The sequence below is a fragment of the Neofelis nebulosa genome, chromosome 2 (genome assembly GCF_028018385.1).
Source record: "Neofelis nebulosa isolate mNeoNeb1 chromosome 2, mNeoNeb1.pri, whole genome shotgun sequence".
Taxonomy (NCBI): Eukaryota; Metazoa; Chordata; class Mammalia; order Carnivora; family Felidae; genus Neofelis; species Neofelis nebulosa.
Window position 1 is genome coordinate 103,219,870 of NC_080783.1, and position 268,046 is coordinate 103,487,915.

A 268,046-nucleotide genomic window follows, 5' to 3' on the forward strand; every position below is an offset into this window, starting at 1 on the left:
ACCCTTCCTGTGATGATATGAGCTGATAAAATGGCTACGTGATGAGATGGAAGTAAGTGAATGACGCAGCCATGGTGACATAGCATCGGGCTGCTACTGACCTTCTGATTCTACATCAGAAAGAGGATCGGCTGCTTCCGGTGGGTGGTTGACTTGGGGTAACTGAAACCGCACAAAAAAACCGATGCTGGGTGGACACGACTGTACTCCAAGAGTGAGCCTTCGTAGGAAGCATTGGCGCGCCCTCTGGGGGCCAAGGGAAGAACTATGACGGTACCAATCATCTTCCTTTGTAGGAGTCCCCACAAGCTTACCCAAGCCCATGGCCCAGCTCATCTTGCAGCCTTTTCTTTTTTTTTTCTTTTTTATGTTTTTATTTATTTTTTGAAGGAGACACAGAGAGACAGAGCATGAGTGGGGGAAGAGCAGAGAGAGTGGGAGACAAAGAATTCGAAGCAGGCTCCAGGCTCTAAGCTGTCAGCACAGAGCCTGATGCGGGGCTCAAACTCACGAACTGTGAGATCATGACCTGAGCCAAAGTGGGTCGCTCACCGACTGAGCCACCCAGGCACCCCTGGCAGCCTTTTCTTGATGGTAGTGCTGTGAGAGTAGATTTTTGCTGAATCCTGTAGTTTTTATGCAGAGCCCAATCCTGGACCCCACCACCTGCTTCTTGCCACCTACCTGGTGGGGCTTGAGGGATATCTGCCTCTCTAGCCCACCTCCTGGTACTCCTGCCCTCCCCAACTTCCCCCTGGTAAGTTATAGTTCCAGCTGGCCCCAGGCTGTGGCAGCCATGAATGCCCTTGGAAGAAGCTGGTCTCTCCTTGCTCTGAAATGGCAACTCCCTCCTCTATCCTACGAACTCACATGGATCTATTTCTATCACAGGACACTCTAAGTGCTGTATTACAATTATTTGCTAGGGATACCTGAGTGGTTCAGTTGGCTAAGCTTCTGACTTCGGCTCAGGTCATGATCTCGGAGTTCGTGAGTTTGAGCCCCACATTCAAGCTGGCAGTGAGGAGCCTGCTTGGGATTCTCTTTCTCCTCTTTCTCTGCCCCTCCCCTGCTTGCTCCCTCTCTCTCTCCCCCATTCTGGTAAATACACTAAAAACAAACAAACAAACAAACACAAACACAAAAACAATTATTTGTTAGCATAACTGCCTGCTCCCTCCTGGATGAGGTCTTTGAAGACAGGGGCTGTGCCTTTATCTTTGTCTCTTCAGAACTTAACCATATAAATCCTCAATAAATACTTGTTACATGTATGGACAGATGACTGTCAAAATTCCATCTTCTTGCCTTCCTTTACCCTACCCCCTTCGAAGATATTCCAGAATAAATTAATAAATCTCCATCGCTATCTGCCATTACCGTAATTAAGATAACATTATTGGCTGTGACAGTTAAGCCCTAAATCTCAGTGGCTCAATACAATAGAATTTTATGGCTCACTCATGGGAAGCTCGAAGCAGGTTTCCCACTCAGTGGATGGCACCTTCCAGACATTGGCTCTGTCCTCCCCTATAGCCTTGGAGTTGTCAGTATTCAGTGTGTGGCCTGGGAGGCAAGGCAGAGGCTTTTTTTTTTTTTAATGTTTATTTATTTATTTTGAGAGTCAGGGGAGGGGCAGAGATAGAGGGAGACAAAGAATCTTAAGCAGGCTTCATAGGGCTCGATCTCATGAACCATGAGATCATGATCTGAGCCGAAATCAAGAGTTAGATGCCTAACCAACTGAGCCACCCAGGTGCCCCACAGGGTGGAGGTTTTTATGGGCCAGGTCTGGAATTGATGTACCTCACTTGGGATGATAGTCTATTGACTACCATTCAGTCAGTCCCACAGTACCCTAATTCTAGGTGAGGTGGAGAAATGTATTTTGGTTGTGTGTGCTCGGAGAGAAAGAAAATGGGTTTGCTTTGTAGCCAGCCAGTCTCTGCCACACCACCTACATAGGAATTGTTTTACTAATTGAAAGATGTGGGACTTTACATTCTGTCATTTACATGGGTGGAATATTTTTTGCTTTTCCATGGGTAGAATATTTTAATATCAGAATGGCTTTTTAGAGCAGAGAGGAGTACTTCCCATCACTTGTATGGGAATTCACGCTTTTATTAAACACAACAGAATTTAAATAAACCACATTTGGAGAATAATTTTTCATAAATGTTTGAACACTGATTACAAACTGAATTCAATAAATATCCTAGGGGTGCCTGGGTGGCTCCGTCGGTTAAGGGTCCAAGTCTTGATTTCGGCTCAGGTCCATGATCTCATGGTCTCTCTCTGTCTCTCCCTCTCCCTCTGCCCCTTCCCTGCTCGTGCATGCATGTACCCGCAGGCAGTCTCCACTCTCTGTCTCTAAAAAGCAAACAAATAAATATCCTAAACAATTTAAACCAAAATTATAGTCTGATCACAACTGATTATTTGAAGCTTTCAATACACAAAGTACGGCCCACTATCTGCTTTCATAAATACTTTTATTGGCACACAACACGGCTCTCGTGGCCAACAGCCACGCCCTTCATTTGGATGCTGTCCGTGGCTGCTTTTGCTCTACAACAGCAGAGCTGAGCAGTTGCAACACATCCCGTGTAGCCCGCAAAGCTGAAAATATTTACTATTGGGCCCTTCACGAAAAAGATCTAAGGGAGTCTGGCTGGTCGGTGACAGAGACTCTTAAACTTGGGGTTGTATTGGGTATAGAGATTACTTAAAAATCAAATCTGTTAAAAAAGGAAAGGAAAAGACCTAGACTGTTACAAAAATATCCACAAATCCAATAGCTACAAAACTACCTACTACATTTACATTGATACGTGCTTTAAAACACCAGCCCCACAGGGCACACGGGTGGCTCAGTCAGTTAAGTGTCGGACTTTGGCTCAGGTCTCATGGTTTATGGGTCCGAGCCCCATGTCAGGCTCTGTGCTGATCATGCAGAGCCTGGGTAAGGCTCCGACTTAGACTTGTGAGTCATGATCTCACCGTCTCACGGTTCTTGGGTTCAAGATCTCATGGTTTGTGTGTTCAAGCCCTGCGTCGGTCAGCTTGGAGCCTGCTTCAGATTCTGTGCCGCCCTCTCTGTCTGCCCCTCCCCCGCTTATGCTCTGTCTCTCTCTCTCAAAAAAAAAAAATAATAATAAACAAATAAATAAATATCAGTACCACAGGATCATCTTCTAATCATCACCCTTACACTTCTTCGTTTACCTTTATAGAAGAATTATGGTGGTGATTATTTTGACAGCTTCTAGGAATACAGCAAGAGGCCTTGAAAAATGAGGGGGAAGAGAGGGAAAAGGTAAGAAAAAGAGAAGAGGGGAAGGGAGGAGGGGAGAAAGCACCCTTGCTTTCTGAGGACTCGTTTTAATTGAGCAGGATAACTAGAGGTTTCATCTCCCAGAACTCAAGGACTAACATCGAGGCAGCTAGTCTCTCCTTCTGGAGACTTACCTCATCCTTCATCTTGCAACACAGTCTCAGGTTTCTTTCTACTTTGTGACTTTGCGTGACTCCCAACGCCACCCATCCTGGTCGCCTCTCACCTGCTCACGCTTCCTGTACTCACCCATCCCCACTTGCAAGCATAGAGAACACGTTGGACATTGTTTTATAAACTGACAGAGACTTAAGAAATAAGAGATCCATACATCACACTCTCCCTACCACTGAAATACATTTAAAACACTGTCTTTTTGTATATACTTCATATAAACTTTCCCACATATCACTATAGCCTCAGGTCTTTTTAGACGAAACTTGCTCTTATCAACTACAATTATTATTCAGCTTGACCCGCAAATTGTGATAAGTGGCCAACGGTTGCATGCAGACCCTTTGTTCTGTTAGCACTTCCCGCCCCTCTGGCCCACCCCATATCCCTGTAACCTTCTGATGTTGGAGGCCAACGGCAGGGTAGGTCAGGCCCATCCCTGTCTTCTCCTCCCTGGACATGGAATCCATTACCTCCTCTTTTTCTTTTTTTTTTTTAATGTTTACTTATTTTTGAGAGAGAGACAGAGTGCCAGCGGGGGAGGGGCAGAGAGAGGGAGGGAGACACAATGTGAAGCAGGCTCCAGCCTCTGAGCTGTCAGCACACAGCCGGACACGGGACTCGAACTCATGAGCCGTGAGATCATGACCTGAGCCTAAGTTGAATGCTCAACCGACTGAGCCACCCAGGCGCCCCTGGAATCCGTTAACCTTCTAATGGAGTCCTGATTGCCTTTAGTGCAGAATTATATTGAAGTACCAAAACTGGGTACATAGAAATGAAGCAAAATAATAAATCTTCTGCTGTCATTTTTGAAGTTATAGACCTAGAAAAGAAGCGTCTTTCGAATGTGTGATTGCTCACATTCCAAATTCATGTGTGTGTGTGTGTGTGTGTGTGTGTGTGTGTGTGTGTTTTTAATCCTAAAAAGACAGCAATCTTGAAAACCTGACTTGATGGAGAGAAAAAAGGTTCTGATTTCCAAAAGCCTCCCTCCCATTACTTATCAACAGCAGAGCTTGGAGGGTGGAGAGTGGATCATTCATATAAACTACAGTGTAAAGAGAATGCAGATCTGGCCTAAGGAAGGGGTGATTTCACTCCCTGGGACAAAAAGGAGCCTCTAGGTAGGTCTAGGAGGGAGGGAGAAGGCAGCTGGCAAAAGAGAGTGAGAGGGCAGGAGGTGAGTCCTAAGAATCTCTTCCTCTCTCCCTCCTGTGGCTGAATATGGAGAAGGGAGATCAAGTCCCCTAAGCGCAAAATACTGTGGTATTTGAGGGTGGGGGTGCTTCAAACAGGTGCCCCCCCCCCCCCCCCGCCCCACTTCCAAGCACTCGGGCAGATCTTGGGAAGGCTTGAAGGCCTCTGCCAGGGAAAACAGTGTGCCCATGTTGAGGGCTGGGATGGGACAGCTCCAGGACCCAGAGGCGCTCGTGGTCCCAGAAGGATAACCCAGGCGCTGACTCCCTCTGCAAGGTGCAAAGGGAATCTGAGGAAGAGGCACATAGGCAGGACTTATAAGCCAGGCAACCAGGCCTCGAGGATAGCAGTGCCAGCAACCACGAGGTGAGGGCAAGTGAGCACAGGGCCACGGGAGTGCTGGGCTTGGGGCCGAAGACATCAGCAGGTCCTGAGTTCCTGGAGCCATCCATACACCAGTAAGGAATCCAGGGGTGCCCCAGACACAGCCCCAGGCCAGAGAGCACCCTCAGCCTCTGGTCTCCCAGGAAGGAAGGATGGGAGGGAAGTCTCCTTCAAAGAAGAGGCCTGATGAGAGTCTTAAATCTGAAAACTAAATATTTGCAAAAGCCTCTTTTAAACCAGGAGAAACCCAGTGCCTTTAATCTGCACGTTACCACCCCCAATGCTCAGTTCCCACCCTCAGTGGACTGGGGGCATGGCAGGGTAAGCCAGGACGAACATCTGCCTGGGCCACTGCCTCGTCCCCCAGCGCCTTGTCTTCTGTGTAAGTCTTGCCTCCTGCTGGACGGGCCGCGTAGGCTGCCGCGCTCCGCGAGCTGAGCTCCACGGGCCCCGCAGAGCCGCGGGGCCGCAGGGCGCTTTGACCGTGGCTCGCGCTGTACTTTGGGCACCTGGCCTCTAGAGGGCGCGCCGACACCTCCACTGGCCAAGCCAGCCTCGCAGTTTTTCCAGCCTCATTGAAACCTGTGCTCCTGCTCCTCATTCTTACCAGCTTATCACAGCTTCACTGATACTTTGCGTCGGGCTCTACTTCTGCAGGCGGTGCTGCAGTTCAGAAGGGCTTTTTTCCTCTCTCAAACTTAAGTTATAATATGACGTGGTCGCTAAATACTCGTGTTCCATCCCACCCTGGAGATTTTCATAACCCTACACGCCCACGCGCGCACACACACAAGTCATTAAGAATGATTCTGGAAGGCCTGTGTGCCCACGCGGCCGTTCTCCAGGACGTCCTGGGACAACCTGGGACAGCCCCATTCATTTCTGAGCTCAGTCTGCCCCGACCCTCTCACCTGGTGAGTTACTGCCCCGGAGGATGGGAAGGGGAGCTGCCTTTATAGACAGACACTCCCTGCCAAGTCTCCATTTTCTGCATTTTTTCCCCCTCCCTCCCAACTCCAGAAATTACTTGGGATTTAATGCTGTCTAGGAGTATTTGCTTTTCAAAAGGAGAAATGGGGGAACAAAGCAATGCTTAACTCCAAGAGATGACTCACTCCTCGTGCAAGCATCGGAGAGCCGAGCCGGGGAACCTGTGTCTGGGTGATGCCACCTCCCCGCGGCCCCTCCCAACCCAGGCCGCTGCCTTTCCCACCCGCACTGTCTGAGCGGTTCACCTGGGTGTTCAGGCAGATGGAAGAGCTGATCGCAAGAAGGTCCGCTAAACTTGGCAGCGTTTATCAGCTGTGTACTGGGAAGGCTATTCTAAGCCCTTACACGGAGTAGATGCAATTATCCCCAGCTGACAGATTAAGCAATCGGGATCCAGAAAGTTAAGTGAGTTAAGTGGCAGAATGGCTGTGACCCAGGTGTCTGGCCCCAGGCCCCTGGTACCCTCCGAATACGCCACCTCGCCTCCTCCAGGGCAGGAGATAGAAACGGGGACCATCCAGTGCCTCCTGTCCCCACCTCAGTCTGTCCTGGGGGGCAGGGAGAGTCTGGGGAAGAGCCGCCCTGGAGCGGACTCCCCCACCACTGTGACTGGGAAGAGGGATTCGGGTGCCCCTGGCCAGGGATGGGCACGGGAGCCTAGGGAGGCCAGGTTTGTACCTTGTGAGGGACAGCTGCTGAGGCTCCTGGTCTTTTGGACGCGAAGGTTTCCAGAGGTCCTGCCACACGTGGGTAAATTAGACTCGTGCGTTTTCAAGAGTTCTCTGTCGCCAGAGAGCAGCACACGAGGACCCACTGCTCCACCTCTGTCTTTTCTTGCAAGTAATCTCACCTCAATCTCATCAAGGCTCCGGATCTAACTCTCTGCTGACGAGAAGCGTGGGAGGTAGAGGAAGAACATGTAAAAGGGCTCCAGAGGGTTGAAACCAGCAAAATCCAGATGTACAAGTTGCCATAGGGCAAAAACCCAGCTTTGTCCAAATAAACGCATTGTAGGGGAACATAGAGAGGCGGGGGGAATCCCTACAAGACAAACCAACCAAGTGCAATGCGCCCACTGTGTTTGGATCCTAATTTGAACAAAATCACTCTCTCTCTGTCTTTTTTAATGCTTATTTATTTTTGAGGGAGGGAGACAAAGCATAAGGTGGGGGGGGGGGCGCGTAGAAAGACAGGGAGACACAGAATCCGAAGCAGGCTCCAGGCTATCAGTGCAGAGCCCAATGCGGGGTTCCAACTCACAAACTGTGAGATCATGATGGGAGCCGAAGTCAGACGCCTAACCGACTGAGCCACCCATGCGCCCCTTAATGTTTATTTTTGAGAGAGAGAGAGAAAGAGAGAGGGAGGGTGGGAGTAGAGGAGGGGCAGAGAGAGAGGGAGAGAGAATCCCAAGCAGGCTCTGCATAGTCAACACAGAGCCTAATGCAGGGCTTGAACTCAGGAACCGCGAGATCACAGCCTGAGCCAAAATCAAGAATCAGATGTTCAACTGACTGAGCTACCCGGGCACCCTAGGTTATGTTTTTCTTTCTTTTTTTTTTTTTTTTTAAGAACTCTTAAATTTACATTTAATGATACACACAGAAGTATTTATATATGAAATATGATGTAGTTTCTTAAAAACCGTTGGGGAAGGAGAGTAGGTAGTAACATAGAGATAAAACAAGAGTGGCCCTGAGTTACTAATTGTTGAAAGTAGGGGATAAGTACATGGGGTTTTATCTCTGCTTTTATGTAGAAATTTTAAAAACTAGGCACATGAAGAATCAATTACCCAATTTGCAGCCCAGCCCCCGGGCTTGAATCTCCCCATACGGAACCAGGCCTCTCCCACCATCAGGAGCCGTGTTTTCCCCAAATTTCTGCCGCTCTCAGGAAAGCCAAGGTGCTTCTACATCTCCTAAAGCCCTGGGCTGACTCCCTGACTCCCTGAGAAGCCAGATTTCTAGAAGTAACCCAGCCATTCTTAACTACCCCGAATAGTGAGGATGCCTGAGCCCCGTGGAGGCCAAACCCGCACTGCGACCAGCTTCTAACAGTAAACACCTGCTGAGTATCCCCTCACTCCTGGCTCTGTGCTCATTTAACACAGCAGTTCAGCAGGTGAGCACATCGGGCTTGGAGGACAGAAATAGCTTGCATAGGGCACCCATGCATCCAGTTTGCTCAGGACTGCCCAGGTATTAGCACTGAAAGTCCTGTGTCCTAAAAAAAGAAAAACAAAAACAAAAACAAAAAACCTCCTCAGCCCCAGGCAAACCTGAACGGTTGGTCACCCTGAGTTTGCTCCTAAGGGGCCCAAGGTCTTTCCACCGCGAAACAAGGCTTTCCCAAGTTAATGACTAGAATGTTCTCAACGTTAACTGCTTTCCCGTACACATTTTTTTTTTTTTTTTTTTTTTTTTTTTTTTTTTAGTGGCAACCGATTAAAACATAAATGTAGAAGGGGCGCCTGGCTGGCTCAGTCGGAAGAGTGTGCGACCCTTGATGTCGGGGTTGGGGGTTTGAGTCCCACGCTGGGTGCAGAGATTACTTAAAAATAAAGTCTTCAAAACTAAACTAAGTAAACAAGTTAATATTAATGGAAAACTGAGCAAATAATGATGAATGTTAATTTGGCAGCCTATTTTTCTGTGTGAGCCTCATAGACTTGAGGCTCCTCCATTATATATATATATATATATGGTGCCAGATTTTCTACAGTTTGAGAACCGCTGCTCTACACTCTTCTGCCTCCTCCTGACCCGTCCTGAACCACCACCCAGGAGGAAGGAACAAATCAAGCCAGCTTGGAGCTATAACCCCCCCGCGGCGGCAAGAGGCAAAGAGAGCAGGAGTGATAAGGTAGTGCTTTCCTAAGCACTGCAGGTTCCAAGAGTCTGGAGACACCCACAGTGCAGGGCAAAGGTCCCTCGTTCCTGACGCCTCCGGCTACACACGCCAATCCATACAGGGCCTCAAGGGAATTTCTGCTCGGCTTTTGAAATACAGAGCCAAACCGAAGCACAGCCTGCAGGCTCTTGGAAGGAGTGTTTCTTCTCCACCCAGGTATATCATTCAGTTCTCTGTTCATTCACTCAACTCCGGGAGCATTTGCTGACTGCCACTGTGAGCCGCCCCCTGAGCCCAGATAGATCAGCTGCTTTTAGTACCCAGGCAGTAAGTGGAAGCTTCCTCCCTTCCCTTAGTGGTCCCCCCGCCCCTGCCCCCACAGCCTCCCTCCCAAAAGGTCCTCAACATCCAGTGACCAAGGGTAAAGACCAACCCAGTAAGGAACCTCCAGTGCCCTGCTCCACGACGCCCGCTCCGGGCAGGTGTCTCAGTTTTTGGACACAAGGTGCCAGGGGAGACTCAGGCAAATAGACCTCACGGTGCAGGACAGGGCTAGCCCATGACGGAGGCCACACAGCCCAGACCCTGAGAGTCTAAGGGTCCCCCTGAATGCTCTGGGTCCCGCAGCCATCTGGGCTCTACGTGCACACGGGCAAGGTGAACTAACACTTATCAAAAATGCTTATAGGGCAAGGCACGTGGGTGGCTCAGTGGGTTAAGCATCTGACTCTTGATTTTAGCTCAGGGCATGATCTCACAGTTTGTGACTTCAAGCTCTGGGGGAGCCTACTTGGGATTCTCTCTCTGCCCCTCCCCTGATCATGAGCTCTCTCTCTCTCTCTCTCTTAAAAAAAAAAAAATTGTTTAAAGGCTTACAGGGTGTGATCACCCCTTCCATGCCTCACAGAGTCCCTGCATCAGCTATGAGTGTTATTCCCATTTTTCCCATGAGGACACAGGAGGACCAAGAGTCTTGTCCAAGATTCCACAGCTAGGAATTGGATTCTGTGAGGAGCAAGTGAGAGGACTCATTTTCAGAAATACCAAATAAAAGCTGTGCTGTCTAGTCAACAATAGGTTTACAACCTATTAGAAATATGTACAAACCCCTTCCCCCGACAATGGAGCCCCAAACCCTTAAGACACTTCACTTCTTGGTTCTTCTTCCCCTCTCCATTTCTCAGGCTTATTTTTCACAGGCTTTGCAATGAGCATGTGCCGAAGAACTGAGGTCTCTGCGTCGCCTCAAGGAAATGTACATTTGTTCCAACCAGACTACTTTTTGCCTTACGTGGGCATAGGCGACTTCCTGGCAAGGCTGTGACCTGCGGAGTATCAGCCGATGAGGAATCAGGGGAGGGATTTCATGCTGGGAGATAAATTGTCTGCTGTAACCGCCCCAAGTGTGCCTGTCCATCAGACACCTGCTCTTGTAAGAACGTTGATTGAAGCCTTGCTGCACGGTGCTCTGAGTCTCTGAGTCCCTTTGATTGGGTCAGTGGGCTCATTTGGCAAATCCCAGTCCATCTGACACCACTACCCGGATGCCCCGTTGCTCTGGGCCGCAGCTGCAGGAAGCAGACACTGAGCCTTTGCCTCCGGGCTATTCCCGGGAGCTGCTTCAACGTTGAGGAGTCTGGTGTGGAGGTGGAGAGCCTCCCTTTGGAGCCTAACCAAACTCCCTCAGGTCTCTTGCCCCTGGAATTTCTGTTTCCCCCTCTGCAAAATGAAGGGGTAGGAAAGATTTGGATTCCCCACCTCTCCAGTCCTGGCTCTGGCCCTGCTCTGCCCTTGTATCTGCTCCTACGCAAGCAGGACCGGGTGCAGAAGCTGCGGGCCCAGAGCCAACGGAAATGCAGAGCCCCTTGTACAAACACTGCTAAGAATTTCAAGATGGTGGCAGCCGAAAATTGAATCAAGCAAGCAAGGGCCCTCCTGAGCATGGGGCCCTTCGTGACTGCAGGGGCCAGCTCTGGTCCAATGGAATCTGACAAAAGCTGGCTGCCTTGGTGAAGAGCAAGGTGTCACCTACTGAGTGCTCCCTATGCAGAGGCTCCTGTACCTCATGCTGTACGGGGCGCCCGGAAGACAGAAAGCTCTGCCTGTGGAGACAGGAGACACGGAGAATAGCCAAGTCAAGAGCCGTTCCTTACTCCGTGCTTGCTGGCGAGGAATCACAGTTGGCCTACACCAAACATGGGACTCTTTGTGGCCCTGTGTCCTCCTGGGGTTCATGGGAGAGCTTTTTCCTTCTCTGATTCTTACAATCCCTCTTTAAGCTGCTGCGGGTTTCTCTGGTGCCTTCCACTTTGTTCCACTTGTCAGCCCAAGGTGGCCTTTCCCTTCTCCAGACTGAGCCTGGACTTGAATGGGCAACAGAGCTTATGATCTAAAAGCGTTTATGATATAGAATAGAGCGGGCTTGAAATCGGTGTTAGCGAAAATGCCACGCATTCCATAGCATCGTAGGGGGAACTTACTATGTGGATTACCTCATCTTCCTTCAGGGGATGGAGAGGGCCCCAAGTGACAGATGGTGCTTACCAGAAAACTCCTAACTGTCAGGTTAAGGTTTACATTTTTGGGAGAGGTTAAAATGGCATTTAGGTTAGGTATTGGCCAGATGTGGTGATGGCCTAAGTGATACCATTTGGACCTGTGGTTTTCTTCTTATCACTGGCCGTCTTTCCACTGCAGTTGAAAGATTCCAGTCCCCCAAAGGCACCATGTGACCTGGAGTGGGGTTGAGGGACGAGGAGTGACCCTTGACTAAGACAGCTAGGTCTCCACCACTCCAGTAGCCGCAGGGATAGGGGCCCACCTTAGCCTGGAAGGTGATACATGGCCATGGGACACGGCAGATCTGGTTCCTGAACCTCAAGGATAAGACAAGGCTGGTCCTAGAAGGAGAAAAGAGTGGCCCTAAGATTTTGAAGATTAGGGGTCTTCAAGGGCCAGCAGACTAGTCAGCCACTGCAGAATCCCCTTCCCCACTTTCCCTAATCTCTCACCCTTTCCTGAAGACCACCCTCTGATTCTCTTCGTTAATTGCACTTCCCTGATAAGAGAAATGAACACACTTTCTGTCTATGCAACACTTGTTTAGAAGTTGGAACCCAAGCCCTTAACCTGGGCTTAACTAGACCTAGGACTGCCCTTCCCAAAAGAACACACTAAAATGGACAACCAGTGCACATGGGTCTTTCTTTTTTTAAGTTTATTTATTTTTGACACAGAGAGAGAGCGTGAGAGTGTGAGCTAGGGAGGGGCAGAGAGAGAGAGAGAGGGAGACACAGAATCCAAAGCAGCCTCCAGGCTCTGAGCTGTCAGCACAAAGCCCGACGTGGGGCTGGAACTCACGTACCATGAGATCATGATCTGGGCCGAAGTCGGACACTTAACCACCTGAGCCACCCAGGCGCCCCAAGGGTCTTGATCTGGCTAGAGGTCTTCACCTTTCTTCTTCTTTTTTTTTTTTTTTAATTTTTTTGTAATGTTTATTTATTTTTGAGACAGAGAGAGACAGCGCATGAACGGGGGAGGGGCAGAGAGAGAGGGAAACACAGAATCGGAAGCAGGCTCCAGGCTCTGAGCCATCAGCCCAGAGCCCGACACGGGGCTCGAACTCACGGACGGTGAGATCGTGACCTGAGCTGAAGTCGGACACTTAACCGACTGAGCCACCCAGGTGCCCCAGAGGTCTTCACCTTTCAATGTGTGGAAGGTCAGGGAGCTTCCCATCCAAAGTAATTCTCTGACACCTGCTGGGTGTCCTACAATTCAACTCAATTCTGATGCTATCTACCCAGAGACAGCATCGGATTCCACAGCTTAAGGGCTCAGTCCCACAACACTGCCCTCCTCCCCTTCAGATGTCAGTTACAGCCAGGCTGTCACCTGGGCTTCTGACCGCTGGCTATAAATCAGAGATTCCCACCACCTCTTTCTTGGGTTCAATTCATTTGCTAGAGCCACTCACAGACCTCAGAGAGGCCGCTCACAGAACTCAGAGAGGCATTTTAGGTACCAGATTACCGCTTTATCATCAAAGGATGTAAGTCAGGAACAGCTAGATGGAAGAGATATGTGGGGTGAGGCGTGTAAAAAGGTGGGGGGTTCCATGGTCTCTCCAGCTGCACCACTGTCCCAGCACCAACCCAGAAGCTCTCTGATCCTGTTTTTGGGTTTTTATGAAGGCTTCATTACACAGGCACAATTGATTAAATTATTGGCAATTGGCCACTGGTTCAACCTCCAGCTCCTCTTCCCGCCTGGGATGCTGGGGTGGGGGCACTGAAAGTTCCAACCCTCCAGTCACAAGGTTGGTTCTCATGACATCCAGCCCCCATCCTTAGGTGCATTCACTCATTTATACAACAAGACACCTTTATCACCTCTCCCCACTTAGGAATGTCCAAGGGTTTCAGGACTCTGTGTCAGAATGGGGACAAAGATCAAATATACATTTCTTATTATAAATCATAATATTATAACAGGTTTCTTGTGATTTTTTTCAGAGGCTCTGATTTGCAAAAGAGGTAAAGAATGGATGCTCTGGAGTGACTCAGATCTTCCCAGCTCTTTAAAACCTCCCAAACTCTTGAGGAATGCCTGGGTGGCTCAGTCAGTTAAGCATCTGACTTCGGTGCAGGTCATGATCTCACGGTTCGTGAGTTCGAGCCCCGCATCGGGCTCTATGCTGACAGCTTGTGAGCCTGGAGCCTGCTTTGGATTCTCCCCCTCTCTCTGCCCCTCCCCTGCTGTTGCTTTGTCTTTCTCTCTCTCTCAAAAATAAGCATTAAAAAAATTAAAAAAAAAAAGAAATCTATCAGGGTGACTGGGTGCGTCGGTTAAGTGTCTGACTTTAGCTCAGGTCATGACCTCATGGTTTGTGAGTTCGAGCCCCGCGTCGAGCTCTGTGCTGACAGCTCATGAGCCTGGAGCCTGCTTCAGATTCTGTGTCTTCCTCTCTCTCTGCCCCTCTCCCACTTGTGCTTTGTCTCTCTCTCTCTCTCTCAAAAATAAATAAACATCAAAAAAATTTTAAAAACAAAACAACAACAAAACTCCCAAACCCTTGCAAACTTTTTTCCTAGGCTGGAGGTTCTTTCAACGTATTTCTGGATTTTGAAGGAATGTTCAGGAAGCCATTTCAGGCCAGATGCTATAACCACCACAGCCTCACAGAAGACTTCTTGAAGATGGCTATAGAGAGCAAGATGGAGTCACTCACGTCAAGCAGTGACTCACGTCAAGCAGCTGTGTAAGCAGCCAAGGGCATTGCAGTTAAGACGAGACGGCAGCAAAATCAACACAGGCTGTTAACACCCACAACTGCCACAGCTGGTAACCAAGAAAGCCAGGAGAGCGTGGAAGAAAGGGATGAACGCTGATAATCGTTAGAACCAGAGATCTGCAAAGGCCCGACACTGACTGAACTTTAAAAAGGAAGAACTTTTGCGGCCTCCTGTCAGAACCTCCAGACACTGACCCTTCCCCATCGGGCTGCATTTGAAAGGCGACTGCCACCGAAGGCTGTGCCCCGTGAATCTCCAAATGCAACAGCGGCCCACCGCGGCCTGAGGAAAATAAGGAGTGTGTGCGGATTGCTGAGCTATACCGCATCGGACCAGATCTGGGCCTCACCTCCACTGTGTGCTCACAGACTCACTGTGCGCTTGGGTCATTAACTTCTTACTCCTTATCGTACCTTGCTTGTTGTGTGACTTTGTCTTGCGCTTTGCTTTGTGTGACCCGTATGCAGCCAAGTGAAATGTGTGGTGCAATGCCATTGAGTTTGGAATCCTGAAACCTCTCTACAATCACGTTAACCTTGCTGAGTAATACAGCTGACGTTGTGGACATAACACAACTCGTGCGTGCCCCTTCAGGGCTTGCTTGTGACAGTGGTATAGATTCGGTGTCGTGGGTGACTGAAGATGGAGTGTGCCTGGAAAGACAGACGGACGCCTCCAAGAATCTTAAAGGAAATAATTCATTCACCCTAGAAGAGCTCATACGGACACTGCCAAGTGGCTGGTCCCAAAATGTTCTGGTGACATAATGGGACACCGTAGTTTCGACAAACGTTTGGTACAATGTTTTGACCTGAAAGTTCTTACCAAAGAATGGTGACTAGTTCCTGCCCCAAATCAGAGCACTGACATGGCGTCTGAGAGTTAGTAATCTCTCTGGGAAACGGATCTGTTTCTCTTGGAGTTTCACCCCATCTGGGCAGTTCCGTGGGTGGCTGGGGTGCCACGAATAAAAGCTCAAGAGTGACCCCGGGGCTGGCGTGAACACTGCTGAGATTTCCTCAAATCAGATCAATGGTAGTAAAATATACATCATGTGAAATTTACCATGGTAACCATTTTTAAGTATACAGTTCAATCGTGTTAAGTACATTCCCAGTGATCTACGATCATCACCACCGTCCATCTCTGGAAATTTTTCTTATTTTTATTAATCAAAAAAAATTTTTTTAATGTTTATTTATTTATTTTGAGAGAGAGAGAGTGTGAGCAGGAGAGGGCCAGAGGGAGACAGAGAGGGAGAGAGAATCCCAAGCAGACTCCATGCTGTCAGTGCAGAGCCCTATGCAGGGCTCAAGCTCATGAACCGTGAGATGACGACCTGAGCTGAAATCAAGAATCCAGCGCTTAACCGACTGAGTCAACCAGGCGACCCTGGAACTTTTGAATCTTGCAAAACAATACCCGTTAAACACTAACTCCTTATTCCCCCACTCTCCCCCACCAGGCCCTGGCAACCATAATTCTACTCTTTGATTCCATGAATTTTGCTATTTTTATGTTTATTTACTTTTGAGACAGCGTGAGCAGGGGAGGGGCAGAGAGTGGGAGACACAGAATCCGAAGCAGGCTCCAGGCCCTGAGCTGTCAGCACAGAGCCTGTCGCGGGGCTCAAACTCATGAACAGCAAGATCGTGACCTGAGCCGGAGTCGGACGCTTCACCGACTGAGCCACCCCAGCGCCCCGTGAGTTTTTCTGTTTTAGATACCTCATGTAAGTGAATCATGCAGTATTTGTCTATGACTGACTTATTTCACGTAGCATGAAATCCTCAAGGTTCATCCACGCAGAGGCATGTGTCAGAATGCCCTTCCTTTTATTTAAAAAAAATTTTTTTAATGTTTATTTATTTTTGAGACAGAGAGAGACAGAGCATGAATGGGGGAAGGTCAGAGAGAGAGGGAGACACAGAATCGGAAACAGGCTCCAGGCTCTGAGCTGTCAGCACAGAGCCCGACGCGGGGCTCGAACTCACGGACCGCGAGATTGTGACCTGAGCCGAAGTCGACGCTTAACTGACTGAGCCACCCAGGCGCCCCTGCCCTTCCTTTTAAAGGCTGAATAACATTCCATTGTGTGTATACACCACATTTTGTTTATCTGTTCATCTATTGACGGACACTTGGGTTGCTTCTACCTTTTCCTTATTGTGAATAAAGCTTCTGAACATGGGTGTGCACATATGTGTTTGAGACCCTGCTTTTTGTTGTTTGGGGTGCAAACCCAGACATGGGGTTGCTGGATCACACGATAATTCCATTTTCAATCTTTTGAAGAACCACCACGCTGTTGGCCGTAGTGGCTGTGCCGTTTTGCATTCCCAGGAACAGTGCGCGAGGGCTGCAATTTCTCTCACCAACACTTGTTACTTTCTGCGTTTTTGACAGTAGCCATCCTACTGGCTGTGAGCTGCGGGTGGACAGCTTGTACATGTATCTTCCTTGCATGAGATACTCAGATTAATAATGCCATCCAGCCCCCTGCAGAACGTCTATCTGTATCTGGGACCTGAACGGAGAATGGAAATAAATGCGAACAGTGAGGAGAGCCACTAAGTAGAGACTCAAAGGGCGACGCGTATCTTGGAACGTTCCAGCATGGACCAAGTGTGATCCCGTGGCAGACACTGCCTCTCACCCACCTAATATCCATCCCTCCTTTCCTTCTTACAAGAGGACATCAGTTTTGTATGGGAAAGCAGTGTGCTGGTCAAAAACTATAAATTCCTGTCTATGCACAGATAGAAATGGCCAGTCCTGGCTAAGGAAAAGCCAAGGTTGTTAGATGATGCATCTGAGAAAATCCTTTTAGAGGGGGCTGAGATGCACCTTTCGCTCTTGACTCTTCTCCTTCTGTATCAACCCTGGATGCCCAAACACCAGCTCTTTTGATACGTCGGAAAAAATTAGGTTTCTGATTGTTAAAAAACAAAAACAAAAAGATACACCATATTTCTACACTCCAGAACTTGCTACTGGGCCCACCAATGGGAGTTCCCATTTTAGTCCTGCCCTAGTGTGTCTGGCCCCAACAATCCTTGTTCCAAACCCTTGAGAGATCATTAGGAGAGAAAGAGAAGGAAGGAAGGAAGGAAGGAAGGAAGGAAGGAAGGAAGGAAGGGGGAAAGAAGGAAGAGGGGAGGGGAAGGGAAGGGAAGGAGAAAGGAAGGGAGGGAGAGAAGAGGGGAGGAGAAGAGAGGAAGGAAGGATGGGAGGAAGGAAGGAAGGAAGGAAGGAAGGAAGGAAGGAAGGAAGGAAGGAAGGAAGAAGGAAGGAAGGAAGAAGGAAGGAAGGAAGAAGGAAGGAAGGAAGGAAGGAAGGAAGGAAGGAAGAAAATAGGAAATCTTTTCCTGCAGAAGAATTTTGCCACCATCCCTAGAATACAGAAATGATGCAGGCCTTAAAATTTGCTCTCTCCTTTGGCCTTGCTGAATGGGGGACCCCAGCCCTAAGGGCAATGAAAGCCAAGCCTTTGCCCTTTGTGGGAAATCCTGCCCCTGTAGGTTCCCATATCACTGCAGCCAGCAGCTGTGTGAACGTGAGGAAGGAGGAGGTGTGCTCCTGCCATAGGGCCCCCAGCCACATCACTAGGTAAACTAAGGCTGGACTTGAGGCCCTCCCAGTTTAAAAACACAGGACCAGAAAGACTGGAAGGAAGGAAAGCATCTTTCCCAGCTCAGGAGAGAGCGAGAGAATGTGGCATTTTCTTTGAGGAGTGGACAAAAAGACATACATAAGAAGAAGGGTTTGACAAACAGGAATTCAACCAATCTAACAAGTAGTGCGCTCACTGACCCAGGGTACTCCCGGGAACACGTGGCTAGTTAGTTCAGCCACGTCCACAAGGAAGTTTGAAGATGGGAAAGCCTCCAAGGAACTCCCAACTTCCTCCTTTAGGGCCTTTCCCCCCACTTAAGTTTCAAATCCCACAGCAAAGCCTGCATTTGATAAAGGCAGTGGTCAGCTCTCTCTGGATCTTAGAACTCATGTGAGGCTCCCGCCCACCCCCAGCGGGTTTCTCTGCACACCGGCCTTGTTCCTTACAGTGGTAGACAAGGCTTCTTATGTGGGAGGAGAGCCGAGCCCACAAAGAACCCAGGCTCCCAGCTGGAGAGAACCAGGAGAATGGGGACTTCCATAGCACACATATAATGCCCCAGGACTGTCCTGTTTGGGTTATGTGTCCACCCCTCAGGCACATCACTGTCACTGCCTTCGGTCACATGCCCACTGCCATGGCCAGGGAGCATGGGATTCTGAGATTGTGGCTCTTTTGGGATTGAGAGACATGGACGGTGGGCAAGAGTCATTCTCTGCCCCCCCACCACCACCACCCTCCCCAGAGAACTGTAACCAGAAGGGGTGTGTGTATGGGAGGCAGTTGGGTGCAAGGCTTTGGTGGGGGAATGAAACACTGATCCTTTGACTGTAATCTCAGGCAGAGGCCAGCAGAGGGAGGCGTTGTAATTTTCTGGGATTTGTGGGGTCCTCTGCCCACAGACTTGGGCAAATTTATGCCCTGCTGGGGCAATTCTGTCGGTGGTGTTAGGGAAGAGACCTTTTCATCTAGCCTTCAAGGTTCTAGTGGTCCAAGAATTAAACTGACATGAAACAGACTAATAGGAGAAAGTCAAATTTAAATGCGTACATGCTGAGACCCCACCTAAAAGCGAGATTCCAAGACGGTAAGGCAGAATGAGGCATGCATGGCTCCCTGGACTGAGGAGAAGTGGGTGGGGGTCTGGGACTTCAAAGAGAAGGAAGACAATTCACAAAATGTCTGGTAAACAAATGTTTGCGGGGCTTCTCTGGAACGAGACAGAGAGGAATTCTAACAAACAGACTTTGCTAAATCCCTCCCTCTCCGTCACCCCTAGTTCCTATCATCCTGTAGTTACCTTTGGTGATAACTGCCTTCCTGGAGCAGGCCCTCTACCTACATACTTTTAGGCAATTAAGGGAAAGGCCAAAATTTCTTCCTGTCTTCTGTGCTTTGATCATTTTCAGCTCAATGTAATTTGTAAGCCAAAATACCACATCCTGGGGCAACTCGTTCTGAACCCTCACAGTAGTGACCTGGGTGAGTGGCAGAAGAACCCAGCCCAGCCCCTCTGCCCAGGGGTGTGGGGTGGGCAGACCGAGAGCCACGGACCCACAATTCTCCTGCCTGCTCCAGTCTCCAATTACATTTTGCCCAGAGAGAGGCATTTCCTGGTTCTCTGCTCACCATCTTGGCAGCTGGGGATTCGGCAAAATCTCTAGAAAATAGCCGTGGTAAACTGAGGAGACTCTTCAAATAAACACGGGCCTTTTCAGGGCACCCAGGATGTGAGTAGTGAGCCCGGGTTGTGAGTCTCATGCTGAGGTTCAGAGCGCTGACCTCGCAGATAGGCCTAGATTTAAACCCCCACAATGCCATTACTGTCTGTGTGTGCCTGGGTGTGTTGCTTAACCTCTCTGTGCTTGTTTTCCATCTCCAAATGGATATAATAGTATTTAACCTGCCTTAAAAGGGCGATGGGAGAGAGATGGCTCACTCAGTTGAGCAACTGACTCTTGATTTCAGCTCAGGTGATGATCTCACGGTTCATGAGATGGAGACCTGTGTTCAGCTGTGTGCTGACAACGCAAAGGATTCTCTCTCCCTCTCTCTCTCTGCCCCTCCCCCGCTCACACATGCTTTCTATCAAAATAAGTAAATACACTTAAAAAAAAAGGTAATGTGAGGAATAAATCAAACAATATATTCGAGCATGCCTCGTGTGGCACCCGGACATAATAAGCACTCAGCAAATATTACTGATGAAGTTTGGGGGGGCTGGAGCCAAAGACCAAGAAAGAATTCTTGAAGATGCCCGTTGATGCAAAAAGGTGATTTTGTTAAAGCGTGGGGACAGGGGGGACAGGGCCCAGGGGCAGAAAGAGCTATACTGCAAGTGTGGGGGGTAATAACCATTTTATGGAGTCATGGGAGAGAAGTCAAGAGGGAGTCTCCAAAGAGACTTTCACATGTAAAGACTTACTGGAGGTCTAGCTGTTGTCAAGCTAAAGTTGTTTTTCCCTCTAGCAAAGTATTAACATTAAGACAGTGGGGAGTTCTTGAACTTTAGGCTATGATGGGGTTGCCTCTTTCTGGCAAACTGGTGGAGACTCTTATCAGTTTCACCATTTGTTTGTTTGTCCTCTCCTGGTTTGGGGGTAGCCGGGAGTGTCCAAGGAATATGGCACCCGTCCCACCTGGGGGTGGGGGGGCGCTAGCTTGTGCTTTGCCCCTCAGCCTGCCCCATTCTCCCTCGTCATTAGCAAATTCTTGTGCCCCTAATAACACAAAGCACACATTGACACCTTATTTATCTGCCTGCACATATCATCTGGGGAGCTTTATGGAAGAACACCCATGCCTTGCCCCCCCAAAACACCGAATTGATTGGTCTGGGATGGAGAATGGTCTTGAGTGCCATTTTATTTTATTTTATTTTATTTTATTTATTTTATTTTATTTTATTTTATTTACTTTATTTTATTTATTTTTTCTTGGGTGATTCTAGCATGCAGTTAGGGTTGACAATCCTAGTTTAGGGTCTCCCTCAGCCTAAAACTCTCTCTAGGTGCACTTTTCTACACTGCCACACAGTCTTTGAATTAGGGATCTGTCTCCCTAAACCAGTAGCTTCATGTTAAAAGTTTACTTCCTTGAAGGAAGTAAATTGGCCGTTTACTACTTAATGTTAATTAGTGCCTCACACCCAGTTGAGTTCCAGGTCAATGAGGGAAGGAAGTTGGGGAAAGCAAAGTTGGAGAATGTTGGGGAGGGTACCTGGGCTGGGTGTGCCCCAGCTGCAACTCTAGGATAGTGTTGTTAACTGGCCAGCCCAGACCATTAAATCTGAACTTCCGTCCATTGAGCAGCCAAGGTTGGGGAACCGCTGGTGTAGGGGGGAGAAAGTCACCAGGAAGCAGACTCATAATAAGAAAGAAGATGGTCCAATATGGTTGGGGGACAATAACTTTTCCCCTACCCTCTTATGCTCTGTTATGGGGGCCTGTGAATTAAACAGACAGATGACAACTTAGCAAGAGAAAAGACAGGGCTCAATCATGTACAAACAGGAGTTCACACACACACACACACACACTCACAAAATATGATTCAAAGAGATAGTTGGAATTTGAAGCTTATATACCACCTAAATAGAGGAGAGGGGAAGAAGGTACCTGCTGGAAAAAACAAATGGCTTCTTAATAGGGGAAACAGGAGAGAAAGGGCACTTGTGGGAAAACAAATGACTTTTTGGAAAGATAAACAGGCTCTCAGGAGAGCTGATGGGAGACAAGATGGTCTTGTGACAATGTCTGTTTTGGTAGGATGTGGATTTTTAGTCTCTAGTGATAAGACTCCTTCCTCCCTGGTTGCTTCTGGGGAGGGGATTCGTGACAATTGAGTCAGAAGGATGGCAGAAGAAGCCACCCACAGGTCACGGTGGCCTAAGGATGGTTTTGAGCTGAAGGCAACTGAGAAAAAGCAGATACAAGAAAAGCTCTCCGCCCTCCCCCTGTTTCTCTAGAAGCAGAACTTAAGTTCACAAAGGTGTCCCTCCTCCCTTCTCTACAGGGATGAACAAAACTTGATCAACAGTAGACCCTTACCAGCCCAGAGGTGGCGCTGCAGCACAAGCTTACGGCCGAGCCCTGACCTTCCATTAATCTCCCCCTCGTGTACTTGCCACCCTAGAAACTCCGTCTCTTTCCTGTGTCTTGCCATTTTGGTGTCACTTATATGTGGAATCTAAAAAGGAAAAAAAACAAAAAAAAAAGACCAAACACACAAAACCAGACTGAAATACAGAGAACAAAGTGGTGGTTTGTTCACCCTCTGACATGGAGCTTGAACTCATGAACCGTGAGATCATGACCTGAGCCAAAGTCATCACTTAACCGACTGAGCCACTCAGGTGCCCCGTAGGGTCAACAGTTTAGACCAGTGGTTACCAATGAGGGGAAATGAATGAAATAGGAGATGGGGATTAAGAGGTGCCAACCTCCTCTTGTAAAATAACTAAGTCACAGAGCTCCTGGCTGGCTCAGTTGGTTAAGCCACAGACTTTGGCTCAGGTCATGATCTCGGCGATTTGTGGGTTCGAGCCCCGTGTTGGGCTCTGCTCTGGTGGTGTGGGGCCTGCTTGGGATTCTCTCTCTCTCTCTCTCTCTCTCTCTCTCTCTCTCTCTCATCCTCTCTCCCTGACCTGCCTCCACTCGTGGTGTCTCTCTCAAAATAAATAAACCTAAAAATAATGATAATATGTAATAATGTTGTGTGGTGACCGCTAGGGACTACACTTACCATGGTTATGACACATATGTGGAACCCCAGAGAATGTCTTCAAGTTGGAGTATCCAGGGTCATGGAAATACAGCTACTCAATATTTCACATTACAGCCCTCTCAGAAAAAAGGTTGAGCACACACCTCCAATGTTTATTGTTATTTATAATATACTACACTTATAAAATACTATGCATATTATAAAGTATATGTTTGTAATAGAAATTTTAAAGTGGATAAGTAAATCTATGATAAAACAAACAAAAACGTATAGCAACGTATAGAATTGTCGAATCTCGGGGCGCCTGGGGGGCTCAGTCGATTAAGCGTCCGACTTCAGCTCAGGTCACCATCTCATGGTTTGCAGGTTCGAGCCCTGCATGGGGCTCTGTGCTGACAGCTTGGAGCCTGGAGCCTGCTTGAGATTCTGTGTCTCCTTCTCGCTCTCTGCCCCTCCCCCACTTGTGCTCTGTCTCTCAAAAATAAAGGTAAAAAATAAATAAATAAATAAATAAATAAATAAATAAAATTGTCGAATCTCTAAGTTGTACCTCTGAAACTAATATAACATTGTATGTCAATTATACTTCAATAATAAATAAACATAATAAAATAAAATGAAAATCTATTGTTCTTTTACTAAAATGCTGCATCGCCAAGTTCTAACTTACCCCCCTTTGAGTTACTAATCACTGAGTGCTCCCCAGTGTATGTGGGGAATATTCATGCTTACAAACTTGTTTTCCTCTTGTTAATCTGTCTTTTGTCAGTCCAATGTACAGGGCCCCAGACAATGAACCAAAGATGGGTAGAGGGAAAACAAGTTTTTCCTTCCCTTCAAGTTCTTTCGAGAAGCTCTGCATTTAGGTGGACAAAACGGTTCAGGAAAAAAAAAAACAAACACACAGAACAACCTATCTTGAAATATCTTCCGCTCCAAAAGGTTTTGATGTCCCAGTGGTGAATTCTGGATCCCTTCAAGTCTGAAACTCTTAACCTCTTTGAGACCTGAGCCTGTGTTCAGGGAAAAAGAGAATTTCTTCTTCCCCTCCTGTACCCCAGTCCTCCACGATGGCAGCCTTGGGGCCATGATACAGCTCTAGTGGGCCAGGCATGTTCACCATGTATAACCAACTTCCAGGAGAGGCACGCCCCAGTCAAAGCAAGAAACTTCCAGAGGAAAGCTTGAAAATCACAAGGGGAGAACGTTTGGAACATATTACCTCCATGGTTAGGAAAACCTTTTTATACCTACAAATAAATGTGTAAATGTGTAATATATACCTATCTCATGAATTCTACTCAATTTTGGAAGTTGGAGTTGGGGGGCCTTCTGGGCCCCTACTATGTACTTGTCACCCCACCACCCCCACAGAGCACATCAACAGGTCCTCAGACAGATAAAAATTGAGAACAATGGTTCTTTGATAGGGTCAACAGTTAAAAAAATTTTTTTAATGTTTATTTATTTCTGAGAGAGAGAGACCGAGACAGAGAGACAGAGTGCAAGCAGAGAAGGGGCAAAGAGAGAGGGAGAAAGAGATTCCAAAGCAGGCTCCAGGCTCTGAGCTGTCAGCACAGAGCCTGACGTGGGGCTTGAACTCATGAACCGTGAGATCATGACCTGAGCCAAAGTTGGTTGGTCACTTAACTGACTGAGCCACCCAGGCACCCCATAGGGTCAACAGTTTAGACCAGTGGTCACCAGTCATGGGAAGCAGACTGGAGGAGGCTTTTGCAAGGAATCTGGGAATCCACATGCAAACATGTACTTTGCTCAATCAAGAAACTATCATGAAGAACTCTGAACATTTTTTGAAGCTATGAAAGTGCCCTGTTTTATACCCATCAAAAGAGCAATTTTTTTTTTTTTAAAGAGATAGTTTATTGAATATACAACAAGGGACTGGCAGGCAGGACAGCAGAGGAGAGGCCGTCTGCCAAAACAGCAAATTTTAACAAAGAGGATAAAATCCAATGTTGACAAGGATGTGGGGAGACAGAAAGTCTGATGCAGCTGCTGGTGCTGGTAGGCGCCAAGGACTCCTTCTGAGGAGCGACGGGCACACTTAACAATTTCAAGTACATACGCAGATGCTTCATGCCCCAGTATCTTGGGAACAGGGCATGTGCATTTGCTAAGTTGTTTGAGAACATTCAGCTCTGTCAGAAAAACGGGAAGGATGAAACTCGGAAGGTGTTAAGTACAGACAGATAGGACAGAACAGATGGACCAAAAGATCATACTGCGAATATAGATAGAAAGGGGTTGAAGGAAGAGAAGATGGGAACTATTCCTGATATGTTACATTTTCATGGGGCGCAGTCTATTTATAATACGCTAGATCTACACAAGGCATCCAAGACACCTAACATTCTTGATCTTGATGCAGGCGGGCACCCATTCTGCCCCAGGGTCCCTCTGCCAGATAAAGCCCAGGGCTGTTCATCAGACCTCTGGTGAGTTACAGCTGGGTCAGGCCCACTGTCCCTTTGACTCTAATAGAGCAAGGCTGTGTGTTTGCCCCAGGGCACCTTCTCTCTGCTGGGCCCCTTACTCAAACCTCAATTCTAGCCCATATAATTCACATTCAGTGAAAAGGCTAATGTCAGAGAGAGAGATGGAGACATAGGACATGTAAGCATTGCATACTCAGGAGCCAGGTAGCACATGCCCTGCCCCGCACCCTGTCCCAGGTATCCCATCCCATGTCTTACCTTCTCTCTGTGCGCTTTATATTGATTTAATCCTCCCTGTGAGTCAGGTATCCCAACTTGGTCTATGAGCCGTCCAAGATTTTGTAATCTTTGGATCAACGTGCTTGGTAGTGTACCTGGAGGTTTTCATAGCATGAAGGTAATTCTCCACACGACAGAACATGAATCAAGATATTCATCAGTGGTCAGCATGGGGTGGGGGCGCTGAAGTAACCCTACTGCTCATCAAAAAGATAAATACACCGGGGCGGGGGGGCGCCTGGGTGGCTCCGTCGGTTAAGCGTCCGACTTCGGCTCAGGTCATGATCTCACGGTTCGTGGGTTCGAGCCCCGCGTCGGGCTCTGTGCTGACAGCTCAGGTCCCGGAGCCTGCTTCAGATCCTGGGTCTCCCTCTCTCTCTGCCCCTCCCCTACTCATGCCCTGTCTCTATCCCTCAGAAATAAATTTTAAAAAAAGATAAGCAAATACAATACAGTGGGGGAATAGAGCACTCTATAGCAGTAAGAAACAATGAGCTAGACCAGGAGCTTTCAGACTTTTCTTACTGGGACCCACAGGAAGAAATACTTCTCATGTTGTAATTCATGACTATCTATCTATTTTTTTTAATAATTTTTTTTAATGTTTATTTATCTTTGAGACAGAGAGAGACAGAGCATGAATGGGGGAGGGTCAGAGAGAGAGAGGGAGACATAGAATCCGAGGCAGGCTCCAGGCTCCTAGCTGTCAGCACAGAGCCCAATGCGGGGCTTGAACTCATGAACCGCAAGATCATGACCTGAGCCAAAGTCAGACGCTTAACCGACTGAGCCACCCAGGCGCCCCATATCTATTTTTGAACAACAACAACAAAAAAACCTCACGAAATAAGATTTACCTAATATGTTTGAGCCACTCTGATATTTTCTGTTAAGTTCTGTTCATTTCTTATAAATGCTGGTGATGCCTCTGCCAAATCGTTTTCAGTAGCCACTCTTGGAACCTAACCTAGCATCTGGAAAACATTGAATTAGATCTATAGGTACATTAACAGGGATAGTCTTAAATCAGGTGGTTGGGTGGAAAAAAAAAATAGGACCCTGAATAAGATTTATAGCCCAATGCCACTTAAGAGAGACAAAAGCACACGTGCACACACATGGATGTTCACATGGTTAAGGAAATATAGCAAATATATAAAAGCGGGTGCCAGAGGGGAAATGAAAAAAGAAAGGTAAATGCCAGAAGGATCTTGAATGCAAGGATTATGCCACCGGGCCATGCTTGGAGCAGAATGGTTGATTGGGCCCTAAACCAGGGTCCAAAAAAACAGAGATGGGTGGAAAGATCCAGAGATATGTAAGAGCTAGAGAATGCCACATTTAGAATTCTTTAAAAACAAAATTTTTTTTAATGTTTACTTTTGAGAAAGAGAGAGACAGAGCGTGAGCGGAGGAGGGCAGAGAGAGGGAGACACAGGATTCAAAGCAGGCTCCATGCTGTCTGCACAGAGCTAGACACGGGGCTCGAACTCACAAACCGTGAGATCATGACCTGAGCCGGAGTCGGATGCCCAACCGACTGAGCCACCCAGGCACCCCTGCCATATTTAGAAATCCTGAAATGCATTAATAAAATCAGTTTGCAAGGGTCAGAGACAAAATATCATCCAGGGCACACTTGGAAGAAAGGAAGAAGGGTCCCTTCACCATCGATAAGAAGATGCCAGCTGAAAACAAGGCAGTGGGCTTGGAAGTTTGCAAAGAGATGAATCAGAGGCCTGGCTGGTCGGTATATACCCTGCCTTGCTGCCGTCCCTTTCTTGCCCACCGCATTTGCTGCCCAGGAGGCCATATCTTATACCATGTGACCCTGTCCCCAGCCTTTGGTCACAGCTTTTCTGGACTGGGTTGACCCCTAGCCCCAGAGGAACGAGCACTCGGGCTGTCTGATTCCCTCTAAATGTTATTTATTCTTTGAGCCGGGGGAGGGCAGAGAGAGAGAGCACGGGAGAGATGTCTGATTCTCTTTCAACTGAGCAGACTGGCTCTACTGGACAAAGGGAATTCTGTGTCCGGGCCCTGAACGAGGGAGGGAGACATCACTGCCATAGGAGTGAGGGTTGTAGCAGGACGGTCATAAGTCTGGGCAGGAGAGACGGGGATGGGTCTGGGGTAGGCCAGAGTTACACGGAACAAAAACCAGGGCCAAGCCAGAGAAGCCAGGGGTGGGGGGGTGGAAACAGGCAGACTCGGAAGGCATGGCTGGGTTACTTTACCAGCACAACACAGAGCTGGGCTTACAAACGGAAACCCTACAAGGGCCAGGCAGGCAACACACAGGCGTGGACAGAGCCTGGAGTAAGATCGAGTGGGTCCCGTAGAGCACGGTCTGTCCGAAGAACATCTATCCACAGTGGCCATCGTTTCCATGTGGAAAAGGGACCCTCAGGGTTCCAAGCTGTCGTATTTCCTAGCAAAGCTAAAAGTCAGGAATTTAGTGTCAAGTCTCCTGATTTTTGTATTGACTTTTTTTTTTTTTTTTTTTTTTTTTTTTGCTTTTAATTAAAAACACTTTGTGGACAAAACATGTCCAAGGACAGAGGATGTAAGCAGCCAGCACATAGAGGCCACCGCCCTCCTCCTGGGGAGACAATCCTCCCTAATGAATTCCCTAGAGAATTTTGTCTCCTTTATCACTCCTCCCTCCCAGATCCTTTGACCCAGAGTGCCTTTCTTGTAAACATCAAATCTAATAAACTGGGGGAGAGTATTTCCTGGGCTTCCCCAGAGCTCAGGCAAAGCCGTGTCTACACCATTGAATTCCCTTTGTCATCAGTCTGTGCTCACCAACCGATTCCTGCTGCCTAATCTTGATTTGCGGGCACTTTGATGTCAACGAGGTGCCCTGAATAGGGCAGAACACCACCTTTTTCAGGCAGGGATGGGCTGGCAGTCTGCTCTCTCTATGCAACCTCTCTGAGTGTGTTTCGTTAACAGGGGACTGTCCCCAAGAGACTGGGTGTCTCGGTGTGTGCCAACAAGTCCAAAGTCCAAGTCTGAAGAGAAGGTGCTAGAAGCCTCCCCAGCACAGGTATGAGGTCTGCCTGGAAATCTTTGGCTCCTGGTGCCCTGGAGGGCTCCCATCTCAAGGAAGGACTTGCTTTGGAAAGCAGAGACCCCCACCCTCAGATGTCCCTGTACATCACTTCCCACGCCCTTCAAAAAGCATGTGCCTCTGTGTGTGTGTGTGTGTGTGTGTGTGTGTGTGTGTGTGTTTCCTGCTTCATTCATTCATTGCTTCAACCACAGCTAGTTCTCCCCACCTTCCCCAGCAGAAGCTGGTGCCATGGGGCTTGCTAAGCCTGCCTCAGGCCCTTTCTTCAGATGCAGGGTAAACATTACACCTGAGGCCTGCCTGGAAAGAAGGTGAGACAGAGGCAGACCCCCTGGCCCCCAGCCCCACTAGAATCCGGTAAACAAGGTCTGTGTTGCAATCCTCTGCCTGAGAGGAGGTCATAATGCAGGGCTGGAGTGCAGAGCAGAGGAAGCAAAGGGCAGGAGGACGCCTGGGTGGAGGGAGAGCCAGACTGGACAGGAGGAGGGGGCTGGGAGAAGAGTAAGACCTGGTGGGTGAAGGCAGGGCAGCGGGAGGTGCAGAGGGGAGAGGGGAGGGGCAGCCCGGTGGTGCGGCTCTCTTTCCAAGGCCAGAAACCAGGCAAGAGTTGGAGAGGTCCGAAGTGCAGGGCACGGGGCAGGCAGGGTTAGTCATCAGCTTTCAAGCCACCCAACGAACCGCAGAATCCCTGTCATCGCCTCTGGGTCTCCGGAGTGTCTGCCTGCCTTGCCCCTTAGACCTGGAGCCCCTGCCCCCCAACGCCAACCTCTCAGAGGAGAAAACTCCAGGGCAGGGATCTCCCTCTTCAGGCTGACACTTAGGGATTGAGCCCCTTCTCTGATCTGAGGTTCCCTGGGGTCGGGGACAAGGGATGGAGGTGACCACAGGTTATCGGGCGCTTGGATGCCGAGCGGTCTGCAGGGCACTTTGCACACATTGTCGCATGTGACCCTCAGGACACCGAGATGGATACGTTTCCCCTTTGGGCAGCAAAGAGAGGCACACAGAGGGGAAGTGATTGGCCCAGGATGCATCTGAAGCCTGGTCACTCAGTCTGCAAGCTTTACGGACAGTCCCTATCCTTGGAACCAGGCATGCGGCCGTGAGAGACAGTCTCCACTTTCAGGGGGCTTCTGGTATTTTAGAGCGGAAGACAGAAAATCAAGCAGCGAAGAGAGAAGTTGAGCTAATGACTAAGAACATGAAAAGGCGATCTAGAGGGGCAAGCCTGTGGGGGCTGCTGCTCAGGCTGGGGAGTCAAGGGAGGCCCCTGCCCAGCAACCCCAGCTCCCCAGCGGGGGAGGACCTGCCACATGGAGAGAACAGTGAGCACAGAAGCCCTGAGACCAGACGGAGCTTCCTGCCCTGGGCCCACGCGGCAAGCAGGCCAGCCGAGCTGGACCTGAGCACCAAGGGGTGGGCACGGGGCAGATAACTCCAGCCTCGAGCATCGTGGGCTTTGGGAAAGGGGCTGGGAAGCCTCATGAAGGGACAGAGGAGGTGAGAGCAGAGGCAGGGAGGCCAGGCAGGAGGCCATTCCACAGGTATCCAGCTCAGAGAAGATGAGGCCTATGGGCAGGAGGATGGATTGGACCCAAGGCGCGAGGGAGTATAGAGACAGAATTGAGGAGGCCAGGGAGGGAGCAGAAATGAGAGGGAAGCAGATTTTAACCCTACAACCCAAGCATTTTACCACTGACAGAAACTTTGTCTTTTTCTTCCTTGTCCCTCATTGGCTAGGACAGTGGTGGGTACGTAGTAGGTATTCAATTCATTTATGTATTCAGTGAATATTTATTGAGCACCTACTATGTGCCTGGCTCTGCCCTAGGCACCAGGGATATACCAATGAAGATGGAAAAGTCCTTGGCCCCTCGGAGCTTACACTACAGAGGGAGAGGATACGTGTGTGCACGCAAGCGCATGTGTGATTAGTGATAAGAGAAGGAAAAGGGGAATAGAGGGGGCTGTTTTTGATGTGGTGGTCACGGTAGGCTTTCCTGACGAGGTGACCTCTAAGCCCAGACTTCAAAAGAGTGAGGTGGTGAGTCAGATGTGAGTATCTCGAGGAACTACGTTTCAGACAGAAAGCAACAAGTCCAAAGGCCCAGAGGTGGGGGAGTGCTTGTTGACTGACTAATAGATCTGTTACTTGCTGATTCATTAATCAGTACCTGTGTCTCCGCCTTGGAAGTCTCCGAGAACAATGCCTGGGTTTTTTCCCACCAAACAAGTGTGGTCAGAGGGGTGGAATGGGAGCCGATTCCTTCCTTTCTTTACGCCATCCCTGTTTCTCCAGCACAGGCCAGGCCTAGAAGTCGGGAAGAGGGAGGAACGGGTATTGAATCTGTCACACCACCTAGAGGAAAGGCAGAGACAGTCAAGGAATAAGGCAGGTGGTGCTGTCCCAGAGGCCACCCACTCACCCCCATGCTGTTTCTGGTTTTAATTCCTGGGGGTCCCACCCTGTCACCCCACCCCTTGCCTCTGCCCCTGCCATGGCCCCCACGGCATGGGGAAACCCTTGCCCCTCTGGACGGACAGTCATCTGGTGAGTTATTTGCCTCTCTCTCCATCTCCCCAGGGGTAGAGTGGTACACGAAGGGAGTGCTGTGTACCCACTGAGTCCCAAGCCCTGGGCACCAAGGCACCACGGATTTTAGAATGCAAAGGGCCAGCACAGACTCCATCCAGACTCCTGGCTGTGTCCAGGCCTTCTTAAGACCGTAAAATGACAGTTACTTCCTCCTTATTATTCCTAAGCCATTTCTGCTTCTCCAGCTGTCTTGCTGACAGGACATGTTGTTCTAAATTCCACTGATTCAAGACTTTCTATTCTTACCAAGAAAGCATAACAGACAATATATCCCCAAACATGCCTGACCACACATGGAATCGTAGAAGGCATTTGGAGGCGCACAATGGGGCTGGATCACCCAACCTAACAGTTCTTCCTGATTTTTATTCCAGGCACTCCCTTCCTGGTCATGTGAAATTCTTCAGGCCCCAGAAACCCAGAAGTTCCCTCCCACAGAGCATCCTAGGGCTCTGTAAAGGGACCCCAACAGGGCCAGGCCCTCCTTTCCTGGGTGAATCCCTCCTCTAGAGCCCAGGGCTGTGGAGGGAGGAGAACCTGGCAGTGAGGGACTCAAAAGGAACATCTAAGTGGGAGATTCAGACCACTGTAACTTTCCCCCTTTCTCACATGGCTTTCTGGGTTTTCTTAGCATCTAGAAATTTTCAGGTCCAGGAGAAACGTAGTTATTTCAAATAGCCTTGGGTAAAGTCACCAGGAAGCTGCCTGCCTGCCTAATTGAGCCCAATCATTTCATTTATCCCTGATTCAGTTAAGGAGAAAGAGGATCTCACTTTGCCTTAAGCAGAAGTCGCCCTCCTCACCAACACACAGCCCCCTAAAACTGCGGAGGGAAAGAAGGGTCTTAGTCTGGACTTTGTTGCCACTCCATTCCGGTGTGGGGACTTTATGGGCTGCCTCCTCTGGAACTCAGGCTCCGTCAAAAGTTGAGGAAGCAAGGGGCACCTGGGTGGCTCAGTTGGTTAAGCGATGGACTTCAGCTCAGATCATGATCTCATGGTTCCTGAGTTTGAGCCCTGCAGCAGGCTCTGTGCTGACAGCTCAGAGCCTGGAGCCTGCTTCGGATTCTGTATCTCCCTCTCTCTGCCCCTTACCCGCTCACACTCTGTCTCTCTCTCAAAAATAAATAAACATTAAAATTAAAGTCTCTCTCTCCAAAATAAATAAACATTAAAATTAAAAAAAAAAAAAAAGTCGAGGAAGCACAATGCCTTGTTGTATTTGCCTTTTCGATGGTTCCTGAGGCCAGGAGGGAAGCAGGTTTGTATATCCCCCTCCGGGGAGGAGAACAGTGATGCAAGGATGGCTCCAGAAGGTCCCACTCCGTTTACACATACTGAGGGCCTCGCAAGACCCCGATCTTTCACAAATGTTTTACTTATTATCCCTGGCTCAGAGACGTTTAACAAGCAGCCCAAGGCCACACAGCGGGTGGTTGAAAGCAGCAGAGCCCGGGCGCGTGCCTAGTCTCTCTGGACCTTAGCGCCTCCTCCGGACGAGCTGGGGCTGGGGCGGACTCCTCCGGCGCCCGCCTGGCCCTCCCTCGAGGAATCAGAGTCCCAGATGTCGACGCCCCAGGTTCAGGAGCGGGGAAGTAACTCCCGCCCCGAAGTCAGCCCGGTCGGCCCTGCCCCGAGAGCCGGATGCTCCTCCCTCATTCTCAGGGGACCCCTGTCGGCTCGGGCAGGGTTCGCGCCCACAGGGTCCCGAGCCCTCCTCCTCGCCCCTGCCCGGGGGCTCCTCCGGGCCGCCCGCGCTGACTCAGCGTAAGCCGAGTCGCGGAGGGCGGCGGGGTCAGACGCGCCCGCCCCGGGCTCCCTGGCTCCGCTTTGATTGCCCCCTCCCTCTCCCCCGCCCTCCAGCCGCCCCGCTCCGCCCCCCGGGAGGGGTGCCTGGCCCCGAGCTGGCGGCGCTGCGGAGCGGCCGGAGGGCGCGAGGAGGAGCGCGCGGCGGAGCACGGGCGCAGCATGACTGCCATCGCGGTGCAGGTAACCCCGGGAACCCGGTGGGGCGCTGGCCCGGCTGCCCCCCGACCCTTCCGGAGCGGTCCGGGGGTCTGCCCCACCGGGAGGTGGGAAGGGACTTGGCGCGGAACCCCGGATCCCCGCCTTGCGGGTCTTCTGTTGCAAGCTTGTGGGGTTCGGAGGCAGGTGGGCGGGAAGCAACCTGGGGGCGCTGCCCACCCCCCCCCCCCCCGACGCTGTTCCTGCAGCGCGGTCTCCTCTGGCCTCCGCTCGGGGCCCTGCTAGCACCCGAGGCCCCCAAGCCTCTTGCGGTGGATTTTTCTGCTTCTCTTTGGGGTCACCAGTAACTATGATTAGGCTTTCCAGAGGGGTCCTTTTTAAAAAGGAGAGGCGCGTCTGGGGCGGAGGATGGACACAGTCCACTTGCAGAGTGAGGCTTGTCTTACATAACATGAAGATGCGACTCCGGGGAAGCCAGAACTTTCTCGGGGGTGGGGGCTAGAAAGACCATCTCTCCGCTTCTCCAAACGCATCTGGGGTGCTGGGGCGGGGACAGACTCACTGGGGCGCGCAGGCACTTAAGAGAGAAGGTTGTAGGGGCGCCTGGGTGGCTTAGTCAGTTAAGTGGGGGACTTCGGCTTAGGTCCAGATCTCGGGGTTAGGGAGTTTGAGCCCCTCACCGGGCTCTGTGCTGACATCTCCGAGCCTAGAGTCTGCTTGGGATTCTGTCTCCCTCTCTCTCTCTGCCCCTCCCCTGCTCGCACTCTGTCTCTATCGCAAAACTAAATAAAAACCAGTTTTAAAAATTAAAATAAAAGACAGAGAGAGAAGGTTGTGGCGAGGGGAGGGAGAGGGACTCGCATCCCCAAAGGTCTGACTTCTCACACTGGTGCAAGATGTTTTTGTTGGCCCAGAACCTACGCGTTCCTGCCCCCTGCCCTCTGGTGCGTTGCTGTCCAAAGGCAAGTCAGTGGCGCGACTGCTAGCTACCAGGCGAGCAAGCTGCTTCTCCGCGGAGGCATTTCCCCAACTCGCCTCCCCCAGAGTCTTCTGGCTGGAACCTTCTAACGATTAGAGAGGCTCAGTTGATTTTGCCTGCAAATGCCCAGACCGCCCCCCACCCCCAGCTGTGACTCTGGTAGACGCTGTTCCGCCCAATTTATAGACAAAATAACTGAGGCCCCGAGGTGAAGTAACTTGCTCACGGTAGCCAGCCAAACGACATAGTCGAGATTCAAAACAGGACTTCTTGGCTGCAAATCGTACCTGCCCTTTCCACTTTTGACTAACAGGAGAAATCGTGGCCACCCCCCAAGCCCCCGGACACAGGCGTTTGGAGAAGGACGGCGGGTTGCATCGAGTCCCTTGTCTTTGTTTTCCTTCATAATCTTGAGTCTTGATGAGGGAGCATCTGGGACAGGCCCTGGGAAGAAGGGGACTGGCAGTGAGGACGGTGGGACCGGGTGTGGTCTCTCCCCGGGTGTGGTCTCTCCCCGTGAGGTGCAGCTGCAGATCCTTGTAAATCCTTGTAAACAAGGATTTAGAAGACATATCTGGAAGTGAGTGCTAAATTAAGAGGTGCAGAAGCTGCAAGCTGGATTAACTGGCAGGGGCGTTGTGTGCTGGGCCCAGAGGGGCCTGAAGTCTGGCAGCAGGTGGAGGGGACCTAGTAAGCGGAGGAAGAGGGGGAGGCCGAGGCCGTGGGATAGGCCTTGGGAGCTGGATAGGCTGTGGGAGCTCGTGGGCGATGGCTCAACCCCGGAGCCTCTGCCCCAAGGGTGGGGCGCTGTCCCAGCATGACTCTAGTCATTGCTGCCTAGTAGCCCCTTAGATCAGCCCCAGGGACTGTTGTAAGCATTTGAAGTGATAGCTCATTCCAGCCCCACCAGACAACCAGCGGAGGTAGATGATGTTATCTTCATTTATAGGGGAGGAAACCCAGAGAAAGAGGGGATAAATAACATGCCCGGGGACAGAGAGCTAAAAAGCAGGCCGGCAGGGGTCATGCAGGCCAGTGCAGGCGTGGGCTATGGCCCTAAGGACGGTGGCAGGCCAACTCTTTAGGAAACTGGTGAAGAAATTTCTGGTGAATAATGACAGGGGCCTGGCCTGGGCCTGCATAGAGTGGGCAGTGAGACTAGAGGCAAGTATGGAGGCGGGGGCTGGGGACGTGAAGGATGAGTAGTGAGGGAGGGCAGGTGGGGTCCTGGGGGGTTGCGGAAGGGAAGCCCTTAGCCTTGGACTCAGTGGCCCAGGAGCGTCAAGTGACCCTGTCCTACAGATCATAGAAATCATTGAGGGTTAGAGAGGGAAAAGAGAAACACTCACATTTGTTTCCTCCGAGGAAAGGAGATTAAAGTTCCTTGCTCAAGGTCCCACAGCTGCAGGCGGGCAGGGCAGGGGCAAGACCCGACTGCCTTGGTTCCCTCTTGTCCACTGGCCCTGCACTGACCACACTGCTACGAGCTGCCTCTCCAGGAGAGGGTTTCAGGCCCTAGGTCACTGAAGGCCCGTGGAGCTGCCAACAGTGACCAGTGTGGTGCAGGGTGGTGAGGAATGAAGACTCCAATATATATTATTATTGTTACTCATGTTATCAATAGTTCCCCAACTCCTTTATATGCATGATGTCTTTTAATTCTTGGGAGTTTTCTTGGTGATGAGAGTTTCTTTGTTTTTTGTTTGTTTTTTAAAGTTTATTTGAGAGACAGCGTGAGCAGGGGAAGGACAGAGAGAGAGAGAGAGAGAGTGAGAGCGAATCCCAAGCAGGCTCTGCACTGTCTGCCAGTCACAGAGCCGTCCTTGGGGCTCGACCCCACAAACTGTGAGATCACGACCTGAGCCGAAATGAAGAGTTGGTCGCTTAACCCACTGAGCCACCCAGGCGCCCTGGTGATCAGAGAATTTAAAGGAGGCCCTGCTTTGAGGTGGGAGGGGGAAGAAATGAACTGACGTGAGCTGTCTTCTCTTTGATCCCAGTGTGATGGGCCGGGAGACTAAAGTCCAGTCTGTGCCCAAGGAAGGAGGGGCTGAGGGAGGGATGGGACATACCTGTTGTCTAGACAGCGTGATGTCTGGGGTCAAAAGGTTTCTGGGTCCTGTGTTCTGTGACTTGATTGAGGCCTTGCTTCCAGGGCTCTCCCATCCTAGGACCTTACCAGCCAACTTCTAGGGGCATTGTAACCCGGCCAGGTACCTTCACGGCTCTTGCTTTCCTGCAGCGGTCACCTACCCCATTTTGTAGATGAAAAACCCAAGGGCCAAAGAGGTTAAGAAGCTGCCCAAGGACAAACACCTTTAATGGTTTGTAGACACAGAGGCTTCAAATTTTCCTTGGTTTGTTTCCTAGTAGTCATGCTGTTTTTTTATGATGAAATCCAACACAGACTCTTGGACTACCAATGTGTCCAGGTGGTAAGAAGGACCTGTCGTGGGGGCGCCTGGGTGGCTCAGTCGGTTAGGCGTCCAACTTCAGCTCTGGTCACAATCTCGTGGTTCATGAGTTCGAGCCCCGCATTGGGCTCTGTGCTGACAGCTCAGAGCCTGGAGCCTGCTTCGGATTCTGTGTCTCTCTCTCTGTGCTCCTCCCCCGCTGCCCCCAACCCCTGCTCGTGTTCGTTCGCTCTATCTCAAAAATTAAGAAAAAAAAAAAGAATGACCTGTTGTGGCTGAGTGAGGACAGGGCCCGAGCTGGCCAGCTCAGCTTCCCCTATTCCCCCCCTGCGGCACCTAGAACCCTGCATAGGAGGCAAGGGGAGTTGGGGCCCTGACCCCTGGGGCATCCCTCTACATTCTCTACTCCTTCCTTTCACTAGTAATACTGAGCCCCTAACCAAAGACCCTGTACCTGAAAGGCCCCAGTCGGTATTTATTGGCTGAATGCATCCTGCACATTATACGTTTGTCCAGGCAGCCGTAACAGGCTTTATTATGATTTAGGTGAGAGATCTTGGGTAAGTCATCTGGCCTCTGGGTGACATAGTTTCCCTCTTTATGCCACCTCCCCACTCTGCCCCCCGCCCCCCCCGCCCCCACGGGAGCTTCCTACTCTGCCAACCTCACAGGTTTGAGTAAAACAAGCCCCTGCTTACGCAGAAGTGCTGAAAGCAAATCAGGTCCTTATTCATGTATCCCTGGGGCAGAAAATTCACGGTGGCTCCCACTTAGGTGGGCAGGTCAGCAACCAGTCTGATGTTCCTGCTGGGGCTCTGACCGAAGCAGGAGTCTCCCAGAGCGTGGCTTTGCTTCCTGGCCCTCCCTGAAAAGCATGACCCAGACTTGCCTCCATTTGCACATGTATAGGGTGCACCCCATAGTCCCTGTTCAGTTTCCCAGCAGTGACAGAGCCCCATGAGCTGTCTGCTTACCTCCCAAAGTGGGGTGTAACCTGCTTCCATAGGCACTGTCAAGGGGGTAATTTATGACGGGGCAGGAGATTCATTTAAAGGGAGCTCCAGGGGGGCCGGGTGGCTCAGTCTCTTGATTTCAGCTGAGGTCATGATTTCACGTTTCCTGCTCTGCACCAGCATGTGGAGCCTGCCTGGGATCCTCTCTCTCTCTCTCCCTCTGCCCCAACTCCCTCTCATGTTCTCCTCTCTCTCTCTCAAGAAATAGGTAAATAAACTTTCAAAAAAGCGGGGGGCTGGGGTAGGAGTTTCAGATGGAAGTGACAGTGGTTGCATACCTACTGAATGCCCAGGACAAGCACTGTGCCAGGTACTGGGGACGCAGCAGTGCCTGCATGGGAGGCCCTGCCCTCTTGGTGAGCGGTGTCTGTGTGAGCTAGACAACATATAAGCACAAATCAAAAGGAAATGGATGACTGGTGGTCGGAACAGAGAAGAAAACAGGGTTCCTGACAGGAGGGAACCTGCTGGGGAGGCAGGACAGATCTCTGTGAGGAAGTGACATTTCCACTGAGACATGAAGAATGGAGAAAAGGAGACAGTCGGGGGAAGACTCTTATAGGCAGAGGGACCAGTAGGTCTGAGGAAGAAAGTTCTGGGCTTGTCCTTGGGCCTAGAACGAGTGCGGGCCGTGTCTGAGTGAGGGGGCCAGGAAGCGAGTGCTGGGAGGTGAAGCAGGAGGGGGAGGCAGGGCAGAAGGTGCAGGGCTTATGGTGTGTCTTAAGGAGTTTGATTCTTCAAAGTGTTTCTCTTTTTATTTTTTATTTTTTGCTTTCTGGGTTGAGGAGGGGACCCATGCCTGGGTGGTGTCCCAGGGCTGTGAGATAAGGGACACCTCACTGGACACCCGGCCCAGCTTGCCAGAAGAGAGGGGTGGGTGCACTCTTCCACGGCTGCAACTAGAGGCTGAGGGAGAGCCTCCATGGCTCTCCCAGGCCCAGAAGCTGCTAGACAGTTCAGTTGGCCAGCGCTGGGTGGGGTTCAGGTTCAGGCTGAGCAAGACTAAAGGGTAAGGTGCAAACATCGCTTTCGGTACTGAGGAAAACAAGGTAATAACACCTCGCCTGGAATGTGCAGAACCAGCTGGGCGGAGAGTAGGGTGAAAGTGAAGTCTACTGGGAAATCCTGGGAGAGGGAAAACGGAGCCTTGTATTAAAAGGCTAAGTAAAGGGGCGCCTGGGTGGCTCAGTCGGCTAAGTGTCCGACTTCAGCTCAGGTCATGATCTCGCGGTCCGTGAGTTTGAGCCCCGCGTCGGGCTCTGTGCTGACAGCTCAGAGCCTGGAGCCTGTTTCGGATTCTGTGTCTCCCTCTCTCTCTGACCCACCCCGTTCATGCTCTATCTCTCTCCGTCTCAAAAATAAATAAACGTTAAAAAAATTAAAAAAAAATAAAAATTAAAAATAAAAGGCTAAGTAAAAAAAAAAAAAAAAAGAATACTAATACTCCAGTGCTTTTAACAACCTTCACAGTGCTTTAGGCAGGGTTCTTGCTTCGCATACAAAGAAACCCACAGGGCGCTGCAAGTTCAAGGTCACACTGGCCTGGTCTGACAAGTTTTCTGAATTCTGAACAGACTAGGATCTGCCGCCTTGCTGGTCAGTAGAATTTGGATTTCTTCTTCATAAAGATCGTTAGAGAAAGAAAGGTCAGGGAACCCTCCGTGCCTGGTGAATAGCTGGACAGTCCGTGCTTCTGGGTCTTGAACAGAGGACAGGGAGCAGGTGGAGTGGGGGAAGGGCTCCCCAAGAAGGCGGGTCTGTGCTGCAAGTTAAGGAGGGGCTGGGAGGGAGGGAAGCTACTTGCAAAGGTGGGCGTCCCAAGCTTCCCAGGGGACGGCAACAGAAAATAAGGCTATGGGAAGCCGGGAGCGTGGGCAAGGGTTTCCCCTGACATGCCATCCGTGGTGTCTTCTAGGCCCAGAGGCTGCTGGCCCGGCGGAGGCCCCAGCGGCCCTTCTTGGAATCCTTCATCCGGGTTCTCATCATTGTGTGCGCCGCCCTGGCCCTGGTCCTCTCCTCCGTCTCCATCTGCGATGGCCACTGGCTGCTGGCTGAGGACCGCCTCTTTGGGCTCTGGCACTTCTGCACTTCCTCCAACCAGACGGGGCCACGCTGCCTCAGAGACATGAGTCAGGCCCACGTGCCCGGGCTGGCCGTGGGCATGGTCCTGGCCCGCAGCGTGGGCGCCTTGGCTGTGGTGGTCGCCATTTTGGGCCTGGAGCTCCTCATGGTGTCCCAGGTGTGTGAAGACCTCCACTCACGGCGCAAGTGGGCTGTGGGCTGTGTCCTCCTCCTCGTCTCTTTCATCCTCTCGGCCGGGGGGCTCCTGAGTTTCGTGATCCTCCTCTGGAACCAGGTCACGCTCATTGGTTTCACCCTGATGTTCTGGTGCGAGTTCACGGCCTCCTTCCTCTTCTTTCTGAATGCCATCAGCGGCCTTCACGTCAACAGCATCACCCATCCCTGGAGCCAACCGAGGAAGTTTTAGGCCTCCCTCCTAAATCCGAGGACGTCAGGTTCTACAAGAAAGTGTGGTCAAGACGGGACTTTTTCAACACATGACCTCTGATGGGGGTAGGGGTGGGACCGTGACCTTGAAACTGCTGCTGCTTAGTCCATAACATTTTGGTGGTTGGCCAGAACCAGCCCAGTGGCCTTTGCAGCTGGCCTGCAGAGGTCAGGAGCGTCCCTAGGGCCACCAGCTGCACAGCCTTAGCCAAGTTATTAGGATGTTGATTTTAGAAGTTAACACATTTTAAGACTCTTTTCTTGAATCCTTCTTCCCAGGATGGGACTAGATTAGGAAGCAGCTTGGGTGACTGGTGCCTGGGCTGGCTGCACAGCTAAGTGAAGTTCACCCTTGTTTTATTGACTGTGTGCCAGGATAGGGGCAGGTGGGTCCCTGGGATCCCCTGGGGTTGCCCAGAGCAGATCATTCTTCCAGCTAAGCATATCCAGTCAGTGCCTAGGACTTTCTTCCACCAGCCCAAAGGACCTCTGTGCACCTTTCCTTGCTATAGCTTTGGTCATGTTATTGAGGATTCCCTCAATGTCTTGCACATAATAGGTTTTTAAACCATTTGACTTGATTTGAACCCTGCCTTTGCGGTGGGGGGGGGGGGCATAATCCATGAATAACCTCAGCCGCCAGCAGCCGGCCATCTCTGCTGTCTGTGGGAATCCTGCCTTAATTCTTCGAACCAGCTTCCCAGGATGGCCCACCAACCTCCCAATACACAGTCCTCCCTGAGGCGAGCATGTGTGCGTGTCTGTCTTTGGCAAGGGTCAGACGGCCTCAAGGTACCATTTTTGGCTCCCAGAGCACATATCTGGACCTGCTGGACTCCAGGGGGTAAAGGGGACTTGCCTACACTTGTAATGATTACCAGGATGAGTGCAGGTGAAGGGGACCAGGAACCAGTGGAGAGTTCCATCCTTGCTGGCAAATCTGCGTTTTTGTGCAGCCAATTGCCCCCTTCCCAGCTTCTTTTCTGCCCAGTAGCTTCAACCATTTCATTCCACACTAGCCCCTTCCCCCTCCACCTGGTCCATCCTGGCTGCTGGTCACTGTATGGGTTTTTGGTCTCTTGCCCCACCCTTATTACTGCAGGTGCCCTTTCTGGGTGCTTCTATCTATCCCTTGTGGCTTTTTTTTTTTTTTTTTTTAATTTTTTAAACTTGAAGTTTAAAAGCACAAGTGAGGAAGGGGTGGAGAGAAGGAGAGACAGAATGCTGAGCAGGCTCTGCGTTGGCTCTCAGCACAGAGCCCGATGCGGGGCCCCAACTCCTGAACCGTAAGATCATGACCCAAGCCCAGATCAAGACGCTTAACCAACTGAGCCACCCAGGCACCCCCCTGTGGCTTTTTAAAAACTTCTATTTCCAAATGCATGTGGAGTCCATGGAGATCAAGAAAGATGTCATGGGCCAACCAGTTTTTCAGAGAGCAGAGCTCATCAACCATACAGGCTGAGTTCTTGGCCCTGGAAAATAAGCACCTGGGCTTTCATTCCAGAAACCGTTCACAAGGTACAAAGGGGTGACTTCCTTGTCTCTGCAGTGGGGAGATGCAGGGGTGGGAGGCCAGGGCCCAGGAGGGGACAGCACTTGTCCAAGGTCACCCACCAGCAAGATGGCTTTTCCTTTATGTTGGGGCTTCTGTCCAGAATGCTTTCCCCTGAACACTAATAGGCTGTGTTTTGTAAAAGGGTTCAAATAGTCCCGTTTAATCCTCACACGGCTGGTGGGAGAGGGAGTGCCAATAATTTTAGTTCCAGGAAACTAAAGTCCAAAGACAAAAAAGGGAGACAGATCCCCATGGGACAGGGAGACAGGCCCTTGCCCCCCTGCCTAGGAGTGAAGACAGACACAGCCTTGGAGCACAGGGATTTGAACCCAAAAGCCCTGGACTGAACTTGTGCCCCTGCTTGCCGAGTATCTTGGGCAAGTCACAGGACCTTCGTGAACCTGTTTCTTTTTCGGCCCAATGGAATCCTGCCCCCTTCCTGGCTATTCTGCCCCTTGGGCTGCAGGTGACTGTGAAAGAGGAGGCACGGGAGGGTGCCTTGTACCCTGTTGGGTTAGTAAAAGGAAGCTGGGGGTCTTGGCATCTCTCTTGGCTTCACTGACATGGTCAGGTTAATCCAGTTGTCTTGAGGCTCTAGGGTAAGAGCTACTGGACAGGTGAGTTGTAGTGAGGGGTAAGGAGGGTCCATCTAGGGCCAAGGGTCTTGACTGCCATGTTTCCTGGGCTTCGAGCTTATTCCTGCAGGAAGGGGTAGGGAAGGCCAGCCTCAGCATCCTTCACCTTGTGTCTCGAGGGCTAAAGGAGAGCGGGCAATTACATACCAGACCCATCCCAGCTACCATTTATTTCCCTGCCTTCTGGAACCCTTGAACTGCCCTTCACGTAACACAACAGACCCAAATCCCGGGCCCTCGTCCTGCCCCACGGTGCCTGTGCTTTGATCAGTTCTGAGGAATTCTCACCACAGCCCCCTCCCCATCCGAGGCCCAGAGGAGGGGAGTTCTTGGTCACAGGAGAAAAGCCTATGATGTCTGCTGAGAAGACTGATACAGACTGTCCTGCAGCAATGTCTAGCCTTCTCGTGACCCATCTTGGTCTCTGTCCCGTGCGTGGCCCTGCTGCAGCCTCTCAGATGACACTGGCCCTGCAGGTGCCCCCGCTCTGCTCTGAGGTGCTGGCCTTGGTGCTGTGGGTGAGGCCGCTGGTGCCATTGCTGAAGGTGGAGTTGAGGGCCACGGGGCGCAGTAGAAACTCACGGACGTGCCACTGCCGCCACTTCTTCTGAACCTCCAGCTGCACCTGCCCCCAGAGACCACCATCAGTGGAGGAGAGAAGAACCGACCTTGTACCCACAGTCCCATTCACCGCCCCCCCCCCCGACCCCAGGACCTCAGCATGGTCCCACGACTCGTATCTTCCCCTCTCCTGCAGGCCCCTCAGATTGGCCATTTCCAGCCCCAACATCCAGTAGGGATTGAGGGCCCCTCTCTCCTGGACACTTTCACCTTCAATCTTGCCGCCTGGGTCCCAAGGAAGGGGCTTTGGGCTGTTTCACAAATTCCAGAACTCCAGAATTAATCAGGTCATCACCTGGGACAAACTGGACTCCTTCCTGTGAAGCCTCCCTAGCTCACAACTTAATCTGGGGGCCCGGGAGTTGCTCTTTGGAAATGTCCTCCAGGGTGCCCAGCTGTAGCAGCCCAAACCTTTGAAGCCAGGTTTCATGCTTGAGTTTTGGAAAACAGGTTATTCCCATTCAAGTGTGGCAAACCAGTTTGATGGTCGACAGTTCTAGAAAGGCCTTACTTGTGTGAAGGACTGTATTCAACTAGTGGTTGGGCTGCTTCTGTGTGTGTCCTCCCCCAACTGCTCTGCGCAGGAGCAGAGACTTCATAGTAAGTGTCTGGCCCTCCCAGGAGTCAACACTCATTTGGAGGGTCCTTGAGGATGGATTTGCTGTTACTGCCTCTGCGCCATTTTACAGATGGGAACACTGAGGCCCATTGAAGGGCAGTGGGCAGTGAGCAGGGTCACCCACCAGGCAAAGCAGCAGAGCAGTCAGGAGCCCGGGTTCTTGTTGGGGTGCCCATACTTCCCTCTTTCCTGGACTTGCTCTAGAGTAAGAACCTCCTGGAGAGAGCTTGTTAAACATTTTCAGGCTCCAGCCCAGACCTACAGAATCCCCCTTGTGCTGAACTGAGGGTCGTGCGCAGTAAATGTGTGAACTAGGCTTCTGGGTGCTTCGATGTTCCCATGAAGTGAGCTCAGGAGACCCAGCCCGCACCCCACCTCTCCCCACCACCTTTTCCGGGGAGCTCCTGAACAGGGATCCAGTGGCTAGGAAGCTCCTCTCTCCAGGCCAGCTGAGAACTCACCTCCCCATTGAGGAAGCAGTACAGGACGGCCACCACCAGGCCCTGCGGGGGGGGGGGGGGGGGGGAGGTGGGGCAAGGCAGCAGGGGTCAGTGCAGGTACTCCTGTACCCAGCCTCCCTTCAGCTTCCCCCCCCCCCACATCCTTGAATTGCTAGCCCCAGGCTCACTTCTCCCCAGGAAGTGTCCCAGAGCCTTCTCACACCTCTCACCTCAGGGGGAATTAGGGCTATGTCCTCTGAGCCCCCTACTGTACCCCTGGCTCTGCTGGCATCATCCAGCATAGACTCAGCTCCTTGGGGCAAGAGCAGGACCCCTTTTGTCTGTGAGCCCAGTGTCCAGCGTCGGGCATTGGACACCTGTGGTTCCAGCAACCACAGAGTAGAAGCTGCTAACTTGGGCCCGTGGGGACCAGGCCAGTCCCCTGAATTAGTAAGGCGGGCCATCTGGGAGAAGCAGAGACTGGTGGCGCCCAAAGCGCACTGTCCCTCAGGTAGGGGGAGGGGCCGGCCCCTGGGGGACCCTGGGCCTGGTGCGGGCTCATTTTCAAGATCAGCTGGAAATACGGAGGCGGTCCACCGCAGCCAGCTCTTCACACTGAAACACGAAGGTGTGACTGTGAAATCAGCAAAGCCCGCGTGCTGGTGCTGGCCTGCCAAAAGTGGGGTGTGTGTGACCTCTTCGTATACATCTCCTTGGTTAGGGGCCTCGGGGCTGTATGCACTCTATGTTCCCTGGTGTGATGGAGGTCTGCGCCTGTCAGGACCCTTCCTCACTAGTATCTGCAGCTTCTGTTTTCCAGTGGTCCTGGCATGGAGCTCGGCCAGGGACTCCAGTCTTGAGATGCAGGGTTTGAGGCCAAGAGGCCTGCTGGGGACCATAAGCCAAGGGCAGGGTCTCTGCTCACCTCCTCAGGGACCCCTCAGGTCAGCCTGCCCTTCCTTCTGCCCTGCAGCTTCCCTGGCTGGTGGGCACCCTTCCCCTCAGAGGTCTGCGTGCCATAGCGCTGACCTCAGGGGGGCTCCCCTCCCCTTCCCGGTCCCATCCAGACCTGCCTTTACCTACTTAACACATTGGAAAGGACCCCAGAGGATGATGAACCAGCCCAGCTATGGTGGACTTAATACATACAACGGCTCAGGGCTGTTGGCGTTTTAACAGTGACAAAACTCAAGGATTTGCTTTAGAATATCAGGCATCGGGGACTGCTACGTAGAACGGAGATCATTTGGGGGAAGTGGGCTGCAGGAACGCCTACTCAAGGCTGCAGTTTCCAAATTCTGTAGCACGTTAGGATCGCCTGGGAGCTTTTGCCTAGGTTACCCCAAATCCGAATGCCTGAGGACGGATGATCTCAGACTGGGGCACCTGGGAGGCTCAGTCAAGTGGCTGATTCTTGATTTCATCTCAGGTCATGATCACACGGTGAAATCAAGTCCCGTATTGGGCTCTGTGCTGGACATGGAGCCTACTTGAAAATCTGTCTCCGAAAATCTGTCTCCTTTCTCTGCCCCTCCTCCACCCCTGTCTCAAAAAAAAAAAAAAAAAATCCCAAGTGGTTCTCCAGCTTTCTCACCTGGGAGCCTCTGTCAGCAGATGGAAAAGTCAGGCTTTGTCTGACCTACATAACCATGGGGTTCTGGGCTCTAGGGCTTCACTGAATCCTTGCCAAAGCCCTAGGGGGGAGGGGGAGGACGCCGATTTTACGGGTGAGGGAACTGGGTCACAGGGGGTTCGGCAGGACTGGCCCCGTGCTTGGCCCAGAGCCGGTGGTCAGGCTGCTGGCTGTGGATGGCGCCCACCTCATGGGGCCCGGGGGTGCCTGGGCCTCCAAGATCCGGAGACACATTTTCACAGTTCAGGTGAGGGCCGGAGCCCCAGGTGAGGGAGAGTGAGTTGTGCCCCAGGTACATATAGGGCAGGCCTCCTACAGCCAGCGAGTTTAAGAAATTCCACAGTTTTTGGGGCGCCTGGGTGGCTCAGTCGGTTGAGCGTCCGGCTTCGGCTCAGGTCATGATCTCGCGGTCTGTGAGTTCGAGCCCCGCGTCGGGCTCTGTGCTGACAGCTCAGAGCCTGGAGCCTGCTTCAGATTCTGTCTCCCTCTCTCTCTGACCCTCCCCCGTTCATGCTCTGTCTCTCTCTGTCTCAGAAATAAACATTAAAAAAAAATTTTTTTTTAATTAAAAAAAAACAAAAAGAAATTCCACAGTTTTTATACAATCATTAAAAATGAAGTCTTTGAAGAATTTTAGTGACGTGGAGACAACAGGAAGATAGAGAATTACAACACACAAGATAGGACACCACACATTAAAAAAAAAAAAAAAAGGAAACCACACATAGCATGACCTCAATTATATAAGCTGTGCGTACATAAGTGTCTTCCTGGATAGAAAAGAGACTTTAAAGAAAAGAAAAAAAAAAAAAAAGACGTAGAAGTAAACCCACCATCATTTTTAGCAGATTATTTCTGGGGCCATGAGATTATGGATGATTTTTTTTTTCTTTTTTAATGGTTCCTTATTTTCCAAATTTTCTACAACAACTCTTACGTGTACAATCAGAAAAAGCCAGAAGTGTATGACAGGGTGCCTGGGTGACTCAGTCGGTTAAGTGTCCGACTCTTGATTTCAGCTCAGGTCACGATCTCACGGTTCGTGAGATCGAGCCCCGCGTGGGGCTCAGTGCTGACAGCACAGAGCCTGCTTGGGATTCTCTCTCTCAAAATAAACATTAAAATAAAAGTATATGCCATTGATAATGTATTGTGGTTCTGTGTGTGTTCATTCAGCCCCTGTCTTTTAGAGACTCGGACTAGAATATTCACATTTGAATAAAACAGTCTTTGATTTGATTAAAATGAGGGGGGTCATGGTGGAGGAAGCAGCTGGGGACAGACATGAGACATACCCGCCTTGAGTGGGCAATGACTACATGGGGGCTCATTATCTACTATTCTCTTTAATATATGGAAGAAATTTTCTATAATATAGAATTTTTAAAATATATACATTATATAAAATATACATGGGTAATAGATAAACAAGTGATATATGTTTGTGTGTGAGCAAAGTTTAAAAAAACCTTAACGATCCATTTTCTTTGTAAACATAGAATGTTTCTATGAGAACATTCTGAAAGTGCTTTTGGGTTTTCTCTTGACAAGCCATTTCCTTAGAGAGAAACCAAATGGCCCAGCCCCAGCCACAAGCCCCAACTCCAGGGGACAGGAAGTTCCCTTTCTGTGCAGGGAGGCAGACACAGGTATCTGTGCTCTCAGTGAGGTCACTACCCACTTCTGGAAGCCAGGTCAAGGCCTTCCACCCATGTGGACCTGGAATCCCCCACCTGCTGAATGGGCCATTGTGAGCCCAGCCTTCCCACACATTACAAGAGCAGGTGGACACGGAAACTCTGGATGAAGAAACGAAGAATGTGGATTACATAAGACGCTGGGTTCTCTGGAGCCTGGGGCACCGGCAGGGAGCTCTGGGCAGAGGGGACAGCCCTGGGGTAGGGTCTGAAGGCAGGGTGTGGAGAAGATCTGACTCTACTCAATGACGTGTGCCCAGTGATGTGTCCTCCCCGGAACCTGAAAGTGACAGAAGGGTGACCCCGGCCTCACCCACCCTGAACTGAACTCAGGCAACAAGGGAGACTCTGAGCCCCGTCCTGAGACCAAAGCCTCCCCAGTGAGGAGGACTTTGCAGGATAATCAATCTTGTTGCGAACAGGCTGGCTTCTTTAGGAAAATCCACTGGGAGAAATTTCTCTCAGGCCCTGAAGCCTATAATCTCTAGCCTTTTCCTGGGAATTTGCTTGTTTCCATTGCGGATATTATAAATCTTGGAACAGACTGTGTTTCTGTTTTTGCTCTGGCTACTGGAAATCTCTAAGTTCTCCTACCTTCCTAGCACTCTCCTGAATTTGCTTCTCTGTATGAACTCAATTTTGGTTTTTATTTTTATTTTTTTCACTGATCCTTCGCTACCTTTTTTTTTCTTTTCTTTTTTTGTCCTCTGTATGGTTTTCCTGAAAGCTACATCATATTATTTTTGGAAGGAGACAGCTATGAGTAAACAAAGTAACACTGTGACGTTTGGGATTCATGTTAAGAGTCCTTCTGTCTAAACACGTTTACTGTTTTGTTTTGTTTTTAAGCCTCACAACATCTCGAATGAATAGGTAGGTGCTTTCTTCCCTCACTTTCTTTCTTCCTTTTTTTTTTTTAGGTTGGGTATTATTCTCAGTAACTTGTGTATGCATGCAAGTTTCAAAGAGTCAAATGATTGCTGTCACAAAACAACAGCAGCCTCCTAACACCCCTGCCCCCATTTCCTGTTCCTCAGAGGCAACTACTTGGAATTCTTTTCACTGGTTCTGAAGAATATGCTGATGATGCTACTTCTGGATTTTTCGGTTTGGGGCATTTTTTATGGACTTCCCAGTATGAAGACGAAGATATTATTCTCTTTCAGATGCCCTCTCCCTCATTCCCACAATGTTCCTCTTCCTGCCCTGCTTTTTGATGGCTCAGCCATAGCCCTCAGCACTAAAGCTATTTTGACTACATATAAACTGTGGAGAGGTGTGCAATGCAGTATGTGGGGTTATTTTTCCCTTTCGTCTTCCCTGGAGTCAGTCTCTCTCCTTAGTTTTACCTCCCACCCCCATCTGACTGGTGGGGAACTTGGGTCCCACAGCACAGTGAGGTCCTGCCCAGCTTCTCTTGGATGTCAGCCAAAGCAGGCACCCCCAAACCCCCTGCTGGACCCTTCTGGGAAGACCTGGCTTGCCGCCTCTGTGGTCTCCATTTCTCTTTAAGGAAAGAGAGAACTCCCGAAAGTCACAGTCCCGCGAAACTTACCTGGAACGAGCCAAGGGCCAATTCAAAGAACAGCTGGACCTCCATGGCATCTTCTGGGGAGAAGGCGAAGATGATGTAGTGGACTCCGAAGAGGGGGATCAGCAGGAGGGTAGACTTGGCCAGGCGCCTACAGACACAGACCCAGACCCACTGCGGTGTCCTGCCCCCTTCCCCTAGGGCACAGCTCCACACACCCAACCTGCCTGACTGCAGGAGGCCAGCGGAGGGCCCCCCCCCCCAACCTTTGTGGTTTGACTTTTCATTCTAGAGAATTTCTAACTCCCACATACCCACCACCCATGGCCAGTCCCCAAAATACCTGATTACGCACCCCTATCGGCAAATAACATTTGGACACAAACGCACCCAAACAACTTTATTATTTATAAATTATGTGCATGTGTTATTTAACATATTATTCACAAAGCCAGGATTCTTTTTTTTTTTTTTTTTTTGGTAATAAATACCTATAAGGAGATGTGCTTTTTTTTTTCTTCCCAGATTAGGGTTGCTAAATTTAGCAAATAAAAAATACAGGATGCCCAGTTCAATTTGAATTTCAGATAAACAAAGGATCATATTTTTTTGAGTAAGTAACTAAAACACTATTTGTTGTTTATCCAAAATTCACACTGAACTGGGCATCCTGTGTTCTATCTTGCAGCTTTATCCTAATCCCCGGCTCCAGCTTACTCTGGAGACCACTGCTCTAAAGATGTCCTGGAGAATCTGTCACCAAGTAATCCAACTCACTGCTGGATTCTCAAAGCTCAGAACCTCACAGAGAAAGCCCTTGCTGGACACTGATTTGTCTTTAACCGTTCTGTGCTGAATTACATCTCCCCAGCCCCAATTCATAAATTGAAGCCCTAACTGCAGGACCTCAGAAATACCCATCTCTGCTTGCAGACAGGACCTAAAAAGAGGTGATTAAGTTAAAAGGAGGTTGTTAGGATAGGACCTTAGTCCAATCAACTGGCGTCCTTTTAAGAAGAGGAAGAGACACCTCTGAGCACAGACAAAAGGACCCAGGGAGAAGGCAGCCATCTACAAGGCAAGGAGAGGGGCCTCAGAGGAAACCAGTCCTGCCGGCACCTTGATCTTGGGTTTCCAGCCTCCAGAACTGCGAGTAAGTTTCTCTTCTTTAAGCCATCCAGTGTGTGGTTACGTTATGATAGACCTAGCAAACTAGTACAGCATCTCCCTTCAACATCTTAAAGGTTTCAGAGTATTTCTGGATCACATAGCTTGAAAATCTGATGAAGGCCATTCTCCCTTGAACAATACACAGACCTATATCGATGTCCCTGAAGCTGGGTCCCCGAAACCCATCAGGAGACTCCCTGGCGTTGCCCCAAGCACAAATCTCTGCTTCCTGGGATCCTGAGAGATTTCTTATCTTCCCACCTCTGGGGCAGCCTTCTCAGGCTGCACAAAGGACCCATCCCACCCCCCCTCACCCCACCCCCATTCCTATTTACATTTGTAACCTCCCAGGAACTAGGTCCAGTTGGGTAAACAATAGGTGCTCAGGAAATACGTGCTGACTGAGCAAGCCTTGTCTTTGCCTTCCACTTACTTATAATGGTTCGCTTCATTTCCTCTTGTCTCTTGGGTTCTCAGTTTTCTCATCAGGATTCTTAGGATGTTTATAAAAAGGATGAAATTAATCTGTAAAACACAAGACAGAGGTGGGGCTGAAGGTGATCGCCACCCCTCCAGGCCCCTGACCCCTGGACCTGAGGGCAGAGAAGGCACTGCAGGCCACACCCGAGATTGCACCACTGTGACTCCCCTCGCCTGCCCCACAGTCCTGGTGGAGCAAACCTATGGGAGGGGATGACTGACCCGTCACCCGCTCCTACCCCCTGGCTGCTGGAGCTCTGAGGTCTGCTCAGTTGCCATCAGGGATTATTCACACTGGGGGTGCATTGAAACCCCTGGGGACCTTGTTAAAAGGCAGGTTTCAGGTGACCTGAAAGTCTATATTTCCATCAAGCTCCAGATGATGTCAAAGCTGGTCCTCGACTACACTTTGAGTAGCACGGCTTTCTTCCAGCAGAAGTTTTGTTGTTGTCATTTTAATGTTTATTTATTTTGAGAGAGAGAGAGAGAGAGAGAGAGAGAGAGAGAGAGAAAGCTCAAACAGGGAGGGGCAGAGAGACGGGGCGAGAGAGAATCCCAAGCAGGTTCTGCACTGCCAGTGCAGAGCCCGATGTGGGGCTCGAACTTACGAGCCCTGAGATCATGACCTCAGCCAAAACCAACAGGCAGATGCTTAACAACTGAGCCACCCAGGTGCCCCACCAGCAGAGGTTCTTAAGGTTTAGGGTATTGACTGGGGGGTGGGGTGGAGTCCCAAGGCTATAGGTCAGTAAATCTGGGGTGGGGCCCAAGAATTTGCACTTCTAACAAGCTTCCAGGTGATGGTGAAGCTGCCGGCCTGGGGACCATACTTTGAGAACCACTGCCTCAGAGCCTTCTAGCATCACTTTGCAGTTCAATCACCAACTTCAGGAAGCCACCCTTGATCACCTCTCTTTTCCTGATATATTGCAGTGAGGGATCATGTCACTGTGTAAGCACCTGAAATGTTTGAAAGAGGACAAACGCATACGTCTGTCAAACTTGTGTGTGTCCACGTATCTGCCAGTCCCAATCCCAACTTCCTAAAGGACAGGAATGTAGTCTGTTTATTTCTTTTGGTGTTGCCTTCACGGAGCCCAGTGCCAGAATGTTATAAAGATGCCCACACGGTGGTACCTCTCCTCCTCTCTCACCCACCTACGGGCTCCAGCACCATTTACAGAAGCAGGGATCAGTGGGCTCGGCCAGCCGGGCACCCTCATTGTTCACACAAACAGCCTGGGGCCTGGGAATGCTGGCCACAAGACAAGGATTAGAGGCCTGTCAGGACTCCTAGCCCAGCTGCTTCTTCAGGAACATGCTTCTCAGCTTGTTTGTTTATGCCTCTTGCTCAGAGCTGGCTATGCATGGTGTATATGAATAAAAGCTTTTTTTTTTCCATTTATTTTTTGTCTTAGAGTTGGATTCAATTTAATAGGGAGCACTGGAAGGCAAAAAAAAAAAAAAAAAAATTCTCTAAGGTCCCAAGAATGAGTCCCAAATAGTGAAATTCCAGGCCCTGTGACCAACTGGTTGGGAGGTTTTTATTTTGTTTTGTTTTGTTTTTTTAAGTTCTTACTTAAGTAATCTTTGCACCCAATGTGGGGCTCAAACTCATGACCCTGAGATCAAGAGTCATAGCTCTTCCTTTTTTCTTTTTTTTTTTTTAAGATAAAACCTTTTATATTTTTCTTTATTTATTTTTTATGTTGATTTATTTTTGAAAGAGAGAGAGACAGAGACTGAGCATGAGTGGGGAGGGCCAGAGACAGAGAGGGAGACACAGAATCCAAAGCAGGCTCCAGGCTCTGAGCTATTAGCACAGAGCCCGACATGGAGCTCGAACCCACAAACTGTGACATCACGACCTGAGCCGAAGTCAGACACCTAACTGACTGAGCCACTCAGGTGCCTCACTCACATGCTCTTCCAATCGAGCCATCCAGGTGCCCTTGTTGGGAGATATGTTGCATCAAGAGTATCCACCAAACATTCAATCACTAGATAGACCCAGTCCCATGAAATCTGCCAGGACGCTGGGGCCCACTGTCCCTCTGCTGGGGCTCTCCTGGGCTGGGCTGTCAGATTCCCAGAATTATAGCAAGGAAACTGCCCTAACTAAATGAGGAAATGCCCTCCTGTGGGAATATCATGCAGTCATAGCACATTGGTTCATTAGATAATTTCAAAGGACATGGGACACCTCACATCTCTTGCTAAGTGAAAAACCAAACTAGAATACAAAACTATATTAAGCATTTTGAAAAAAGTATGTTTTTCCTCAAAGAAAAAGGAAAGAAAAGCACATGTGTATTCATTGTGTGTATCTAGGTGCTAAAAGTATGTGTGATTTTATTCCCTTTTGAAAAACAGACTTTGTATCTTCCAACTTTTCTTTTTACATGAAGTCTATTATTTAGAAAAAGGGGGCGGGCACACCTATGTGGCTCAGTCAGTTAGGCATCGACTCGTGATTTTGGCTCAGGTCATGATCTCCCAGTCGTGGGATCAAGCCCCGTGTAGGGCTCTGTGCTGACAGTATGGAGGGCCTGCTTGAGATTCTTTCTCTCCCCCTTTCTCTCTCTGCCCCTTCTCCGCTCACGCATGTGCACTCACTTTCTGTCTCAAAATAAATAAACAAACTTTTAAAAAATGTTCAAAAGGGGCACCTGCTTGGCTCAGTCAGTTGCACCTACAAGTTTAGCTCAAGTCAGGATCTCATGGTTTGTGAGTTCGAGCCCCGCATCGGGCTCACTGCTGTCAGCCTGTTGGCACAGAGCCCTCTTCGGATCCTCTGTTCTCCTCTCTCTGCCCCTCCCCCCACCTCCAAAAAAATTTTTTTTAATGTTAAAAAAGAAAAAAGGAGGGAGGTCATGGGATGGCGGGATGGCTCCCTCCCCCCAACTGCCCCTAGAAGGTCACCAGCCAGCCAGTGGAAGAGGAGGGGCTGCTGCCCTGTGAGGCACCCCTGCCCTGCCCCAGAGAGCCCATGAAAGGCACTTCCTGTCAACTGGTCCTGTCGCCATGGGGTCCCCCTGAACCCTGTGCCCGGCTGAGGGGCTGATTCCATCCAGGAGACAACCCGAGGGTGTCCCCCTATTTCATATCCACACCCACAGGCTCAGCTCCAGGGCTCCCAACCCTGACTGCAGAGTAGAAGCACCTGAGAACGTAAACCAGAGATTGGTGTCCGGGCCCCTCCCCAGAACAACGAGAGCAGAATCTCTGGTCCTCAGTATTTTTTTTTTTTAAATGTTTATTGATTTACTTTGTGAAAGAGCCGGGGAGAGGGACAGAGACAGAGTGGGAGAGACAATCCCAAGCAGGCTTTGCCTGTCAGTGCAGAGCCTGATGCAGGGCTCCAACTCACAAACCGTGATATCATGAGCTGAGCTGAAATCGAGTCGGACGCTCATCGACTGAGGAACCCGGGCGCTCTGGCCATCAATATTGTTAAACAGCTCCCAGGTGATTCTGAAGGGCACCCCAGTTGAGACCCTCTGGGTTCCCTGTCCCTAAGTCACTCTTGTATCTCCTCCCCACCCCTCCCAACAGCACCCTGAGGGCCCAAGACCATGCCTCACTCAGCTTTCCTCAGCTCCCTGCCTATGATCCCAGCTCAATGATTCTTCCCAGTAACAAGGGGATGCCTAGAAAACAGATCAGGACAGGACCCAAAGGATCTGAAGGTGGGGGGGGGGTTTCATCACAGAGCCAGCCAGGTTAGGGCAAGGAGCTCGGCTAATCACATTTCAGTGGCTACTCACAGACCAAAGGGAGTTATGTAACCTCCTAACTGCCCCTCCCACTTCCATCCGCCATTCTTCAGGGGGCGGAGCTTCTAAACCCTCCTGTGGGCCCCCTAACCTCTGGAAGTTCTGTGGTTGATCCCTCCCCGCACCAGGAGGGAGCCCTGTCTCTTGGCCTTTTGTCCAGGCCAGTCACTGTTTCCCTCTCTCCCACTGGAGCCCAGCTCAAGAAGATGGCCACTCACCAGGATGGAGAGGATCACAGGCCCTCGAATGACCCACCAGATGGACGCGTTGGCGTTGATGTCCCAGCACCTGTGGACAGCCAGGCTCCGTTAGGCGTGGAGAGCTGAGCTGACCTGGAAAGGCTAGTCCTCTGCGGAGCCCTTCGTATGAATGGCCCATGCTGGTGACCCTGAGCACTGCGGCTGTGTGCCCAGTGCTATCAGAACCGACTCTCCCCTCTGGCTCAGAGCACGTCTGAGGCTGACGATGCCTCCAGAGAACTCGCCTGTGGCCCCCAGTTTGAAAAACAGGCCTCTCCTAGATAGCTCCCAACAAGTGTCCATCCTGTTCGAAGAGCTGGATGATATAAAATACTCTCCTGTTACCTCTCCTTCAAGCAGCTTACCCAACGTCTTCCAGAAAGTGCCTGCTGATGGCCCACGAAGCAACAAAAACAGCTGGGGAACCTGAAGAATAAAAGCAAAGGGAGGGACGGGAGAGAGGGGACTCAGTTTTCAACACCCGCACAGGGACAGGACAGTTTCCCCAGCCCAGTAGTGAACAGGTGCATGGAACCCCCTAGGAAATCCTGTGCAAATGGGTAGCCTCCTGCTTCAAGGGTGGCAGGGACGCCCTGGGCATCAGATGGATCCTGAAGGCCACGAGGGGCTCTGGGGCTCCTGGGAGCCCGGGCCAGACTCAGGAGGGCCTCTGCCGGGAAGAGAAGCCTGAAGTGATGGTCTACACCTGTCCTGTCCTTGCAGCAGCCACTCGCCACATGTCGCGAGTGAGTACATGATACGTGGCTGGTCTCGGGGGAGATGTGCTGTAAGTGCAGGACACCGGATTTTGAAGATTTGTAGGAATAAAAAAATGTGAAGTGTGTTAACTTTTATGTTAATTGTATGTTGAAATGATAGTATTTTTACACTGGGCTAAATGAAATATATTATTAAGATTAATTTCACCTGTTTCTTTTTACTGGGTTTACTGTGGCTACTGGAAATTTGCATTTATTTTTTTAAGTCTATTTTGAGAGAGAGAGAGTGGAGGAGGGGCAGAGAGAGAGGGATAGAGACAGAATCCCAAGCAGGGAAGCCCGATGCAGGGCTTGAACTCCCAACCCGCGAGATCATGACCTGAGCCAAGACGGACACTTAACCAACAGAGCCACCCAGGTACCCCTAGAAAATGTTCGGTTATATATGTGGCCCATTCTATTTCTTTTTAAGTTCATTTATTTTGAAGGAGAATGAGGCGGAGGGGCAGAGAGAGAATCCCAAGCGGGCTGTGTGACTCAAGGCTTGATCCCACAAACTGTGAGATCGTGACCTGAGCTGAGATCAGAAGTCGGATGATTAACCAACTGAGCCACCCAGGCGTCCTGGCTCCTTCTATTTCTAATGGACATGCTTGTCTGCACTTGAATGGCAAGAGCCACGTCCCCAGGCTGCCCCACTTCCAGACCTCCAGCAGCCAGGTTTATACCCTAGCTCCAGCCCTCCACACACACCTCTACCCCAGGGCGGAGATCAAAGGAGTTTTCTCTGGAGGAATCAAACAGCCTCAGACAAAGGGCCTACAGATGGTGATGCTGGGGATCCCCAACACAGTGGCCACTTCCAGGCCAGTCTCCCTGAGAGACATACCACGTACGTACCCCCCCACCCCTACCCCTACCCCACACACAGGGCCTTCAGTCAGCTCTGAAGTGACTCATTCTTCTTTTTTGTTTTTTTTAGTGTTTTTTTAAATGTTTATTTTTATTTTTGAAAGAGACATAAGGCGAGCAGGGGAGGGCACAGAAAGAGGGAGACACAGAATCTGAAGCAGGCTCCAGGCTCTGAGCTGTCAGCACAGAGTCCAACATGGGGCTGGAACCCACGAACTACAAGATCATGGCCTGAGCCAAAGCTGGATGCTTCACTGACTGAACCACCCAGGCATCCCATTCTTTTTTTTTTTTTTTAAGTTTGTTTGTTTGTTTATATGTTTATTTATTTATCTATCTGTTTATTTATTTAGAGAGAATGCAAGCAGGGGAGGGGCAGAGAGAGAGGGACACAGAGAATCCCAAGCAGGTTCTGCACTGTCAGCACAGAGCCCCGCTGGGGGCTCAAACTCATGAACGGTAAGATCACGACCTGAGATCACGACCTGAGACGCTTACCCAACTAAACCACTCAGGTGTCCCTGAAGTGACTCATTCTTAAACACGAACAGTCAAGGTCACCAACATCTGAGGAAAGCTGATTACATCAAAGGCAAGGACCAAAACAATCAGAGAGAAGGAACTCAGAGGAAACAGACCATGCAGGCTGCTGGAGGAACTTGAACAAACAACTCTAGGGAATATCATCAGAGAGATAAGAGGAAAGATCACCTCTGCAGGACCCAAACAGGATGCTGAAAACTGGGAGCATTCCAAGAACAAGGAAGAGGGCTTAGAAATTGAATACATGATAACCGAGATTTAAAAAACCCACAGATGGGTTGGAAGATAAAGACCAAGAATCGCCCAGAAAGCAGAACACAAAAGGAATGTAATGAAAAGCAGGAGGAAAGAAATGAGAAACTCAGGGGTCCGTTTCAGGATGTGTGCCATCTGATTAAAAGTTTCAGAAAGAGAGGATAAAAACCAAAGGGAAAGAAATCAAATAGGTGATGTTAAGAACATTGTCCAGGAAATGAAGGATGTGAGTTTGCAGATGAAAGGACCACCGGATGTCAGCAAAAAGGATGAAGGCAGTTCTCGTGGGGACACATCCCGATGGCATTTCAAAACACGGGGGACAGAGAGAGGCTTCTGTAGCTTACAAAGAGTAAAAATGCTCAGGAAACAGAATAATATGGCACATTCTATACCCAGCTGCCCAAATAGAAGGCCTCCAAAATTCTGGGGGGAAATGATTTTTCAACCTAATTTCTATGCCTGGGAAAACCACAAGTTAGGTGTGAACGTTGAAAAAGATATTTTCAGATATGCAATGCAAAAACGTACTTTCCATGCACTCTTTGTTAGACAGGTACCGGAACATGTGCCCCAACACAACTAGGGAGCAAACCAAGGGGAGGAGACAAGAAATAAAGGAATAGGATTTGCAGAGGAAAATGAAGGAAATTCTCAGCATGAGAGTGAGGGAACTAAGCAAGTCTAAAGAACCACCAGCCCAAATAGAGCAGGAGGGCAGAGGCTCTAAGAAGAACACCGGTGGGTCTATTGGGTTGAATAGCATCCTCCCCAAATTCATAACTACCCAGAACTTTGTAGGGTGACCTTATTTGGAAATAAGGTCTTCATAGGTGTAATCAGTTAAGAAGAGGCCATACATGGGGCGCCTGGGTGGCTCCGTCGGTTAAGCATCCGACTGCAGCTCAGGTCATGATCTTGTGGTCTGTGAGTTCGAGCCCCGGGTTGGGCTCTGTGCTGACAGCTCAGAGACTGGAGCCCGCTTCGGATTCTGTGTCCCCTGTCTGTCTGCTCTTCCCTTGTTCATGCTCTGTCTCACTCTGTCTCTCATAAATAAATAAATGTTAAAAAAAAAATTTTTTAAAAAAGAAGAGGCCATATGTATAAGGATGCCAGTTGCACCAGGCCCCTAATATAATATGACTGGCATCCTTACAAGGAGGCCATGAGAGACACAGAGAGAGAGGACACATCGAGGGAAAAAGGCCACGTAAAGATGGAGGCAGAAACTGCAATGATGCAGCCACCAGCCAAAAAACCACCAAGGACTACCAGCAACAACCAGAAGCCAGAGGAGAGGCACGGAGCATTTCAGAAGGAATCAGCCCTGGGGCGCCTGGGTGGCTCGGTCGGTGGAGTGTCCGACTTCAGCTCAGGTCATGATCTCACAGACGGAGTGTTCGAGCCCCGCGTCGGGCTCTGGGCTGATGGCTCAGAGCCTGGAGCCTGCTTCTGATTCTGTGTGTCCCTCTCTGTCTGCCCCTCCCCCCTTCATACTCTGTCTCTCTCTGTCTCAAAAATAAACGTAAAAAAAAAAAAAATTAAGAAAAAAAAAAGAAGGAATCAGCCCTTCCAGAACCTTGATTTTGAACTTCCAGCCCCCAGAACTGCGAGAGAATAAATGTCTATTGTTTCAAGCCACCAAGTTTGTGGTAATTCGTTAGGCAACCCCTGGGAAACGAATCCAGCAGGAAGAAACCAAACAAATAGGAACTAATAGATTTCCTGTTGGCATTGGTTGATTTGGAAAATAGCATTAGAGGGTTTTCCGGTTCTGGTGGAGAATTTAGGGGAATTAATGACAGCAACCCAAAACAAATAAATCAATTAAAAGTGACTCCATGAAGGGGAGCCTGGGTGGCTCAGTAGGTTAAACGTCTGACTCTTGGTTTTGGCTTAGGTAGTAATCTCGTGTTTAGTGAGTTCGAGTCCCATGTGGGGCCTGCACTGGCAATGCAGAGTCTGCTGGGGATTCTCTCCCTCTCTCTCTTTGTCCCTCCCCTGCTCATGCGTTCTCTCTCTCTCTCTCTCTGTCAAAAATAAATAAATAAACTTAAAAAAAAAAAGTGGCTCCATGAAAAACAAAAGGTTAGACATTGGAGGTAAAATCATTGTACATCACTTGGCTCAAGAGTAAACAACACTTACACAGACATAATGATATATACATTGACTAGAACTTAACCAAAAACTAAAAAACTAATGGTAGGATGGAGAACTTTATATCCTTACCTTCCATCATAAGGAGGCAACCGGTAACGCCTCAGATGGACAAATCAGGAAACAGCAGAATCTTGTTCAGAAACATGAGAGTGAACATTAGAAGGACCAGCTAAGGAATCTTGAGGGTGTTACCTCTGCAAAGCAGAAGTGGGGGCAGAAGACTGCTTTTTTTTCACCCTATTTAATTCCTTAAACCAAGTATGTGCATGACTTTAATAAAAATAACACTAAAAAAAAATCCCCTGCCTTCGGGTGCCTGGGTGGCCCAGTCTGTTGAGCCCCTGACTTCAGCTCAGACCATGATCTTGCAGATTGTGGGTGCGAGCCCCACGTCAGGCTCTGTGTTGTCGGCGTGGAATCTGCTTCAGATCCTCTGTCTCCCTCTCTCTCTGTCCCTTCCCCATTTGCACTCTCTCTCTCTCAAAAACAAATAAACATTTAAAAAAAATTCCTGCCTCAATTTTGAATGCTTTTGGCAAAAACATGGGTTCTGAAAGCCTTCCTGTTCATTGTTTTCCATCTTTGACAGAGTTGGTGGAAAGTGGGAGAACCAATAATGCCTTGATTTAGGGTTCGTAGTGTGGTCCCCAGACTAGCAGCATCAGAGTCATTCGGGGACTCGTTAGAAATCCAGAGTCTCTGGCTACACGCAAGGCCAACTGGCTCAGAGGCACAGAACGTGGGGTCCAGCCAGCTGGGTTTGACACACCCTCCATGTGACTCTTGATATTGGCTCCACTTGGAGAACCACCAGCTCAGTGAGTGGGAGCTTCGTTTGTCCCCATAAAAGCCAGAGTTATGGCCCTTTTCCAGGCACAGACTGACACCCCAGCCACCTTGCGAAAAGTAAAAGTGTCGGCCAAGTCAAAAACTCCAATAGCGTTCACTCCTTCTGATTCAGTGATCCTAATTCTAGGATTCCGTATTACACATGGAAATAAGCTTTGCCCATAAAAGTATTCATCACTGTGTTACCTATGATGGTGGAAAATCAGAAACAACCTAAATGCCCACATGATAGGTATTGGGTTAAATACACCCATAGACTAGTTAAAAATGTTTACCGGCAGAGGCGGAAGGGTACAGAGCATGCTTACATGCTAGTGGAAAGAAGCAGGGTTCAAAATTCTCCATACGGCATGAGCACAACAATGTGGGGGGGAAAAAACGGAGGAGGAAACATAGTCTGGAAAGGAAACCCTTCCAAAGTGTTCAATAGATGGGACCGAGGTTAAGTTTTTTTCTACTTATTTTTTTTTCTTTGCAAAGTCTTACAGTGAGCGCATGTGTACTCATTTAAGCAACCTATCTCTGGGGAGACAAGTTGGCGGACAAATTGAGAAGGGGCCACTGCTTTCGCAAGAGAAAGGCTTCTCCCAGTTGGAGAACTTTAGACCTTCGTGAGCCCCTTCACGGTCTCCTTAGGGCTGTGCAGGCAGAGAGGCGGGGAGGGGAGGAACCCCTGATTTATGTGCTGTTCCACCCCCAGGGTCTGGCATATTGTAGATGCTCAGTAAATATTTGAGGAAGAAAGGGGGGCTTTCTAAAAACTTGTGATGGAGATGTGACAATGCAATTTTATCTCCCCACCAGACTGTGACTCCTTTGAATGATGGAACTTTTGTCTATGGCCATACCACACTGAACACGCCTGATCTTATCTGAATGATGGGACTTTTTTGGTTTGGGTTTTGTAATCTCTAGAAGCCCCTCTGAACACAAAGAAGTGCTCAAAGAAAGCTGAATAAATTATGATCCTGATATTATAGATAATGAAAATGCCCATGTTCATATGGCAAAGTCATGGCAGATCTGGGCGTCAAGGTCAGTGAACTAGGTTTTGAACCGGGTGCTTTTTGGGGGGCAGTCAACTGCATAAAGCAAGTCCCTGGTCCCCCAGCACTCTGGGACGACTGGCCTATGCAGAAATCCAAAGATCTGCAGAGTCCTCCCTACAGCTCCCGCTGGCCAAAGGTCATGTGCTAATTAGGCTGCCAAAGTCTACAGGAGGCCTCAGCGAGCTCTAGCTCAGATGACTTCCCTGATGTGAGGAGATAGGGCCTCTGCTTGTAAGGATTTAGACAAGCAGAAAAGACAGCATTCCTGGCAGGGGCACTTCTTAATTAAAAGCACCAAGAAGAAAACAAATGAGACTAATGGCTGGTACACATGACTATCCTTGTAAGCATGTGAGGCACTCAGAAGAATCTGGCTATCTTTCCAGAACCCAGTGCGTAACTTACATATGTTTATCAAATGAACAGTTGATGGATGGTTGAGTGGATGGATGGATGGATGGATGGGTACATGGATGGATGGATGGATGGATGGATGGATGAATGGATGGATGGATGGACGGACAGACAGATGGATGGACAGATGGATAGATGTCCATCAATGGCAGAATAGGAGTTAAGGGGCTCTGGAAACAGACAGGCTTTGGTTTGAATCCTGGGTTTGCCCTTGTCTGCAGTGTGAGCTGAGGATATTACCTCATGTCCTTGAGCCAGGTTTCTTTGAGAAGCTTCTGGAGGTTATGCCAATAAAATAATGCATGTAAAGTACCGCGCTCGTAGTTAGTGCTCAAGAAATGGGAGTTATCATCTGCATTGGTCAGAAAGGGAAGGGGGAAGAGATTCGATGGAGGCTGAGTTGGCTGTCTTACTACTATGTCGTCTCCTTCCTACAAAGGAATCCTGAATTTCCTTTGGGAAGCCATGTGGTTTGAGTAGCTTAAGCCAATCAGTGTATTCCTCAGGTCAGGGAATGTGTATGAGACAAAGTGGTCCAATCAGGGTGAACCTCAGAGTATTTGCTGCGAATGCTGGGACACGGCCTTTTGCTCTCCTTAGAGGTAACAAGGAAGCTGGTAGCCCAGAAGCTGCTGGCAGTTACACTGGGAGCACCAGCCTAATGACAAAGCTGATGTTCCGGAAGGCAAAGCGGAAAGACACGAAGAAATGTTGTTGAGCTGCTGGATCCAGCCTCACCTGAAGTTGGTGACCCCTGGACTTTCAGACAGATAAGCCAATTAATTTCTTTTATGTTTAAAGCTGATCTAAGCCAGATTTTCTATAATCAAAAGTACCCTGATATAGAAAGGAAGCAAGAATGAAAATATATGAATAAATGTCTAAGGAAGATGAAACAAGGGTGGGGGGTATCACATTGTAAGAGACTTTGGATGGCAGAAATCGGGGCTAAATTTTAGCTGTTAATTCCCACTTGACATACAAACAAACCAAAGCCAGGGGGTTAAACAAGAAGCAACTTGCCGAGGGGTGCCTGAGTGGCTCAGTTGGTTAAACATCCGACTCTTGGTTTCGGCTCAGGTCATGATCTCATGGTTCATGGGTTCGAGTCCCGCATAAGGATCTGTGCTGACAGTGCGGAGCCTGCTTGGGATTCTCTCTCTCCCTCTCTCTCTGCCCCTCCCCTGCTCTCTCTCTCTCTCTCTCTCTCTCTCTCAAAAATAAACATTAAAAAAAAAAAAAAGAAGCAGCAGCAACTTGCCTAAGATGACACAAGTTAGCTAACTTAACGAAGTGTGGGGCTGGAACTCAAAACCAAATCCTCTGACTCAGTGCCCTTTCCCACATACACACAGCCATTATACCTACGGAGAAACATACCCCATCCGAGGGCAACAAATCCCTGGAGGCACTTCTTTTCTGAGAAGAAGGAGATGACGAGGAGCGTGTGAAGGTAGAGGCCTTCCACCAGCAGCCAGGCATAGTTGGCCATGATGCAGTATTGGAAGAAAGCCATGACCAGCTTACAGCCCACCTGGACAGAGAGAGGCAGGTGAGCCCCAGGCTGGGTAACCATGGGCTTCCCTCTGGTGGCCACCCCCAAAGGAAGTGACACGGTATGCCGCAGACCGAGTCCCTGAGGTTCATGGCCATCCCCTGTGGCCTTCCATTATCGGAAGACCAGGCCCACAGAGTTCTCTAGAGGGTGGAACTCAACATGCCAGCAAGCTCCGTCAAAAACGTTAATGGGCCATCACAGAAGCAGGAACTACATTCAAATTCTGGAACTGGCTGCCAGTTGTAAACCTGTGTCAGACATCGCCTGACTCCCAAGTTCCTCATTTGCAGATGAGGAAAGAAGCCTGGAGAAAGAAAGGGATTTCTGAGCAAAGGGTTAACAAAATGCTTTCCATGCTGTTTCCCCAGAAACGGTTGAAGGGATGTACCAATTATGTTAGCAGGCAATACTGACGGTGACAATGGCCCCTGACTGGCACTCTGCATCTGTTCTGGAGACCTCTAAATACCGGATGGGGGCACCAGGGCTGGCCTTGCTTGATTCAGTGACATTACAGGCTTGTCTCTTGCCAGGATCACTGGAAGCTATGCCTGGGGGGATGTGGAGCACGGGGCTTTGGCGCCAGCAAGGAAACCATTCCCACACTACAAGGGTCCCTTTCCTTTCACTGAGCTGTCCCCTGGGGAGAGGACAGCTCCTGGAATGGCCTGAGGGCTGCTGCATGGACTGCTTTGAGGTCACATCCACAGAGGAGAGGCACCTGGTACTGTGCTGTGGTTCCTCCCTTACGGCCACCCACAGACTCTGATTCTCAGAGGTTCCCATGCTTGGCTCGTGAGTTCCTTGCGGGGCATTGCTGGACTTCCCCGGTGCTGGTCAGTGAGAGGGCAGGGTCTGAATTTAAGTCTTCTGACTCCCCCACTGGTTACTCTTACTTCAGCCTGCCAATCTCCCTAAGGGATAGGGCCCTCCTGCAGGGACGGCTCAGTTTGAGTCAGAATACACACACACACACACACACACACACAAAACTACAAACAGTACAAACTTAACAGATCTGTTAAGGAATTACAGATGTGAGTGGTGGGAAGTGACAGGCAGGTTGACTGAACCAATCTCAATCTCCAATCCCTTTCTCTCTTGTTTGCCTCTGCTGTGGAGACTATGATGGTAAAAAAAAAAAAAAAAAAAAAAAAAAAAAAACAACCTCAATCTCCCAGCCTCCTTTGCAGTTAGGTGTGGTCACATGACATGGTTCTAGCCAACGAGATATAGATGGGTGTCTTGGGGTGGGGATTCCTTCCCACCATAAAAAGGCAAAGCTGCCCAAAGACAAAAAAAAAGTTTCATCTTGACTCTTTTTTTTTTTGTGCCTGGAACATGGATGTGAAGCCTGGGGTTGTGGCAGCCGTATTGTAAACATGCAGTGTAAAGTATGGGATCAAACATGGCAGAGCAGAAAGAGGGAAAATGACTGGGCCCACCATGGCATCATGGAGACACTGTGCCACCTCTAGATTGCCCATCTGTGGACTGCTTATGTGGGAAAAAACTCCTGTCTGTTTAAGCCACTGATGTGCAGTTTTCTGTTATATGCAGCAAAAGAGAGTCTCAACTGATACACAGAGAGATATTGCTAAGAAATAAGGCTCTCTAAGCACTCAGAAGGAGAAAAGTGTTAGACTTAGCAAAACAATTGTTCTACTGCAGACCTGTGTGTGCAGACATACAGGCATACGCTCATACTTTTCTTTCTGCCACCAACCTCAATCCTCTTGAAACTTGACCATCTCTCTACAGTTAGGACTCTGCAGATGAAGGGAAAAGACAAGCCTTGCTATATATCTAATTGCCACAATGGCTAATCCACTCCTGGATGCTGGGAGTTGAAGGGCAGCCCCCAGGGGCTTCCTGACAAACTGCTCTCATACATGACCCAGACCTTGCATGGGGAGACATGGGACTCTCCCCAAACCTCCTGGCCCGGCTCCAGTACTGGGCCCTCTACGAAGCATTGGGTGCAGCCTCGCAGGGACCTTCGGGAAGGGCAAAGTGGCTAACACCCTCTCCAAAGTCAGGCTGGGGAGAGCAGGCCGGCCTGGCCACACCCCAGGGCACGCAGGCATGTTACCCTGTGGGCATCACAGTGAGCGACATCGTCCGAAGAGAAGAGGACCGCGTCCTTGATGAAGTTGGACAGGGCACGCAGGATGAAGGACACAAACAGGTGCATGTGGATGTAGTTGCGGGTGCAGTGGAGCCTCCTGGAGGGAGAGAATGCAGGGCCATAGGGGCCAGAACCACAAGGGCTGTACAACCTCGAGCAAGCCTTTTCACCTTCCAGAGACTTTGTTTCCTCCTCTGCTGGAGGGGTCAGCATCGGTTGCTTGCTCTTCGTCTTCTGGTACGAGAACCACGCTCTCTTATGGGGAACCCACTGCAGCTCTGGGTCGGGGCGACTCCACCCTCCCACCCTGTTGACAGACTCGACTAATCACAGTACTCCACCCCTGGCTCAGGTTGGGCATGTGATCCAAGCCCAGCCTATGAGAACAACCCCCGCCCCCCATTCCCCCCAGAACTTTTCATTGCATCTAATGGAGAAGAGGCTCTCTTTGTCCTGGTGTTACCTAGCTGGTGGAAGGTGCCCCTGCAGAAAGCCTGCCTGAGAATGTGGCCAACGCAGACTGGAGAAAGGGAGGGAGACACGTCTAGTTCTGCTGATACCTTTGACCACCTCGAGCTGGCCATTCCTAAAGCCAGAGACCCCTGAACTTGTCAGTTATGTGTGCCAGGTCACCTTTGCTTTCTTAAACTGTTTTTTTTGTTTATTTTTTTTAATGTTTATTTATTTTTGAGACAGGGAGAGACAGAGCATGAATGGGGGAGGGTCAGAGAGAGAGGGAGACACAGAATCCGAAACAGGCTCCAGGCTCTGAGCGGTCAGCACAGAACCCGACGCGGGGCTCGAACTCGCGGACCGCGAGATCGTGACCTGAGCCGAAGTCGGATGCTTAACCGACTGAACCACCCAGGCGCCCCTTCTTAAACTGTTTTAGGATGGATTTCTGTTTCTTGTACCCAAGACTCTGGCTAACATACTTGTAAAATGGGGCTGATAATACCCACCTTAGAGCATTGTGTGAAAATCAGAAACAGTACATGTAAAGCAACTGTGCGTTACGTTCTTAGCTATATATACCGAGTCAATGTTGAATGCATAAAAGAATGAACGAGGTCTCAGAAACATCAATGTTTTGCCACAGGTAACATTTAGATCAAGGGCTAACAAAGTGGCCCACCCAGACCTTCCTTTCTCTGGCCTGAGCAACTGAAAAAGACCCAAAATCTGTGTCTGCGGAAGGCTGGGGAGACAGAGCTGGCAGTGTGTTCTCACCGGAAAGCACAGAGGACGCTGAGGGCAACCAGGAGCATCACCAGGGAGGAGCTATAGCCCACGGTGTACATGACCTTCAGCTTCAGCAGGTACTCGTGCTGCAGAGAGAGGCATGCATCAGTCCCAGCCTGAGTGCACCTGCTCAGGCTGCTTGAACCGTTCAACTCTTAATGCTGTGCTGATCCAACTCCACGGACATCAGTTCACAGACTCGGAACACCTTGGCTTCGGTAAAGATCTTGGGGATCATCGGATGCCAACTGAAACTTCTACCCCGTGTATAGGACCCCTTACCCCCACCCCGAATTCAAGCCTTTGCTGGAATACCTCCAAGGATTCAGGGCTCACTGCCTTTTGAGGAACTCGTCTGGTATACAACAGGGCAGAATATTAGATAGTTTTTTCTCATGTGAGACTAAAACCTAGTTTAAATTGCAGCTATTGGTCCCAATTCTGCTTCTGGAGCCACTTAAAATAAACTGAATTTGTTATGTACCTAAGACCTGTCATTAATTTTTTAATTGTTTTTAAAAGGGTTTATTTATCTTTGAGAGACAGAGCGTGAGGTGGAGAGGGATAGAGACAGAGACAGAGAGAGAGAGGGAGAGAGGGAGACACAGAATCCAAAGTGGGGCTCCAGGCTCTGAGCGGTCAGCACAGAGCCCCACACTGGGCTCGAACCCATGAACCATGAGATCATGCCCTGAGCCCAAGTCGGAAGCTTAACTGACTGAGCCACCCAGGTGCCCCTCTGTCATTATTTTTTTTAAATAAACTTTTCACTTTAGTTGGGGCGCCTGGGTGGCGCAGTCGGTTAAGCGGCCGACTTCAGCCAGGTCACGATCTCGCGGTCCGTGAGTTCGAGCCCCGCGTCGGGCTCTGGGCTGATGGCTCGGAGCCTGGAGCCTGTTTCCGATTCTGTGTCTCCCTCTCTCTCTGCCCCTCCCCCGTTCATGCTCTGTCTCTCTCTGTCCCAAAAAAATAAATAAAAAACGTTTTAAAAAAAAAAAAAAAAACTTTTCACTTTAGAATAGTTTTGGTCTTATAGAAGAGTTGAAAAGATCTTAGAGAGGTCTGTCATTTCTTAATACAGCTTTTCTACCCTCTCATCTCTCACACGTATTTTCAGCCTTACATTTTTCCTGTGTCTTCAGTATCTTTCCACAGTCCTTTATCCTTCTGCTCAATTAATATGCTCCAGTTTGTCAATGCCCTTCCTAAATAAGACACCCAGAACGGACAGCTGGAAAGATCTAGTGTATTCTCTGACCAGGAAGGAGTAGAGCGGGACCATCACCTCCCCGGACCCATACACTGCACTTACACTAACACAGCCAAGCAGGCGTTTACTTAACGTGGCCAACAGCCCCTTCACATTACTGACTCATCTTTGATTCAGAAAGATCTCAATGGAGGGGCGCCTGGGTGGCTCAAGTTGGTTGAGTGTCTGATTCTTGATTTCCGCTCAGTCCATGATCTCATGGTTCATAGGATCGAGTCCCCGTGCTGTCAGCACAGAGCCTGCTTGGGATTTTCTCTCTCCCTCTCTGTCGCGCGCTCTCTCTCTCTCTCTCTGCCCTTCTCCCGCTCATGTGCACACACATGCTTTCTTACTCCCTCTCTCTCTTTCAAAATAAATAAATAAACTTAAACAACACAACAACAACAGAAAAGAAAGATCTCAATGGAATGGAAGAATGTGACACATAAAGATCAATTTAAGACCTACATCTTTTAGGTTCAAAAAAATAAATTGTACAACAATCTGAAAAAGAATCAAGAAAAAAATTTAAACCAACAATGCTGTACTGTCTATTGCCAATCAAATTAACAAATACTTAATGGTAATAATATTCTATGCCGGTGAGCGTGTAGTGGGAGCAAAAATTGCTTCAATCTCTCTGGAAAGCAGCATGTATCGAGAACCTTTGACATATGCATTCTTTTTGACCTCCCTTCTACCACTAGGGATTAATTCTAAGAAGTAAGCACAAATGGAAAAGCACATTTATGTATCAAGATGTTTATCACAGAACGATTTGTGATGAAAAGGACTCAAATGTCCAACAATAAAACAATTAACTAAATTATTTCAAATCAAATTATTTTAATGTGACGCCACCATTGAAATGCAGCTCACCAAGGGTTTTAAACGAGGTCAGAATGTGCTAAGAGTGTGATGTTAAGTGAAAAGGCAGAGTACAAATTTTACATGTACAGTGTGATTCCTGCTATACGTTTAAAAAAAGTGTTAGGTTGCATTACATGACATTGCCCTTTTTTATAGATCAAATGATTGAATACTGGCCATTTCATGTGATTTGATCTCAAACATGCACGGAAAAAAGATTCTAAAAAGATTGAAAAAAGACGTAAAAAGATGTTAGAGGTTAATAATGGTTAACTTTGGATGATAAGTTTGTGGCTAGAGTGGTTATTTTTATTTGTATTTTTTCTACTCTTTTCATTTTTCTCTAGTGGGTAAGTACTATGATATAATCAGAAGAAAAGGGTAATTAATTAAACAAAAAACAAAAAACAGGCACAAGAATAGTATTGGGGAAATCTTGCTAACAGCTGTTCATATGAAAATGACCTTGAGGTTCAAATGGCCCAAGCTCTGTGGTGTTAAGAAATGTACCGTAGGGAAAGAACACAGGCTTCAGAGCCAAGAGACAAGGTTTCCAAACCCACGACTGTCACTCACCAGCTGTGTGACCTTGGGCAAATTACTTAACTTCTCTGAGCCTCAGATTCCTCATCTGTAAAATGGGGATAGTATCTACCTTGCAGGCTCATTGGAATAACAAATAAAGTATCAGGTAGAATATCTAGACAATGCCTGGCACTTAGAAGACACTCGGGGCATGTTCATTTTTCCCCACCTCCACCCTCCACCCCCATCATCCACCCTTCAACATGAGTCACCAGGCCAAGATTATGGTATGAACTATGAGGTATAAGATAGCTGCTAAAAAAATTAGGCCTCTTCTCAGTTACAGTAATGAAGTGCTGTGGGGACAGCGGACAAAGTTGGAACGTTTGGAGTGCTTCGTCCAGTTCTGGGCATCATGCTATTTTATGAGGCACATTAATAAACTGGAACATTTCTGGAGAAGGGAAGAAGGCATGGAAAACACTGGGTACATTATGCCTTGAGGAAACTAACAAATAAACTTAGGGAAGAGAAAGATTAGAATGACTGACAGGTAGAAGCGTTAAGACCCAATCGGTGAGCTCCAGTGGGATGAAGTTACCAAGAAGAAATCTGACTCAGAGTGCCCGAAAGTTTTCTGAAAGCAAGAGGTGGACTTCGATGGGATGGCTGTCATGTGACATTGAGCTTCCCCACTAACGTGACGGGGGTCCCAGAAGCCAGGAGCCACCTCCCAGGGTGGTAAGGCTGCATTAGATCCATAGTGCCTAGACTTTGGGATATTAAAGAGCAGTCAGATGTCAAGAAATTAGAGGCCGAGATGTCAGCCGATAATCTTGCCACGAGTAGGATGAGCCGCATGCTAGAGGGCATGAGCCTCACTCCTGAGGACACCTGGTTTTGCAGCTCTCAGTTCAGAAACAGATTTGGGCCCGTCTGTGGCAGCGTGAGGAGGCATGGGGTGACAAGTATGGGGCGTTCAGGCTGATTATTCTGCACTGTCCTGTGGCTGGGTTCATTACTGCCGGGGGACCCTCAGGATACCAGCCAACTCTACTCATTCCTGTGTTATGTCTTTTAAGTTCGGACCCAGAAAAAGCCCTGCTCCTAGGGGGCTTGATATGACCTGAGTGCCCCAGCCCTCGATAATCTATAACGGTGCACCAGTCCTCACAGGGCATCGGGTCCAGAAGCCCTGGATCAAGTTGCCTGTCTCTGCTGTGTTTCTTGACTAGGCCACTTTCCTTCTATATCCTTTAGAGCAGGGGTCAGCAGGCTTTTTCTGTAAAGGGACAGATAATAAACGTTTTAGACTTTGGGAGCCATTTGGTCTCTTGCAACTACTTAACTCTGCCCTTGTAGTGCAAATGGGCGTAGCTATGTTTCAATAAAACTTTAGTGGCAAAAGCAGGCGGTGGGCTGGATTTGGCTCAAGAGCTATAGTTTGCCCAACTCTGCTCCAGGTAAGCAAACCTGGTCTTTCTGCTAATCTGAGTCCGCTATTGACTTTTGTTAATGAATAGAGTATTATGTGCCAAGTAAGGAAATTAAAAAAAAAAGACAACCAACAAATGTATATTTCCATCACCCTTTGATTAAAAGAAAAAAGACATTTCAACAATAAGAAATAGGATGATTCAAACCTCAGGATAAAAGGCAAAGGGTGTGGGGGCGCCTGGGTGGCGCAGTCGGTTAAGCGTCCGACTTCAGCCAGGTCACGATCTCGCGGTCCGTGAGTTCGAGCCCCGCGTCAGGCTCTGGGCTGATGGCTCGGAGCCTGGAGCCTGTTTCCGATTCTGTGTCTCCCTTTCTCTCTGCCCCTCCCCCGTTCATGCTCTGTCTCTCTCTGTCCCAAAAATAAAAAAAAATAAAAATAAAAAAAAAAAAAAAAAAAAAAGTTGAAAAAAAAAGGCAAAGTGTGTGGACCAACATCTAGGCACCAGGAAATCACGCTGGTCTGGAAAACCTTCCGATCTCGGGAATTTTAATTTTTTAATTTTTTAATCTTTTTATGTGAGCTGAAGCCAAGGTAAGTCTCCTTTCCACTGTTTTTGGCCAATTAATATTCTGAGTTAAGTCCAAACTTTGCATTTACCTTTGTTCACTTTTAGTTCCTTGTTTGGAGATGTTACAGTTTCAACCCTGGATGGATATCATGGTTGAGGCCCTGGGCTTTGTTCTTTCCCAGCTGATTAGTCTAAGCCAACAGAGTCTCAAATGTGGTTTCAGTAGACATAACTCACAAAAACAAGAGGTCCCTGGGGTCTCAACAATTCTTGAGAGTATAAAAGGATCCCAAGGCCAAAAGGTTTGAGAACCACTGGCCTAGGCCTATCCTGTATTCCACCCCCCTGCCAGGGACGGTCGAGGGGTGGGCAGGCTCAAGTCACTGGGCCACTGAGATGTGAGGACAGCTTGCTGGGGTTTGGCAAAGAAGCTTTCTTGGGGCGCCTGGGTGGCTCAGTCAGTTAAGCGTCTGACTTCTGCTCAGGTCATGATCTCATGGTTCGTAAGTTCGAGCTCTACGTCAGGCTGTCTGCTGTCACGCCAGAGCCTGCTTCAGATCCTCTGTCCCCCTCTGTCTCTGCCTCTCCCCCACTTGTGCACTCTCTCTGTCTCTCTCAAAAATAAATAAATTAGCTTTAAACAAAATTTAAAAAAAAAAAGAAGAAGAAGAAGCTTTCTTGCTCTCAGGAAGGAGCCATAGGAACTCGGGCTATCCCTTCTCCTGGACAAACAGGCACAGGGGAGTCTGTGGCTATGGTCACCAATGGCAGTCATCTTACATCGAGGGAGGTGCCAGCCTGGGGAAGGAACCGTCAGGATAGCAGGGAGAGAAATGGAGAGAGCCCGGTCCTTGGGCAGCTTCTTAGTGCCACTTTATAAGAGCCATGGAGGCTGTTTTCTGCAGCCCAGTTCCATGAGCCACATTCATTTCTTAGGCAAGTTGGAAATTTCTTTCTTGCAGCCCAAAGCATTCCTTTGAACTTCCATGCTGCCGCTCGTCATAAGAATGTTCCCTCTTAATTCTATGGATCTTACCAACGTGATACACATAAACTTCCTGTCCTCATGTAAGTCAGTGATGGAAATGGTAACCTGCAGGGATCAGAGCCCATCCACCTCCCCCCCCACCAAGACCATCTGTACCTACTGATCAATCTTTGTTGGGTCTCGTTATTAAATTATCCCACTCTGGCCAGATCTGAAGACTTCACGTGTGTCCCCCAACTGGATAACAAGTTCTTCCCTTGGAGGGAAGAAACTTGAGCCTCCAACTTGGTCCCCCAATCAGTGTCTTTCACACAGAGGACTGACTGGCTAGAGAGAGGAGTCTTAGAAAAACTTCAGAAGTGGGCACGGTCTGTCTTCCAACCTCAGCCTTTCTCCCTTCACTCTGCCCTTGGCCCCCCACGCTTCTCTAACGTGACCCCACCCCATCCTCCAAGGGACAAACGTGCTTGCCCATCTGTATTCCCACTGGGGAGTTTAGCCCATGGAAACTGCAAAAGTGCATCTCCTAGGGGAGGCACGCACCATTCCAGGGAGGCAGCAGAAGCTAGAGGAAGGAGCACAGGTTCTTTTTGGAACTGATTCGGTTTCACTCCTGCCTCCACTATTGTCTGAGTATGTTCCTTAACCCCTCTGAGCCTCAGTGTCCTCATCTGCAAAATGGAGAAAATAATGGATCCTTCTGAGGACTTAGTGTGATTGTATGTCAAGAAGCCAGCACATAGTAGGTGTTCAGTACAATGATAAACATTCATTGGGCACATAGTAGGCGCCAGGCATTGTGCTGGGCACCGGGGGCCTGCAAATGAATAAGATTCTGATATGTCCCTGCCATATTCCCACATCTAGACCCCTCCTTGGCTCACAGTAGGTGCTTAATATATGTTAAGTGAATTAATGCCTCTGAAGAGCTCGCATTTTGGTGAGAGAAATGGATGCACGTGCCACATGCAGACGATTCCATGTAACGTAGTAGGTAACAGTGGAGCCAACTCAGCATATCAAGAGGGCCCTCCCTGGGGGTGGGGGTGGGGAGAAAGGGCTTTCTGGAGTTGATGGGCGGGAGTGAAGTCTTGGAGGATGTGTATGAATCAGGCAGGAAAAGTGAGGACAGAAGGGCTCTCTGAGACTCACGGACACTTTCCGGGAGGCCTCTGCAGCCCCCGAGGAAGCTCCGCCCACAGCTCGGCCCCCTCTCTCAAGCCAAACCTGCCCTGCAGCAGCTGGGCTCTCTTCTTCCCGTCAGAGCCCGAGACTCCTGAGAGCGAGCATTCACTGAACACCTCCTATGACCAGGCACCCTTCTCAGCACCTCCCTGGATGACCTCATTTGGTTCTCTTGACCAGTCTGTGAGGTCAGAACCATTATTAGCCCCATTTCCCTGATGGAGAAAGTGAGGCACAGAGAAGTTAAGTCCCCCCCACCCCCACCAAGGTCACCGTCAGGGTTAGACTCACCAGCCTGGCTCCAGGCACTTAGCCACCACGTTGGCGCTCTTTTGGTTTCCTGACTAAATCACCCTCAGTCTCGTGGCTGCGTGGGGCGGTTCACACTGTGCCACAGTCTCCATGAACACCGTCTCCAGACTGACAGACTAGGGCAATGAGGCAGGCCCAACGAACCCCGGCTGATGAGTGGGAGGGGGTGGGTGGCAGGAGCAGCTCCCGGTCCCCTGGCCGTGGCCCTGGGCTGGCTCCACTCTGTCCTCTCCCAGGGGCTTCTCACCTTGCAGGCCCCCAGCCCGAGAAAGAGGGGCACCCAGGCTTACCCGCTTCTCGTTGGATGAGTCGTTCACATTAACCCCACAGGCCAGGTCAGGCCTAGGGAAGGCTTCTGACCAGCCGTCCTCTGTGCAGTTTCGAAACACGGAGCCTGTGGGAGCCAAGCATCCTGCAGGTGAGCAGTGGGGACCGGAGGCAGACGGCCTGGTGTCTTGGGTCCCCTCTGCCACACCTTAGGGGCAGCCAGGCCCTGCCCTGTCACTCGGCCCCAGCTGATCCTTGAAGAAGACGTAAGGGTCAGGAAGGAGAGGTGGTGGGAAAGGAATGTAGGGAGGTGGCCTCAGAAAGGGCGAAGACACAGATGTGTGTGTACGTGTGAGAGAGACGGGCAGACCGGCTGACCCCTGATGCCTCGATCTACAAACCATGCCAGCTCTGAACACGTACCCTGTCCAGCCTCCAAGCACTGCTGCCTTCCTCCCGGGGCCCTCACTGCCTCACCCGCCCGCCCGTCCCTCTGTGCCAGGCCCAGGGTTTCAAAGACAGGGAGACCTTATCACACAGGTCACAGTCCCCCACGGCCCCAGTGACTCTCCTCCACCAGACCCCAGGCCCCTGCAGAACTTCCGGTCACAGCTCCCCAGCCCAGCTTGCTGCCCCCAGGCGCAGCCTCACTCCAGGGCTCTCTTAGGTCCCATGGCCGTCCCCTCCCACCGCACTCCTCACCTCCCCTTCCGGCTCCTATCTCAGCTCCAACATCCCTCAGCGTTCCAGGAGGGACCTCCCCTCCCCATCCTCGACCCCCACTGGCTGAGGAGCCACTGCTGGCTTTTGGAGGGTTTCCCCCAAACAGGCGGCTGTTCCCCCACCCCTGGGTGTTCACGGGAGATAAATAATAAGTCCTCGTGCTTTGAACTGGTAGGACACCAGTTCTCTTTCAGGGATTGTCATGTCCCATAGGACTCGAGCAGCCAAGTGTAGTGCTCGAGGACAGCAGTCCCAAGCGATGATACACCCCCCAACCAAAAAGCCACTGATCTCACTCCCTAATGATTGCGTATGTGCTCAATTACAAAGTCCTGTGCTCTACTATAGTAATACTACACATGATGATGACTGTGTGCCAGGCACTGTCCTAAGCTTGTGACAGGTAGCAGCTCATTTAACCCTAACGAGACTATGAACCAGGCAGTTATTTTTATAATAAAATATATCATAACATGTAAATACTGTGCCCATTTTACAGTTGGGGAAACTGAGGCACGCAGTGGTTAAATAAGGTGCTTAAGATCACAGCAGAGGAAGTGAGGGAAGTGGGATTTGAACCCTGAGTCTCAGACCCTGACTCTTTTTTTTTTTTTCCAGTTTATTTTGAGAGAGCCAGAGACAGTGCAAGTGGGGGAGGGGCAGAGAGAGAGGGAGACAGAGAATCCCAAGCAGGCTCTACGCTGCCAGCGCGGGGCCCGATGCAGGGCTCGAACCCACGAAACCATGAGATCATGACCTGGACTGAGACCAAGAGTTTCATGCTTAAACCAACTGAGCCTTCCGGGCGCCCTTACTCTTAGCCACACACTGTGTGCCGATCCCCTTTCCTTCTCCTGCGTATCCTGATCCCGGGTCCCGCCACCATCTAAAGGCTGGATCCCCCAAGAATCTGGCGTGGTTGGCAGGGACCCGGCCATTCCCGGAGTGAACTTTTTTCAGGCTCCGGGTGCTGCTCCCACACCGAGGAAGTTCTGTTTCACATTTAACTTCACGTCCAGCTCTCCCCACACCTGCAAACCACCAGAGCGGCACCGAGGGAAACCTTCCAGGTAGCTGCTCCTCACGGGAGGGAAGGCCTTCTTGGTCTTCCAGCAACCAGGACGAGGCCAGCTCCGCATTTCTCTGCATCACTGCGGTCCTCCCGCAGAGCTCACTGTGCTTCCCTGCCTCGCCCAGCAGACGATGAGCTCCCGAGGGCTCCCGGTGCCGGCCCAGAGCCCCTGCTCATCCAGCGTTGGCTGGCTGCCTAGACAAGCAGCTGAGTGGAGAAGAAGCAGCCCCGGGCTAAGCTCCTCTGTGAGAGAACAGGGGGGTCTGCCCACAAGGAGCTTGTAGAGCAGGAGCCCGAAGACTGGGGAAGGGAAGCTGCCAGTCCAAGAAGGAGCTCCAGGAGGAGTTTCCCTCCATGGACTGACTAGCCCAGCTGCATCCTCTACTCTGGATGCCCAGGAGAGCCGAGTGCTGGTCCCTGGGTCCGGCTGCAGTGGGTGTGACAGGAGGCTGGTCACAGCCCTGGAGATAGGAGCCCTCACACGCCACCTGCTCTAATGGGTACCATCTGGAGGAGCCTTAACCACCCCAGTTGGGCCTCCCGTGCTCCTCTCCGACAGGCCTCAGGGTGTGGACCACTGGCTCACAGGGTTCAGGGTCAAATGGGTTCCACTGAGCTGGAGAAATATGGCTGGCATTTCTAGAACCAGTCACTATGCTAATTTACAGATTCCGATCTAATCCTCACAGCACCCAGCGAGGAAGGCGCTGCTGGCTTCCTTTACAGATACGAAAACCAAGGCCCAGAATTGGGCCACAGGGCCCAGCCAGGACGTGACTCTTCACTGTGCCTCCCTCCCGCCTGGGCACTCTCCCTGCAGTCCCAGGGACAGCTTCCGGTGCCAGGAGACCACGCCCTCTGGACTCTGGGCATGCCCAGCCTATGAAGGAAGGCTCACGAGACCTGGAGCACAGGTTTCGAACTAGCCAGATCTGAGTCTGAAACCCAGCATCGCCTCTTGGTCATCTTGGGGTCACCTGGGTGCATGACTTCTCTGTGCCCTGCGGAGTAACCACCCCCTCTGCAGGACGGGGCAGGAAGCACGACAGCATATCAGAATTGCCCAGGCTGAGTACCCGCAAACACCGAGGCATGGCTCCCTTTTCCTTTTGGCCTTTCGCAAACAGACCAGGAGCGGTGGGGCTTGGAATCTCGGGATTTAGTAGGGGCTGGAAGATTTCTAGTTAAGTCAAGGAAGCTACAGGTTGTCAGACAGGAGAGAATGATGGTCAGATTTAGGCTGGTGGGATGGGAAGTTGAACTACGAGAACACCCACTCCCTGGAGCTCAGAACAGGTTATCAGACAGCGTGTGCCTAGAGGCTGGGCCAGGCTGCCTGTGTTGAGCCCTTCTCACCGACCCAAGGGGATTCCCAAGACAGATGCTGAATGTGACCCAGGCCAGGCGCCCAGCGTGGCTCACAAGGCAGTGCCCTTTACTGACGGGGCTCTTGGCAGAAATGCAGAGACCAGGGTTAGCCTCTCTCTGGAGTCCCTTCAACCCCACCCACTTCCCCTGGGTTTAATTCCTAATAGATAAGATCAGTGATTCCCATTTCAGACCAATGTGTACCTCCAGGGTCCCTGAGGGCACGGTCAGGATTTTTGTGCATATACATATGTGCAGTTTGGGGAAAAGCCAGTCCAAAGTTTCATCCAATCCTCAAAAGGCTCCAGGACCCTAATCAGGTTAGGAACCTCTACTGCTTTAAGGCTCCAGTCCCAAGATAGAAGAGAAAGGCCAAGGTCTGACCCTGCCCGGAAAGTGTGTTTTTTAATGAGGCACTCTGGAAGACCAGTGTCCTATTAAGAATCAAAGGAATGCATCCTGGAGGGAACACTCTAGACCTTGGCACACACAGAAAAATATCTGGGGGCAGAGTCCAGCCTGCCATTTCTCCAGTCACACGGACAACCATCCTGTCTGGACCCAGGTGGTGGGTGCCCTGAGAAAGAATTACTTTATTATTATTATTTTCTTCCGTCAGAAGGAAGGGTTGGACCAAAACACCAGACTGTCCTCATCGGGTGCTCCTCTCTGGGTTGGGTGGGTGAGCCCTGGAATCCTGTAGGACACCCCTAAGGGGAGCCTTCCCTCCTGAGAGAAGACCAGGGTGCTGGGATCTATGAGGAGTGAGGGTGGAGGTAGAAGATGGTTCTTGGTGACTGACTCAGGCTGGCCTGGTCCTGACCTGTGCTCCTGGACTGGCCGATGCCCTGGGCCTGGGGCTGGGTATGCCCTGGGCCTGGGGCTGGGTATGGCCCCGCGGTAGGGAGGTGGGGGAGGGGAGATGACATTGCCTCCCAACGTGTGGGTAACGCTTGGGGTGCAGGGTCCCTGTGGACAGGTGGACGGGAGGGTCCCGCAGCCCCACAGCGACACCATGTGTCATCAAGAGGAAACTGCAGCAGAGGTAGGCGTAGGACCCCAGCTTCCTCCCCCACAGCGTGCAGACCTGAACTGCACTCCTGGGTGAACTCTGGTAGGTCTCGAGCAATGAAAGGGCTGGGGAGCCTGAAAGAGGAGTGAGAGGGCTACTAGTTAATGAGGCAGGCAGGGTTTCTAGCAATTGACTGGGGAGGATTTGGCCATGAGCACGGATTTGCCTGGCGCTCTGCGGAAAAGCAGGACCGGTGGTGTTGGGGGAGGCAGAGGCAACGCGGCTCTGGGAAGGCTGTGAAGGGAAGGCTGGGAAAGGAGGAGAACTTCTAGTCCCTCCAACAGGAGAACTTGGTCAGTGAGGGAGGAGCACTGGACAGGGAGTCCAGGATCTGGTCCTAGCCTTACACCTGACCAGCGTTTACTCCAGGGCAGCCATGTGTGGATTAACCTCATGGGTCTCTCTAGAGTTCTGTGGATCCCAGACACAGATGTGGAGGGGTCAAGCTGTTGGTAAGTTTGCTAGCATGTGTGTGCAGGTGGGGGGACTTGGGGGGATGGGTGGGAGGGCAAGAAGGAAGAAGAGAGGGAGAGAAAAGATAAAGGAAGGTATTTAAAGTTCATTTCCAAGCACGGCCTTAGGGACCTGTCTTGTTTATTCTCCCCATTTCACAGGCGAGAAAAATGAGGCCGAGAATGAGTAGCCTGGGCTCTGAGGCAGAGACTGACACCTGGCGGGACCACACTTTCCCACGTCTCTTGCAGTTAGATGTCACCACATGACTTAGCTCTGGCAGAGGCAATGTGGGCAGAAGCGGGGTCACGTTCAGGCCTGCTGCTAATCAGAACCACCCGTTTTGGGGGCTCCTGGGTGGCTCAGCCGGTTGAACGTCCGACTACGGCTCAGGTCACGATCTTGCGGTTTGTGATTTTGAGCCCCGCGTCGGGCTCTGTGCTGACGGCTCAGAGCCTGGAGCCTGCTTTGGATTCTGTGTCTCCCTCTCTCTCTGCCCCTCCCCCGCTCGTGCTCTCTCTCTTTCTCTCTCTGTCTCTCAAAAATGAATAAATGTAAAAAAAAAATATTTTTAGAAGCACCCGTTTTGGACTTTAGGCGGGGAAGGCACTGTGTGAACGAAGGCTTTGAGATTTGGGAGATCTGTCTGTGTCTGCAGCTGGCATCCAAGCAGTAAGCGGAGAGGGGGACTCAAACCTGGTCCCCCTACACTTCCTGTATGTTGGGTACCAATGAGGCTGAGAGGGACAGCCAGCTACCACAGTGTGCTCCCCAAATTTGTGTGTGTGTGTGTGTGTGTGTGTGTGTGTGCATGTGCGTGCATGCACACACGTGTGCACACATGTGTACTAGAGAATTATAGACTGAGGAATTCACACTCCTCTCCCACACCGCCCAGTCTTGGTTTCCATCCCTAGCTTTGGGATGCTGGTGGGTTTTTGTGTGAAATCATCTTTGTTGGTTCCTTCTTGTTAAGGGCCGCATTGGCCAGCTTTTCTTGCTGCAAACCGGTGAAGGGAGAAGGGCAGCAGGGCTGGGTCAGGCTTTAGACTTTAAATGACCTCATTGAGGCCAGGGGCCAAAGGCCATGAAGCGACCTTGCCTCCACCCAGCATCACCCCCACCACAGGGCCAGAGTCCCACCTTGACCATGCCCTTGAGGACAGGGCATAATTTTGAAGTCCGAGAAATCTGGGTTTGAATCCTAGTTTCGCTGTCTTCTAGCTGTGAACCTTATGCAAACTGCTGAGCCCCTAATTTGTCCCTGTTATCTCCACTCTACTGGGTCACATGGAGGAGAAAGGTCTGTGACTTGTAGGGGTGCTGTAATGATTGCATGAGCCCATGTGTTTAAAAATGCCTGGCACGTAGGGGAGCTTCAGCTAATGTTAGTCCCTGAATATCCCCTGTCTGAAACAGTCTACCTACTTCTCTGCCTCAAATTAAGAAAATCCTTGCAAACTGCAATTTTCCTCACCAAGAGATCACCCAGGAGGCCAGGGGCTTTCAGGGAGGGTGTGGTTTATCAGCAGGGCCTGACAGAATGGACACATAGGAAGTAAATTTCTGGAAAGTCGGGTTGTGCCAGGGTGGGACCCAAGTCCAGGAGCCAGAACAAGGGGTCTGGTTGCTTAGGGGACAGAAACGTCAAAGGGAGTGGGGGAGCCCATAAATGCAGGTGTGGGACAGAGAGAAGCAAACCCAGTCTCCTTCGTCACTTCCTGATACAATGCTTCCTGGCCCCCTTCCTTGGGACCCCACAAGTGGAACCTGCCCTACACCCCCAGCAAGGCCTCCGATTCCCAACAAAGACCACCTGTCACCATTCCAGTCACTGCTTGTCCCTAGAGTTTCTGTGGCCTCCGGGCCAAGGCCCTACCCAGAGGGCCACCCACTGTCTCACAGCCAAGACCTTCTGGCTGAGAGCTTACCGTTTCTGCCTGTGAGCATCCGGAGGAATTGTGGGCACCCCACTTCCACAGTCTGTCCCAGGGCAGAGGAGGGCCAGCAGCTCATGTTGTCCCACAGCCCCTCGCAACCTGTGAAGAGAAACAGTAGCATTAGTCAGGGATGGAGCAGGGGCCAAGGGCCTTCTCCACCACCTTGTCACCGTCCCCAACCCCCCCTGCCTGCCAGGAGTTCCCATCAGGTCCTGACCCCTTGACATCAGGAACCAATGGTATGTAATGTGCTTTTATTTTATTTTTTTAATGTTTACTTATTTTTGAGAGAGAGAGAGAGAGACAGAGTGCAAGCAGGGGAGGGGCAGAGAGAGAGGGAGGCACAGAATCTGAAGCAGGCTCCAGGCTCTGAGCTGTCAGCACAGAGCCCAATGCGGGGCTCGAACTCACAAGCTGCGAGATCATGACCTGAGCCAAAGTCGGACACTTAACCGACTGAGCGACCCAGGCACCCCTAACATGCTTTTAATCTTTAATCTTTGACTGCCGTTAAGTGCTCATGTTGAAGGCATGAAGGCAGGAAGGAGCACCCATTATCTTACATAAGCCTCCTAAGGGTTGGTGTGGATTTCTCTAGAGTGGAAGACGAAATACCTCTTGGCCTCAGTTTGCATTAAAGGACTCGACAGCCACGGGCCTCCATCCTGGCTGCACAGTAGAACCGTCTGCAGAGTTTTAAAAACATACAGATGGGGCCCTAAACCCAGGGATCCTGATTTCATCGGTATTGGGAGGGGGCCAGGCATAATACTGTGTTAAAACCAGCTCCCGTACCGTTCCCTGGCGTGCATCCCTTGGAAGCAGACTTTTATCTGGGCACTGACTTCTAAATTCCATGTTAATGTCCTGGCCTTCCGGTCCTCTGCCTACCAGCTCTGGTTTGGTGCTAGTGGGAGGCAGTCACCGCATGCTTCACACACAGGAAGCACCCACAGCATGCTCCAAGGCACCTGCCCTGTCCTGGTTTTATAAATGAAGCAATAAGCAGTGAAAAGAAGAAGGTTCCTGGAGTCACACAGCTCAGAAATGCAGGGGCCGGGAAGTGGCTGTTCCAGCCACACTGCTCGGTGCCGCCTCACAGGCTCTGCCCACCTGCCCTGTCTCCTCGGGCACCAACCCCAGCTTCCTAGTGGAAGCCAGGCTCATGGAGCCAGGCTAGGGAAGCTGGAGAGAGGCCAGGAGTCGGGGGAGGCAGGGTGTGAGGCTGGGACAGGAGGGAAAGAGGGAGGATGCGGAGAGGTGGGCTGAGGGCGGATGGGGCTCTTCTCTTGCAGGAGGGCCAGCCCCCAGAGGGATTAGAGGAAGAGAGGAAGTGGGAGCCCTGCCCCCAGGAGGCCAGGCCTGAGGTCAGGATGCCTGGCTAGGGGCTCTGGAGGCAGAGAAGCCCCTGAAGTGACAGACAGCTGTGGCCCTGGGCAAGGGAGCTGGTGCAGAATGAGAGACCGCGTGGACACAGAGGCAGGGCTCAGACAGGGCTTGTGCAGGACAGTGGAAGCATGTGGAGACTGAGGACCAGGGTCTGTGTCATTCAAGGAATGTGGGAGATGAGCAGCCCCTTGGATGTCCCTGAACCTTCACCCCGACTCTCACAGCCAGCCCTGAAAGAGCCGCTGGAGCTCTCCATCTGAGCCCCCCCACCCAAAGCACCCAAGCAGGGTTCTACGGCCATCTAGGCAGCTAGTTGTCCAGATTGCAGCTGTGGGCGCTGCTCGCCCCTCCCCGCCTCGCTCCCACCCCCACCCCATGACTCTGGCCTCCCCATAAGCCCCTGGGACGGCAACACGGTGCTGGGAAGGCCCATAACAGATGTCCCACTGTGTCTGTCTACTCTGACTTTTTCCGGCATCTGGAGTCTGGGGGGTGAGGCTGACCCAGAACTCTCCGCGGCAGCAGGATGCCTCATTTATAATGAGCCACATCTCTTGTAGTGGAAGCAGTTGGTGCACTTCCCAGCTGTGGAAAAATTCGGGGGCTTCTTTCCTCACTTTGGGAGAAATGGATTCAGGGCTGGTGCCGGCCAGGTCAGCCAGAGCATCGGCCCACACCTCCTACCCATGAGGCTGGACAACCCATGTCCAGCTGGCCAGACAGATGGGGAGGGAGCCAGGTCATCTGGCAGGCGTCCTGCCCCGGGTCATGCTGCCCAGGGCCCACAGGGACACTGCCCTGGTGCTGGCAGAAGGCGGTGGGGGAGTGACTGGTGGTAAGGTGGGAGCCGGCTCCCCTGAGGGTGCCTGGGGTCCCCCCTCACTGTCACGCCCTTCATATCAACCCTGCAGAGCGAAAAGGCTGGGGAAGGGGCCAGCCAGGCTGGCACCGGGCACATTTCAGACATCGTGCACCCCTCAGGGATTGGGTAACGTCGCTGCCCCACAGCAGGGGTGATAGAGACATGGGACGCAAGCTCCAAGAGGCAAAGGGACATGTGTGGGGGAACAGAGCTGCCACTGGTGGAGCTGGGATCCCGCCCTCCTGGCTGACCCTCGGTGGCAGCAGACCTGATGCTACTTTCCCGTGGCATTGCTCGTGTCTGGAGCACTGTGACACAGCTGTGACATGGCCACGCTCTCTCCCAGCTTCAGCCTCGCCGTCTGGGGACAGACCCAGTGCTCCCAGTGCAGGAAGCACATCCTCGCTGGCACGCTCTTTTAGCTGGTACATGGTCGGATGCTTTTCATTTCCATAGCTCCACATTTTTTTTTTTAGAAAGAATTTAAAATGTATTAAAAAGTGATTTTACAGCTATTATTATTTAGGATGGGGCTATGTTAAAAAATAACAGTCAATTGAAAGAAAAGGGAGGCCTCGCACACTGTTGGCAGGAACGTAAACTGGTACGGCCACCATTGGAAAACAGTATGGAGGTTCCTCAAAAAATAAAAGCAGGACTACCATTGATCTAGCAATCCCACTTCTGGGTATACAGCCAAAGGGAATGAAATCAGGATCCCAAAGAGTTATCTGACCCATGTTTCACTATTCATGTTTCACTATTTACAATAGCCACTGTGTGGAAACAACCTAGGTGTCCATCACATGATGAATGGATAAGGAAAATTACAGTGAGATGTTATTCAGCCTTAAAAAAGGAAGAAATCAGGGGCGCCTGGGTGGCTCAGTCGGTCAGGCGGCCGACGTCAGCTCAGGTCACGATCTCGTGGTCCGTGAGTTCGAGCCCTGTGTCGGGCTCTGGGCTGACAGCTCGGAGCCTGGAACCTGCTTCAGATTCTGTGTCTCCCTCTCTCTCTGGCCCTCCCCCATTTGCGCTCTGGCTCTGTCTTTCAAAAATAAATAAATGTTAAAAAAAAAAAAAGTTTTTTTTAAAAATAAGAGAAAAAAGACATCCATGTTGTGACAACATGGATGAATTTGGAGGACACTATGCTGAATAAACTAAGCCAGACACAGACAGATACATGCCGCGGGACCTCCCTCATGTGGAGTCTGCACGATTCGAGCTCACAGAAGCAGAAAATAGAATGGTCATCGGGGGCTGAGGTTGGAAAAACGGGGAGAGGTTAGTCAAAGGGCACAAAGCCTCATATGAAGGATGAGTAAGTCTAAGATCTAATGTACAGCATGCTGGGAAAAAAAAGTCAATTGATTTAAAGAGAAAAGATGGGGGCGCCTGGGTGGCTCGGTCGGTTAAGCGTCCGACTTCGGCTCAGGTCATGATCTCGCGGTCCGTGAGTTCGAGCCCCGCATCGGGCTCTGTGCTGATGGCTCAGAGCCTGGAGCCTGTTTCAGATTCTGTGTCTCCCTCTCTCTCTGCCCCTCCCCTGTTCATGCTCTGTCTCTCTCTGTCTCAAAAATAAATAAACGTCAAAAAAAAAAAAAAAAAAAAGAGAAAAGATGAAGGAAACCAGTACAGGTTGTGCATGGCTGCAGCTGGGCTCGAGGGACTGTGGCCAGGCGAGCAGGGTGTTCTGTGTGGCCTCCTGACTGCTGGCAGGGACCTCCCTTGCTTGCACTGTTCCAGGGTGTGAGTGGAGGGCCTCACATCCCACTTCCCACCAGGCTCCTGCTCTGAGGTGGGGGGCGGGGAGGCCTGCACAGGTGGAGCATGGATGGGAGGGAGGGAGGGTGTCTTGGCACTAGGTTCCTTCTGGAGTTCTGGTGGGGAAGGGACAAAGCCTGGGTAGTTTTAAATATTGAGCCCCAGCGCTTGCTTCCTGAGTTGGAGGTGAGGGGCCGTCCAATGAATAAAAAAGATTGGTGGAGCTTGGTAAATGGGAGCTCATGTTACTGAGCCAGTAGGCAAGGCTCACTGCCTCTGGAAAGGCAAGGCTCAAATGCACACAAATTAGCTGCCGCCTGGGCCAGCAGGGCCCGGGGCAGGTGACAGGAGAACCTCGCAGCCCTCCACCATCTCTGATTGGTCACTGTCACCACTGATTGTCCGGCTGGAGGGATGGGATGGAAGGTTGGGGAAGCTCAAGTGGGGAGACAAGAAAAAACAATGTTGGGCCACAAGTGCCATCTGGGGGAGCAGGGGGCGCCTGCTGAGCCATGGCCCCAGAGGACAGCACAGGATCCTGAGTTGAAGTGGTGTTGTGGTGGAGACAGAGCTAGCTTTGGACCCAAATCTACCTTGGGCACACCAGTTACCTCTGCAGGCCTCAGTTTCCTCATCTATAAAATGGGCATAGTAACATACCCGGGGATTTTGGTGTGGATTAAATGATTTGTGTGCAGGAGAATATTTTCTGATCTATTCATCTCCATTCTGGTTTTTCTCCCCACCTTTTTTTGGTCCCTCCTCCTCAGACTACTGGTTCACATTCTCAGAGGTGGTCAGGAAAACTTATAATCTTCCTAGCTTGGGGTTTCAGAGGCTCTGGGGTATAGGGGGAGGGGAGCAGGGGGAGGTGGACAAGAATTCTGGTATAAACAAAATGCTTGGGAGAAAACAGAAAAGGAGTGAGACTTCCCTCAGATTTGGGAGGTAAGGAGGGCAAGCGATGAGCAGGACAGATAAGGTTCCAGAAAGAGGCAGGGGTACCCCGCTGCCCACCAGGCCCGGATGGTGGGATAGCCCACAGGATAAATGGCTGTGGGGACATGTCTAGACCAGGACCACAGACAGCCTCGCGCCGCCCATGCCTTCCCACGAAACACAGAGGTCTGTCGGCCACCACTCCGTAGAGCTCAAGACCACACGGGCTCCCCCAGGTACCCCAGCACCGTGCGAATCTCTGATACCCTGGGCAAGTTGAGGAAGATCCAGAAAATATCAAGGCTGAGGTTTCTCCACCCCAGGAGAATGGAGTCAGAATTAAACTTACAAAACTGAGGAAATTCTATTTTGCCCACTGGAGCTGATGGACAGAGATTGGTCTCCTTTACTCTTGTGAAGCCCCCGGCACCGCGCCAGGCCCAGAGCTCCCTCTGTCCTGCCATCCTGGTCCCGCCGTCCTCCCCTACCCCCTGCCCCCATAGGAGAGTGGCCCCAGAGGCAGGTCTGGCGAGGGGGAGGGGGCTGGAATACAGGCCCAGGTGACTGGAGAGGGCAGGACAGCCTGTGGCATGTCTAAACCCCCACCCGGCCCGGTGCCTGGAATACAGCCCGGCCCTCTGCGAACTGCCCGTCTGCCCTGCGTCCCACCAGACAGGAGCATCAATCTTCCAGTCCTTGATTTATTTATAAATGAGCTCAGATGGCCTGACGATAACCTGGGAGCCTTTCGGGAGCCACGTGTCCGGTTGTGGGGCCACGGGGCCAGGATCAAGCCAGGCCGCCCGGGGCCATGCCGACTCGGGCAGTGGGTCTGCCGACCCTCCACGCCCCGCCCCCGGCTGCTCACTGTGCAGGTTAATGGAGGTCAAAATGGAACCCAAGGTCCCCCTCACCTTGACCTTCTGGTCGTCCCCTGGCTTCTGCTTGTGCAGGGTTAACTCTCTCTGCCTACAGCTGCCATATTCATCTCCCAGGTGCCTCCAGACCCCATTTCCCCCATTCACCCTCTCTCCTCCCCAAGAGCCCTTGTTCAGGGGCTCCTGCAGCTGCCTGTTCCCTGGCTTCCTCCTGTCTCCTTTTGCCTTTCTTAGCTACCCTGGCCTCATCCCTAGGCCATCCAAGGGGCAACTCGGTGAGGTTTCCCTGGCTTTGCTAACGAGCTGATCTATAGTACTTAGGTCATGAAAGGTGTTGCCCTCCTGGTGATGGCTGGACCACACACAGAAGTGGTCAGGATGGGGTCAGAGGGACTGAAGTCCCAGGTGGCAAGGGCGTTTCAAAGCACGGCACAGGAGGAGCAGCTAGACAGTCGGGGGGAGGGGGCAGTGGTTCTCTTTAAACCAAGAAGCACAAGCTGTTCCATGGGATAAACTGTGTTGGGAGTAGTGAGTTTCCCACCACTAAAAGTATTCAAGCAGACAGAGGCACGAAATTAGCCGACGGGGATATGCTTCAGACGTTGCATGGAGGCTGCACTTCAGCTTCGAGCCTGAAGCCGAAGGCTGATTTCCTGGAGCAGGCTGGCGCCTCCCCCTCCAGGAGGCCAGCTGGAGATGAGCTTCTGAGCACTGTATGCTGAGCCCTTTCCCTCCCAGGCACTATGCAAACTGTACCCTGCCTCACAAAATCCCCCTCCCCTGGCTGAAAGCTCTTCATTTCAAGCCACTTTTCACACTAATTAAGGATTAATTGGCATCAACAGTCTGTGTTTTTTGTTTCTAATTTCTAATTTTTTTTAATGTCTATATGTTTTTGAGAGAGAGGGCACAAGTGAAGGGCAGGCAGAGAGAGGGGACAGAGGATCCAAAACAGGCTCAGTGCCAACAGCATCAAGCCTGATGCAGGGCTGGAACCCACAAACCGGGAAATTATGACCTGAGTTCAGCCAACTGAGCCCCCCAGGAGACCCTCTTTTTTTTTTTTAAAGTTTAGTCATTTATTGTTTTTGAGAGAGAGCGAGCCTGTGCCTGCAAGGTGGAGAGGGGCAGAGAAAGAAGGAGAAAGAGAAAATCCCAAGCAGGCTTTGCACTGTCAGGCAGAGCCTGCTGCAGGGCTCAAACTCACGAACCACGAGATCATGACCTGAGCCAAAGTTAGACGCTTAACCGCTTAACCGTGTGAGCCACCCAGGCACCCCCACTGATTTCTAAATCCCTTCTTGGGAGGGTGAGGACATTACTCATTCACAGCTCAGTCCGGAATGCAAACTAGAAAATCTTCAGGATTTAGAGTCAAAGATTTGGGCTGAGAGTCCTGTTTCAGATCTGGGTGATCCCGAGCCTCTCAGACCCTCAATTTCCTCATCTGTAAAATGGGGTCAATAATGGTGCTTACAGTACAGGTTAAAAAATTTTTTTAAATAATAATAATAAAAATAAAAAGACTGAAATGTTACACAAACATATGCTTGTTTCTGAAAAATGAGCCAAGATCATTGTGCCAAGGAAAGAATGGGGGGAGGTGAGCTGTGGGCAGGGTGGGTGTTTGGCTGTGGAAAACCATCAGGAGCCAGGAATGTTTGTGAGAGAAAATTGCATTAAAAGCCAGCATGTGTAAGACACTGATACATGCTATAGTGTGAATGAACTTGGAAGAAGGCAGACACAAAAGGTCACATACTGTATGATTCCATTTAGAAATCCAGGGTCAGCAAATCCATAGAGACAGAAAGCAGATTGGTGGTTGCCAGGGGCAGGGGAGGGGGGCAGTGAGGACTGATTACTTACAGGTCATGAGGTGTTAGTTGGGGGTGATGAAAACATTTTGGAACTAGCGGGGGGCTGGCTGCACAGCTCTGTGAATGTACCGAATGCCATGGAATTGTTCACTGTATGATGGTTAAGTTCTTCTGTGAATTTCACCTCATTGCCCCCTTACCCCCAGCGGCCCCTCCCACCCCACCCTTTGAAAAGAAGTCAGCCTGTTCCCTCCTGCCCATGTTCTTCAGGATTGGGCGACCAGCTAGCAGAGGCAAGCTGGGAAAAAGGAAATGACCCACTCTGAAGGCGAGGACACTAAGGCCCAGAGAGGATTAGTGTCTTGCTCAAGGTCACCCAGCCCCTAAGTGACAGAGGAATGCACATGCCCAGGTCTTTCTGATTGCCAAGCCCACACCTTTCCTGCCACCACACTGACTCTCTGGAACATTCTTCCCTGTGAAGAGCCAAAGCTCTTCCACCAGCCAACTCTGAGGAGGTATCAGCTTCTGTAAACAGAGCAATAAATAGCCCAGTAGAGCAGTCCATGCAGCTATTAGGGTGACCCTGAAACGTTCCCACAAAATGCTGGGAAGGCCTTGGCCACCTAACCCGGAATAGCTGAAGAGTTAATTTTTTATTTGTGATAAGTGTGCCGGGCTCACTGACAACTCCGTGAGTGGCATTTCCTATGACTCGTCTGGCGATCAAACATTAACCTCCTCCCCAGGGAGGACTGGGCAGCTTAACCATTAACCCTGTGCCCCCAACAGAGAGTCCACCAGCCCCTCCTGCTTCGGGCGCCAAGGGACGGAGGTCCCGTGGGCCTGTGGGCCTGGGTGGCCTGGTGGGGACGTGCACAGTCTTCAGAGCAGGACTGGGCCAGCATGTAGGCCCTGTGCCTGCGTGTTTCTGACACGGACACCCACGCCCGACGGCTCGCCCCCCCTTTGTTGTTTCTGTCTTCCTCTCCCTCCGTCTTTGAGGGAGTTCTTCCCCCTTGGCCACACATTCGTTCCAAACGGAGATGAGTGACCCCGCGTTCTCAGTCTCTCAGCAGAGCAGACCTGAAGACTTTCCCGCAGGCCAAGTGCTCAGACATCCTCGGCCTCGAGGGCTCTTAAACCAGGCTTGCAAAGCCACAGATTCCTTAGACTGGAGGTGATGGCAGTGGTGGGGAGGGGGCTAGGGGGAGGATCCTGGCCACCTTCTCACTCACCGGCCAGGCCTTGCCAAACAGTCTCAAATACTGCAAATCCAACGCAGCCTTTTTCTCACATGAGGCGAGTGAGGTCCAGACAAGGTGTGTTCAGGGCCTCACCCATGTCTCCCCAGGGAGTTAGAGGCAGAATGAGGGCAGGAGTCCCTATTGAGCTTTCTCGGACCTGGATACTCAATGAGGACCCCACGAGAGCCTTCGGGAGGAAAGATGACCAGATCTGCTCCAGACGAGTCAGCCCAGAACCTGAGTGAGGGCACCCTTACAACCTCCCCAAGCACTGGGAGCCTGAGGCCGGCGTCCACAGAGAGAATGGGTGGGGAACCTCCTGGGGCGAGGCTGAGCACACGGGGACAGAGGGCCCGGTGGAGGCTGCCCATCCATGGCAGAGGCCAGCCTGTCCGCACGGAGCAACCGGGCCAGGAAAGAAGCTCCCCGCGACAATGAGATCCCTGCCTTCGCGTCCTGCCAACAGGGCCATGAGGTCATGAGATTATATCCCCATTTGCAAATGGGCAAGTTGAGGGGTGCCTGGGTGGCTCAGTCGGTTCAGCGTCTGACTCTTGGTTTCGGCTCAGGTGGTGATCTCAGGGTTCGTGAGCAGGAGGCCTGAGTTAGGCTCTGTGCCCACGGCGTGGAGCCTGCTTGGGATTTTCTCTCCCTCCCTCTCTCTCTGCCCCTCCCCCACTGGCACTGTGTCTCTGTCTCTCTCAAAATAAATAAATAAACTTAAAAAAAAATTTTTTTTTTAACATTTATTTATTTTTGAGACAGAGACAGAGCATGAACAGGGGAGGGTCACAGAGAGAGGGAGACACAGAATCTGAAACAGGCTCCAGGCTCTGAGCTGTCAGCCCAGAGCCCGACGCGGGGCTCGAACCCACGGACCGCAAGATCATGACCTGAGCCGAAGTCAGACGCTTAACCGACTGAGCCACCCAGGCTCCCCCCAAAAAATTTTTTTAATAAAAAATAAATAACATGGGTAAGTTGAGGTGCGCCTGGGTGGCTCAGTCGGTTCAGCACCCGACTCTTGGTTTTGGCTCAGGTCGCAATCCCACAGTTTGTGTGTTCGAGCCCTGCATCAGGTGACACGAGCCCTGCTTTGGGTGAGTCCCCCTTCTTTCTCTCTCCCTTTCTCTCTTTCCCTCTCTGCCCCTCGTGCAATTCTCTCTCCCTCTCTCTCTGCCCCTCGCTCACTTGCACCCTCACTCTTTCTCTAAAAAAAATTAATATTTTATTTCTTTTATAAAAATAAAAGAAAATGGGCATGTTGAGGAGTGGAGGGATGAACCCCACCCTTGCCCAAGATCACAGAGAGGAAGCAGCAGCACTGACACCTTGGCTGGCTCCATCTGTCCCCCAGCCTGGCACTCATGCCCCCCCCCCCCCAGCGCCCCGTGCTAAGCCCACCGCCGACCACCTCCTCCCGCTGTTACAGGAGCAGATCTGCACTTGCGGTGTGGAAGCCGACAGGAACACTGGGACACCCAGAATGTCAAGCAGGGGGCCCAGCCAGTGGGGTGGGTCACTCAGGGCCTCAGTGGGGCTGGCAGAGCAGCGGATTGCTTCTTATAGGAGGCCCTAGGAGGACAAAGGGCTCAACCTCTCTGCTGCCAGGTCAGGCTCCAGAGAGCACCCCTGCATGAGCAGCATGGGCTACACTGCTCACCTCAGCTAGTGTGTGACAAGCTGGGCAAGGTGAGGGCCATCCACGTCCCCTGTGGGGTCCTTAGAACTCCAAAGGCTCTGTCTCATCTCCCACTGTTTCCTCCGGGCCAGCTCTTTTGTTTTCTCCTCTCTCTGCTCTCAGCCAAGTATCTGCACTCACTCATTCACTCAGTAAGTCAGTCCACAAACACACAATGAGTACCCGATCTGTGCAAGCCCTGTGCCACGCACCAGGGAAAGGGCAAGGTGCCGCAGGGGAGAGGAGCAGAGGGTCCTGCAGGACTCAGGGTGGCAGCAGAAATTGTTCCTGGAAGAGTCTGAAAAGCAGAGTGGTTGGCCGAGTGAAGAAGAGGGAATGGTGGTGTAGCAGAGGGATCAGCATGTGCAAAGGCCTGGAGGCACAGAGAAACCCACATAGTCACATAGTCATGAAGTTGTAAGCAATTTGGTTGAGCCAAGAGGACATGTTTGGAGTGGAGGCCGGGACAAGGGCCAAGTCAGGAGCTGGACCTTATCCTGGGATGAAGAGCAGTAGGACTTTTTAAACACATCAGATGCTGACTTTTAAAATAAGTGTCCCTTCCTTGTCAGCATGAGCTGAAGCTCACCATATCGGTCCCAAAGGCCTAGCATCTCTAGGCTGTATGTCTCAGAGCTGAATGAAAAGCCCATGCCCTGCCATTGGAATTTTAGGCATTCACACTGGGCACTTTCAGGCAGACCTTGTTTCCTGCTGTTCCAAACAGTTTCTAGGGTAGCAGGAGGGTTTGGGAAATCAGGAGACTCAGGCTCAGTGGTGCCCCCCGGTGAGCAGTGCAAGACCATAGTCTGCCTCCCCACAAGCAGCTTTCATAGCCAGCAGAGAGGATAGAAAGGCTGGAACTATGGGAGAGGGTCATCCTGACCCTGTCCCTCAGGCAGAGGGTGGGCGGATCGGTTAAAGCACATTGCAACATCCAGACCGCTTGACCCCCACTGCCCACGACTCCTTGAATCTTCCTCCTGCCTCTGGCTGCCCCCAACGATGCACACTGGCAATCTTGAGGTCCACTCCTGGGCACCTCTTCTCCTCTCTCACACCCTCACCTCGCACAACCTCAACCCCTTTGTCACCTGTGCAGAGGGGTTCCCCAGCCCTGGCCCCTCCTCCGAAATCTCAGCTCTGCACAGCTGACACTCACCTCCTGATCTTTGTCTCTACTGCCCAGAATCCCTGGTCTTCCTTTGGCCCATCTTCCCGCTGCTCAGAAGGAACATTTGGGGGTTATCCTGGACGTGCACTGTCCCACCTTGCCCCTGAGCAAAGTCACCCCCACATCCCGTCTGGGTTACCATCTACACTGGTCTTACATGCGGCTGCTCCTTTCCACCTCCACCTCCCTCGGGAGAAGACCCTGCTCTCGGGAGAAGACCTTGCTCTCGTATCTATCTCCTTGGTCTACCTCTCCTGCACACAATAACCTCATTGTCTTTCTTCCCTTTTTTTAAAATTTATTTATTTATTTTGAGAGAGAGTGTGTGTGTGAGTTGGGGAGGGGCTGAGAGAGGGCGAAAGAGAAAACCCTAAGCAGACTCCGCGCTGTCAGTGTGGAGCCCAGCGTGGGTCTTGAACCCACCAACGGTGAGATCGTGTCCTGAGCCGAAGTCAGAGGCTTAACCTACTCAGCCACCCAGACGCCCCCCCAACCTCACTTTCAAATGCTAGCCCCTGGATCCCTTTGCCTGAAGGCTTTCTCCAGTTGCTGGAGCCCACTTTCCCCCCAAGGACAGCAGGCAAAGGGAAATGCGGGGGAATCCATGCACCCTCCCCAGAAACAGCCCAGGTTCTGACTGATGGGGCGTTGGTGGATAAAGATCCCAGATCCTCTGCCACTTTGAGGTGTGTATTCTGTGCTGGCTCCTAAAATGCCCCCAAGGGGACTCCAAGTGATAAAGCTGCCAACCCCGCCCCAGCATGAACTGCCAGTTATCACCATTGAAAGGCGTTCTGATTCCCTGTCCTGTTTGCAAGGCACTGCACCCCTTCCTTACTCTGTCCACCCCGTCCCTCAGTACCCAGTGGTGGCAAAGAGCGCCAACTTGAACCCCTTAGGAAAAGATGGGAAACTGTCTTCAGGTGAGCCGTGCATACAAAGTATCTGTTAAAGTTCTAGCCGTTCTGGGGCGCCTGAGTGGCTCAGTCAGTGAAGCATCCGACTCTTACTTTCTGCTCAGGTCATGATCTCACGGTTCATGAGATCCAGCCCCATGTTGGGCTCTGCATGGACAGCACAGAACCTGCTTGAGATCCTCTCCCTCTCCCCCTCTCTCTCTCTGCCCTCCCCCAAGAGAAGGCACGCGCACATGCGGGCGCTCACTCTCTCTCAAAATAAATAAATAAATAAATAAATAAACATTAAAAAAAAAAAAAAAAAGGACAAAGGTGGAGATCATATACAAAAACGAACTCAAAAAGGACCAAGGACCTAAATGTAAGAGCTAAAACTATAAACAAATCTTAGGATAAAACATATGGGAAAAGCTTCCTGAGATTAAATTTAGCAATAATTTGTTGGATATGACATCAAAAACACAGGCAACAAAAGTAAAAACTAGATGCAGCGAACTATATCAAACCTAAAAACTTCTGTGCATCAAAGGACGCAAACAACAGAATGAAAAGGCATCCTACACGACGGGAGAGATTATTTACAAATCATATATCCGATAAGGGGGTAAGACCCAGAATATATAAAGAACTCCTATAATTCCCTGGCAAAAAACAACAACAACCGTATTTTTAAATGGGCAAAGGACTGAAATAAACATTTCTTCAAAGAATATATACAAAAGGCCAACCAGCACATAAAAAGATGCTCAACATCACTAATTGTTAGGGAAATGTGGATCAAAACCACAATGAGATATCACCTCACATCCATTAGGATGGCTATCATCAAAAAACAGCCAACTAACGGGGCGCCTGGGTGGCTCAGTCAGTTAAGCATCCAACTTCAGCTCAGGTTATGATCTCACGGTCCGTGGGTTCAAGCCCTGCGTCAGGCTCTGTGTTAACAGCTCAGAGCTTGGAGCCTGCTTCTGTGTCTCCCTCTCTCTCTGCCCCTCCCCTGCTCACATTCTGTCTCTCTCTCAAAAATAAATAAACATTAAAAGAAATTACTAAAAAAAACCCAAAACAACCAAGTAACAAGTGTTGGTGAAGATGTGGAGAAATTGGAACTCCTGTGTGCTGCTGGTAAGAATGTGAAACAGTACGGCTACTATGGAAAAACACGGTATACGGGACCCAGGAACAATGAAAAATAGAATTACCACACAATCCTGCAATTTCACTTGTGGGTATACACCCAAAAGAATGGAAGGCAGAAACTTGAAGAGAGAGATACGTGCACACTCATGTTCAGAGTAGCATTATTCACCACAGATAAAAGATGGAAGCAAGCCCGATGTCCTTTCAGGAATGAATGGATTCCCTAAACGTGGAAGTTCTGCTATAGATGAATCTTGAGGACATGATGCTAAGTGCAATAAACCAATTGCCAGAAGACAAACGCTGTATGATTCCACTTACGTGCAGTACCTAGAGTAGTCAAATTCATAGAAACAGAAAGTAGAATGGGGGCCGTCAGGGGCTGAGGGAAGGGAGAGGAAGGAAGTTGTTGTTCTAATGAGTATAGAGTTTCAGTTTTGCGGGATGAGCCGTTTTGGAGACTGGATGCCCAACACGGTGAATGTACTCAACACCACCCCAACTGTACCTTTAGAAATGGTACAGGTGGTAAATTTCATGTTACGTGTTTTCCACTAAAGTTTAGATGTTTTATTTTTTATTTTTATTTTTTATTTTTTAACGTTTATTTATTTTTGAGACAGAGAGAGACACAGCATGAACGGGGGAGGGGCAGAGAGAGAGGGAAACACAGAATCGGAAGCAGGCTCCAGGCTCTGAGCCATCAGCCCAGAGCCCGACGCGAGTCTCGAACCCGCGGACCGCGAGATCGTGACCTGAGCCGAAGTCGGACGCTTAACCGACTGAACCACCCAGGCGCCCCAAGTTTAGATGTTTTAAATTTAAAACTGATTACGACAGTAAATCTTATGTTATATGTATTTTACCACAATTAAAAAGAAAAAGACAACAAAGAAACACTGACAACACCAAAAGCTGGCAAGGATGTGAAGCAACAGGAACTCTCCTTCATTGCTCGTGGAACGCAGAACCACACTGCCACTTTGGAAGACGGTTCGGCAGTTTCTCACAAAACTGAACGTACTCTTACCACATGAGCCAGCAATCAAGCTCTTGGGTATTTATCCAAACGAGTTGAGAACTTGTGTCCACACCCAGCAGCTTTATTTACAACTATGGAAATGCGGAAGTGACCAAGATGTCCTCCAGTAAGTGAACGGGTAAACTGTGCTACATCCAGACAATGGAATATTACTCTACTTTAAGAAGAAACGTGCGGGGCGCCTGGGTGGCTCGGTCGGTTAAGCGTCCGACTTCGGCTCAGGTCACGATCTCGCAGTCCATGAGTTCGAGCCCCGTGTCGGGCTCTGGGCTGATGGCTCAGAGCCTGGAGCCTGCTTCAGATTCTGTGTCTCCCTCTCTCTCTGCCCCTCCCCCGTTCATGCTCTGTCTCTCTCTGTCTCAAAAATAAATAAATGTTAAAAAAAAAAAAAAGAAAAAAAAAAAGAAGAAACGTGCTATCAAGACATGAAAAGAAGCGGAGAAAAACTTAAATGCATACGGCTAAGTGAAGGAAGCCAATCTGAAAAGGCTACATACTACTGTAGGATTCCACCTGTACAATGTTCTAGAAAAGGCAAAAGTATGGAGACAATAAAAAGATCAGTGATTGCTAAGGGTTAGGGGAGAGAAAGGGAAGGATAGGTGGAGCACAGAGCATTTTTAGGGCACAGAAAATACTATAATGGTGGACACATGTCATACATTTGTCAAGACCCACAGAATGTACACCAAGAGTGAATCCTCATGTGAACTATGGGCTTTGGGTGATAATGTCGTGTCAATGCAGGTTCAATGATTATAACAAGCGTATCACTCTGGTACAGGATGTTAATGGGGGAAGAGGCTGTGTGTTTGAGTGGGGAGCAGAGAGTGTATGGGAACTCTGCACTTTCTTTTCAATTTTGCAGTGAATTGCTCTAAAAAATAAAGTACATTTGAAAATTCATACAACCCTTGGAGTGCCTGGATGGCTCAGTCAGTTAAGCATCTGACGCTTGATTCCGCCTCAGGTCATGATCTCGTAGTTGGTGAGTTCAAGGCCCACATTGGGCTCCACTCCGACAGTGTGGAGCCTGCTTTGGATCCTCTCTCTCCTTCTCTCTCTGCCCCTCTCCTGCTGGCACTCTCTCTCCCTCAAAATAAATAAACTTAAAAAAATAAATAAATAAAAATAAAAATTCATACAACATAAAATTAACCATTATCCATTCTAAAGTGGTACAATTCAGTGGTGTTTAACTCATTCATAGTATCATGCAACCATCACCTCTATCTAGATCTAAGATATTTTCACCACCACCAAAAGGGAACTGCTCACCAGTTACTCCCCATTCTCCCTCCCCTTGGCCCCAGGCAACTACTAATCTAATTTCTGTCTGTATGGATTGCCCGATCTGGACATTTCATATAAATGGAATCATACAATCCATGGTCTTCTGTAACTGGCTTTCTTCACTTAACTTGTTTTCAAGATGCATCCATGTTGTAGCATATATCAACCCATCATTTCTTTTTAAGACTCAATAATGTTCCATTGTGTGTATACACCACATTTTTTTCTCCATTCATCAGTCCATGGGCGCTTGGATTGTTTCTGCCTCTTGGCCATTGAGACTAGTTGTGCTATGAATATGCACATACAAGTCTTTGTTTGAAGACCTATAATGGATTCTTTTCTTAATACTACACCCTTCCTTATCCTTAGAAGAGGGAAACTTAAAAAACAGAATAAAAATAAAATTAACGTATAAAATATCAAATTAATGGTATTTTTAAATGATTAATGATAATAATGTTTACATTAATAATATTTAAGAATCACTAGTATTTAACATACTTTATCTCATTTATCATCATAATCCATTATCCATAAGACATTCATATCCATAAGACATTATCACCTCCATTGTATAGATCAAGAAACCAAGGCTCAGAAGGTTAAATAACTTGTCCATGGTTGCACAGCCAGCGAGTGTGAGCCAACTTTGGACCCCAGGTTTTTCTGACACCTCTCTGCCTCTCTGACTACCTCACACATGAAACTTGTCAGAGGAGGCGAAAGAATGGGTAAGAGGCACACTTCCTTGACTTGTAATTCTCACCAAACTCTTCCCTTGGTGAAGTCATGATGCAGAAGTTGGTGGAATGAAAACACAGGCCGTATCCACAAGCCCACAGAAATGGTGAGTGGTGTTGATGTGGCTTCTTGGGTGTGAGTCAACCGCTCACCAGGATCACTCCCGACCCTTCCCCCCAGCTGATTGTCTGAATGAATACAGCCAGTCCCGTCCCCTGCGTCCCCAAGCTGGCCCCGCCTCCCATACCGCAGTGGGTTTGGCCACAATGCATGTCCAAGAGTGGACTAAAGTAGGCCACATACCTGGGGCCAGCTGCTCCACACCCGGGTCTCCCGGCTTCTCTTTGGAGAGTTCCTGCAGGCACTGGTCCCGTTCCTCCCGAAGCACCTGGAGCACATCACACAGTCGGGGGAGGGCGCCCACCTGCAAGTCCAAAACCAAGAATGCACATCCGTGCCACTAACTCCACTGTACCACAAAGAGACTTTCTGTGAGCACGAGTGGAGCTAGACAGTGAGGATTCAAACTGAGGAGGGCAAAATCCAGCAGGGAGCTCTTCACAGTGAGATAGAGGCAGCCACTCCTGGGAGAGAATTCAGGCCACTGAATTCTGGGACGGCCAGGATGCTCGAACCATCTGTAGCTTGTCCCCTGCAAATCTTGCCCTTGAGTTTACAAGGACACCCGAGCCTGGTGAGTTCCTTACTTTCTGGGCACCTGACTATTAGTCTGCAGGACTTCGTTTATTCCAACAGTGTTCATTTCTCAGGCTTGGCAAGTCAAGTTTTGATTCAAGGGTCTTTGAAACCTACATTCAACCATCTCCCTGTTCCCCAGATGAGAGCATATATCCACCCCAGGCAAACACTGACGGAGGGATGTGTTGGACAAGAAGGACTGGCACACAGTCCTGGCTTCCTAGCTCTTCCTAGAGTAGATTTCCAGAGCATGGCTCCATTCTTCCATTTGTGCCTGACACTTGATAAATATGTGAGTGAGGGAAGGAAGAAGGAAGGAAGGAAGGAAGGAAGGAAGGAAGGAAGGAAGGAAGGAAGGAACAACTCAAAACACCAATGAATTGAACCCTTATTTTACTTTTTACAGAGTAGGGAATTTTTTTTATAAATGTTTTAAAGTTTGTTTGTTTCTTTTGAGAGACAGAGCGGAGGAGGGGCAGAGAGAGAGGGAGAGAGAGAATCCCAGGCAGACTCCATGTGGTCAGCACAGAGCCCAATGTGGGGCTCGAACTCATGAACCGTGAGATCATGACCTGAGCCAAAACGAAGAGTCAGACGCTTAACCGACTGAGCCACCCAGGCGCCCCTACAGAGTACGGAATTTTAATATTAGAGTCTTTTCGCATACATTAACTTACTTAAGCATCAAAATAACCCCATAAAGAGACACAGAAAAGGAAACTGAGGCCCATAGTAGTTAGGGCATGTGACCAAGGTCCTATACCCAAGGTTCCGAATTTCAGAAACCGGCCTTCCAAGAGGTCAAGGACCAAGTCTTAAACCCTCTTGTCACCCCTGCACTAAATGCTTTGTGGATGGAAATGTCAACATAATGGAACAGGGGGAGAAGTCCCTGGCGACAAGGCCATGCTCCAAAATGGCCCAAATAAACAAAAGCTCTGGGCCAGAGAAGGGCACCTAAGGTAGCACTGTATTCAAACGATTCCAAACGCAAACATAAATAATCTGACGATCTCTCTGTTAATTTGGGTCTTCCACATCTCATGACCCTTCACTAATGCAGTCAGAAAGCACCTATCAGCTGTCAGCAGCTGCTCTCTTCCAGCTACTCCCTGACGATACGTGACTGGATCCGTGATCCCCATGAAACACACACATCACCCCCCCGGCACGGAGCCCACAGTCAGCCACAACAGAGCTGTTGCAGGACCATCTGTGTCTGCCCAGCACTAAAATCATATTATGTGGGGCACCTGGGTGGCTCAGTCACTTGAGTGTCCGAGTCTTAGTTTCGGCTCGGGTCATGATCTCACAGGTTGCGAGTTTGAGCCCTGCATCGGGCTCTGTGCTGACAGCACAGAGACTGCTTGGGATTCTCTCTCTCTCTCTCTCTCTCTCTCTGCCCCTCCCCTGCGTGCGCGCTCTCTCTCTCAAAATAAATACACTTAAAATTCATTCCTTCCCCATTCATCACCCCTAAGTTTCCAGTTCATTCCTGACCATACAACACATGACTTCATCACCTTGCTTGTGATGACTTATATTTAGACACTTATGTTAAAACGTTCCTTAAGAATATAGTCACTGTCAGGAGAACTGGCACGCAGCCCCGCATACTCGTGCCCTTGTCTCCCTGTGGCGTTCTCTCCGGGTCCTCGCGGAAGCCCATCATCAGCACCACCCTCTGGCTTTTCGGCGGAGGCAGTAGATGAGCTTGAGTGGAAAAATCCACTTGCAGGTTGGCAGGCTGCCATTAGTTCGCCAAAGGTCTCAAGTAGGCACACAGTCTGTTCGGTGCCACTTTGAAGCTAACATTACTCTTAAAAGGTGAGGCTGCAGGAGGGAGTGTGAACAGGTACAATCTTTTAAGTGTATATATGTAAGCATTATGTTAAGTGTCACAAAAATGTCCAGACCCTTTGGCCAACTGACTTTACTTCTGAGAATCCACCCCGTACGTGGCAAAAGCTTTATATAGAAGGATTCTGCGACAGCTTTAAGTATAACGGAAAACAAAGGGATGGGCTTCTGGAAGATGTAGCACATGTACGTTTTTCCTATTGCTCCCGCGAAGTACAAGAAACCCTGGACGTTATATACAAAAGAAGCATTAGAAGATTCTGGAAGGTGGAGAGAAGGCAAAGTGGCTAAAGACCTCATGACCCAAGGAAGTGGTGAGCTCTGTCAGGTTTCTTTTCACCCCATATACCCCATTCCTGGAGCTGAAGAAGTCAGCAATAAGGAAATGCAGCCGGATGCAGAGGAAAAAGCCCTAACAAAAGCCTGCTCGCTCTAGCCAAGGGCCAGGAAAGAGGAAGTCTAGCAAGACAGAAAATGTATAGGCGATAACTGCCCACTCCAGCCAAACACCACAGAAAAGCCTGTGGTCAGCTGGGGAGCCAGGACTTCCACCTTCCCCAGCCTGTGACACAGGGCCCCAGCCTCCCTGCCAGGCCGGTGTCTCAGACGGCCAAGCAAGGAGCTGGCGCGTTCATCCCTGCTGTGTGGTAACACAGTCCCCCCAGCCCGTGATGCCAGCAGAGATTGGACTCTCCCCCCAGCCCAGAAGGAAGGAGGTCCCCTTCATCTCCCCACCGGGATGGTGTCCCAGGTGCTGCAGGAGAACTGCCCACCCAGAATCCTATACTCGGCAAAAGATACCTCCAGGAATGAAAGGGAAGTCAAGACATTCTCAGGGAAGGAAAACTCAAAGAACACATTGTCGGCATCCTCCCCTAAAAGAGTGGCTAAAGGAAGGTTCTCTAAACACAAGGAGGCCTGGCAGACACTCGGCACTTTCACCATCACCAGTGTGATGGGAGCCCCCACTGTAGTGTTATGAGACCATGTGGGGAGCTCATAGTCCCACCCCTCACTCATCAGTAAGGGGGACCCTTCCTCCTCTGTCAGTGTCAAATCAGGCAGAGTGGGGAAGCTGGACTTCTATTTGCACCTGGAAGAAATGAGGGAGCATCCACCCCCTTCCTCATCAGAAAAAGCCCACAAAGAGGTTTAAGTAAGACCCAGAGCCCTACGGCATAGAAAATGCCCCACTTTCTTCTTCTTTTTTTTTTTAATCTTTTTAAGGTTCATTTATTTTGAGAGAGAGAGCACAAGCAGGGGAGGGGCAGAGAGAGAAGGAGAGAGAGAATCCTAAGCAGGCTCCGCGCTGTCAGCACAGAGCCTGATGTGGGGCTTGATCCCACGAACCACGAGATCACAGCCTGAGACAAAAATCAAGAGTCCGACGCTCCACGAACTGAGCCATCCAGGTGCCCCCGAAATGTCCCGCTTTCAATCAAAGATCACTCATCACGTTAAGGTTGACACCAAACTGAATGAAAAATGATCAACAGATGCCAACACTAGGGGCACCTGAGTGGCTCAGTTGGTTAAGCGTCCGACTTGGGCTCAGTACACGATCTCATGGTTCATGAGTTTGAGCTCTGAGTCAGGCTCTTCACTGATGGTTTGGGGTCTGGAGCCTGCTTCAGATGCTCTGTGTCCCTCTCTCTCTTTGCCATTCCCCAGCTTGGGCACTCTCTCTGTCTCTTTTTCTCTCTCAAAAATAAATAAATAATAATAAAAAAAATAGATGCCAACACTGAGGTGACAGGGACCTGCGATGATTTGACAAAGGTTGTAAAGCAGCATCATAAAAATGCTTCCGTGAGCAATTACAGGCACACTTGGAACAACTGTAGAAATATAAACCTCGGCAAAAAGAGGAAAGTTTCAGCAAAGAAATGAAAGATATAAAGCAATCAAATGTAAAAGTTAGAACTGAAAGAGACCATAACTGAAGTAGAAAAGCTCAGTGGGAGGGCTCAACAGAGAGAAAAATTAAACTGAAAATAAAAAGGCACAGACTTTGGAGGGCCTGACTGGCTCAGTCAGTGGAGCATGCGACTCTTGACCCTGAGGTCATGAGTTCAAGCCGCACATTGGGCATGGAGCCTACTTACGAAAATAAAAAGTGAAATGAAAACGGTAAAATAATCCTTAAAAAATAAATTACTTTCTGTAGTAATTTATATATTTTCTGTAGTTTATTTATATATTTTGAGAGAGAGAAAGAGCGAGCTGGGGAGAGGTAGAGAGAGGGGGGTAGAGGATCCGAAGAGGGCTCCATGCTGATAACAGACAGCCCCATGCGGGGCTTGAACTCACGAACCCATGAGATCATGACCCGAGCTGAAGTCGGACGCTTAATCGACTGAGCCACCCAAATGCCCCTAAAAAATAAATTAAAAAATAAAAACAAAACAAAGCGTGAACAAACTTCCAGGTTACATGTGACAACAAAAGCACAATCCATAGAAGGAAAATCAGGTAAAGTGGACTTCATAAAAATTTAAAAGGAGCACCTGAGTGGCTTGGTCAGTGAAGCGTCTGACACTTGGTTTTGGCTCAGGTCATGATCTCACGGTTTGTGAGTTCGAGCCCCGTATGAGGCTCTGTGCTGACAGTGTGGAACCTGCTTGGGATTCTCTCTCTCTCTCTCTCTCTCTCTCTCTCTCTCTCTCTCTCTCTCTCCCCTCCTCCTGCTTGCAAGTGCATGGGTTCTCTTTGTCTCTCTCAAAATAAATAAAGAAACTTAAAAAATTTTAAAGCCTTTTACTTCATGTTAAGCAGATGAAAAGACAAACTACAGACTGGGAGAAAATATTTGCATTCACATATTCAAGAAAGGACTAATATCTAGAATGCATAAAGACCCTTCAAATCTCAACAGTAAACAAACAATATCATTACAACATAGGCAAAAGACACGAGGAGACGTTTCACAGAAGATATACAGATGCCAAATGAGCCTATGGAAATGGTTTCCAAAATTATTAGCTATTAAGTGAACACAAATTGAAACCACAATGTGTTATCACTATACTCTATCAGAATGGTTAAAATACAAAAAACTAGTAACCACAAATGCTGGTGAGGTCGTGGAGAAACTAGGTCACTCATACGTTGCTGGTGGGAATGTAAGATGGTGTAGCCATTCTGGGAAACAGGTTGGCAGTGTTTTACATAAGCTAAACATGCAGCTTTTACGTGATCCAGCAATTTATCTCAGGGAAATGAAAATTTATATTCATGCAAGAACCAGTACGCGAATCTTTATAGCGGTTTTTATTCGATGGGTGAATGATTACACAGATCACTGCACATCCATACTACGGAATTCCACTCAGCAATAAAGAGGAATAAACTAAGGCTGCCTGGGTGGCTCAGTCAGTTAAGCATCCAACTCTTGATTTCAGCTCGGGTCATGATCTCGCTGTTCATGAGTTCGAGCCCCACATCTGGCTCTGCGAAGACAGTGCAGAGGAGACTGCTTGAGATTCTGTCTCCTGTCTCCCTCTTTCTCTGCCCCTCTCCTGTGCGCGCGCTCTCTCTCTCTCTCTCAAAAACAAATAAATAAACATTTAAAAAAATAAAAAGGAGATGAATCTTCACAGAAGTATGTGGAGTGAAAAAAGCCAATCCCAAAAGGTTACATACCATATGATTCTATTTGGATGAACTCTTGACATGACAAAATTATAGAAAGAGAGAGCAAATTAGTGGTCAGGAATTAACGAAGGGACGGCAGTGGGAAAGAAGTGGCTGTGACTGTAACAGAGCACCATGAAAGATTCTTGGGGTAACAAAAATATTCTGTACCTTGACTGCATCAATGTAATGTTGTACTATCTATAGTTTTGAAAGATTTTATCAATGGGAGAAACTGACAAAAGGCTATGCGGGGATCTTTCCGCATTATTTCTTACAGTCTACAATTCTCTCAGAGGCAAAAGTTTACATTGTAGGGGCCCCTGGGTGGCTCAGTCGGTTAAGCATCTAACTCCTCGTTTTGGCTCAGGTCATGATCTCAAGGTTTATGGGATCAAGCCCCACATCGGGGCTCTGTGCTGACAGGACAGAGCCTGCTTAGGATTCTCTCATTCTCTCTCTCTCTCTCTCTCTCTCTCTCTCCGCCCCCCCCTCAAAATAAATACACTTTTAAAAATATGTAAATATATAGAGGAAGGTAGATACTTAATTCCGTGGCTCTGTTCCCATTCCTACCTCTAGTTGCAACCTCTCTGGCAGAGACTGATCTTTGTCTCTTTAATAATTACTCTTCCTCTGCTGCAATCAGAATTTAACTGGGCATATGGTTGCCCATCTGGAGACTAGAGTTTCCAGCTTCCCTGCAACTAAAGTGCACCCACATGACTAGGTTCTAGCAATGGAGTAGAGCAAAAGACACGTGTGCAAGCACAATCTCATGCCCATAAAAGGAAAGGGACATGCTTCCCCCTTTCATGCGTGGATACGGTGATGAGCCATATTCAATCGTGGGGATGAGGGCAATGCTTCAGGCTTGACTATGTTGCCAGATTCAGAGGACAAAACCCATGGGGGACTGCACTTGTGAATTTCCACACTTCACAGCATCCTTTCGGTGTTAACGTTGACAACTAACTCGTAACAGACTTAGGAGATTTACTGCCAAGGACAGGGAAAGAGGCATATCGTAGTCAGAATTATCAGTCCCAATTCCGTATAGAAGTTTATACACATGAGCTCAAGGTGGGTGGAATATACTTCCTTCCTTGGGCCTAGCCATGTGACTGGTCACTGGTATATTAGATAGATCTGATAGGAAGAGAGGCTCAAAATATGTTTGCACAGCTGTGCTTGCTCTCTTGCATTTCTGCCACCTGGGGTATCTTGCAGGTCGTGCAGCAGACCTGTACCCAACCCAGGGACTGGAGCCAAGCCAGCTGAGCCCAGCCTGGATCAATCAAACCCTAGTTGACTTGCGAACACCATGAGAGAAATAAAGCCTTATTGCTGAATATCCCTGAGCTTTTTTTATGACTGTTATGCATGACACACGGTAGGAAAGAGATTCTGAGGCAGCACCAAGGTGCATGATTTAGGGAGTTGAAGTTTCTACCAAATGGGTGGCGATTTGCACTGTGGGGTTAAATAAGGAGTACTCCCACAGAGTGGACTCTTGAGAGCGATGGAGCAAGGTTAGAAATGACAGAACACTTATCCTGGGAACATCTCTCCAAGAAAAGTTCAACTTCCTTGGCAGTTTTACCCTGGACTATAGAAAGAATAATAATCACGGGGCACCCGGGTGGCTCAGCCGGTTGAGCGTTTGACTTCGGCTCAGGTCATGATCTTGCAGTTGGTGAGTTCGAGCCCCCCCCCGCATCAGGCTCTGTGCTGACCGCTCAGAGCCTGGAGCCTGCTTCGGATTCTATGTCTCCCTCTCTCTCTGTTCCTCCCCTGCTCATGCTCTGTCTCTGTCTCTCAAAAATGAATAAAGTTAAAAAAAAAAATTTTTTTTTTTTTAAATTTTTTTTTTTTCAACGTTTTTTATTTATTTTTGGGACAGAGAGAGACAGAGCATGAACGGGGGAGGGGCAGAGAGAGAGAGGGAGACACAGAATCGTAAACAGGCTCCAGGCTCCGAGCCGTCAGCCCAGAGCCTGACGCGGGGCTCGAACTCACGGACCGCGAGATCGTGACCTGGCTGAAGTCGGATGCTTAACCGACTGCGCCACCCAGGCGCCCCAAAAAAAAATTTTTTAAGAATAATAATCAGAGGACAGTTTAGCTTTATATATATATATTTTTGTTTGTTTGTTTGTTTGTTTGTTTGTTTTTTGTTAAGGTAAGCTTCATGCCCATTGCAGAGCCCAACGTGGGGCTTGAACTCACAACCCTGAGATCAAGACTTTGTTTAATGGGGGATGTTTAATGGGGGAACCTGGGTGGCTCAGTTGGTTAAGAGTTCGACTTCGGCTCAGGTCATGATCTCATGCTTCATGAGTTCCAGCCCCGTGTTGAGATCTCTGTCAGCACAGAGCCTGCTTCAGATCCTCTGTCCCCTTCTCTCTGCCCTTACCCTGCTCTCTCTCTCTCTCTCTCTCAAAAATAAACATTAAATATATTTTTTAAAAAAAGACCTGAACACTTAACTGACTGACCCTTTTTTTAAATTGTAGTGATATATACATAGCATGAAATTTACTACTTTAACCATGTTTAAGTGTACAAGTCAGTGGCATTAAGTACATTTATAATGTACTTTACAATGGTGTGCAACCATCATCACTATCCATTTCCAGAATTTTTTCAGCATTGCAACAGAAACTCCATACCCATTGAACAGTAACTACCCACTTCCCTCCTTCCCTAGCCTCTGGTGACTTCTAGTCTACTTTCTGACTCTACAAATTTGCCTATTGTAGGTATTTCACGTAAGTAGAATCATATATTTGTTCTTTCGTACCTGGCTTATTTCACTTAGTATGTTTTCAAGGCTCATCCACATTGTAGAATCTATTGGAATTTCATTCCCTTTTAGCTGAATGATATTCCATTGTGTATAGACACTACATTTTGTTCTTCCATTCATCTGTTGATGGATGGTGTTTGGGTTGCTACGACCACTTAGCTATTATAAATAATGCTGCTATGAACATGGGTGTGCAAATATCTCTTTGAATCACTGCTTTTGATTCTTTTGAGTGTATCCCCAGAGACAGAATTGCTGAATCATATGGTAATTCTATGTTTACTTTTTCAGGAGCCACCAAATGGTTTCCATAGTAGCTGCACCGTTTTGCATTCCCACTAGCAAAGCACAGGGGTTCCATTTTCTCCGTATCCTCATCAACCCTTGTTTTGTTTTGTTTTTTATCCACTGTATTTTTTTTTTTTGAAGTAAGCTCTACCCCCAATGTGGGGCTCGAACGCAGGACCCTGAGATCAAGAGTTGCACGCTCTACTGACTGAGTCGGCCAGGCGCCCCTATTTGTGTTTTGTTTTCGTAACAGTCACCCTGATGGGTGTGAAGTGGCTCATTCCACAGTTCTTTCACCCTCGATCCTTCCAATAAAACTTAATAAGCCAAAATAATTTTGGGTTGTGGTGGCATGCCCGCTAAAGACAGCAAAAGCATTCTGCTGAAAGGACTGAGCCCATGGTCCCCGATGGTGACCAGTAGAGAAGAAAAGGGGCCCTTCGGGTATCTGGGAGTGGCTGAGAAGAGTGTGTTCAATGGAGGAACCAGCTGGTAGAGGCATCAGAGGGAGAATAAACGGGACACAAGCCCCCTGACCATCTAAATTAACCCAGAAAAGCGGGGGGGGGGGCGCTGAAAATTAGTATATTTATTCATATATTTCTGTATACTTATTAAATATAATTTTACTCAAAATTCACAGGAGAAACAGCAAATGAAGACTAGAGAATTACTAAAACTTTCCTCAAAACCAGAACTATTAGTCCTTAAAAAGTACCTTTAAACAGTTGTAAAAAAATTGAGTTTGTGTTTGTACATGGTTTTTTTTTTTTTCCTCTTTTACTTGTACTAGTGCCAAAGAAATTATCATGAAAAACAGCAGTTCCCTTCTCTAACCTTTACCTGCTTTCCGGAGGCAATCATTTTCAACTCTTTTTAGCTGTTTATTTTCCTTTTTATCTCCATATTTTTTCAAGATTTTATTTTTAAGTAATCTCTACACCCAACGTGGGGCTCAAACCCATAACCCTGAGACCATGCTCCATGAACAGAGACAGTCAGGCGCCCCTCCATATTTTAAAATTATGTTCTGATACTACTAGTTCTTGGTTTGTTAATCTGAGACATTATCCAAAACTCTGTTATGGAAGACAAAGATGTAGATGTTTTTAAATCTCCTTACATATACTTCTTTCCCCATATATTACATATACTTCTGCTGATTTAATTTTTAGTGAAATGAATGGTGTGTATTTATAACGTTTTCTTTTGACTCTGAAGTATCGTCCACTGCTGAGTCTAGCCATGTAAAATGATTATGTCTCTTCTTGTACATTTTGTTTTTCCTGAGGTCAATTATTACCTTGTTTTTTCATTTGATTAGCGTTCTCTGTACATATGGTTCATTTTTTTAAGTCTTCCAACAGCTCCGTGGGACATCTATCAACGGTTGTACTTGTCTTACCTCCAGAGACTTCTCTGCCGGTCCTCGTTCCTCTTGTGCCAACCTGGGCCTCATGCCTGGCTGTGGCTTGGGGTACCCTCCCCCCAACTTTTCTGGCTAGACTTTGTTTTCGGAGATTCCCCATCTTTTTCCTTGCTTCACTTCCTCGTTTTGCAGAAGTTGCCGCCTAAGAAAGTGTAAGTAGGAGATAAACTTTGAAATCTTTGCAGGAGTGAAGAAGCTTTTATTAGTTTGATTAATTATCAAATGAATAATTTGGGCAGAGAATTCTAGGTTGAAAATAAATTTCGTTCCAGATCTTGAAGGCATTTCTCCTTCTCTCTTCCTGTATTGATAAGATACCCAAGTGTGCTCCCAAACCTTTTGTATGTGACTTTTCTCTTCTCTGTAGAAATATTTCAGATTTTTCTGTTTTTAGTCGCTTTTAAATTCCTTGAGGAAATGGTCCTTTTTTAATTCATTGGTTAAGAGACTCAGGGGGCCATTTCTATCTGAAGATTTGTGTTCTTTGTGTTGGAATTTTTTAAATGTTATGTGGTTTATTTTATTATTTCCTCCCTTCATCTTCTCTATTCTGTCTTCCTAGAGCTCATATTATTTGAATAATGGGCAACGTGGATGGAGCCTCTAATCTTTTCACCTTTCTCGACTCTTCTACCGTTGTGTCATATGCTTTTTTTTTTTTAATTTTAGAGAGAGAGAGAAAGAGAGCATGAGTGGGGGAGAGGGACAGAGAGAGAGAGAAAGAGAGAGAGAATCTTAAGCAGGCTCCACACTCAGCACAGAGCCTGACTCAGGGCTTCATCTCACAACCCTGGGATCATGACCTGAGCAGAAATCAAGAGTTGGCCGCTCAGCCGACTGAGGCACCCAGGCGCCCTGACGTGCTGTTGAGTTTCCTAATAAATGTTTTGTCATCATCATACAATTACTTTCCAGGCAGCCTTTCTTACTCTCTGGTGATTCCATTTCTCCAGCACCCTCTTTCCCACACTCCCTCTTCTTGAATCTGGTATCCTTGTTAAGAACTGTGTATCAGGATATTAATTGTAGTCACGTGATCTTTTCCTCCTCTCTGCATGGACATTTTCTCTAAGTTCCTTTCTCCTGTTTGTTTGCTTTCACACTGGAGGTCTTCCTCAATGCCATATCTACTTACATACATATGTATCTGTGTGTGTGTGTGTGTGTGTGTGTGTGTGTGTATACCTACATATATATATGTAGGTACATATATATGTGTGTGTAATTGAAGTATGGTTGACATATACTATTACATTAGTTTCAGGTGCACAATATAATGATTCCACAAGCCTGTACCTTATTGCTATGGTCGCCACAAGTGTAGATACTCTCTGTCCCCATACCACACTGTCACAATACCATTGGCTATATTCCCTGTGCTGCAATCAATGCCACAGTTACACTTGAGGCACTAAAGAGGTCCTTGGAACCACTGTGGGCCTGAACAGTTTGTGGCCTTTGCTATAAAAGTAATAATAATAATAATCAGGCTGAGAGGGTCCCCCCAGTCAGGATTTATGTTTCTCCTCCACGTTTGGAGACTTTCCAGGGTGATGCGGGCCGATCAAACAGTTTGTCATCAATCCCCCTCCACCCGGTGCAGGGATGTAGATTGTTATTTTTCCCAGACTGCTACCATTGTTTCATTCCTGAAGATTTCTTGAAATCTCTGCTTCATTGTTGTCTTATATTGTTCTCTTTGACTTTGTGGGCTTATACCTTTGTGATTCCTTTACTATCATTTTAAGGATGCTCCCAAGTGAAGAACAGATAAACACTTGTGGATAATCTGCCATTTTAAACTGGATGTCCTCATGTAACGTTGTGATATAACAGAAATATACATTTGGTGTTCATCCTTGGCTCCTGGCAGAGTGCTCCTAAAAACGCTTGTAGTTTCCGAAGTAGTAGGGGTGAGAGAAGCATCTTTTGTTATAATAGTTGGTCTGACTCTTCTAATACAAGAGCTTCCAAGACCCTGCAAATCTCCGAAGGGATGAGTGACTTTGTAAATGCTGATGAGATGATCGGTGGCTGGCGGGGGGGGGGGGGGGGGGGGGGGGGGGGGGGGGGGGGGGGTGCGGGCGCGCAGATAACTTCAGCAGAGATAACCACTTCAGGTGGTTAGACTGGCACTTCCGGCTGCCCTTCTGGCCACAGGAGATGAAAGACAGGATAGAGATTGAGTTAATCACCAATGGCCAGTGATTTCAACAATCATGCCTATGATTCCTCTGTAGGGGTGCCTGGGTGGCTCAGTCAATTAAACATCTGACTTCAGTTCAGGTCATGATCTCGCAGTTTGTGAGTTCGAACCCTGCGTGGGGCTCTCTCCTGACCATGAGGAGCCTGCTTTGGATCCTCTGTCTCTCTCTGCCCCTCCCCTGCTTGCTCTCTTTCTCTCTCTCTTGCTCTCTCTCTCTCAAGAATAAATAAACTTTTTTTTTTTTTTTAAAGCCTGTAAATACCCTATATAACAGGGTTTGGAGCTTCCTGGTGGGTGAATACACGGAGATGCTGGGAGCTCCACGTGTCCCCTTCCTTGCTTTCTGCATTTCTTCCACTTGGCTGTCCCTGCATTGTATCTTTTATAATAAACCAGTAATGGTAAGTAAAGTGCTTTCCTGAGTCCTGGAGCCCTTCTAGCAAATGATCGATTCTAAGGAGGAGGTCACGGGAGCACCCAACGTACAGCTGGTTGGTCAGAAGTGCACTTGGCCCGGGCTTGGGACTGGCGTCTGAAGTAGAAGCCATCTTGTGGACTGTCCTCAACCTGTGTGGTCTGTGCTACTTCCAGGTGATTAGAGTCAGAACTGAATTGAATTTTAGAACACCCAGCTGGTATCTGGAGAGTTGGGGAATTGATGGTCAATGTGAGGGGGAAAAAAACCATATATTTAGTGTCATAAGTGAAATGTTTTGAGCAGAAAATACCAAAATAGTTGGTGCCAAGAATGGGATGCTGTTTGGTAGTAAAAACAGCACCTCAGGGGGCGCCTGGGTGGCTCAGTCGGTTGAGCAGCCGACTTCGGCTCAGGTCATGATGTCGCGGTCCGTGAGTTCGAGCCCCGCGTCGGGCTCTGTGCTGACAGCTCAGAGCCTGGAGCCTGTTTCGGATTCTGTGTCTCCCTCTCTCTCTGACCCTCCCCCGTTCGTGCTCTGTCTCTCTCGGTCTCAAAAATAAATAAACGTTAAAAAAAATTAAAAAAAAAAAACAGCACCTCAGGGGGCGCCTGGGTGGCTTGGTCCATTAAGCCTCCCACTTGGGCTTAGTTCATGATCTCAAGGTTTGTGGGTTTGAGCCCTGCATCAGGCTCACTGCTGTCAACGCAGAGCCCACTTCGGATCCTCTGTCCCCTTCTCTCTCTGCCCATCCCCTGCTCATGCTCTCTCTCAAAAATAAATAAACACTTTTAAAAAACCAAATAGCACCTCAGAACTAAGCACCTTAAAAAATATGTAGTCCCCATAAATTCAGTAAGAGATTATCAGAAAAAAAATTTACCAAATTGTACTTTTTAAAATTTTTATTATTTTTTAAATCTATTTATTTATTTTGAGAGAGAGAGAGAGAGAGAGAGAGAGAGAGAATCCCAAGCAGGCTCCATGCTGTGGTGAAGGGGAGGGTAGGAGAGGGCTCAATCCCAGGAATGGTGAGATCCTGACCTAAACCCAGACAAGATTAGGAGGGGAGGCTTAATCTACTGGGCCACCCAGTCACCCCTTTGTTATTTTAATTAACCAAACAGAAACACACATTACATTACTTTCCTCTTCAGTTTCAGACTTTGAGTTCAGCCCATCTTTACATCTGGAGTTTTAAAAATGTTGCCACAATCGGGGCGCCTGGGTGGCGCAGTCGGTTAAGCGTCCGACTTCAGCCAGGTCACGATCTCGCGGTCCGTGAGTTCGAGCCCCGCGTCAGGCTCTGGGCCGATGGCTCGGAGCCTGGAGCCTGTTTCCGATTCTGTGTCTCCCTCTCTCTCTGCCCCTCCCCCGTTCATGCTCTGTCTCTCTCTGTCCCAAAAATAAATAAAAAATGTTAAAAAAAAAAAAAAAAATGTTGCCACAATCATGTCAAAACTTTGGCTTTTTAAATATTTAGACTGCAAAATGTTTCATATACCTTTGTCTTTTCCTAGAATTTTAAGTCAACTTTCTTTTTTCTTGTTGATCACAAAATCCAAAACCTTGTCAATTACATAGCATAGTTGCACTCCAAGGTTCTGAATAGAGCAGCTCTGTGGAATATTGTCTATGAACCTCTTTGGAACTGACTTCAAGGAGTCCTTAGACTTTCCGGACTAAATCCTCTCTTTTTCAGAACTGTGGAACTGATCTGCCCATTGCTGTCCTTTGTAAACTCCACTTTTTTGTATCCCATATTTTATTTTACTTTATTTTACTTTATTTTATTTTTAATTAAAAAAAATTTTTTACAGGAAGCCATCAAAATCCTCGAAGAGGAAGCAGGCAAAAACATCTTTGATCTTGGCCACAGCAACTTCTTACTCAACATGTCTCCAGAGGCAAGGGAAACAAAAGCAAAAATGAACTATTGGGAGCTCATCAAAATAAAAATCTTCTGCACAGCGAAGGAAACAATCAGCAAAACTAAAAGGCAACCGACAGAATGGGAGAAGATATTTGCAAATGACATATCAGATAAAGGGTTAGTATCCAATATCTATAAAGAACTTATCAAACTCAACACCCAAAAAATAAACAATCCAGTGAATAAACGGGCAAAAGACATGAACAGACACTTCTCCAAAGAAGACATCCAGATGGCCAACTGACACATGAAAAAATGCTCAACATCACTCATTATCAGGGAAATACACATCAAAACCACAATGAGACACCACCTTACACCTGTCAGAATGGCTGACATTAACGACTCAGGCAACAACAGATGTTGGCGAGGATGCAGAAAAAGAGGCTCTCTTTTGCATTGCTGGTGGGAATGCAAACTGGTACAGCCACTCTGGAAAACAGTGTAGAGGTTCCTCAAAAAACTAAAAATAGAAATACCCTACGACCCAACAATTGCACTACTAGGCATTTATCCAAGGGATACATGTGTGTTGTTTCGAAGGGGCACATGCACCCCAATGTTTATAGCAGCACTATTGACAATAGCCAAAGTATTGAAAGAGTCCAAATGTCCATCGATGGATGAATGGATAAAGAACATATGGTCAATATATATAAAGGAATATTAGTCAACAATCAAAAAGAATGAAATCTTGCCATTTGCAACGACGTGTATGGAACTGGAGGGTATTATGTTAAGTGAAATCAGTCAGAGAAAGACAAATATCCTATGACTTCATTCATATGAGGACTTTATGACACAGCACAGATGAACATAAGGGAAGGGAAGCAAAAATAATATAAAAACAGGGAGGGGGACAAAACATAAAAGATTCTTAAATATAGAGAATAAACAGAGGGTTACTGGAGGGATTGTGGGAGGGGTTACTGGATGGGCTAAATGGGTAAGGGGCAGTAAGGAATCTACTTCTGAAATCATTGTTGCACTATATGCTAATTTGGATGTAAGTTTAAAAAATAAAATTTAAAAAATTTTTAACATTTATTTGTTTTTTTGAGAGACAGAGAAAGACAGAGAGTGAGCAGGAGAGGGGCAGAGAGAGAGGGAGACACAGAATCGGAAGCAGGCTCCAGGCTCTGAGCTGTCAGCACAGAACCTGACATGGGGCTTGAACTCACGAACCTCAAGATCATGACCTGAGCTGAAGTCAGATGCTTAACTGACGAAGCCACCCAGGTGCCCTTATTTTTAATTTTTTAAAACTAGCCTCCCAATGTGGGGCTTGAACTAACGACCTTGAGATCAAAGGCCACATGTGCTACCAACTGAGCCAGCCAGGCTCCCCTGTATCTCATATTTTAGATCCAGTTTCAGCTTCGTTGGGTATAACCTACAGTAATTTCTTTTTAGAAAGTCACTTGCATTGTAAACGTTCTAAGACTACGTACCTAGTAATGTCTATACAAGTATCACTCTTTGAATGTCACTTAGTAGTTAATCATGGCTGGCCCACGACAGTATAAGTTCATACCTGTGGCTTGATGATTGTGAAGAGTTTCCACTGTCTGTTTCTTAGGGGGATTTGCTCCGATGGTAGACATATTTTGAGGTGTCTGCTCAACCTATTAGCCAACAACTCCTCCCTGGGAAGATCTCTTCATCCTGAGATATGCTGTGAGGTCCCATCTCAATGATCAGACCATTAGAGGAAATTTAACCCAGTTTGGGACAATGCACTTTCCTCTCTTGGATATTTGGTATAGGGAGAGGGATCAAGGTCAACCTTTCCCACTCCTAAAGCATGTAATCTTGAAAATTATGGGGCAACCATATTCTATCCTTCAGAAAGCGAGAGAAAAATCCAGTCTGCAGAGAGAGAGAATAACTAAGCAAAATAAGGGAGGAAAGATATCAAGCGGGAGTTCTGTTAGTTTAACTCTGGACTCTTGAATCTGAAAAGGTAAAATGTGGGAGGAGATAAACTAAAACTCTGTAGAATTCTGAAGAAGGTGAAGAAACTCAGCATCACTCTGCGTACACACTTTACGATACAGTTACTTGCCTGCCAACTTGAGACTGGAAAGAATTTTTTTCAATGTTTTCAAGTAAAAGGAGATACGATACTAGTCGAGTTTATACAATGAGAACTAAGAAGAGGAAACTCATTATCGTACAACCAGTTCAAAATGCAAAATTTCATCAAACATTCACTGGGCACCTACTTTATGGACAGCAAATGATTCATCACTGGAGACGCAAAGGTGAATGGGACACAGTTCCTGCTCTTGAAGTTCATGGTCCAAGAGGGTCCAGAGAGGCCGACAGCTAAAGGACACAGTGAAGGCAGCGGCCAGATCATAGGGGACCAAAAGTGGCAGCAAGGGGCCCAGGATGGGGACCAGGAGCCTTGAAGAGCAGAAGGGCGAGTGGAGAGGAGGGAGGTTCCCACACCAGAGGCCTCTGAGAGGCCAGGGTCCCATGCCCACTTTGCCCAGGACACTTGGGTGTATGCCTGCTGTCTCAACATCATTATTTACAACCTTCCTTCTCTCTCCTAAATCATGCGGTCACCCTAGGTAGGACCAGGGCCGAAAAGCGTGTAGTGAAGACAGCAAAATGAAGGCCACACAAAATGAAGAGACTGATGTCAGTTGGGGGGGGGGGGGGTGTGGCGGGGATGGATGAGCAGGCTACAGTGGGCTGAGAAATCAGTGGAAGGGGAAGCATCATGAATGCTTCTTCCAAGTAACTGGCCATCAGGGGGCAGAAGTGGACCTGTGGCTAGAAGGCCCAGAGTGCAGAGGGAGGGCTCTTTACCAGGTGGACAGACCATGGCAAGTTGACCAGCTGATGGGGACAGCCAGGTAAGAGGAAGACGGTAAAGACTGGGCACAGTGACTTCACTGTGTAATCTCAGGATGGATTGGGGTCCCCATGGATTGGGGTGGGAGAATTGGGAGCGCAGGGGGCAGGGACTGGCCACACAGGCAGCAGGAGAGCCTCTTTTCCACTTGGATGGTGCTATGGACCAAATGCGTCCCCCCCAAATTCATATGTTGAAACCCCATCCCTCATTGTGGCTATATTTGTAGATAGAGCCTATAGGGAGGTACTTAAGGTTAAGGTCATAACAGTGAAACCCTGATCTGATAGGATTAGTGTCCTTACAAGAAGAGAAACCAGAGATCTCACTCTGTCTCTCTGTACCCACTCAGATGAGGACCGAGCGGGAAGAGAGGTCTCACCAGAACCCAGCCCTACCAGCCCTTCATCTGGGACATCCAGCTCCAGAACCATGAGAAAATAAATTTCTGTTGGTTGAGCCACCCAATCTGTGGTAATTTGTTATGGCAGCCCAAGATGACTGAGACAGATGGGAGGGAAGGGGACGGGGCAGGGGTGGGGAGCGGCAGACAATTTAGTCACGTCTATGAGGGCAAGATGTTGGTCAGAGTAAGTTCATTCTCTGACTTTCAGGAAATAGGAAGCAAGCCTGTCCATTGAAAATGAAAGAGGTTGGTAACGTCAGGAACATGAGATGACCCATGGACATCATGGAGAGCCCACAGGGGAGGGACTGATGTTGGACATGTGGGGATTCTGGAGAAGATTGGAAACCTTGGTCACCCTGGCAGTATGGTGGGCTGGGACTGCAGGACATGGCCAAGCAGGAGTGTCCCTTCCCCAAATGCCCTCTGGAATTGGTCAGACACAGAATGCTGAGGCTGGGCCCCAGGTATTATTATTTTCTGGAGTCCACATGAATGCTCAGCAGCCCTCTGTTTATAATGTAAGCAAGTCGATAGGATCTGAGTGTTGTGGGTTTTACCTCGGGCTGCAGGCTGTCCCAACGCCCCAGTGAAGGTCAGCGGTGAGGAACCTCAGCTTGCTAAGGGCAGGGAAGCAAGGAGCAAATCAGGGACATTGGGGGTCCCACTGTGGCGGGGAACTCTCACTCTGGTTACGAAGTCTGATCTTTCAGCGAGGGGTGCCAGGAAGAGAGCTGAGCCCTCCCATGGCATGAAGGAAGTCATAGGCCAGAGATTTGGGGGACAGGGTGGAGGGAGGTGGGCTCCATGGGAATGCAGAAAGGTGATGTCAAAGCTAAGAGAAGGAGCCTCCTAGGGGTGCCTGGATGGCTCAGCTAAGCAGCTGACTTTTGGTTTCGACTCAGGTCATGATCTCTAGGTTTAAGCTCAGCCTCGGGCTCGCGCTGGCACTGGGGGGCCTGCTTGGGATTCTCTCTCTTTCTCTGCCCCTCCCCTTCTTATATGCAATCTCTTGAAGGAACCCCCCTAACCAGTTTGAGAAGTGTACCTCCTGTTTGATTGATTTTGTGACCCCAAGCTCATCTCTACCCGCCTCAATAAAATGCTGTGTGTAATTCAATATTTGTTTTATGTTTTATAACACGATTAGATAAAACTGAAATTAATGTCATTTATAGGCTTGGGAGAGAATTTTATGACAGCCCCTTGGGCACCAGAAACCAGTGCAGACCTCTTTCTGGGACCAGATGCCTGTGCTGGTTAGGAATCCCTGGGCTGGGTCTTCACATCATGTCTGGCTAGGCGACCCTGACAAATGGCTTCACCTCTTTCTGAGCCTCTGTTTCTGCCTCTGCACAATGAAGGTTATGATCTTTTTTTTTTTTTTTTTTTAAGTTTATTTGGAGAGAGAGAGAGAGAACACACAAGAGCATGAACAGGAGAAGGGCAGGGAGAGAGAGAAAATCCCAAGCAGGCTCTATAGGGTCAGCACAGAGCCAGATGTGGGGCTCTGATGCACGAACCATGAGATCATGACCTGAGCTGAACACAAGAGTCCAACGATCAACCGACCGAGACACCCGGGGGCCCCAAAGGCTCCAATTGTTGATGTGGGAATGACATTGGATCGTGCTGGCGAGGACTTGGCAGAGTATCCGGTGTGAAGTACGTGCTCAAAAAAGGCAAGCCGTTATCACCATCGTCATTGACGTTAATTTTAGAGATAGTAAAGATTTCAAAAGAAATCCACAAATATTTCCCCAGAAAATGAGAAAGTGATTTTTCAGGTACATAGAAAATCCCAGGGACCCTCCTCTGAGGAGTTATCAATAGCCAGACCCCTCAGGGGTCCCTTGCAGGCCTTCCTACAAGTCTGCTCCCCAGCTTGCCACAGAGCTTGTCAGCCTGTGGATGCAGGAACACCGTGTGTCACGACTTCTGTTTCTGAGCCATCAACGGAGACGGGATGGAGACAGGAGGGAAAGTGGGAGGGAGGCTGGAGAAGATCAAGTCCAGTCTCGGTGCAAGTCTTGTCGGGAAGTGGGTTTTCATCAGGTACACGTGTTCTGTCTTCGGCCCACGTTCCCTGTCACCAAACCCACTGCCCCGAATCCAACACGCGATGAACACCTGTTGGTAGTTCCGCTAACGCGTTTCCCCGGAAACAGGACAACCTTCAAGGCAGTGGTTCTCGACCGCAGGCAGTTCTGCCCTCTCAGCCTCCCAAGAGACACTGGACAGTGTCTGGAAAGATTTTTCTGTTGGCACAACTTGGAGATGCTCCTGGCTTCTAGTGGGTAAAGGCCAGGGATGGTGCTAGACAGCATACGAGGCACAGGCCAGCCCCCCACAACAAAGAATTGGGGGGCTCCCCTCTCTCCATCATGTCTCCATTATTCCCACCCTTTCGCTTCCTCCATGCTGAGGGAGGGCATAGCCCCCTTCCTGGCACCCCTCGCCGAAAACTCAGCTTTAGTATCAGGGATTAGGGGTGTCAAGAAACCTCGCTTGATTTTAACTCACTAAGGTTATCAAGTTGGCAGCTTGCCAGACGCCACGGATTAAAAAACCGGACCTTGAAGGACTATTTTTTATTTGCTTGACACGCTTATGCACAATTTTGTAAGCAAAAATTGTCCTCAGGGTGTCATTGTTTCTTACTCGCTGCTAATAGGAAAGCGCCACAGCTTACGACACTCCTTTTGGGTATCACTGTTTCATTCTTTCACTCCTTCATTCATTCACCCATTCACTCAACCAACACAGACTCATTGGGCTCCTCCTTACACTGGGGTGGCTCTAGGGACAGAGAGCGAATAGAAAGAAATCTCAGGGTGTGTTTATTGGGGAGGAGGAGGACAGATGCACTAGTAAATAATGACAATATCATTCTAGGTAAAAGCCCTCATGAGATACACGGGGCCTGGGATAGCAAAGGGGAGTGTGGCCCACATGTCCTATGGAGGTCTCAGAACACTGGCGCCTTCAACCATCATCACTTTCTGGTTTCTATTTGCAAGGGATCCCCCTGACACCTCCCTGTATGGCAAGGCGAGAGACTGGGGTGGGGAGTGACAATCAACAATTTGGCCTATTAATGCCCATTAGGAAGAGGCCTATGATCTCCCTCAAGGGGGAGGGGCAAATGAATAAAAAAATTGTTTGAATGCCCTTAAATGTCTAAATCAAATGTCTGACCACTCAGAGTAAAAAAAAAAACAGAAGGTAAGCAGGGTTTCAAAGCCTGGGAAATACTCCAACCAAAGTAGGTCAGCTCCATTCTTATTTATTAAAGGAGTTCTTGCCAAGAAGTATGAGACCTCAGGTCTGGATAAGCCCAGAAAACACCCGGAGGACCAAGACTTGCACACAGGAAACCATCTTATAATACAAGGCGGTACATGAGTGTATGAAAAGGACATTTAAGACGACATAAGGGAGAGGGCCCTGGATGAGTGAGAATCAAGAGATCTGGGTTCTAGTCCCAGCTCCACCACTAACTTGCAGATTTGGGGCAGGTCTCTTTTCTCTGTGGGTCTCAGTTTGCTCATCTGTACCATAAGGGAATTGGACCAGAGCATAAGGAAGCAGCCTTCCAAGGCACACTGAAGACTCATTTCCCCCACTGCTTATTCTTGACATACCCTAGGGGTCCCTTTGAGATGAAAAAGTTAACCCTCGGTCCTGAAGCCCAGACACCTGTTGATTTCTTCTGACAACCTCAGGGTTACTGCAAATACTTAAGAAGGAGGTGGGAAAGGTCACAAGGAGGAAGCTGTTGCCTCTCCCATCCCTGGGCTCTTTATAACAACATACCTAGAGGTTTTGAATTGTCCCCAGTGTCCCAGGTGGCATTTCCTCAAACTGGGAATTCAGATTAATGAGTGGGTACTGTAGTTCTAGCATATTCCAGTACCAGCACTGCCACTGATGAGAAGAGGCTCCGCGGTTACACGGGAGATGGGAACGAAAGTCCCAAATTCCACCCTTCCAAACTTACTGCTGCTTGGAATGTCACGGAGCTGCCAGAAAGATGGGGGCATCTCCTGAGCATCAACACTCCCATCAGCTTTGGAAGCAAAGGTTTTTCTTACAGTCAAACAGGAGAGGACTACCGAAGGCAAAGTCGTTGGATACCAGGAAGGACTTGCCCAGGACACAGACTGGAGACTCAGAATTGGGTCCCCAAGCACTTTTCCTGGGGAGTTTCTTGGCACAGAGGCCTTGAGGGCCAGTTGGCAATGCTGGGAGGAAGAAGTGGTTCTGGAATCTGCACCCCCTCCCTATTCCTTCCATCCAGCCTGTCTGAGTACAGCCACTCTCTCATTCACAAATCCCAGTGGGAGAGACCCCGGATTCCCAGGAGTTTCTGTGGGAAAGGAAAACAAGCCACCCACTCTGCCTTTCTCTTTTCTTTTCCAGCTCCTCCCTGGACCGGGTTTGCGGAGACTGCTACTCCCAGAACTCCCCAGACGTGCAGACTTTAGGGAGCCAAATCCCACAGGAGAGGGAGGGAGCTGCGACTGCTCCCACCACAGAGCCGGAAGCTCCAGCCAGAGCTTTTTGAGGTTTTTCCCTTCTGCAGTCCGGTGTGCGTGTGCGTGCATGCGTGCGTGTGTGTGTGTGTGTGTGTGTGTGTGTGTAAATGTCAAGGCTTTGGGGCAGACGGATGTGGGTTCCAATCGCCTTTTCCTGGGCAAGATTTTTGGCCTCCGAGAGCCTCGGTTTCCTAGACCCTAAAGCGAGGGTGACAATATCAGACGATTGTAAGGTTCCAATGAACTATGGATGGAGGGTGCCCAGAACACATTAAGCGCTGCCAGGGGCGCCTCCAGAGTTTCCGTCGAAGTGCAGCCTGGAGGAAGGGGTGGCTTGGGGGGCCGAGGGGGTTTATCTTACAGCTGCCTTTGCCCGACTCACTTGCTGTTTTTATCCTGGGAGAGAAGGCTATAGGGAGAGGAGCTGACAGGGATGATCCTTGCTGGGGACTGGGTGTTAGAGTTCCCACTCCATCGAGGAAGATCTGCGGACCCCTCCACGCCCGTCACGCAGGGTATCCGCGGAGAGGCACGGTACTCACGGTGTGCGCAGCGCAGGCGAGCAGCAACAGCAACGGCAACAGCAGCGGGCGGGGACGCATGGTGCCCCGCGCTCTCCCCGTGGGCGCCTCGACGGCCGCGCACCTGTGCGCACCCCCGGCCCGGGGGCTCAACGCCCTCCGCAGGGTCCCGCGCCCCGGCCGGCAGCCGCGGCCGGAGGAGCCATGGCAGGGCCACCTAAGCCGCGGCGAGCCCCGGGACTGCTTCTCCTCTCGGAAGAGGTGGCAGCGCGCTAAGCCGCCCAGCCCATTGATAAGGACGCTGCGCCGCCCGCCCGCGCTCCTCCACCCGGCCGCGACTGGCAGGGAGCCGGCGCGCGGGCCTGCTGGGGAGGAGGCGGGAGGGGGCGGGGGGGGGGGGTGGTGGAGGTTACAGAGGAGGAGGCGAGGGGGGGGCCTTCAGGGGAGGAGGCGGGGGTGGGGGCTGCAGCCGGCTCCCGCAAGCTCAGCCCGGGGGGGGGGGGGGGGGCGGGGGGGCAGAGGAGACCGGGAGAGGGCATGCTGGCTTAGCCTTCCACGCTGCAGCACCCCCGAGTCCGGAAAGAGCCTTCTCGAAGTTCTCGAAGTTCTGGGGCAGCCCTGCCGCAACCTTGCTGCCACCTCGTTGAGTCTCAGGGCTAACGAGACCCACCTTAGGGGACGAAGAAGGTTGTGCCTGTGCTCCGTGGGTATAGCACAGCGGGTGCTCCGTGAATGCCTTTGCATCTACTTGGGTGGGTCAGCTACTTGGCACTTTATTTCTGATTTTCACTTTGTGTTTCTTCATTCATTATTAAAGTTGTGCACGCTCCTTGTAGGACATTACACGCCCGTGGGCGCCCTCACCCAGGGGAAGTTTGGGTGACCAGGTGAGACCCAGGGGGACCCTGTGGCACACCCAGGAATTCTGGTGGCTGTGCTGAAGAGAACCGCCTGGAGGCTTCCTGGTGTCCCTGAGAAGCTATTTAAGCACCGGGCAGGTCTTCTCAGTAGCCTGCTCAACCCTGAGTCTGAGTGCCCAGAGGGCCTGGAGGCTGGCTTTTAGCCTCTCAGTACAAGGCACCCTCAAATGGCTCGTCTAGATTCAAGTTTTTCTTTCTCTGCTCTGGTGCCCACTCCCTTCCTCTTGGCTCTCCTATCTTACCCTTTCTCCCAGCACTTTAAGTACACATCAGCTCCTTGAATTCCCCCCCACCCCTTTAGAGATATTATGCCCATTTGACAGAGAAGGGCATTGAGGATGCAGAAGACAGTGCTGTTGCCAGGTACATGCGACTCAGCAGTTCAGATGGAAAAGCCTGGGTCTGCATACACTTCCATAACTAACCCTGATTTTCTGTGACTGACCTCTGGTCGGATTGCTAACCTGCTCGCTCTTAAAACAACACATTCTAGCCCTTAGCAGCCTTCCCCACCCAAAGAAGCTATTGATAAAGGTACAGTTGGTAAATCACAGCAGAAATAAAAGGGGAAAAAATGTTTTCAGCTCTCAGCTCCATACTAAATGCCCTGTATGTATCCGCCTAAAGTATACATGAACATGAGCTCATTTTTAAGAACTTTGGCCCCAGAAATACTCACCCAAAGACTCAATGAAATATATGCAGGGATGTTTGTGGAAGCACTGTCACAGGACCAGAGAACAGGACATAATGTATGTGGAAGAGGAACACTTAGCCCCACCTTGATATTTCCTTCCTCCAGGAGTGCAGCCATGAGTATAACCCTCCTGACCTTTCTCTACCTGCTCAGTAACGCCCTCCCCCAACACAGACACACACACACACACACACACACACACACACACACACACACACACCGGTGGGGGAGCTCTATGTGATTCACACATTTAGGATAAGGACTGGCATGAGGTTCTGCACCTCCCCCCTCCTTCCCTTGCCTTTGACAGGTCCCGCACCTGCAGAAAGCCTGTCACTGGATTGCTGTAGCCAGGCTGTCACTGCAGGTCAACTCTGCCCTTGTGAGCCAGTATCACCAGTGACAGGGCGGTGGTCTATGTAATTCTGCAGTTCGGTGCTAGAAAACCCTCTTGCCTGTAAGTATAAACCACATTCTCCAAGATTGACTTTATTACCCATGAAAGTGATATTTGGCCTCATCTGTCTTACTTTTTTTTAAAAAGTTTATTTATTTATTTTGAGAGAGAGAAAGCACAAGCTGGGGAGAGGGGCAGAGAGAGAAAGTGAAAATCCCAAGCAGGCTCCACACTGTCAGCACAGAGCCCGACACGGGGCTCAAACTCACAAACCTGCAAGCTGAAATCAAAGAGTCCAACGCTTAACCTAAGCCTGAGCCACTCAGGAGCCCCTGGCCTCATCTGTCTTAACCTTAATTCTTAAATGGTTCAAGATTCAGGCTAGAAAGAATGTTGCTTCCTGGGGCCCTGAAACCCCAACACCCTAAATGTGCATCTGAAAGAAGATGCTGTAAGGACTTGCCATTCTTACTGATTAGACTTCCATGTTGCTTGAACATCTTCTGTAAACCGCTGTATGTATTGCTTTTTTGATGGAAAAAATTTTTCAAGAAAACAATACACAAAAAGGTAATCTGTGCCCTATACAGACTGCCAGTAACAAAGCAGAGCAACATTTGTTCTGGGCAATTTAATAAATTTCTGGCCCGCAGCAAGCTATTCTTCCTTAAATGGGAGGCAGCCTCTCTGAGCATTGAGAAAAGGGTCTCAAGTGCTTGGTGAGAAGCCCATTTACAAGCCACGGTTAGTGGTTTTGCAAAACACGTCTGAGAGAACAACTCCATGATAGGAGTGGAGGGAAGAGGTAGCAAAAGAACAACATATTTAGTACCTGCCAGGAGCTGGAGAACCTTTTAGGAACTTGGGATAGGTCATGTAGCCAATCCTTCCCGCCTGTATGAGGGATATTTACTTTCCTTGATTGGTTGATGACACTCGAGGCTTAGGCACTCACCTCCAACAACACAGCTAACAAGGGACAGGGGGGCAAGGTTTAAACCCAGGACTGAGTGCAAAGCCTCTGCCCTTTGCTCTTTGCCCTTTGCACTGGACTAGAGTTCCTCTCAATCGTGAAGATGACTTCCTGGGGCACCCGGGTGGCTCAGTTGGTTGAGCGGTTGAGCATCGCGTCGGACATGGTTTGTGAGTTCCAACCCCACATGGGACTTGTTGCTGTCATGCCTGTCAACACAGAGCCTGCTTCAGACCCTCTGCCCCCTCTCTCTGCCCCTCCCCCCTTGCGCTCTCCCCAAAATAAAAAAAGTATTTTAAAGTTTTTTTTTTTTAATGTTTATTTATTTTTTTAGAGAGATAGGGAGAGAGGGAGCATGAGAGGCAGAGGGGCAGAGAGAGAAGGAGACACAGAATCCAAAGCAGGCTCCAGGCTCTGAGCTGTCAGTACAGAGCCCAATGCGGGGCTCGAACTCACAGAGTGCAAGATCATGACCTGAGCCGAAGTCAGAGGCTTAACTGACTGAGCCACCCAGGCGCCCCAAAATTAAAAATATATATATATTTTTTTATTTAAAAAAAATTTTTTTAACGTTGTTTGTTTATTTTTGAGACAGAGAAAGACAGAGCATGAACGGGGGAGGGGCAGAGAGAGAGGGAGACACAGAATCGGAAGCAGGCTCCAGGCTCCGAGCCATCAGCTCAGAGCCCGACGCGGGGCCCGAACTCACAGACCGCGAGATCGTGACGTGAGCCGAAGTCGGACGCTTAACCGACTGAGCCACCCAGGCACCCCTAAAAAAATATTTTTAAAAAGATGACTTCTTTACCGTGCTTTTGCATGTATCATCTTGTTTGACCCTCAAAACCCCATGGGGCAGGCAGGCCCAGCAGGAGGTCTGGCAGGAAAGGGAGAACCCTTGGCTCAAATAGTTTCACTGACGAAAAGTCAGCCAAATTTAACGAAAGGACCATTAAAGGAGCAGAGGTGTGGGCAAGTTTAAGGGCACCGATGAGGGACAACAAGGTTCCAGGGACCAACAACAGTGGGCCAAAAGAATGGCAAAGACTCTCTCCTTGAGGAAACTTGAGCTCAGCTCCTCAGGGCCCTTTTCTTGACTAGGACTTGACCTTGGTGCCCTCTGTCTCTGGCCGTCTTCAGCTTAGTGAGAATCCTTCCAACTCTTGATGCCTGACCAAACTTGATATCTAATCAAGTCCCTCATTCCCACCTCTGATGTCTCAATCCCGACCTGCCTTCAGCAAGAATCTTGTTAAATTCTGTTAGCAACAATCCCCACCCCCACCTTGGTATCTCCTCTTAGGGATCTTCCATCCACTGCCCCCTCACTGTGCTCCTTGGCCATAAATCCCCACTTGTTCTTGCTTTATTCCAAGTTGGGCTCCGTCTCTCTCCCTTCTTGCAATACCACTATTGTAAGTCTTGAATGAATTCTTCCTTACCATTTTAATAACTGTCAGATAACGTTTTCTATAACAAGGGGCAAGGAGAGAAAACAGTGTCCCCGAAGCTGGCAAGAGCTGTTCTAGACTCACCCATAGGGTGAGCAATGCATAGAGCAATGCAGCCATTGTCATGTGGCCCTGGCAAAGGGGTCAGGAGGTCAGATAAATGCCCTGACCCCTCCTTTCCCCTCCCCTGATCTTCTGGAGATGTTTTCCATTGGTTGAACACAACCCAATGCCAGAGACAAGGCGGACAGACGGGAGAAAGAAACTATTCACATAGTTTACCTGCTGGATGGAAAACGTAGAAAATGGGTTTGGGAGGGATGAGGCAAAAGGAGAAAAATCCCGATGAGGGAACAAAGGAAAGCTGAGAGTAAAACACAAGTTAACACCCCCACCCCCACAAACTCCCTCCAAGGGGGGTATGTGCGACATTCCTCAGGCGCTCCTGGCTGCCCAAGAACAAAGGAAAGTGAAAAACAAGTGGTTAACTGATAGAGATCACGGGCTTGCAGGACGTGACTCTCCACCAGTTTGCAATTGTCTTAATGATTTACAACAAAAAAAAAGCAATCTCCAGAAACCTATAGACTCAATTTCCTGGAGCCGTACCATCACCCTCCCCTCCACAGGATAGAACATCTTATATAATCAGTCACTCCTCACAACCCAAGTGCAGCTCTTTCTGTCCACGAGTCCCGTCCCCATGCTTTGCTTTAATGAAACCACCTTTTTGGGGGCGCCTGGGTGGCTCAGTCAGTTGAGTGTCCGACTTTGGCTGAGGTCACGATCTCATGGTCTGTGAGTTTGAGCCCCACGTCAGGTTCTGTGCTGACTCGCAGCTCGGAGCCCGGAGCCTGCTTCGAATTCTGTGTCTCCCTCTCCCTTTGCCCCTCCCCGCTCATGCTTTCTCTCTCTCTCTCTCTTTCAAAAATAAACAAACATAAAAAAAATAATAAAACCACCTTTTTGAACCAAAAATGTCTCAATTCCTTCTTGGCCATCGGCTCCAAACCCCAACACTTCAAACCGCATCAACCCCACTAGGAAATATCATTATACCCATTTAACAGATGAAGAAACTGAGATATGATGAGACTGTAGCTCAAGATCACACATTTGGGAGGTAGGCTTGCTGGTACTGAAACTCTGGATTTTTTTTCTTCACACAGAGTGGTCTCAGCGACAGGCAGCTTCAGGTAGCGGCTCAGGATCCCAAAGGTGTGCATCCCAAGAAAGAGCAGGCCGAAACTGTGTTGTAATTGATGAGCGAGCCCTGGAAATCACACAGTGCTACTGCTGAGGCTTTCTATGGTCCGTGTTACCAATTTTCATAATTGTTAACTGAGGAAAGGAACAAATGAGCCCCACCTTTCTGCTGGGACCAGCTGGTTGTCCCAGTGGGATCCCCAGGAGCCTGGAAAGCACAGCTCCTGGCTGAGTTGGCCAACACCTTTGCTGAACAAACTCAGATAAACCCGTGGCAAGACAAGCCAATAACTCCAGAGACTAGAGCTTGGAAAGAGAAAGGAAAATAAGTTTATTTTGGGTGCCAGCAGCAGGGGGAGGTGGCAAGCTTAAGCCTTAACAACCAACCTCTTAGCCTGAAAGATGGGTACTAGAGTTTTACAGAGAGAGAGATGGGGGCGTGTGTATGAGAGATGGGGGTCAGTATGTGCTCAGCACAAGATCACAGGAAGGGAAGGGGATATGTGGAGTGGTCTTCTAGGCATTCAGTTGCTCTAGACTGGTGGTTGGAATGTTCCAGTTATTGCAAAATGTCTTTGTCAAAGCCTCAAGAAAGTGTGATAAGGAATAAGCACAATGGGTTTTAGTTAGAGCTGAGTTAAGGGGTCTTGTCTATTTCTGGTTATAACCGTTGCGGTCTAGTTGAGCAAGAGGGCTCACTCTTGACATCCAGACAACCACAAAAGCGTGCCCAGGTTCAAGGGAAGACAGCACAGACTCAACCTCTTTATGGAGGAATGAGAAGATTCTGGAAGAGTGTGTGAGACCATAAATACCATTATGGGGGCTGTGGGGAAATACCACGCTATAAACCCTTTAAACTTCATTATAGCCCCCATGAGAGGGGTCCTCTCTTTGATTCTGATGACTTTCTATATCTCGATTCTGACCCTTTTCTCCTAGTACCCCTGCAGGTAGAGTGGGGCATACACACGTAAGTCATGATCACCCCAAACACTGGAGGTTCATGTTCTCATAACAGTAATTAGAGGTTACCCTGGGGCGCCTGATTGGCTCAGCCGGGTAAGTGTCCGACTTCGGCTCAGGTCATAATCTCACGGTCCCTGAGTTTGAGCCCTGTGTCAAGTTCTGCACTGACAGTTCAGAGCTTGGAGCCTGCTTCTGATTCTGTGTCTCCTTCTCTCTCTGCTCCTCCCCCGCTCACGCTCTGTTTCTCTCAAAAATAAATAAACATTAAAAAAATTAAAAAAAAATAATAAAGAAGTTATCCCCCCTTCCTGGGGATGGAAGGTCCTGCATTTGGTTCTAGGGTAACTAACTTGTTCTCCATTGATTTCATACAGATATTCTTATCACCCCAGTGAGGCAGAATGTAAGGGTAAAAACTGAAGGGCACCGAAATATGTGTGAGGATTTTTTTTTAATGTTTATTTATTTATTTTTGAAAAGGAGAGAAAGAAAGAGAGAGAGAGGCAGAGAATCCCAAGCAAGCTCCACACTGTCAGTGCACAGCCCAGCGCTGGGCTTGACCTCAGGAACCACATGCTTAAATGACTGAGCCACCCAGGCATCTCAGTCTAAGGGTTATTTTGAGCCAAAAGCAATTGACAACTAGCAGCTACAGGAAAAGTCTTTACCCCTCCTCCCACTACCTAATAATAAAGTATAAACATGCTTTTTTGTAAAGGAAATTTACATTTGTAAAGGAAATTTACATTTGTAAAAAAGTCTCCAGACCGGGAAAAGAGCTATCCCCAAGACAACTCTTATCACCTAAAAGACTCTTATCCACATAAGAAGACAAACCTTATTTACCATGCATTTGCTCCCCTCCCCTTCTCATAACTCGCCCCCCCACCAGCCCAGAAGTCCCCAACCCCCTTTTCCTTTGTTTAGCCTAAAATGGTATATACATTTCAATCATCTGGCCACCTTCCTGAATCTCATTTCCTTGTGAAACTCCAGCTCATCTGCTTTTGCCCCTGTTACGCTGTCTTTTATCAGATTGATTTGCAAGCTTCAGCCATTGAACCTGGGAAGGTAGGGGGTAAAAGATTTTTCCCTCCCCTACAATACAATCCTCCAAAAATTAAATTTAGAAACTTCCCTGGAGCCCCAAGCGGAAGAGATCTTTTCTCCTCTCCCATATCTTAGCATTTCCTTTAGAAACCTTGTGATTAGAAATCTCCATCTCTTCGAGATTTATGTAAATCTTTTTAAAAGTGAAATAAGCCTATTGCCAGTTTTGCATCCCAGAAATGCCTTTCTTGAAGGCCGTGGATACATCTCCGTGAAATGTGGACATCAAGGCATGATGGTGCCCCGGCTGTCACCATGGAGGTTGGCTCAGGCATTTGGCTCCAAGCTGTAATTTCCTGTTTGTCAAAAAAATATGAGAAGTTTTATTTTTCCTTTGGATAAAGACAATTAACTTGCGTGTAATGAATTCTATCTGCCTGGGCTCCATACAAAGGTTAGATTTCTTATTTGTCTTTGGCATCTGTTTTGGGGATTCTCAGCGACGTGCATCACAGTCTGGTCTAATGCTTAACAATAAAACTGATTGGGGTGCCTGGGTGGCTCAGTGAGTTGAGCGTCCGACTTCGGCTCAGGTCATGATCTTGCCGCTTGTGAGTTCGAGCCCCGCGTAGGGCTCTGTGCTGAGGGCTCAGGGCCTGGAGCCTCTTCAGGTTCTCTGTCTTTCTCTCTCTCTGCCCCTCCCTCGCTCACACTCTGTCTCTGTCTCTCAAAAATAAACAAACATTAAAAAAATTTTTTAAACAATAAAACTGATTCATTCTTTTCTTCATTTTGGGGAGACGGTTCACCTGGTTGGCTAGAGATTTTATTTTAAATTACTTCTCCAACAAGAAATTAGGTTGGTTTTGTTTTGTTTTGTTTTTGCATTTTTCCAAAAGCAACAAACACTTGGAGAACTAATTAAGTACATTCATTCGATGAATATTCATTGAGCTCCTACTCTGTTCCAGGTGGCTGTGCCAGAATGATAGAGGCCTGGGGAAATTGCCCGTGGCAACCTCAACCCTGTACACAAAGCCTGTGGTACTCAGTTGCAACCCCTCCTGGGGGAGGGGGGGGGCGGTGCTGGCAAGATGATGGAGGCTGGTGGTCAAGACTTGAGAGGCCTGCATAACCACACAGTTCACAAACCAGTCGGTCAGCTGAAGTGAGCAACTCCAGAATGTACAGTGGATGGTACTGTGAACTGTGATACATTCCGTGGGAGCATGTACTAAGGACCGAACCAAGCCTCGTGGGTTAATGTATGAGGTTGAGCCATATCAGTCACCATTCTTGCACGTAAAATATATTTGAATATCGATCATTTTATGAGGTTCAACCTAACAGACATCTGCTGTATCTGGCCAGCCTCTAATCCCTCTTCTTCTGGTATAAGGATCTCCCTTCCCCTCCCCTACTCTCAGATCTTGTGGCTTGGGTGGGACTTCCATCAACAGCAGCCCAGAGGTGAGCATATGACCCAGACCTCGGCAAGGAGAGACACCACCAGCAACTAACCACAATGACGGCTTTCAGGGTTGGGCTCATTGATCGGGTTTTGGAGTGATGGGGGGTTGGAGCTGCCGACCAAGAAAGAATTCTGGAGACCTCTTTGGTGCAAAAAGGTGATTTTATTAAAGCACAGGGACAGGACCCATGGGCAGAAAGACCTGCACTGGTTATATAGTTATATACTATGAAGTTGGAGAGGTAAAGTCAACTGGCAAGCCGCCAGAGGGCTTTGAGATGCTAAAGAGGACTCCTAAACTACTTGAGGCCTTGCTATGGTCAAGCTAAGGTTGTTTTCCCTCTAGGAAGGCATTAACATTAGCAGGGTAGAAGGTTCCTGGAGAAATGTTATACTCTGTATTTGCCTCCAGTATTTGTCAACGGGCTGCAGGTTATGAGGAAATTTAATTTTCCCTGCCATTTCCTTCTTGCCTTCTTTCCCCACATCACTATTGAGGGGTGATGTTGGGGCTCCAGGAAACCTATAAATTTCTGGAGATTAGACTATTGATAAGATTGCCTTTTTCTTGTCATTTACTAAGACATTTGTAAACTAATTGGAGACTAGTGTCCTTCCTGACTGTGATCTCTATCAGTTAACCATTTGTTTTCTTTCTTTTCTTTTGTTCTTCCATAGCTAGGAGTGCCTGAGGCATGTCACACATATCCCACCTGGTGGAGGTGGTGGAGGGGGTGGTTTGCAGGGTTTCAGCTTGCTTCATACTCCGTCACCTTCTTGACTGATGCTGGGCCAATAAGAGTGGCGCCACCAAACCTAGGCATTAGCATTATACTCAAGCCAGTAGCAAGATGGCGGCCCTCCCATATCATGAAGCCATTTTGGCTGGAAATGAAGTCAACATTGAGTGGAGAACCCAGAGACAAAGAAAGACAAAATCCTAACCCCATCCTCTGGCACCTACAGGCGACTGTGACTAAAGCCTCTCTTGACAGAAGATAGACAGGTAGATATGTTTTTAACCTTTGTTTTACTTTTGAATCCATTCTGCCACTAATCCATTTCTGTCACTTGTAACAATTTCCCCTGGCATACACTTAAGGAAGTCTCCATGGGAAAGTGATATGTGAGCAGAAGGGACTAGGGGTAGGGGATGAGGAGGACATTGTGAAGGAGTGAGGAGCTGGCTGTCCCTGGAGTTCGGGGGCCTTCACCAAATGAACACACCGATGACATGAACTTGCTCTGCCCCTTCAGCTGTTCAATAAACCAAACAAAGAGGTCTGTCCTCTCTTGAATGTGAGCTTTTCTGGAGCCGAGCTAATGTATTATTGATGAGCCATAAATAATGGGGCAAGCATGATTTCCCATTCGGTGCTGAAGTACAAAGGTATAACACTGACATTTTAATGAGGTTTTTATGGTCCAGGCTCACTGTTTACACTCTGGAAATGTGGGCTGGCTTTCTCAGGAAAGCAGTTTTTCCTTTACTTTTCTTATTTTCCGCCTCCATTTGTCAGCATCCTTTTATTTTATTTATTTATTTATTTTATTTATTTATTTGTTTACATTTTTATTATTTATTTTTGATAGAGAGAGACAGAGCACAAGTGGGGAGGGGCAGAGAGAGAAGGAGACAACAGAATCTGAAGCAGGCTCCAGGCCCTGAGCTGTTAGCACAGAGCCCAATGTGGGGCTCAAACTCACGAACTGTGAGATCACAACCTGAGCCGAAGTCAGATGCTTAACCGACTGCGCCACCCAGGCGCCCCTGTCAGCATCCTTTTAAATATTTCTATGGGGGCGCCTGGGTGGCGCAGTCGGTTAAGCGTCCGACTTCAGCCAGGTCACGATCTCGCGGTCCGTGAGTTCGAGCCCCGCGTCGGGCTCTGGGCTGATGGCTCGGAGCCTGGAGCCTGTTTCCGATTCTGTGTCTCCCTCTCTCTCTGCCCCTCCCCCGTTCATGCTCTGTCTCTCTCTGTCCCAAAAATAAAAATAAAAAACGTTGAAAAAAAAAAATTAAAAAAATAAATAAATATTTCTATGAAATATATTTGTTAAAACAGATCAAATAAAAAAAGGGCAAATAAAACCAAATCTGAAAGACAATGTTGCCAGTGTTCCCAAGGCCTTATCTTCTCCGGATGGAGCAAAAAATGATGAGTTATGCCCCGACCTCTCAGAGGTTCCTCACGTTCCAGCCTGATTAGGCAATTTGGCCTGGCATTCAGAAAAGAATGCTGGCAACAAACAAACCTGGATTCAAACCCTGACTTAGTCATCAATTACCCATGTGCTATCAGGCAGTTACTTTAACCCTCCAGGCCTCAATTTCCTCATCTGCGTAATGGGCCAAATAATACCCATCTTTCAGCAGTATGAGGTTGAAAAAAAATCAGTACAATTAAATTGTCTGGATATACAAGTTAAGATGCATTTGGCCGCGGACAATGGACAAACCAACTCAAACTGGCTGACGTAGCAATAAGGCTGGGTGCTGGCTTATGTGACAGAGAATCCAGAGACAGAGTGTCCTTCAGGGTGGACGAATGCGTGGTTCAGGCTCTGTTTGCACGTGGTTCTCTTGCCCCTTCCTCCTCTCCTCCTTAGCATATCAAAGTCCCTCTGGAGGACTCCCATTTGACTTTACCTCCCCAACTTCATAGTATATAACTAGTCACTCGTCATGACCCCAGTGCAGCTCTTTCTGCCCATGGGTCCTGTCCCCATGCTTTAATAAAATCATCTTTTTACACCAAAGATGTCTTCAAGAATTCTTTCTTGGCTGTGAGCTCCGGACAACACCACCATCACCCCAAAGATGTTGACACTTTTCTATTGAAAGGTGGAGTGTGCTAGGGAGGAAGCATTTACTCTGCCTGCTGAGGTCCTACTAGCTGGACTAAGAATCAAATGGACATGAGACAGATTAAAAGGGGAAAATAAAACGTAATGACATACATTCAGGGAATCCAGACAGACAAGAAATTCCAAAGACAGGCAAAGTAAGTTATGTACGTCATTCTGAACTAAGGAGGAAGGGATAGGGGCCTGGGACTTCAAAGGGAAGAAAATAAATTCATAGGAAGATGAAAAAGAATAAACGTTTGCTGTAAACAAACATTTGCTGGGCCCCTCAGAAACAGGGGGGCATAGACAACTTTGATCAAACAGGCCTTGCTGGGTCCCTCCCTGTCTGTCATACCCAGTTCATAGTATAAGGTAGTTGTGTTTAGTGATAGCTCCCTTCCTAGAGCAATTCCTTTAGCTACATTCTTTTCAGGGAGCTGAGGGGGAGATAAAGAACTTTTCTTGAATCTTCTGGGTATTGATTACTTTTTATTTGTTGATGTTTTTAAATGTTTATTTATTTATTTTGAGAGAGAGAGTGCACGTGGTGCACGAGCAGGGGAAGGGCAGAGGGAGAAACAGAGAGAGGGAAGGAGGGAGAGAGAGAGAATCCCAAGCAGGTTCTGGGCTGCCAGTGCAGAGTCCAACTCGGGGCTCGATCCCATGAATAGTGAGATCATGAACTGGGCTGAAATCCAGAGCAGGACACTTAACCCTCTGAGCCACCCAAGTGCCCCCTGATTGCTTAAAAAAAATTTTTTTTAATGTTTATTTATTTTTGAGAGAGACAGAGAGAGCGGGGGAGGGGTAGAGAGAGAGGGAGACACAGAATCCAAAGCAGGTTCCAGGCTCCGAGCTGTCAGCACAGAGCCAGACCCGGGGCTCGAACTTGTGAACTGTGAGATCATGACCTGAGCCGAAGTAGGATGCTTAACTGACCGAGCCACCCAGGGGCCCCATGATTGCTTTTTAATTCAAAATAATCTTCCTGACAAAGTGGCCCATCTTGGAGTGGCCTGACCTTGGCCCCTACAAGTCTATGTTCCCTCTTATAAAAGAGTGGGTCTTTGAGAATGGCCTCAATGGGTAGAACGAGGTGAAAGCAGAATTGCACAACTTTCAAGGCTAGGTCATACGGCTAGCTTATGCCTGGCTCTGTCCTGGGACACTTGTCCTTGGAATCCAGTGACCATGTTGTGAGGAAGTCCAGGCATTATGTGGGTATTTTGAACTGTATGAGTATATCATTCATATTCCAAATATATATAAATATATATATATTCCAAATATATAAATATTCCAAAAATATATACATATGCATGTACATATACATATAATATATGTATACGTATGTAGAAATTTAGATCTCTGTTGGCATGACTCATTAATGACCTGATCCTACAAATATTTTGGAGGTCCTCCCATGTGCCAGGCAGAGTGCAAGGTGATGAGTATATAGTAGTGAACAAGTCAGGCCATCAGCTGACTTCAGAAAAGGTAGACATCAGGAAGACAGACATCAGAGACGTAAGCCCATTGGTCTAGAATCACACACTGCAGTAAGTGCATTGAAGGGAGAGCACCCAGTGCTGGGAGAGAGGGTGGTGGGGCTGGGGTAGGGCCTGATTTAGAAAAGGAAGCCAGGACACGCCCCTCTAAGGAAGGGATCCTTAGGCTGAGTAGGAACTGGCCGAGTTTCGGGTTATTTATCGCTGCAGCTATATTTATCCCAAAGCTTGCATGCTTGAAACAACAACCATTTTATTATTTCCTACAAATGTTGCCGTCCCCAATTCAGGCAGGCTTGGACTGGGAGGTTAAAGCAGTCGCAGACCTACCTAGATTCATGGGCAGGGCCCAGGGACCCCACCTCTCCATGAGAGGAGTGTCAGAATTTTCAGCCAGCTTTAACCCAGCACACCAGGGGATGCACCGTGGGGTGTGGTGAGAGAAGGAGGAGAGAGAAGGCCAGAAGTAAGGTTCTGCCAAGCCTTGAAAGTTATGTTAAGGGTTTTGCATTTTCTTTTCCGTACAATATGAAGCCACAGATGAGTTTTAAGGAAGGAAATGAACTGTTCCCTGTGCTTCTGAAGCTTATTGTTTATAGCTTCTGTGTCTGTTATTACACTCATTTCATTGACTTAGTTTGGCAGAGGTTGGGATATCTTTGTATTCTGCTCGCCGCAAACTCTCAGTGAAATAAATGTGAAATACATAAATGAATTGGTTAAATAATTGATTGTGGAAAACAGCTGTAATTGTAGGTCATTGGTTTAGTGATTCTCAAACTTTAAAATGTGTCTGTTGGGGCGCCTGGGTGGCGCAGTCGGTTAAGCGTCCGACTTCAGCCAGGTCACGATCTCGCGGTCCGTGAGTTCGAGCCCCACGTCAGGCTCTGGGCTGATGGCTCGGAGCCTGGAGCCTGTTTCCGATTCTGTGTCTCCCTCTCTCTCTGCCCCTCCCCCGTTCATGCTCTGTCTCTCTCTGTCCCAAAAATTAAAAAAAAAAAAAAAAAAAGTGTCTGTGAATCTCTGCGGGATCTTATTTATATTTAGGTTCTGATTCAGTAGGTCTGGATGACCTGAAATTCTGCATTTCTAACAGGTTCCTGTGCTAAAGTGCACGCTTTGAGTGGTGAGTGCCTAGAAATCATTGTATGTCAGAACGATTTCAGTTGAAAGGAGATAATGGGATGCAGGCACCAGACAAGCAGAGGTGAGATGATGTCATGCAGGTCCAGAATCTTCTTCCTGTCTCCTTGCCCTGCTAATCCTTCTCACCAGCTTCACCTTCACGCTCAGGCCCCTCCTGGCCTCTGATGGCTGCTGCATTTCCAAGGAATCACTTCTGGATACTACAATGTCCAGAAAGAGAAAGATACTGTATTTATGAAAGATTATCTGTTTATGTATTTTCCAGAAGTTTCCTGGAAGCCTTTTCCTAATGTCTTTGTGGCCAGAATTGGGTTACATACTCAACAGTAAATCAGTGGTGGGCAAGAGGACAGAAGTTTCCATGACCAGCATAGACTAACCAGCATCTACTGCTGGAAGTGGGGATCTGGGGATCAGGGACTGGGGAGAAGCCTGATCAAAGCTGGAAGGTGGGAGTACACAACCAGAAATGTCCACTACACTATAATATGCACTTTGTTGAATTGTGCAGCGAACCTACATCTTATATCGATATTGATATCTATATATCTATGTTTGTGTCTATCTTTACATATGAAATAGGGACATTGCCAAATTTACCTAAGGGGAAAAAAATAAGGATTTTTTAAATTAAAAATTAAAAAAACTAGGGGCGCCTTGGTGGCTTGGTCGGTTAAGTGTCCGACTTCGGCTCAGGTCATGATCTCGCGGTCCGTGAGTTCGAGCCCCGCGTCGGGCTCTGTGCTGACCGCTCAGAGCCTGGAGCCTGTTTCGGATTCCGTGTCTCCCTCTCTCTCTGCCCCTCCCCCGTTCATGCTCTGTCTCTCTGTCTCAAAAATAAATAAACGTTAAAAAATTAAAAAAACTAAGGATTTTAATGGGTCTTACCCAAGACCCACTAAAAAGTATATGGAAACAAGCATTTGATGATTTAAGCTGGAGTACAAAGGTCCGGGACTGTGGGAAACACAGCACTTGTTCTAAAATCTACAACTTTGTTGGGGCAACAAAACAGAAAGAACTAAAACAACCTACTGTATAAGCAGATAGATTTTTTTCATCCACTTGGCCAACAGTTAGTAGGTAATCACCATAAACAAAGATCTGTGTCAAGGGCTGTGGGAGATCCAAAGATAAGGCACAGTCCCCTCCTGATAAGAATTTCACAGTTTAAGACACACAAGTAGTAAGAGGTGCAACATATAAAAAGATAAGTGCCAAAAAAGATGATAGAACAAAGTGTGTGGGAACCCGGAGGAAGGAAACAGTCCTTCTGGTTCAGAGGGCTTCAAGGAGGGTAGAAAATATACCATCTCTAACACCAGTCTTGAAAGATGGGCAGATTTTTAACCAGTGATGATGGCAGTGGGGGAGGGATTGGAAAATAGGATGATGGGAAAAGTAAATATTCCCAGTGTGAGTGTGTGTGGGGGAGGTGGGGACCACATAGAGCACAACAAGTGATGTGGGTGTGGGAAAGGCAGATATTCTTATTGGATTCCTGCTATAATTTCTTATCGACATGAAGCCATAAATAATATCACGCAAGTGTCGAGTCATAGAATGAAAAAACGAGACCAGGACAACTCCTGGGAAGAGAGAAGCCCAAGCTGTCTGTGTATGGAATAATGTCCATGGGTGGGCAGGGTGAGTAGACAGGGCAGGAGGTCTAGGGGGGGCAGGTCCAGCTTCATGGTGTATAACTCCTAAGTACCAGCATCAGAACACAAACAGTTTCTTCAGTGAATAAGTTGCAACAACAACAAAAAGAAATGGAGGGAGAACATGTTGGTTAAAAGACACCTAAAGACATATCAGTCTGTTGTAATGTGTGGGTTTTATTCGAATTCTGATTCAGACTGGCAACTCTAAACATGACAGGTAAGTCATTTGTGGAACTATTGAGTACTGGGTAAGTGAAGATGTTAAATCACTGTAACTTATTAAGGTACTGGCATTGTGGTTGTACTCTTTTTTTTTTTTTTTAAAGAATGTTTATTTTTTGGAGGTATATTCTGAAATATTTAGGGATGAAATGATCCCTGAGATTTTCAAAAGAATACAGGGAATAGGGGGAAGGTATAGACGAAACAAAGATTGGCCGTGATTTGATCATTGTTACAGATGGGTGTTGAAGCTTCATCATACTATTTGCCTACCTTCGTATATGTTTGAAATTTACCGTAACAGAAAACGGAAAACAAAATATATTGAAGAATTAAGTGATTGGGTGAATGAATGTCTGGCGGGAAGCTCCACCCACTGAGCTCAGGAGGCCCCGCCCCTTGGGGGGGCCAGCCGCTCTCCGCCATCTGCTCTCGCAGGATTCCAGTTTATACTTTTTTATACTTTTATGACTTTCCCATTTCCCTTCGGAAATCCATTGCCCTCGCACCTCCTAAGTCGTTCTCTCGGTTCTTGCCCAGGCCGCACAGACTGCTTCGAGTCCCCAGAAGTCACCAGCGGCCTCCGGAGCTCGAGCGCCTGCCGCCCGTATCCGCCCCGCCCCCACGTCCCTGGGGAGTTTGGTCGCGTCCGGCCGCCGACCCTGGGAGCGCGTCCTAGTTGTCATGGCGACGGTGGCTGGCGCCGGCGCCGGCCGAATCCCGCCCCGGAACCACCTCCTGTGTGAGCGGCCTGGGACCTGGGGCTAGGGGTGCCCCCTTGGCTGCCGCTGAGCTGCTGAGGCTGCCTGAACCGCGGGCAGGTGGTCAGAGGAGAGGTCGGACCTAAAGGGTTAAGTGAGGATGTGGGTAGTGCATGGGGCTGGGGTCGACCCCTACCCCTAGCCGGAGATGGAGTGAAGGGGCGCTGAGGGGGAGCAGGCGTCTGGCTAGGATGAGAGGGCCTGCGGGTAGAGGATGGGGCCAGGAGACCAAGGATGGGGGTGTGTGAAAAGAGACAAGTTCACCCTGGAGTGAGTGAACTGGAATAGGAGAGCTCTCCTGCAAATGGTTTAGGCATTGTTCCTGCCTGAAGTACAGGCGAGGAATTTGAGGGGCCCCAAGGAGAGGGGGCTGGAAAGTGAACTTTGAGGCAGGTGTTGAAGGGATGAAAGGGAACGAAGCAGGTGAGGTAGAGGCTGTGCTGAGAAGTAGGGAATCTTCAGAGATGCTGGGGCTGGGGGTAAGGGGAAAGGAGAAATTTTCAGAAAATTATTGGTAAACACCTGCTTCAGTATAGTCACTGTATTTTGCTTGCTGTTGTGGACTCTGGAGAATCTAAAGCTATGAGTCTTCTCCAGAAAAAAAAAAAAAGCAAGCACATAAATATCCAGACCGGATTTTACATTCAGTCTCAGAGGCATCACAGAGCAGCCCCCACCCCCCCAAGCTTACTTGTCCAAGAACCCCCAGTTTAGAGACTTAGCTGTAGACGATACCAAGATGCCTAGGCTTGTACATGGCAATAAATCATTCATACTTCATGAGTAGTAGAGGCAGTAGTTGTAAAGTATGTTGAAGGGTGTTGGGGTCAGCGTGGCCTTTATGAAGAGGGTGGAACTTAAAATGAATGTTAAGGAAAAGCAAGTCTGACAAAGGGTCAACATGAACCGGGACCCTAGGTCCTGGGACAGAGCCCCTAGGAATGCACCCCCTGGTGGTGGAGGGGGCCTATTGGCTGCCCCGTCTCCTTTTCACCCCAGAGAGGGGCCCAGGAAGGTGGCTCAAAAATGCCAGTGTCTTATAAATAGTGTCTCCAAATGTTAAAGGGTTTCATGGTCACATGCAACTAAGAAACTGATTTGGAGAAATCTCAGAAGAGGCCTGTTTAACTATTTACTTCAACATTTTCTGATTTTTTTGATTGTGAGTGCCTTTATTTTTCCCTTCAGGAGTCCAAAGCATCTCAGGACTACAGTTTGGGAAAAGCTCTTGAAAATTAAGGGCCACCGAAGGGTTTTGAGCGACGGCAGGAGATTGGGGTGTGATATGTGATGCCAGATTAACGGGACAGCCCTGTGTGGGAATGGAGTGGCCGGCAAAGGCAGGGAGGCAGGGAGGGCCTGGGCCACAGTTAACCGCACAGTCACAGAGGTACGTTTGTTAAAGATTGAGAAAAAAAAAATGTGCATGCTTTCTCATACTGCTACTGTTTTCTTCCCAGGAAGTGACCTTTGGCTCTAAAAAGGAGACTCAATTTTTCATGATAAAATGGCAGTGGTGAAAACCCCCAGCAGAGAGCTAAACAGTGCCAAAGAACCATTTACTAACGTATCTCCCCTCCTTTTGAGGAGCCTCGTGGAGGAGCCTAAGAAAAGAACTCCAGTACCTAATCACCTTCTAGAATCAAGTAAGTTGGAATCTAATCAAGTAAGTTGGATCTCAGAGGATCCAAAGTCCAGAAAGCACAAAGAAATTTTTGGTGCTGATCTCTCTATATTGTCTTATAGGCTTACAATAGGTTTTATTATTAAGAACAATGGTTCTATTTAGGCCCATCCACTCACGTGATAGGTCCTTGTGGTGTACATGAGTCACCAAGTTCTGCTGCTCCCACTTCCTCAAATATCTTACCTATCTGTCCCCACTGCCTCAGCAGGTCACTAGGATATTGTAGTGCTCTCCTCCTTCCGACCTTCACACCCCGTCAGTTTCCTTTGTGGAATCACGGCTGTCCCTGCCCCTGTTCTGCTCAGATGCTCTCAGCGGTTCCCTTGCATACGGAATAGAGCTGCGATTCTTTCCCTTGGCATTTGGCCTCCTCTGCTGTGGCTGTGAACTTGCCTACTCGGCCCCGCCCCCCAGGCCTACCATGCTCTGTACCTCTCACCCCCAGCTGCAGCCACACCATTACTCCTGCTCCTTCAAGACCACATGCACTTAATACCCCCTTGCTTTTTTCCGTGCACATCTCTCCCATTCCATGTACATGGAAAGCCTGGTAGATCCTCTAGTGATTATGTAGAAGGCTAATCATTCGGCCTATGTTATTCTCACTCATTCTGCACAACATCAGCGTTCTGTTTTCATTTTACTGTTGGGAAAGCTGACAATCAGAGAGGTCAAACGAATTCCCCAAGGCGGCACAGCTGAGTGGGGAGGTGGTGTTCAGTCGTTGTAGCCCAATGTCCAGCTCTCTACCATCACACTAGCTGGCTTCCAATTCATCTTGCAAGGCCCATCACAAATGCTGGAAATGCAGTAATTTGGTGTGGCTCTTTCATTACCGTAGAACTTATTGAATGCAGATTAATATACTCAACTATTTCTGGGTATTAGCAGAGCAATGCCTATTTTACACCTGTTTGTGGCTCTAAAAACAAAAGCAAAATATCCAGCATCTAAAAAATTTACCAAATAGGGGTGCCTGGGTGGCTCAGTCGGTGAGGCTTCTGACTCTTGATTTCAGCTCAGGCCATGATCTCATGGTCAGTTGGGAGATCAAGCCCCATGTTGGGCTCCAAGGTGAGTGTGGAGCCTGCCTGGGATTCTCTCTCCCCTTCTCTCCCTGCCCATCCCTCGTGCTCATGTCCGTGTGCTCTCTCTCTCTCTCTCTCTCAAAAATAAATAAATAAACTTGAAAAAATTTTTTTCAAATGGGGCACCTGGCTGGCTCACTCAGAGGAGCGTGCGAATCTTGATCTCAGGGTCGTGAATTCGAGCCCCACCTTGGGTATAGAGATTACTTAAAAGTAAAATCTTTTAAAAATTACCAAATAATGTTCATTTCAGTACTTAAAAAAATGATCAGATAACCGACAGAGATCATCTATCCCCAGAAAGACCATCCTTACCCCATTCCAGCCCTTCACTTTGGCCCAAAGCTGATGACAGTGTTCAGCTCACTGTTGGTGAGGAGCAAGAACACCAACCATTCCACACTCACTCTAGATGTTTACAAGAATCACACTGGGCTAAGGAGCGGGGTAGGGGATCTGTGGCTCACAGGGTGTGGATATAGCCAAAGGTGAAAAGTCACCGTTGGTGAGAAATTGGATGGTGCATTCGTATTGAAGGAGGCAGTCTAGCAGCTGGAATCAGACCTGGGCTTGATTTTCCACTACCAGCCGTGGGCAAGTTGCTTAATCTTGTTGAGTCTCAGCGCCTTCATCTGCACAATGGAAATAATACCTGCTGCGCAGGGTTGGAGTGAGGATTACGAACAAATGCCTGACATCAGCGCTAAAGGCGCAGAGACAATGGGGTAGTGGGTTCCCAGTGCCTCCTACACATCTCAGTTCCTGCCTGAATGAAGAGCTGGGAAAAGTTGTGTAGACCTGGATGCTTTTTTTTTTTTTAATATATTTTATTGTCAAGTTGGCTAACATACAGAGCATACAGTGTGCGCTTGTTTTCGGGAGTAGATTCCCGTGATTCATCGCTTACATACAACACCCAGTGCTCGTCCCAACAAGTGCCCTCCTCAATATCCATCACCCATTTCCCCTCCCTCCCCCTCATCCCCATCAACTCTCAGTTTATTCTCTGTATTTAAGAGTCTCTTATGGTTTGCCTCCCTCCCTCTCTGTAATTCTTTTTTTTCCCCTCCCCTTCCCCCGTGGTCTTCTGTTAAGTTTCTCAGGTTCCACATAGGAATGAAAACATATGGTATCTGTCTTTCTCTGCCTGACTTATTTCACTTAGCATAATACCCTCCAGTTCCATCCACGTTGCTACAAATGGCCAGATTTCATTCTTTCTCATTGCCAAGTAGTATTCCATTGCATACGTAAACCACATCTTCTTTATCCACTCATCAGTTGATGGACATTTAGGCTCTTTCCATAATTTGGCTATTGTTGGAAGTGCTGCTATAAACATTGGGGTACATGTGCCCCCATGCATCAGCACTCCTGTATCCTTTGGATAAATTCCTAGCAGTGCTATTGCTGGGTCATAGGGTAGTTCTACTTTCAATTTTTTTGAGGAATCTCCACATGGTTTTCCAGAGTGGCTGCACCAGGTTTGATTCCCACCAACAGTGCGAGAGGGTTCCTGTTTCTCCACATCCTCGCCAGCATCTGTTGTTTCCTGAGTTGTTAATTTCAGCCACTCTGACCGGCGTGAGGTGGTATCTGTGTGGTTTTGATTTGTATTTCCCTGATGATGAGTGACGTTGAGTATGTTTTCATGTGTCTGTTGGCCATCTGGATGTCTTCTTTGAAACAGTGACACTTTTTTTTTTTTTAATTTTTATTTATTTTGAGAAAGAGCTAGAGAGCAAGCGGGGGAGAAGCAGAGAGAGGGAATCCCAAGCAGGCTCCACACTGTCAGCGCAGAACCCGACGTGGGGCTGGAACTCACAAACTGTGAGATCATGACCTGAGCCCAAATCAATAGTTAGACACTTAAGGGACTGAGCCTGTACCCTTTTGTAAAAGAGATCAGCTGTTTCAACCTTGTTCTCAAAACTGAAAAAAAGAAAAGAAAAGAAAAGAAAAGAAAAGAAAAGAAAAGAAAAGAAAAGAAAAGAAAAGAAAAGAAAAGAAAAGAAAAAGACAAGACATTCACATTATAGTAATAGCAGTTGGAGACTTTTCTGTCCAGAGCGATAACTATTCAGAGCTTTACAATTATTCTATCACATTGTAATTCTATCCAGAGGAAATGAAATAATAACGGCTAAACACACATTAGAAAACTAACACTTGGTGTTTGGATATTCATCGCATGCTAGGTAATCTTGGTGTTATACGGAGCAGCAAAGATAAGGCGCGTGCTTTTTACAAGCTCGCATTTTATTTTGAAGACTTGCACAAAACGTGAAGAGCAGATTATTTCACTAAGTGGTCAACAGTACATGCAAATTTGTATTGTGATGATAATATCTCCCAAACAATGTGTAAAAATGGGGAGAAGCAGTACAGTTCATTTGGAATAGATCATTAATCTGGTTCACATCTGTATCCTCTGTCTGAAACTTTCATAGGCTTAAAATATCCTAAAGAGAGCCCACCTTAACAGGATCTTCTTTTATTTAAGATTTTCTTTTATGTCTCATCTCCTGATGTACTTGTTTACATTGCTTTTATAGAGGTTTATGCAAAACTTCTGAATAATAAGGTCATACAGGCAAAACCTGGCGTAGTGCATTTTGGAGGCTATCAAGTAGGAGAACAACACCAACAGATTCTGGTAGGTATTTTTTAAGTGGGATAACTAATCATAGTAATGAAATGACGTGAATGTTCTGCATCTATATTATTCATTTAAACAGCAGCGTAATCTGCAGAAGCACGAATGTCCATTGGGCCAGAAAGATGGTTCTGGGATGAGAAATTTTAAAGTTGTACCAGTGTCCTTGGACAAGCTACTTTCTCCTGCCAAAGGCTCCTCACGGCATTCTTTTTGAATGGGTGTCATTGCTAACTGGCTCTTAGGGGCTAGGAGCTGGGTGCCCTGTGCCACCCATGATTCAATTTCGTCCTTACACTCGCTCTGTGGAGGTTGTACTATTACTCTCAGTCTATAGACGAGGAAACCAAGACTCCAGGAGGTTAAATAGTTGGCTCAAGACCACACAGCTAAGAAGTGATAGAGACCGACTTTGACTTTTCGGCCGCCTTCCTCTAAACCAGTGCCTGCTTGCTCCAAGCCTACACCACCAGGGAAAGGGGTATCCCTTTCTTAAGAGGCTCTGGTGAGGGTTCTGTTCCACCTGTTCAGGTCTGATGCCCATGCCTAATTCATCCATTCTGACCAGAGAGATTCTAGCTGGGTCTGGTGGCAAGGGTCAGCTCCACTGGACAGGCTCCAGAAGGGACAGTTGAAAGGACGGACTTCAGTCCACCACAGAGCTTCATGGGTGCCCTTCATTGACGGCATGTTCAAACTGGGGTGGGCTCTGGGTGGCCACAGCATCCCTAACTTCTATGCTTCTAGGGACCTGAACATTTAAGTCACCTCTACAACCTCAATGACCTCACATCAACCCCCTAAAGTCACACTGAGCAGGACATCTCAGAACTACTCCCACTGGGTTCTGGATCTGAGCCACAATGGCATCTGCACATGTGTTGGGAGTGGGGCAGAGGTGGGCTCTCTTCACACGGGCCCTCTGAGACTCTGGCTTTGTACACGATGTTCCCCCCTCTGGCTCTGTCACCAGATGCCTCAAGAGATTGAGAATCTCTACTTTTAGACGTGATGCATTCTTAGGAGCCATGTCTTAGAGTAGGTCATTTTAAGAAAGAACTCCCAAGTATTGTGTTGGATTGCTCAGGGCAAGGAGAAGAAGCTGACACATGGCCAAGCCATCAGGAAGTGAAGTCAGGTTTCTATCAGGCAGTCCCCAACAAACAACGCCATTTCCGTGAGTCCTCGTGCCTCAAGTGGGTAGAGAGAATGAATCCGGAGGGAAATCTGTTAGGTGCCAAGTGTTTCCCCTTGGTAAAAGGGTTAGAATTTAAAATGGTGAATAGGAAATCCACCCCCCCAACTAATGAGGACACATTTCTTAGAACACAGCATCAAAGGTTAATAGTTGATTTTGAAGCTTATTTTTCCTGATATTAGGTTTGCTGCCTCAACGGTGGTAGGGTAGAATTAAAATAATTATCTTTCATAGTTCCTCGCTGTTTATAATAATTAATGAATAAACAATTCACTCCCAACCACCCCCCCCCCAGCACCCTTACTCTCCTTATTCCTTCACCCAGTCTACCTTTACCCCAGGCGCCCACTAATCTGCTTTCCATTGGTATAGATTTAACTACTCTGGACATTTCATATAAGTGGAATCATATACCATGTAGTCTTGTGTGACTGGCTTCTGTCATTTGGCCTAATGTTTCCCAGGCTCATCCGACTTGTGGCATCTATCAGTACTTCCTTCCTTTCCGTGACTGAATACTGTTCCATTGTATGCCTATCCCATGTTTTGTTTAGCCATTCATCCGATGGATGTTTGGGTTTCAACTTTGAGCCTCCTATGAATAGCACTCTTAGGGACACTTGTGTACGTGTTTTTGCGTGGACTTATTTTCAGTCCTCCTGGATGTATACTAAGGAGTAGAATTGTTGGGTTATATGGTATGTTAGTTTTCTGTGGCTGCTCTAACAAATAACCACAAATTGAGGATCTTAGTAAGCCAGAGATTTATTCTGGAGGTCATAGTCCGAAATCAAGGTGTCGGCAGAGCTGTGCTCCCTCCAGAGGTTCTTGGGGAGAATGTGGTTTCGCCTCTGGCAGCTTCTGGCAGGTGTTGCTTGGCTTGTGGCTACATGATTCCACTCTCTGCCTCTGCCTTCCCATGGCCCTCTCTGACTCTCTGTCTTCTCTTCTCGTACACAGACATTTTATTGGACTGAGGCCTACCTGGGTAATTCAGGATGATTGAATCTCAAGGTCCTTAATAACACCCACAATGATCCTTTTGTCAAATAAGGTCACATTCACAGGCTCCAGGTGTTAGGATATGAACATGCCTTCCTGAAGCCACCGTTCAACTCACTACTTTATTTGTATTTTTGTGTATTTGCACATTTTATTTGCATCTCCCTAATGACTAATGATGTTGAAGATATTTAGGCCAGGATGGTCATGATTTAAAAAAAAATCTTGTGGGGGCGTCTGGCTGGCTCAGTTGGTAAAGCAGGTGACTCTTTTTGTTTGTTTGTTTATTTATTTATTTTTGAGGGGGATGGAGGGGCAGAGAGAGAAAGAGATTGAGAATCTCAAGTAGGCTCCACACTGTCAGTGGAGAGCCCAACGTGGGGCTTGAACTCACGGACCGTGAGATCATGACCTGAGCTGAAGTCAAGAGTCAGAAGCTTAACTGACTGAGCTACCCAGGCACCCCAGAACATGTGACTCTTGATCTTGGAGTTATAAGTTTGAGCCCCACACTGGGTGTAGAGATTACGTAAAAAAGAAAATCTTAAAAACAAAAAGATAAGCATGAGGAGGAGAAGCCACTTGATATAGCCCAGAAGGAAAGAGAAGTGGGAAAAGGATATTCAAGGCATAAAGGAAGACGTTGAGAGGTTCAGGGTCCATGCTGCAAATTTGGATACTAGCGTGCAATCTGGTTTACTTAGACTATAGGGTTTGGGGAGGGAGGTGAAAGCTTCATTCTGTTGAAGAATAGAGATCATCTCTTTTGTACAAACAGGAATAGATACATGTGAAAAATAATTTCATCTTAATAGCCTTCTGGGAGATCTTGGGAGAGCCAAGCCTCCTGTTTCCACCAGCAGAGTTAAGCGGAAGCCTAAGGCAATTACCTTGAGATTCTTGCCAAACACGAGGAAAATCCAGCTCTGTTTTTATCTTGGTGTTGCTACAGGAAACTATGCAAATTTCCCAAGAATGGAATGATTGAATGTGGGTTTAAAACCACAATAAATTGTTCATTAACATTTGAGATTGATCCAGATCTGGTTAAAGGACTGAAAGCATTTCGCTTGGATTCATATTGAGATCAATGCTTCAACTTACTTCAAAATTGGAAATAGTGTTTCTCAAAACAAAGACCTCTTAAATTCTTTTTACCCCCTTGGAAGAAAGATTTTGTTTGGGAAACTATATTTATTAAATAAATCATTACTGCATTTTCTCATGAGACAAGCAGTGTTGCCGCGGCCAGCCCAAAACAAAGTTGTTAGCCTATACAGACTTATCTTACATAAATTAACAGTTGCTTCAGGCTTTCTGAAATAAAAGTTTTAGTTTTCAATTCCCTATTGCAGCCTTTAAGATCCTCCCCACCCCCCTGCAATGTATAGCCAAAGAGTACATCTTTTATGATCATAAATGGGATCTATGTTGTTTAGTTATTTAAGAAATTAATTCAGTATTTTCGTATTGCTATTTTTTTATTCATTTGACAATGCAGACATTATCTCCTGAGTTCCAAAGCATAGGCTTCACCTACAAATGAGTAGTGGGCATGTTTGAATTTGCTCTCCCACACTCAGGTTGGAGGAAGCATCAGGTTTCTACTTTTTTAAAAATGTTTATTTATTTATTTTGAGAGAGAGACCCAGAGCGCGAGTAGGGCAGAGGTAGAGACAGAGAGGGAGAGAGAATCCCAAGCAGGCTCCACTCTGTCAGTGCAGAGCCTGATAGGGGGCTTGATCCCACGAACTGCGAGATCATGACCTGAGCCGAAATCAAGAGTCAGACGCTCAACCGACCGAGCCACCCAGGCGCCCGCCCCTTCTGTATTTTTTAAAATCAAGTTGTGGCTGGGCCCTCACCCACAGGTGCTGGCCGCATCTCCAGTCTCGGGAGAGCCAGCTTCTGTCTCCTCCCATTCGGGAAGACTGGAACAGCTGAGCCACGTCAGGAGCTTTGAGGACAGACCTCTCTATAGCCCGTGATGCGGCTGATTGCAAACTGACCTAAGTCCATGAAGTTATGTCTCATTGCCAGGTGCACATTGATAATCTGACCCCGATGGGAGATGGGAGCCACCGGTCCCCTCCCAGCAGCCTCACTACCAGGTTTATCTGCTGCAATGCAAACAGGCCCAGGAAGAAATTGTGCAACGCATAAGACACTTACTAGCAAGCAGGCAAAAAGGAATTTCCATACTCGCAGTCTCCAGGAAGGCCCAGCCATTAGCTCCTTGCAAGGAAGCTTTGCTGGCAGCAGATGCAGGAACATCTGTGGGTAAGATTGGCCACCCTTCCAACGGGCTAACAACATGTTTTGTGCTGTGCAAAACGCAAGACCTAAAGGAGTCCTGGGTCTTTGGAGGTCACTGTAAAGGACACTGGGCTCTGGGCTCACCAGGTTCTCCTGTGCCTTTCGTTTAAGAGCAGGAATGCCTGTATGATGTTCCTAGCTAGTACGTACACCCTGAACATCCCTTATGCTTACATTGAAGACCCTCTAGTGTCAGTTCAGGTGAACAGGATTGAAGTGCTTTTAGTAACCACCTCTGGAGTATGGACTCTGGGTTAGGATCTTGCAGTGTGCACTAAATACTCCTAGAGTGCAGATTACTGATTTCTTCTAAGAAATACATACCTAGAATACACAGTAAAAGCAGTCCCTACCACCCTTGTTTGTTGCCCTATCCTCATACTGGATTTTTTTTTTTTTTAAGTGACAGACAATATAAACCACCTCTACTCCCAATTCTTGGACTGCAACGCGAGGGCTTCCTTTGATGACAAGCATGGGCATAGAGTTCATTTTTTTTTTTTAAATGTTTGTTTATTTTTGAGTGAATGTAAGCAGGGGAGGGGCAGAGAGAGGGGGATAGCGGATCCCAAGTGGGCTTTGCTCTGACAGCAGTGAGCCCGACGTGGGGCTCAAACTCATGAACTGCAAGATCATGACGTGAGCCTGAGTCAGATGCTCAACCCACTGAGCCACCCAGGCGCCCCAGGGGGCCGAGTTCTTTGTCAAGGCTTCCAGGTCCTGGGGCTGCATGGCTACCTCTCCACCTCCAGGCAGGTCCCACCACCCCAGGGTTCTGGGTGTGATGAACACAGGCCCCAGGCATCCTGGGTCCCAGCATACCTGTCCCCCCAATCTCTGTTGAAAGACCCCATCTCAAGAGCAGGGCCCCAGGAGCCCACACCTTCACCAAAACTGTCCCTCTGCAGGCTCCTTGGAGGTCAGGAGTGGCCTGGAGAACTTTTTTTGTTTTTTGTTTTTTTAAGGCTTTTAGCATATTAAAAAAAAGAAAAGATATGCCAAAACACAGGGTCACTTTAGGCATGTTCAGAGGTGACAAAAAATAACTTTTAACAAATGCAAACACTTTGATGTAACGTCATCAGGAAGTAATATCTGAATTTTAATTTAGGGCTTCAGTGTTGGACAATGGGCCCCGTGACAGGCCCAGCCTCTGGCCTAGACTTTGGAAACCAAACTCCTCTTAACTGTTCCTTGCCCAGGTGAAGCCCAAACCCCCAGATTCCAAAGTTCTTGGTCCCATCTCAAGCAGAAGGAGGAAAGACACCTGTACTTGGAGACCGAGTTAACTTGTCCATCATATTGTCCTACCTCACAGGCAGAGAATTCCCGATCTGGACTTCTTTCCCATTTGCCCCAGGGATGGATTGGAGGCTGTCCTAGCCACAGGCCTTTTTCCTGATTTTTTTGACCACCTAAGTGTTGCTGGGCCCCCAGCACCAGTGGCATGTAATTCCAGAAACTGTGGGAGATGACCGGGTGGCTGGCTTCTTCTGAGTTGAGTCACAGGCCTAAATGGAGTTGTTGTGAAAATTCCGTAATGAAAGGCAACCTGGTTCTGAGAGGAGTCGGGTGGCCAGCAGGGGGAGCTCTCAGCCCCCACCACTCTGCAATTGCACACCCAATAGGAAGAGATGTACCTTAGGTACTATGCTACTGTCTCAGCAGGAAAAAGGAAGGTTTTCCTCCTGCCCTAGCAACAGCCCAGCCAATGAGAGACCGGCACAGCTCGGCCAGTGGAAAAACTCCTATACTTCAAACTCCAGTGGAGTTTACCCCAATGGACTTTTTGTTTATAACTGCTCTCCCCCTTTCCCCCTTTCCTCTATAAGAGAGCAGTCCTCTCCTTTAGTCTGGGCACTTGTGTATGGGTTTTTCAGTAGCCTGCACGTCCTGGTTTGCAGTTCTCTGCTGTTTCTGAATAAACCCATTTTTGCTGGCAAGATGACTGGCAGGTTTGGTTTTGTTTTTTAAATTTTTGTTTATTTATGGGAGATTGCAAGCAGGGGAGGAGTAGAGAGGAGGGGACAGAGGATCCAAAGCGGGCTCTGCTGACAGGCTGACAGCAGCGAGCCTGATGTAGGGCTTGAACTCACAAATGGTGAGATCATGACCTGAGCCAAAGTCAGACGCTCAACTGACTGAGCCACCAGGCATCCCCTGGCAGTTTTGTTTTTGAGGTTAACAGAGTTCAACAAAAAGGCACACAAGGTAACTGGTCAGGACTGGGGAGGAGGGACATGTGCCTAAGCAGATAGCTTCCTGGGGGCTATAGGCTCTCGTAAAGCCCCTAATCAGGGCAGAAGGCACGTGGGTGTGCTTTATTGTCCTTTAAATGGGGTTGTGTTTATTTTATTATTCTTTAAATGGGGTGTGATGTATTTCAAATCTTTTTGAAAGTTAAACAATAAATTCTATCTCCTCAAATCCCTTCAGGAACAAGGTAAGGTCTAAATAAATGAGGAGGTAAGTACGCAGATACATAAGACCATGTTTTCTCTGAATGCTTCTCTGTTTCTCGCAGCATCTGGTCAATATTTCCAATGAAGACACACATGTGCATATTTTACCCCCTCAAACCAAATACTTTCAGATCAAGTATGTGAAAAAGGTAAGTGTGGTCCGGTTACCTATTCTCCACTGTGTTCTTTGTTAGGTTGTGGCTTTCTGGGTGGTAGGTCCGCTTGGGACGGGGTACAGCCCTGCTGTCTGTGTGCTCTGGGGCCTGTCCCCATGACAGCCTACTTGTCTTCTAGGAACACCACCTTGTCCCCGGCTTGTCCCTCACAATCACCATTACATTTTCTCCGGATGAGTGGCGATACTATTACGACTGCATTCGGGTTCACTGTAAGGTAAGTTTTCTTAAAATTGGTGTTTTTGGGGTAAGGGGCAGAAGGATGTCAAGACTTCCATCCTGAGGGAAGAATGAAGAAATGATACGGTAAGTGAAGTTCTCACCCAGTGCGTGTGTTCCTTGGGCAGTTGGCGTGAGTGGCACGAGGGTCCTTGTCCAGTGACATGGGCCCCAGGTGTGAGAGCCACAAAGAACCAGGGCAGAGCCGTGAGACATCATTTGCTGTAGGTTTCCTGCCTGCCCTGGCCTAGAAACCTCATTTATCGTGTAGCGCTAGGAGTTGATAAGGACGTTTTTCAAGTAGCTTCGACATACTCCTTTAAGTGCTAGGTTTCAAAATTAGCAACACCCCTAATTTGTGATTATAAACCCCAGGGACCGGATGGTGTCCTGTGGGAAGGCCCTCAGAGGCAGCCCTGGGGGTCTGCAGGGAGGTGGGCGCCTGTGTGGCCTGACCCCAGATGGCTGCGCCATGTGAGTCCCTGTGAGCCTCTTCTAAGCCAGTGAATTCGTCCCGTGGCCTCCAGCCGGAGCCCAGCTCCACGTGCTGTCAGTCCCTCTCTTCAGACTGTCCCCCCCACCCCCACCCCGACACTTCCCTTTGCTCTCCCACGTCCGGCTCTTGCAAGTCAAGAAGCCTTCGGGTGAACTAATTTAGTTTTTCATAACTAAAACTGGAAGAGTGTGTTTTAGTGATCAATGAGTTTCAGTTTTTTTTTTCATTTTTAAAAAATTTTTGAGACATTTATTCATGTTTGAGAGACAGAGAGAGAGACAGAGCACGAGTGAGGGAGGGGCACGGAGAGAAAGGGAGACACAGAATCCGAAGCAGGCTCCAGGTCCCGAGCTGTCAGCACAGAGCCCAGCGTGGGGCCCGAACTCACTTACTGGGAGATCATGACCTGAGCCGAAGTCAGACGCTTTAACCTACTGAGCCACCCGGGCACCCCAGTGAGTTTCAGTTTTTAAACAGAAAATAAAAAAGCTCAACTAAAAATTAGAGTATTGCTTTCAGAAGGAGTATCTGTACCAAGAATACAAATCTCGAGGGCAGGCGTACAGAGCGCCACAGCACGTCTGCTGCTACTTAATGGTAGCGCTAATAATGATACTTGCATTTATGCAGTGCTCTTAACTCTTCCAGGCCAGCACCGGCTTTCATTCTTAAAAATACCTTTGGGGGCGCCTGGGTGGCTCAGTCGGTTAAGCTTAAGCGTCCGACTTCAGCTCAGGCCACGATCTCGCAGTCCGTGAGTTCGAGCCCCGCGTCGGGCTCTGGGCTGATGGCTCAGAGCCTGGAGCTTGCTTCGGATTCTGTGTCTCCCTCTCTCTCTGCCCCTCCCCCGTTCATGCTCTGTCTCTGTCTGTCTCAAAAATAAATAAACGTTAAAAAAAAAATTAAAAAAAAAATACCTTTAAAGTGAAGGCGAAATTATTCCCATTTTGCAAGGGAAGAATCGAGGCCTGGAGAGGTTAACGGTCTTGTTCAAGGTCATACGTTAGGCAGCGCTGGAAGTAGATGTGCCCTATACCAGTTCATTGTTTACTGTTCGATGCCATCTGGATCAGCTGCTGCCATCATGGTTTCTGTTCCTCTCAGGCTACTGCCGATTGTGTTTTCTTCTAATTTTCTGAAATAGAAGCCGATAGATTACTGTCTTTGTGTCTACACAAAGGCATCCTCTCCCCTGGGTAATAGTGAATATCGCTTCAATGAAATGTGCTTAGAATCGCCTACATTTTGGTTATAGCTAAGAAAGCTCAGTATGTCTAATGTTCTGTTTAAGCACTCAGCTTTCTTAAGGAAATATTTTTAACGATAGAAAACAACATAAGCAATAAAGTGCCTACAAGTTCACCTTTGAAAATTATAGCCTCCAGTATTATAAACTTGACTTTTTTTCCCATTAATTTTAGGGAGATGACACTTTGCTCATTCCTATCCATGCCTATCCTGTCATGAACACACTGGACTTTCCCTCATTTATAAATCTATCAAATGTTCTCCTTGGTGAAAGGTGAGTTACCAAGATGACCTACCAAAATGTCATAGGTCATGAAAAGTTAAGAGATACGCATAACAGAAACTGAGATTTGTATTTTTCCTAGATTTGTATTTTTCTAGCTGAGTTAGCCTGGACTTAATAGTCAGAAAGATAAAACAAAAACAAAAGCCCATGTCACAATATCGTGAGCAAGGAAGGGAATTTATTGGGCCATTAAATGGCCCAATAAATAAATAAATAAAGCTGCAAGGTGGATCTTCAGGCATGGCTGGTTCTAGGGGTTTAAATCAGCTTTCAGGAACCTGCCTCTCTCCATTTCTTAGTTCTGCTTCTCTCTGCAGGCTTCTTTCACAAGAGGCTTCCCCTTCACAGGGGTAAGAAAGCTGCCAGAAGCTTTAAACACTGTTGGCAACAGGGGTTGGAGGGGCTGGAGGGGTTGGGGGTGTTCAAGCAAAAGTCCCAGGATTGAGTCTTATTGGACCAACTTGGATTTTGTGCCCATCCATTAACCAAACTCTGCTTTGGATGGGAAAGCAAAAAGAACAGAAAGTTACTGTCCAGTAACTGCCACGTCTCAGATTCCTCGACCCTGTCTTATTGGGAAAATAGTCTCCTGTGTCATGTACCTGTTGTTGTTTTTTTCCAGTAAATATTTATTAAATATTTACTACTCATGCCTAAATATCTCTACCTGTCCCTAGAGATATAAAAAGATGGATACTGAGCTGCTATATAATGCTCATTATATATATATATATAATGTATATATATTATATATAATTAGATAAAGCTATATAATGGCCATGCCAGTTGTTAATACTTCTATACCGGTTGGGAAATATATACTGTCCTGAGCTCCCGTCCCTCCATCCCAGCTGCCTGGCCCATTTCCTGCCCTCCGTGCCACCTTTTAATGATTCAGCCACTAAGTTGTTGATACCTGGCAATTTGGGGGTCGGGGGGAGACATCTGCAGGACATGGCCTCAGCCTTATAGCCACTCTACTTGAGTGCTGCCCAGAAGTCCCGATTGATTGACACTTTGAATATCACCCGTGGCAAAAAGGTAAATTGACAAAGGTTCTGATTCTGAATGTCTCAGAGTCTAATGGGGATAGAATCATGGCATCAGTTAATTACATCGATCGCTAAGTGCTATATGTATTAGAGACACGTTTGGGGTCCTATATAGGCCCAGAAGATGAAGCTGACTGGAGAAATGGGAGTGATTACTCCTCACTTCTCTGGGGGTGACATCTGGTTGTCCTAAGAGGACTCCATAGGGTGGTAGAATATGAGGATGACATTTGAGGCGGGGAAATAGCACTTACAAAGGCATGGTGGCAGCAGAGAGCCTGGACTATATCTTATAGGTGATTTAGCCACTGGAGGGTGTGAATCCACCCAGTAGCTGGCAGATACTAGATGTCTCTTGCTATAGGTCCGGATGGTGAACAAAGACTGGGTTTCAGCATGCTTTGGGGGTGAAAGCAAGTTCAAGTGCCTGCAGCAGCACTGAGCAGGGTGCGTACAAATTGCTAATGACCAGATAGCAGGGTAAGATAGAGAGAGAGCCAGCTGAACCCTTTGGGATGAGGGAGCGCTTATAGACTAATATGTATAGCTTCATGGCCCTTCCTTTGTAGTACCATTTGGCATCCTTGAGCGAAACCCTCAAATCAATTCTGAAATAGTGGCCTTAGTTCAGCCGACGTGTAACCTTCTCCTTGTACCCGCCCCCCAGCCCACACACCTTCCCATGACCTCTGACTCTCCATCCATCTATACTTCTTTTCTCAAATTCTTTAAGAATTACAAATAAATAGGGGCGCCTGGGTGGCGCAGTCGGTTAAGCGTCCGACTTCAGCCAGGTCACGATCTCGCGGTCCGTGAGTTCGAGCCCCGCGTCAGGCTCTGGGCTGATGGCTCAGAGCCTGGAGCCTGTTTCCGATTCTGTGTCTCCCTCTCTCTCTGCCCCTCCCCCGTTCATGCTCTGTCTCTCTCTGTCCCAAAAATAAATAAAAAACGTTGAAAAAAAAATTTTTAAAGAATTACAAATAAATAATACACACAGAAGAATATATAGTCATGTGTAAGGTTTAAACAGTAATAATAGGGGCGCCTGGGTGGCTCAGTCGGTTAAGCGGCCGACTTCGGCTCAGGTCATGATCTCGCGGTCTGTGAGTTCGAGCCCCGCGTCGGGCTCTGTGCTGACAGCTCAGAGCCTGGAGCCTGTTTCAGATTCTGTGCCTCCCTCTCTCTGACCCTCCCCTGTTCGTGCTCTGTCTCTCCCTGTCTCAAAAATAAATAAAACGTTAAAAAAAAAAAATTAAAAATAAATAAATAAATAAATAAATAAACAAACAGTAAGAATATAATGAACATTGCCTTCAAGACATAACACATTACCAGTAACTTTGCAGCTACTACTTGGACTTTTGTGATAATCATTTCTTTGATGTATTTTAGTAGTTTTGCCACATACGCATGCACCCCTAAGTAACACATTGTTTCGTTTTGCCAGTGTGGGATCTTTATATAAGTGGAATCTTACTGTATGTAAGTTCTCCTGCAACTTGCCTTTTCTATTCCACATTAGGGTTTTGTGGTTTCGCCATGTTAACTCACATAGCTAGAGTTGGTGTCCACTGAATGGATTGACCACGATTTTTTTTTTATTTTAGTTTTTTTTTAACGTTTTATTTATTTTTGAGAGAGAGCATGAGCGAGGGAGAGGCAGAGAGTGGGGGTGACAGAGGATCTGAAGAAGCATGCTCTGTGCTGACAGCAGTGAGTCCGATGCGGGGCTTGAACTATGAACTCGTGAACAGTGAGATCGTGACCCGAGCCTGAAAGTGGATGCTCAGCCACCCAGGTGCCTTGCTTTGACCAGCACTGCTGATGTACATCCCTGCACCCACGTGGTGTGGAGCACATGTTCTAGAGTTTCTCCAGGGTATGCATCTACAAGTGGGTGGTCTACCACAAGTTCACTGTTAACTTTGTAACATCAGCTTGTTTTCCAGAATGGCTATGCCCATTCACACGCCTACCTGCAGCGCAGGAGAATTCCTCTCTGCCTATACCACTGCCGAACGATGGGTATTACCAGATTTTGACATTTTCACTGACATATATTCTTGCCCCCTTGCTCTTCAGCCCTCTGTTTATTTTCCGGAACACATTTTGCCAGAGCTCTATCCCAGTATTTCCTCTCTCCCCCTCTTCAAACCTTCCTGTCTTCACCCAGTCCTTGTCAGTGCTAAGTGCTCTGCAAAGTTGAGTCCCTCCTGGCAGGACCCACTCACTCTATGCATTTTGAGGCCAAATATAGCTATTTCCTTTAAATGGGTGACTATAGTGACTTTTATGAAAATCAAAGTGGTAGAAAAGTAGGAACTATCTAACTTCCTAGTTCTTGAATCCTTGTTTTCCTTCCTTCCTTCCTTCTTTCCTTCCTTCCTTCCCTCCCTCCTTCTTTCTTTCCTTTTTTCCCTCCACAAATTTCAAATTACTTTTTGTTTGGGTCATAAGCCAAGCTTAGGAATTGAGAACAATGGCAGGGGCACCTGGGTGGCTCAGTCGGTTAAGCGTCCAACTTTGGCTCAGATCATGATCTCATGGTTCATGGGTGCCAGCCCCGTGTCAGGCTGTGTGCTGACAGTTCAGAGCCTGCAGCCTGCTTTGGATTCTTTGTCTCCCTCTCTCTCTGCCCTCTTCTGCTCACACTCTGTCTCTTTCTCTCTCTCTCTCTCTCAAAAATAAATAAACATTAAAAAAAAAAGTTAAAAAGGAATTGAGAACAATGGTTTAATAAACTGGTGAAAACAATGTAGCTTATAGTGCAGACATTAGTCTGATTCTTAATACATAAATCTACCAACTTACTGAGAAGCTTTTCCCAAACTATTTTGTACATAATGCCCTTCATTTATAATCAGAATGAAAATTTCAGCTAAACAGTTTATTAAACTGAGTTACTGTGTATAATGGTATGAATTTTTTAAAACTCTGTCAAAGGGTAAGCATTGCTCCTTTTTTCCTTCACACATACTGGCAGCAGGCAGTATCCTCCCAAGGCTTTATGCCCTTTACTTAATAACTGTTAACTGTCCAAACTGTCTTCTGCTTCGTTCAATCTAAAAACATCTGGTTATAGGGCAGGAGGGAAGGATTTGAAATGGCTTTCACCTTAAATGTTCTCTGTTCATTCTAGGCTACCTTGAGGGTTGAAGGTACCCTTTAGGTGGGTTCTTTATTTGGGATTCATTCATTCATTAGATGTTTACTGAATGCCAGTGGATGCAACGCACCATGTTAGGTACTGAGTACACAGAGGTGCTTAAGAGCTGAGATCATGACTAAGCAGACAATCCTAATGTCTAATGTGGGTGTATTCAGAGCAAGGACACCTAACCCAGTGCAGTGGGAAGTGAGGGCATTTGGGACAGGGGGTGGGAAGTGCTCAGACAAGATTTTCTAGAGGAGAATATATCTGAACTGAGGTGTTGTGGGGTTTTTTTGTTTGTTTTTTTGTTTGTTTTTTTGTTTTTTTTAGTGTTTGTTTATTTTTGAGACAGAGAGACAGAGCATGAGCAGGGGAGGGGCAGAGAGAGAGGGAGACACAGAATCCGAAGCAGTCTCCAGGCTGTCAGCACAGAGCCCGACGCGGGGCTCGAACTCACAAACCGTGAGATCATGACCTGAGCCGAAGTTTGACGCTTAACCGACTGAGCCACCCAGGCGCCCCCGTGGAAAAATATTTGAAGAGGACAAAACCTTCTAGAAGTCAGACTCCTTTTGAATAGCGCCATACATCAACAATTCTAAATATTACCGGTGATGAAATATTCCTCCCTACAAGGGGAGACTTGTTCCCAGCTGCTGCTCAGACTCATGAGAAGCGATCGCCTCATTCGTGACCACCAGTCTCCCTGAGGCCTCATTTTTGTTCTTATCACAGTATTTCCTCACCTGTGCGGCCCATTGGGACATCTCTGGCAGTGGGCTTCTGGCTCTTTCTCTGCCTCAGTGTGAGCCGTCCCCCCCCCCCCCCCCCCGCCACCTCTATGCACACGGAACACCCTCAACACTGCTCCTTCGGTTTCTGCAGGGGCTGCTTGAGAGATCGGGGCGGGGACTAGACAGGGATGCACGTCGTCGCATGCTGAACTCTACACTTGTCCCAGCTGCTTCTGTGCCCACCTCACCCGGCTCTCCTTCCCGCCCCGCCCTGCCCCGGGGCAACTCCAGTCAGCACCTCCTTCTGCCCTGCGTCCACCTGTCTTGGTGTCTTTTAGAGATGGGGGTGCCTGACTGCTTGCAGTCTTGTTTCTGGCTCTCTCTGCTCCCACCTTAGCTCCGCATCCTCGGCCTCTCCATTTGTGCCTCCTCATGGAAAACCTAAATCCCCGCATGGTTTTCTAAGGAGGTTTTAGATTGTTGGAAGAGAACGAAGTCCACCAAAGCTTGTCTGTTGAAGACTGTTTTTAGTCCCCAACTTGTCATTGCTTCATTCATTCATTCATCCATCCATCCATCCATTCATGCGTCCATTCATCCACTCTGAATTGGACCTGCTGACCCCCAATTTGTAGCTTCTGATTTAATTAAACTGCTGAGCTGTTTGGTTTCGTTCAGATGGTGGTGGCCCGCACAGTTTTGTTTTGTTTTTTTTTAAACCTTGAATTCGCTGTCAACATTTAAAAATCAAAAGATTTCACATAAAAATTTAGATTTTTACTTTTTTTTTTTTAAAAGAAAAGTGCTGTGGTGGCTCAGTCGGTTAAACATCCAAGTTCAGATCAGGTCATGATCTCACGGTTCATGGGTTCGAGCCCCTCACGGGGTCACTGTTGTCAAAGTGGAGCCCGCTTCAGACCTCTGTCCCACCCCCCCCCCCGCCTCTCTGCCCCTCCCCTGCTCATGCTGTCTGTCTCTCTCAAAAGTAAATAAACATTTAAAATGCGTTGAAAAAGAAAAGAAAAGAAAAGAAAAGATCCAGCAATACTGGGCCCACGGTCCTGCATGATCACAGTTAGTTCAATGGAGATAAAACACAAGCTGCCTCTTTATTTTTTTTAAAGTTTATGTATTTATTTTGAGAGAGAGAGAAAGGCAGAGAGGGAGAGAGAGAGAATCCCAGGCAGGCTCCTCACTATCAGCACAGATCCCGACTTGCGGCATGATCTCACAAACCATGAGATCATGACCTGAGCCAAAACCAGGAGTCGGACGCTTAACTGACTGAGCCACCCGGGCGCGCCTGAAGCCGCCTATTTAGAGGGCAGTGCCTTTGCCAGCTCACCGCAGTCCCCACCACTCCTTAACACCTCACAGGGCTGTATGTGAGTTGCTCCTCACTCCTTTTTGTTACTTGACTGGCCTCTGAGGACTTTCAGCAAAAACACTGAAAAGGAGACAAGGCAGCCAAGGGTCGGGTTCCACAGCACGGATCCACTGATGGCTCTGGAGCCGTTCTGTCTGTGTGTCTACTCCAGGCTCCCTCTGCTGCATGCTGGCTGTGTGACCCGGAAAAATGACAGCCTCTCTCTGCCTCTTAGAATCCTCATCTGTAAAATACAGTGCGTAAGAGTCTCTGCCTCTTAAAGTTGTTCTGGAGGATTAAGCAGGTTAAAGTAGGACTTATTAATAGTTAACAACATTTGTAAGTTTTTAATACTTACTAATAGTCAGAACGGTGCTTAGCATGTAGCTCCTGATTCATATTAGCTATCGCCAGCATCATCATCATCATCACCCAAGATATTTTTACCTAAGTAACACACACGTGAGACCCAGACGGGTTGGCTCACACTTGAGCAAAGGTAGACAGCATATAAAGAAATCGGGATGAGAAGCTTGGAGCAGGAAGGCGGCGGCCAAGTTGAAGGTGGCCTTCCAACACTGAGCAGCTGGGCTAGCAGTTAAGGGGCGTGTGTGAAGCTCTGGAACAGCCAGGCAGGTACTGGGCCCCAGCTGGGGAGAGTGGCCCAGTGGCAAGTGCACAGAGGGGCAAGGCAGGGAGGAGGGTGTGGCTGTAAGTCCAAGATCAGGAGCTCTTTTGTCTTGGCATTTATACTTAAAAAAAACAAAAAACAAAAAACAAGTTTTGTTGAGATATAATTCACATGTCATAAAACTTACTAATTTAAAATGTGCAGTTCAGGTTGTCTGATGGCTCAATTGGTTAAGCGTCTGGCTCTTGGTTTCAGCTCAGGTCATGATCTCCCAGTTCGTGAGTTCAAGCCCCGTGTCAGGCTCCATACTGACAGTGAGGAGCCTGCTTGAGATTCTCGTCTCCTTCTCTCTCTGTCTCCTCTCTCTGTCTCTCTCTGTCCCTCTCCTGCTCACTATCTCTCTCTCTCTCAAAATAAATAAATAAACATTCAAAAAAAATAAATAATAAATAAAATAACACGTATGGTTCAATGGATTTTAGTATATGCAGCCATAACCACAATCAATTTTAGAACATTTTCATTACCCCAAAAGGAAACCCATTATCCACTCTTCATTTTTCCCCTCAAACTTCCTAGTCTCAAGCAGACTCCGACTTTCTGTCTCTATAAATTTGCCTATCCTGGACATTCATATGATGGCAGCATACATTACGTGGTCTTCTGTGACTGACTTCTTTCACTTAGCATCATGTGTCCCAGGTTCATCTAACTTACAACATGTATCAACACTTCATTCCTTTTTATTGCCAAGTAATATTCCATTGTGTGCCGGTACCACATTTTATTTATCCTTCATCGGTTGATGGATGTTGATTGTTTCCACTTTTGGGCCACCTTGGATAATGCAACATTTGTGTGCATGTTTTTATGTGGCTACATGTGCTCAGTTGTGTTGGGTGTATACCTAAGAGTGCAATTACTAGGGAATATGGGAACTCTATGTGTAGTGTTTCAAGGAACTGTGGAACTAATTTCCAAAGTGGCTGCACCATTTTTAATTTCTACTGGCAATGTATGAGAGTTCCAATGGGCACTTACATTTGTAAATGTTAGAGTAAAGCAGCCATTTCTACAGCTAAAGAAAACTTACAATGACAAAGGTGATGGGAAAATATAAATCCAAACAGAAGGTAGATTCAGAGGGTATATTTTCCCTTTGCCTATAGAATCAATTTAGACAAAATGGCTAGAAGTCACAGGGCCTGCATTTAATACCACCAAGTTTGCTTTCTTACTTTGAGATTGCTTCTGGAGAGAAGCAAGTCTGGCCTGGATAGTGCCTCTCCGAGGACAGGATAGTCTTCACACATTTTCCACAAGGTCATGAAGTAGACTCACATATATTCATCAACCTTATTTCCACTGGCTGGATTTGACGGTTGTAAATTTTCCTTGCTGAGATAAAATCCCACGTGGACATTTGCCAGCTACCCATAAACAACCATGGTGGCTCGAGATCTGGTAAAATGTATTTTTGACAGCTTCTGTAAATAACCAAAAGTTGCATTCTGGTTTCTGTCCAACATCTCTAAATCAAACACTGGGGTGCAGAGGACTTTCAACTCTCTTTCCCTTTTGTAGTTTGAAATTCTGCTTTATAACTAGTCTCACCACCCTGGCTGATTAAATTCCATGATCACGTGATATCTTAGAGAGTGCTGTCGATAAAATACGATTTTCCCCTTCCTATATGCGCAAGTGAAGAAGAACTTGCTGCTTTTAGGTACTGAAATTCGGTATCTTTCCATTTTTGTGGTTCTAAACAATTCATATTAATTCATCATACTCTGTGGTTTCTCTAGCGGTGCCAACCTGCTACCAAATAACTGGTTGAAATCTGGAACAAACCCAGTCAGTTGACCGGTTGTTCTCTCCATGGAGCATCAACTGATCTTCCTTGCCCCAAGCTGACTCTGTTGACTGTTTGGTTAGTGTGCTTTAGACAAGCTTATGTGAAAGTCACCTGGGTCCTCCCCTGGATTCCCTGTCACTTCCCATTTTTCACTCTGGGCCGTGCCATAGACAAAGCAGCCATGTTGCTCTAAAGCAAGTGGAACTCTTGAGTTTATCTCAGGGATACAGATGCTGTGTAGACCACAGGGTCACATTAACAACACCAGTAGAACCTGTCCCTGGCTGCACCATTCCAAAGCCAGGATATTTTAGCCTCTGGAACTTTTTTTTTTTTTTTTTTTAACATTTTTTTTTATTTTTTTTATTTTTGGGACAGAGAGAGACAGAGCATGAACGGGGGAGGGGCAGAGAGAGAGGGAGACACAGAAGCGGAAACAGGCTCCAGGCTCCGAGCCATCAGCCCAGAGCCCGACGCGGGGCTCGAACTCACGGACCGCGAGATCGTGACCTGGCTGAAGTCGGACGCCTAACCGACTGCGCCACCCAGGCGCCCCTAGCCTCTGGAACTTTTACACAAGTTTAAGAATTTACCAAAGGATTCTTTTCCTTAGGAACTGAACCTCATGCCTCATTTTAGAAAGTGTGGGAATGGCCAAAGTCAGAGTAGGATGTCCGAATAAAACTCAGTTCTCTCACTGTCCTACAGTTGAAAGCATGTGGCCATGGGAGAAGGTGCATCCTTAAACTAGCACTGGAGGGAAAGATCAACAGCGCAGATGCCCAGCATAGACAGCAACCAGGTCCTTTTTTGAACTGTGCCAGGAAAGAGTCTCTGTGTGAAGGGCGCACCGACCAGCTATACCTGAGTTAGAAAGAAGGTGCCAGAATGACTACAAAATTGATCTGCAGAAGGATTTTTGGGAGCCCTCGCTACCCAAAGAGAATAATTCCCATTTCTTAGCTCATCCAGGGAAACACGTTCCTTACTCATTCTAGGGACTCATTTCTCATATCCCAAAGTCAGAGTTGACTTGAAGGAGCAGCAGCATTTTGTGGAAACTTTCTAACAAAGGCAACTTGAGCTCATCAACACACTTGTGCTTTAATTTATTTTGGCCCCTACTTGGGATTATTGAGCCGTCGTGAACTTGCATTTCAAAATTGCTTCAAAGCTGATATTCAGACTTAAAAAATTGCTGTCACTTAACAGCCTAAATGTTTACTATATGAAAAATTCTACCACATTTTATAGTTAAAATTGCTTTGATTTAATATCCCTTTGTTGAGCTAATATCTTGACCCAGTCTCTATGAATTTTAGCAGGAAAGAAAATCATCCCACCCCTAAACCATACGGATCTATATTAATAATGAAAGGATATAAATGCTTTCCCCTTTCATTTAAAAAAAAATTTTTTTTAAACGTTTATTTATTTTTGAGACACAGAGAGACAGAGCATGAACGGGGGAGGGTCAGAGAGAGGGAGACACAGAATCTGAAACAGGCTCCAGGCTCTGAGCTGTCAGCACAGAGCCTGACACGGGGCTTGAACTCACGGACCGCGAGATCATGACCTGTGCCAAAGTCGGCCGCTTAACCTACTGAGCCACCCAGGTGCCCCTGCTTTCCCCTTTCATTCGGCAGACGTGGGTACCGTCAACAAAGGGAACTTTCTTTTCTTTCTTTTTTTTTAAATATCTTTTAAAAAAAAATTTTTTTTTTAACATTTATTTATTTTTGTGACAGAGAGAGAGAGAGCATGAACAGGGGAGGGTCAGAGGAAGAGGGAGACACAGAATCTGAAACAGGCTCCAGGCTTTGAGCTGTCAGCACAGAGCCCGACGCGGGGCTCGAACCCACAGACCGCGAGATCATGACCTGAGCCGAAGTCAGACGCTTAACTGACTGAGTCACCCAGGCGCCCCAACAAAGGGAACTTTCAACGGAAGGCCTAAATTATTTTTTTTTTTCAAGTTTGTCTCACAAAATGTTGAAATCTAGACTTTTGACTCTTGGAGAAAGTGATGGCAAGTCTAGAAAACTGAAAATGGGGAAAACACTATTGACCCTATTGAAGCCTGGCTTTCATACTCTGCTTTCCTCCCTTAGTTTCTGTACAGATTTATTTGGAAAACTGCTCACTTGGTTTGCGTGGGGCTCCGGAAAGGAGCGGCACAAATGTATGGCCGGCATCTAAAGCAAATGAACGTGTGCATCGGGGGCAGTAATTAAAGGTGGCATGTTTCCGTGGTTTAGGGTCCTCTAGTCTTTCAAATGATTCCTTAAACTCAACAGTATATAAATGTTGTGACTTACGTGAAACTACCAAGCTAGTATCACGGACCAAGCAGTAAGAACTTGTAAATGTTTTACTTTTTAGGGTCGCCTGGGTGGCTCAGTCAGTTAAGTGTCCAATTCTTGATGTCAGCTCAGGTCTTGATTTCAGGGTCGGGAGTTCAAGCCTAGCACTGGGTATGAAGCCTACTTAAAAAAAAAAAAAAATAAGTAAAATGTAGAACATTTTAATCTGTTTAATGTTTATTTTTTATTTTTGAGAGGGGGGGGGACAGAGGATCTAAAGAAGCAGGCTTTGTGCTGACGGCAGCGAGCCCGATGAGGGGCTTAAACTCATGAACCGTGAGATCATGACCTGAGCTGAAGGCAGACGCTCAACTGACTGAGCCACCCAGGCACCCCTACGTTTTATTTATTTTAATGTTTACTTATTTATTTTGAGAGTGAGGGCACATGCATGCACCCACGCACAGGAGTTGAGAGAGGGGAGAGGAAGAGAGGGAGAATCCTAAGCATCCTCCATGCTCAGCGAGGAGCCCAGCCTGGGTCCGATCCCACGACTGTGAGCTCAGGACCTGAGCATATATCAAGAGTTGGAAGCCCAGCCAACTGAGCCACCCAGGCACCCCAGATGTTCTACATTTTAAATGCTGCAAAAAATATTCATGGGTCAGTTCCTAATTCTGATATTTAAGAATACAACACAGGGAGTTTTCATAAGTCCACCCAAAGCACGTTCCTGTGGATAGTTTTCGGTCCTGGAGAGATACCGCTAAATTGAAAAATGAACGTGTGCATCGGGGGCGGTAATTAAAGGTGGCATGTTTCCATGATTCTGGACACTCCTCCTCCTTGCTTGGTTTATACAGCTGTTACATCTCACACCAAACACTATCCAAGCAGCCACATCTGGTCACCACTGTTGTTGCACTCCATGTTCTACCTCAAAGGTAGAACTTACACACGCATGTGCATACACACTTTTTTTTAAATTTTTTGTAACGTTTATTTATTTTTGAGACAGAGACAGAGCATGAACGGGGGAGGGTCAGAGAGAGGGAGACATAGAATCTGAAACAGGCTCCAGGCTCTGAGCCGTCAGCACAGAGCCTGACGCGGGGCTCGAACTCACGGACCACGAGATCATGACCTGAGCTGAAGTCGGCCGCTCAACTGACTGAGCCACCCAGGCGCCCCGCATACACACACTTTTAATGTGGTTTCTAGAATGTGATGATTTAATGCCTGTCAAAACACTTAGAACAGAGTCACTAGCTACCAGCCCACTGAATTGTGACTCTTTTTTTCTTAAGTAGTTGCTTTCTCTTGAATATGCCCCAAATTTCTTATGAAAAATCCTAATACCATTTCAAGACCAGAATTACTTGAATTTAAGTTGCTTGGCTTTAAAAATTCATTTCTTGCTCCTCTTCCAAGTGAGCTTTTTGTTCTAGTAATTGCTGGTGGGTAAGCCATAAGACTAGAAGCTGGCAGCTGGGCGCCCTGCTGGCTGTGTCAGGCCAGACATTATAGGGCACTTAGCTCTGAGGAAGTATGTTTGGAACACAGTTGGCGTGAGGTTCCTTCTGCCCTCTGTTCTAAAAGAAGAAGAGGCCTAGCAGTAGTTTTTAGTGTATCCTCTCATCTTTTCCGAATAAACGCTATATTTTTCTCAACAAAAGGAAAAAGCAGTCTGCAGGAGGCTTTTCATCTCCCTTCATGTCTCGATTTAGTTGCTTCCTTTCCCTTGAATGTGACTCTCTTGCTCGATGCCAGACGTCCCCGTTCTCTGGTCTCCGGCCACAGGCCCTGCTCCGACTCAAAGGAGCACCCCCTGAATTTCCTTCCTTGCCCCATATTATCCCTCTGGGGAGTTGTAAGGTGCAATTTTCTCTAACATTTATTATTTATCTGAATACTCTCATTTTAAAATGAAGTTAATGTTTAATTTTTAAAAGGTATTATATATTATTGTATGAGACCGCTGACAGGAGGTGCTTAGAGCAGGCATATTCAGAGACAGAAGGTAGAAGGAGTGGAGGCTGCCAGGGGCTGGGGGTGTGGAGGAAGGGGCAGTTAGTGTTTAATGGGAACAGCGTATCAGTTTTGCAGGATGAAAAGAGTTCTGGAGAAGGATGGTGGTGATAGTCACACAACAGTGTGAATGTGCCTAATGCCACCGAACTGTATACTTAAAAATAGTTAAAATGGTACATTTTATGTTATGTATGCCTTACCGTTTTTTAAGTGTTTTTTTTTTAAAAAAAAAATATGAATAAGGCACATATTATCTCTGCGGATGGCAGATAACCTGTCATGGTCACCTCGAACTTTTTCCGAATTCCGTTCCATTCCAGCCCCTAGAGAAATGCCTTAACTTCTTTTACCAAGAAGGCAGAAGTGACCTCATTTAATTCTGATTTTTCCCTAGTGTTGCACCTTTTTCTAAACTACAGAGGCATGAATGAGAGCAGGGAACGGGGGATTTTACCAACAGGGAGGACTAAGTAATTAGGTTGAGAAAAGAGTTGAACCAAAGGCAAGAAAGGAGCTCAAAGACCAGGCCAGCAAGACAAAGACATCGAATCTCCCTGATTCTTTGACTTTTTCTTGTTCTTTGCCTCCAATTTTGGTCTAAGCTTAGGCTAAGAAGGAGGGTGGTGTTTAATTCTCTAGGGGTAAAAAATAATTAAATGCCTGCTACTTGAGGGGCGCCTGGGTGGCTCGGTCGGTTAAGCGTCCGACTTCAGCTCAGGTCACGATCTCGCGGTCTGTGAGTTCAAGCCCCGCGTCAGGCTCTGGGCTGATGGCTCAGAGCCTGGAGCCTGCTTCCGATTCTGTGTCCCTCTCTCTCTGCCCTTCCCCCCGTTCATACTCTGTCTCTCTCTGTCTCAAAAATAAATAAACGTTAAAAAAAAATTTTTTTTAATAAAAATAAAAAAAATGCCTGCTACTTGAACATGTAAATTTATGTTTTTCTTTATTTGACTATATCATTAAGGACCACGGGTCCACTCTGCTTCTGGTTTGAGGCTCCAATCCTGGTGAGATTGTGTCTTTGAAAATAAGATAAGCAGCAAATGAAAGTTCATACGAACATAAATTATCTTAGATGAAAAGACATACTTTGAAATTTGAAACGTAATTTACCCTCAACTCTATGTCTTTTCAAATTGTTGCCTGTTTGTGGGGGGTGGGGTCTGGTTTATCAGGCAACTAATCATTATGTCTGCTTTCTTTCTGTTTTGGGGGTCACACTCTGAATACAAAAATTTACATCTAAAGCTTAAAGAAAAATAACTAGCCAGACCCCAAATTTCTTCCTTTGTCTCTGTGTGCATAGCAGTGCTTGAGAGGAGGCCAGTAACATTTGAGGGAAGGTCTTGGGATTTTCTAGGCTTCTCTTGCTGATGGGATAATGAAAGGAAATGGCTTCTAAAAGTTTTTTTTAAATTTTTATTTATTTTTGAAAAAGAGACAGAGTGTGAATGGGGGAGGGGCAGAGAGAGAGGGAGAGAGAGAGAGAGAGAGAGAGAGAGAGAGAGAGAATCCCAAGCAGGCTCCATACTATCAGTGTGAACCTGATACAGGGCTTGAACTCACAAACCATGAGATCATGACCCGAGCTCGAATCAAGAGTCAGGTGCTTAACAGACTGAGCCACCCAGGTGCCGCAAAATAGGGAACAATTCTTTTGAAGTACTTAGTATGTTTTTGTATATCCTTTTAATGTATTTAATAGATATTTATACAGAGCCTTAGCATAACCAATAAAATGTTTAAATAATAAAGTAACAGGTATAAAAGTTGTGGTTAACTTCAAAAGTTAACTAACTTCTATCTGCTTTGAGATTTTTAACTGGCCGCTTTCTATAAGTTACAGAAGAACTCAGGGTCCTGTTTGTGCCTGTGAAACCATAGGCATAAGATAACGTGTATTTATTCATGTTTCTTCAGTGTAGATCAGTTTTTGTTTTTGTTTATTTCATGTTTTTATTTAAATTCCAGTTAGTTAACATACAGTGTAATATTCGTTTCAGGAGTAGAATTTAGTGATTCATCACTTACAAACAAAACCCAGTGCTCATCACAAGTGCCCTCCTTAATACCCATCACCCATACCCATCCATTTAGCCCATCCCCTGCCCGCCTCCCCTCCAACAACCCTCAATTTGTTTTCTATAGTCAAGAGTCTGTTTTATGGTTTTAATGGTATTTAGCATAGGAATTTAGTGTAGAATTTCTAAGTCCCCTTAGAATCTAGTGGGACTCTGTTTTTTTCAAACAGGAAACATTTCTGAATAAACTAAACTTTATATTTGTCAAAATTCTTTGTGACCCAAAGTCATCCAGACTGTCCTTGATTTATGATTTTGGTGGTCATCCGTGCGAATTTGACAGCCATAATATGAGCTGCAGTAAGGAACACAAATCTGTATTCTGTATTACTTGCACTGCAATATCTCCTTCAGAATCAGGGTACTTGGAATTCTTTGCCCTTAAGGAATTGTTTGTTTTTCCAGACTGGTTAATGCATCAGGAACTTGGTTTCACGTAATCATCACTAAACAAATACCCTTACACCTTTTCTATGGGAATTATCAGAGGTCTAAAATTAGTTTTAAATTGGGCATATATAAAAGCTCCGGCAGGGTTTTTGGGGTTTTTTTGTTTTGTTTTGTTTTGTTTTTTAGTTCAGAAAATGCAAACATGCAGCTTTTAGCAGAAGATTCTTGAGCAGCCGGCTTTACCTCACTGGGTGGCTCTGAGCCGATGGCTGGGGTTAACGCCCCAAGCACCATCCAACTCATGTGGCTGTGGGAGTCCCCAGCCTGGTCTTCAGAGACCACGTCTGAGTAGTTTAGACTTCACATCGACCATCACCCACGGCTACTCATTCTTTTTTTTTTTTTTTTTAATGTTTATTTATTTATTTTGAGAGAGAACATGAGCAGAGGAGAGGCAGAGGGAGGGAGAGAGAGAATTCCAAGCAGGCTCCGCACTATCAGCACAGAGCCCCATGCGGGGCTCGATCCCACGAACAGTGAGATCATGACCTGAGCCGAAATCAAGAATCGGATGCTCAACCAGCTGAGCCACCCAGGCGCCCCAAGGCTGCTCACTTCTTGAAGGGCATATGTAATTGTACAGTTAGTTTTATCTCCCCAGTGCTGTGGAGCAGCTGATGTTCAGTGGGACCCCAGTGTCTTGAAAATGTAATGACCTTTATGTGCCCTGTGTTTCAGAATTAGGAAGCACCTCAGAGAGTTAAGATGGACTGGCTGCTTCTAGAGAGTCTGACCAAGGACAGAGTTTATGAGTTTGGTAAAAAAAACAAAACAAAACTATGAAGCATTCATCTCACTGCTGGCTGAAGAGATTACTGTGTATAATGATCCTTGACTTGAATTTATATCACTAGATATAATTGACAGAATTAATTTCTAGAATTTACAGATTGACAAGAGAGCAGAACAACTTCATAGGAAAATAGGCAAAGGATATGTACCGATAGTCCATAGACGAGGAAACCCAAACGTCTCCCTCTGAATAGAAGGTCAACGTCGAAGAAATGAACATGAAAATAAAATGAGATAGCACTTTACCCCCATTGGGCCAGAAGGAGTTAAAATGTCTGAAAATCCTGTGTTGGTAAGCAAGAGAGGCTCTCATAGGCTGCTCATGGAGGTAGACATCAGTAAAAGGGCTTTGGAGAGCATTTGGGCTATGTCTAGTAAAGTTGCTAATTTTACTTTGCTTGTAACAAGCAATTCTACTTGTCAGTTATACCTGGAGTAGTTCTGGTATAGATGCGTGAGTCACACACAAGGATTGTCACCGCCACGTTGCAATAGTGAAAAAAGTGCAAACAACCTTAATGCCCCCAGCGAGAGAGTAGGTGGACAGGGGTGACTTAGTCATGTACTAGAATATTCATCCCCAGTGAAATGAACGAACAGTACTTCGTGTATCATGATTCGAAATTGTGTATCAGGGATAAATCTGCAGTGTTGAGCAACATTAGCAAGTTTTGGAATGACATTGTTGAAAACAAGTAATACCATATTATATATTTCGTGAGCACATACACATGTGGCAGTGTTATGAAAATGCATGAGGAAGGTAGACAGCGGAGATGAGGTAGGGATCACTCCTGGAGAGAAAAGAAGTAGAGGGGGGTGGAGAGGTGTACAGGGAGCTTCAAGTGTTCTGCAGTGTTTTATTTCTTTCAAAATAAAACACTGATTTATCCAAAGCGGAAGATTTGAGAGCTCGATGGTGGATAAAGGGACCTCTACTTTTTTTTTAATGTTTATTTATTTTTGAGAGAGAGAGACGGAGAGAGAACAGAGGAGGGGCAGACAGAGTGGGAGACAGAGAATCCGAAGCAGGCTCCAGGCTGTGAGCTGTCAGCACAGAGCCTGACGCAGGGCTCGAACCCACACACTGCAAGATCATGACCTTGGTTCATCGACTGAGTTACTCAGGCACCCTGAGGGACCTCGATTATATTATCCTCTGTATTTTTCTTTACATTTGAGATACTCCAGAAATTTAAAAAAGGTAGTGAACTTAATTAAACCCAAGTAAAAATGCTCGTGGCATAATTTTTTTAAGTTTATTTTTATTTATTTTGAGAGCTAGCAAGCAGGGGAGGGACAGAAAGAGAGGGAGACAGAATCCCAAGCAGGCTCCGCTCTGTCAATGTAGAGCCTGACATGGGGCTCGAATCTCCGAACCGTGAGATCATGACCTGAGCCAAAATCAAGTGTTGACTGAGCTACCCAGGTGCCCCTCGTGGCATAATTTTTTTTTTAATGTTTATTTATTTTTGAGACAGAGAGACAGAGAGACAGAGTGTGAGTGGGGGAGGGGCAGAGGAAGAGGGAGACACAGAATCCGAAGCAGGCTCCAGGCTCCGAGCCGTCAGCACAGAGCCCGACTCAGGGCTCGAGCTCACAGACCGTGAGATCATGACCTGAGCCAAGGTCGGACGCTTAACTGACTGAGCCACCCAGCCGCCCCGTGGCATAATTTTTAAGACCACATTTGAGCTATACTATATTCTCAGAATTACTACTAAAAAAGAGTTACTCTACTTTGCTCCAACAAATGTTTGTTGAATGTTTGGCCTGTGCAGGACTCTGGAATTTTGTTGAGGTTATGCTAGAGAAGTAAGTAGACTCAGTTCTGCCTTCATAGGACTTAGAGGCTCCCAGGTAGACAGGCGCTGGGCAGGTAAAGAAGAGGGTCCTGATGGGAAAGGTCCCCACACAGACTAGGTCGGGATGGGCACCACCCAGAAGGCAGCACGCTAGCTTGTCTGGCCGCTCTGCTTACAGTCATATTCCCCCAGGACTGGGAGATGTGAGGGAGAAGTGTAGTGGGCAGGAAGGCTCTCATCGAAAGCTTAAGGAGTAAGGACCGACCACTGGGCAGGAGGGCAAGATGGGCTGTGAGGGCATGGGAGTTACGAGGTAGAGAAGGGAGGAGGCAGAAAGGCCAGGGAGAGAGGGCAGGGCTGAGTCTCTTAGTGGAGGAGCTCAATGTCTAGCTGCTGAAAGGGGCCCAGATAACCCTCCCCAGCTCTGTGTCTGTAGGATGCCAGGGGACAAGTAGAGAACTCGGCTTCTCCATGCCTTGCTCATTCCACAAACTCTGACCCACCTCATAGAAGGAGAGGACATGAGGAGAAGCTCAGGCCTTTCTGAGAGATGTCACAGCTGTAATGACTCCTGTAGTGCCCTAAGGGACCACCGCAGGCCCAGTTAGAAGTTGGGCTGGTCTTGGCTGAGGGAGCATTTCTGAATTCACAGACCCTCTCCGGGTCCTCTACTGCTTGTTTGCCCTTCTTACCAAACAGTCTCTGGCATATTTCCATCACACACAGCCGGAAGTGTGGTTTCTTCAACATGGTCTAGTTCTAAGCTCTGTAAAGGCCAGGAGCTTCCCAGGCTTCTTTGTGTAAAGCCTGCCCATTCAGTGTCCCCTAGGTTCCCTGGGGCCCGTTATGTGGCAGAGAAGCCCTTTCCCTGTGACTGAGTGTCCACAGGATAAACCCACTGGTACTCAAGAGGCAGTGAGGACCAAGGTATTTGGGGTGTGGAAACTGGTCACAGTTGACCTGCCTTGAATCCCGGTTCTGCCATTAACTAGCCGTGTCACCTCAGACAGGACACTTAATGTTCTCTCGTGCCTTGGTTGCCTTGTCTGTAAGTGGGGATGATCGATCACAGTACCGCCTCATGGGATTAGAAGAGTTAATATCTGGGAAATGTATACAGTAGCTGGCACCCAGGAATTACTACAGCCGCATTGACTATGGTCACTCTTGCGGTTCTTTTACATTTTTTTAATGTTTATTTTTGAGAGAGAGAGAGAGAGAGAGCATGAGTGGGGGAAGGGGCAGAGAGAGAGGGAGACACAGAATCCGAAGCAGGCTCCAGGCTCTGAGGTGTCAGCACGGAGCCCCACAAGGGGGTTGAACTCATGAACCACGAGATCATGACCTGAGCGGAAGTCAGATGCTTAACCAACTGAGCCACCCAGGCGCCCCTGTTGTGGTTCTTTATTATGTAACTTGAGTCTATTCGTTGATATCAAAAGAACTAGTAATAAAGAAAAAAAATTTTTTCCTTTTTGTTTTGTTTTTTTTTGCAGCAAAAAATATGTTATCCCTTTACAGTGCAGCTGCCCTATAGATTTCGAGTTTCATATCACTTTGATTCAGTCTCATGAAGCCTTTACTGTTGACCCGTTATCAGGTAAGGAGAATCAAGGTTTCAAGTTTCCAATTTCCTCGGAGTTCTCAGATCAGAGAAGATTTGGAGAGTAGGCCTCAAGTTATGAAAGAGAATAAACTTCATTTGAATATGGTTTTTTCACATGTGTAACAATAGCAAATTTGACGTACGTGACATATTGTAAATTGGGATTAGATACTAGAGAATGAGGACACTTTGGGATCATTTGGGTCATGCAGATAATTTATAATAGCATCCAGGTAAATCTCTTTCACGATCAACACTTGAAGTTGGAAACTAATCCATTCCTACTCTAATTTTGGCTCTTGGTATATCCTTGGATTTGCATTCATCTTTTCATTCAATTTCAAATAACATGGGAACATTATTTCTTACCAAGCGTTTGGAATGTTATTGAAAGCTCTTGTGAATTTGCTGCACGTGGTGTGGCCAGTCTGTCTGTGCCTGCCCTAAAGGACATAGATCCTGACACTGCTCAGGACTTTTGGAAATGCTGTCTCCATCTGAAGTGATTTCTGCTTCCCGGTTTCTGTCTCTTGATGTTTGGGTTTGGGCTTTAAATATCTGTCCACAGCAGTCTGCTGCGAACACTAAAATAGTTTTGTTTTTGAATGTCTGGGTAGGAATCCATTAATTTCCTGATTGCAAGTGCATAGATGAGTGTTCAAAGCAGAAATTTTGAATTACTTCTAAATTATGAAATGTATATAGATTATTTCCTAGGGAACCAGGAGCCATTCTGAGATTTTGGAAATTCAGTGTAGCTTTACCATTTATACTGCATAAAACAGGACTTGATTCTCTTTCCAGAGAGAAGGTTTATTATTTTTAGGCTTTAAAAAGAAGAGAGAATGAGTGGTTACCAAAATTGTACTAAATAATATTATATTTCTGCTTTTAATTATAGTTGATGTTCTCACTCTAAGCTTTTTGGTAGAGTAATAATAGTAACACTTAGTAACTATTATATGCCAGGCACTATTCTAAGTGATAGATATAGATACATTTTATATATGTGTATGTACCTATACATTAAAAAAAATTTTTTTAATGTTTATTTATTTTTGAGAGAGAGACACAGTGTGAGTGGGGGAGGGGCAGAGAGAGAGGGAGACAACAGAATCTGAAGCAGGCTCCAGGCTCCGAGCTGTCAGCACAGAGCCCAATGCGAGGCTCTAACTCACGAACCGTGAGATCATGACCTGAGCTGAGTCAGACGCTTACCGACTGAGCCACCCAGGCGCCCCTATGTACCTATATATTTAATCTGCACTACAACCGGGTAAGATTGGTACAATTATTATTTCCATTTGATAGACATAGAAATGAGGTGCCAAGTGTTTAAATAACTTATCCAGGGACACTCAGTAGTAAGTGGCTGAGGTGGGACTTAAAAGCAGTCATTCTGGTTCCAAAGCCTGTGCACCTGCCTCATGAAATACAAACTGAATTTTTGCCTTAACTCCAAAGGTTATAAAAATTTGAGCCGCGAGGTAAGTTGGTAAAGTGAGCTAGCTCCTTCGATCTTAGTCCAGGCTCTGCTTAGAGATTATGGCAAGAAAGAGGAGGGGTTCCTCTTCCGGCCTGGGCCATCAGACCATACTGGACCTCTGGGACTGTCCCTGAAAGCCACGTGCTAAAACAGATCCAGATAAATCCCAGTGAGAGGGCATCAGGTCACGGCAGGAACAGGGATGGGGGAGCCTCAAGAAGAGAAAGGTATTGGAGGCAGGCTAGCTGTGTCAGTAACAGGAATCACCGTGGTGTAGAAAGGAACGGCCTTGGCCCGGGTGGCTCCCAGTACATCACCAGAGACGCTAAAATATGAAATCGGTTTCTTATCAAGCAGCCAGTTCACCTTCACCAAAGGCTCAGACGGCAGATGGGGCTTAGAGTAGGGCAGTGCCCCAAGATGTTGAACACTTAGGACAGCTATGAAGCCAAGGGAGCCATCCCTGGTGATTTGCATTTAGTAGCTCTGGGAAGGGTCTGGTTTTCTGTACTGGTAACAGGCACCTCCAGGTGATTCTGATATAGGCATTCCTCAGTGGTTCTTGGTAATCACTGGACAAGGTTCACCAGTAAGATCCTGTCCCACCTGATGGTCTATAAAGCTGTTAAGGGAAGAGAGGGAACCACCGAGATTTCCGAGCAGTTGTGATAGGAGCGGTTTTTTAGGGAAGCCAGTGTAGCTGCAGTGTGCAGGTGTGACTGAGGTGGGAGCAGGCAGGAAACCAGGAAATCATTGTATCGGGAATGAAATCGCGTAGGCCTTGAGAGCCTGAACTGAGCCAGTTATCAGTGCCAAGGAAAAGAAAGGGAGAATCTGGAAGAAAGCTAGAGGTTCTTGTGGCCAAGTCATACTTCTGCCAAGAATTATTGTCCAAGACACAGAATATCAATCGACAAGAAGGGTTTTGAAACACGGCCTATTCGTAAAACCAGTGGACTACATACATAAGCAATTAAGTGCTGAGCATCGATGAATGACAACTGTACTTAAAAATTATGCAGGTAAGTGCTGAGCATCGATGAACGACAACTGTACTTAAAAATTATGCAGGTGTGTCCTTGAGCATTCAGATTATAAATTGCACAGCCACATAATTCAGACAAATGGGGCCATGAGCTCTTTGATCCACCTGATAAGCTTTCGTTGCTCTGGTGCTTTGTTTGTTGCTTATCTTTTAAATTCTTCCCTTAAGTGAAATTAAGTTGGATATACCAGTTTGAAGTCAAGAGAGAGGTGGGAGCTAGGGACGTATGTTTTGATGTCACCTAGGTACTGATGGAACATACTGCTGGGGGTCTGGAGATGACATCACCCGGGGAGCAGGGGTGGCCAGAGAAGAGAAGTGGATGGAGAACTGAGACCTGAGCACACAGGCACTCAGAGGGCACCGGGGGAGGGGGGTGGGGGGAGTGGGTGCAGGATAGAGACCAGGAGGAAAATCTGGAGAGTGTGAGGCAAGCAAAGCTGTGAGTGAGTGAGTGAGTGAGTGAGTGGGTGAGTGAGCGAGCCAGGGCTCCTGAGCTTTGGGGATCCACCTATACGATTTCAAATGTTCTGCGTCATATGGATGGTGTTCCTGATGTGACTGATGTGCTTGTACACAAGCAGGTCTCCTAGGCTGGACCGCTCAGCCTCCTCGGTAGCCATTTTATGAGGCCTGGTGCATTCCTTGGCCCACTGGTCTCTCTGGCATTTTCTTGCTTTGGTTTCCCACTTTGTTAATGTACTGATGCGTCTGTTATACATCTTCGAGGCTATGGAATTTGCTGATGACTTTTACTCACCTGGAATAAAAAAGCTCTGTCTGTGAGGACGGTGACTGCAGGTCAGGTGCATGTAGCCCAGGCAGGTGCTGGGCTTTTCTGACTTGCCAGGCATCTGACCTGACTCTTAGGTCTTATACAGTTGGACAGTCAGGGATCACATTTCGGCCAGTTAAGTCCTTATTGCCCCCATTTTATAAATAGGACCCAGATAGGCTAAGAACCATGGGCTGATTTTACACAGTTAGGGTGTATAGTTATAGACACTGTTTTAGGCACATCTTTAGAGGCGGTGGAGACATCCATGGTCCATGGGGTTATAAAGCAAGTTCTCCTCTAGGAACTAGAAGCATCATTTATCCATGCCTTCCAGGCATTTCGTGCTCAGGCTTGCCAAATGAAAAAAATTTGAATAAAGCTAATTCCATTTACAAGATACGAATCTGACATAGTGCCCCTGACTTTAACTCAACTGGCCATTTGCCCACTGGGCGTCCTTAAGATGCATGTGTGTGCTATAGCTATCAGAAGCTGGATCTGTTGACTGTGCCAAGATCTTCCTGAGACTGCGGGAAAGGAGTGAAGGATTTTGTGACCTTCTTTACAGTGCTGACAAGAAATCGTATACAATGAAAGCATCAAGAACGCTCACTCCGTCGATAATTTTGGAAGAGGCAGCAATACATTTTATTAGTGTTGGAGAACAGCCAAATGCCACACACAAAAAAAATTATTGAATTTGTTCATTTTTGAACACTTGGAGATCCTGGGCATTCACTTGGTGTCCCATACCCTCAGACGAATGCATGCAATTCATATAAATAGTAAATTGTAGCATACAATGGCTAGTTAAGCAAGAGTTCCTGAGGACTATTGCCCAGAGTTCTTATAGAAAGTTTTAATACTTTTGTTCTCTTTTTTTCCCCAGTGATGAGGCATAGATCAGCCATTTGGAAATAATTTTATATTTTGCATTTTCTTATGAAATGCAAATTTATGACAATGTGATACTGATTTGGGAGTAATCCCAGAGCCTCTGCCCTCGCTTTGGACCCAGACTACTTTTTGATTATAAGCAACCCAGCCTGGAGCACATCTTGGCAAAGAATAATTTCCCTTACCCCTGGATGAGCACTAGGATGCCATAAAGAGTGCACCCTACGTATCAAAGTCCAAGGCATCTCCATGCACCTCTTACTCTGGGTGGGCCAGAGGGACTTGACCCCTAGTCCAATCATGTGGTCTCCGTTGGATTCATTCATACTCCTGCACCATCTGCCATGGTGCTGGCCATACCCCAGCATTTACCCATTTAAGTTTCAACAGGAAGTGAGGGTTAACTCATTTTTTTGCGGCTTTTTTCTCCAAAGGCTCCTTCCCCACTGGCTGAGGTATTTTATCATATAACAAGCCTCACCGGCAGGTGAGAATCCATGAGCAAACCCCTTCCTTCCAGACAAGAGTATGAATAGGGAAGGTTGCCCCTGCTTCTCCCCATCTCACTATACACCTGTTGGTGGGTGAGACAGAAGACCCCCAATCCCAGCACAGACTGAGTAGGGGACAGATCAGGATTGTCAGGAGGATGGTAAGACCTTTAGGTCTTCAGCACACAAAGGAGGCTCCCATAAAATGTTTCTTATTGGTAGTTAGGTCCATCGTGAATAGCCTCATCCCAGAAAATAATGCTTATTATATGGCTACATAGCGAAATGGAGACACACAGATATATCTTTGGCAAGTGATAGAAATGAGTGAGATACACCAGCCAAATGCTTCTGATTACCTTTCAGGTCAGCAAACTGGAGAAAAGCCAGGGCCCATATGCCAGGTCAGAATAGAACACTTATGGGAAGTAAAGTCAAAAGATCAAACGTTTCTATGACTTTCTAGAGCACCAGACTTAAGGGTGAGGAAGTGAGAACAACTGGGGACAGGTAATATATCAAATGCAAATGAGTTCCCAAAGCCCCTTATTTAAGGATATATGTAACTAATTTATAGCAGTAACTAATGGAAGCAGGAAAAGCTGGACAGGCAGGTAGCAATTCTTTATGCACAGCCCTGAGGCCGTTCTGTCACGTTGTAGCAATGCTACATTTTACCTGGCGGTTGGTATCTCCTTGATGGGTGACAGTGGTTGTACATAGAGTAGCTGGCGTAACGTTAATAATCGCTTCCATTTGCTAATTGTTAAGCACGTGACAGGCGCTGTCCTAAGCACACTGGATGCTCTACTACATTGCATTCTACAACCCGATGAGAACTCTTAGCATCACCCCTTTTTACAGCCAACCACACCCAGACTCGGGGAGGCCAGATGTCTCGCCCAAGGCAGCAAGGTCTGTCTGACTCCAGACCCCGAGCTCTCAACCACTCCCTTAAGCTGGAAGAGTAACGATATAGGATCCTTGAAATAGGAGAGAAAGCCAAATAGAATTGTATCACAAGACTAAGAGTTTAGGAACGTTCTCTTTTGGGAGAGAAAAGTTAGGGAGATCAATAATAGCTCTCAACCAGGCCTTGTGTATTCTCCTTGGCTTCAGGGTCCTTAGGTATCTCTTGCTCAAGATGATCATTTGGTGGCATGTCAGTCTGGGCTGGTTTGAGCTCAGTTGACCAACACCATTCAGTGGACTTTGCCCAGAGACCAACTCCTGTACTTTGACCAAACTCTGTACCCCTACTGCCCATGCAGAAGTGCCAGCCCCAGGGAGGTCCAGGGAGAGGCCAAGGATAGCATGGCCCAACCCTTTATCCTGCTGGAAAAGCCTGTCTTCCGGGAGACTGGAAGGGAACGCCAGCTTTGCTTACAGACAGGCCCTTCTGGGGGTCCCAAGGGGCTGGTATGGGAAAGGCGACTTGCCCAAAACCAGGCAACAGCAACGACAGAGAGAAACAAGAAAAGCTCTGGGTGTAAATAAGTGTGGGAGATAGTGGGCTGAGCAAACGTAAGAATTTCTTTAAGAAATGGCTTTATAAAAATGAAATATGTTTGTTATGAAAATATGTTTCATTACTTGATATTGATTAAAAACAACAACAGGTGAAGCCAAAGGAATTAATGAACTTCCTTGATATAAGTGATACTCCTAAGGGTACCTTATACCCTGACTGGGTGGTTCAGTCAGTTAAACATCCGACTCTTGATTTTGACTCAGGTCATAATCTCATGGCTCGTGGGATCGAGCCCTGCATCAGACTCTGCACTGACAGTGTGGAGCCTGCTTGGGATTCTCTGCTCCTTCTCTCTTTCCCTCCCCCACTCATGTGCTCTCTCCCTCTCTCTTTCAAATTAAATAAAATAAAAACTTTAAAAACGTGATATTCCTAAAATTTACTGCTAAAAATTAAGAAACGAGATTATAAAAGGTCAACTGGGTGGCTCAGTCGGTTAAGCATGCGACTTCGGCTCAGGTCATGATCTCACAGTTCGTGGGTTTGAGCCCCGCGTCGGGCTCTGTGCTGACAGCTCAGAGCCTGGAGCCATCTTGGGATTCTGTGTCTCCCTCTCTCTGCCCCTCCATGTCTCACACTCTGTCTCTCTCTGAAAATAATAAAGGAACATTAAAATAATTTAAAAAAAAAGAGAGAGATTAAGAGGTCAGAGCCACTGCTTCCTTCAGCTGCATGCTTCAAGTTCAGCTAGAGTCTTGGTGGTGCAGAAAGGGAAAGTAGCATCCATGCACTGTCTCCCCCCCCCCCCCCCCCCCCGCTCCTTATGGCTTCCTGTTCTGTGATATTATCTTACCTTATCTGGGTTTACAGCCTTTGCATTCTGCCTTGTGACCATAAATGCCACAGTTGCTTAGTTTCTATTTAAATGGAACCAGGGTGTCCCCTCCATTCTTGTTCCATGTTTGCTCCACTCTAAGTTCTTCACGGCCGTCCTTTCTCCTGGCTTGTCTGGACTGTGTAATCCAGCGGCTTGTTAACCAAAGTTTCCTGGAGGCAACATACCGAGAGTGCCTGCCTGTTTGACAACGTCCCTGCAGCCTGTCATCTTGAAGGACAACTTGACTGGGTCTAAAAGTCTTGGTGTACAGCTTTGGTCACCTCAGAACTTTGTAGACGTTGCTCGATTGCCCTTTGCTTTGAACTTGCTAGGAATTCGGAGGCTGGTCGGAATCTTTACCCACCCAAGGTGAATTCTGGATGCCCTTAGAATTCTTTTTCTTTTTGTTTTTGTTTCAACCTTGAGGTTAAGTAATTTGCCAAGATATGTATTGGTGTTGCTCTGTATCATTTGTTTTCCTTGAACGTTGCATGTCCTTTTGGTCTGGAGAGAAAGAACTTTCATTATTTTAGGACATTTTTCTTTTTTTTTTCTTTTCTTTTTTTTTAATTTTTGTTCATTTTTGAGAGAGAGAGACAGCACAAGCAGGGGAGAGACAGAGAGGGAGACACACAATCTGAAGCAGGCTCCAGGCTTTAAGCGGTCAGCACAGAACCCGACGAAGGGCTCCAACCCACGAACTGTGAGATCATGACCTGAGCCAAAGTCGGATTCTTAAGTGACTGAGCCGCCCAGACGCCCCTGTTTTAGGAAATTTTTCAACTATTAAAACTGGATACGTTAATCTTCTATTTGCTTTGTTCTTTCCCTCAGGCATATAAATCATGTGTATGGGTTGGCTCCCCTTTGCCCCTGGTATCTGTTATCTTCTTGAAAATAATTTAATTCTGTACGGATTCTTCCTTCCTCCCGGCCACAGCTCTCCCTGTGTGTCTCCCTTCCTTGCATGTGTGTTCTTCGCCGGCTTTTGCTTATGTTCCCTTCCTCCTCCAAAGTGGATTAATTTTTGAATTTTCGGTTTTTGTGCATAACACAAAATGTTGGTTCCACTCAGCATTTTACTCAGCGTTGAGTAGGGCCTGCTGCCAGCAGAAGGATAACGTGGGGAAAGAAATGATAGCGGTGATAATAATTATAATTGCAGCTGATGCTTATATGGTGCTTACCGCGTGCCAGACATCAGTGCTGCTCATTTTTGACAAATATTTATTTTGAGAGAGAGAGAATGCACACAAGTGCACGCACAAGTGGAGGAAGGGACAGAGAGAGGGAGAGAGAGAGAATCCCAAGCAGGCTCTGTGCTGTCAGCATGGAGCTGGATGTGGGGCTTGATCTCATGACCTTGAGGTAGATCATGACCTGAGCTGAAATCAAGAGTCAGAGGCTTAACCAACTGAGCCACCCCAGCACCTCAATACTCACTCACTCATTTAATACTCCCAATAACACTTATGACTGGATGCTATTATTATGTCTGCTTTGCAGATGAGGAATCCGAGGCATGGAGTGTTTAAGTAAGTTGCCCAAGGGCAGAGCTGGGATTGGAACCAGGGTCTGGCCCACAGTCCGTGGGCTCAGGCATCCTGGGAGGACATCTCCCATCACTGCCTCAGGCTCACGAGGGCAGGGTGCGTCCTCTGTGCTGTGTGCTGTCATTCTGTGGTCACTTGCTCTGCTCTGTCCCCGTCATGTCACCTCCAGCCTCCCGGTCCCAGGTCTAAGGCCATAGAAATGTCAGGGCAATGTAGTTACTTCTTCAGCTGCCTCCCCCGCTATTCTAGGATGCTGAGGTCATGTCTCTTCTGTCCTGATCCCTGCTTCTCCAGGGCCCAGCCACATACCACGTTTTATCTCTTTAATCAAAGACTAGTGAGTGGTTTTTTTTTTCAGGGCCATTCCCCTTATCCTCAGGGAAATTTGTTGCCCTCCCAGCTCCCGGCACACTCCCATGCCTTACTTTACACTAGTAAAACCTTGGTTTGCTAGCATAATTCATTCCGGAAACATGCTTGTCTTCCAAAGCACTTGTGTGTCAAAGCGAATTTCTAGAACCATGGGCTCATTTGTGATCACGTGACATTCGGCATCACACACTACTCGCATTGCAAGACGTGGCTCGTGTGTCAAGTTGAAATTTATTAGAAATGTTTGCTCCTCTTGCGGAACGCTTGCAGAACAAGTTACTTGAAATCGGAGGTTTTACTGTATTTGGTAAGCGTGCTGCTTTTTCAGGCTTTGGGATTGTTTAATGGAAGACTTTCCTTCTCTTCCATTTTATGCATTTGCTTCTTGGAGTTTTGGTGAGTTTTCCAGCAGGGTGTTCTAGTTAGAATAGCTTCGCTTCACCGTCTTGTACCAGAAATGCTGCTGGGCTCGGTTCCTCCTGCTGCTGGGTTTGCTTCCTGCCCTGTGGCCCCCCATTTGCATTTGTTCCAGAACTAAGCACTCAGTACTTGTGCATCAGGTACTGATAGGCCCTGGGCTGCCCCAGGGAACAAGACAGTCCTGCTTCCCTCTCTGATGTCCCAGTTCAGGGGAGAGACACAGGCACATAAGGAGGACATTGTCCAGGGAGTGGAAGTGGTTGTGAAGAAAAACAAAATAAGGGGATGTGACCAGGTGACTGCTTTCGTCGGTGGTCAGGAACTGGGGAAGGGGGCTTTAAGCACAGGAGCCACCATCGCTAGAAGGTTGGAAGCCCAGCATGTCTGGAGGATGTGCCCAAGGGGAGACCAGGTTGGAGAGGCCCCGGGGAGCTGAGGGTGGTAGGAGTTAGGGTTTGGTTCTGAGCTGGGAGGGAGTCCAGTGGAGGGCTCTCAGCAGGAAGTGGGGCCTCATGACGCTCCTGAGGGGAGAGTGGGTTGGAGTAGCACAAGTAGGGAGCAGGTTGTCCTCAGGAAGGAAGCCCAGGGCTCGCCTCTGGGAACGACACAGGGAAGATCAGCATGGCCCCTGCACAAGGATGGCTCGCAAATTCGTGAAGCATTCCATATTTAAAAAAAAAAAAAAAAAAAAGGAAGGAAGGAAGGAAGCCAGGTTGGCCTGGATGGGTACTGGCTGTGAAAACGGCGAAGGGTGGGTGGTGGCACAGTTGGGCTTTGCTGAGGCGTCGGTGAACTGGGGGCGTGCTCAGGGGGTGGCTCCCTGTGTCCCCGTGAGCGATGGGGAGTGCAGGTGCTGTGCGTGGTGCTTCGTGCAGCTCTTGAGTTCAGCTATAAGCATTCCCATACAGTCTCTCTGGCCTCCCCGGAGCTGTCTTTGCGTGCTGGACAGCTCCCAGGACCGTGGCCATGTAACATATGTGTGCTACACTCACTGCTCCCTGCCAGCAGGTTACAGGCTTGACAGAAAATGAATTGGTGGCCTGGCTTGCCTCTCCCAGCATCCTCCTGCTCAGACTGCCCCTCAGCTTCCCATCAGCACAGGTAGGGTCCCCAAGCTGTTCTGATCCTGCTCCCATGGCCTGCATTTTGGGTACTTGGTAGACAGGGAGGAAAAGGAAGATCCCCCCAAACTCTCACTTTACTGATTATTTCTAGTTTCTGTCACAAAGGCTTGCTGGAGGGAGAAGAGAATGAAAGATTAAAGGAAGATCGGGGGTAATTGGCTGTTAGCATCCGTCCCGCACCTGCTGCGGCTGAGCAAGCGTTGGCTCTTCCCAGGAAGCTTAGAAATGAACTGATAACTGAAAGCCTCAGGGCTCATATTTCACCCCTTTACAGAAAGTCCACAGGCCTAAAATTTAAAGTAGACCTTCCCAGGGGCACCTGGGTGGCTCAGTCAGTTGAACATCCGACTTCGGCTCAGGTCATGATCTCACGGTGTGTGGGTTCGAGCCCCGCGTCTGGCTCTGTGCTGACAGCTCGGAGCCCGGAGCCTGCTTCGGATTCTGTGTCTCCTTCTCTCTCTGCCCCTCCCCCACTTGTGCTCTGACTCTCTCTGCCTCTCAGATAAATAAAATAAATGTAAAAAAATTTTTTTGAAGTAGACATTCCCAGGGGCAGCCCAGTCCTTGTCTCATGACCTGTAGAATAGCCTGAGTTTGGCAGCAAAAAGAAAAAAAAAGCAAAAAGAAAGACCCGGTGCTTTCGGAAACCCATCCCAGTGGCTTGGCACCGTGAGGCTGTTGCCTCTTCCTTTTTTACTTTTTTTATTTTTTTTTTTAAATTTTTTTTTTCAACGTTTATTTATTTATTTTTGGGACAGAGAGAGACAGAGCATGAACGGGGGAGGGACAGAGAGAGAGGGAGACACAGAATCGGAAACAGGCTCCAGGCTCCAAGCCATCGGCCCAGAGCCTGATGCGGGGCTCGAACTCACGGACCGCGAGATCGTGACCTGGCTGAAGTCGGACGCTTAACCGACTGCGCCACCCAGGCGCCCCGCCTCTTCCTTTTTTAGGTACTGGTACAGTTGTCCCTTAAGCAACACCGATTTTAACTGTCTGGGTCCACTTCAACGCAGATTTTTTTTCAGTAAGTACAGCACAACTGTAAATATATTTTCTCTTCCTTATGATTTTCTCCATAACATTTTCTTTTCTCTAACTTGCGTTATGGTAAGAATACAGTATAAAATACATAGAACTTGGGAGGAGGGGATGGGCTAAATGGGGAAAGGGCATTAAGGAATCTACTCCTGAAACCGTTGTTGCACTATATGCTCAGTAACTTGGATGTAAATTTAAAAATTTAAAAATTAATTAATTAAAAAATAGATAAAATGAAACACATAGAACTTATAAATATGTGTTAATTGTTTACGTTATTGGTAAGGCTTCTGGTCAACAGTAGGCTATGAGTCATTATGTTTTGGGGGTGTTAAAAATTATATGTAGGAGGGGCGCCTGGGCGGCTCAGTCGGTTAAGCGTCTGACCCTTGGCTTCGGCTGGAGTTATGATCTCACGGTTTCATGGATTTGAGCCCCTCATTGGGCTCTGCACTGAAGGTACGGAGTCTGCTTGGGATCCTCTGACTCCCTCTCTCTGCCCCTCCCCCACTCGTGCTGTCTCTGTCTCTCTCTCTCAAAATAGATAAATAAACTTAAAAAAAAAAGTTGTATGTAGGTGTTCAACTTCACAGGGAGTGAGTGCTCTTCCCCCTCATATTGTTCCACAATCAACTGTGTAAGTTTTTCCAAAAAATACTTCCTCTTCTTGACATCTTTTTTTTTTTTTTTTTTTTTTTAACTTTAACAACAACAAAAATAGTCTCCATGCCCATCGTGGGGCTGGAACTCACAACCCCGACATCAAGAGTCGCACACTCCACCGACTGAGCTAGCCGGGGGCCCCCTCCTCCCGACATTTTAACGATAATATAATACAGAATAAGTCATTATTCATTATATTTGGCACAAATGTTGGGAAGGACACATTTATAGGACACACACTCCCTTCTAAGTAAGCATGATCCCAGACTTTGTACACTGTTTTCTCCTTTAAACCTTGTCCCATCCTACAGCTGAGAAAATTGAGCCTCGGATAACATAACAAGCCAAGTCGCAGAGCTCGTATGGGGCCCAGTGAGCCAGGGTCTCTGTTGTCCACACACCCTGGGCAGTGGCAGTGATCTGTGAGTGTCCCTGTGGGCGGCATGTGGTTCATGGTGGTGAGTCTCGAAGCCCTCCCTTCTGTGATCCAGTGAATCCAAGACACCGAATTTGTCAACGGCTTGTTTGTGGACGGTTTTTAAACTATGCGCTATTAAATCCCTGCCCGAAGCTTAGGCAGATGAAGAAATTTACCCCACATCGCACAGCTTGTAAAACCCTAAATCCTGGAAGATCAAAACCAATACTTACTAACACTTCAAGCATGAGGGCTTTGTGATAATTTAGGGAGGATGATCTGTGCCTTCTGAGAATTTGAAATAAAAAGTGACTTAAAAAGGATAACAATATTGTAATGACACTATATGGACGTGAAAGAAGAAATGTTTAAAAAATGATCCCCCCCCAAAAAAATAATAAATAAATAAAAATAAAAAATGATCCCCATCCTGGGCCTAACCACCCTAACAAATCTCCTGTGGGTGGCTGGCCATGTTTATGCATACTTTACATAATTATAATCAAGGTCAGGGCGCCTGGGTGGCTCAGTCGGTTGAGCATCTGACTTCGGCTCAGGTCAGAGTTTGCGAGTTTGCGTCCCGCTTCAAGCTTGCTGCTGTCAGCATGGAGCCTGCTTTGGATCCTCTGTCCCCCTCTCTCTCTGCCCGTCCCCTGCTCGCACTCTCTATCTCTCTCAAAAATATATAAAAAAACAAAAATCAAGGCAAAGATCCAGTGGTATTTTCTGGTCACTTCATGAATCATTATAGTATTTTTCAGTGTTGCTATGTTTTCTTCGTTACAGCCATTTTACTGATAGACTAGGATTTTCTTAGCCTCTAGTTCATTTCTCAGTTTTTCTCTCCTCTCTCTCTCTCTGCCCTACACCCTCACTGCCCTGCAATTTAACATTATCCCTGCTGATCTAAGGGCAGTGATCTGAAATTGCCCCCAGAGTGGACAGAACCCATAAAATCTTGGTCTGGGCTTTTTAAATCTTTTTTTTTTTTTTTAATTTTTTTTTCAACGTTTTTTATTTATTTTTGGGACAGAGAGAGACAGAGCATGAACGGGGGAGGGGCAGAGAGAGAGGGAGACACAGAATCGGAAACAGGCTCCAGGCTCTGAGCCATCAGCCCAGAGCCTGACGCGGGGCTCGAACTCACAGACCGCGAGATCGTGACCTGGCTGAAGTCGGACGCTTAACCGACTGCGCCACCCAGGCGCCCCTGGTCTGGGCTTTTTAAAATAAAGTAGTAATTGGGGGGGGGGGTGTTTCTTACTGTTAAACCATGAAATTTGCTCTCCTTCCTCCCACCATTAGTTTTTGCCAAGCAGTAAGCCAGGACTGCTAGGCACACCTTTAAGAGCTGTTAACATTTGACAATCAGCCGCAACCAAGTTCCGTTAACGGAGCTATGCTAACTGGTGTCCCCGTTGATGGAAAAAGCATTGTCCACTCTGGTTGCCCAGGTTACGCCTCCAGTGTGTTTTATGTATTAGGTGTGGGCCGGGAGCACTTAAAAATAAATCAGCCGGGTCAAGGCAAACATTAATCCTTGCTCCAGAGCTTGTTCTTATTATTTTAAGTTAATGAGCCGGAGCAGAAGGAGTCTAAAGCCCCCCAGTGAACTGCGGGTCAGAGGATGTTTTATTTTCTGACCGGGTGGGCGGTCAAGGTATGGACCTGTAGCACATGGGTTTGTATTCAGCTGATCCTAGGTTGGCCTGTAGAACCGAGCTCTTCTGCTGATTCACTCTGCCCTGCAGGGAGTTCTTGGGTCACTAGTGGATGTCATTTAAAGGTGTAGACTTCTGCTCTCAGCAAGTTGACCCATACCTATTTCTGAAGCACTGAGCTAAGGGTCTGGGATGGTAAATGAGCTTTGGGGCCTGCTGCCAGCCTTAGGGGTGTGCAGTCCAGGGGGAGAGCTGTAAACTTGAGCAGGCAACAGTTCAGGTGGCCCTTGGGCTGATACAAGTTTAAGGGAGTGAAGGCTCCTAGGGATGAGGAGTCAGGAGGAGTTTCACGTGATAGAGAGGTTGAGTGAGTGAATGAAACTTGGTTCATTCACTCACTCAACTAGTATTTATTGAGCTGGGAACACAGTAATGAGCAGGTTCCTACTTTTGTAAAACTACATTTGAGTCTAGGAGAAGGCAGATGGCAAAAAGAGGTCATTTCAGAGAGTAGGATTAAAAAACCTAAAGAGGGGGCACCTGGGTGGCTCAGTCGGTTGAGCATCCAACTCTCGATTTTGGCTCAGGTCATGATCCCAGGGTTGTGGGATCGAGCCCCATGTCGGGCTCTGTGCTGAGCGTGGAGTCTGCTTAAGGTTCTCTCTCCCTCTTCCCCCTTCTCCTACTTGCTCTCTCTAAAAAAAAAAAAACAAAAAAAACACAGAAACAAAAACTAAAAGAAGATCTAGAGAAAGGGAATAGCACGTACCAAGGCCCTGAGGCAGCAGGAGCCCAATGTGTATGACCTTCCTTCAGGTCTCAGCTGCAACATCTCCTCACTAGAGAAGCCTCCTGTTCATTATGTCTCAAATGGAGCATTTCATTTCACTTGCTTCTCCCATACCCTGCTTTACTTTTCTTGCTGGTATTCGTAACATGACTTTATATTTTATATTCATTTATTTGTTTGTTTGCTTTCAGTCCCCAGCTAGAATGTAAAGTCTGTGAGATCTGGGACTTTGTTTTGTTTATTGCTGTTTCTCAGGTGCCTAAAACATTGCCTGGAACACAGTAAATTCTTAGTGAATGCTTGGATAGGCACATAAAATGTCCATGTGGTTGTGCATAGAGAACAAGGAAGACAGCGGGACAAGATTGAGAGAACGGCGTAGATGAGAAGGAGGGTATGCCAAGCAATTCGGAGGGAAAGTATAAGGCCTCTGCAGGGATAGTGCAAAGACCAGACACATGAGGGCATAAGGAATCATCTAGAAGGCAAACCAAAGAGCCTTCAGTGGAAATCAGAGAGAACATTAACCCTTCTTGTATCTACTACATTGATCCTTCCTCCCTTTCTCCCTCCTTTTCTTTCTCCCTTTTCTTTCCCTTTCCCTGTTATTGAGCACTTACTAAGCCCTTTTGGCACCAGAGATAGAACAGAAAAATAAGGTAAGCTGGGATATTTGACTTCAGAGAGAGCAGTAGTCAGTTCCAAAGATTTGGAAGGAGAGAATCCAATTACACCAAAATGCAGGAAACTGAATTACCTGGACAGAAACTTTTATGCGTGTTCCTAGCTATTCTTTGTTGCTTACAGCATTAATATCGACGAGTGGTAATTGGCTTAAAGATGATAGTTCTGGGAGTTCACGTCTGACTCGCTAATGCTGATGGACATATATCTATTTATATAAGTGACAGTCAATTATTATGAGGATTAACATCGCAGTTGGTAAATAAGATCAGTGTAAACATGTAGAAGTCGATTCACATGGATTTAATGAAAAGAGCATGGAAATACTTGTACTTACCATGGGAAGAACATGTTTGTGTGCGTATCAGCCTCTTTGACTGGACTTCGCAAGACAAGAAAGAATCGTCTCTTTTCTTTCCCCTCAGGACTAATCCCGGCTAACGGGAAGATGAACGTGACCGTGAAGTTCACACCATTTCACTATGGGATTGCACAAATAAAAATGCAGCTATGGATCTCACAGTTCAACTCTCAACCATACGAATGTGTCTTCACCGGAACATGCTGTCCCAACGTGGCTTTACCGTATGGCTGCTTTGGAATGTCTTTTGTTTCTTCCTAAAATTTGTTTAAAGTAATTCCTAAGTCGCCATTTCTTCCCATTCTTTCTTTCTTGTAGCAGAATGCCATCACAACCGTACGTAAGATGATGAGCTTTCATAAAATACTCTTTAAAGTAAATAATAATGCACAGAATAGCTCTAGGCTTGTAGCGGTAGTTGTTCCTACTGAGAGGGGAAGAGATGACCAAGAAAAGGTGGTTTGAGGGATACTTGCTTTTACTGATTACTACTGCTGGGCTGGTTGAGTTTTGACCTTATGCATGTATTTCACGTATGTACATTACACATTACATACATGATCATATGTATGTATTACACTCTATTTTATTTTATTTTTTTTAAGTTTGTTTATTTATTGAGAGAGAGAGAGAGAGAGAGAGTGGGGGAGGGACAGAGAGGGAGGGATTGAGAGAGAATCCCAAGTAGGCTCTGAGCTATCAGTGCAGAGCCCGATGCAGGGCTTGAACTCCCACACTGCGAGCTCGTGACCTGAGCCAAAGTCAGATGTTTAACTGACTGAGCCACCCAGGTACCCCTACACTCTATTTTAAATTTTTTTAATGCTTTTTTTTAAATTTATTTTTGAGACAGAGAGAGACAGAGCATGAACGGGGCAGGGGCAGAGAGAGAGGGAGGCACAGAATTGGAAGCAGGCTCCAGGCTCTGAGCCATCAGCCCAGAGCCCGACGCGGGGCTCGAACTCACGGACCGCGAGATCGTGACCTGAGCTGAAGTCGGACGCTTTAACCGACTGAGCCACCCAGGCGCCCCCCTACACTGTATTTTAAATGTAAATCATAAGACAGGAACAGCATAACTATTTTCAAAATGACATCATTTTTCTTAATGTTTATTTATTTTTGAGAGAAAAAGAACACAAGTGGGGGAGGGTCACAAGGAGGAGGAGGGACAGAGAGAAAGGGAGACACAGAATCCAAAGCAGCCTCCAGCTCTAAGCTGTCAGCACAGAGCCCGATGTGGGGCTCGAACTCATGAACTGTGAAATCATGACCTGAGCCAAAGTCGGATGCCGATTGAGCCACCCAGGTGCCTCAATATGACGCTATAATTAGTTGAGTGCCTGCTGTGTGCAGTGTCCATTGCAAAGCCCTATGGGACACAGTCTACACTCTGAAGACACTCACAGCAGAGGAGTTAAAAGAAGTCAGGTATAACAAGTGACTTCAACATAAGGCAAAAATGAAAATGTGCCACATGGGAGGTTTTTTTTTTTTTTTTTTTAAACTCATCAGCATTCACAGAGTAAGGTGTGAAATGAGATTAAGTTTTACTTTGTAACAAATTTTTTCTGAATTTCTATTTCTATTTGACTGTGAGCTTGTATTTTTATATCCCAATATATCTGGTTAAAGTTACACATTTTTCCTAATATGCGTGATTTGTATAAAAGCTAAAGGAAAACTTGTCACAGCATAAGGAAAATCCTTACAGATGTTTTGAAAAGGATAAAGAAATATCTGGAGTTTCCTTTTCACATAGAGATACACATCCCACGTTGACATCATTAAGCATATTAAAAGTAGAGTAACATGCCCATATCAAAATATGAATGAACTCCATGATTATATATTTATGTCATGACTTTCTTCCTAAAAATTCAAAGCAGACTAAATCAACTGTAGGATGTTAGCGTGGCCTGCTGAACCCGAATCCCGCAAGTAACCACGGTAGAAATAAAATCATCCTGGCAATGAACGAGTAGCATTGGATATGAGGGAAAGACCGTAGTAATTTTTCTGGTATTAGGTAACTGGCCACACAAAATGCTATTTGCTGTCTCATGTCGTATGCTGTGATGTACAAATGGTTTCTTAAAGACCTCGCTTGAGTGGACTGTTGCTTCCCAAGACATGTTCTTTTTTTTTTTTATTGAGTTTTTTTATAACGTTTATTTATTTTTGAGACAGAGAGAGACAGAGCATGAACGGGGGGAGGGTCAGAGAGAGAGGGAGACACAGAATCCGAAACAGGCTCCAGGCTCAGCGCTGTCAGCACAGAGCCCGACGCGGGGCTCGAGCTCATGGACCGCGAGATCATGACCTGAGCCGGAGTCGGACGCTTAACCGACTGAGCCCCCACAAGACATGTTCTTAAATATACAAGGGCGTTGTACAGTAGAAGCACCATGCAAATGCAGACATACCGTTTTTAAACTACTATGTTTTGGTCACCCAGCTGGAATTTAATGTCTCATTTAGTACACACTTGATGTTTTCAAGGACTGTGCCTCAAGACCTACGTATCTCCCTAGACTGTAGATAGTACTAGAACATATAAATTCCACCATGAAGGAAGAAAATTATCCTGGCCTCAGTGCTCTCTGAAAGATTCATAGGTTGCTGGGTCTTGTTTGGTTTTTGTCATGGCAGAATATGGTGTATGATGGAATTCCTCAAGTTCCCCGAGTAACTCCTTGTTAAAATTTACCATTTTCTTCGACCCCTTCGTTTCCATCGTCAGCCGTTAGATTGCGTGAGGAGACTGTTTTTCCATGCCTTCAAAGATGTGGAAACAAAAGTGTTTCCCAATCTTTATAGCAGAGGTGGTGTCAACGCTCTGATGAGATGTGGACACTGGGCCACAGCTCGCCCCCTGACCCGCTGCCTCTGCCCTGCACGTCGCAGCCCATCAGTCAGTGTGTGTCTTGCCAAAGGGCTTGTTCTCTCAGGCTATCAACCTTTCAAGATACTCTTATGTAGGCAATATTAAGTTTGAGATTGCTGGTGTGTCCCGTGTTGTGCAGTGGGTGTAGGGGTTCAGCACGTGTATTGTGATTGTCAGAGTGAATAAACGTTAGGGGCGCCTGGGTGGCTCCGTCCGTTGAGCGTCCGACTTCGGCTGAGGTCATAATCTCACAGTTCGTGGGTTCGAGCCCCGCGTCAGGCTCTGTGCTGACAGCTCAGAGCCTGGAGCCTGCTTCGGATTCTGTGTCTCCCTCGCTCTCTGCCCCCCCACCCCATCCCGCTCATGCTCCATCTCTCTCTTTAAAAAAAAAAAACATTAAAAAAAATTAAGAATGAGTAAACGTTAGGGTATTCCTTTTTCTGTAATATCATGGACATAAGTCATTTTGCAAAACAAGTGTTCACATATTGTAGCTTGAAGAAATGCCTCACAGTATTGAACGTGATGCAGTTCTAATACATCTCGTAATAAATAAGTCTGGTAGCTTCTGTAGGCACGGTAATAGCACTGCCTATACCTACATGTGTCCAAGACAGTTTTCAGTTGCAGAAAAGATCTCAAATATTAGTCCGAGTTGCTTTTTAAAAGATCTTCCTGGCAGTGCCTGGGTGACTCAGTTGATTGAGAATCTGACTCTCGATTTTGGCGCAGGTCATGATCTCAGGGTCCTGGGATCAAGCCCCACGTTGGGCCTCCAAGCAGAGCGTGGAGCTTGCTTGAGATTCTCTTCTCTTTCCCACCCTCTGCCCCTCCCCCTCACGTACACATGTGTGTGTGTGTGCGTGCACGCATGCACTCTATCTTTCTAAAAAAAAAAAAAAACTTACTGTAAACAGTGGCCATAATCATTCTTTTACTAGGAAGATAAATCAGTATAAGATTTTTTTTTAATATAGTAGATTTAGCTATTGAAAACCAACAGCCTAGAAATGAATCACACTAGACTGTGAGAGCATTTTTCAGTGTGTCACATTGTCCTCTTGTTATATTCTTCGAGAAGGTAAAGAAAAGCACCCATTGGTAGACTATTTTGACACATATGATTATACGCTGGTATACTGACATTGCATTTATTTTAGTAGACCACTGTTTTACTTTTTTTTTTTTAATATAAAGCTTGCTTTCTTTCTTTCTTTCTTTCTTTCTTTCTTTCTTTCTTCCTTTCTTTCAGTAGGTTTCATGTCCAACGTGGGGCTTGAACTCCCGACCCTGAGATCAGGAGTTCCGTGCCCTACCGACTGAGCCAGCCAGGCGTCCTAGTAGACCACTGTTTTAGCACATAAATTTATTTTCAGTGCAGATATAGTCATTAATTGACCAAAAGCCATGGTATTACCAGAAGGAACACTAAAAATAGAAAGCTTGTGGGGCACCTGGCTGGCTCAGTCAGTAGAGCATGTGACTCCTGATCTCGGGGTTGTAAATCCGAGCCCCCACATTGGGTGTAGTGATTACCTAAAAAAATCCTTTAAAAAATAGGAACTTTGCGTTGTTGGATCATATACTAATTTAATACCTGTTTTAAACTATAGATTAGAAGAATTTGAAAGATTAAATGCTCCTTCTAAGAGAGTGGATGTTCCTCCAGAAAAGGCAATGACACACATAAATTTTCACCACCTGCCACCAAAAATAAAGCCCCCAAAGATTAAGGTAACGTGCGCATTACACTCAACACGCTGGAAGGAATGATAGAGAAGCAAAATAAGTGACTTTTCCCTCCTGATTTGGTCTCAGGAAATTGAATATCACGACTTGAGATTTCCAGTGAATTTATCAAATCCGTTTGCTGTGGCAACTGTTTTAAACCAAGAACCAGGGAAATTGAAGATTAAAGAATTAAGAGAAGGTAACTGGTCGATTCATTATAAATCAGCCCCTGGCGGAACAGGAAAGAATTATTGCTTGTCGCATTTAAAAAAAATTTTTTTTTTAATTTTATTTTTACATTTATTTTATTTTATTTTTTTTTAATTTTTTTTTTTTTCAACATTTTTTTTTTTTAATTTATTATTTTTGGGACAGAGAGACAGAGCATGAACGGGGGAGGGGCAGAGAGAGAGGGAGACACAGAATCGGAAACAGGCTCCAGGCTCCGAGCCATCAGCCCAGAGCCCGACGCGGGGCTCGAACTCACGGACCGCGAGATCGTGACCTGGCTGAAGTCGGACGCTTAACCGACTGCGCCACCCAGGCGCCCCTACATTTATTTATTTTTAAGAGACAGAGTGAGACAAAGTGAGAGTGGGGGAGGGTCAGAGAGAGAGGGAGACACAGAATCCGAGGCAGGCTCCAGGCTCCGAGCCGTCAGCACAGAGCCCGATGCAGGGCTCGAACTCATGAACCGCGAGATCCTGACCTGAGCCGAAGTCGGACGCTCAACCGACTGAGCCGCCCAGGTGCCCCACTCCTTGCCACATTTACTGTTAATGAACAGCAGCAACGAAGCTGAGATTGCTGTTGTGTTTTGCCATTAGAAATGTGTTTTTGTCTTAGCAGATGATTCTGATTTGACTCTGGTATAATCATCGTTTGTTTCTGCCCTCAGTTTTGGACCAAGGCAATGAGATTTCAAAAACAAGACAGATGAAGGAAGCACTGTTTGAACAGAAAGTCAGACAGGACACTTATGAAGAGATGGAAAATCACCTTAAGTGGTAAATACTGAGCAATTATTTATATCAAATGAAAATACAGTGTTTTTAGTAATGGCTTTTTATACATGAGACATGATGAAATGTAACAGCTTTTTGTGCCCTTTTGGAAGTTTGATTATTCCCTCTCCTCCACTGGACCTCCGAAGTTTCCATTAGGACTAAATTATTGCGAGCAAACATGTTCTTTCCTCAGTGTGAGCAGACCGTGGCAGAACCAGGACCCTGCTCCCTCCGGCCACTGCTGCCAGCGTCCCATCTCTCTCTCCACAGGTGCCCCAACTCTTGCCCCAGCATTAGCCCCCTGTGCCCTGGGCAGTGTGCCCCAGGGGCCTTGCGGGGAGCCCAGCAGTGCGGGCTAGGGGTTAGGAGAGGCCCTGGGGGGGGGGGGGTTCTAAAACTCAGCCGTGAGACTTCTGTCTTGTGCTCCGGCAGTCAAAATAGAGCCCTTTCCACAATTTGTTACGAGTTCATACCAGATGCATCCGTGTGCACAGACTCCACTAACGTCAACTTTAGGAACTCTTGAATTGAGCTAAAAAGTCTTTGAGAGGCCGTTAAAGAGTCGTCGAGAGGGGCGCCTGTGTGGCGCAGTCGGTTAAGCGTCCGACTTCAGCCAGGTCACGATCTCGCGGTCTGTGAGTTCGAGCCCCGCGTCGGGCTTTGGGCTGATGGCTCGGAGCCTGGAGCCTGTTTCCGATTCTGTGTCTCCCTCTCTCTCTGCCCCTCCCCCGTTCATGCTCTGTCTCTCTCTGTCCCAAAAATAAAAAACGTTGAAAAAAAAAAAAAAAAAGAGTCGTTGAGAGGCCGCCTCGTCCACACCCCACCTCCACACTTCCTGGACAGAAGGAAGGTGCGCTGAGCCCCAGGGCCCTCACAGATGCCCCCTGCGGCCCCCCTGCTTGCACAGGGGACCACCCTTAATTTCTCACGGAAGCACCTCTGCTTCCGCGGCAGTCTGTATCCACGGGCTGGCCTCCGTTAAATGGGAAGAACGCCAAGTCCCTTCAGATCATTTTTTAAAATGCTCTTTCCCTATTATAAGAAATGATCATGTTGTCATTGTCGAAAACCTGAAAAATACATATTTTTTAAGTGTAGAGAAGGGAAAAACAAATCTCTATAATGTGCTAATGACCACCATTAGCCCTGGTGTATTTCCTTCCTCCCGTGCTTCTTTGCAGCATACCTGAAGTCACATCCTAAATTCAGTTTTGTATGCTGTGTTCTTCACTTCATGTTTTCCCCCGGCTGTTTTTGTTGAAAGCTTTTTAAACCTGCCAGTAACACCCATAGACACTTGACATGGGTTCTTCACACTTGACACTTGACATGTCACCGGTTGCTGACATTATGCCATATCTACTCCTCCCTCTCCACATACACACGCTTCACACGCGTCTTTCTTTGAACCATTGGAAAGTAAGTTGCAGATGTCATGAGGCTTCACTCTTAGGGACTTGAGCGTGTAGTTCCTAAGAACAGGGACATTCTCCAACATTACCATAATCACTTCCAAGAACGCTGACATTGATACTGTAATATTATCATCTCCAGCCTATGTGCAGATTTACCCGGTTGTCTCAATAATGTCCTTTCTATCTGGCTTTTTTGTTTGTTTTTGGAGAGGAAGAATCCAGCATCCAAAGGTCATACAATATGTATTTAGCTTCTAGGTCTCTTCACTCTCCTTCTCATCGTAGCTGCTATTTATTTTTGAACATGTGCCAGCCTCCACAGTCAATACACTCCATACAAGAGTTTTCTAAACCGTGGTAAAATTCACCAAACGCAAAGTTCACCATCTTAGCCATTTTCAAGTGTACAATGCAGAAGTTTATCGTGTATTCACGGGGTTGTGCAGCCATCACCATTACTCGACTCCAGAATATTTGCATCACTCCAGAAAGAAACCCCATACCCATTAGGCAGTCGCTCCCCAGTCCCCTCTCCCCTCCCCCAGCACTTGGTGACCACTATTATATCTCTGTAGATTCACCTATTCCCGACATTTCATTTATTTTTTATTTAAAAAAATTTTTTTCTTAACGTTTATTTATTTTTGAGACAGAGAGAGACAAAGCATGAACGGGGGAGGGTCAGGGAGAGGGAGACACAGAATCTGAAACAGGCTCCAGGCTCTGAGCTGTCAGCACAGAGCCCGACGCGGGGCTCGAACTCACGGACTGCGAGATCATGACCTGAGCCGAAGTCGGACGCTTAACCGACTGAGCCACCCAGGCACCCCTGGACATTTCATTTAAATGGAATCATACAGGGGCGCCTGGGCGGCTCAGTTGTTTAAGCACCCACCTTTGGCTCAGGTCGTGATCTCATGGTTCATGAGTTCGAGCCCTGTGATGGGCTCTGTGCTGACAGGTCAGAGCCTGGATTCTGTGTCTCCCTGTCTTTCTCTCTCTTTCTCTGCCCCTCCCCAGCTCACACTCTCTCCTTGTCAAAAATAAAGAAACATTAAAAAAAAATAAATGGAATCATACACACCCATATGGCCTTTTTTAACTGGCTTCTTTCATTTAACACAGTTTAAGGGTTCATCTACATCATAGCATCTATCGGGGCTTTGTTGCTTTTTATGGCTGCATACTATTCCATTGTATGGCCATGTGGTGTTTTGTTTATCTGTTTCTCAGTTGATGGGCATTGGGTGGTCTTCATTTTTTGGCCGTCGTGAATAACGCTGCTGTGAACATTCACACACAAGTTTTTGTGTGAGCACATCTTTTCAGTCCTCTTGGCTATATGCCTAGGAGTGGAATTGCTTGGTCGCATGGGAACTCGATGTTCATCTTTTTGTTCCACCGCCACACAGTTTTCCGCAGTGGCTGCCCCACTGAACGTTCCTGTCAGCGATGTAACAAAGGTTCCAGTTTGCCCACGTTCTTGGCAGTGCCTGCTTTGTTGCTGCCGTCATCATCGTCACTGACATCTTCGTGGGTGTGGCGTACCAGTACACGAGTCACTCTGGTCCTGATTTCCATTTCCGTAATGACTATAGATGTTGAGCGTCCGGATTTTTGTTTCATTTATTTATAAAGATCCAGCATGTGTTGCTAGAAGAGAAGCTTCATTTTGTAGAACACATTCTTCATCTCAGCTGTCTTGCTGTAGTCTCCACGGTGTCTGCCCCCCCATGGCCCTGCTCCAGTGTCTCAGCACTCCTCTTCCGTTGTAGAGTATAGCTAAGACATTCCATCCCCAAGCCGACCATGGTATTCTGATCGGTTCTGGAAGCTGGTTTTTTTGTTGTTGTTTTTTGTCTCCCCAGGCAGGTGCACCTTGGTAAAGATCATGTGTCTTTAAAATTTAAAAAAGACCTTATTGAAGAGCGGCAAAGAGAATACGCCAAATACAAGGTCAGAATCACTGTTAGTTTGATGTCGCTGATTGCACTCAATAGGTCGAATTCCGGCTATGTGCAAGATGTCACATCAGGAGAAAGAAAACTTAAAGTTGGGGGGAGGAAGCTGATGACAAGTTCATTGTTAACCATAAATCAAGGCCGGCCGTAAGTGTCACAAGAGACCTCTACTAAGTATTGTGGGGATTTCGAAGCCAGAGAGATGAGAGAACTCATTTAATTGAAAAGCTTCCTGGAAGACACGGTATGATTTTGAAAAGCAATAGAGAGGACAGAGGCATTCAATTCAGAGGGAGGGAAATGCCTCAAATTCAGGTTGGAATTCTGAACATTAGGTGCATCTGTCCTGTATTCTTCAGGGCATGAAAGTAAGGACACAAAGACAGTGGCCAGGAGCCATGCCAGAGCCAGACAAAAGGTCCAAGTCAGAGATGCTCAAGGGGCTAAGCAGAGAGCAGGAAACCGGTTGAGGGGAGGGAGCCACGGCTAGGTCGCCAAGGCGGCACCTGTGGATTCAGGGAGTGGGGGGTGGAGACGGGAATGGCAGGGCTGGATCACACCCCTGGGCTTGTCATGGCATGAGAGATGTTGTTCCCTGAGGACAGGTGCAGGGAACACCGGGGACAGGCCTGTAATGGCCGAAGCACAGGACACACACGGGCCAGAGGAGATAGGGCTTCGCCTGCACCTCCTGTCTCAGGGGCTTGGACTTTGGTGGTAGGACTTGCAGAATCACCACATGTCCTGTTGGCCTGCCGGGGCTGCCATAGCCAAGTACCACAGAGTGGGTGGTGTGATCAACGGAAATGTATTTTCTCGCCATTCTGAAAGCCCAAGATCAAGGTGTTGGCAAGGTTGGCTCCTTGTAAGGGACATGAGGGAATGATCCCTCTCGTTGGCTTGTAGATGATCGTCTTTTCCCTGTGACTTCATAGTTTCTGTGTCCAGATTCCCTCTTATAAAGGACACCAGTCACACTGGAGTAGGGCCCACGCCATGACCTCATTTTAACTTGATTACATCTTCAAAGACTGTATCTCCCAATACATTCATATTCTGATGTGACTAGGGGTTAAGATCGCAACATATGACTTTTGGGGACATAATTCTGCCATAACACATATATTTCAGCCTGAGAGTGTGTGCTTCCCACAGTCAGAGCCGCACACAGTGGCAGCATTGGGTAGGAGGGACTGCGGAAAAATAGGTATGTTGTCAGATAGGAATATTTTTCTCGTATAGAATACATTTTTCTTCCTCCGTTTTCTTCTTGATTAGAGTCTAAGTCAAATATCTGAATAAATTTATCTTACTTTTCTTTATTTTTCATGAGATGGACAAAAGAATGTAAAATCATTGCATTAGTAAATCTTAGCATTGGGGGAAGGCACATATTAGATTGGCATTTAAATTTAGGTTGATGAGTAGATCAGTTTCTCCATATGTGATTTTCAAAACAAAATACCAAGTTTTCTGTCCACCCTACAGTGGGTAATGTTTTCGTTAAAGAATTTTTTTTATGTTTATTTATTTTTGAGAGAGAGAGAGAGAGACAGAGTGTGAGCAGGGGAGGGGCAGAGAGAGAGGGAGACATAGAATCTGAAGCAGGCTCTAGGCTCTGAGCTGTCAGCACAGAGCCTGATGTGGGCCTCAAAGCCATGAACGGTGAGATCATGACCTGAGCCGAAGTCCAGCGTTTAACCAACTCAGCCACCCAGGTGCCCCTTATTTATTTTTTTGATGATATTTTCTAACTTTTATTTTTTGTACTTTTTTTAACATTTATTTATTATTGAGAGACAGAGACAGAGCATGAGCATGGGAGGGGCAGAGAGAGGAGGCGACACAGAATCGGAAGCAGGCTCCAGGCTCTGAGCTGTCAGCACAGAACCCGACGCGGGGCTCGAACTCACAAACCACGAGACCATGACCTGAGTCAAAGTCGGACGCTCAACCAACTGAGCCACCCAGGCACCCCTCTAACTGTTTTAGAGATGAAGGTGATACAGATATGGCACGACCAGGTCAATGTGACCGTTAGGGCTGGAATTGCCAGCATTTGGTGGACGGGCCAACCCAACTGTGCATTCGCATGGCAAGTGTGCTTAGTGAATACTCACTGTCTGTAAGATTCTGCTGGAGAATAAGCCACTTTTCCTGCCCTCAAGAAGGGCACAGTCCAGAAGGGGCAGAGAAACATGAAGGGATGATTTAAAAATGTACCAACTGCAGTAATTAAAGGGTAAAGAAAGGGAGAAGATAGGATGATTCCTGGGTGTCCAGCTCGATGCTTGCTGGTGATTTTAAATGAGATCCCAAACACCGAAGAAGGGGGAAGATGAAAATTTCAGTTTGGGGCATGTTGTTGGGGGGACTGGAGGGCATCCAGGTGGCGGCTGAAGGAACAACTCTGACTCAGCAGAGAGGTAGCCACTAGACCACAGAGGAGCCCGGTGACCTGGGGAAAGTGAATGGTGTGAGAAGCTGGTAACTCAAGACCAGACATCTAGAGAAGCTCCTGATTTGAGGGAAGAGCAGCGGACGATGGAGAAGACAGAAGGGAAGTGGTCAGGGAGGTCAGGAGAAACGGACAACGCTGAGAAAACCGATGGGGGAGAGATCCAGGATGGCAGGGCCTGAGAAGAACCCATGGCGTTTGGCCATTCGGAGGCCTTTGTTTGCCTTAGCGTCGGCAATCCTGGGAGACATGCGGAGGTAAAAAGCCAAATTGCAATTGCCCGAAGAATGTATGGAAGCGAGTAGATGGTTTCTTGAAAAGTTGAGATGAGCAGGGGCGAGGAGTCAGGGCCTGGACCATTAGAGGGGGATGAGGTGTCTAGGAGGTTGGTTTCTGAGTTGGCAGACTCGGGCGTGTTTGTACACAGAGAGCAAAGAGCAATCCCAGAAGAAAAGGCTTCTCTGGTCCAGGAAGCAGAGACAGCCGTGAGCAGGGGCTGGAGAGAGGCCTGCAGAGAGTAGTGAGCGTCCGCAAAGGTGCCCGAGTAGAGCAGGAAAGGAGCTGTCACACCCTTAACAACGCCCACCAGGACCCTGAGCCCCAGTTCAGGGGGACTGTTGCAGAGACCCTATTCTGTTGTGTCCGGGAGATTTCATCTGGCAGCCGAATCCTGGCAGGTGACCCAGCAGCAAGGAACACCTGGAGGCCCAAGGCAGGTGGCAGAAAGGCGAATGAAAGAGAGCTGGAGGGGAGTGTGGAGGGAGCGGAGGGAGTAGGCATTATAGCAGGATGATGGGCTTTTCCTCGGGAGATGATCAATGATAGTGAATTCCAAAATGCGCATTGGAAATAAGTAGAGTCTTGATAAACGTATAATATAATACATCACCCTCCTCTCTCTTCTGGCTACCAACCTGTTCGCCATTCCCTTCTTTAAGGTGCTTATTTTATTTTATTTTTAGTCATGGTGGGGGTCTGGTGTCTCCCCCACAAAATCTGTATTTTTTTTTTTAATTTTTTTTTTCAACGTTTTTTATTTATTTTTGGGACAGAGAGAGACAGAGCATGAACAGGGGAGGGGCAGAGAGAGAGGGAGACACAGAATCGGAAACAGGCTCCAGGCTCCGAGCCATCAGCCCAGAGCCTGACGCGGGGCTCGAACTCACCGCGAGATCGTGACCTGGCTGAAGTTGGACGCTTAACCGACTGCGCCACCCAGGCGCCCCACAAAATCTGTATTTTGAAGCTAAGGTCCACAGTCAGCTCCCAGATACGTTCACATCAGAGCTACACAGCTTACCCCCTGGTGACAATAATACAGTTCTCTTGTTTCTCTTGTTAGTGTGGTGATCAGAGTACCTTTCTTTCAGTTAGGTCTTTGGAAATGATTGCAAACAGGGGCGTCTGGGTGGTTCAGTCAGTTAAGCATCTGACTTCGGCTCAGGTCATCATCTCTCGGACTGTGAGTTCGAGCCCCGAGTCAGGCTCTGTGCTGACAGCTCAGAGCCTGGAGCCTGCCTCGGATTCTGTGTCTCCCTCTCTCTCTGCCCCTGCCCCACTCACACGCTGTCTCACTCTCTCAAAAATAAATATTTAAAAGGAAATTTTTTTTTAAATGATTGCAAACAGCGTATGCACAAACCAAGCTAGATTTAGAAGTCACTTAAATAATAAAAACCCAGGTAAAAACCAGTAAGTTTTTGCAGTGTGCACAGTCCCCTTTTCCCCGAAAGCAGGTGTATGTGGGGCTATCAATCCAAGCCCAGTCAGCCAGCCTTCCTGGGAGTGTCCCAGTGTCCCGGGGCTCCTGGTTCAGGGGAAGAAGGAGGTGAGGCAGGGGAGCAGCCTGGGGAGACACTTCCTCCAGGGAAGGGGCAGATCCCCATCCACCTGCACCGCCCAGGAGAGGGGGAGGAATTATGGGGCCTTTGTTGAACCTGATGCTGAGATAATCCACCTTGAAGAGCTTGAAACTTTACTGAGACATTAAATTTCTTTTAAATGAAATCTCTGCACTCCCGTAGTTACACAGTTTTCTAAAATCCTTTCTGTGAATTTTAAATGTCTTGGAAATGATTGCCAGAGCCACTGTCCCCTGGTTATGAAAACAAAGTGCTGGGTCCGTGCGTCTGTAACCAACCCCTGTGTTGAAACAGTGAATGTAATTATAATGGTCACTTGAAACTTCTGTCAGGCTCCCAGCCAGACCTCATGGTGGGTGTGGCCGATCACTTGATGAGTTGCTGTCAGTTTGAAAGAGATGCAACATTGTGCGCATTTGTATTCAATTTTAATATTTTTGTTGATTAAAAAACCCAGCTAGATAGAGGAGATCCCATTTTGGATGAGGAATTTCAGCGCCTCAAGACAGAAGTCAGCCACAAACGGGTTGTTCATAATCTGGAAGAAGTAGGTAACTTTCCTTTATTTGGGACCTAATTTTTGGTAGCCCTTTATGATGCTTATTTTTATTTATTTAGTTATTTTTAAATGTTTATTTATTTTTGAGAGAGACAGAGACAGAATGCGAGTGGGTTAGGGACAGAGAGCGAGGGAGACACAGAATCCGAAGTAGGCTTCAGGCTCTGAGCTGTCGGCACAGAGCCCAACGTGGGGCTCGAACCCACGAACCATGAGATCATGACCTGAGCCGAAGTCAGATGCTCAACCGACTGAGCCACCCAGGGGCCTATAATGCTTATTTTTAAAACACTGAATAATTTTATAGAAACACTTCCACTAAGAGAGGCTTGCTAACTTTTAATTTACATTTACATTTTAACGTACATTTTCAGAGTGGTTTTTTTTTACTACATTTTTGCAAGCGAAGCATCAAAAGTCATTCATTAATGTTACCGTTGAAATGAACGGCTTTAAATTCTTTGGCTCTTCTCTGCCTCTTTACTTTCTCCTTTTTGGATCTTTTTTTGTTGTTGTTGTTTCCCTTTGCTCTCTAAACCCCTCTGCAGGTCCTCGAGGTGGGTTCCAGGGCCTCGTTCCTTGCCTCCTGCATGACAGGAAGCCAGAAGCCAGAGTTGTGGTCCCAGCTCTACCACAGAGTTGGGACCAGGGAAAAGCTCTCTTAGCCTCTGTGCCTCAGTGTCCTCAAACATAAAAAGGGGACAGTGGCCCCTCCCCCTGAGAGTCCTCTGTCATGTGATAGTGTCTGGTTAAAACCCCCAATTTTTATTTATTTTATTTTATTTATTTTTTTAAAACGCCGATTTTTAATTTTGAAAATGAAAACAATTCTTAATGTTCCCCACCCCCATCATTCTCGATTTTTATTCCTGGGTTTGCCACCTCTGGATTTTCTTACCTCTTTTCTTCTCCCTACATTTAATCTGGCCACAAAGTCTTGCCCATAGCTCTTCCACGAAAGCACACGTGAGCTCAAGCCTTCGTGTCTTACCCTCAACTATTCCAACAGATTGTTCGTTCATATATCTGCCCGTCCTCCCTGCCCCCTGCAGCCCACTGCATATGCCAGTGTGAGGCTGATTCACTGTTTTTAAGTTTATCTAAGTAATCTTTATACCCAGCCTGGGGCTCGAGCCCACAGCCCCGAGATCAGGAGTCTCACACACACTGCCAACTGAGGCAGCCAGATGCCCTGAGACTGATTCATGTTTGATGCCTTTTTCTTCATAGCGTTTCCCTGCTCAAGAACCCACAGTGCCTGAGGTTCTGGCTGGCCTCAGTGCACCCCCAGACACCCATTCCTCCCAGTCTACACACTCTGTGCCACGACATGCAAGCACTGTGTGGTGCTTGAGGACGGGGCTGAGCAGAGCACTCCTCCTTCTGCACTGGGGGGGGGGGGGGGGGTTGGGAGGGGTCATAGAGTCTGTGCCTCTCAATGTGGCAGTGCCAGCACCCACCACATGGGACTGATTGCTCTGCAAGTCTCTTCCTCTTCAGGGTTGCATGTATTTGCCTGAGCTTCTCTAGACTCTAAAATTTCCTTTAAAAAAAAAAAAAACAACATTTATTTATTTTGAGAGACATCGTGAGCAGAAGACGGACAGAGAGAGACACACAGAATCCGAAGCAGGCTCCAGGCTCTGAACCGTCAGCACAGAGCCTAATGTAGGGCTCAGACTCACCAACTGTGAGATCATGACCCGAGCCGAAGTCGGATGCTTAACCGACTGAGCCACCCAGGCGCCCCTAGACCGTAAATTTCTTAAAACCCAAATCGCAAATCCCACGTTTGCTGCCCCCACCCCCTGCAAGAAGTCTCTTTATTGCTACATACACTTAAAGTGCTGAATAAATGCTCATTCAGTAGCAGAACAAATAAATAATAACTTGATTTGGGATCAAAGTCTTTATTAAATGCTCATGCCTGGAGTTAAATAAACGTTTTTATTAAATGCTCATGCCTGGAGTTAAATTTTAAGTCTAAGATGTGCCTGTGTTCTGTGTTCACAGAAAATCAAGGAATTGCATCCTAATTTTGACCCACTTATTAATAATACTTGGGTCAACAGGTTCAGGGCGCAAAGGCGGTTTCAACAAGCAGCCCGCAAGGTGAGTCCCAGCACCAGACGGAAATTTCAATTCGTGTAGCCCTCAGCACAAGGAAATCAAGCAGTGAATTTTTTTATAACAGCTTTATTGAGGGATAATTCACATACCATAAAACTCACTCTTGGTAAAGTAGACAGTTTGGTGGGTTTTAATATATTTACAGAGTGGTACAGCCATCACCATCCAAACTCAAGAACATTTTTTTAAAAGTTTATTGAAGTATAGCTGAAATACAATGTTTTATTAGTTTCAGGTGTATGATTTGGCAATCGACAATTAATTTTAGAACATTTTTTATCACCTCAAAGAGAAACCTGGTTCCTATTAGGAGCCCCTCTCCATCCCCCAGTCCCTGGCAACCACTGGTCTGTTTCTGTCTCTATGGATTCACCTCTTCTGGACATGTTTTTTAATGTTTATTTATTTTTGAGAGAGAGAGACAGAGACAGAGTGTGAGTGGGGGAGGGTCAGAGAGAGAGGGAGACACAGAATCCGAAGCAGGCTCCAGGCTCCGAGCTGTCAGCACAGAGCCTGACGCGGGGCTCGAACCCACAGATTGCGAGATCATGACCTGAACCGAAGTCGAACCCTCAACCGACTGAGCCACCCAGGTGCCCCTCGAGCAGTGTTTTCAGTGTGGACTGATGACAATCTAGGGGGAGAGAGGCAGAGCCCGCTGATGGGTGACCTGTGCGTCAACCTCCAGGGCCCTGTAGGGCTCTGCATGTGTGAATAGAGGTGGCCCCAAGATGCTCAGTGTGGGGAAGAAAGTGGTGAAAAGAGACAGCACAAAACTGTCAAGGGATGAGGGCACAGGTGTTGACAATGGGCAAACAACAGTGAGACTGGCCAGGCTGGCTTCCCCAGCAGCGGGACCACACGGCCTTTCTGGGGTGAGCCCTCCAGTGTGAAAAAGTATTGTCAGCAGTCACGTGCTTTGCTCTAAGTGATGGCTCAGTCTTTCCCTCACTCCTCAGCAAGACTGTCAGCTCAATGTACAAATATGTGCCCAGTTTGATGACTTCGTGCCATCTCCCTGGATCGGCCACAGCCCCATCATCCCCTGCCTGGACCAGGGCAACAGCTCTCCCTGCGTCCAGTGCCCCCATGGCAGCCGGACTAGCATTCCCAAAACTTAAAGGTGACGACAGCTCTCCCCTGGTAAAACCCTCCAGAGCCTTCCCATTGCAATCGGAATGAAATGCACAACTGTTGTCAAGGCCAAGGCCACACTGGACTTCTCTCTGTCCCTTAAATAGGTCTCCTTTGTTCCTGAAACAGGATCTTCATACTCGCTGGTTCCTCTGCTCTGAATTCTCTTCCCAGGTCATTCTCTCCTCCTCATCAAGTCTGAGATCAAGCCTCACCTCCTCAGGGAGGTCTTGCTTAATTATTCTTGCACCAGTGGCCAGACGAACCCTTTTTCCAGTCCCTTGGTCATGCCCTTGTGCATTTACTCTTTTATCATCTTCATGGTATTTATCCTGTAGATTCATTTAAATGTTTATTGTTATCACCCCCCCCACACACACACACCAACACACACACACACACACACACACATACACACACACACACCCCTAGAACATCAGTTCTGTGCAGGCAGGACAATTGTTTGATCTCATGGTATCTGCAATACCTTGAACAGAACTGGCCACAGCACTGGCATGTCGTACTATTTATTTGTTAAATAGAGTCCTTTACAGGATGGAAAGGGGTATTAATCATGGAAGGAATGGTCCTTTCAGCCACAGCTTTGTGCACAGGTAGCACTCACCTCCAGTAGCAGGTGCTCTGGGTGCAAAGCACAGTGATAGACAGTTAGCATTGCCCAAAATCCACAGCCCTGTTCCCACGCAATCGTCTATTTATTTGGTCCCTCCACTCTGAAAATAACACGGCGGGAGCATTATTATTCAGATACACTAAAAAGAAGGAATGTGGGACTAGTCATTCTTTCCACTCTGGAAATAGAAAAACAGGGCTCATAAATTGGGTGGGACAAGGCCAGATGACAACTTGGTCTTTGTTTGTATTCAGGCAAGTCAACATGGCCGAGACCTTGAAGTCCCTGGGGCAGCGTGCCATTTTCCCTGTGAAGTCTGACTTAGAGCCGAGGCCTCAGCCCTTAGCGTGGTTGGGGAAAATGAATTAACTCGTACGTCAAAATGAGCATGTACCAATTTAATAATCTGAAGCTGTCCCTTCTCACTCCAGATCATGATTCATCGGAGGTTACTCATTATGCTGAGTGCTATTCATAACATGGACAGAGAGACCATAATCAGAAAGCTCAGCCAAGGAAGACAGACAATATCATCAGGTAAAGCACAGCTGTCAGGTGCAACGATGCTTCGGCCATAAGTTCTCTGAACATGATTCTTCTGTGTAATGAGGTTAGCTGCATAGAGGTAAAACAGTTTCATAAATCACATCCATTAGGGTTTTGTTTTGTTTTGTTTTGTTTTTTATGGCCACCGTAACAAAGCGACACAAACTTAATGGCTGAAAACAAACATAAATGTATTATCGCACATTGCTGGAGGTCAGCAGTCTAAAATCAAGGTGTCAGTGGTGCTGGCTCCTTCTGGAGGTTCCAGCCGAGAGTCTGTTCTGATCTTTCCAGCTTCCAGAGGCCCTTTCCTCATACCACTCTGACCTCTTGCTTCAGTCGTGACATCTCCTCTGACTGTGACCCTTCTGCCTCCCTCTTACATGGATCCTGTGACAACATTGGGCCCACCTGGATCACTCAGGACACTCTCCGCATCTCAAGATCCTTAACTCAATCACACCTGCAAAGTCCCTTTTATCGTGTAAGGTGATGGAGTCACGGCTCCCCGGGGAACTGAACGTGCACATCTTTTAAGGGGACCACCTTTCAGCCTACCCAGGACATGAATCAGACTTCCCCACCAGGTTTGGTTGAAATGCCCAACTGAGAGTTAGCAAGTCCGACCAACCGGGTCAAGTTGTAACGTCCGCAAAGGCTGGGCATGGCTTGATCTCTTGTTTTGTGTGCCCTCTGTTCTGTCGGGTCATCAGAGAGACCGGGGTAGTCCATATTCCTACTTGCTGACTGAGTGGCTGCATCTGGTGCTGTCTCAACCTACCATTTGCACAAAAAGCTTTTTATCTCGTATCATCTTTGCTACTTAAAGGCATTCCAGTCCTTGGATACCCGAGTTGACTGGGCTGTTGGAGCCACGCTCTCAGTGGCTTCTGGGAGTCCAAAAGCTGTGTCACCGTCTTCTCCATTTGCGGCTTGTTTGCAGCCCCACGGGCAGGCCCCTATCCTTCCAGATCCTTCCAGACCCTTCCCGCCCTCCCTAGCCTGAGGCCTCCGAGCCTGGCTCTTTGTTCTTCCTCTCCTTCAAGATCTGGATAGGTGTTTTTTTCAAAATATTTTATCGCATTTTAATCCTTTTTTTTTTTCTTCATCCAGTGCTGTTTATTGAGTCCATTATCAGAGGAAGAAAATACTTGCCATTTATCACAAAATAGTGGGCTGGGCTTCACCACAGGAGGGTGTGGTCTGGGGGGGCAGCAGGTGTGAGGCTTGGAGTCCTACAGAGGACAAGCAGCCTGTCCAGACCTTCACCATGGACACACCCAACAGTCATTGGGCATGTCCCCAGCAGTATCCCATCACTTGTCGCAGGCAGGGCCCCCAAATCAGAGCCAGGGAGAGACCCACATAGCCCCAAGGGAGGGAGAAGCCCCGGTTCTTCCTCCCCTTCAAGATCCAGATGGGTATTTTGTTTTTCATAACATTTTATTGCACTTTAATTATGCTTTTTTCTGGGGCCCCCGGGTGGCTGAGTCAGTTAAGCATCCAGCTCTTGGTTTGGGCTCAGGTCATGATCTCAGGGTTTCATGAGTTCGAGCCCCACATCGGACTCTGCTCTGGCATCGCAGAGCTTGCTTGAAATTCTCTCTCTCCCTCTCTGTCCCTCCCGCACTCGCATTGTCTGTCTCTCTCAAGTAAATACATAAATAAACTTTAAAAAGAAATTATGTTTTTGGGGCACCTGGGTGGCTCAGTCAGTTGGGCATCAGACTTTGGCTCAGGTCATGATCTCACAGTTTGTGAGTTTGAGTCTCGCATCAGGCTCACTGCTGTCAGTGCAGAGCCTGTTTGGGATCCTTTGTCCCCCTCTTTCTTTGCCCCTTCCCCACTCATGTGTGCACGTGCTCTCTCTCTCTCTCTCTCAAAAATAAATAAAACATTTTTTTTAATTATGCTTTTTTCCCCTCCTATATTATTTTGATGTCCAATATTGATGTTTCTAATAAAGGAACTCTTCAAGTATTGTTTTGTTTTGTTTTTTAATTTTTTTAAATGTTTATTCTTGAGAGAGAGAGAGACAAGAACTCCAGTGGGGGAGGGGCAGAGAGAGAGGGAGACGCAGAATCCGAAACAGGTTCCAGACTCTGAGCTGTCAGCACAGAGCTGGACTCGGGGCCCAAATTCGTGAACCATTAGATCATGACCTGAACCGAAGTCGGACACTCAACTAACTGAGCCATCCAGACACCCCCTTTTTTAAAGTATTGTAAAGTTTACCTGTTAATTATATATGGACCCATGTAAAATGTCTTCATGGTTTTTTTTTTTAGTTTTTTTTTAATGTTTATATATTTTTGAGAAAGAGAGAGAGAGAACATGAGTGGGGGAGAAGCAGAGAGAGAGGGCGACAGAGGATCTGAAGGGGGCTCTACGATGACAGTAGAGAGCCAGATTTCAGGGCTCGAACTCGCAAACTGTGAGATCATGACCTGAGCCAAAGCCGGACGCTCAAGCAACTGAGCCACCCAAACGCCCCTTCATATGTCTTTTTTTAATATGATCTTTTTCTTTGCTGACAAGGACAAAGAATATTCATTAGCAATCCTTTCTTTAGGAATTATAGTTTTTTTTGGAGGTAAAAAAATGAAATTTCTAAACATTGGAAAAGGGGTGAGATAAAGAACTAAAGAAAACTACAAATGGGACCGTATGCATAGACTTCTATTCTTTTCTTTTTTTTTAATTTTTTTAATTTTTATTTTTTAATGTTTATTTATTTTTAAGAGGGAAAGAGAGACAGAGTGAGAGTAAGGGAGGGGCAGAGAGGAAAGAGAGGGAAACAGAATCCGAAGCAGGCTCCAGGCTCCGAGCCGTCAGCACAGAGCCCGACGTGGGGCTCGAACTCACGGACCGTGAGATTATGACCTGAGCTGAAGTCGGAGGCTTAACCGACTGAGCCACCCAGGCGCCCCAGACCTCTATTCTTTTCCACAATGGCATGCAGCACGTATCCACTAATTGGTGGGTGGCAAATAAGAAGCTAAAGATGGTAGTTTCACGTAAAAATACCCCAAGAACTCCCCCAAAGTGCTCTTTTGTTTTTCACCCACAGATAAGAATTCGTCCAGACGCCTCCTGTCCCAGATCAGCCGAGATGATTATTCCAGCTCGTTCTTTGTCTCACCCAAGAAAGTGCTGCCCTTCGCCTTCCCATCCTACAGTCCTCCTCAGAGCTCCAACGAGTGGGTAGGTGCTGTCAGGCTGTGGGGTGGGGACGGGGGCGCGAGCAGATGCTTGTTGGGCAGATACCAAGGCAAGCCGTACCTCAGTCTCTGTCCCTTCACCTCCCCCTGAGAAGCTCCCAGGGGACACCTGTGCTCAGGGACTTGTGACCAGTGGGAAACCAGGGATCATCTACTGCCGCCTGCCCGGCCCCTAACACACACGTGCAGAACTCCCTGATAATCTGCACTGGGTGGTTTCCAGCCTGGAAGCCAGCAAGAACCCCTCCGGACAGCCCGGGGAACCGGGCCTGAGAGCAGAAGGGCAGGTGGAGAATCCGAGAAGGCCAGGCCTGGGGAGGTGGGCCCCACTGCATGGGCAATGGGGCAGCCAGGGACAGGTGGCCCCGGGATCTAACACTCTAAGCCATGAGACTCTCAATTCTCTCTGTCTCTCTCTCTCTCTCCTTCTCTCTCACTCTCTCTGGAAAGAGGTGCGACAGTTCCTTTTCTTGCCTTATGGGCATGATGATGCATTAAAATAAAAATAATAGCTGACTCTTACATTGCACTTACCATGAATCAGGCAGTGCCTGAAATGCCTCACTTGTAACAGTTCATTTAATCTTCAATGAATCTATGTGATAGGCTTACTGTTTTACAGAGGAGGAGGAAACTGAGACACAAGGTCATATGGCCGGTAATAAAATGTAGCCTAAGTTCATGTCCTTAGCAATAAAAGGCATCTTTAATTTGATGCTGAGGGACACCTGGGTGGCTCAGTTGGTTAAGCGGACAACTTCAGCCCAGGTCATGATCTCACGATTCGTGGGTTTGAGCCCCACGTCGGGCTCTGTGCTGACAGCTCAGAGCCTGGAGTCTGCTTCGGATTCTGTGTCTCCCTGTCCCGCAGCCCCTCCCTGCTCACACTCTGTCTCTCTCAAAAATAAACATTAAAAAAAAAATTTTTTTAATAAATTGATGTTGAAAGTGCACAGGCAAATTATTTATTTATTTATTTTTAAATTTAAATGTTTTTTATGTTTATTTTTGAGAGAGAGGGAGAGACAGAGCGTGAGCAGGGGAGGGGCAGAGAGAGAGGGAGACAGAGAATCCGAAGCAGGCTCCAGGCTCTGAGCTGTCAGCACAGAGCCCGATGCGGGGCTCGAACTCACGAACCACAAGGTCATGACCTGAGCCCAAGTCAGACGCTCAGCCGACTGAGCCACCCAGGCACCCCTAATTTTTTACTTTTAAAGAATAAGCTTGCCATTCACATCCTACGATGTATTTTACACATTGCCGGTTCATCTACTCAAGAATTGCAGGACTGACTTTAGAAATTCCATGTGTTTTCTGCATTAGATAATTAAATGACCTAAAAGATCAGACTACAGAATTCCTAGGGAATAATAAATCGGTGATTTTCAAGCATTAATAAGCACACTTAATAATTAGTGGGGTGCAAAGGGTGAGAGGGATGAAGAGATCACTGTGCTGTGGGGTGCATCTCATTATTTTTCAGTAGTTCCCATCTCGCACATTCCATCTGGCATCTTAGTCCTACAAAGACTTCTCTGCCGTTCAGGGTTGATGAAAGAGTGCTCAGCACTCCAGTTTATAAAGAATTGTGTAGTTCATTCCATAGATACTTTATCTCATCAATTCTTTTTTATTACCATCTTTGAAATTGGGAAATGTCTTATAATGGATGGCATGTTAGCATTGCATCGGATTCATTTCATGATGGTGTCTCAGATTGGGTGAAGTACAGTATTTATCGAATGTCCATAGTATGTCAGGCAGTGTTCCAGGTTCTCTGGGTGATGGAGGCAGACAGCATGCAGGAAGGTAATGCTTTGGGGATCAGCCCCTGGGGAAGGGAAGCAGCGGGAGCTGGCATAGGACAGAGAGAGGAGAACCGCCCTCCTGGGCAGAGGCCTCAGCTGAACTCGCGAGGGGTTCTGAAGCTGGGGCAGCGTGAAGCCACCCGGCATTTATACCTTTGTTTCAACTTGAGGTTGTAGGCAGGCCTCCCTGGGTGGGGCACAGGACCTTGAAGGAGGCAGTTCCCTTCAACCAAAGCAACCCCTGAAGAGGGCTTACCCCTGAGAGTTGTTTCTGTCGAGAGGACTCCTTGAAGTAGGAGGACTGAGTCCATTAAGCCTGAAGGGGATTCTGGGTGGCATATTGCAGCACCCACAACAATAGGAAAGGAAGAAGGATCACAGACACTATGAGACGAGGGGAGGTTGGTCAGCACTGCCTCCATGCCTCACACATCAGGTAGCAACTGTGGTCACGGGAAAGGTGACGGGAGGTAGAGGAATAGAAGCGTAGCCGCTTTCGCCCAGCGTTGATTATGTGCCCTTGTCTTTTGAATTTCCACGTTTTAGGCTCCTGATGGCCTTGGACCAGTCCCAATTAGATCTTCGGAAATTCAAATCAAGCAGAGTTACTCTTTCTTCAATCTGCAGGTCAGACCTGTCATACGGGATTAGCTAATGGGTTTCTTATGAAGTGTACAAAATATTCTTGAATTTGAATTGCATTACTGGTTTTGTTCTTTTATAGTTGATACACTAGAGCATACCGTGTGTGTTTTTCTGCTATCATTTGATGGTATGTGCGAGGTGTAACATACGTGGTTTCTCTTTACCCTGAGGATATATGGTATATATCGCGTGCGTGAAGCTATCCGAACTACATATATTATAAACTTTAAGAAAAAGCACAAGGTGAAGTGAACAGAAGTTAGTCAGCCTTTCTTGAGGTATACAGCCACTTCTGGTTTCGAAAATCTAAGTATTTTAAATCACTGGTTTGTTAACCAGTGTTCGGTGTATTTCTACGGATAAGCCCTGTGGTACAGAAGAGTAATGGCAAATGCACATGTGTCCTGGGACCCAGAGCAGGGACCTGGAACAGGGCTTGGGACTTACGCTAATGTCCCCCAGTGCTGGGCCAAACCAGTGCTTGGCTGCACAAGGTGATGGCTGCAACCCTGTACTCGTGTTCCTTTTACCGTTGGGCAGCTAAGAAGTGCTGTTCTTGAGAATGAGATCCCATTCATTGGTAACAGGCGTTTTAAGAGCGTTTAGTCAGTTGTCTTCTATGACCTCAGGTTCCTCAGCTGTACAAAATTAAAGGGTATCAGCCATTCTGTGTCCAGAGATCGTCAACGAGCTACAGGCCTCAAAAGCTTGCTCGAACCCTGAAGCAAGGGGCTGAGGTAACACAACCCCCACCTTTAAGAATTTCTCTCGGGGGGCCTGGGTGTCTCCGTTGGTTGAGCATCAGCTTTTGATTTGGGCTCAGGTCACGATCTCACGGTTCATGAGATCGAGCCCTGAGTCAGGCTTGGGATTCTCTCTCTCTCTCTCTGTTCCTCCTCCACTAGCACCCTTGCGTGCTCTCACTCTCTGTCTCAAAAATAAATAAATAAACATGAAAAATAAAAAGAAGTGCTCTTATGTTTCCGCTCTTGTCCTGGTGTCAAGACTAACACGCTGCTTGGTCCCTTCACAGGATGAAGCCACTACCATCATAACTCTGCCCAAGCAGGACGCCACAACTCAGCTCCCTGGCAAGACCTCGGTCTTGGGCATGAAACCACCTGAGGCCTTAGCCAGGTCTCCAGATTATGACCCGCTTTATATTTTTGTAAGTGACAACTGGCAGAAGTCTCAGGTTGTATGTTCCTCTGTTTCAAAAGTTACTCTATAAGAAAACAGAAGCATTACTTGGGAATATTTTTCTGTCTTTGGCGTTTCAAGTGTTAAGCGATATCTCACCTTTGAAATCGATTGCCAGCATTTATTGTTTGAAGAATGCCAATGTTCCTGTCTTCTAGCAATTCCAGAATTTATTTATGTTTATGAAAATACCTTTATCGTCTTTTCTAATTTCATATAAGTATATATATATATATATATATATATATATATATATATGTGGATGGTTAAAAAAAAAGAAGAGGGTATGTAGGTGGCTCACTCAGTTAAGCATCTGACTCTTGTTTTCAGCTCAGGTTGTTATCTCACAGTTGTTAGATCGAGCCCCGAGTCAGTGCTCTATGCTAGGCATGGAGCCCGCTTAAGATTCTCTCTCCCTGCCCCTCCCCTGCTTGCAGTCTCCCCACTCTCTCCCTCTCTCTCAAAAAAAAGAGGAAGAAGAAGAAGAAGAGGAAGAAGAAGAAGAAGAAGAAGAAGAAGAAGAAGAAGAAAAAGAAGAAGAAAAAGAAAGAAAAAGAAAAAGAAAGAAAGAAAAACAGCAGAAAAAGAAAGTCAAATCAACCCATCAACCCAAACCTCATCACTCAGAGCTCTCTGGATGCCTTATTTCTTCCTTGGGCATCCCTTCCATACTTCTACCTCTGTCTCCCAGATTTCTGTTCCACTTTGTTTCTGTAGCCACACTTGATTAACTTCCCTGAAGCACACCCTAACCATGCTACTGTCCTGCTCCACATTCTTCACTGACTCCCCATTTTCTTCCAAATTAAGTCCAAGCCTATGTGAGACCAACAACAAGACCACACCCCCTTCTCTGCGTCCCTGCGTAGTTCCCTGCCAAACTTGGTGCACTTTCCTCCCTCACCAGGCCTCCACTTCTGCTGATCTGCCCTCGTGGGGTCCCTTCTCCTACCCTTATATTTCTTTCTACCCAAGTCCTAAGTGAATGAAATGCTGACAGGAAATCTGATGAGGTTCTATGTAATGATGGGATCATCAGTGAGGTGCCACAGTAGTCGCCCAAGTTATGGTTTATGTTTTAAAGACAGACACACACATACATACAACCAAGAACAACCTTAGATACTAGTTGAGAAAGTCTCTTTGGAAAATCTCCAAATGGGAATCTCTGTCTCTAAGGTGGGCAGAGATGCTGATACTCAACACCAAAGGTCTCTCAGTCAGCTAGTGGGAGACGTAGGACAGAAACCTGCCTATTTCCTGGTTGTTTGCCTCAGGGTTCTTCCTCCGAACTGTGTTGCTTTCCTACATTAGCCATTATGGGGCATTTTTTCATAGTCACATTGGTTGAGAAGAGTGTTCCTTGGAGACTTAGAATCTTAGAGCAGGGATAAACTCACAGGATGTTTAACTCAGAGATTTTCAAACTTCATTTAGAACTACAGTCCTCACATCAGCTGAAATTTTACATCAGAAGGCAATAGGTAAAATGACCTAGAATCCTACTTACTTGCTGGGATGACAGTGGGGTAGAAGGCTCTCCTGAGGAAGATGTCCCTGCAAAACTGTGGGGCTCCCCACAGCAAGATTTGAAAAACACTCTTCAATCTTTTGTCCCCCAGATTCACCCATTACCACCCCCTCCCCGTTCTAAAAGACAGGAAATTGGTCTAAAGGAGTTACCGGAATTTTCCATAGTCACACTCATACTTCCTTGGAAAATATCAGTAGTTACTTATTAACTCATTAATTCCACAAATACTAAGAGCATGCCTTAGGTTAGGAACCTAAGGTTAGGGGCAGTTCATCAGAGGGACACAACAATTCTAAATATTTATCCACCTAATAACCAGAGCTTCAAAATACGTGAAACAAAAACCCATTGAAATGCAAAGGAAAAAAGAGACAAATCCACAATTATAGTTGGTGATTTCAATACCACCCCCCTGTCAATAGTTGATAGAAGAAGTAAACAGAAAATCAGTAAGGATATAAAACATTTAAATAGCACTATCAATCAACTTCACCTAATTGGCATTGCTAGAATACTCTACCCAAAAGCAATAGAATGAAGATTCTCCTCAAGTGTATACAGAAAGTTTGCCAAGATAGACCATATTTGGGACCATAAAATAAGTCTCAATAAAATTGAAAATACTCCGATCATATGAAGTATTTTTTCTGGTTTTGAAGAACTTGAATCAAAAAAGAAGAGCCTTGGGGCGCCTGGGTGGCGCAGTCGGTTAAGCTTCCGACTTCAGCCAGGTCACGATCTCGCGGTCCGTGAGTTCGAGCTCCGCGTCAGGCTCTGGGCTGATGGCTCGGAGCCTGGAGCCTGTTTCCGATTCTGTGTGTCTCACTCTCTCTCTGCCCCTCCCCCGTTCATGCTCTGTCTCTCTCTGTCCCAAAAATAAATAAAAAACGTTGAAAAAAAAAAAAAAAAAAGAGCCTAAAGATATCTACAAACCTCCCCTCAAAATTCAGAAGCTGAATTAAATACTATAAAATAGGCTATATTGGGGCACCTGAGTGGCTCAGTCAGTTAAGCATCCGACTTCTGCTCAGGTCATGATTGCACAGTTCATGGGTTCAAGTCCCACATTGGGTCCCATGCTGACAGTTCAGAGCCTGGAGCCTGCTTTGGATTCTGTGTCTCCCTCTCTCTTTGCCCCTCTCCTGCTCACGGTCTCTCTCTCTCTTTCTCTCTCCCAAAAATAAACAAATATTTAAAAAATTTTAAATGGCCTATAGTCCAAGGAAGAAATCAAAAGAGAAATTGGAAAGTATTTTTAACTTAGTGAAAATGAAAACAAAAAAAATTTGTGGGAATTTTATAATGCTGTACACCTACATTAGAAAGTAAGAGTGGGACTTAAATTAATGTCCTCAGCTACTCTTTTAGAAATTCAAAAAAGAAGAGCAGATGAAATCCAAACTAATCAGAGAAGAGAAATAACAAAGATTAGATTTAAAACCAGTGAAACAGAAAAGAGAAAAACTAGTTCTTTGAGAAGATCTGTAAACTGGATAAAACTGTAATCTAACTGATTAGGGAAAAAATGGTTAAAAGGCATAAATTATCAATATCAGGACTGAGAGAAGTGACATCACTACAGATTCTATAGATATTAAAAAGATAATAAGTTGATGTTATGAAAAACTTCATGCCAGTAAGTTCAACAAGTTAAATGGACAAATTCCTTAAAAGGTACAAAATATTAAATCTTATTCAAGAAGAGATAGATAACTCTGCTAGCTCTATATCTATTTTAAAAATTGAATTGGTGATTAAAAGCCTTCCCACAAAGAAAACTGTAGGTACAGATGCCTTCACTGCAGAATTCAGCAATCCTTTTAAGGAAGAAATGATACCAAATCCACAAAAACTCTTCCAGAAAAGGGAAGAGGAGATTACTTCTCAACTCATTCTAGAAGTCAGTATTACTCTAATGCCAAAGCTAGACAGAGACATTACAGGAAAAGGATCAACAAATATCCTTCATGAGCATAGATGAAAAGAAATACATGAACAAGCAAATAAAATTTTAACAAATCGTATTCATCATACAAAAAGAATAATGTATCATGAGCAAATAGGGGCTTATGCAAGAAACACAAAATTAGTTTAATGTTCAAAACTCAGGGTACTTCACCATTTTAACAGACTAAAAAAGAAAAACAACATGAGCATCTCTATAGGTACAGAGGAGCAGTCTGTCATTCCTGATACTTAGTCTCAGTAAGTGAAGGACAGATGGGAACTTTCTCAACCTGATAAAGAGTATCTGTTAAACACCTGGAGGGGCACCTGGGTGGTTCAGGCAGCTAAGCATCCAACTCTTGATTTCTGCTCTGGTCATGATCTCATGGCTTGCAAATTTGAGCCATGCATCAGGCTTTGTGCTGACAGTACAGAGCCTGCTTGTGATCGTCTCTTCCTCTCTCTCTTCTCCTCCCCCACTCATGCTCTTTCTATCTCTCAAAATAAATAAATAAACATAAAAAAAACAAAACAAAAAAACCCAGCCTGGAGGTAGCACAATACTGAATGGTAAATGATTGAATCCTTTCCCCCTAAGATCAGGAATAAGGCAAGGATGTCTGCTCTTACTAATTCTATTAAGATTGTAACTATAGCCAGTGTAACAAGTCAAGAAAAAAAAAATAAAAGTCCTCTATATTTGAAAGGAAAAAGCAAAACTATCTGTATTCAGAAACAAAATTATTGTCTATGCAAAACATACAATTGAATCTATCCAAAAATCTGATAAAACCAATAAGTAAATTTACCAAGATTGCAGGATATAAGATCAAGACACAAAAATCAGCTATATTTCTATATACTGGCAACAAACAGTCCGAAACTGAAATTTTTAAAATTCTTTTCACTGAACAATAGCTCCAAAAAGTATGAAACACTTAGGGATAAACCTGACAAGAGCGTGTAAGACTAATACACCGAAATTAAGAAAAATTGCTGAGAGAAATCAAGAAAGATCTAAATAAATGGTGAAATAACACCATATTGATGGATTGGGAGATTTAATATTGCTAAGACATCACATGTACAAAGTAACGTAAAAGTATTTAACACAATCCACTTGAAAGCTTGCAGCCCACCCCCACCCCACTTTTAAAGAAATTGACAAGCTTACTCTAAAATTTATTTGGAATGCAAATATATCCAAAACAACTTTGAAAAACAAAGTTGAAGGATTTACATTACCTGACTTCAGTGGGTATTGTAAAGCTACACTGATCACAACAGTGTGGTATCTGCATAAAAACAGACAAACAGATCAATGGAACAGAATTGAGAATCAAGAAATAAATGTGTTCATACATACATGGCCAGTTAATTTTTGACAAAGCTCAAAGACAATTCATTGGAGAAAAGATAGTCTTTTCAAGAAATACTGCTAGGATATTTGGGTATCTATTTACCAAAAATAAAAATAAAAGAACTTTAATCTGTACCTCACACTGTTTACAAAAATTAGTGGAACATAGACCTAAACATAAAACCAAAAACTAGAAAAGTTCTAGAAAACACATATAAGAACATTTGTGTGTACTTGGGTTAGACAAAGATTTCTTAGAACACCAAAACCACAATCCATGAATGGGGGGAAAATGGATTAATAAGACTTTGTCCAAAGTAAGAATTCCTGCATTTCTAAAGACACTGTTAAGAAAATGAAAAGATAAATCACAGATTTGGAGAAAACACTTTGAAATCACAATATCTGGTAAAAGACTTATATCCAGAATATAGAAAGAACTCTCAAAACTCAATACTAAGAAAACAACTCAATTTTATTTTTTTTTGAGAGAGAGAGAGTGAGAGAGCACATGCATGCCATAGAGCAGGGTAGGGACAGAGGGAGAGAGAGAGAATCTTAAGCAGGCTCCCTGCCCAGCACAGAGCCCGATTCAGGGCTTGATTTCACGACCATGAGATCATGACCTGAACTGAAATCAAAAGTCAGATGCTTAACTGACTGAGCCACCCACGTGCCTCAACCACCCAATTTTAATTTTTTTTTTTAACGTTTATTTACATTTGAGACAGAGACAGAGCATGAACGGGGGAGGGTCAGAGAGAGAGAGGGAGACACAGAATCTGAAACAGGCTCCAGGCTCTGAGCTGTCAGCACAGAGCCCGACGCGGGGCTCGAACTCACCAACCGTGAGATTATAACCTGAGCCGAAGTCAGATGCTTAACCGACTGAGCCACCCAGGCGCCCCTCAACAACCCAATTTTAAAATGGACGAAAGATCTCCACCAGAAATACACAGGTGACAAATATGTACATGAAAAGGTGCTCAAAATAATGCGTTATTAGCAAAATACAGATTAAAACCACAATGAGATACCTCATTAGAATATTTAAAATTAAAAAGACTGCTGGTGAGAATGTAAAATGGTACAACTACTTTGAACAACAGCGTGACAGTCTCTTACAGAGGTAAAAAGTTAGTAGTAAACATATACCTATCATATGATCCAGCTATTCTGGTCCTAGGTATTTACCCAAGACAGATGGAAGCATGAGGCTTGAGTAAGAATACTCATAGCAGCTTTATATGTTTCCCAACCTGGAAAAGAGTGACCACCAATAGGTTAATGGATAAAGAGACTGTAGTATTACTATCCAGTAGACTACTCCTCAGTAATAGAAAGCAATGAACGCTTTTTTGTTGTTACTGGTGGCGATGGTGGTGGTTTGCCAAATGATCCTTTATTGCGATATTTTCCGTTGTTGTTATTGTTCACTAGCTGGGCATTCACTGCATCACTATTGATGTCATCTATGATGTCATGAGGGTGGCGGCCATCAGCATGGCAGCCCACGGACTGGGCAGTCCCCAGGATCTCTTTAATGGTTCCAGAGAGTTCTCCGGCTAAAGATCGGTGCCGCATCTGTTGGGCAATGTTGACACTCTCATCAAAAGTGATATTTCCACCGTGCTTACTGTTTTTCTGCTTCTTTCTGTCTCTTGGTGGTTCCTTGAGGGCTTTGATAATCAGGGCAGAGGCAGGAAGGTGCCACTTCAATTTGGGGCTGTCTGTTCTGAATGGTCAGTTTCACCGTAATCCATAGACTGTTCTAGTTACCATTTGCCTTAGGAGAAGGACGCAGGGGGCCGATCTTCGGGCCCAGAGCATGTGTGACACCAACTTCCCCACCAGTGCGCCTCAGGTATATGACTTTGATCTTGTTGGGGTCGAACTTGGGCCACATGGTGGAGGCGGCTGATGTTAGATGAACCTGGATTTGGGACAATGGAAGACAGTTGTACCTTTGCCTCCTCTGAGCTGAAAGCCGAACTCCTTTTTTAAAAACTGAAGTATAGTTGAGATGCAATTTTATATTAGTTTCAGGTGTGTAACATAATGATTCAACATTAATTTATGACTTAGTGCCCACCGCAAGAAGTATAGTCACTATCTGTCACTGTATAGTGTTATCACAGTATTATCGACTATATTCCCTATGCTGTACTTTGCACCCCCATAACTTATTTATTTAAAAAATTTTTTAATGTTTATTTATTTTTGAGAGACAGACAGACCATGAGCAGGGGAGGGGCAGAGAGAGAGAGAGGGAGACACAGAATCTGAAGCAGGCTCCAGGCTCCAAGCTGTCCTCACAGAGCCTGACACGGGGCTCGAACTCGTGAGCCCTGAGATCATGACCTGAGCCTAAGTCGAAAGCTTAACTGACTGAGCCACCCAGGCGCCCCTATTTATTTTATAACAGGAAATTTATACCTCTGAATCCCCTTTATCTGTTTCACCCATCTCCCCAGCCACCTCCCTCTGGCAACTACCAGTTTGCTTCCTGTATTTAGAGTCTGGTTTCTTGTTTGTTTTGTTTTCAGATTCCACATGTAAGTGAAATCATTCCATATTTGTCTTTCTCTGTCTGACTTACTTCATTTTTCATAATGCCTTCTAGGTCCATCCATATTGTTGCAAATGGCCATATTTCATTCTTTCTATGATTAATATTCCTTTGTATATATGTACCGTATCTTCTTCTTTTTTTTTTTTTTAACGTTTTATTTATTTTTGAGACAGAGAGAGACAGAGCATGAACGGGGGAGGGGCGGAGAGAGAGGGAGACATAGAATCGGAAGCAGGCTCCAGGCTCTGAGCCATCAGCCCAGAGCCCGACGTGGGGCTCGAACTCAGGGAGTGTGAGATCGTGACCTGAGCTGAAGTCGGACGCTTAACCGACTGAGCCACCCAGGAGCCCCTGTGCCGTATCTTCTTTATCCATTCACCTATTGATGGACATGGGCTGCTCCCATATGGTGGCTGTTGTGAAAAATGCTGCAGTGAACACAGGGGTGCATATATCTTTTAAAATTAATGTATTCATTTTCTTTGGATAAATACCCAGAAGTAGAATTGCTGGGTCATATGGTATTTCTTTCTCTTTTTTCTTTTTCTTTCTTTCTTTCTTTCTTTCTTTCTTTCTTTTTTTTTTTTTGAGTAACCTAGAAAAAGTGAGCCCTTGATACATGTAACAACATGGATGATCCTCAGAATAATTATGCCGAGTAAAAGAAATCAGACCAAAAAACGAATACAGGCTGTATGATTCAATTTGTGTAAAAGTCTAGAACATCTAAAGTAATCTATAGAGACAGAAAGCAGATTACTGACTGTGTAGTGATGAGTTGGATGGATTGGTATGGCGGAGCAGGGAGGAAGGACAGAGAGCTTACAAAGGGACAAGAGAAAACTTTGGAGGGTGATCAAGAAAAATCTTGATCTTTTTTTTAATTTAATTTAAATTTTATTTAATTTAATTTTTTTAATGTTTTTGATTTTGAGAGAGAGAGTCAGAGCATGAGCAGGAGAAGAGCAGAGAGAGAGGGAGACACAGAATCCGAAGCAGGCTCCAGGCTCTGAGCTGTCAGCACAGAGCCCGATGTGGGGCTCGAACTCGTGAATCACAAGATCATGACCTGAGCCGGAAGTCGGTCGCTTAACAGACTGAGTCACCCAAGCGCTCCTGAGATGTTTGTAATTTTTCTGGTGGTTTTGCAGATGTAACATACATCAAGACATCAAATTACATACTTTTAATATGTGTAGTTTATTGTGTGTCAGTTCTATATCAGTATAGCTATAAAAGAAGGAATTTGGAAACCCTAAGAAAAGAAACAAAAACCAAAGGGAAGAAATACCAGTTGGAAAGCATTATCGAGAAGTCCTGCTGCATTCAGCCTGCAGGAGGAAAGGTAAAGGGCTCTGGGAAAGAGGTGTAGAGGGAAGGGTGGGCCCCACACACTAACAGTGCAGTCGAAAGGATGGAAACATTCGAGGATCTGAGAAAGGTACATCATCCAGGCAAAAGAAAAAGCCATTATAAATTCTAGAGGGGAGGGGCGCCTGGGTGCCTCAGTGGGTTAAGCGTCCGACTTTGGCTCAGGTCATGATCTCGCGGTTTGTGAGTTCGAGCCCCGTGTCAGGCTCTGTGCTGACAGCTCAGAACCTGGAGCCTGCTTCAGATTCTGTGTCTCCCTCTCTCTCTGCCCCTCCTCCACTTGTGCTCTGTCTTTCTCTGTCTATCAAAAATAAATAAAATGTTAAAAAAAAAATTTTTTTTTAAAGAATTGATGGGGTGCCTGGGTGTCTCAGTCAGTTAAGCATCCGACTCTATGTATCAGCTCAGGTCATGATCTCACCATTGGTAAGTTCGAATCCCATGTCAGGTTCTGCACTGACAGCGTGGGGCCTGCTTGGGATTCTCTATCTCTCTCTCTCTCTGCCCCTTCCCTGCTAGCTCTCTGCCTCCCTCTCAAAATAAGTAAATACACACTAAAAAAATAATAACAAAATAAACTTTAGGGGGGAAAAGAATCAACTAAAAATCGATATTTGTTCCAAATAGGAAACCGAACTAAAATTTGATGTCATTTTTAAGAGTTACTGGTAAATAAAAGAAAAAGTGGAATCCAGTTAGCCTTGTTACTGGGACTCTTTTTCTGTCAGTGACCTGATAGTGAACCTTCACACACACAAAAAAAGAACTATAATCTGAGCCTCCACTTGGCCTGGCAGAGAAACATATTTCCACAGTTAAGACAAAAGAAATGCTCTTTATTAGTTGCCAACTTTCAAAGACAACTAATGAACAAAGTATGGAGGTCTTGACTGTGGTTCCAGAAGGCAGATGTTAACAATCTCCATGACATAAAAGCAAGACTGTGCAGGAAGGGAGGAGGGTTACAAGAAAGCATAGGAATGGTAATGTTTTCATTGCATGTGAGGGGGGAGTTGAAATACTCAACCAAAGATAATGAAACAACAAATAGGGGTATAAGTGCATCCTTCCAAGTCACAAAGATAACTCACAGCAGCACTAAAAATAACAATGTGATTTTCAAAATTGGAAGGAGCATTGGTGTACATGAGCAAAATCCCCATTCGCATAGGAATGAGTCCATGGCTACTGGCTGAGGTTGGTAATAGAGAGCTGGAAGAATAAGCATAATGTTTAGAGTAATGGCCATTGGAGGCACAAAACTCAGACATAATGGAAAGAAACAGCCTCTGGGATATGGGCCTGGGGACAGGAATGGTCTTCAGGAGCCCCATCGCTTTTCATCACAAACCCTTCCAGCCTGGACGAGTTGCCTGCCACATGCGTGCATTAGTCTGAGGAAAATGAGAATTAAAATAATTATGGGATGACCACTCAGGCCGCTTACTCTGGTGGCAATGGCCACCCAGGGGAATCTGAAGTATGACAACTATTAAAGATAGTGATATTGCCGTTTCCAAAAGCATTTCCTTCATTAATCACCCTTGGCCCCAAGGCACATCCAGAGAGTCTGCCACACAACTTCACTGGCCCTCAATCAAGCAGGGTAGGAGAGGAGCCTGAAGGCCACGCAGCTAATTTCACCTCCCTGGTGTTGCGCACTGTTGCCTTCCTCACCACCTGACTAGGGTGCAGCCGGCCTGTCCGCCATCACGCTGTCTCCTAGTCTCACTGTGACCCAGCCCCACTGAGGTCTCCGTCACTCCTGCCCCAATTCCCCCTAGAGTCCCTTCCCAGGCACTTTCCCCGATTAGCCTTCGGTCTCCTCAGGGGTGACTCCTGGTGGTGGGAGTCAGCAGTTACCAGACTGTTACCCTCCAATCGCTCTCTTTACCCCTGAGGTGGGGCTGTGTTCCTTTGTCCCTTCTCCAGTCCTGCCGGTCGCCCCCGCTTCCTGGCTGGGGGTGGCCAAAGTCCTCCTTGCTCCTTGGGCATCTCTGTGGTGTAATATACAGACGACCTGGTTCGCCCAATGAGGACTGGGGGGCTTGTTCTGTCTTCCGTCCTTGGGTTCTCCTTCTGAAATGCACTGAATGGAATACGAAATATCCCCCACTTCCTCCACCACCCCCCTCCTTACTATCTTTCCTCCTCACCCACCTTTCTCTTTGTTCTCAGACCTCCCCTGCTTTGTCCCGCCAGGGCCCCCACTTTCACCTTGTTCCCTTCCAACCCTCCGGCCCCTAACTGGGTAAGGGGTCTTCCCTTGGGCTCCATGGGAGCCCATTCTCTTCTGTCTCTGCCCCCACCCCATGCAGTGCTTTGAGGGACCTGAAAAGAACCTGCTGCTGTCAAAAAAATACATGTAGATGTGTACCCTAACTCTTCTTTCAACCACAAGTGCTCACTGAGGGGTTTGCTTGTTTCTACAAGGCTGTGGGTGTTGCAGATTCCACCAGGGGGCACCTTCCCTCTCCCTGCCCTGCACCTTCCTTTGTACCCTCCAGTTCAGGCAGGGGTCCTCTCCACATCTCTCTCCCTGGCTTTAGCTGCAGGTCAGCCTCTGCACCAACAGCGTATACTCTTGGCAGTGCTCATGGCTGGGCCACATTTGATTAGTACACCACCGAGGATGCCAGCTCTCCTACCCCTGACATCTGGGTGCTCTGGGGCTCCCCCCCTCCTCCCCACCTGGCTAGCTACGTTTTCTTCTTTGTGGGAGACATTTGTTGCTTGGCAGTGAGACTGGGTTTCTGTAAGCCATGTGGAATTTTGTTGTTTTGTAAAAAAAAAAAAAAAAAAAAAAATGCCCTTAAAAATCACACGAACAGAGGGCAGCTGGGTGGCTCAGTCGGTCAATTGTCCGACTCCGGCTCAGGTCATGATCTCACAGTTTATGGGTTCAAGCCCCGCATCGGGCTCTGTGCGGACAGCTCAGAGCCTGGAACCTGCCTCGGATTCTGTGTCTCCCTCTCTCTCTGCCCCTCCCCTGCTTGTGCAGACACTCTCCCTCTCAAAAATAAATAAACATGAGGGGCTCCTGAGTGGCTCAGTCGGTTGGGCGTCCGACTTCGGCTCAGGTCATGATCTCACAGCTTGTGAGTTCGAGCCCCACGTCAGGCTCTGTGCTGACAGCTCAGAGCCTGGAGCCTGCCTCAGATTATGTGTCTCCCTCTCTCTCTCCACCCCTCCTCCGCTCTTCTGTCTCAAAAATAAATAAACATTAAAAAATTATAAAAAATAGACGTAATAAAGAAAAAATAAAAACCAGATGAGCATACAAAAAGAACCAAGTGTCAAGTTAGTGGTTCTTAAACATCTGAAATTAAACAACCGTGAGGGACAAAAGCTCCATTGTTGTGTGGGACAAGAGCAGGGTTTGTTGGACAAGCCCCAGAAGGGACATTAAAAGGCTCTCTATTTTCCTATTGTGATATAATTGCTCTGGGCCTCCATTAGTTCTGTTGGAAAATTAGGAAAAAACAGGATCTCCCTTAAAACCAGATACTGCTTCCAAATGGAGCCTTCCTGAATTAAAAACATTACCAAAACAATGTTAAATGTTGACATTTCCTGATCTATCAAATGTCATCCTCTTCTTTGTCTTGTCTTTAAAGTAGTCTTCAAGAAGCTATTTTTGTTTTCAAACCCAGAAGCTTATTTGCTTTTTAAAGCCAGTTTGCTTATCTAATAGAGTCCCCTAATTCATCAAATTTAGAAATAAATACAGAACTTTAAGCTGTCTTAAGCTATGATTTCAGTTGTACTTGTTTCCACGAGAACTTAGTAAATCTACATGGCATGTACTGAGGCTCTTAAACCAGAAAAGTGGCATTTATGAATGACTGTGGCTGCTACCAATTTGAAGACGTGTCTCTTCCGCTGCTTCTCTTTCCCAGACGAGCTGACGAGGACCCAGAGTGTTAGTGCTAGCAGGAGCCATGGACAACACTCGCTGTCGCCTGGCCTGTGCCTGTCTTAGAAACTGGTAAACAAAAGAGATTTTTTTCTCTCTTTCTCTCTGTCTCTCTCCTGCAGAATCCCAACCCAGGATTATTTCCTGTGATGCACCCTCTGACCTACGCAGAAACCTTGATAGATTACCATCTGTGCCCTCACCCCAAGTACAAGTTCATCAAGGAGTCCCACAGGGGGTCCAGCATTCCTCTCACCCAAAAGCAGTTTCTTCATCACACGGTAATGCCAACGGTGGGCTCACTGTCGCAGCTGGCCCTGGGCTGCAGGGAAGGGCAGGGGACAAGGATAGAGGGTCGCAGCTGGAGTCAAGAAGGTTTGCAGCCACAGCCCCGGCGCTGCTCTTGTCCCCTCCATGCCCACGTCTCAGGCAGCATGTGGCCGACTCTTTCAACGTTATCACTCTCTTTTACCCGTGAAAGCTGTGACTACTATTCATTTTCTTCCTATTTCAACCATGTAGAAGATGGTCATGTGCCTGGTGTAACCTCACGACCTGACCTCCTCTTTCATTGGCTCCAACAAGTACAGAAACATCAGAATGGACAAGGTGGCAATGTGACCAGTGCACAGTACAGGAGAGGCTCCAGAGAACTCCTTCTCCCCTGAGATGACCAACCTGACCTGAATGTCCAGAGACATCTCTTAAAGGGGGCCCTCAGGCCCTTCAAAGTCAAGAAGTCCCTAACTCAGATCATTGTCTCTGCCCTGCTTCTGCCAGTCAGACCTCATACCGCCTCCCCTTCCTGGGCTGCCCACTTGCCTTTCTGTTCTCCATGCTCTTGTGCAGTGACCCATGTGGTCCTTGATCTCTCCCTCTCCTTCCTGCCCCATATCTGCCCATCACCGGATCCCCCAGTGTGCCCCACACAACAGGCAAGTCTCCTTCTACCTCACCCCACGGACTGACTGTGCGGTCAGCCCTCCCTGGAAACCTTCCCTTGACACAAATCGGGTCTTGTTTTCCAGTTTAATAACCTTCAGTGGTCCCTGCTGCCCGAGGGCGCGGCTGGAGCTCATTGGCTCGGCCCCAATGAGCCCCGATCATTGGCTAGGCACTTCCTGCCCAGCCTGCCTGTCCAGACTCACTTCCCACCAGGCCCCATCTAGCCCTGCACTCAGCCAAGCTGTTGGTCCCCTGACAGTGCTCTCCTTTGCATCTCTGTGCATTTGCAGGCACTTTGCCCTGCCCGGAATGCCATTTGATGAACCCCCATCGCTTTGAATATTGCTTTAGCATCACATTCACCAAACAGACTGAAAGGTCCGATCTGTCCTCCATCACCAGGAGAATTTTCTTGTGTGCCTGATGAATCAGGGGGGAGAAAAGGTCTCCTTCACCCCTACTTAAGTTCCATACAGCATTGTGTAGTGCCCTTTGCTAGAGAAATTGTCTTTTACCTCGGAACACTTCAGTCAAACTTCATGAAATTATACATTTTGGGGCTTGGGGCGCCTGGGTGGCTCAGTCGGTTGAGCATCTGACTTCAGCTGAGGTCACGATCTCTTGGTTTGTGATTTCAAGCACCAAGCCCCATGTCAGGTTCCCTGCTGTCAGCACAGAGCCCACTTCGGATCCTCTGTCCCCCTCTCTCTCCGCCCCTCCCCTGCTCGCACGCTGTCTCTCTCAAAAATAAACATTTAGAATAAATGCATAAATAAATACATTTTGGAACTTAACTTCTAAGGCTGCAAAAAAAGCCAGTTAAGTGAAACGGAAGTCCTTCCTAGACTTTAACCTCACCACACAGTTCCCTTACATGTCAGATCCTGTGCCGGCTCTCCCTACAGGACATTATTCCTGGAATAATGAACTGGCGTAAGTTCCAGCCCCTGGCCCTCTCATTCCTGCCGGAAACCTCGAAGATGGCGACTACACAGAGGTAAGCCACAACTCATCTGTGTGTCTCCCAGGGGCATGTTTGCCCCACGGATCACAGAGGTTAAGATCCTCAAAGTTAAATGCCAATAATGTATCAAATCCTACTTGAAGTGTGTGAGGGAAGTTTGCTAGTTAGAGAAATATGATGATGTGTATAACTGATTCACGTATTTTGAATTATCATCATTGAGGTCTACTTGTTAAAAAAATGAACGTCCCGGGGCGCCTGGGTGGCTCAGTCGGTTGGGCGGCCGACTTCGGCTCAGGTCATGATCTCGCGGTCCGTGAGTTCGAGCCCCGCGTCGGGCTCTGTGCTGACAGCTCAGAGCCCGGAGCCTGTTTCAGATTCTGTGTCTCCCTCTCTCTGACCCTCCCCTATTCATGCTCTGTCTCTCCCTGTCTCAAAAATAAATAAAACATTAAAAAAAAAAAATTAAAAAAAAAAAAAAATGAACGTCCCAAGTGGTTGATTGGCTATATTTTTTTTTCAATATATGAAATTTATTGTCAAATTGGTTTCCATACAACACCCAGTGCTCATCCCAAAAGGTGCCCTCCTCAATACCCATCACCCACCCTTCCCTCCCTCCCACCCCCCATCAACCCTCAGTTTGTTCTCAGTTTTTAAGAGTCTCTTATGCTTTGATTGGCCATATTTCAATAAACGTGGACAACCAATCCATATAATTCAGCTGAAATATTCATGGTCAGGTTTTAACATTTTTGAATTGCCAAGATGAGCCTTCAACACCCTCCCTATCCGATTCTAGAGCATGTACTCCTGTCTCTGCCGCAGCCTGGCGTTCCCTGCGAGGTGCCACAGCTGCAGAAACAGAATGGGTAGATGAGAATATTGTTGGGCCAAAGAAAGAAGAAATCTAGAGTAGCCACGTTTTTTTGCTAGTTTGCTTATTTAACACCTCTTCAGAGCCCTAAGATCTCAAACGAGGAGTCCGGTGCCTTTTCTCTGGGACACTGGCTGGTCAGTACCCCATTCCTGAGCCCCTGAATTTGCTTCTTTAGTCCACTGTTCTTACAAGCATAGTTAAATCGGTTATTGGTGAGTGAATGTGACTAGTATTCACAATGATGGCCATCGGCAGGCAGTCACCTTTCGTTCAAGTCCTTTGATCCAAAATGAGGCCCACCCCCCGGGGAAACCTGAGCTTTGCCACTATCCAGGATCCACAGGTGAGCACTATGCCCCTTGAGTCCCACCAGGGAGTCACTGGATGTGCAGTGACCCTGATAGACTCCCTGTCCACCGGCCTTCCCCAGGTATTTGAGGGGATCGGTGAAAGCCAGTTTGTGACTCTAGGCCACTGAATTTTACTTCTTCCTTCATTGCCAGAGGAAAGGCTGGTTCTGAATTAAGCAACATTCAGCCACACTTCCCCAGGCATTTCCACATGCTCTTTCTTTTGTATTATTTCATTAGCACTTCTCAGCTACTCTCCTCTGCCTGGAGATGAACAGGAAACAAGCAAAAAAAAAAAAAAAAAAAAAAAACCCAAAAAAACAAAAACCAAAAAAACACCCAGCTTAGGATTTGCGACCTGGTTGGGGCTCAAAGATATTAGTTCCTTTTCTGTGGGTTCCTCCGTACTTCATCCATCCCGGAGCCACCTCAAAATAAACTCCACATCTTTGTTCTTCACCTTAGCGTGTTTTTAAAATCTGAAATTTCCAGAATTAGGAGAAGCAATGGCACTGTAGAGAGAATGAACGCCTTGGAGGAGCCCTTGGAGACCTGCCTTTGTAACTCATTAGTGGGTCACCTACTCTGTGTCCTTGGGCGAGTTACTTATTACTGAAGCCCTTTGAGCAATAATTTCCTCACCTGTGAACAGGGACAGCAGTGGTGTCCTACCCGGACTGTTGTGTGGATCAAAGTAAAACGATGATGTGAAGCGTCTAGCACAATCCTTGATAATAACTCTTCCTGGCCCTTCTACCCTCCCCTCTGCCCTCCCCCCAGCCACTAAATCTTGCATTGGCTCTCCTGCCACCAGATGGCGATGGTCTGCCACCACCTTGACACACATTTGGTGTAGGGTAGGGACGCTTCACCCAGGTAACCAGTCAACCAGGCATAGCTGGCTGTGGAGTACCATCAGGAGACCGAATAAGCAAAATGACCCATGGATAGATCGTAAGAAGTGTCCACCAGCTTTCGGCACGCAGAAGTCTCAAGAATTAAGGGGGGAAAAAAAATCCTATTTTTTTTTTCTTCCAAACCCATGTCCTTGGAAAAATTTCCAGAGGCTGTTCTTTCAAAAAGCAGTCAGAGTGCAGTTACCTTGGGCTTGAATTAACCATGAATTAAACATGAACTCTACATGAATTAAAGAAAACTCTCCAACTATGAGTTGTTAGTTTCAACTTCTGTGCCTGGGTGCTCTGTGGGGCCACTTTGTTTCAAAATAAACCGTAATTGCGTAACAGATTATAAAATCAAGAGGGGATTCTACGTTTCCTTATCATGGATTTCCATGATGTCAGATTCTAGACCATGTTTTTATTTATTTAAAAAAAAATTTTTTTTTAACGTTTATTTATTTTTGAGACAGAGAGAGACAGAGCATGAACAGGGGAGGGGCAGAGAGAGGGAGACACAGAACCGGAAGCAGGCTCCAGGCTCTGAGCCATCAGCCCAGAGCCCGACGCGGGGCTCGAACTCACGGACCGCGAGATCGTGACCTGAGCTGAAGTCAGACACTTAACCGACTGAGCCACCCAGGCGCCCCCCGTGTTTTTATTTTTAAAGGCAGTTACAAAATAATAATGGTATTCTTTTTTAAGTTTCTACAAATCCATTAATGATACTTCAACTTTGTAGTCATTTTGCTTCGATAAATGACCTATTACTTATGAGATGTTTCTTTTGCCCCTGAGAATTATCTGTTTGTTGTCAGACCATGCGATATGGTTATTTACTGTTTATTTATTTCAAGCCATTTTTGTATTCATACTAATCAAAACAAGCTTGCTTGGCTTCTCTGCTCTTTAATAAATTCAGTGCGAATTTGTTGAGTCTCTAGGACTTCCATACACATCTCGAGAGTCAGCAGCAACAGAAGAAATTACCTAATTCAGTAGCACCCCAACTTTTGGATTTTTTAAAAATTCTTTTTAATGTTTATTTATTTTTGAGAAAGACAGACAAAGCATGAGCGGGGAGGGGCAGAGAGAGAGAGAGAAACACACACAGAATCCGAAGCAGGCGCCAGGCTCTGAGCTGTCCGCACAGAGTCCCGCATAGGGCTCAAACTCATGAACCATGAGATCATGACCTGAGCCGAAGTTGGTTGCTTAACCAAGTGAGCCACCCAGGAGCCCCCCAACTTTCGGACTTTATAGATGAGTGAAACGTCCAGAAGAATTCTGAGAACCGTTTTTAGAGCCGTCCAAGTTTTGCTTTGCCAAGAAAGGCATTAAAACCAAGCAAAGCGGGCGCCTGGGTGGCTCAGTCGGTTAAGCGTCCGACTTCAGCCCGGGTCACGATCTCCCGGTCCGTGAGTTCGAGCCCCGCGTCGGGCTCTGCGCTGATGGCTCAGAGCCTGGAGCCTGCTTCCAATTCTGTGTCTCCCTCTCTCTCTGCCCCTCCCCCCCGTTCATGCTCTGTCTCTCTCTGTCTCAAAAATAAAAAACGTTAAAAAAATTAAGGAAAAAAAAAAAAAAAACAAGCAAAGCAAAACAAAGAGCCCAACCACCATCTACTGTCTCCACCATTTCAATTCCAGAAGAACATATTAATACACACAAAAAAGTTAAAGAAACACAGTCTCAGAATTTAAAAATCAGGTACGTTTGGTCTTATGAGAAATGCTTGCCTGGCTGTGTTCCCAGACCGGTTCGCACTCTGGAGAGAGGCATCTGGGCTCTCCACTTCTCAGCACCTCTTCCCGTCTGGAATCCCCTGCGACACTGGCAGTCAGTGGGCTTGTCAGTTAGGACCTTTGTCATGAAGTCAGTAGATAGGACTAATCCCTGGTGGTAGCACCCAGGTTCCCTTTAGTAAGAAATGGTGTTAAAACCCAACACCTGGGGGCTGGGGGTTCACATTGCTACCTGGAGGGTTTGTTCCTTGGCCTTCTCAGCAGACTCGCCAGGGAGTGTAGGTGGGGAAATACACACATGCACACAAACACGTACACACATTTTAGAAATTATGGATTCGCAGCAATGCTTGTAACTCCAGTCCTACGCATAAAGTTATTGCCTGCTGTCCCGCATTCTGTATTTGTATGTCCCTTCTGCTGTGAGAACCTTGGCTCCCAACATATTTACTCATTACTCTGTTCCCTAGTACGTCCAAAATAGTTTCAGAATTGCTTCACCGATAACCATTTCAATAAACAAGCATCATAAATAGAGTTCAGGTTTATCTTCAGTTTCCCCTATACCCACATCCCACCAAAACTGTGACCGGACAGTCAACTACTACATTTCTAAGTTTCTTAGATTAGTTCTTTCTTTTCCTTTTTCCCCTTCCTTCCTTCCTTCCTTCCTTCCTTTCCTTCTTCTTTTTTCTTTCTTTTTTCCTTCCCTCTTCCTCTTTCTTTCTCTCTTTCTTTCCCTCCACTGTGATTGTGGAATTCATGTGAAATATTATTTGCTTCAGTTTGCTTTCACTTTGGGGTTTTCCCGCTTCCCTCTGTGATAGATTTAATCTCATTATTTTTTTTTTAATATGTAGAATAAATGACATGCTTTCCAAATTCAAAACTACACAAAAAGGCACACTTAGAGAAGTATCCATGCTGGCTACCTCCCTCCCATCCTTGTCAGTAACCAGCTCTGTCTTCTGACTCATTCTTGCAGTTTTTCTAATGCTAAGCAGAATATATATTTTTTTCTCATTTCCCCTTCAGCCTTCTACAAAAAGTGCCACACTAGATATGTTCTACTGCACTTTGCTTTTTTTGCTTATAAAAAATATCTCCTGAAAATTGCTGCATATTAGTTTATAGATCTCTTCCTCACTCTTTTATACAGCTGCAAAGCTATGTGCCCTAGTTTGATTCATTCTCTACACTTGGCAAGCAGGTGCATTTTTGCACAGGAAAAAAAAAACAAAGAGAAAAAAGCTTATTTCAAAGACATAGGTGCACATGCCAAGGAGGCTTCAGTTAATCCCCTGGTTTTCCATGCCTGCCTCCTGTCTCACCATCAGCCCACAACCTCTCTAGGGTTTGTAGGAGGCCGGTTTCCTTCCTGCGTTTTCTACGCTCTGTCACTGTGTACTTTTTCATGAGACAACACTCTTCCCAGCCTCCAGAAACTTACTCCAGAAAACTGTTGAAAACGTTTACCCCACGTATGTCTTTTCTCTTCCTCTTTGTTGTGCGTTCAATTTTTAAAGGTTTTTAAGTAATTGAGACCAAAGGAAAGAAAAAAAGCAAATGCCTCTGCTACCATCTTGAAACAGAATTCTGTTGCCAACCTCTAAAATAACAATATTTTTTCTCCCTTTTTTAAATATTTTAATGTGCTCGATACCCGGGAGTTTTTATATAAAGCTCTAAGTATATAATACCAAGCAATATATAAGGGGGTTGGAGGAAGGTCTGAAATTGAATAGAACAATAAAGGGAGACTGTAAAGATGGGGGGAAATATTAGGAATTGAAAAGTGAGCTATCTAAATTTCACCCCAGGCCCCCCCGGAAATGACATTATTTTAGACACTACCAGCTTGAAAGTTCTGTTTCTAAACTCTGGGAAATGGCTTGTTGGGCCGCATTCTCACGGATTTTACTTACCTGTTGCACCTGCTGCCTTTGTCTGTAGGGAAACATGGGGAGTGTTCAGGAGCGAAGGACAGAAGGGTAAAGTCCTCCCCTGTGGCAAAGTAAAAGTGCTTTAGAAAGTTATGTCGGCATTCCAAGACTGTGAATGCGAGCATTTATCCCGGCTGCCTGTGTGATTCCTCCACAGATGTGATCCCTTCAATTCCGTTATGCTTCCTATAAATGCCCCCGGCGTTCTTGAGGCCCTCCCAGAAGAAGACAGATTGGAAACAGCAGAACGGTACTTTTTTTGCCTTTGGCTTCTCATGTGGTCTGTGTCACAAAAATACGCCAGGTGCCGTGAGAGATTTCAGAAGAGCACACGGTGTCCGAGCTTGCAACCCAGAGGAGTTCAGGCCTCCCTAGGGGATAACATGCTGAATTCACGGTCGGGAATGGACAGTCTCTGCGGCCTCACATTTGCTGATCTTTAGGTGCCCCTGGAGCTCAAAGGAGCCAGAGAGTAGAGGTGGTGCTAAGTGGGCTTGGAAGGCTTCAGTGGTCATGTGAACTTGGGTTAGTACTTGAAAAAGGTTAGGATTTGGAGAGGCATAAAAACAATAGGCTCCTCTAAAATAAAGAAAAGGGGGTGCCTGGGTGGCTCAGTTGGTTAAGCATCCAACTCCTGAGTTCCGCCCAGGTCATGATCCCAGGGCTGTGGGATCGAGCTGAGCCCTGCGTCAGCCTCCACGCTGAGCGTGAAGCCTGTTTAAGATTCTCTCTCTGTCTTTCTCTCTACCCCTCCTCCCCTACCTCACACTCTTACTCTAAAGTTAAAAAAAAAAAAAATTTAATTAAAAAAATACAACTATAGGCCCCAAACCAAGGCGCTTAAGTTTGATTTTACTGGTGAGCGTCCAACAGCCGGTAGAAATACATCCTTGAATCTTCTGTCATCGTGCCCATGTCAACATTCTTACATGTAAAGAATCCATTAGTGAAATCCTAAATATCTGAGGCGTGCATCTAGTTCTCAGACCTGCCCACACGCAGTGACATTTGGCAGTACCTGAGCATTTGAAACTGAACCCAGGTCTGAATGGGAAGGTTGAAGTCTTGTCTATTCAAACCACTGCCTGCGGGCATCGGTGAGGACGCTGCAGCCAGGGCGGGATGGCATGCATCTGCCCGAGGTTCAGAGGCCACGGGGAGATGCCCAGCAGGCCAAAACTTAGCTGTCCCTCCACTCAGCACTGATGCGGGGACTGTCGTGACCCAGTGTCCGCATCTGTGAAATGAGAATAAGAGTATCCATTTCACGCAAGTTGTCAAAATTACAGGCGATAATGCCGATGCCGATGACGGGGGTGGTAATTATAACAAACATTTAAAGCACTACCTGTGTATCGGGCACAGCACTTTGCACGCCGTCTCATCTACCCCCCACGATGAGGTCTGGCCGTCATCCCCATCTTAGAGACAGGAAACTGCTCACAAGAAGATGATGTTTGCAGAGCACCCGCCTGTGGCTGCTTAGGAATCGTGAGTTTTCAATCATATGGGACTGGAACAGCTTTTGTGGCTTTCGAGGGTACTTTCCACAACAGAAACTTGCTATGACACTTCTGTCTACTACTGCTGAATGACGTTTCTGTTGTGTTGTTTTTTTTTAACTTGTTTTATTTTTTATTTTTCTAAATTTACATCCAAATTAGTTAGCATATAGTGCAACAATGATTTCAGGAGTAGATTCCTTAGTGCCCCTTACCCATTTAGCCCATCCCCCCCTCCCACAACCCTTCCTGTAACCTTTCTGTTTTGTCCCCCTCCCTGTTTTTATGTTATTTTTGTTTCCCTTCCCTTGTGTTCATCTGTTCTGTGTTTTAAAGTCCTCATATGAGTGAAGTCAGATGATATTTGTCTTTCTCTAACTAATTTCACTTAGCATAATACCCTCCAATTCCATCCATGTAGTTGCAAATGGCAAGATTTCATTCTTTTTGATTGCTGAGTAATACTCCATTGTATATATATACCACATCTTCTCTATCCATTCATCCATCTATGGACAGTTGGGCTCTTTCCATACTTTGGCTACTGTTGATAGTGCTGCTATAAACATGGGGGTGCATGTGTCCCTTCGAAACAGCACAGCTGTATCCCGTGGATAAATGCCTAATAGTGCAATTGCTGGGTCGTAGGGTAGTTCTCTGTTTAGCTTTTTGAAGAACCTCCATACTGTTTTCCAGAATGGCTGCACCAGCTTGCCTTCCCATATATTATTTCATTTAAAAATTTTTTAATGTTTATTTATTTTTGAGAGAGAGAGAGAGAGAGAGAAGCAGAGCAAGAGCCCGGGAGGTGCAGAGAGACAGGGAGACACAGAATCCGAAGCAGGCTCCAGGCTCTGAGCTGTCATCACAGAGCTTGACATGGGGCTTGAACTTACGAACTGGGACACCATGACCTGAGCCAAAATTGGATACCCAACCAACTGAGCCACCCAGGCATCCCTATATTATTTCATTTTTAAAGCAATTGTGGATTTTTTAGTTTTCTTCTCACTGGTTTCTACTTGAATTCCATGGTGGCCAGAGAACGTACTGTGACTAATATCAGAAGATTGAAATCATTCAGGCTTTCATTTTGGTGTAAGATATGGTCAAGACTGGTACACATTTTCAAACGTGCACTTGAAAAGAATATGAATTCTGTAACCTCACTTTAAAAATTCCCTTTTGGGGTGCCTGGGTGGCTCGGTCGGTTAAGCGTCTGACTTCGGCTCAGGTCATGATCTCACGGTCCGTGAGTTCGAGCCCCACATCGGGCTCTGTGCTGACAGCTCGGAGCCTGGAGCCTGTTTCAGATTCTGTGTCTCCCTCTCTCTCTGCCCCTCCCCTGTTCATGCTCTGTCTCTCTCTGTCTCAAAAATAAATGAACGTTAAAAAAATTAAAAAAATAAATAAAAAAAATAAAATTTCCCTTTTATTCTCTGCTTATAAATAATGATTCCTACCATTGTTTTTGGGTGGAAAGCAATTTATCAGCTATATGCTACTCTTTTTTTTTTTTAACTTTATTTATTTTGAGAAAGAGAGAGAGAGTACACAGGCAAGCAGGGGAGGGGCAGAGAGAGAGGAGAGAGAATCTCAGGCAAGCTCCACGGCTCAGTTTCATGACCGTTAAGATCATGGCCAGAGCTGAAATCAAGAGTTGGACGCTCAACTGATTGAGCCAGCCAGGTGCCCCAGCCTTATGCTTCTCTTAACATACACTCAACAAAAGTGGGTAGAACTAACCTTGAAAGCCACAAGAATTACGTAACTCTTAAACGATCAGAATATTTCTCTATTTTATTTTGGGAAGGAAAATCCATGCCAGCTAAGCGTCTTCTCCCTTTTCAGTGAGCTCTGCGAACAGAATGTAGAAGTTATACTGACTCCAGAAATAATTGAAGCAGAATTCCCTATCTTGGACCACAAGGACACCAAAAAGGAGAAGTAAGTAGATGATTTATGCTTAGGAAGGGGCAGCCTTCCGATCGAATGTGTCCTATATGAAGTGCATGATTGTCACGTTGTCCGAATCGAAATACCTCAGGCTTAAAAAAGAGAGATTTGCACATATCTTAGTTTATGCACAATTACGTGCCCTCAAATGTGGTTGGTAAGTGAACATTTAAGAACTGAATCCAATGTTTCCATTTGCTCATCATCTCATTTCACAGGTGTGTTTGGGGGGGGGCACCTGTAGCCACGTCTCAGCCCCACCATGTGTTACACGTGAGATCTCCAGCCATGTCACTTAACCTCAGTAACTGAGCTTCGGGTTCCTCGTTTATACCGTGCGGAACATAGTGTCCCTCACAGACGGCGTGAGGATTAAGTGAGACACCAACGAAAGGACGGCTCGCCAGTTGCTTGATGGGAGCTAATATGCTCAGCAAACGTTAATGTTTCCCTTCGCCTCTCCATCAGGGGCCAAAGAGCTAAGCAAACATCGTCATCCCTCAAAACATTAGTTTCGGTGAACAGTTTTGTAATGGAAATAACCTGATATAGTTAATATGGTTTATAAGTTTGAAATTCCAAGTATGCTTTTAAAATGTTTTTCTTTTGGGGCTCCTGGGTGGCTCAGTCGGTTGGGCGTCCGACTTCAGCTCAGGTCATGCTCTCACCATGCGCAAGTTCAAGCCCGGAGTTGGGCTTTGTGCTGACGGCTCAGAGCCTGGAGCCTGCTTCAGATTCTGTGTCTCCCTCTCTCTCTGCCCCTCCCCTGCTCTCTCTCTCACTCTCTTTCTCTGTCAAAAATAAATAAACATAAAAATATTGTTTAAAATGTCTTTTTTCTTTTAAAAAATGCCTTTTTGGGGTGCATGGATGGCTCAGTCAGTTAGACATCTGACTCTTGCTTTCGGCTCCAGTCACGATCTCACAGTTTGTGGGTTCGAGCCCCATGTCAGGCTCTGTGCTGACAGTGCAGAGCCTGCCTGGGATTCTTTCTCCCTCTCTCTCTGCCTCTCCCCTGCTCTCTCAAATGTGGTTTCTCTCTCTCTCTCTCTCTCTCTCAATAAATAAATAAACATTAAAAAATAAAAATAGGGGCGCCTGGGTGGCTCAGTTAAGCGTCTGACTTCGGCTCAGGTCATGAACTCGCTTCCGTGAGTTCAAGCCCCGCGTCGGGCTCTGTGCTGACAGCTCAGAGCCTGGAACCTGCTTCAGAATCTGCGTCTCCCTCTCTCTCTGCTCCTCTGCTTCTCGTGCTCTGTCTCGCTCTCAAAAATAAAGACAGATTTAAAAAAAGAATAATAAAGATAAAAATAAATAATTTTAAAATGCCTTTTTATTATTAAAAAATCTGAAAATACAAAAAATAAAAACAATAATACCACCAGAGACAGTAACTTGTACATTCTGATGTACGGTCTTCCAAATATTTACTTATTTAATATCTATACTATTCGTTATATATAATATGTTAATATATATTAACATAATTATATTGATTATATACTTATGTTTTAATAACATTTAACATATTATTCATAATGTTTCATCTTCTGCACTTTTATTTATCAATCTACCATAAACATATATTTATAAATATAGGTAGGCATTGTATTCCACCATAAGTGATTTAACTGTCTTCTGAGTTGTGTTTTGCTGTTAGTGATTGTGCTTTAGTAAATTTCCATGCTTACTCCATACTGCATATTGAGAATCACTGTATATAGTCTAATTGTCATTCAGAGTTCCATCAGCAGAGGTCAGGACTGCCCACATTCAAATGCCCTGAATAACATGGAAAACTATCATTTTTCTTTTCTTCTTCAGCAATAGGATAGATTTAAAAAAGACCTTCTCATTGTCTTCATTTTAACTTCTGTGTGTACAAGTGATGTTACATAGTTTCCCAGGCTGATATTATCACCTTATTTTTCTTCTTTAACGAGGGGCTCGCTTTGCCTTTTTTGCCAGAAGCATTTATCTGTTTGTCGTTTATTTCTGTGTCTCTTGTACATTAAGGATAATTACCCTTTCTTAGATACGTTATAAGTTTCTCAGTGTGTCTTGGAACTTTGGAATGTTTTGGGAGGCCTTGCCTTTTTTTAAAGGAACTAACCCCCACCCCGCCCCCCACATGTCTTAGTATGGGGTTCCTTTGGCCTGTTTGTGATGGTTTCAGAGGCCTACAGAAACCAACACTCCTCGGAAAATTTTTTAGCAGTTTCTAGGAAAAGGAAATTTAAGGTAGAAAAATGTTAAATAGAATTTCAGTGAGCCTGCTTTGGTCAATTACCAATGAAATATCATCTTACACAACGCAACATGTCAAACCTCGTGTACCTTAACAAACAGATGCTCTTTGCACTGCATTTGTTTCAGGTTTCAAACAATTGACTGAGGGTTTTAAATAAAACCCTTTTTTTTTTCTATTTTATTATTTTTTTAAGAGACTCTTCTTTTTTTTTTTTTTTTTTTTTTTAGTATTTATTTATTTTTGAGAGAGAGAAAGACAGAGTGAGAGTGGGGGAGAGGGAGACACAGAATCCAAAGCAGGCTCCAGGCTCTGAGCTGTCAGCACAGCACCCAATGCGGGGCTTGAACTTAGAGACCGCGAGATCATGATCTGAGCGGAAGTCGGACATTCAGCCCACTGAGCCACCCAGGCGCCCCTTTTTTTCTATTTTAAAACTTGCCCCTGGACAAATAATGACTTGCCACACGAATGGAGTAATATGTAATACCTCTCTGCTCATGTGCTCTTAAATGTGGTTTTTCACCCTTTATGCTACAGAGCAAATGTTGAATGCCACCTGATTATCAAATTATTATTAAATGAAACAGAAGTTATTACTTTATATATTCACCCAGTGGTATTTTTTTTACATATTTCAGCTGCTTTACCACAAAAATAAACTAAGAGTGACCTCTAAACATTTCTGCACATCACATTAGCTTCTAATTTTTTTCAAAAAACACAGATGTAGGGGTGAGAGACGTTTTCTCTCTCTCTCAAAAATAAATGAATAAACTTCAAAAAAGACCTTAAAAAATACAAGAACATTCGACCCACTTTCAATAGACATATCATGGCATTTTCAATTCACCTATTTTTCTGTTTACATTATTGTATGTACATGTTTTCCCATGGCAAAATTATCAACGTGATCATCATTTTATTGGCTGAAGACTATTCCAACAGGTTGATAGCCCATAGACGGTTTTAGAAAGTTCATTGGTTCACAGGTTCTCTTCAGCTCGTATCAAGCATTATCCTGTGCTCTTTTGTCTTCTCTGTCCCTACTTGTTCCTTTTCCTCACCTCTTCAACCTCAGGCAGAAGCTACCAGCATCCTCACTGTCACACACACACACACACAACCAGGAGGTAGACAGAATGAAAAGAACACATCTGTGGTGTATAATTTCCCATAAGGACTGCTATCTGTTTGGTCTCTGGAAAATTCTGTTTTCAGGGATGCAAAGAATCATGTGTTCTCCCTCAACAGCTGTAATTACCCTGAGAGGTTCTTTGCTGCCCTCGTGGTGATCTCAGCCTGCTCAGGACCCCCCTAAGGGGAATCGTGCAAAATGTCCAAGAAACTGTGAGGGTGACTTCAGTTGCTGACACATCATTTGACACTTCTGAGATTTTCATAGTATCATTCGACCATTAGTATCTTTACTAATAAAGATAGGGAGACAGACCTATATATTTAAATGTTTTAATTTTTTTATTAGAGAGAGAGCATGAGCAGGGGAGAGGGACAGAGGGAGCAAGAGAGAGAGAGAGAGAGAGAGAGAGAGAGACAGAGAGAGAGAATCTCAAGCAGGCTCCACGCTCAGCACGGAACCCAATGTGGGGCTTGATCCCACGACCCTGGGATCATGACCTGAGCCGAATCAAGAGTTGGACACTCAACCAACTGAGCCACCCAGGCACCGCCCCTAAGATTGATTCCATTAAATGGTACCAATTAATATTTTTATGACGTGCATCAGGGAACATTTTAATTCCTCATTTTCAGATATTTCTGCTTTCTCAAAACTGCCAGGCATTTGTCAGAACTTTACATTTCACCCTGCTTAGAAAACGTTCCAGAAACACTTGAGTTTATATCGTATTCTCCTAACTAGGCACATCATCTAGCTGAGCTCACCATCTTCAGACGTCTGTCCTTTCAACCGAATGCACTTGGGTCTTTCCTTGCCAGACATTTGGAAACTTCTACCCAGCAACCCCCTTGCCACGCCCAGCCAAAGTCTGGGCTCCACACCAGCCATCACTTGATCCAGATGCAGAACCCTCCCTCTTGATTCCCCCGCTTCTGGAGCCGTCATCAGAGTCGGAGATATTATGTGTCTGCTTCATTCACAAACGTGAGGAAGCGTCTAACGCTGCCTGAGCATTCAGAAGACATCATCCTAAGATGTCTAGGAGTAATTTCTCATTTCACCTCGACAATATTGGGAGGTGGGAATTCCCACTGTCTGTACGTCTGGAAACAGAGCCTGAATTAGGGAACTTGGCCATGCTAAGAAACGCATGTAGCTAAGATCGGAAGCCAGGTTTGCATCACTTATCAGCCAAGTGTTTTCACTGGTAACTAAATTATCGCTAAATATAGTTTTTTATATATACATGTAGTTATACATACACGTTTATGTACATTGAGATGTGTGTGTACATATATACATATATGCTATCAATCGTGTATAAAAACATGTAAAACAAGTCGTCCAGCCTTCACCGCGCTATCCCCGAGCCAGCAGAAGGGTGTGGGGGGATGGGAGGTGGTGACTGGAGCTGTTACCAAATGCCCTGATGTGTCCTTGTTGGGTGTTTGATATGCAGAGAGGCCAAAGAACAAGCACAGCCAGAGGAGAAGGCAGGAGAAAAGGTGCTGGAGGAGATGAAGCTTCTGCAGAACAAAGCTCTCAACTCGTACCTGATTCTAGGATAAAACCTCCAGGAGGACAGTTCCTTCCGTCGGCTTTCCGCCCGTCACCGTGGTCCTCTGTGTCCACTTACATCCCAGCCATCTTTGGAATTAAACTTCCTAGAGGATAAAATCGGAATGTGGATGGTGTATATATTTTTAAGTAATGATCTTTCCTTTCAAAAATAAAATGTCACTGGTGGGATGGCGGTGTCGGAAGCTTCTCGGTGCGAGATTTCGTGCTGGCACAGACTTCCTGAGTAAGTCGTGGGCCACCATGCCGAGACCAAGAGCCGGGGCTATCCGGTGTTCCTGAGAGCCTTTTTGGAGGTGTGGTGCCTGGGGCCGGAGGTAGGAGGGTTCAGAGCAGGGCTGCTTGCTCACCTCCGCAGCCCCTGAGTGTCACAGCCTTGGTGAGGACCCTCGCTCCCCAAGCATCTGTGGGACGGCACACACTAGCGAGCAGGGGCTGGAAAACGGAGGGGACACAGTGAGCCACCCAAGCATGCAGACTGGTTTGGAAGCAACTGGAAACGATCCCTCTGGAAACGCTAAGAAACACCTGAGGCAAAAGGTCACTGCCAAGGGGTCGGGAGGCTCTGTGAACGCATCAGCGAAAACCTTTTGATTGTGTGGGTCTTTGGTTTTGCTTGTGTTTGTTAACATGACGCCATTCATTTGCAGAAGCTGGTAAGACTGATGACATTTGGGTTATAACAACCCATCATTATCCAAGTATATTTGGATGTATTCCCTACATTCCTCTTTCTGTGCGAAGCTGTTATCAGACTCTATGTACCGTTTTAAAAGAGCTCTTCATTAGCTCATTGATTCTGACATTTTTTCTGGGATTTGTCTTTCCATCATGAAACCAAAACTCTTTAAGGACAGGACCTACAGTGTGTTTGAGGCAATTCGCGTACGTTAGACAATTAAATGTTGTCAATGACCGTTTCCTTCCTGTCAGTATAAGAGGTACACAAGTGAGCTTGGGTCTGTGAAGCCATTTCTTTAGTGTTCTTAAAAAAAAATATTTTTTTTTAAATGTTTATTTATTTTTGAGAGAGAGAGAGAGACAGAGCACAAATGGGGGAGGGACAGAGAGAGAAGGAGACACAATCTGAAGCAGGCTCCAGGCTCCGAGCTGTCAGCAGAGAGCCTGACGCGGGGCTCCAACCCACCAGCCGTTAGGTCATGACCTGAGCCCAAGTCGGATGCTCAACCACCTGGGCCACCCAGGCGCCCCCTTTAGTATTCTTAAAGGCTAACCCAGCCCACGTGCAAGACAGAACTTCGCATCACTCATTTTTGCAACCAAGTCCCTCTGGGAATGTCCCAGAGAGAGGGAGACACCAACAGCACTAGGCAGAGGCCATGGCCCCTCCTCAGAACTGGGGTTACCAGGTACAACGGCGCCCACTTGAAATTGAATTTCAGATATCAACAAATAATATTTTACTGTACGTATGTCCCAATAGGGCATGCACTTTCTGGGACATATTACGCTAAAAAAAAAATTCATTGTTTCTCTGAAATTCATATTTAACTGGGCGTCCTACATTTTTATTTGCTGAATCCGCCGACCCCATTCAACACCCAGCAGCCTCGTGCGAGATCCCGGGTGAATGAAAGATGGGATGGCTGAACAACACAGAGTCAGTGGTTCACATGGGAGTCGCATGTAAGGCAGGGGACAGGTTTTCCGAACAAGAACACCGGTTCCTTTTCCCTGGCGTCCCCCATGTGTCAGGCCCTGTGCTGGCCCATAAGGGGGGACTGCTCTTTGAGTCCTCACACCCTCCCGCACAGAGAAGTCCAAAGGTCCCAGAAGCCAGGTGACGCTTCAAGCTGGTGACGACTCACAAGGCCTGTGTGACTACGAGGTCGGGCAGAATCAGAGAGGGACTCTTCAGGCAGCTAGAACTCCAGCTGGGTCGCCTGTGCTGGGCAAGAGGGGCAGTCGGAGATGGGGACACTGCCTGCCTCTGCCCGAGGACACCAGACTCTTCATTCCCGAGTCACATACAACAGGCTCTGTTTTTCTTCTCTACCACCGCCGCCTCCTCCCCCTTTTTAAAAAAAAATTTTTTTAACGTTTATTTATTTTTGAGACAGAGAGAGACAGAGCATGAACGGGGGGGAGGGGCAGAGAGAGAGGGAGACGCAGAATCGGAAGCAGGCTCCAGGCTCCGAGCCATCAGCCCAGAGCCTGACGCGGGGCTCAAACTCACGGACCGCGAGATCGTGACCTGAGCTGAAGTCGGACGCTTAACCGACGGAGCCACCCAGACTCCCCAACTGCCCCTTTTTTAAGCTACCCATTTGTCCTGCCTCATCAGTTTCAAGGATAAAATGAGGTCACAGTACTTGGACTAATCAGAGTTCACAATTTGTATCTCCCTTCCCACCTAAAATGTCACACTCCATTTCCAGGATAAGTGGAAGCACCCTGGGGAGTCCCGCTCAGCCCAAGAGGCTGGTCCTGATGACCTCTGAGGAGCCTGGACCTTTGGCTGCCCAGCTCGGGGGTCTCTGCAGGCTGGTGTCAGATGGATGCCCATCTGCTGTGGGGACACAGGCTCATGCCACCGTTGCTGGCCAGGCAGTGGTTCTCTGGGTGGAGAAGGGAAGAGTGGCCTGGAAGAGGGCACACGTGTGCATGCACCCCCCGCCCCACACACACACAAAGATGTACACGTGTAGACACACAATTCAGAAGAGTTGCTGAGTGCCGTCTAGGAGCTGGGCCTTGCTGGGCCCAGCAAGGGATGTAACCCCGAGCTTGCCCCGTGGCAAAGGGCACACGTCATCAACAAAAGCCAGAATTTACATATGCACTATAAAGCCAGGGCAGGAGAAGTGCTACAAAGGAAGACTGACTTTGGCCAAGGGGAGAGGGAGTGGCCCAAGAGCCGCCCGGAGGACTTGTCATGGAACAGAGACCTGACTGTAGGACGGCGCAAGCCGGCTGTCATTTGGGGACAGACACTTCCAGACACTTGGGACGCCGCATTCAGAGGCCCTCAGAGGAAGTGTGCTTGGCCTGCTGGAGGACCAGGGACAAGGCTCAGATAGCTAGAACAGTGGGGGCTGCAGGGAAAGGGACAGGGAAAGAACACAGATGTGGCCAGGAGGCTGGTCACATGGGATCTTGCAGCTAGGGCATGGACTTTGGATTTGGAGTTTCATCCTAGGTCAGGGAGTCCTTGGAGAGTCTTGAGCAGGGGAGTAACAGGAGCCATGTTCTGGTTTGTTGTTTTTTTTTTTTTTTTTTAATATATGAAATTTACTGTCAAATTGGTTTCCATACAACACCCAGTGCTCATCCCAAAAGGTGCCCTCCTCAATACCCATCACCCACCCTGCCCTCCCTCCCACCCCCCATCAACCCTCAGTTTGTTCTCGGTTTTTAACAGTCTCTTATGCTTTGGCTCTCTCCCACTCTAACCTCTTTTTTTTTTTTTTTTTCCTTCCCCTCCCCCATGGGTTTCTGTTACGTTTCTCAGGATCCACATAAGAGTGAAACCATATGGTATCTGTCTTTCTCTGTATGGCTTATTTCACTTAGCATCACACTCTCCAGTTCCATCCACGTTGCTACAAAAGGCCATATTTCATTTTTTCTCATTGCCACGTAGTATTCCATTGTGTATATAAACCACAATTTCTTTATCCATTCATCAGTGGATGGACATTTAGGCTCTTTCCATAATTTGGCTATTGTTGAGAGTGCTGCTATAAACATTGGGGTACAAGTGCCCCTATGCATCAGTACTCCTGTATCCCTTGGATAAATTCCTAGCAGTGCTATTGCTGGGTCATAGGGTAGGTCTATTTTTAATTTTCTGAGGAACCTCCACACTGCTTTCCAGAGCGGCTGCACCAGTTTGCATTCCCACCAACAGTGCAAGAGGGTTCCTGTTTCTCCACATCCTCTCCAGCATCTATAGTCTCCTGATTTCTTCATTTTGGCCACTCTGACTGGCGTGAGGTGATATCTGAGTGTGGTTTTGATTTGTATTTCCCTGATAAGGAGCGACGTTGAACATCTTTTCATGTGCCTGTTGGCCATCCGGATGTCTTCTTTAGAGAAGTGTCTATTCATGTTTTCTGCCCATTTCTTCACTGGGTTATTTGTTTTTCGGGTGTGGAGTTTGATGAGCTCTTTATAGATTTTGGATACTAGCCCTTTGTCCGATGTGTCATTTGCAAATATCTTTTCCCATTCCGTTGGTTGCCTTTTAGTTTTGTTGGTTGTTTCCTTTGCTGTGCAGAAGCTTTTTATCTTCATAAGGTCCCAGTAATTCACTTTTGCTTTTAATTCCCTTACCTTTGGGGATGTGCCGAGTAAGAGATTGCTACGGCTGAGGTCAGAGAGGTCTTTTCCTGCTTTCTCCTCTAAGGTTTTGATGGTTTCCTGTCTCACATTCAGGTCCTTTATCCATTTTGAGTTTATTTTTGTGAATGGTGTGAGAAAGTGGTCTAGTTTCAACCTTCTGCATGTTGCTGTCCAGTTCTCCCAGCACCATTTGTTAAAGAGACTGTCTTTTTTCCATTGGATGTTCTTTCCTGCTTTGTCAAAGATGAGTTGGCCATACGTTTGTGGGTCTAGTTCTGGGGTTTCTATTCTATTCCATTGGTCTATGTGTCTGTTTTTATGCCAATACCATGCTGTCTTGATGATTACAGCTTTGTAGTAGAGGCTAAAGTCTGGGATTGTGATGCCTCCTGCTTTGGTCTTCTTCTTCAAAATTACTTTGGCTATTCGGGGCCTTTTGTGGTTCCATATGAATTTTAGGATTGCTTGTTCTAGTTTCGAAAAGAATGCTGGTGCAATTTTGATTGGGATTGCATTGAATGTGTAGATAGCTTTGGGTAGTATTGACATTTTGACAATATTTATTCTTCCAATCCATGAGCAGGGAATGTCTTTCCATTTCTTTATATCTTCTTCAATTACCTGCATAAGCTTTCTATAGTTTTCAGCATACAGATCTTTTACATCTTTGGTTAGATTTATTCCTAGGTATTTTATGCTTCTTGGTGCAATTGTGAATGGGATCAGTTTCTTTATTTGTCTTTCTGTTGCTTCATTGTTAGTGTATAAGAATGCAACTGATTTCTGTACATTGATTTTGTATCCTGCAACTTTGCTGAATTCATGTATCAGTTCTAGCAGACTTTTGGTGGAGTCTATCGGATTTTCCATGTGTAATATCATGTCATCTGCAAAAAGCGAAAGCTTGACTTCATCTTTGCCAATTTTGATGCCTTTGATTTCCTTTTGTTGTCTGATTGCTGATGCTAGAACTTCCAGCACTATATTAAACAATAGCAGTGAGAGTGGGCATCCCTGTTGTGTTCCTGATCTCAGGGAAAAAGCTCTCAGTTTTTCCCCGTTGAGGATGATATTAGCTGTGGGCTTTTCATAAATGGCTTTTATGATCTTTAAGTATGTTCCTTCTATCCCGACTTTCTCAAGGGTTTTTATTAAGAAAGGGTGCTGGATTTTGTCAAAGGCCTTTTCTGCATCGATTGACAGGATCATATGGTTCTTCTCTTTTTTTTTGTTAATGTGATATGTCACGTTGATCGATTTGCGAATGTTGAACCAGCCCTGCATCCCAGGAATGAATTCCACTTGATCATGGTGAATAATTCTTTTTATATGCTGTTGAATTCGATTTGCTAGTATCTTATTGAGAATTTTTGCATCCATATTCATCAGAGATATTGGCCTGTAGTTCTCTTTTTTTACTGGGTCTCTGTCTGGTTTAGGAATCAAACTAATACTGGCTTCATAGAAGGAGTCTGGAAGTTTTCCTTCCCTTTCTATTTCTTGGAATAGCTTGAGAAGGATAGGTATTATCTCTGCTTTAAACGTCTGGTAGAACTCCCCTGGGAAGCCTTCTGGTCCTGGACTCTTATTTGTTGGGAGATTTTTGATAACCAATTCAATTTCTTTGCTGGTTATGGGTCTGTTCAAGCTTTCTATTTCCTCCTGATTGAGTTTTGGAAGAGTGTGGGTGTTTAGGAATTTGTCCATTTCTTCCAGGTTGTCCAATTTGTTGGCATATAATTTTTCATAGTATTCCCTGATAATTGTTTGTATCTCTGAGGGATTGGTTGTAATAATTCCATTTTCATTCATGATTTTATCTATTTGGGTCATCTCCCTTTTCTTTTTGAGAAGCCTGGCTAGAGGTTTGTCAATTTTGTTTATTTTTTCAAAAAACCAACTCTTGGTTTCGTTGATCTGCTCTACAGTTTTTTTAGTTCTATATTGTTTATTTCTGCTCTGATCTTTATGATTTCTCTTCTTCTGCTGGGTTTAGGCTGCCTTTGCTGTTCTGCTTCTATTTCCTTTAGGTGTGCTGTTAGATTTTGTATTTGGGATTTTTCTTGTTTCTTGAGATAGGCCTGGATTGCAATGTATTTTCCTCTCAGGACTGCCTTCGCTGCGTCCCAAAGCGTTTGGATTGTTGTATTTTCATTTTCGTTTGTTTCCATATATTTTTTAATTTCTTCTCTAATTGCCTGGTTGACCCACTCATTTGTTAGTAGGGTGTTCTTTAACCTCCATGCTTTTGGAGGTTTTCCAGACTTTTTCCTGTGGTTGATTTCAAGCTTCATAGCATTGTGGTCTGAAAGTCTGCATGGTATAATTTCAATTATTGTAAACTTATGAAGGGCTGCTTTGTGACCCAGTATATGATCTATCTTGGAGAATGTTCCATGTGCACTCGAGAAGAAAGTATATTCTGTTGCTTTGGGATGCAGAGTTCTAAATATATCTGTCAAGTCCATCTGATCCAATGTATCATTCAGGGCCCTTGTTTCTTTATTGACTGTGTGTCTAGATGATCTATCCATTTCTGTAAGTGGGGTGTTAAAGTCCCCTGCAATGACCACATTCTTATCAATAAGGTTGCTTATGTTTATGAGTAACTGTTTTATATATCTGGGGGCTCCGGTATTTGGCGCATAGACATTTATAATTGTTAGCTCTTCCTGATGGATAGACCCTGTAATTATTATATAATGCCCTTCTTCATCTCTTGTTACAGCCTTTAATTAATTAATTAATTTTTTTTTTTTACAGCCTTTAATTTAAAGTCTAGTTTGTCTGATATAAGTATGGCTACTCCAGCTTTCTTTTGGCTTCCAGTAGCATGATAAATAGTTCTCCATCCCCTCACTCTCAATCTAAAGGTGTCCTCAGATCTAAAATGAGTCTCTTGTAGACAGCAAATAGATGGGTCTTGTTTTTTTATCCATTCTGATACCCTATGTCTTTTGGTTGGCGCATTTAATCCATTTACATTCAGTGTTATTATAGAAAGATACGGGTTTAGAGTCATTGTGATGTCTGTATGTTTTATGCTTGTAGTGATGTCTCTGGTACTTTGTCTCACAGGATCCCCCTTAGGATCTCTTGTAGGGCTGGTTTAGTGTTTTTGTTTGTTTGGGAAGACCTTTATCTCTCCTTCTATTCTAAATGACAGACTTGCTGGATAAAGGATTCTTGCCTGCATATTTTTTCTGTTTAGCACACTGAAGATATCGTGCCAAGCCTTTCTGGCCTGCCAAGTTTCAAAGAAGAGATCAGTCACGAGTCTTATAGGTCTCCCTTTATATGTGAGGGCACGTTTATCCCTTGCTGCTTTCAGAATTTTCTCTTTATCCTTGTATTTTGCCAGTTTCACTATGATATGTCGTGCAGAAGATCGATTCAAGTTACGTCTGAAGGGAGTTCTCTGTGCCTCTTGGATTTCAATGCCTTTTTCCTTCCCCAGTTCAGGGAAGTTCTCAGCTATAATTTCTTCAAGTACCCCTTCAGCACCTTTCCCTCTCTCTTCCTCCTCTGGGATACCAATTATGCGTATATTATTTCTTTTTAGTGTATCACTTAGTTCTCTAATTTTCCCCTCATATTCCTGGATTTTTTTATCTCTCTTTCTTTCAGCTTCCTTTTTCTCCATAACTTTATCTTCTAGTTCACCTATTCTCTCCTCTGCCTCTTCAATCCGAGCCGTCGTGGTTTCCATTTTGTTTTGCATTTCGTTTAAAGCGTTTTTCAGCTCCTCGTGACTGTTCCTTAGTTCCTTGATCTCTGTGGCAAGAGATTCTCTGCTGTCCTGTATACTGTTTTCAAGCCCAGCGATTAATTTTATGACTATTATTCTAAATTCACTTTCTGTTATATTATTTAAATCCTTTTTGATCAGTTCATTAGCTGTTGTTATTTCCTGGAGATTCTTCTGAGGGGAATTCTTCCGTTTGGTCATTTTGGATAGTCCCTGGAGTGGTGAGGACCTGCAGGGCACTTCCCCCGTGCTGTGGTGTATAACTGGAGTTGGTGGGCGGGGCCGCAGTCCGACCTGATGTCTGCCCCCAGCCCACCGCTGGGGCCACAGTCAGACTGGTGTGTGCCTTCTCTTCCCCTCTCCTAGGGGCGGGATTCACTGTGGGGTGGTGTGGCCCGTCTGGTCTACTTGCACACTGCCAGGCTTCTGGTGCTGGGGATCTGGTGTATTAGCTGGGGTGGGTAGGCAAGGTGCACGGGGGCAGGAGGGGCAGGCCTAGCTCGCTTCTCCTTAGGTGATCCACTTCAGGAGGGGCCTATGGCAGCGGGAGGGAGTCAGATCCGCTGCCGGAGGTTTGGCTCCACAGAAGCACAGAGTTGGGTGTTTGCGCGGAGCGAGCAAGTTCCCTGGCAGGAACTGGTTCTCTTTGGGATTTTGGCTGGGGGATGGGCGGGGGAGATGGCGCTGGCGAGCGCCTTTGTTCCCCGCCAAGCTGAGCTCTGCCGGCCGGGGGCTCAGCAGCTCTCCCTCCCTTTGTCCTCCAGCCTTCCCGCTTTCTGAGCAGAGCTGTTAACTTATGACCTCCCAGACGCTAAGTCGCGCTTGCTGTCGGAACACAGTCCGTCCGGCCCCTCCGCTTTTGCCAGCCCGACTCGGGGGCTCTGCTTGGCCGGCGAGCCGCCCCTCCGCCCCGGCTCCCTCCCGCCAGTCCGTGGAGCGCGCACCGCCTCGCCGCCCTTCCTACCCTCTTCCGTGGGCCTCTCGTCTGCGCTTGGCTCTGGAGACTCCGTTCTGCTAATCCTCTGGCGGTTTTCTGGGTTCTTTAGGCAGAGGTAGGTGGAATCTAAGTGATCAGCAGGACGCGCGGTGAGCCCAGCGTCCTCCTACGCCGCCATCTTCCGGAACTCCTCCCCATGTTCTGTTTTAAACACACTTTACTGGGTCGCTCAGTCGGTTAAGCGTCCAACTCTTGGTTTTGGCTCAGGTCGTGATCCTACGGTTCGTGGGTTTGAGCCCCACATCTGGTTCGGTGCTGACAGCACAGAGCTTGCTTGGGATTCCCCCTTTCCCCCTCTCTCTGCCCTTCGCTGTCCTCTCTCTCTCTCTCTCAAAATAAATAAATAAACTTAAAAAAACACAAAAATAGGGGTGCCTGGGTGGCTCAGTCGGTTAAGCGTCCGACTTCAGCTCAGGTCACTATCTCGCAGTCCGTGAGTTTGAGCCCTGCGTCGGGCTCTGGGCTGACGGCTCAGAGCCTGGAGCCTGCTTTGGATTCTGTGTCTCCCTCTCTATCTGCCCTTTCCCCATTCATGCTCTGTCTCTCTCTGTCTCAAAAATAAATAAACGTTAATAAAAAAAAATTAATTAAAAAAAAACACAAAAATAAACACACTTTACGGGCCTGCGTGGAGAACTAGCCATAGGGGGTGAGGGCGCAAAGACGACCATGAGAGGAAGCCGACACCAGTCTGTCCCAGTCAGAACTCCTGCTGTCTGGCACCAGGGCCTTTTTTTTGAAGGTGAGCTCGTCGGGGTGGGGCTCATCTCAGGGTCAGGCATCTTGTTACACCACCAAAGGACAACCAATGTGGGGGCTCCTGCTGGAGCTGTGGAAAATAGGTGGGAAGGGGAAGCCCTGGGACACATCTCCCCTGCCTGCTGCCCTAAGCCAAGTGTCTGCAGGGTAAGGGCCATGCTCTAGGGCTCGGACACGGGGTGGACAGTTGGCCAGGTTTTATTCTGGGAAATGATACACCTGCTCTTCTTGGATTGAGAGACCTCCACCCGGCTGTGTGTCAGAAGCACTTGATAAGCACTGCATAAGAAAGGACGCCTGAGCCGTAGCTCAGACCCAGCACGGACCAGCTGGGGTAGGACTCCAGCAACAGGTGTTTTCTGGTTTGCTTTTCTTTTGTTTTGTTTTAAAACATGTTATTTATTTTTGAGAGAGAGCACGAGCAGGAGTGAGGGAGGGACAGAGAGAGAGGAGAACAGAGCATCTGAAGCGGGCTCTGCGCTGACAGAAGTGAGCCCGACGCGGGGCTCGAACTCACGAACCGTGAGTGAGATCACGACCTGAGCCGAACTCGGTCGCTTAGCCAACTGAGCCACCCAGGCGCCCCAAGAAACATATCTTTTAACTAGATTATATTGCTTGGGTTCTTTTTGTCGTTAGTGTTATAGAGTCCAATTAAAATACAGTTTTCCAAAGTTAGTTCTTTTCTTTTTCTTCTCTGCTTCTACCACTGTGGTTGTGCCGTGCATTTGGGATACAGTTAGGCCCATGTGTTACTGTTTATCTTCCAACTCTGGGTTTAATTATTTGCTCATATTTGGGGTGGGCGGGGGGAGGGGTTGGTTTGTGGAGCATTACCACGGTTCTAAGAGCCAGAGCTCCACAAAAAGACTCAGGGGGGGGCGCCTGGGTGGCGCAGTCGGTTAAGCGTCCGACTTCAGCCAGGTCACGATCTCGCGGTCCGTGAGTTCGAGCCCCGCGTCAGGCTCTGGGCTGATGGCTCGGAGCCTGGAGCCTGTTTCCGATTCTGTGTCTCCCTCTCTCTCTGCCCCTCCCCCGTTCATGCTCTGTCTCTCTCTGTCCCAAAAATAAATAAAAAATGTTGACAAAAAAAAAAAAATTTTAAAAAAAAAGACTCAGGGGAAGGTCTCTCCCTCCTCCTCATACGCACCCTGTAGGCAACCAGTCCCTTTGGTTTGTGGTTTATCCTCTGTGGTTTATCCTTTACGGTAGTTTTCGTAAATCTCTCACAGGCTGGTCTTGAGATCCATATCCCGCCTCCACCTTCGCTCAGAAGTTCCCTAGACACAGCCCACGCGTGCACACCCTGCACCTGTGCTCCTACTGTTCCTAAGGTTCCACCACCTTCCTGCCTCCTGTTCCCAGGTCAGGCTTCCCTCGGCCCCTGGTTCTGCAGGACCGCACTACCTCGAAGGCAGGGACTAGGTCTGTCATCTCTGGGTACCTGGTACTCAGTACCTCCACTACTGAGGAAGGCGGCGAGGCATTGTTGCCTGTTCAGGGAATTGCTTCCCTCGACGTCCACATTCAACACCACTTTGTCTACTTTGCTTCCTTCAGCACACCCAGCCCGTGAGCCCCTGGCTGACTCCACCTGCCCCTTCCTCCTTTCTTCCTGAGTGCCCAGCATTATATTATTTGTGCGAACTTTCCCGCTCAGGGCTTGTTCCAAGGGCTTGGAACCTGGGCTCATGTCAGTGCATGTGTTTACATCCAGCTCTGTTGCCCCACATAAACAAGGGCCAACTTCTTTTGTTTCTCTCCTTGCCTTCCAAACGCGTCCTATGGCTATGGGCCCTCTGAAAGAATGGGACTGTGTTGGGGATCTGGTGCCACCTGCTGGATGCCACAAGAAAGGCCTCATCTGCCTCCCAAGTACACCGTGGCCTCGGATATCCCCCATGAAACAAACCAGCTTCCAAAGAGGGACTATGGTCTGTGCTTTTCTTCCTTCTTTTCAGACCACCCTTAGATGAGAAAAGGCAAGGAACCCTTATACGTGTTGTCTTCCACAATCAATCCCATAAAGTTTCTTCAGTGGAATCATTGACCACGTGAAATTTGGGGGCTTCCTACGGAATCAGTCAGCCAGGTTCTCTAGGGATCGTGGATATAGTCAAAGGGTAGATGAGGAGCTCAGGGTTAAGCAGCGGTCTCTGAAGACCCGCTAGCTCCTTCCCGCTTGCATTTACTCAGATTATCCCCTCTCCTTCTCTCTAAAGTCCAAGAGCTGTGAAACCAAAGGACCTCAGGATAATTCACTACCGTTGCTTCATTTTACAAGTACTTATAACTGCTTCCTTGTTGAAGACTTTCAGTTTGTGAAGTATTTTCTCAATGATCCTTACAGTGTGCTGAGACACACAGACTGGCTGTTATTATCGTGATATAAGTGGGGAAACTGAGGCCCAGAGAGGTTCGTGGACTTGCCCAATTAACAGAACAGCCAGGTTTGGGCAGAACCCAGGCTGCCTGATTCTGCATCCACTCTTCCTTCTACCAAATGAAAGTCAATGGAAATTTTACTGCTTTATATTTATTTACTTTTAATTTAAAATCTCAGCTTCTGGGTTTCTACATGTCACAGAATAATACTTACATTTTACTTAATTATTTGTTCTTTAAAATATGTAATGTAGAAAAAGCACGAATTAGCAAATCTCCTAGCTCTAAAATCGATCCGTTTGGATCTAAAGAAATCAGATAGAATGTTACCCCACCAGAGCATTGGCCACATTTATGTGTCCCCAGCACACAGCAAGAGGTTTGGCACAATATAGGCTCTCAATAAATGTTTGTTGAATCAAAGAATATGAAAGAAATATGAGAACTATGTGTCTAATATCCATTTACATTTTCATGAACGTGTATGTTTATGGAGAATATTTGTTATAGGAGAAATAAGAGCTGAAGGTAATAAATGAATTCTGAATCCCTGGTAAATAAGGGTGTACTCTCAGCAAATACAGCAAGTTTATGCAATCTCCTTGCCTTTTATTAAACAGGGAAATAACAATAATAACTTTACGGGATGGCTGTGGAGTTAAGTGAGATGATATGGCAGCACATTACACAATAGAGATTAGCTGTTATGAGCGTCTCACTGTTTATTTGTTGAGGGAGTGAAGCTGACTCCTTACCTGCCGCCCCACCTCCGCAATTCCCCTTGCAACCCTCTACCATCTGTCTCCCATGCTCCAACGGCTAGGCTGAGAACTGCACACGAAAGAGAACCTTCCAGAAGGTGTGGGGATGAAACATTGCACTAAAGAACACGAAGTCTCTCTCTTCAAGCAGGGTTTGGGAACAGGAGTTCACGTAAATGCTAAAGATTGGGAATGGAACGGTTGGGATGTGGGCCTCTTTGAAGGTGGGGAGCAGACTGATCGACTCAGTGGTCTCTCATGTGCCTTTCAAAGATGGAGGACTTCAGGGGCGCCTGGGTGGCGCAGTCGGTTAAGCGTCCGACTTCAGCCAGGTCACGATCTCGCGGTTCGTGAGTTCGAGCCCCGCGTCAGGCTCTGGGCTGATGGCTCGGAGCCTGGAGCCTGTTTCCGATTCTGCGTCTCCCTCTCTCTCTGCCCCTCCCCCGTTCATGCTCTGTCTCTCTCTGTCCCAAAAATAAATAAAAAATGTTAAAAAAAAAAAATTTAAAAAGATGGAGGACTTCATCTTGGGTCTCTGTCCAGACCTCGCCGCCTTCCCCTTCCCAGTCACATCACAGGCCATTCCCCCTTTGCCCAGCAGATGGCATCATGGAGAGAGGTTCATTATGAAGGCAAGGAGAACTACCTCTCCTAGAGGACATCCAGAAGGGCCTTTTATCCAGGGGGCAGCCACTTACTTCCAGGGTAGAGAGCCCATAGCACCCTTCCCGCTCCTTTTTAAAATTTTTTTTATTTTTTTAATAGCGTTGATATTTTTGAGAGAGAAAGCACAGTGGGGGAGGGGCAGGGGGAGAGGGAGGGAGAGAATTCCAAGCAGGCCCCATGCTCAGCGACCATGAGATCATGACCTGAGCTGAAATCATGAGTCAGATCCTCCTCAACCAACAGAGCCACCCAGGTGCCCTTCCCCTTCCTTCTTACAGTTGATTCAATCAGAGCAAGCAAGCACCTTACCCAAAGGTTTTTGGTCTATGGGAGATGGGGACCAATAGTCTGTCATTAAAAGATAGAGGGGCACCCGGGTAGCTCAGTTGGTTAAGCATCTGACTTCACTTCAGGTCATGATCTCGCATCCATGGGTTCAAGTCTTGCGTTGGGCTCTGTGCTGACAGCTCAGAGCCTGGAGCCTGCTTTGGATTCTGTGTCTCCCTCTCTCTCTGCCCCTCCCGTTTGTGCTCTGTCTCTCAAAAATAAATAAAATGTTAAAAAAAATTTTTTTTTTTTAAAAAAGGTAGACTGAACTAATCTGATCCCTTCTCTCAGGAATTTGAACCAGGAAGTTCAAAAGAGATTGGGCAACTGGGGCACCTGGGTGGCTCAGTCGGTTAAACGTCCAACTTCAGCTCGGGGCATGATCTCGTGGTTTGTGAGTTTGAGCCCTGCATTGTGCTTTCTGCTGTCAGCACAGAGCCCGCTTTAGATCCTCTGTGCCCCCCTTTCTCTCTGCACCCCCCCCACTCTCATGCTCTCTCTCTCTCTCTAAAATAAATAAACATTAAAAAAAAAAGAGAGAGAGAGATTGAGCAACCTGGTAACAGGGACAGAAACTGGATGGTTATGAAACAGAGAAGTTATGTGGGGCAGCTATGATAGGCCCTGAGCAGCTGAAGTTAGGAAGCAGTGAAGAAGCAGGTTTCTTGGTTTGGTAAACACAAGAGATAAAGCAGATGCACCAAGATGCAACAAGAGACAAGAGGCAAGTCAGGATGGAACCCAAGCATGCCTCTCCCTGAGCAGCCCCAATCTCAGCCAGCCCCAGTACTGGGACCCCACCCTGTAACAAGCCCTCTTTTTCTTCAGAAGCTTAGGAGAATCTACTCCCTAACACCAAAGAGGCTAATCCGATCTCGAGACTCGGCCAAGGCATGGGCACAGAGGTCTGGTGTCACGTTCTCCAATAGCAGTGTATTAAAAAAAAACGTTTCATTTCAGATACTGTTTGCAGGAAGTGTGTTAAAGCCATTGGGAGAAGACTTTAGAGAAAGCAGTGCAAAAGAAAGACCTTGAGATGTATAGAGAAGGTTGTCAGATGATGCTTACTCCCTCAGTAACCAACAGTGCAAGCCCATACGCGCACACACACACACACACACATACATACACACCCTGCCTGGGGTCCAGCTGTCAATATCTCAACAACTAGATACCTGCAAAAGGTAGAGCCCTTTTTTATGTGCTTACTGTCCCTGAAGGTGGAAGTTGATCGGGGTGGAGGCTGAAGCCAAGGACAGGCTACTCTTCAAGGTCCCCAATGCCCGGAGCTCCAAGCTGGCCATCCTGGAGGCACCAATGGCTTCTGCTGCTCCTCCTTCCACTCTGACGTTCCAGAAGCTCTCGCCTCTGCTTCAGGCTGATGCATCTACCTCCAATGGCAAGCCTGAACAACGAAGCCCCGAGCCTCTCCTGCAACTTCCGGCGAATTACTCTGGACCTTTAAATGGTTTTTACCCACCTTGCCCTAGATTCAAAGTCTAGAGTACTTACCAAGGCCAATCTCATCTTGACTCAGTGTTTACCGCCACCATCACCACCAACCAAGCTAGATTAGCAGAGGGGCTAATAGAAGGCAACAGGAACTTGGTCACTATAACATCAGCTGTTCACATTACGACCCACCAGGAAGACCACCAGTGAGCAGCCGTGTAGGCAAACATCTTTGTTTCTCTTTCCATCCTTCCTACCAAAAGAGGAAGGCCCAGGAGCTATGGGAACGAGAGCAGACCGTACTTCCGCGCTCCAAGCTGTTGGAGATAGAAGTCTGGTCTACACTGGGGGTGGCGTGCTGACATGGTAGGGGCAGCCTTGTGTCAAATACGGGACTGAAGTTTTATTTATTTATTTATTTATTTTTCTTTTTTTTTCAACGTTTTTTATTTATTTTTGGGACAGAGAGAGACAGAGCATGAACGGGGGAGGGTCAGAGAGAGAGGGAGACACAGAATCGGAAACAGGCTCCAAGCCATCAGCCCAGAGCCCGACGCGGGGCTCGAACTCACAGACCGCAAGATCGTGACCTGGCTGAAGTCAGACGCTTAACCGACTGCGCCACCCAGGCGCCCCAAGGGACTGAAGTTTTAAAACACACAATGAAACCGAGTCTTCACCAAAAGGATACTGTCTTAGTAACGGACATCGACCGACAAACTATAGGTTTGGACCGTGTATCATTAAGGGAGCCCACCAGTAGGCAGGAAAGCACATGTTTAAATACAGTTGGTAGTAATTACCCGAACAATGAAGTTGTTTCGTCTGTGCCTCAATGAGCTGATATTACTCAATCAAACTATCCACACTATAGTCACCACCCCAAGTCCCAGCTTGTGACTCATAGAGAGGAATGATAGTCAGTGGGCACATGGGATCATGAAAGTGGAAGGAAGGGTGTTCAGTGCAGCCTAAGGAGAGGGATACAGGAACTAATTTGGTCTCTGCGGGTCAGAATTACAATATACAGCTTGGCATGTTAAAGTTAGGAAAACAGTGTTGTATTATTGTGGCAATAAGGGAAGCTGGTATCTCTGGAAAAATCTTTTATACTAAAGCATGATTTGTTTAAGTTCTCAGTTAAGTTGGAGTTGAAAATAATAGGATTCCGTGATGTTTTTCCTTTTTGTTGTTATTTGGGGGGGATTTTTTTTTTGTTTTTTATTTTTGAGAGAGAGAGATGGAGAGAGCACGCACACCCATGCAACTGGGGGAGAGGCAGAGAATCTTAAGCAGGCCTCATGCCCACCAGAGAGCTGAACTCGGGGCTCAAACTCATGACCGCAACATTATGACCTGGGCAGAAATCAAGAGTCGGACGTTTAAATGACTGAGCCACCCAGGCGCCCCTTCCATGATATTTTTTCTGGGTCTGCCTCTAAAATAGTCTGCTATGCTGTAGCCCACCCCTAATATTGAGTAGAGCGGTCTAACCTGTGCCCGAAACACCTAGATTTTAGTCTTTACAGTTCCCCAGCAAGAACCAAGGAGCCTTGGAAAGTTTTCTGATTCTATATCCTGGAGCAAGGATCATTCAGATGGGTGTGGGGTATCACTTTGTTGCCAGAAAGAAAGTATGCCTCCAAAGTGATCCAACGCAATTTAAAGGATAAAGGAGCCAGTTGAAAGGGCTCCCACTGAGCAAATTGTGACAATTAGAAAGACAGCAATAGTTCTCTGCACAACCCTATGAGGCATACTGAAAAAAGAAAAAGAAAAAAAGGCAGGTACAACTTTTTAATGATGTTTACAGTATGTTGACAAAGCCAAAATGATGTATATACTATATTCAGGTTTTGAATATAACATCAAAACTTGATCATTACAAATCAAACAGCTAAAAGATGGATTGCAATCTTGGCAGGGGATTCAGCATCGCATCAATTCTCCTCAGGCAATGAAAAGTTGTGGAAGATTTACTGTTAAAAAAAAAAACCCACAGAGGTTTGGGAAGTCCAATTATCCCCACCGATACTCAACCTAATAAACGAACTCATGAGGAATCACCCCGGAAATCATTCTGGACCCGTCCTGGGCAAGAACATACCACTGAAAGTTTGACCCAGAGCACTGCAGTGTGAAGTGCCTTGAGAGGATGGTTCTGGACACCTGGGTTGGGAGACGACATTTGTAATGTCAGGATGAATAAAGAAATCTACCTGAATTGGTACTTCGGTGCCGGTTAGGTTATCTGTAATAAGGAGTTTCATTCCACTGTTTGAAAGATTTTGCTTACTGGATTTGAAAGGCTGCAGTCTGAGGAGAGTGTATTTAAAAGAATCAGCTCAATTAAATTTGAAAGTATGGTTGGAAATGTCTAAGGGAATTTGATCAATTAAGTACAGGAGGGATGTGATATAATTAAGGAAGATTTAATCTGTAAAGCCCATACTTAATTAAAAGGTAATCACAGAACAAGTAGAAAAAAATTCTTATTTTATTTAAAAAAATACTAGATTTCTTACTAAGATTCTGTTTGTAAATTGAGGTTCTCGGCTTAGAAGACATGGGATATTGGAGCTTGCTATTTAAAAATTTTTTTTTTACACTTATTTATTTTTGAGACAGAGAGAGACAGAGCATGAACGGGGGATGGTCAGAGAGAGAGGGAGACACAGAATCTGAAACAGGCTCCAGGCTCTGAGCTGTCAGCACAGAGCCTGACACGGGGCTCGAACTCATGGACCGCGAGATCATGACCTGAGCCAAAGTCGGACACTCAACCGACTGAGCCACCCAGGCACCTCTGGAGCTTGCTATTTTAATCAACTAAATAATAATCAAAGTACAATGAACTTTTAAATATTTCTATCATGCCCAAAAGCCCGCTCAGATTTTTTTTTTCAGAATTTTTTTTTAATGAAGAAATAGAAGACCTGAGTAGACCAATAACAAGAAAGGAGATTGAATCAGTGATTTAACATCTCCCCACAAAAGGGGCACCTGGTTGGCTCAGTAGGGTAAGCATCTGACTCTTGGTTTCAGCTCAAGTCATGATCTCACAGTTTGTGAATTCAAGCCGCACATCCAGCTCCACACTTGGGATTCTCTCTCTCCCTCTCCCAAAATAAATAAACTTAAAAAAATGAAAATATAAAATCTCCCCACAAAGAAAAGCTCTGGAGCTGATGGTCTCACTGGTCTATTTGGTTTTAAATATTCTACCAAGGGGGTGCCTGGGTGGCTCAATCGATTAAGCTCCTGACTTTGGCTCAGGTCATGATCTTCCAGTTCATGGGTTTGAGCCCCGAGTCAGGCTCTGTGCTGACAGCTCGGAGCCTGGAGCCTGCTTTGGATTCTGTGTCTCCCTCTCTCTCTCTGCCCCTCCCCTGCTCACGTTCTGTCTCTCTCTCTCAAAAATAAACAAACATTAAAAAAAATTTTTTTTAAGAGATAATACCAATCTTTCTTTTCTCGAATGTTTTCCAAAGGGGGAACACTTCGTAACTCATTCTGTGGGTAGGATTACCCCAATTCCAAAGCCAGACAAAGATACTACAAGAAAAATTCAACAAATATCCCTTGTGAATACTGATGCAAGAGCCCTCAACAAAATTCTAGTAAACGGATTCAGCACATTAAAAGGACTATACACCACAACCATGTGGGATTTATTCCTGCAATGCAAGGATGGCTCAACATATCAACATAACAGATCGACATAATACACCACATTAACAAAATAAAGAAAAAAAGCCAACTGATCATCTCAACTTATATAAAATTTGACACACAACTGTTAGATGGTAGAGGAGGGTCAGTAAGTATGTGTCCTCCAGAAGGAGAAAGTGTTTCACTTTAATACTGAAACACAAAGCAAGCCACTTCATACTGGTTGCACAGTTTACTGGTGGGGGCAATCCGGAGGGCTGCCAATCCAAGTGGTGCTAAGCAGTTATTCTCTGCCCATTTTCCACCAAGCCCTGACTGCCACCACAGCTTGTATAAATGGAGACGCCCGGTGGTGAGGTCCCAAGGTAGTTATCTAAAATAGTGCCACCTGCACCTGAGGGGAGTGCTACTAGTCATCTAAAGTGGAGTCATCTCTGGCAAGATGGAAGGCCAAAGATGGAGTCAGTGTTGTTAGCACGCCTGCACTCAACAAACTAGGAGTAGAAGTAAACTGCCTCCACATAATAAAAAGCCATATGAAAAACCCACAGCAAACATCATCCACAATGGTGAAGGACCAAAGGCTTTTCCTCTAAGATCTGGAACAAGACAAGGATGCCTGCTTTCACCAGTTGCATTTAACATAGTACTAAAAGTCCTAGCCAGAGCAATTCAGTTAGGCAAGGAACAGAAAGAAAAGGCATCCAACTGGAAAGGAAGAAGTAAAGTTATCTCTGTTTACAGATGATATATGGTCTTATATGTAGAAAACCCTAAAGATTACACACACACACACACACACACACACACACAGTTAATAAATGAAATTTAGCAAAGTAGCAGGATACAAAGTCAACACAAAATTCAATTGCTATCCACTAACAATAAACAATCTGAAAAGGAAATTATGAAAATAAGTCCATTTATAATAGCAAGAAAAAGAACAAAATACGTAGGAATTAACTAAAAAGGTGAAAGGCTTATATAATGATAAAAACTACAAAATATTGCTGAAAGAAATTAAAGACATAAATAAATGGAAACACATCCCATGTTCGTGAATTGGAAGATTTCACATTGTTAAGATGTCAGTACTATTCAAAGAAAACTACAAATGCAATGTATCAAAATCCCAATGACATTTTTAACAGAAATAGGAAAACCCATCCTAAAATTTATATGGAATCTCAAGGGATCCCAAATAGCCAAAACAAAGTTGCCAAAGAAGAACAAAGGTGAAGGACTCACACATCCTGATTTCAAAACTTACTACAAAGCTGCAACAATCAAAACAGTATGGTACTAGCATAATGACAAACCAATACAACAAAAGAGAGAATCTGGAAGTAAACCCTCATATATATAGCCAAATGATTTTTGACAAGGATGCCAAGACCATTCAATGAGGACAGAACAGTCTTTTCAACAAATGGTGCTGGGGAAACTGAATATCCACATGCAAAAGAATGAAATTGGACCCTTACCTAACACTGTATGCAAAAAATTAATTCAAACCAGATCAAAGACCTAAATGTAAGACCTAAAACGATAAAAACTTTTAGAAGAAAACACAGCTGTCCTATGGTGATAGGGCTTCCTGGTGCTGGATTTGGCAATGATTTTTTGGATATGACACCAGAGGCATAGCCAACAAAAGAAAATAGACAAATTGGACTTCGTGACAATTTTCAAACTCTATAAAAAAACAAAAATGAAAACAAAGCTAAAAACATCAAATGACAATGTCCACAGACCAACAGAATGAGAGAAAATATTTGCAAATCATATATCTCATAAGGGATCAACATCCAGAGTCTATTGAGAACTCCTAAAACTCAACAACAACAACAACAACAACAACAACAACAAACAACCCCATTAAAAAATGGGCAAAGCACTTGAATAGACATTTCTCCAAAGAAGATATATGAATGACCAATAAGCACAGGAAAAGATGCTCAATATCACTAATTATTAGGAAAGTGCAAATCAAAACTATGAGATAACTATCTCACACTAATTATGATGGCCTCTATCAAAAAATCCCAGAAAACAGCAATTGTTGGAGAGGATGTAGAGAAATTGGAGCCCTTGTGCACTGTTGATGAATGTAAATGGTATAGCCTTTGTGAGAAACAGTACGGTGGTCCCTCAAAGAGAAAAAATAGAATTGCCATTTCATCTAGCAATTCACTTCTAGGTCTATATAAAAGATTTGAAAGCAGGGTCTTAGAGAGATATTTGTACCCTCATGTTCATAACCGCACTATTCACGATAGCCAAAAGGTGGAAGCAACTCAATGCCTATCAGCTGATGAATGGATAAACACATCGTGGTGCATACATACAATCGAATCTTTTTCAGCCTTAAAAAGAAAGGAAATCCTGTCACACGCTTTAACACGGACAAAACTTGAGGACATTGTGCTACATTACATTACCCAGTCACAAGGAGACGAATACTGTATGTTTCCACTTATATGAGATACTTAGTAAAAATTATAGAGACAGAAATTACGAGGGTGGTTGTCAGGGACTAGGGGGTAGGGGAGATGGGGAGTTTTTAGGTATAGAGCTTTGGTTTCACAAGATGAATTATGGAGATGTATAGTGGTGATGCTTGTACAACATGATGAATGTATGTATAAAGACCACTGAACTGTACAACTTAAAAATATGTGTGTTTTACCACCATCGAAAAATACCAACCACCAGACGCCCTGTAATCTGTCATTCCCTGGGTGCTTATCCCCATATATTTATTTCCTCTTTATACCCTAATCTAGTCCCAATCATGCACCCCTTGCAAGCGTCCCAAACATCACTGCCACCTTTAGGATGCTTGGTCCGCCATCAGCAAATTCCACATACCTTCACCTCCTTCTCTGAACATTTGTTTCTCTTGCTTGCTCTCACCAAAGCTTGGCTCTCTTTTGTGAGGATACCATAACTGCTCCCCACACCAGGCGGAAATCAGGAGAGAACAGGTGTCCTCTTTGCCCCCATGGCCATTTCCTTCACAAACCTCAGCTCCTGTGACATCCGTGCCGTCAGACCATTCCGATACACCGCCAGCCTTGTTACCATGATCCACCCACCTCCTAGTCACTCTCTGTCTCCTTCTTGAATTATTTTAGCACCTGGACCCTTGCATTCTTTAACACTATCCTTTTCACCATTCTTGCCAACTTCAACATTGGCAGAGACAATCCACCCAAGACCTCGGCCTCTTGTAACTGAGCCTCCTTACATTTGATTGTACCTCAGATGTAATGTATAGAGGTGACTGAGGGGCAACATGGAAAGGTCAACGCCATTGAAAGAAGTATTTATTATTTACATTTCCTGAGAGGAGGGAGCACATCATGCCACGTGGGGCAACATGGGAAGTAGCGGGGTCAGTCCAGAAGCAAAAGGAGCAGGTAGAAGGCATGGCCCAGAACCTCTACCGTGGTTTCCATGGGAAGGAATGGTGAGGCAGGGTAAGGAAGTTTAAAGAAGTTAAGGATTGGATAGCTTGAATAATTTTGGCCGCCTCCGGGATGACAGGGATGGTCTCTAGTTGTCCAGTACCTGACTCAAGGGTCATTCATTTAGGGCAGGGGAAATACTGGCATGGTGTGTGAGAGCTGAAGGAAATGGTCGGGGGTACGGTTGGTTTCCCATGTGAAAGGTATGTTTATGGGCAAAGTAGAGGGAGTCACTTGTTCTCTCTAGGAATTAGCTAGTCCTGGGAGGGGTAGTCTTTCCAGCATTAGCAAGACCCCTAAATTGTCAAAATATCGTTAAATATGGAAATTTTTTTTTAAAAACACAAGTCATATACCTCCTCAATTCTCCATAATCTTTTGCTTCACCATAGCCATTGACTCCCACAGTCATAACCTTTTTTTTATTCAGAAATTTGTTTAATGTTTATTTATTTTTGAGAGGGAGAGAGAGACAGAGTGTGAGCAGGGGAGGGCCAGAGAGAGAGGGAGACACAGAATCAGAAGCAGGCTGCAGGCCCCAGGCTCTGAGCTGTCAGCACAGAGCCCGATGTGGGGCTCGAACCCACGAGTCGTGAGATCATGACCTGAGCCGAAGTCAGACGCTTACCCGACTGAACCACCCAGGCGCCCTTCACAGTCATACTCTTGACCTTGCCATCACCAATATTGACACCACTTCTGAAGTGTCCATTTCCAACCTCCCCCCTTCTAATCACCACCTCCTTATACTTCTACACGCCTTACTATGGTGACCCCATTCCAACAATCCTTACATTCCACTGGGACGATGATCTTGCCACTCCTTCCCTCTGCAAAGGGCCTAGAAACAGTGCTAAGTGCACATGGTGTCCACCATTTCCGTGGTTAGCACATAAATCATCCCATGGGCCCTCACTGTCCTCTTCTCTAGCCTAGAGTTCATGGTCCATCACTATATAACCACTTCTTTGCAAACGCCCTCACCTCCCTCGTTCATTTCTCCCCACCTACACCTGACTGGCAAACTCTACCTCTGGCTAAACCCCTCAACTATCCATCCACCCATCCCTGCACCTGAGCATCTGAACATTACTGTAGAAAATCACACAACCATATTGACTGCCCTCACACTGTGTTTTTGACCCAGATCCCAAATGGGCACTCAACAATCATTACAGTGTCCAGGTGGGTTCTTTCCTCCTCTTCAGGTGGAAATTTCACATCTTTTCTGCTTTCTTCATACATTCCCCACCCTGTCCCTACACCGAGAAAACAAAGAAGCAATCAGGTAAGAACAGCCTCACCTTCCCCCTGTGAAATCACTAGCCTGGGCCCATTGACCACAGCTTCCCTCTCCACCCCCCCCCCCCCACCTGCTTTATTGAAGTATAACTGACATATAACATGTAAGTTTGGGGCGCCTGAGTGGCTCAGTTGGTTAAGCGTCCGACTTCAGCTGAGGTCATGCTCTCACCCTGGGTTCGAGCCCTGTGTCAGGCTCCACCCTATCAGTGAAGAGGGATTCTCAATCTCTTGCTTTCTCTCTGCCTCTCCTCCACTCGCGCTTTCTCTCTCTCTCTCTCTCTCTTTCTCTCTCTCAAAAATAAATAAATAAATCTTTTTAAAGAATTTTGTAAGTTTAAAGTTACAATGTGTTGATTTGTTAGCAGCTTTATCTTGTTACGGTGAAGAATTGTTCCTGATCCCACTCCCTATCCCACTCATGCCCTGGACCCCAACCCCTCTCACCTACCCAAGGAATTCTTTCCCACAGGGATCCCCTCTCTCTGGCATCATCAATTTGTCTCTCTCAATGAGATACTCTCAATACACTATTTCTCAGTGAGATCATTATCATATAAACATGGCGAACAAAACAAAGCCTCTTAGACCCCATCCTTCACAGCTAAGAGGGTTGTCTGTGTTCCTAGGAGTAGAATTGCCAGATCATACAGTAATTCTATGCTTAACTTTATGAGGAACCGCCAGACCGTGTTCTCTAGTGGCTGACCCATTTTACATTCCCACCAGTAACGTATGAGAGCTTCAGTCTCTCCGCATCCTCGCACTTGTTATTTTCTGTTGGTTTGTTTTGTTTTTATGGCCGTCCCAGTGGGTGAAATAGTATCTCATTGTGGATTTGACTTGTATTTTCCTAATGATGAAGGATGCTGAGCATCTTTTTATGTGCTCGTTGGCCATTTGTGAATCTTCTTTGGAGAAGTGTCTATTCAAGTCATTTGCCCACTTTTTTTTTCTTTTAAATTTTTCAATGTTTATTTTTGAGAGAGAAACAGAGTACAAGCAGGGAGGGACAGAGAGAGAGACAGAGGGAGACACAGAATCTGAAGCAGGCTCCAGGCTCTGAGCTGTCAGCACAGAGCCCGAAGCAGGGCTCGAACCCACAAACCATGAGATCACGACCTGATGGAAGTCAGACACTTAACCAACCGAGCCATCCAGGTGCCCCAATTTGCCCACTTTTAAATTAGGTTGTCTTTTTGTTGTTGAGTTGTTACAAGTTCTTATATATTCTGGAAACTAGGCCCTTATTATATCTATGATTTGCCAATATTTTCTCCCATTCTGTGGACTGTTTTTTCACTTTCTCGATAATGTTCTTTGATGCCCAAAAGTTTTTAATTTGATGAAGTTCAATTGATCAGCGTACTTTCTTAATTTTTTTTTTAACGTTTATTTATTTTTGAGACAGAGAGAGACAGAGCAT

The 268,046-nt window shown here is 47.0% G+C and overlaps 3 protein-coding genes and 2 pseudogenes across 9 annotated transcripts; 3 read left to right on the forward strand and 2 right to left on the reverse strand.

Annotated features, from left to right (window-relative positions):
* Positions 1 to 32,628: 32,628 nt before the first annotated feature.
* Positions 32,629 to 40,611, forward strand: TMEM37 (transmembrane protein 37). Its single transcript, XM_058715504.1, has 2 exons — positions 32,629 to 32,974; positions 39,272 to 40,611. The coding sequence occupies exons 1-2, from the start codon at positions 32,954 to 32,956 to the stop codon at positions 39,842 to 39,844; spliced, it is 594 nt and encodes a 197-aa protein (XP_058571487.1). The 5' UTR covers positions 32,629 to 32,953; the 3' UTR covers positions 39,845 to 40,611.
* Positions 40,612 to 42,212: 1,601 nt separating this feature from the next.
* On the reverse strand, positions 42,213 to 120,972 carry SCTR (secretin receptor). The gene is made up of 13 exons (XM_058715503.1): positions 120,644 to 120,972; positions 97,322 to 97,442; positions 80,117 to 80,224; positions 73,521 to 73,624; positions 66,084 to 66,181; positions 64,818 to 64,950; positions 62,548 to 62,701; positions 54,629 to 54,689; positions 54,243 to 54,312; positions 50,202 to 50,293; positions 48,623 to 48,749; positions 43,759 to 43,800; positions 42,213 to 42,682 (listed from the first exon to the last, which is right to left on the reverse strand). Exons 1-13 carry the CDS (start codon positions 120,701 to 120,703, stop codon positions 42,512 to 42,514), a joined length of 1,341 nt encoding a protein of 446 aa, XP_058571486.1. The 5' UTR covers positions 120,704 to 120,972; the 3' UTR covers positions 42,213 to 42,511.
* Positions 120,973 to 137,585: 16,613 nt separating this feature from the next.
* CFAP221 (cilia and flagella associated protein 221) lies at positions 137,586 to 242,947 on the forward strand. 7 transcript variants are annotated; one of them, XM_058715508.1, is made up of 25 exons: positions 137,836 to 137,982; positions 139,096 to 139,185; positions 139,368 to 139,553; positions 143,238 to 143,338; positions 150,379 to 150,465; positions 150,611 to 150,709; positions 152,629 to 152,729; positions 172,489 to 172,592; positions 188,795 to 188,954; positions 193,231 to 193,351; positions 193,436 to 193,547; positions 194,247 to 194,355; positions 197,639 to 197,726; positions 202,509 to 202,598; positions 204,624 to 204,722; positions 206,940 to 207,045; positions 210,125 to 210,258; positions 212,630 to 212,710; positions 213,358 to 213,465; positions 213,762 to 213,896; positions 226,751 to 226,909; positions 228,479 to 228,570; positions 234,509 to 234,601; positions 237,705 to 237,800; positions 242,658 to 242,947. In XM_058715508.1, exons 3-25 carry the CDS (start codon positions 139,415 to 139,417, stop codon positions 242,764 to 242,766), a joined length of 2,523 nt encoding a protein of 840 aa, XP_058571491.1. In that variant the 5' UTR covers positions 137,836 to 137,982; positions 139,096 to 139,185; positions 139,368 to 139,414; the 3' UTR covers positions 242,767 to 242,947. The 7 variants fall into 7 exon arrangements, with proteins under 7 accessions (XP_058571489.1, XP_058571493.1, XP_058571494.1 ...); XM_058715506.1 differs by lacking the exon at positions 139,096 to 139,185 and having other exon boundaries at positions 137,586 to 137,888; XM_058715509.1 differs by lacking the exon at positions 139,096 to 139,185 and having other exon boundaries at positions 137,836 to 138,009.
* Positions 182,568 to 182,661, forward strand: LOC131505825 (U6 spliceosomal RNA; annotated as a pseudogene).
* On the reverse strand, positions 220,002 to 220,708 carry LOC131493894 (large ribosomal subunit protein uL11-like; annotated as a pseudogene).
* Positions 242,948 to 268,046: the final 25,099 nt, after the last annotated feature.

Excerpts from the sequence above, each read along its gene's own strand:
- TMEM37 (XM_058715504.1), top strand. The coding sequence starts at position 32,954 with ATGACTGCCATCGCGGTGCAG. Across the intron at positions 32,975-39,271 it reads TGACTGCCATCGCGGTGCAG|GCCCAGAGGCTGCTGGCCCG; the intron begins GTAACCCCGGGA and ends GGTGTCTTCTAG.
- SCTR (XM_058715503.1), bottom strand. The coding sequence starts at position 120,703 with ATGCGTCCCCGCCCGCTGCTGTTGCCGTTGCTGTTGCTGCTCGCCTGC. Across the intron at positions 97,443-120,643 it reads TCGCCTGCGCTGCGCACACC|GTGGGCGCCCTCCCCCGACT; the intron begins GTGAGTACCGTG and ends TTGGACTTGCAG. Across the intron at positions 64,951-66,083 it reads AGCGTCCTCTGTGCTTTCCG|GAGGCTCCACTGCACCCGCA; the intron begins GTGAGAACACAC and ends CTCTCCCTCCAG.
- CFAP221 (XM_058715506.1), top strand. The coding sequence starts at position 139,415 with ATGGCAGTGGTGAAAACCCCCAGCAGAGAGCTAAACAGTGCCAAAGAA. Across the intron at positions 202,599-204,623 it reads TTGTTCATAATCTGGAAGAA|AAAATCAAGGAATTGCATCC; the intron begins GTAGGTAACTTT and ends CTGTGTTCACAG. Across the intron at positions 213,466-213,761 it reads CCCTGAAGCAAGGGGCTGAG|GATGAAGCCACTACCATCAT; the intron begins GTAACACAACCC and ends GTCCCTTCACAG.